The following is a 288,358-nucleotide window of genomic DNA, read 5'->3' as shown; positions in this document are numbered from 1 at the left end:
AGAAGGGGTGGTAGTGTCATGAATAAGGCCGAATATGTATGCCGATGTGCGGACGGTAAAGCACCGCAAAATCCACCCCTTTAGGGTAACCAGGGGCATGAAGTTCTGTAGGGTGTGAACATCTGGGTTTAGTCCGAGTGAGGAGTGCTCGAGCGTGGGAGGATGTGTAATGCAGAGGAGGGGAACAAAAGGTGTGTGCAGGAGCAGGGAGAAAAGAGAAAATAAAAAGACTCAAAGTGTTCCACCTTCCAGCAGCAGCAGCAGCGGGCCCGCTCTGTCCGTGGTGCTGAACACCTGCCTGTCTATGTGGAGTACAAAAACAAACAAAGACAAACACCTTTAAGGTCACCAGGGGCGTGAGGTTCTGGTTCTGGCGGTGTGCATGGAGGGGTTTAGTCCGAGTGAGGAGTGCTCGAGCGTGGGAGGATGTGTAAGGCAGAGGAGGGGAACAAAAAAAAACGAATACAAATAAGTTAAAGTGTGAACCTCCAGCAGGGCAGGTGCTGCTGCTGCTGCTGCTGCTGCTGCTGCTGCTGCTGCTGCTGCTGCTGCTGCTGCTGCTGCTGCTGCTGTGAAGGAGGACGAATATTGATGCTTGTGTTCGGACGGTAAAGCACCGCAAAATCCACCCCCCCTTAAAGGTGACCAGGGGCATGAGATTCTGCAGGGTGTGAACATCTGGGTTTAGTCCGTGGGGGAGTGCTTAAGTCCGGGGGCCCGGGGTCTCACGGTGCACGAGGTTATGGAAGTGCAGCAGGGCAGGTGCTGCTGCTGCTGCTGCTGCTGCTGCTGCTGTGAAGGAGGACGAATATTGATGCTTGTGTTCGGACGGTAAAGCACCGCAAAATCCACCCCCCCTTAAAGGTGACCAGGGGCATGAGATTCTGCAGGGTGTGAACATCTGGGTTTAGTCCGTGGGGGAGTGCTTAAGTCCGGGGGCCCGGGGTCTCACGGTGCACGAGGTTATGGAAGTGCCACTGTTGCCGGAGGTCCTTAGTCCGTCCTTTGGGGCTCTGTCAGGGGCTACAGAGAGGTGGTTTTCCCGGTCCCTCTCCTGGAGGTATGAAATAACCTGAGCTCCATGTGAGGGAGCCGTGCTGGAGCTGCTTAGTCCGTCCTTTGGTGGTCTGTGAGGGGCTAATGAGAGGTGTTTTCCCCGGTCTATTTGATGGAAGTCTGACACGAGCAGAGTGTGCATGCTTTGAAAATAATCCACCCACGCTTAGCATGCTATTTTAGGGTATAAATCGTACCTTGTCACCATGCACTGTGCTCCCTGGGACGACGCGCCCTCCTGTGGGGACACATGAGAACTGCACTCAAATCACTTTGTGCTTTTTAAACAGTTTAACATATTTTTTTCCACATTTAAAAAACGCTTTCTGCCCTGGAAATCATTTCTAATCATTATTACCGTTATGGAGGGGCTGCAGGAACACTTTCCCCGCCTTGCAAACATTTATTCCTGGTTCAAATAATCAATTTGTTCCGCCTGCTTTGCGTCAGCACCTCTGCGGCTGTCGGATTAACACAGATGAATGCACTTTTAACACTCACGCAGCCAGAATTCCTGCTCTTTTCCTGGGTTACAAAGTGAGGTGACGCAGCCTGTCCTCTGAGTCTCCCCGCCTCTCATAGACTTATTTCTGGGTAAAAAAAGCCATGTGCTCCGCCCCCTGGATCTCTGCATGTGTGTGTGTGCCTGTGAGTCTGTGGCTACTGTCCACATGCCCGCATTAGGAGGCACTATTTTCGGATACATTTTCTCATTTTCACCACTTTTCATGTTTTTATTATGTATATTGTTATATTATTATTATTATTATTATTGTATATATGTATACTGTGTATACTGTTTTTGTAAAAATCATGTGATTATTAAATAAATAATAAAACATGAATATAACCTTGAAGTTTCCCAGGGGCAAATACAGTGCCAGGTGTCAGACTATTTAAACAATGTTTACCCAGGATTCAGACACCTTCCCTGGCTTGTAAAATGCGGTGATGCGCCCTGGAGGTATCAGACTATTTTAAACAACTTTTCCCCGCCTTTCAAACACTTGTTCCTGGGTTATAGCCTGTCATTTTGCAGGATATAATTTAACATGGAACCTCTCCTGGAAATGGACATACTCTGTGCATTTCCAGGAGAGGTTCCATGTTAAATTATATCCTGCAAAATGACAGGCAACAACTCTCTTCCAGACGTTTAAAAACACTTTTCCGACTATTTTAAACAACTTTTCCCCGCCTTTCAAACACTTGTTCCTGGCTTATAGCCTGTCATTTTGCAGGATATAATTTAACATGGAACCTCTCCTGGAAATGGACATACTCTGTGCATTTCCAGGAGAGGTTCCATGTTAAATTATATCCTGCAAAATGACAGGCAACAACTCTCTTCCAGACGTTTAAAAACACTTTTCCGACTATTTTAAACAAGTTTTCCCCGCCTTTCAAACACTTGTTCCTGGCTTATAGCCTGTCATTTTGCAGGATATAATTTAACATGGAACCTCTCCTGGAAATGGACATACTCTGCGCATTTCCAGGAGAGGTTCCATGTTAAATTATATCCTGCAAAATGACAGGCAACAACTCTCTTCCAGACGTTTAAAAACACTTTTCCGACTATTTTAAACAACTTTTCCCCGCCTTTCAAACACTTGTTCCTGGGTTATAGCCTGTCATTTTGCAGGATATAATTTAACATGGAATCTCTCCTGGAAATGGACATATTCTGTGCATTTCCAGGAGAGGTTACATGTTAAATGATATCCTGCAAAATGACAGGCTACAACTCTCTTCCAGACGTTTAAAAACACTTTCCCCGACCATTTAAACATTATTTATGGCTTGTAAAGTGCGGTGATGAGCCCTGACAGTATCAGACTATTTAAAGGGTTACCAGGAGCATGAGAATATCCTCCACAGAAGGGGTGGTGGTGCCGTGAATAAGGCCGAATATGGATACCGATGTGCGGACGGTAAAGCACCGCAAAATCCACCCCCTTTAGGTTAACCAGGGGCATGGAGTTCTGTAGGGTGTGAACATCTGGGTTTAGTCCGTGGGGGAGTGCTTAAGTCCGGGAGTCCGGGGACTCACGGTGTGCAAGGTTATGGAGGTGCCCATGTCAGGGACACATGCTGGAGGTCTGTGGTCCGTCCTTTGGGGGTCTTGGAGGGGCCACAGAGAGGAGATTTCCCCGGTCTCTGTCCTGGATGAGTGAAATAAACAGAGTCTCCATGTCAGGGACACATGCTGGAGGTCTCTCTCCCGAGAGTGGACGTCCATTGCCTGTAAATTGGTCTAACATTAGGTCTGTCACTTTGGCTAACCGCACCACTGTCTGTCGTCTCCCGCAAGTGGACATCCATTGTCACTTTGGCTAACCGCACCACTGTCTGTCGTCTCCCGCAAGTGGACATCCATTGCCCCTAAATAGGGTGATGGTCAGGCCCTAAACAGTTCTATGCCAATTATGGGATGTCATCATTTGCCGTTTCCATGGCAACGCATCCCCCTCCATAAAATCCAATGTTGTCCTAACTCAATGGAAAATGGTCCAAACGGCACCAGACTTCAGATCACAGTTAATGGTCCGGCCCTCAACACCTCAATGTCACGATAGTGAGTTTTGCTCAAAAGCTGTTGCCATGGCAACGCATCCCTCACCAAAATACCCGATGTTCTGTTGACTCAATGGAAAATCGTCCACACGGCACCAGACTTCATATGATGGGTGACGGTCAGGCCCTGAACAGCTCTAACTCCATTATGGGGTGTCATCATATGCCGTTGCCATGGCGACAGATCCCTCGCCATGAAACACGGTGTTGTGTTAACTCAATGGAAAATCGTCCAAACGGCAACAGACTTCAGATGATGGCTAATGGTCCGGCCCTCAACAGCTCTACGCCAATTATGCGATGTCATCATATGCCGTTTCCATGGCGACAGATCCCTCGCCATGAAACACGGTGTTGTGTTAACTCAATGGAAAATCGTCCAAACGGCACCAGACTTCAGATCACAGTTAATGGTCCGGCCCTCAACACCTCACTGTGAAAATAGTGAGTTTTCCTCAAAAGCTGTTGCCATGGCAACGCATCCCTCGCCAAAATACCCGGTATTGTCATAACTCCATGGAAAATCGTCCAAACGGCACCAGACTTCAGACTATCATTAATGGTCAGGCCCTCAACAGCTCTATGTCAATTAGGGGATGTCATCATATGCCGTTGCCATGGCAACGCATCCCTCGCCATGAAACACGGTGTTGTTTTAACTCAATGGAAAATCATCCAAACGGCAACAGACTTCAGATGATGGCTAATGGTCCGGCCCTCAACAGCTCTACGCCAATTATGCGATCTCATCATATGCCGGTTCCATGGCAACGCATCCCTCGCCAAAAAACACGATGTTGTGTTAACTCAATGGAAAATGGTCCAAACGCTCCAGACTTCAGATCACAGTTAATGGTCCGGCCCTCAATACCTCAATGTGACAATAGTGACTTTTCCTCAAAAGCTGTTGCCATGGCAACGCATCCCTCACCAAAATACCCGATGTTCTGTTAACTCAATGGAAAATCGTCCAAACGGCACCAGACTTCATATGATGGGTGACGGTCAGGCCCTGAACAGCTCTAACTCCATTATGGGGTGTCATCATATGCCGTTGCCATGGTGACAGATCCCTCGCCATGAAACACGGTGTTGTTTTAACTCAATGGAAAATCGTCCAAACGGCAACAGACTTCAGATGATGGCTAATGGTCCGGCCCTCAACAGCTCTACGCCAATTATGCGATGTCATCATATGCCGTTTCCATGGCAACGCATCCCTCGCCAAAAAACACAATGTTGTCGTAATTCAATGGAAAATCGTCCAAACGGCACCAGACTTCAGATCACAGTTAATGGTCCGGCCCTCAACACCTCACTGTGAAAATAGTGAGTTTTCCTCAAAAGCTGTTGCCATGGCAACGCATCCCTCGCCAAAATACCCGGTATTGTCATAACTCCATGGAAAATCGTCCAAACGGCACCAGACTTCAGACTATCATTAATGGTCAGGCCCTCAACAGCTCTATGTCAATTAGGGGATGTCATCATATGCCGTTGCCATGGCAACGCATCGCTCGCCATGAAACACGGTGTTGTTTTAACTCAATGGAAAATCATCCAAACGGCAACAGACTTCAGATGATGGCTAATGGTCCGGCCCTCAACAGCTCTACGCCAATTATGCGATGTCATCATATGCCAGTTCCATGGCAACGCATCCCTCGCCAAAAAACACGATGTTGTGTTAACTCAATGGAAAATGGTCCAAACGCTCCAGACTTCAGATCACAGTTAATGGTCCGGCCCTCAATACCTCAATGTGACAATAGTGACTTTTCCTCAAAAGCTGTTGCCATGGCAACGCATCCCTCACCAAAATACCCGATGTTCTGTTAACTCAATGGAAAATCGTCCAAACGGCACCAGACTTCATATGATGGGTGACGGTCAGGCCCTGAACAGCTCTAACTCCATTATGGGGTGTCATCATATGCCGTTGCCATGGTGACAGATCCCTCGCCATGAAACACGGTGTTGTTTTAACTCAATGGAAAATCGTCCAAACGGCAACAGACTTCAGATGATGGCTAATGGTCCGGCCCTCAACAGCTCTACGCCAATTATGCGATGTCATCATATGCCGTTTCCATGGCAACGCATCCCTCGCCAAAAAACACAATGTTGTCGTAATTCAATGGAAAATCGTCCAAACGGCACCAGACTTCAGATCACAGTTAATGGTCCGGCCCTCAACACCTCACTGTGAAAATAGTGAGTTTTCCTCAAAAGCTGTTGCCATGGCAACGCATCCCTCGCCAAAATACCCGGTATTGTCATAACTCCATGGAAAATCGTCCAAACGGCACCAGACTTCAGACTATCATTAATGGTCAGGCCCTCAACAGCTCTATGTCAATTAGGGGATGTCATCATATGCCGTTGCCATGGCAACGCATCCCTCACCATAAAACCCAATGTTGTCTTAACTCAATGGAAAATGGTCCAAACGGCACCAGACTTCAGATCACAGTTAATGGTCCGGCCCTCAACACCTCAATGGGACAATAGTGAGTTTTCCTCAAAAGCTGTTGCCATGGCAACGCATCCCTCGCCGTTAAGCACGATATTGCTAAAACTCCTGTTTAAATGTTCAAAAAGTGTTCAAATTTCACATGTGTGCTAACGGTCAACCCCTCGAGACATATATGTGTCAGTTTTGAGATTTCGTCAAATGTCCTTGCTATGGTAACTAAATGGTCGCCGTGAAACACGGTTCTCTCATAACTCCAGTTAACTTGCTCCAAACGGCCCAAAACTTCACAGGTTTGATAACGATGCAGCCCTCAACACATCTAGGCGTATTATGGGGTGTCATCAAATTCCGTTGCCATGGCGACAGATCACTCCCCATCAAACACAATGTTTGTGATACTGCTGTAACTCCTGTGTACGTTGTCCGATCGGCCTGAAACTTCCCACGTTTGCCAACGGCCGAGTCCTCGAGACATCTGCCTGACGTCGACGTGCGGACAACAGCCTGCAGAGCGTCGAAGACCCGCTCAACGCTGCTCGCAGCTTTAATTCTTCTTCTGATTATTATTTGAATACATTGCGCGCACTTTTGACCCCCGCAACATATGTGAAAACTCACCAAATTTCGCATGCGCATCAGAAGTCGTGAAAATAGCGATGTGTAATTGGTACCGGAACTTTGCGTAAAAAATTGCGTAGACCACGCCCACTTCCGTTTTTAACGTTAACTCCCCATACTTTAACTTTCACGTAAACCAACGAAACTCGCTACGCATATCTAGGGTGCGGAGACGAGCAAAAAAGCCTCTTGGAGGGGTATAAAATAACATACAGCAAGTCGGCCATTTTGAATTTGGCATTGGAAAAACGCGATTTATCGCGTTTTTCGTCCTCCGCACTTTAACGAACTCCTCCTAGGGACTTTATCCGTACGACTCCAAATTCGTCGGGTAGCTTCTCGACAAATGGGCGATCTAAAGTTATCACGGAACTTCTTTTCTTTCGCACGGCGCAGCCGTGATTTGGCGCCAAAGTTTGCGTTCGCTCAATGCTAGGCCATCCCTCGCCATGGAACACGATGATGTCATAATTCAAACTGACATGCTCAGAACGCCACCAAAATTCACATGATGATTAACACTGCGGCCCTGAACAGCTCTACGTCAAATCCGATGTTACTTAATATGGCGTTACCATGGCAACGGATCCCTCGCCATAACACACGGTGTCGCTGTAACTCAAATGGACACGGTCCCATCGTCCCCCAATCTTCACTTTTATATCACCGGTGAATGCCTCAACAGCTCTACATGAAATCTGAGATCTCATCGTATGCCGTTTCCATGGCAACGAATCCCTCGCCAAAAAACACGATGTTCTGTTAACTCAATGGAAAATCGTCCAAACGGCACCAGACTTCATATGATGGGTGATGGTCAGGCCCTAAACAGCTCTATGTCAATTAGGGGATGTCATCATATGCCGTTGCCATGGCAACGCATCCCTCGCCATGAAACACGGTGTTGTTTTAACTCAATGGAAAATCATCCAAACGGCAACAGACTTCAGATGATGGCTAATGGTCCGGCCCTCAACAGCTCTACGCCAATTATGCGATGTCATCATATGCCAGTTCCATGGCAACGCATCCCTCGCCAAAAAACACGATGTTGTGTTAACTCAATGGAAAATGGTCCAAACGCTCCAGACTTCAGATCACAGTTAATGGTCCGGCCCTCAATACCTCAATGTGACAATTGTGACTTTTCCTCAAAAGCTGTTGCCATGGCAACGCATCCCTCACCAAAATACCCGATGTTCTGTTAACTCAATGGAAAATCGTCCAAACGGCACCAGACTTCATATGATGGGTGACGGTCAGGCCCTGAACAGCTCTAACTCCATTATGGGGTGTCATCATATGCCGTTGCCATGGTGACAGATCCCTCGCCATGAAACACGGTGTTGTTTTAACTCAATGGAAAATCGTCCAAACGGCAACAGACTTCAGATGATGGCTAATGGTCCGGCCCTCAACAGCTCTACGCCAATTATGCGATGTCATCATATGCCGTTTCCATGGCAACGCATCCCTCGCCAAAAAACACAATGTTGTCGTAATTCAATGGAAAATCGTCCAAACGGCACCAGACTTCAGATCACAGTTAATGGTCCGGCCCTCAACACCTCACTGTGAAAATAGTGAGTTTTCCTCAAAAGCTGTTGCCATGGCAACGCATCCCTCGCCAAAATACCCGGTATTGTCATAACTCCATGGAAAATCGTCCAAACGGCACCAGACTTCAGACTATCATTAATGGTCAGGCCCTCAACAGCTCTATGTCAATTAGGGGATGTCATCATATGCCGTTGCCATGGCAACGCATCCCTCACCATAAAACACAATGTTCTCTTAATTCCATGGAAAATGGTCCAAACGGCACCAGACTTCAGATCACAGTTAATGGTCCGGCCCTCAACACCTCAATGTCACAATAGTGAGTTTTCCTCAAAAGCTGTTGCCATGGCAACGCATCCCTCACCAAAATACCCGATGTTCTGTTGACTCAATGGAAAATCGTCCACACGGCACCAGACTTCATATGATGGGTGACGGTCAGGCCCTGAACAGCTCTAACTCCATTATGGGGTGTCATCATATGCCGTTGCCATGGCGACAGATCCCTCGCCATGAAACACGGTGTTGTGTTAACTCAATGGAAAATCGTCCAAACGGCAACAGACTTCAGATGATGGCTAATGGTCTGGCCCTCAACAGCTCTACGCCAATTATGCGATGTCATCATATGCCGTTTCCATGGCAACGCATCCCTCGCCAAAAAACACAATGTTGTCTTAATTCAATGGAAAATCATCCAAACGGCACCAGACTTCAGATCACAGTTAATGGTCCGGCCCTCAACACCTCACTGTGAAAATAGTGAGTTTTCCTCAAAAGCTGTTGCCATGGCAACGCATCCCTCGCCAAAATACCCGGTATTGTCATAACTCCATGGAAAATCGTCCAAACGGCACCAGACTTCAGACTATCATTAATGGCCAGGCCCTCAACAGCTCTATGTCAATTAGGGGATGTCATCATATGCCGTTGCCATGGCAACGCATCCCTCACCATAAAACACAATGTTCTCTTAATTCCATGGAAAATGGTCCAAACGGCACCAGACTTCAGATCACAGTTAATGGTCCGGCCCTCAACACCTCAATGTCACAATAGTGAGTTTTCCTCAAAAGCTGTTGCCATGGCAACGCATCCCTCACCAAAATACCCGATGTTCTGTTGACTCAATGGAAAATCGTCCACACGGCACCAGACTTCATATGATGGGTGACGGTCAGGCCCTGAACAGCTCTAACTCCATTATGGGGTGTCATCATATGCCGTTGCCATGGCGACAGATCCCTCGCCATGAAACACGGTGTTGTGTTAACTCAATGGAAAATCGTCCAAACGGCAACAGACTTCAGATGATGGCTAATGGTCTGGCCCTCAACAGCTCTACGCCAATTATGCGATGTCATCATATGCCGTTTCCATGGCAACGCATCCCTCGCCAAAAAACACAATGTTGTCTTAATTCAATGGAAAATCATCCAAACGGCACCAGACTTCAGATCACAGTTAATGGTCCGGCCCTCAACACCTCACTGTGAAAATAGTGAGTTTTCCTCAAAAGCTGTTGCCATGGCAACGCATCCCTCGCCAAAATACCCGGTATTGTCATAACTCCATGGAAAATCGTCCAAACGGCACCAGACTTCAGACTATCATTAATGGTCAGGCCCTCAACAGCTCTATGTCAATTAGGGGATGTCATCATATGCCGTTGCCATGGCAACGCATCCCTCGCCATGAAACACGGTGTTGTTTTAACTCAATGGAAAATCATCCAAACGGCAACAGACTTCAGATGATGGCTAATGGTCCGGCCCTCAACAGCTCTACGCCAATTATGCGATGTCATCATATGCCGGTTCCATGGCAACGCATCCCTCGCCAAAAAACACGATGTTGTGTTAACTCAATGGAAAATGGTCCAAACGCTCCAGACTTCAGATCACAGTTAATGGTCCGGCCCTCAATACCTCAATGTGACAATAGTGACTTTTCCTCAAAAGCTGTTGCCATGGCAACGCATCCCTCACCAAAATACCCGATGTTCTGTTAACTCAATGGAAAATCGTCCAAACGGCACCAGACTTCATATGATGGGTGACGGTCAGGCCCTGAACAGCTCTAACTCCATTATGGGGTGTCATCATATGCCGTTGCCATGGTGACAGATCCCTCGCCATGAAACACGGTGTTGTTTTAACTCAATGGAAAATCGTCCAAACGGCAACAGACTTCAGATGATGGCTAATGGTCCGGCCCTCAACAGCTCTACGCCAATTATGCGATGTCATCATATGCCGTTTCCATGGCAACGCATCCCTCGCCAAAAAACACAATGTTGTCGTAATTCAATGGAAAATCGTCCAAACGGCACCAGACTTCAGATCACAGTTAATGGTCCGGCCCTCAACACCTCACTGTGAAAATAGTGAGTTTTCCTCAAAAGCTGTTGCCATGGCAACGCATCCCTCGCCAAAATACCCGGTATTGTCATAACTCCATGGAAAATCGTCCAAACGGCACCAGACTTCAGACTATCATTAATGGCCAGGCCCTCAACAGCTCTATGTCAATTAGGGGATGTCATCATATGCCGTTGCCATGGCAACGCATCCCTCACCATAAAACACAATGTTCTCTTAATTCCATGGAAAATGGTCCAAACGGCACCAGACTTCAGATCACAGTTAATGGTCCGGCCCTCAACACCTCAATGTCACAATAGTGAGTTTTCCTCAAAAGCTGTTGCCATGGCAACGCATCCCTCACCAAAATACCCGATGTTCTGTTGACTCAATGGAAAATCGTCCACACGGCACCAGACTTCATATGATGGGTGACGGTCAGGCCCTGAACAGCTCTAACTCCATTATGGGGTGTCATCATATGCCGTTGCCATGGCGACAGATCCCTCGCCATGAAACACGGTGTTGTGTTAACTCAATGGAAAATCGTCCAAACGGCAACAGACTTCAGATGATGGCTAATGGTCTGGCCCTCAACAGCTCTACGCCAATTATGCGATGTCATCATATGCCGTTTCCATGGCAACGCATCCCTCGCCAAAAAACACAATGTTGTCTTAATTCAATGGAAAATCATCCAAACGGCACCAGACTTCAGATCACAGTTAATGGTCCGGCCCTCAACACCTCACTGTGAAAATAGTGAGTTTTCCTCAAAAGCTGTTGCCATGGCAACGCATCCCTCGCCAAAATACCCGGTATTGTCATAACTCCATGGAAAATCGTCCAAACGGCACCAGACTTCAGACTATCATTAATGGTCAGGCCCTCAACAGCTCTATGTCAATTAGGGGATGTCATCATATGCCGTTGCCATGGCAACGCATCCCTCGCCATGAAACACGGTGTTGTTTTAACTCAATGGAAAATCATCCAAACGGCAACAGACTTCAGATGATGGCTAATGGTCCGGCCCTCAACAGCTCTACGCCAATTATGCGATGTCATCATATGCCGGTTCCATGGCAACGCATCCCTCGCCAAAAAACACGATGTTGTGTTAACTCAATGGAAAATGGTCCAAACGCTCCAGACTTCAGATCACAGTTAATGGTCCGGCCCTCAATACCTCAATGTGACAATAGTGACTTTTCCTCAAAAGCTGTTGCCATGGCAACGCATCCCTCACCAAAATACCCGATGTTCTGTTAACTCAATGGAAAATCGTCCAAACGGCACCAGACTTCATATGATGGGTGACGGTCAGGCCCTGAACAGCTCTAACTCCATTATGGGGTGTCATCATATGCCGTTGCCATGGTGACAGATCCCTCGCCATGAAACACGGTGTTGTTTTAACTCAATGGAAAATCGTCCAAACGGCAACAGACTTCAGATGATGGCTAATGGTCCGGCCCTCAACAGCTCTACGCCAATTATGCGATGTCATCATATGCCGTTTCCATGGCAACGCATCCCTCGCCAAAAAACACAATGTTGTCGTAATTCAATGGAAAATCGTCCAAACGGCACCAGACTTCAGATCACAGTTAATGGTCCGGCCCTCAACACCTCACTGTGAAAATAGTGAGTTTTCCTCAAAAGCTGTTGCCATGGCAACGCATCCCTCGCCAAAATACCCGGTATTGTCATAACTCCATGGAAAATCGTCCAAACGGCACCAGACTTCAGACTATCATTAATGGTCAGGCCCTCGACAGCTCTATGTCAATTAGGGGATGTCATCATATGCCGTTGCCATGGCAACGCATCCCTCACCATAAAACCCAATGTTGTCTTAACTCAATGGAAAATGGTCCAAACGGCACCAGACTTCAGATCACAGTTAATGGTCCGGCCCTCAACACCTCAATGTGACAATAGTGAGTTTTCCTCAAAAGCTGTTGCCATGGCAACGCATCCCTCGCCGTTAAGCACGATATTGCTAAAACTCCTGTTTAAATGTTCAAAAAGTGTTCAAATTTCACATGTGTGCTAACGGTCAACCCCTCGAGACATATATGTGTCAGTTTTGAGATTTCGTCAAATGTCCTTGCTATGGTAACTAAATGGTCGCCGTGAAACACGGTTCTCTCATAACTCCAGTTAACTTGCTCCAAACGGCCCAAAACTTCACAGGTTTGATAACGATGCAGCCCTCAACACATCTAGGCGTATTATGGGGTGTCATCAAATTCCGTTGCCATGGCGACAGATCACTCCCCATCAAACACAATGTTTGTGATACTGCTGTAACTCCTGTGTACGTTGTCCGATCGGCCTGAAACTTCCCACGTTTGCCAACGGCCGAGTCCTCGAGACATCTGCCTGACGTCGACGTGCGGACAACAGCCTGCAGAGCGTCGAAGACCCGCTCAACGCTGCTCGCAGCTTTAATTCTTCTTCTGATTATTATTTGAATACATTGCGCGCACTTTTGACCCCCGCAACATATGTGAAAACTCACCAAATTTCGCATGCGCATCAGAAGTCGTGAAAATAGCGATGTGTAATTGGTACCGGAACTTTGCGTAAAAAATTGCGTAGACCACGCCCACTTCCGTTTTTAACGTTAACTCCCCATACTTTAACTTTCACGTAAACCAACGAAACTCGCTACGCATATCTAGGGTGCGGAGACGAGCAAAAAAGCCTCTTGGAGGGGTATAAAATAACATACAGCAAGTCGGCCATTTTGAATTTGGCATTGGAAAAACGCGATTTATCGCGTTTTTCGTCCTCCGCACTTTAACGAACTCCTCCTAGGGACTTTATCCGTACGACTCCAAATTCGTCGGGTAGCTTCTCGACAAATGGGCGATCTAAAGTTATCACGGAACTTCTTTTCTTTCGCACGGCGCAGCCGTGATTTGGCGCCAAAGTTTGCGTTCGCTCAATGCTAGGCCATCCCTCGCCATGGAACACGATGATGTCATAATTCAAACTGACATGCTCAGAACGCCACCAAAATTCACATGATGATTAACACTGCGGCCCTGAACAGCTCTACGTCAAATCCGATGTTACTTAATATGGCGTTACCATGGCAACGGATCCCTCGCCATAACACACGGTGTCGCTGTAACTCAAATGGACACGGTCCCATCGTCCCCCAATCTTCACTTTTATATCACCGGTGAATGCCTCAACAGCTCTACATGAAATCTGAGATCTCATCGTATGCCGTTTCCATGGCAACGAATCCCTCGCCAAAAAACACGATGTTCTGTTAACTCAATGGAAAATCGTCCAAACGGCACCAGACTTCATATGATGGGTGATGGTCAGGCCCTAAACAGCTCTATGTCAATTAGGGGATGTCATCATATGCCGTTGCCATGGCAACGCATCCCTCGCCATGAAACACGGTGTTGTTTTAACTCAATGGAAAATCATCCAAACGGCAACAGACTTCAGATGATGGCTAATGGTCCGGCCCTCAACAGCTCTACGCCAATTATGCGATGTCATCATATGCCAGTTCCATGGCAACGCATCCCTCGCCAAAAAACACGATGTTGTGTTAACTCAATGGAAAATGGTCCAAACGCTCCAGACTTCAGATCACAGTTAATGGTCCGGCCCTCAATACCTCAATGTGACAATTGTGACTTTTCCTCAAAAGCTGTTGCCATGGCAACGCATCCCTCACCAAAATACCCGATGTTCTGTTAACTCAATGGAAAATCGTCCAAACGGCACCAGACTTCATATGATGGGTGACGGTCAGGCCCTGAACAGCTCTAACTCCATTATGGGGTGTCATCATATGCCGTTGCCATGGTGACAGATCCCTCGCCATGAAACACGGTGTTGTTTTAACTCAATGGAAAATCGTCCAAACGGCAACAGACTTCAGATGATGGCTAATGGTCCGGCCCTCAACAGCTCTACGCCAATTATGCGATGTCATCATATGCCGTTTCCATGGCAACGCATCCCTCGCCAAAAAACACAATGTTGTCGTAATTCAATGGAAAATCGTCCAAACGGCACCAGACTTCAGATCACAGTTAATGGTCCGGCCCTCAACACCTCACTGTGAAAATAGTGAGTTTTCCTCAAAAGCTGTTGCCATGGCAACGCATCCCTCGCCAAAATACCCGGTATTGTCATAACTCCATGGAAAATCGTCCAAACGGCACCAGACTTCAGACTATCATTAATGGTCAGGCCCTCAACAGCTCTATGTCAATTAGGGGATGTCATCATATGCCGTTGCCATGGCAACGCATCCCTCACCATAAAACACAATGTTCTCTTAATTCCATGGAAAATGGTCCAAACGGCACCAGACTTCAGATCACAGTTAATGGTCCGGCCCTCAACACCTCAATGTCACAATAGTGAGTTTTCCTCAAAAGCTGTTGCCATGGCAACGCATCCCTCACCAAAATACCCGATGTTCTGTTGACTCAATGGAAAATCGTCCACACGGCACCAGACTTCATATGATGGGTGACGGTCAGGCCCTGAACAGCTCTAACTCCATTATGGGGTGTCATCATATGCCGTTGCCATGGCGACAGATCCCTCGCCATGAAACACGGTGTTGTGTTAACTCAATGGAAAATCGTCCAAACGGCAACAGACTTCAGATGATGGCTAATGGTCTGGCCCTCAACAGCTCTACGCCAATTATGCGATGTCATCATATGCCGTTTCCATGGCAACGCATCCCTCGCCAAAAAACACAATGTTGTCTTAATTCAATGGAAAATCATCCAAACGGCACCAGACTTCAGATCACAGTTAATGGTCCGGCCCTCAACACCTCACTGTGAAAATAGTGAGTTTTCCTCAAAAGCTGTTGCCATGGCAACGCATCCCTCGCCAAAATACCCGGTATTGTCATAACTCCATGGAAAATCGTCCAAACGGCACCAGACTTCAGACTATCATTAATGGTCAGGCCCTCAACAGCTCTATGTCAATTAGGGGATGTCATCATATGCCGTTGCCATGGCAACGCATCCCTCGCCATGAAACACGGTGTTGTTTTAACTCAATGGAAAATCATCCAAACGGCAACAGACTTCAGATGATGGCTAATGGTCCGGCCCTCAACAGCTCTACGCCAATTATGCGATGTCATCATATGCCGGTTCCATGGCAACGCATCCCTCGCCAAAAAACACGATGTTGTGTTAACTCAATGGAAAATGGTCCAAACGCTCCAGACTTCAGATCACAGTTAATGGTCCGGCCCTCAATACCTCAATGTGACAATAGTGACTTTTCCTCAAAAGCTGTTGCCATGGCAACGCATCCCTCACCAAAATACCCGATGTTCTGTTAACTCAATGGAAAATCGTCCAAACGGCACCAGACTTCATATGATGGGTGACGGTCAGGCCCTGAACAGCTCTAACTCCATTATGGGGTGTCATCATATGCCGTTGCCATGGTGACAGATCCCTCGCCATGAAACACGGTGTTGTTTTAACTCAATGGAAAATCGTCCAAACGGCAACAGACTTCAGATGATGGCTAATGGTCCGGCCCTCAACAGCTCTACGCCAATTATGCGATGTCATCATATGCCGTTTCCATGGCAACGCATCCCTCGCCAAAAAACACAATGTTGTCGTAATTCAATGGAAAATCGTCCAAACGGCACCAGACTTCAGATCACAGTTAATGGTCCGGCCCTCAACACCTCACTGTGAAAATAGTGAGTTTTCCTCAAAAGCTGTTGCCATGGCAACGCATCCCTCGCCAAAATACCCGGTATTGTCATAACTCCATGGAAAATCGTCCAAACGGCACCAGACTTCAGACTATCATTAATGGCCAGGCCCTCAACAGCTCTATGTCAATTAGGGGATGTCATCATATGCCGTTGCCATGGCAACGCATCCCTCACCATAAAACACAATGTTCTCTTAATTCCATGGAAAATGGTCCAAACGGCACCAGACTTCAGATCACAGTTAATGGTCCGGCCCTCAACACCTCAATGTCACAATAGTGAGTTTTCCTCAAAAGCTGTTGCCATGGCAACGCATCCCTCACCAAAATACCCGATGTTCTGTTGACTCAATGGAAAATCGTCCACACGGCACCAGACTTCATATGATGGGTGACGGTCAGGCCCTGAACAGCTCTAACTCCATTATGGGGTGTCATCATATGCCGTTGCCATGGCGACAGATCCCTCGCCATGAAACACGGTGTTGTGTTAACTCAATGGAAAATCGTCCAAACGGCAACAGACTTCAGATGATGGCTAATGGTCTGGCCCTCAACAGCTCTACGCCAATTATGCGATGTCATCATATGCCGTTTCCATGGCAACGCATCCCTCGCCAAAAAACACAATGTTGTCTTAATTCAATGGAAAATCATCCAAACGGCACCAGACTTCAGATCACAGTTAATGGTCCGGCCCTCAACACCTCACTGTGAAAATAGTGAGTTTTCCTCAAAAGCTGTTGCCATGGCAACGCATCCCTCGCCAAAATACCCGGTATTGTCATAACTCCATGGAAAATCGTCCAAACGGCACCAGACTTCAGACTATCATTAATGGTCAGGCCCTCAACAGCTCTATGTCAATTAGGGGATGTCATCATATGCCGTTGCCATGGCAACGCATCCCTCGCCATGAAACACGGTGTTGTTTTAACTCAATGGAAAATCATCCAAACGGCAACAGACTTCAGATGATGGCTAATGGTCCGGCCCTCAACAGCTCTACGCCAATTATGCGATGTCATCATATGCCGGTTCCATGGCAACGCATCCCTCGCCAAAAAACACGATGTTGTGTTAACTCAATGGAAAATGGTCCAAACGCTCCAGACTTCAGATCACAGTTAATGGTCCGGCCCTCAATACCTCAATGTGACAATAGTGACTTTTCCTCAAAAGCTGTTGCCATGGCAACGCATCCCTCACCAAAATACCCGATGTTCTGTTAACTCAATGGAAAATCGTCCAAACGGCACCAGACTTCATATGATGGGTGACGGTCAGGCCCTGAACAGCTCTAACTCCATTATGGGGTGTCATCATATGCCGTTGCCATGGTGACAGATCCCTCGCCATGAAACACGGTGTTGTTTTAACTCAATGGAAAATCGTCCAAACGGCAACAGACTTCAGATGATGGCTAATGGTCCGGCCCTCAACAGCTCTACGCCAATTATGCGATGTCATCATATGCCGTTTCCATGGCAACGCATCCCTCGCCAAAAAACACAATGTTGTCGTAATTCAATGGAAAATCGTCCAAACGGCACCAGACTTCAGATCACAGTTAATGGTCCGGCCCTCAACACCTCACTGTGAAAATAGTGAGTTTTCCTCAAAAGCTGTTGCCATGGCAACGCATCCCTCGCCAAAATACCCGGTATTGTCATAACTCCATGGAAAATCGTCCAAACGGCACCAGACTTCAGACTATCATTAATGGTCAGGCCCTCGACAGCTCTATGTCAATTAGGGGATGTCATCATATGCCGTTGCCATGGCAACGCATCCCTCACCATAAAACCCAATGTTGTCTTAACTCAATGGAAAATGGTCCAAACGGCACCAGACTTCAGATCACAGTTAATGGTCCGGCCCTCAACACCTCAATGTGACAATAGTGAGTTTTCCTCAAAAGCTGTTGCCATGGCAACGCATCCCTCGCCGTTAAGCACGATATTGCTAAAACTCCTGTTTAAATGTTCAAAAAGTGTTCAAATTTCACATGTGTGCTAACGGTCAACCCCTCGAGACATATATGTGTCAGTTTTGAGATTTCGTCAAATGTCCTTGCTATGGTAACTAAATGGTCGCCGTGAAACACGGTTCTCTCATAACTCCAGTTAACTTGCTCCAAACGGCCCAAAACTTCACAGGTTTGATAACGATGCAGCCCTCAACACATCTAGGCGTATTATGGGGTGTCATCAAATTCCGTTGCCATGGCGACAGATCACTCCCCATCAAACACAATGTTTGTGATACTGCTGTAACTCCTGTGTACGTTGTCCGATCGGCCTGAAACTTCCCACGTTTGCCAACGGCCGAGTCCTCGAGACATCTGCCTGACGTCGACGTGCGGACAACAGCCTGCAGAGCGTCGAAGACCCGCTCAACGCTGCTCGCAGCTTTAATTCTTCTTCTGATTATTATTTGAATACATTGCGCGCACTTTTGACCCCCGCAACATATGTGAAAACTCACCAAATTTCGCATGCGCATCAGAAGTCGTGAAAATAGCGATGTGTAATTGGTACCGGAACTTTGCGTAAAAAATTGCGTAGACCACGCCCACTTCCGTTTTTAACGTTAACTCCCCATACTTTAACTTTCACGTAAACCAACGAAACTCGCTACGCATATCTAGGGTGCGGAGACGAGCAAAAAAGCCTCTTGGAGGGGTATAAAATAACATACAGCAAGTCGGCCATTTTGAATTTGGCATTGGAAAAACGCGATTTATCGCGTTTTTCGTCCTCCGCACTTTAACGAACTCCTCCTAGGGACTTTATCCGTACGACTCCAAATTCGTCGGGTAGCTTCTCGACAAATGGGCGATCTAAAGTTATCACGGAACTTCTTTTCTTTCGCACGGCGCAGCCGTGATTTGGCGCCAAAGTTTGCGTTCGCTCAATGCTAGGCCATCCCTCGCCATGGAACACGATGATGTCATAATTCAAACTGACATGCTCAGAACGCCACCAAAATTCACATGATGATTAACACTGCGGCCCTGAACAGCTCTACGTCAAATCCGATGTTACTTAATATGGCGTTACCATGGCAACGGATCCCTCGCCATAACACACGGTGTCGCTGTAACTCAAATGGACACGGTCCCATCGTCCCCCAATCTTCACTTTTATATCACCGGTGAATGCCTCAACAGCTCTACATGAAATCTGAGATCTCATCGTATGCCGTTTCCATGGCAACGAATCCCTCGCCAAAAAACACGATGTTCTGTTAACTCAATGGAAAATCGTCCAAACGGCACCAGACTTCATATGATGGGTGATGGTCAGGCCCTAAACAGCTCTATGTCAATTAGGGGATGTCATCATATGCCGTTGCCATGGCAACGCATCCCTCGCCATGAAACACGGTGTTGTTTTAACTCAATGGAAAATCATCCAAACGGCAACAGACTTCAGATGATGGCTAATGGTCCGGCCCTCAACAGCTCTACGCCAATTATGCGATGTCATCATATGCCAGTTCCATGGCAACGCATCCCTCGCCAAAAAACACGATGTTGTGTTAACTCAATGGAAAATGGTCCAAACGCTCCAGACTTCAGATCACAGTTAATGGTCCGGCCCTCAATACCTCAATGTGACAATTGTGACTTTTCCTCAAAAGCTGTTGCCATGGCAACGCATCCCTCACCAAAATACCCGATGTTCTGTTAACTCAATGGAAAATCGTCCAAACGGCACCAGACTTCATATGATGGGTGACGGTCAGGCCCTGAACAGCTCTAACTCCATTATGGGGTGTCATCATATGCCGTTGCCATGGTGACAGATCCCTCGCCATGAAACACGGTGTTGTTTTAACTCAATGGAAAATCGTCCAAACGGCAACAGACTTCAGATGATGGCTAATGGTCCGGCCCTCAACAGCTCTACGCCAATTATGCGATGTCATCATATGCCGTTTCCATGGCAACGCATCCCTCGCCAAAAAACACAATGTTGTCGTAATTCAATGGAAAATCGTCCAAACGGCACCAGACTTCAGATCACAGTTAATGGTCCGGCCCTCAACACCTCACTGTGAAAATAGTGAGTTTTCCTCAAAAGCTGTTGCCATGGCAACGCATCCCTCGCCAAAATACCCGGTATTGTCATAACTCCATGGAAAATCGTCCAAACGGCACCAGACTTCAGACTATCATTAATGGTCAGGCCCTCAACAGCTCTATGTCAATTAGGGGATGTCATCATATGCCGTTGCCATGGCAACGCATCCCTCACCATAAAACACAATGTTCTCTTAATTCCATGGAAAATGGTCCAAACGGCACCAGACTTCAGATCACAGTTAATGGTCCGGCCCTCAACACCTCAATGTCACAATAGTGAGTTTTCCTCAAAAGCTGTTGCCATGGCAACGCATCCCTCACCAAAATACCCGATGTTCTGTTGACTCAATGGAAAATCGTCCACACGGCACCAGACTTCATATGATGGGTGACGGTCAGGCCCTGAACAGCTCTAACTCCATTATGGGGTGTCATCATATGCCGTTGCCATGGCGACAGATCCCTCGCCATGAAACACGGTGTTGTGTTAACTCAATGGAAAATCGTCCAAACGGCAACAGACTTCAGATGATGGCTAATGGTCTGGCCCTCAACAGCTCTACGCCAATTATGCGATGTCATCATATGCCGTTTCCATGGCAACGCATCCCTCGCCAAAAAACACAATGTTGTCTTAATTCAATGGAAAATCATCCAAACGGCACCAGACTTCAGATCACAGTTAATGGTCCGGCCCTCAACACCTCACTGTGAAAATAGTGAGTTTTCCTCAAAAGCTGTTGCCATGGCAACGCATCCCTCGCCAAAATACCCGGTATTGTCATAACTCCATGGAAAATCGTCCAAACGGCACCAGACTTCAGACTATCATTAATGGTCAGGCCCTCAACAGCTCTATGTCAATTAGGGGATGTCATCATATGCCGTTGCCATGGCAACGCATCCCTCGCCATGAAACACGGTGTTGTTTTAACTCAATGGAAAATCATCCAAACGGCAACAGACTTCAGATGATGGCTAATGGTCCGGCCCTCAACAGCTCTACGCCAATTATGCGATGTCATCATATGCCGGTTCCATGGCAACGCATCCCTCGCCAAAAAACACGATGTTGTGTTAACTCAATGGAAAATGGTCCAAACGCTCCAGACTTCAGATCACAGTTAATGGTCCGGCCCTCAATACCTCAATGTGACAATAGTGACTTTTCCTCAAAAGCTGTTGCCATGGCAACGCATCCCTCACCAAAATACCCGATGTTCTGTTAACTCAATGGAAAATCGTCCAAACGGCACCAGACTTCATATGATGGGTGACGGTCAGGCCCTGAACAGCTCTAACTCCATTATGGGGTGTCATCATATGCCGTTGCCATGGTGACAGATCCCTCGCCATGAAACACGGTGTTGTTTTAACTCAATGGAAAATCGTCCAAACGGCAACAGACTTCAGATGATGGCTAATGGTCCGGCCCTCAACAGCTCTACGCCAATTATGCGATGTCATCATATGCCGTTTCCATGGCAACGCATCCCTCGCCAAAAAACACAATGTTGTCGTAATTCAATGGAAAATCGTCCAAACGGCACCAGACTTCAGATCACAGTTAATGGTCCGGCCCTCAACACCTCACTGTGAAAATAGTGAGTTTTCCTCAAAAGCTGTTGCCATGGCAACGCATCCCTCGCCAAAATACCCGGTATTGTCATAACTCCATGGAAAATCGTCCAAACGGCACCAGACTTCAGACTATCATTAATGGCCAGGCCCTCAACAGCTCTATGTCAATTAGGGGATGTCATCATATGCCGTTGCCATGGCAACGCATCCCTCACCATAAAACACAATGTTCTCTTAATTCCATGGAAAATGGTCCAAACGGCACCAGACTTCAGATCACAGTTAATGGTCCGGCCCTCAACACCTCAATGTCACAATAGTGAGTTTTCCTCAAAAGCTGTTGCCATGGCAACGCATCCCTCACCAAAATACCCGATGTTCTGTTGACTCAATGGAAAATCGTCCACACGGCACCAGACTTCATATGATGGGTGACGGTCAGGCCCTGAACAGCTCTAACTCCATTATGGGGTGTCATCATATGCCGTTGCCATGGCGACAGATCCCTCGCCATGAAACACGGTGTTGTGTTAACTCAATGGAAAATCGTCCAAACGGCAACAGACTTCAGATGATGGCTAATGGTCTGGCCCTCAACAGCTCTACGCCAATTATGCGATGTCATCATATGCCGTTTCCATGGCAACGCATCCCTCGCCAAAAAACACAATGTTGTCTTAATTCAATGGAAAATCATCCAAACGGCACCAGACTTCAGATCACAGTTAATGGTCCGGCCCTCAACACCTCACTGTGAAAATAGTGAGTTTTCCTCAAAAGCTGTTGCCATGGCAACGCATCCCTCGCCAAAATACCCGGTATTGTCATAACTCCATGGAAAATCGTCCAAACGGCACCAGACTTCAGACTATCATTAATGGTCAGGCCCTCAACAGCTCTATGTCAATTAGGGGATGTCATCATATGCCGTTGCCATGGCAACGCATCCCTCGCCATGAAACACGGTGTTGTTTTAACTCAATGGAAAATCATCCAAACGGCAACAGACTTCAGATGATGGCTAATGGTCCGGCCCTCAACAGCTCTACGCCAATTATGCGATGTCATCATATGCCGGTTCCATGGCAACGCATCCCTCGCCAAAAAACACGATGTTGTGTTAACTCAATGGAAAATGGTCCAAACGCTCCAGACTTCAGATCACAGTTAATGGTCCGGCCCTCAATACCTCAATGTGACAATAGTGACTTTTCCTCAAAAGCTGTTGCCATGACAACGCATCCCTCACCAAAATACCCGATGTTCTGTTAACTCAATGGAAAATCGTCCAAACGGCACCAGACTTCATATGATGGGTGACGGTCAGGCCCTGAACAGCTCTAACTCCATTATGGGGTGTCATCATATGCCGTTGCCATGGTGACAGATCCCTCGCCATGAAACACGGTGTTGTTTTAACTCAATGGAAAATCGTCCAAACGGCAACAGACTTCAGATGATGGCTAATGGTCCGGCCCTCAACAGCTCTACGCCAATTATGCGATGTCATCATATGCCGTTTCCATGGCAACGCATCCCTCGCCAAAAAACACAATGTTGTCGTAATTCAATGGAAAATCGTCCAAACGGCACCAGACTTCAGATCACAGTTAATGGTCCGGCCCTCAACACCTCACTGTGAAATTAGTGAGTTTTCCTCAAAAGCTGTTGCCATGGCAACGCATCCCTCGCCAAAATACCCGGTATTGTCATAACTCCATGGAAAATCGTCCAAACGGCACCAGACTTCAGACTATCATTAATGGCCAGGCCCTCAACAGCTCTATGTCAATTAGGGGATGTCATCATATGCCGTTGCCATGGCAACGCATCCCTCACCATAAAACACAATGTTCTCTTAATTCCATGGAAAATGGTCCAAACGGCACCAGACTTCAGATCACAGTTAATGGTCCGGCCCTCAACACCTCAATGTCACAATAGTGAGTTTTCCTCAAAAGCTGTTGCCATGGCAACGCATCCCTCACCAAAATACCCGATGTTCTGTTGACTCAATGGAAAATCGTCCACACGGCACCAGACTTCATATGATGGGTGACGGTCAGGCCCTGAACAGCTCTAACTCCATTATGGCGTGTCATCATATGCCGTTGCCATGGCGACAGATCCCTCGCCATGAAACACGGTGTTGTGTTAACTCAATGGAAAATCGTCCAAACGGCAACAGACTTCAGATGATGGCTAATGGTCTGGCCCTCAACAGCTCTACGCCAATTATGCGATGTCATCATATGCCGTTTCCATGGCAACGCATCCCTCGCCAAAAAACACAATGTTGTCTTAATTCAATGGAAAATCATCCAAACGGCACCAGACTTCAGATCACAGTTAATGGTCCGGCCCTCAACACCTCACTGTGAAAATAGTGAGTTTTCCTCAAAAGCTGTTGCCATGGCAACGCATCCCTCGCCAAAATACCCGGTATTGTCATAACTCCATGGAAAATCGTCCAAACGGCACCAGACTTCAGACTATCATTAATGGTCAGGCCCTCAACAGCTCTATGTCAATTAGGGGATGTCATCATATGCCGTTGCCATGGCAACGCATCCCTCGCCATGAAACACGGTGTTGTTTTAACTCAATGGAAAATCATCCAAACGGCAACAGACTTCAGATGATGGCTAATGGTCCGGCCCTCAACAGCTCTACGCCAATTATGCGATGTCATCATATGCCGGTTCCATGGCAACGCATCCCTCGCCAAAAAACACGATGTTGTGTTAACTCAATGGAAAATGGTCCAAACGCTCCAGACTTCAGATCACAGTTAATGGTCCGGCCCTCAATACCTCAATGTGACAATAGTGACTTTTCCTCAAAAGCTGTTGCCATGGCAACGCATCCCTCACCAAAATACCCGATGTTCTGTTAACTCAATGGAAAATCGTCCAAACGGCACCAGACTTCATATGATGGGTGACGGTCAGGCCCTGAACAGCTCTAACTCCATTATGGGGTGTCATCATATGCCGTTGCCATGGTGACAGATCCCTCGCCATGAAACACGGTGTTGTTTTAACTCAATGGAAAATCGTCCAAACGGCAACAGACTTCAGATGATGGCTAATGGTCCGGCCCTCAACAGCTCTACGCCAATTATGCGATGTCATCATATGCCGTTTCCATGGCAACGCATCCCTCGCCAAAAAACACAATGTTGTCGTAATTCAATGGAAAATCGTCCAAACGGCACCAGACTTCAGATCACAGTTAATGGTCCGGCCCTCAACACCTCACTGTGAAAATAGTGAGTTTTCCTCAAAAGCTGTTGCCATGGCAACGCATCCCTCGCCAAAATACCCGGTATTGTCATAACTCCATGGAAAATCGTCCAAACGGCACCAGACTTCAGACTATCATTAATGGTCAGGCCCTCGACAGCTCTATGTCAATTAGGGGATGTCATCATATGCCGTTGCCATGGCAACGCATCCCTCACCATAAAACCCAATGTTGTCTTAACTCAATGGAAAATGGTCCAAACGGCACCAGACTTCAGATCACAGTTAATGGTCCGGCCCTCAACACCTCAATGTGACAATAGTGAGTTTTCCTCAAAAGCTGTTGCCATGGCAACGCATCCCTCGCCGTTAAGCACGATATTGCTAAAACTCCTGTTTAAATGTTCAAAAAGTGTTCAAATTTCACATGTGTGCTAACGGTCAACCCCTCGAGACATATATGTGTCAGTTTTGAGATTTCGTCAAATGTCCTTGCTATGGTAACTAAATGGTCGCCGTGAAACACGGTTCTCTCATAACTCCAGTTAACTTGCTCCAAACGGCCCAAAACTTCACAGGTTTGATAACGATGCAGCCCTCAACACATCTAGGCGTATTATGGGGTGTCATCAAATTCCGTTGCCATGGCGACAGATCACTCCCCATCAAACACAATGTTTGTGATACTGCTGTAACTCCTGTGTACGTTGTCCGATCGGCCTGAAACTTCCCACGTTTGCCAACGGCCGAGTCCTCGAGACATCTGCCTGACGTCGACGTGCGGACAACAGCCTGCAGAGCGTCGAAGACCCGCTCAACGCTGCTCGCAGCTTTAATTCTTCTTCTGATTATTATTTGAATACATTGCGCGCACTTTTGACCCCCGCAACATATGTGAAAACTCACCAAATTTCGCATGCGCATCAGAAGTCGTGAAAATAGCGATGTGTAATTGGTACCGGAACTTTGCGTAAAAAATTGCGTAGACCACGCCCACTTCCGTTTTTAACGTTAACTCCCCATACTTTAACTTTCACGTAAACCAACGAAACTCGCTACGCATATCTAGGGTGCGGAGACGAGCAAAAAAGCCTCTTGGAGGGGTATAAAATAACATACAGCAAGTCGGCCATTTTGAATTTGGCATTGGAAAAACGCGATTTATCGCGTTTTTCGTCCTCCGCACTTTAACGAACTCCTCCTAGGGACTTTATCCGTACGACTCCAAATTCGTCGGGTAGCTTCTCGACAAATGGGCGATCTAAAGTTATCACGGAACTTCTTTTCTTTCGCACGGCGCAGCCGTGATTTGGCGCCAAAGTTTGCGTTCGCTCAATGCTAGGCCATCCCTCGCCATGGAACACGATGATGTCATAATTCAAACTGACATGCTCAGAACGCCACCAAAATTCACATGATGATTAACACTGCGGCCCTGAACAGCTCTACGTCAAATCCGATGTTACTTAATATGGCGTTACCATGGCAACGGATCCCTCGCCATAACACACGGTGTCGCTGTAACTCAAATGGACACGGTCCCATCGTCCCCCAATCTTCACTTTTATATCACCGGTGAATGCCTCAACAGCTCTACATGAAATCTGAGATCTCATCGTATGCCGTTTCCATGGCAACGAATCCCTCGCCAAAAAACACGATGTTCTGTTAACTCAATGGAAAATCGTCCAAACGGCACCAGACTTCATATGATGGGTGATGGTCAGGCCCTAAACAGCTCTATGTCAATTAGGGGATGTCATCATATGCCGTTGCCATGGCAACGCATCCCTCGCCATGAAACACGGTGTTGTTTTAACTCAATGGAAAATCATCCAAACGGCAACAGACTTCAGATGATGGCTAATGGTCCGGCCCTCAACAGCTCTACGCCAATTATGCGATGTCATCATATGCCAGTTCCATGGCAACGCATCCCTCGCCAAAAAACACGATGTTGTGTTAACTCAATGGAAAATGGTCCAAACGCTCCAGACTTCAGATCACAGTTAATGGTCCGGCCCTCAATACCTCAATGTGACAATTGTGACTTTTCCTCAAAAGCTGTTGCCATGGCAACGCATCCCTCACCAAAATACCCGATGTTCTGTTAACTCAATGGAAAATCGTCCAAACGGCACCAGACTTCATATGATGGGTGACGGTCAGGCCCTGAACAGCTCTAACTCCATTATGGGGTGTCATCATATGCCGTTGCCATGGTGACAGATCCCTCGCCATGAAACACGGTGTTGTTTTAACTCAATGGAAAATCGTCCAAACGGCAACAGACTTCAGATGATGGCTAATGGTCCGGCCCTCAACAGCTCTACGCCAATTATGCGATGTCATCATATGCCGTTTCCATGGCAACGCATCCCTCGCCAAAAAACACAATGTTGTCGTAATTCAATGGAAAATCGTCCAAACGGCACCAGACTTCAGATCACAGTTAATGGTCCGGCCCTCAACACCTCACTGTGAAAATAGTGAGTTTTCCTCAAAAGCTGTTGCCATGGCAACGCATCCCTCGCCAAAATACCCGGTATTGTCATAACTCCATGGAAAATCGTCCAAACGGCACCAGACTTCAGACTATCATTAATGGTCAGGCCCTCAACAGCTCTATGTCAATTAGGGGATGTCATCATATGCCGTTGCCATGGCAACGCATCCCTCACCATAAAACACAATGTTCTCTTAATTCCATGGAAAATGGTCCAAACGGCACCAGACTTCAGATCACAGTTAATGGTCCGGCCCTCAACACCTCAATGTCACAATAGTGAGTTTTCCTCAAAAGCTGTTGCCATGGCAACGCATCCCTCACCAAAATACCCGATGTTCTGTTGACTCAATGGAAAATCGTCCACACGGCACCAGACTTCATATGATGGGTGACGGTCAGGCCCTGAACAGCTCTAACTCCATTATGGGGTGTCATCATATGCCGTTGCCATGGCGACAGATCCCTCGCCATGAAACACGGTGTTGTGTTAACTCAATGGAAAATCGTCCAAACGGCAACAGACTTCAGATGATGGCTAATGGTCTGGCCCTCAACAGCTCTACGCCAATTATGCGATGTCATCATATGCCGTTTCCATGGCAACGCATCCCTCGCCAAAAAACACAATGTTGTCTTAATTCAATGGAAAATCATCCAAACGGCACCAGACTTCAGATCACAGTTAATGGTCCGGCCCTCAACACCTCACTGTGAAAATAGTGAGTTTTCCTCAAAAGCTGTTGCCATGGCAACGCATCCCTCGCCAAAATACCCGGTATTGTCATAACTCCATGGAAAATCGTCCAAACGGCACCAGACTTCAGACTATCATTAATGGTCAGGCCCTCAACAGCTCTATGTCAATTAGGGGATGTCATCATATGCCGTTGCCATGGCAACGCATCCCTCGCCATGAAACACGGTGTTGTTTTAACTCAATGGAAAATCATCCAAACGGCAACAGACTTCAGATGATGGCTAATGGTCCGGCCCTCAACAGCTCTACGCCAATTATGCGATGTCATCATATGCCGGTTCCATGGCAACGCATCCCTCGCCAAAAAACACGATGTTGTGTTAACTCAATGGAAAATGGTCCAAACGCTCCAGACTTCAGATCACAGTTAATGGTCCGGCCCTCAATACCTCAATGTGACAATAGTGACTTTTCCTCAAAAGCTGTTGCCATGGCAACGCATCCCTCACCAAAATACCCGATGTTCTGTTAACTCAATGGAAAATCGTCCAAACGGCACCAGACTTCATATGATGGGTGACGGTCAGGCCCTGAACAGCTCTAACTCCATTATGGGGTGTCATCATATGCCGTTGCCATGGTGACAGATCCCTCGCCATGAAACACGGTGTTGTTTTAACTCAATGGAAAATCGTCCAAACGGCAACAGACTTCAGATGATGGCTAATGGTCCGGCCCTCAACAGCTCTACGCCAATTATGCGATGTCATCATATGCCGTTTCCATGGCAACGCATCCCTCGCCAAAAAACACAATGTTGTCGTAATTCAATGGAAAATCGTCCAAACGGCACCAGACTTCAGATCACAGTTAATGGTCCGGCCCTCAACACCTCACTGTGAAAATAGTGAGTTTTCCTCAAAAGCTGTTGCCATGGCAACGCATCCCTCGCCAAAATACCCGGTATTGTCATAACTCCATGGAAAATCGTCCAAACGGCACCAGACTTCAGACTATCATTAATGGCCAGGCCCTCAACAGCTCTATGTCAATTAGGGGATGTCATCATATGCCGTTGCCATGGCAACGCATCCCTCACCATAAAACACAATGTTCTCTTAATTCCATGGAAAATGGTCCAAACGGCACCAGACTTCAGATCACAGTTAATGGTCCGGCCCTCAACACCTCAATGTCACAATAGTGAGTTTTCCTCAAAAGCTGTTGCCATGGCAACGCATCCCTCACCAAAATACCCGATGTTCTGTTGACTCAATGGAAAATCGTCCACACGGCACCAGACTTCATATGATGGGTGACGGTCAGGCCCTGAACAGCTCTAACTCCATTATGGGGTGTCATCATATGCCGTTGCCATGGCGACAGATCCCTCGCCATGAAACACGGTGTTGTGTTAACTCAATGGAAAATCGTCCAAACGGCAACAGACTTCAGATGATGGCTAATGGTCTGGCCCTCAACAGCTCTACGCCAATTATGCGATGTCATCATATGCCGTTTCCATGGCAACGCATCCCTCGCCAAAAAACACAATGTTGTCTTAATTCAATGGAAAATCATCCAAACGGCACCAGACTTCAGATCACAGTTAATGGTCCGGCCCTCAACACCTCACTGTGAAAATAGTGAGTTTTCCTCAAAAGCTGTTGCCATGGCAACGCATCCCTCGCCAAAATACCCGGTATTGTCATAACTCCATGGAAAATCGTCCAAACGGCACCAGACTTCAGACTATCATTAATGGTCAGGCCCTCAACAGCTCTATGTCAATTAGGGGATGTCATCATATGCCGGTTCCATGGCAACGCATCCCTCGCCAAAAAAGACAGTGTTGTTGTAATTCAATGGAAAATCGTCCAAACGGCAACAGACTTCAGATGATGGCTAATGGTCCGGCCCTCAACAGCTCTACGCCAATTATGCGATGTCATCATATGCCGGTTCCATGGCAACGCATCCCTCGCCAAAAAAGACAGTGTTGTTGTAATTCAATGGAAAATCGTCCAAACAGCACCAGACTTCAGGCTATCATTAATGGTCCGGCCCTCAACAGCTCTACGCCAATTATGGGTTGTCATCATATGCCGTTGCCATGGCGACAGCTCCCTCGCCATTAAACATGGTGTTGTCGTAATTCAATGGAAAATCATCCAAACGGCACCAGACTTCAGACTATCATTAATGGTCCGGCCCTCAACAGCTCTACGCCAATTATGGGTTGTCATCATATGCCGTTGCCATGGCGACAGCTCCCTCGCCATTAAACATGGTGTTGTCGTAATTCAATGGAAAATCATCCAAACGGCACCAGACTTCAGACTATCATTAATGGTCCGGCCCTGAACAGCTCTATGTCAATTAGGGGATGTCATCATATGCCGTTACCATGACGACAGCTCCCTCGCCATTAAACAGGGTGTTGGCATAATTCAATGGAAAATTGTCCAAACAGCACCAGACTTCAGACTACCATTAATGGTCCGGCCCTCAACACCTCTATGTCAATTATGGAATGTCCTCATATGTCGTTGCCATGGCAACGCGTCCCTCGCCAATAAACCTGGTGTTGTCGTAACTCAATGGAAAATCGTCCAAACGGCACCAGACTTCAGATGATGGCTAATGGTCCGGCCCTCAACAGCTCTACGCCAATTATGGGATGTCATCATATGCCGTTTCCATGGCAACGCTTCCTTCGCCATAAAATACCATGTTGTTGTAAGTCAATGGAAAATCGTCCAAACGGCACCAGACTTCAGACTATCATTAATGGTCCGGCCCTCAACAGCTCTATGTCAATTATGGGATGTCCTCATATGCCGTTGCCATGGCAATGCTTCCGCCGCCAATAAACCTGGTGTTGTCGTAACTCCAATGGACAAGGTCCCATCGTCCCCCAGACTTAACTTTTATATCACCGGTCAATGCCTCAACAGCTCTACGTGAAAACCGAGATCTCACCATATGCCCTTTCCATGGCAACACTTCCCTCGCCAAAAAACCCGGTATTGACGTAACTCAATGGAAAATCATCCAAACGGCACCAGACTTCAGACTATCATTAATGGTCCGGCCCTCAACAGCTCTATGTCAATTATGGGATGTCATCATATGCCGTTTCCATGGCAACGCTTCCTTCGCCATAAAATACCATGTTGTTGTAAGTCAATGGAAAATCCTCCAAACGGCACCAGACTTCATATGATGGCTAATGGTCCGGCCCTCAACAGCTCTCCGCCAATTATGGGATGTCATCATATGCCGTTTCGATGGCAACGCGTCCCTCGCCAAAAAACCTGGTGTTGTTGTAATTCAATGGAAAATCCTCCAAACGGCACCAGACTTCAGACTATCATTAATGGTCCGGCCCTCAACAGCTCTATGCCAATTATGGGATGTCATCATATGCCGTTGCCATGGCGACAGTTCCCTCGCAATGAAACACGGTGTTGTCCTAACTCAATGGAAAATGGTCCAAACTGCACCAGACTTCAGACTATCATTAATGGCCCGGCCCTCAACAGCTCTATGCCAATTATGGGATGTCATCATATGCCGTTGCCATGGCAACAGATCCCTCGCCATGAAACACGGTGTTGTCCTAATTCAATGGAAAATCGTCCAAACGGCACCAGACTTCAGACTATCATTAATGGTCCGGCCTTCAACAGCTCTATGTCAATTATGGGATGTCCTCATATGCCGTTGCCATGGCAATGCGTCCCCCGCCAATAAACCTGGTGTTGTCGTAACTCCAATGGACAAGGTCCCATCGTCCCCCAGTCTTAACTTTTATATCACCGGTCAATGCCTCAACAGCTCTACGTGAAATCTGAGATCTCACCATATGCCGTTTCCATGGCAACACTTCCCTCGCCATGAAACATGGTGTTGTCCTAACTCAATGGAAAATCATCCAAACGGCACCAGACTTTAGATGATGGCTAATGGTTTGTCCCTCAACACCTCAATATGACAATAGTGAGTTTTCCCCAAAAGCTGTTGCCATGGCAACACACCCCTCGCCGTTAACCACGATATTGCTATAAGTCCTGTGTATATGGTCGAAAACTGTTCAAACTTTACATGTGTGCTAACTGTCAAGCCCTCGACACATATATGTGTCAGTTTTGAGATTTTGTCAAATTTCGTTGCTATGATAACAAAATGGTCTCCGTGAAACACGGTTTTCTCATAACTCCAGTTAACATGCTCCAAACGGCCCAAAACTTCACAGATCTGATAACGATGCAGCCCTCAACACATCTAGGCGTATTATGGGGTTTCATCAAATTCCGTTGCCATGGCGACAGATCCCTCGCCATCAAACACAATGTATCTGATACTGCTGTAACTCCTAAATACATTGTCCGATCGGCCTGAAACTTCCCACGTTTGCCAACGGCCGAGTCCTTCAGACACCTAGACACGTCGACGTGCGGACAACAGCCTGCGGAACGTCGAAGACCCGCTCAACGCTGCTCGCAGCTTTAATTATTATTATTATTATTATTTTAACAAAGTGCGCGTACTTTTGAGGCCCGCAACATATGTGAAAACTCACCAAATTTCGCACGCGCGTCAGAAGTTGTGAAAATGTCGATGTTTAATTGGTTCCGGAACTTTGCGTCAAAAAATGCGTAGGCCACGCCCACTTTCACTAATAACGTAAAGCCGGCCACTTTAACTTTCACGAAACTAACGAAATTTGCTATGCATATCTAGGGTGCGTAGACGAACAAAAAAGCCTCTTGGAGGGGTATAAAATAACGTACAGGAAGTTGGCCATTTTCAATTTGGTGTCGGAAAAACGCGATTTATTGCGTTTTTCGTAATCCGCGCAAAATCTATCTTCTCCTAGGGACTTTATCCGTACGACTCAAAATTCGTCGGGTAGCTTCTCGAGACATGGGCAATTTAAAGTTATAACGGAATCTTTTTTCTTTCGCACGGTGTAGCCGTAATTTGGCGCTAAAATTCGCGTTCGCTCGATGCTAGGCGGTCCCTCGCCATGGAACACGATGATGTCATAACTCAAACTGACATTCTCAGAACGCCACCAAACTTCACTTGATAGTTAACACTGCGGCCCTGAACAGGTCTAGGTCAAATCTGATGTTACTTAATTTGGCGTTACCATGGCAACGGATCAATCGCCATAAAACACGGTGTCGCTGTAACTCCAATGGACACGGTCCCATCGTCCACCAATCTTCACTTTTATATCAACGGTCCATGCCTCAACTGCTCTACGTGAAATCTGAGATCTCACCGTATGCCGTTGCCATGGCAACGCATCCTTCGCCAAAAAAGACAGTGTTGTTGTAATTCAATGGAAAATCGTCCAAACAGCACCAGACTTCAGGCTATCATTAATGGTCCGGCCCTCAACAGCTCTACGCCAATTATGGGTTGTCATCATATGCCGTTGCCATGGCGACAGCTCCCTCGCCATTAAACATGGTGTTGTCGTAATTCAATGGAAAATCATCCAAACGGCACCAGACTTCAGACTATCATTAATGGTCCGGCCCTCAACAGCTCTACGCCAATTATGGGTTGTCATCATATGCCGTTGCCATGGCGACAGCTCCCTCGCCATTAAACATGGTGTTGTCGTAATTCAATGGAAAATCATCCAAACGGCACCAGACTTCAGACTATCATTAATGGTCCGGCCCTCAACAGCTCTACGCCAATTATGGGTTGTCATCATATGCCGTTGCCATGGCGACAGCTCCCTCGCCATTAAACATGGTGTTGTCGTAATTCAATGGAAAATCATCCAAACGGCACCAGACTTCAGACTATCATTAATGGTCCGGCCCTGAACAGCTCTATGTCAATTAGGGGATGTCATCATATGCCGTTACCATGACGACAGCTCCCTCGCCATTAAACAGGGTGTTGGCATAATTCAATGGAAAATTGTCCAAACAGCACCAGACTTCAGACTACCATTAATGGTCCGGCCCTCAACACCTCTATGTCAATTATGGAATGTCCTCATATGTCGTTGCCATGGCAACGCGTCCCTCGCCAATAAACCTGGTGTTGTCGTAACTCAATGGAAAATCGTCCAAACGGCACCAGACTTCAGATGATGGCTAATGGTCCGGCCCTCAACAGCTCTACGCCAATTATGGGATGTCATCATATGCCGTTTCCATGGCAACGCTTCCTTCGCCATAAAATACCATGTTGTTGTAAGTCAATGGAAAATCGTCCAAACGGCACCAGACTTCAGACTATCATTAATGGTCCGGCCCTCAACAGCTCTATGTCAATTATGGGATGTCCTCATATGCCGTTGCCATGGCAATGCTTCCGCCGCCAATAAACCTGGTGTTGTCGTAACTCCAATGGACAAGGTCCCATCGTCCCCCAGACTTAACTTTTATATCACCGGTCAATGCCTCAACAGCTCTACGTGAAAACCGAGATCTCACCATATGCCCTTTCCATGGCAACACTTCCCTCGCCAAAAAACCCGGTATTGACGTAACTCAATGGAAAATCATCCAAACGGCACCAGACTTCAGACTATCATTAATGGTCCGGCCCTCAACAGCTCTATGTCAATTATGGGATGTCATCATATGCCGTTTCCATGGCAACGCTTCCTTCGCCATAAAATACCATGTTGTTGTAAGTCAATGGAAAATCCTCCAAACGGCACCAGACTTCATATGATGGCTAATGGTCCGGCCCTCAACAGCTCTCCGCCAATTATGGGATGTCATCATATGCCGTTTCGATGGCAACGCGTCCCTCGCCAAAAAACCTGGTGTTGTTGTAATTCAATGGAAAATCCTCCAAACGGCACCAGACTTCAGACTATCATTAATGGTCCGGCCCTCAACAGCTCTATGCCAATTATGGGATGTCATCATATGCCGTTGCCATGGCGACAGTTCCCTCGCAATGAAACACGGTGTTGTCCTAACTCAATGGAAAATGGTCCAAACTGCACCAGACTTCAGACTATCATTAATGGCCCGGCCCTCAACAGCTCTATGCCAATTATGGGATGTCATCATATGCCGTTGCCATGGCAACAGATCCCTCGCCATGAAACACAGTGTTGTCCTAATTCAATGGAAAATCGTCCAAACGGCACCAGACTTCAGACTATCATTAATGGTCCGGCCTTCAACAGCTCTATGTCAATTATGGGATGTCCTCATATGCCGTTGCCATGGCAATGCGTCCCCCGCCAATAAACCTGGTGTTGTCGTAACTCCAATGGACAAGGTCCCATCGTCCCCCAGTCTTAACTTTTATATCACCGGTCAATGCCTCAACAGCTCTACGTGAAATCTGAGATCTCACCATATGCCGTTTCCATGGCAACACTTCCCTCGCCATGAAACATGGTGTTGTCCTAACTCAATGGAAAATCATCCAAACGGCACCAGACTTTAGATGATGGCTAATGGTTTGTCCCTCAACACCTCAATATGACAATAGTGAGTTTTCCCCAAAAGCTGTTGCCATGGCAACACACCCCTCGCCGTTAACCACGATATTGCTATAAGTCCTGTGTATATGGTCGAAAACTGTTCAAACTTTACATGTGTGCTAACTGTCAAGCCCTCGACACATATATGTCAGTTTTGAGATTTTGTCAAATTTCGTTGCTATGATAACAAAATGGTCTCCGTGAAACACGGTTTTCTCATAACTCCAGTTAACATGCTCCAAACGGCCCAAAACTTCACAGATCTGATAACGATGCAGCCCTCAACACATCTAGGCGTATTATGGGGTTTCATCAAATTCCGTTGCCATGGCGACAGATCCCTCGCCATCAAACACAATGTATCTGATACTGCTGTAACTCCTAAATACATTGTCCGATCGGCCTGAAACTTCCCACGTTTGCCAACGGCCGAGTCCTTCAGACACCTAGACACGTCGACGTGCGGACAACAGCCTGCGGAACGTCGAAGACCCGCTCAACGCTGCTCGCAGCTTTAATTATTATTATTATTATTATTTTAACAAAGTGCGCGTACTTTTGAGGCCCGCAACATATGTGAAAACTCACCAAATTTCGCACGCGCGTCAGAAGTTGTGAAAATGTCGATGTTTAATTGGTTCCGGAACTTTGCGTCAAAAAATGCGTAGGCCACGCCCACTTTCACTAATAACGTAAAGCCGGCCACTTTAACTTTCACGAAACTAACGAAATTTGCTATGCATATCTAGGGTGCGTAGACGAACAAAAAAGCCTCTTGGAGGGGTATAAAATAACGTACAGGAAGTTGGCCATTTTCAATTTGGTGTCGGAAAAACGCGATTTATTGCGTTTTTCGTAATCCGCGCAAAATCTATCTTCTCCTAGGGACTTTATCCGTACGACTCAAAATTCGTCGGGTAGCTTCTCGAGACATGGGCAATTTAAAGTTATAACGGAATCTTTTTTCTTTCGCACGGCGTAGCCGTAATTTGGCGCTAAAATTCGCGTTCGCTCGATGCTAGGCGGTCCCTCGCCATGGAACACGATGATGTCATAACTCAAACTGACATTCTCAGAACGCCACCAAACTTCACTTGATAGTTAACACTGCGGCCCTGAACAGGTCTAGGTCAAATCTGATGTTACTTAATTTGGCGTTACCATGGCAACGGATCAATCGCCATAAAACACGGTGTCGCTGTAACTCCAATGGACACGGTCCCATCGTCCACCAATCTTCACTTTTATATCAACGGTCCATGCCTCAACTGCTCTACGTGAAATCTGAGATCTCACCGTATGCCGTTGCCATGGCAACGCATCCTTCGCCAAAAAAGACAGTGTTGTTGTAATTCAATGGAAAATCGTCCAAACAGCACCAGACTTCAGGCTATCATTAATGGTCCGGCCCTCAACAGCTCTACGCCAATTATGGGTTGTCATCATATGCCGTTGCCATGGCGACAGCTCCCTCGCCATTAAACATGGTGTTGTCGTAATTCAATGGAAAATCATCCAAACGGCACCAGACTTCAGACTATCATTAATGGTCCGGCCCTCAACAGCTCTACGCCAATTATGGGTTGTCATCATATGCCGTTGCCATGGCGACAGCTCCCTCGCCATTAAACATGGTGTTGTCGTAATTCAATGGAAAATCATCCAAACGGCACCAGACTTCAGACTATCATTAATGGTCCGGCCCTGAACAGCTCTATGTCAATTAGGGGATGTCATCATATGCCGTTACCATGACGACAGCTCCCTCGCCATTAAACAGGGTGTTGGCATAATTCAATGGAAAATTGTCCAAACAGCACCAGACTTCAGACTACCATTAATGGTCCGGCCCTCAACACCTCTATGTCAATTATGGAATGTCCTCATATGTCGTTGCCATGGCAACGCGTCCCTCGCCAATAAACCTGGTGTTGTCGTAACTCAATGGAAAATCGTCCAAACGGCACCAGACTTCAGATGATGGCTAATGGTCCGGCCCTCAACAGCTCTACGCCAATTATGGGATGTCATCATATGCCGTTTCCATGGCAACGCTTCCTTCGCCATAAAATACCATGTTGTTGTAAGTCAATGGAAAATCGTCCAAACGGCACCAGACTTCAGACTATCATTAATGGTCCGGCCCTCAACAGCTCTATGTCAATTATGGGATGTCCTCATATGCCGTTGCCATGGCAATGCTTCCGCCGCCAATAAACCTGGTGTTGTCGTAACTCCAATGGACAAGGTCCCATCGTCCCCCAGACTTAACTTTTATATCACCGGTCAATGCCTCAACAGCTCTACGTGAAAACCGAGATCTCACCATATGCCCTTTCCATGGCAACACTTCCCTCGCCAAAAAACCCGGTATTGACGTAACTCAATGGAAAATCATCCAAACGGCACCAGACTTCAGACTATCATTAATGGTCCGGCCCTCAACAGCTCTATGTCAATTATGGGATGTCATCATATGCCGTTTCCATGGCAACGCTTCCTTCGCCATAAAATACCATGTTGTTGTAAGTCAATGGAAAATCCTCCAAACGGCACCAGACTTCATATGATGGCTAATGGTCCGGCCCTCAACAGCTCTCCGCCAATTATGGGATGTCATCATATGCCGTTTCGATGGCAACGCGTCCCTCGCCAAAAAACCTGGTGTTGTTGTAATTCAATGGAAAATCCTCCAAACGGCACCAGACTTCAGACTATCATTAATGGTCCGGCCCTCAACAGCTCTATGCCAATTATGGGATGTCATCATATGCCGTTGCCATGGCGACAGTTCCCTCGCAATGAAACACGGTGTTGTCCTAACTCAATGGAAAATGGTCCAAACTGCACCAGACTTCAGACTATCATTAATGGTCCGGCCCTCAACAGCTCTATGCCAATTATGGGATGTCATCATATGCCGTTGCCATGGCAACAGATCCCTCGCCATGAAACACGGTGTTGTCCTAATTCAATGGAAAATCGTCCAAACGGCACCAGACTTCAGACTATCATTAATGGTCCGGCCTTCAACAGCTCTATGTCAATTATGGGATGTCCTCATATGCCGTTGCCATGGCAATGCGTCCCCCGCCAATAAACCTGGTGTTGTCGTAACTCCAATGGACAAGGTCCCATCGTCCCCCAGTCTTAACTTTTATATCACCGGTCAATGCCTCAACAGCTCTACGTGAAATCTGAGATCTCACCATATGCCGTTTCCATGGCAACACTTCCCTCGCCATGAAACATGGTGTTGTCCTAACTCAATGGAAAATCATCCAAACGGCACCAGACTTTAGATGATGGCTAATGGTTTGTCCCTCAACACCTCAATATGACAATAGTGAGTTTTCCCCAAAAGCTGTTGCCATGGCAACACACCCCTCGCCGTTAACCACGATATTGCTATAAGTCCTGTGTATATGGTCGAAAACTGTTCAAACTTTACATGTGTGCTAACTGTCAAGCCCTCGACACATATATGTGTCAGTTTTGAGATTTTGTCAAATTTCGTTGCTATGATAACAAAATGGTCTCCGTGAAACACGGTTTTCTCATAACTCCAGTTAACATGCTCCAAACGGCCCAAAACTTCACAGATCTGATAACGATGCAGCCCTCAACACATCTAGGCGTATTATGGGGTTTCATCAAATTCCGTTGCCATGGCGACAGATCCCTCGCCATCAAACACAATGTATCTGATACTGCTGTAACTCCTAAATACATTGTCCGATCGGCCTGAAACTTCCCACGTTTGCCAACGGCCGAGTCCTTCAGACACCTAGACACGTCGACGTGCGGACAACAGCCTGCGGAACGTCGAAGACCCGCTCAACGCTGCTCGCAGCTTTAATTATTATTATTATTATTATTTTAACAAAGTGCGCGTACTTTTGAGGCCCGCAACATATGTGAAAACTCACCAAATTTCGCACGCGCGTCAGAAGTTGTGAAAATGTCGATGTTTAATTGGTTCCGGAACTTTGCGTCAAAAAATGCGTAGGCCACGCCCACTTTCGCTAATAACGGAAAGCCGGCCACTTTAACTTTCACGAAACTAACGAAACTTGCTATGCATATCTAGGGTGCGTAGACGAACAAAAAAGCCTCTTGGAGGTGTATAAAATAACGTACAGGAAGTTGGCCATTTTCAATTTGGTGTCGGAAAAACGCGATTTATTGCGTTTTTCGTAATCCGCGCAAAATCTATCTTCTCCTAGGGACTTTATCCGTACAACTCAAAATTCGTCGGGTAGCTTCTCGAGACATGGGCAATTTAAAGTTATAACGGAATCTTTTTTCTTTCGCACGGCGTAGCCGTAATTTGGCACTAAAATTCGCGTTCGCTCGATGCTAGGCGGTCCCTCGCCATGGAACACGATGATGTCATAACTCAAACTGACATTCTCAGAACGCCACCAAACTTCACTTGATAGTTAACACTGCGGCCCTGAACAGGTCTAGGTCAAATCTGATGTTACTTAATTTGGCGTTACCATGGCAACGGATCATTCGCCATAAAACACGGTGTCGCTGTAACTCCAATGGACACGGTCCCATCGTCCACCAATCTTCACTTTTATATCAACGGTCCATGCCTCAACTGCTCTACGTGAAATCTGAGATCTCACCGTATGCCGTTGCCATGGCAACGCATCCTTCGCCAAAAAAGACAGTGTTGTTGTAATTCAATGGAAAATCGTCCAAACAGCACCAGACTTCAGGCTATCATTAATGGTCCGGCCCTCAACAGCTCTACGCCAATTATGGGTTGTCATCATATGCCGTTTTCATGGCGACAGCTCCCTCGCCATTAAACATGGTGTTGTCATAATTCAATGGAAAATCATCCTAACGGCACCAGACTTCAGACTATCATTAATGGTCCGGCCCTCAACAGCTCTACGCCAATTATGGGTTGTCATCATATGCCGTTGCCATGGCGACAGCTCCCTCGCCATTAAACATGGTGTTGTCGTAATTCAATGGAAAATCATCCAAACGGCACCAGACTTCAGACTATCATTAATGGTCCGGCCCTGAACAGCTCTATGTCAATTAGGGGATGTCATCATATGCCGTTACCATGACGACAGCTCCCTCGCCATTAAACAGGGTGTTGGCATAATTCAATGGAAAATTGTCCAAACAGCACCAGACTTCAGACTATCATTAATGGTCCGGCCCTCAACACCTCTATGTCAATTATGGAATGTCCTCATATGTCGTTGCCATGGCAACGCGTCCCTCGCCAATAAACCTGGTGTTGTCGTAACTCAATGGAAAATCGTCCAAACGGCACCAGACTTCAGATGATGGCTAATGGTCCGGCCCTCAACAGCTCTACGCCAATTATGGGATGTCATCATATGCCGTTTCCATGGCAACGCTTCCTTCGCCATAAAATACCATGTTGTTGTAAGTCAATGGAAAATCGTCCAAACGGCACCAGACTTCAGACTATCATTAATGGTCCGGCCCTCAACAGCTCTATGTCAATTATGGGATGTCCTCATATGCCGTTGCCATGGCAATGCTTCCGCCGCCAATAAACCTGGTGTTGTCGTAACTCCAATGGACAAGGTCCCATCGTCCCCCAGACTTAACTTTTATATCACCGGTCAATGCCTCAACAGCTCTACGTGAAAACCGAGATCTCACCATATGCCCTTTCCATGGCAACACTTCCCTCGCCAAAAAACCCGGTATTGACGTAACTCAATGGAAAATCATCCAAACGGCACCAGACTTCAGACTATCATTAATGGTCCGGCCCTCAACAGCTCTATGTCAATTATGGGATGTCATCATATGCCGTTTCCATGGCAACGCTTCCTTCGCCATAAAATACCATGTTGTTGTAAGTCAATGGAAAATCCTCCAAACGGCACCAGACTTCATATGATGGCAAATGGTCCGGCCCTCAACAGCTCTCCGCCAATTATGGGATGTCATCATATGCCGTTTCGATGGCAACGCGTCCCTTGCCAAAAAACCTGGTGTTGTTGTAATTCAATGGAAAATCCTCCAAACGGCACCAGACTTCAGACTATCATTAATGGTCCGGCCCTCAACAGCTCTATGCCAATTATGGGATGTCATCATATGCCGTTGCCATGGCGACAGTTCCCTCGCAATGAAACACGGTGTTGTCCTAACTCAATGGAAAATGGTCCAAACTGCACCAGACTTCAGACTATCATTAATGGTCCGGCCCTCAACAGCTCTATGCCAATTATGGGATGTCATCATATGCCGTTGCCATGGCAACAGATCCCTCGCCATGAAACACGGTGTTGTCCTAATTCAATGGAAAATCGTCCAAACGGCACCAGACTTCAGACTATCATTAATGGTCCGGCCTTCAACAGCTCTATGTCAATTATGGGATGTCCTCATATGCCGTTGCCATGGCAATGCGTCCCCCGCCAATAAACCTGGTGTTGTCGTAACTCCAATGGACAAGGTCCCATCGTCCCCCAGTCTTAACTTTTATATCACCGGTCAATGCCTCAACAGCTCTACGTGAAATCTGAGATCTCACCATATGCCGTTTCCATGGCAACACTTCCCTCGCCATGAAACATGGTGTTGTCCTAACTCAATGGAAAATCATCCAAACGGCACCAGACTTTAGATGATGGCTAATGGTTTGTCCCTCAACACCTCAATATGACAATAGTGAGTTTTCCCCAAAAGCTGTTGCCATGGCAACACACCCCTCGCCGTTAACCACGATATTGCTATAAGTCCTGTGTATATGGTCGAAAACTGTTCAAACTTTACATGTGTGCTAACTGTCAAGCCCTCGACACATATATGTCAGTTTTGAGATTTTGTCAAATTTCATTGCTATGATAACAAAATGGTCTCCGTGAAACACGGTTTTCTCATAACTCCAGTTAACATGCTCCAAACGGCCCAAAACTTCACAGATCTGATAACGATGCAGCCCTCAACACATCTAGGCGTATTATGGGGTTTCATCAAATTCCGTTGCCATGGCGACAGATCCCTCGCCATTAAACATGGTGTTGTCGTAATTCAATGGAAAATCATCCAAACGGCACCAGACTTCAGACTATCATTAATGGTCCGGCCCTCAACAGCTCTACGCCAATTATGGGTTGTCATCATATGCCGTTGCCATGGCGACAGCTCCCTCGCCATTAAACATGGTGTTGTCGTAATTCAATGGAAAATCATCCAAACGGCACCAGACTTCAGACTATCATTAATGGTCCGGCCCTCAACAGCTCTACGCCAATTATGGGTTGTCATCATATGCCGTTGCCATGGCGACAGCTCCCTCGCCATTAAACATGGTGTTGTCGTAATTCAATGGAAAATCATCCAAACGGCACCAGACTTCAGACTATCATTAATGGTCCGGCCCTCAACAGCTCTACGCCAATTATGGGTTGTCATCATATGCCGTTGCCATGGCGACAGCTCCCTCGCCATTAAACATGGTGTTGTCGTAATTCAATGGAAAATCATCCAAACGGCACCAGACTTCAAACTATCATTAATGGTCCGGCCCTGAACAGCTCTATGTCAATTAGGGGATGTCATCATATGCCGTTACCATGACGACAGCTCCCTCGCCATTAAACAGGGTGTTGGCATAATTCAATGGAAAATTGTCCAAACAGCACCAGACTTCAGACTATCATTAATGATCCGGCCCTCAACACCTCTATGTCAATTATGGGATGTCCTCATATGTCGTTGCCATGGCAACGCGTCCCTCGCCAATAAACCTGGTGTTGTCGTAACTCAATGGAAAATCGTCCAAACGGCACCAGACTTCAGATGATGGCTAATGGTCCGGCCCTCAACAGCTCTACGCCAATTATGGGATGTCATCATATGCCGTTTCCATGGCAACGCTTCCTTCGCCATAAAATACCATGTTGTTGTAAGTCAATGGAAAATCGTCCAAACGGCACCAGACTTCAGACTATCATTAATGGTCCGGCCCTCAACAGCTCTATGTCAATTATGGGATGTCCTCATATGCCGTTGCCATGGCAATGCTTCCCCCGCCAATAAACCTGGTGTTGTCGTAACTCCAATGGACAAGGTCCCATCGTCCCCCAGACTTAACTTTTATATCACCGGTCAATGCCTCAACAGCTCTACGTGAAAACCGAGATCTCACCATATGCCCTTTCCATGGCAACACTTCCCTCGCCAAAAAACCCGGTATTGACGTAACTCAATGGAAAATCATCCAAACGGCACCAGACTTCAGACTATCATTAATGGTCCGGCCCTCAACAGCTCTATGTCAATTATGGGATGTCATCACATGCCGTTTCCATGGCAACGCTTCCTTCGCCATAAAATACCATGTTGTTGTAAGTCAATGGAAAATCCTCCAAACGGCACCAGACTTCATATGATGGCTAATGGTCCGGCCCTCAACAGCTCTCCGCCAATTATGGGATGTCATCATATGCCGTTGCCATGGCGACAGCTCCCTCGCCATTAAACATGGTGTTGTCGTAATTCAATGGAAAATCATCCAAACGGCACCAGACTTCAGACTATCATTAATGGTCCGGCCCTCAACAGCTCTACGCCAATTATGGGTTGTCATCATATGCCGTTGCCATGGCGACAGCTCCCTCGCCATTAAACATGGTGTTGTCGTAATTCAATGGAAAATCATCCAAACGGCACCAGACTTCAGACTATCATTAATGGTCCGGCCCTCAACAGCTCTACGCCAATTATGGGTTGTCATCATATGCCGTTGCCATGGCGACAGCTCCCTCGCCATTAAACATGGTGTTGTCGTAATTCAATGGAAAATCATCCAAACGGCACCAGACTTCAGACTATCATTAATGGTCCGGCCCTCAACATTTCTACGCCAATTATGGGTTCTCATCATATGCCGTTGCCATGGCGACAGCTCCCTCGCCATTAAACATGGTGTTGTCGTAATTCAATGGAAAATCATCCAAACGGCACCAGACTTCAAACTATCATTAATGGTCCGGCCCTGAACAGCTCTATGTCAATTAGGGGATGTCATCATATGCCGTTACCATGACGACAGCTCCCTCGCCATTAAACAGGGTGTTGGCATAATTCAATGGAAAATTGTCCAAACAGCACCAGACTTCAGACTATCATTAATGATCCGGCCCTCAACACCTCTATGTCAATTATGGGATGTCCTCATATGTCGTTGCCATGGCAACGCGTCCCTCGCCAATAAACCTGGTGTTGTCGTAACTCAATGGAAAATCGTCCAAACGGCACCAGACTTCAGATGATGGCTAATGGTCCGGCCCTCAACAGCTCTACGCCAATTATGGGATGTCATCATATGCCGTTTCCATGGCAACGCTTCCTTCGCCATAAAATACCATGTTGTTGTAGGTCAATGGAAAATCGTCCAAACGGCACCAGACTTCAGACTATCATTAATGGTCCGGCCCTCAACAGCTCTATGTCAATTATGGGATGTCCTCATATGCCGTTGCCATGGCAATGCTTCCCCCGCCAATAAACCTGGTGTTGTCGTAACTCCAATGGACAAGGTCCCATCGTCCCCCAGACTTAACTTTTATATCACCGGTCAATGCCTCAACAGCTCTACGTGAAAACCGAGATCTCACCATATGCCCTTTCCATGGCAACACTTCCCTCGCCATTAAACATGGTGTTGTCGTAATTCAATGGAAAATCATCCAAACGGCACCAGACTTCAGACTATCATTAATGGTCCGGCCCTCAACAGCTCTATGTCAATTATGGGATGTCATCATATGCCGTTTCCATGGCAACGCTTCCTTCGCCATAAAATACCATGTTGTTGTAAGTCAATGGAAAATCCTCCAAACGGCACCAGACTTCATATGATGGCTAATGGTCCGGCCCTCAACAGCTCTCCGCCAATTATGGGATGTTATCATATGCCGTTTCGATGGCAACGCGTCCCTCGCCAAAAAACCTGGTGTTGTTGTAATTCAATGGAAAATCCTCCAAACGGCACCAGACTTCAGACTATCATTAATGGTCCGGCCCTCAACAGCTCTATGTCAATTATGGGATGTCATCATATGCCGTTGCCATGGCGACAGTTCCCTCGCAATGAAACACGGTGTTGTCCTAACTCAATGGAAAATGGTCCAAACTGCACCAGACTTCAGACTATCATTAATGGTCCGGCCCTCAACAGCTCTATGCCAATTATGGGATGTCATCATATGCCGTTGCCATGGCAACAGATCCCTCGCCATGAAACACGGTGTTGTCCTAATTCAATGGAAAATCATCCAAACGGCACCAGACTTCAGACTATCATTAATGGTCCGGCCTTCAACAGCTCTATGTCAATTATGGGATGTCCTCATATGCCGTTGCCATGGCAATGCGTCCCCCGCCAATAAACCTGCTGTTGTCGTAACTCCAATGGACAAGGTCCCATCGTCCCCCAGTCTTAACTTTTATATCACCGGTCAATGCCTCAACAGCTCTACGTGAAATCTGAGATCTCACCATATGCCGTTTCCATGGCAACACTTCCCTCGCCATTAAACATGGTGTTGTCGTAATTCAATGGAAAATCATCCAAACGGCACCAGACTTCAGACTATCATTAATGGTCCGGCCCTCAACAGCTCTACGCCAATTATGGGTTGTCATCATATGCCGTTGCCATGGCGACAGCTCCCTCGCCATTAAACATGGTGTTGTCGTAATTCAATGGAAAATCATCCAAACGGCACCAGACTTCAGACTATCATTAATGGTCCGGCCCTGAACAGCTCTATGTCAATTAGGGGATGTCATCATATGCCGTTACCATGACGACAGCTCCCTCGCCATTAAACAGGGTGTTGGCATAATTCAATGGAAAATTGTCCAAACAGCACCAGACTTCAGACTATCATTAATGGTCCGGCCCTCAACACCTCTATGTCAATTATGGGATGTCCTCATATGTCGTTGCCATGGCAACGCGTCCCTCGCCAATAAACCTGGTGTTGTCGTAACTCAATGGAAAATTGTCCAAACGGCACCAGACTTCAGATGATGGCTAATGGTCCGGCCCTCAACAGCTCTACGCCAATTATGGGATGTCATCATATGCCGTTTCCATGGCAACAGGTCCCTCGCCATGAAACACGGTGTTGTCCTAACTCAATGGAAAATCGTCCAAACGGCACCAGACTTTAGATGATGGCTAATGGCCTGGCCCTCAACACCTCAATATGACAATAGTGAGTTTTCCCCAAAAGCTGTTGCCATGGCAACACACCCCTCGCCGTTAAGCACGATATTGCTATAAGTCCTGTGTATATGGTCAAAAACTGTTCAAACTTTACATGTGTGCTAACTGTCAAGCCCTCGACACATATATTAGACCCTCCAGAAAAACGCGGGCAAAAATCCTTGATTATGCGGGCTAAATTCCTTGATTATGCGGGCTAAAATTCCTTGATTATGCGATTAAACATGCTGGGTTTTTATGTGATTTTATGCGGTGAAATTGCTGGAAGTTGCGAAATATGCGTAAAGTTGCGAAATATGCTCTGCGGGAAAAAATAATTAAAAATGTTTAAAATATTGGGCTGTCTTATTTATTCTCTCTCACACAGAACCTGCCACTAACGTTAAACCCCTTTACTATTCAATTAAACACATTCAATGTTTATTTATTGTAAAAGCAATTGGTCTATTTTAATCTCACACACACACACACACACACACACCCTCCCCCTCACACACACTTCTCCGCCTCATTCTGTTTTCAGTTACTCGTTCGTTATCTGACCAGCTTCAATCTTGTAGGCTACTCACTTCGTTTCTTGTAGCCCTCGAAAGGGTTTTGGAGACTGATGCCTCGGTGAACGTGAGTTGTTTGGCTTTCTTGTCCGCAGCAGCAGAAAGCATTTTCGAATGTTTGAATGAATCTAAGTGGGTCGTCACCGTCGATTTTCTCTTATGCTCCAACACACAGTTGCACGGGGTGCAGAATAGTTTCCCCCCACTTTTTGCCCGGTCTTTAGTAGAAATGTTCGTCGCTAAATGAGACGGATTAGATTTTTTCATCTTGGTGTTTTCTCTATCGTGTGAGCTCCACACGTTCACTCTATACATTGTTGTTTACATTGTGTGATGCGCGAGCTGATGACGTCACGTCAAGACGAGTTAACTTTTTATTTCCTCAACTTTGTGTGGAAAATGCGGGGATTATGCGGCCTTTTGATAAATATGCGGCCTTTTAAAAATCTGCGGCATTTTGCTGATTATGCGGTAAATTCTGCGATCGCAGAATCGCGTTTTTCTGGAGGGTCTAATATATGTGTCAGTTTTGAGATTTCGTCAAATCTCGTTGCTATGGTAACAAAATGGTCGACACTTCACAGGTCTGATAACGATGCAGCCCTCAACACATCTAGGCGTATTACGGAGTGTCATCAAATTCCGTTGCCATGGCGACAGATCTCTTGCCATCAAACAGAATGTTTATGATACTGCTGTAACTCCTAAATACCTTGTCCGATCGGCCTGAAACTTCCCACGTTTTCCAACTTGCATAGGCCACGCCCACTTCAATTTTTTACGTAAACTCCCACTCTTTTAACTTTCACGTAAACAAACGAAACTTGCTACGCATATCTAGGGTGTGGAGACGAACAAAAAAGCCTCTTGGAGGAGTATAAAATAACGTACAGGAAGTCGGCCATTTTCAATTTGGTGTCGGAAAAACGCGATTTATCGCGTTTTTCATCCTCCGTACGAAATCTATCTTCTCCTAGGGACTTTATCCGTACGACTCGAAATTCGTCGGGTAGCTTCTCGAGACATGGGCAACTTTTTCCAAACAGTTTGCGGAGCGTCGAAGACCCGCTCAACGCTGCTTGCAGCTTTAATTCTTCTTCTTTTCTTCTGTTACATTGAGATCATCGATGATTTTGAGTGAACATCTGATCTTGATAAGCGATGGCGTGACATGGACTCAGATATAACTGGTACTCTTATTTTTGTAGACCAGTAGATCTTTATTTTTGAGGTATCCGAGGCGTGCCATGGAAATGACACACCAAAAGAAGGTATTGATCTCCTCCGGTGTTGTCCTTAGACTCGAGCCTGACATCTAAAGCTCTCTTTGATCTGTGAAGTGCAATATATCCTAAAAGACCTTGTTGTTGATGTATTGCTCAAATTGTTTAGAGGGGGGTTGTCCACACGGTTTGGGCCAGTATTACTAACAGCCACTCTGGTTTCTTCCAACACAGGCTAAGAGATAAACAAATGATTAAAATAAATCATTGTCTAAAATATTATCCCAACTTCATCCAGCATATATTCTATATTTATTTCACACCAACAATAACAATAGCAAAATTCAAACTTTAATGTTTTGAGAGAAATGTACAAGTATACTACTACAGTAGCTACTATATTTATATTTCCAGAAGTCCTTGTAGGTTGAATAATGCTGCATCCCAACCATACAGAAACCCACGTGTTAGCTTTGGCCCCTAGTGGACGATGGACCCCCTCTTCTGTAACTGTCTACTGCTCTTCCTCAGTCAATGCCTCCTCCTCTAAGTTGTCAACATCATCCTTTTCCTCCATCACTGCCTGTGGATCCTCTTCATCTGATAATATATCTGAGTCTCCCTCACTAATTCTGTTCAGAACTCTCTCTGCCTCAGTTTGTTAGCTGCCTCCTTTTGTATCCTGTAAAATAGAGGAAATAAATAGTAAGCACATCCCTATGTCCTCCGCAGAGGACATTCATGAATACATTTACACTGCTCTGAAAACTCATGAACTACTCAGATGTTCCCTCAAAACACTGCTAATTACAAAATGACATACGTACTATTTTTCAATCCATAAAATGTGCTTGTGTTGATGGACGCCATTTTGAGATACAAGGAAAAACATTTTTTTTAGTCACAAACCCACATACAGTATGTCACATGTCTTTACAGTATTGTCACAAAATAAGGAAGTCCTCTGTGAAGTAATTGAAAGCTGTGGCATATTTACCGTCAAAGTAATAGACCAACACACGTGCACCACACATTCAAAAATGAATAGATGGGTGAGAAAAACTCTCTCGCTTTTGATAAATCTGGAAACCTAACTATACAACAAAAAATGATGTTAAAATGAATCACGTTACCAAGTACAATCCCAATTTCCTGTAATTCTTCCGTTGATGTTTACCAACAATTGGCACAGGCTGCATGTATATCACAGACTGGAGACTGCTAGACATCAGTAAGAACCATCACAATCTCGCTGTAACAGAACTCCTGATGCATGACAAATGTTCTCGTTCCTTAGGTGTAGTGAAAACAGAGGAAAGTTGTTTTTCTGAAGCATTCTCCAGTTTCTTGAAGTTGCACAGGAATGTGAGTTGGAGGACAGGGTCAGCACTGTAAGGAGAGATAGTGCTCATAGTAACAATATACCATACGTATATGTGCAGCTCACACTGGGAATCACTGTGAGAGCGTTTTTTCACAAAGCTTTAGATGAGTGTCATATTATTGTTTCTCCTACCAGTTTGTCATGCATTTCTTTATTACAACACGTGTGTATTTGTTTTATCTCCCCCCAAAATAGAGGTAAATACAAGTATTAAACGTGTGATTAATCATGATAAATCACTGATTATTATTGTGAACAATGCGATAACATATTTTAAATTGATCTACAACACTAAATAAATGAAAAAAGCCCATTTCCGCTCACCATCCATGCCCCTGGTCTCCCTCGTGAATCCTTTAAAATCCAGACGGCTTGTTGACTCCATCTAGTGTCACAGTTTATCTACTACAGCTAGAGCAAGGTATTACTATTTATGTCAAATACGCTGGTAATCAAATATAATTTTATTTAGTCATGAAACATAATGAACATGCAACATTTCCATAACCAAGGACAAAAAACACAGATACAATCCATAGTATCCATAAATATTGGCAGGTAAAATTACCTGAAAACATTTGCATATTACACTGTTCATATGTACATCTGTTAATTCCACCATAAACATTTAAATAAATCGTATCTAAAATGTGTCCTGAAATATAATACAGAACTTCACACAAGGTAAAACAAAACAAGAGAAAATAGTAGTTTCTTTCTTATAACCATGTAATTTGAATCGATGCAAATGCAGCATGCAAAGATGTGGAGCAGACAGCCAGATGTCCACTGCACATTGTTTTACCACTATTCCACATATACACTGATCTTAATCAATGCATATGGTGTTGCCTGTGCTTCCCCTTTTAGAGAATTAGGAGAAAATGGCAGTCCAGCTTTCTGAGTTATATGCAACCAAAGATAGCTGAATGTCCAAATTGACAAATCAGAATCGAGTACTCAACTAAACCTTGTTATAATGAACGACAATAGAACGGCACACAATCTGAATTCTAACAATCTGAGCCTCCTGTAACTTTAAAAACCTCAGGATGAGCTCTGAAACTAGTTCATTTTCCAGCAGGAAAAAAATAAAAACCGTTTGCCATATAATAAAATGACAGTCCTTCCTTGAGATGTCCTCATACTCAGGACACTGTCATGAGGTGGACTGCTGTCATTCAGTTCCTGCCAGTCAGACTGTTAACAGAGCGACCAGAGTATCAGATAAAGTTATTATACATACATACCACCTAGAGTATTGTGAAGTTGTCGGAATTATAAAGGGAAATGGTAATTTTAGCTATTTAATTGACTCATTTGTTGTAAATATTTGCTTTACAAATGTACAATGGTAGGAAGTAACTAAGTACAAGTACTCAAGTACTCTAATCAAGTAACATTCTGAGACACTTTCAATATTTCCATGTTATGCTACTTTGCACTTCTACCCCACTATAATTCAGAGGTAAATTGTGTACTTTTAGACCACTGTATTTATTTATACCTTTAGCTACTTTACAGATGTGGATGAATGATGGGAAATATAATCAAGCGTTAAATCAGACTTTAGTTCCACCTGGAGTAAATTCACAAGCTACCCTGCAGTATACAAAGTCATTCAAACTAGCTGCACTTGTACCAGCTTTGAGAACACTTTCATGATCAATCATTATAAAACATATCATATATATTATTCTGAAATGGACCAATCTGCAAAATCACTAATTTGACTTTTGGTACTTTAACTATATTTTGATGCAAAGGACTTTTACTTTAACAGAGTATTCCTACACTCTGGTGTACAAGAGAGTACTTTTCCCACCTCTGCAAATGTATTACATGTCTAATAAAGAATGGAAATACAATTGTACATCACTAGTGCATTTTCAAGTTCCAAACTATGACAGACCACTGTGGTAATTATAATGACCAACATTTATATTACTTTTCATCAAGTAGATGAACAGAGTTGCATCTGCTAAACACCACATTACCAGTATCATACAAATGTATAAATACAACAATACAAATGTACCAGGCAGTGTAAGACCAAGCAAATATGGTTTCACTTATCTACACTTTTCGGAATATAACTTGTGCATTTTGTTTTGACTTTTGACTTTCATTTTGTAAAAGTCTGAAGTAGTATTTGAATTTATGTTAGTATCAATAAATCCCTGACATGTGTATGCTGTCAGGATAATTGATGTAACAGATGTGTGTGAATCTGTGTGAATTTGTGACGGCCTGCAGACCACACTAAGCTGCCCAAAGTTATCCGGAAGCATGCAGGCTGAGTGCTGTTTCTGCTTTCAAAATAAAAGCACATTTCTTGATTTTTTTATAGAAAATAATATTGCTATATAATGCTTGCTACTAATAGTCGATTTAACTTCCTGCTGGAGGCGTGTAGCGCAGTGGATAGAGCCTTAGTCTGGGGATCAGCTGGTCACAGGTTCAAATCCCAAAGTAGTCAGCATGTGGTTGTGTCCCTGGGCAAGACACCTCACCCCAAACTGCTCCTGTGGGGATTGCCCACAGTATTAAGTATGTAAGTCGCTTTTGGATAAAAGCGTCTAACAAGTAACATGTAATGTTAGCATTATGGTCGCTCCCCCTGCTACTTTCTCCCCTAACACATCTGTTACAAACAAATATGTCTGTGATCAAACCGCAAATCAAAACAATCCTTTTCAGAACTACTGTGTGTAAGTAATGTTGTGTGTTCTACATGTGTTGTCTTGTAATGCTAATTGTAACTGTACGTTTAAAGTGTTTCTAAGTCAATTGAAAACAATCTATTTAAAAAAAGATATGATTATTTTTGTAATTTTAAATTAAAAACTACTGAAAATAACACAATGGCACAAACTCAGTATTATACTTTAAGTACATTAATTATGATAGGTTTGCACAGCTCACCTATGCAACTATTGTATTACTGTTAAATTAAACATCATGACAATGTTCTCAACTGAGCTTTTGCAATACTGTAGAGCAGGTGTCGGCAACAGGCGGACCGCGGTCCGGATCCTGACCCAGATGCCGACCTATACGGACCCGGACCTATAATCAATACATTAATAGGGGATTTCAATTTTGACGAGGCAATTATATTTTAACCGCTACCGACTGGGGGCGAAAGAGACGAGTGAGCGATACAGGGAGAGAAACACAGAAGAAGAGACGAGAGCGCGACAGAGAGAAGCGGAGAGGAAAGTGAGTGAAGAGAATAATTAGCGATACAGGGAGAGAAGCGGAGAGGAGAGTGAACAGTCGTGTTAGCGGCAGACAGGGAGAGACAAATAATTACACATGGCGCTCTCCAAGAAGAGGAACGTGGACAGTGAGAACAGAGCTTTTAACCCTGAGTGGACTCATTCATGTTCATCCTGCCCACTGGGAGCACAGAACCAGTGTGTCTCATTTGTTTCATAGAGACCGTGGCGCTCATTAAAAGTGCCAAAACGCCACTATGAGACAAAACACAAAGTGTTTGACCAAACATTTCCTCTCAAGTCAGAACTGAGGTCACAAAAAGAAGCAGTCTCAGAGCCCAATATTATCAGTCCACCAGGATCAAATGTAAACTACATATCGTTACAGGGCAGGCTAACCGAGGCTAACCAATGAGCACCTGCATGTGTGTATGAGAATGGTCCTGACACCATTTCAGCCCAGATCTAAACTCCTGGCAGGACAAGCTCCAGCTCAATTCTCGCACTGAATGAAACAAAGTGAGTGAAGGACTGCAATTTAAGAGGGAAAGAAAGAGAAACTTTAAAACTGTTAAATTGTTATGATGTGTAAAGACTGATATTGTTCTACAATTGTCTGAAACTGTTCAGTCATGATGTGAAACGGTTAACAAAGAAAAAGGGAAACTCAAGCTGCTGCTACACTTTATTTTATTTATCTAAAATTAAGCACTTTTAAGATGCACATATATTAAAAGCAATTGTATTTATTTTCTCTATTTTATTTTGAAATGCAGCCCGAGAGGAACATTACACATATCCACAGTATTTACTGTATATCTGTATAGTTCAATGTTAATTGACAATAAATATTGTTGTTTTTGAATTGTACTTTCTTTATTTGATTGGTAGTCAGTTGTTGATTACATGCAGACGTTGATAAAGCTACAGGCTACTGCAATATATATCATACTATTCATAAAGCAAGTTAAACATTTTTGATGTTCCGGACCTTTACATGGGGAGATTTTCTCTAACTGGACCTCGTTGAATTTGAGTTGAATACCCCTGCTCTAGAGGTACATAAAGATGTCTTTAATGTTGTTGGTTTAATGGTTTGTCACACCTTGTCAGCGCTGTCATCTGCCCCCAGTCCCGTGACTTAGTTTACAATCTGACAGCTGGAAGCAAAGGAAAGCCCTCCAGCCTCATACAGTGTTAATTTTGGCAGCTGTTTTTGATTTAGTCTTAGTCTTTAGACGAAAATGGTTATTAGTTTTAGTCACATTTTAGTCATTCCTATCCTTCGTAGTTTTAGTCTAGTTTTAGTCGACGAAAACTCAAAACGTGTTAGTCTAGTTTTAGTCGATGAAAATTCAAAACGTTTTAGTCAACTTTTAGTCGATGAAAAATTACATTTTAGTCAAAATGTGTCTCTATACTCTCTGAACACTCCGTCTCCGGCAGATCTCTTTGTCCGCTGCAGCATGTATGTTAGGCCCCGCCCTCCGCACACAGAGAGACACAGGGAGATCGCTCTTCTGGAGTGAAGAGAGCGGAAATAATGATATTGCAAGTTAGAAACGTAAGATGCATTTTGACAGACAAGATGGACACTTGGGGGAAAATATCCTGCATTTTGAATGTCCGATAGTCCACCATTAACACCTTAGTCACGTCTCGTAAACGAAAACTAAATATACATTTCGTCATAGTTTTCGTTATCAAGAATCTATTTTTAGCTCGTCATCGTCTCGTCTTAGTCTTAGTAGACGAAATTAACACTGGCCTCATATGAGATATGTGGTGGTGGCAGTGGCTCAGTGGATAGAGTGTAGTGAGTATATTTAAAGGTGACTTATCATGCAAAATGCACTTTTGTACGTCTTTTATACATGAATATGTGTCCCCGGTGTTCCAGGGAACTCACCAAGTGTCAGAAAACACAACCCTCTCTATTTTCCTCCATACACAAATCTCTTAAAAAGGGGATGCAACGGATCTGATACAGACTGATCCAGATTTTAACACTTCTCTGACGTCACAGAAGTGGCGCTACGGCTATTGGGCCAACTCCACCAATCAGGAGGAGACAGCCACGGACATTGCCGTTCGAAAGCGCTGGAGACGCTGTAGCATATGCCAGACCTGTAGATGGTGCTGTTCTCACAGAATCAACCCATGAAAAGACAGTGTTAAATTGAGCGAAATGAGGAATGGCTAAAATGCATGATCTGTTTGGTATTTTGACAAATAAAAAGTATAAATATGCCTTATATACATACTTGTCGACCCTCCCGATTTTCGCGGGAGACTCCCGATTTCATTGCTGTCTCTTTAGGAGCGCGCGCAACTCAAAGTCTTAGAGGGTGAGGCAGATATTCACAGAAAACAGAACAAGAATCGACAACTACTCTACTCTCTGCTCACTCCTTTCCTGTAAAATACAGGTACAGCCCACACATATGCTCAGGCCGCAAGGCAGTGCACTAACGGCCCGTCTACACTACAGGCATCAAAAAATCTTGAAGCTGGGCGTGTCTGAAGCTTGGCGATTTTTTGCGAGCAATGCGACCAACAACCAATCACATGAATCTCCCGCCCCCGACATACAAAGCAATAGCAATGTTCAAATGAAGTAAACTGGATATAAACTCTCCAAACAGGCGAAAAACCTACCAGTTTCACCCACTGTCTCTGCCACCTCCCTCCATGCCTGGTTCCTCCGGTTTGTATCCCGGTAAATAGTTCTGGTCGTAAAGAACCGGGTGATTTGCTACCGTAATATCTCGTTTGGAATATGAGGAAATGAACTGCGGTCTGGCTCTCCCAGCTTGCACACGGTTTGATTTGCTAGCGCTTGCACTGGCGGGATTTGCATAAACGGGATTTGATTGTCTGATGCCAAGCATCGAGCCTCAAAAGTTGAACATTGTTAAACTTTTGATGCCGATAGATGCTCGTGATGCTTGCAAAGCCATGCCATGCTCCCCACAATGCAGTTCGACAAAGATTAAAAATCTTCTACGTCACCCCATTCAAGTGAATGGGCAAAGCGTTGAAAGCATTTTTCGATGCCTGTAGTGTAGACGGGCCGTTACAACTACAATAACGGCCCATCTACACTACAGGCATGAAAAAATCTTGAAGCTGGGCGTGTCTGAAGCTTGGCGATTTTTTGCGAGCAACCAATCACATGAATCTCCCACCCCCGACATACAAAGCAATAGCAATGTTAAAACGAAGTAAACTGGATATAAACTCTCCAAACAGGCGAAAAAACTATCAGTTTCACCCACTGTCTCTGCCACCTCCCTCCATGCCTGGTTCCTCCGGTTTGTATCCCGGTAAATAGTTCCGGTCGTAAAGAACCGGGTGATTTGCTACCGTAATATCTCGTTTGGAATATGAGGAAATGAACTGCGGTCTGGCTCTCCCAGCTTGCACGCGGTTTGATTGGCTGAGCTTGCACTGGCGGGATTTGCATAAACGGAATTTGATTGGCTGATGCCAAGCATCGAGCCTCAAAAGTTGAACATTGTTCAACTTTTGATGCCGATAGATGCTGGTGATGCTTGCAAAGCCATGCCATGCTCCCCACAATGCAGTTCGGCGAAGATTAAAAATCTTCTACGTCACCCCATTCAAGTGAATGGGCGAAGCGTTGAAAGCATTTTTTGATGCCTGTAGTGTAGACGTACCGTAAGCATGTTAATGTTAATCTAACATCTCCGGCGATCCACTAGCACCACCCCATTTTGCATTTTGAAATGCTCCCGATTTTTGAGGTCTAAAGGTTGGCAAGTATGCTTATATAGGTATGGTCCTACACTATATAATTCAAATATAGCATGATAGGTCCACTTTAAGGTAATTAGTTATAAGCTCTATTTTTTCAGCCTATGTCTGCACAGCCGTTACAATGGCCAAACTACATTAAAACAGGATTGTCCCCATTTTTTCTTTAATAGTTACTAACATTAAACATTTTAATGAGATATGGACCGCAAAACAAAAAATTTGCCTGAATAACGACTTTAGAAGTTGACATAAAAGTCATCTGAATGTCACTTGCAATGACAGTGTTGTGTTTTTATTTTATGAACCTTTTACATTAAAAACAAGTTAGAATTTTCAAAAAGTCTTATGTTTTTTTTCCGGGAGGAGGCCTTTTTTCCAGTTTAGAGCAATAGCCCCTCCAAATGTCTGTGCACGTCCCTGCCTTGCTGTTTAACCTGATAGTTGTTTTCCCTTCTGCAGTGAGACCTGAGCAACAGCAGGACCCTCTGGAAAACACGAGTTGAATGTCTGTCTTTTATTATGAAAACCCAGACAGGAAGACCATCCTGTCTCACTGCTTGTATCTTGTCAGTCTTCATTTCAGGGTTGGCGAGCGTTCCAGCCCTCAGCAGTGGAGCGACTCTGGCAGCCGTGGCGGCCGCCTCTCACCCTCCCACGTCCCGCTCTCAGTAACCGCCTGAGCTGCTGATGCGCCCGGCTGCCATCACTGGCCGTTCGCTCCTTGCACCTCCGCTGAGAGCCCCTCTCCTCACCAGGGACCCCTGTCAACATAACACCCGAAAACAACTCGCACACTGGACTTCAGAATACGCCACCGAGCAGTATTTCACCCTCCGTTTCTGAATGACGGGCGGTCGGTTCGACTTTGACGATGGTGGCACCTACTGCGGAGGCTGGGAGGACGGCAAAGCCCACGGCCAGGGTGTGTGTACCGGACCCAAGGGCCAGGGTGAGTACTCGGGCTCCTGGTCCAACGGATTCGAGGTGGTCGGCGTCTACACCTGGCCCAGCGGGAACCTGTACCAGGGCTACTGGGCGCAGGGGAAACGCCATGGACTCGGCGTAGAAAGCAAGGGGAGATGGGTGTACCGGGGAGAGTGGACTCACGGGTTCAAGGGCCGGTACGGAGTCCGGCAGAGCCTGAACACACCGGCCAGGTACGAGGGCACCTGGAGTAACGGACTGCAGGACGGATATGGCGTGGAGACCTATGGCGATGGAGGTAAGAGGGGAACACCTGGGGGAGAGATTCTGATCGAGTAACTGTTTTCAATTTGTATTAGTTGACATTTGGCCCAGACTCGTTAACGGTAGCCTTTCAACTTGGAATAGTCAATGTGTTGTCTCAATTAACCCTACAGAGCTGATTGTTTATGGTGACGGAGGTGAGAGGCAACCATAACAAGTGCAATGATAACATTTAGGGGTGCACCGAATGGGAAATTCTTGGCCGAAACCGACACCGAAAATAGGAAACAGTTGGCCGAAAACCGAATGCCGAAAGGCCGAAAATGATTAATAGAAATATATATATATATATATATATATAATGTATACATTTTTTACCAATGTTGTTCAGCTGCCTGATTATGGGAAAAGACATGATTATGGCTAAACTTAACTTAAATAATAATCACTATTATGGGTCCATAAAACATTTATTCAGCACTTTTGAATGTATACAGTAAATTAATTCCAAGTCAAGTGCATTTTCTTTTCTCTGTAGGATAACTACAACAAAGTGCATTCAGAACAAAGCCAAGGTGCTTTAAAACTGCATAAACATCTAGGCCAGTAGGCCCACAACAAAATTGTGTAAATAAAGACTGTAACAGCCAGGCCTTCAACAACAACAAATGCACCTATAAGTGCATGCATACAAATGTGCAAACTGGATAAATCCACATGAATGTAACTATTTACAAATGAAATTACAATTCAATTTCAAGAATCTGTAAATAAGGCTGTCTGTCCTCATAAGCAAAGTAGTAAACATTGTATAAAGATACATAAAGTGAAAACTGGATACAAAATCCACAATCAATTACAAATTAAATTAAAGCTGCGAGCAGCGTTGAGCGGGTCTTCGACGCTCCGCAGGCTGTTGTCCGCACGTCGACGTCAGGCAGATGTCTCGAGGACTCGGCCGTTGGCAAACGTGGGAAGTTTCAGGCCGATCGGACAACGTACACAGGAGTTACAGAAGTATCACAAACATTGTGTTTGATGGGGAGTGATCTGTCGCCATGGCAACGGAATTTGATGACACCCCATAATACGCCTAGATGTGTTGAGGGCTGCATCGTTATCAAACCTGTGAAGTTTTGGGCCGTTTGGAGCAAGTTAACTGGAGTTATGAGAGAACCGTGTTTCACGGCGACCATTTAGTTACCATAGCAAGGACATTTGACGAAATCTCAAAACTGACACATATATGTCTCGAGGGGTTGACCGTTAGCACGCATGTGAAATTTGAACACTTTTTGAACATTTAAACAGGAGTTTTAGCAATATCGTGCTTAACGGCGAGGGATGCGTTGCCATGGCAACAGCTTTTGAGGAAAACTCACTATTGTCACATTGAGGTGTTGAGGGCCGGACCATTAACTGTGATCTGAAGTCTGGTGCCGTTTGGACGATTTTCCATTGAATTACGACAACATAGAGTTGTATGGCGAGGGATGCGTTGCCATGGAAACGGCATACGATGACATCCCATAATTGGCATAGAGCTGTTTAGGGCCTGACCATCACCCATCATATGGAGTCTGGTGCCGTTTGGACGATTTTCCATTGAGTTAACAGAACATCGTGTTTTTTGGCGAGGGATTCGTTGCCATGGAAACGGCATACGATGAGATCTCAAATTTCATGTAGAGCTGTTGAGGCATTCACCGGTGATATAAAAGTGAAGATTGGGGGACGATGGGACCGTGTCCATTGGAGTTACAGCGACACCGTGTGTTATGGCGAGGGATCCGTTGCCATGTTAACGCCATATTAAGTAACATCGGATTTGACGTAGAGCTGTTCAGGGCCGCAGTGTTAATCATCATGTGAATTTTGGTGGCGTTTGATCTTACTCCGCATATTTGTCCGGGTGTTTTGATTTCAAGTGGTGGAGTAATCCCGAAGTGGTGAAAGTCTTTGCAGTTACACCCCCTCGAGAAATGTCAGCTGAACACGTTTTACAAATCGCAATCCGCGCCTCTTTCTCTGATATTTTTAAATATCTCCAAGCGCCAGACATGTTGGCTGTGAGCCAGCCGCGAGCATGGTCGCGCGCCGTGCTTGTCGCCGCATTTTGATTACGTCATCACAACAACACGTTAGCTGACCAACGTAACCCTGTTCCCTGACATTCGGTGATATTTTTTCGGTTCTAAAACACTTTCGGCCGAAAGGGCCTTTTTAACCATTTTCGGCCGATAATTTTCGGCGGCCGAATATTCGGTGCATCCCTAATAAAATTAGCAATGGACTGTGCAAAATGAATTATATAACTTTGAATAAGAGTAATAAAGACAATGAAGATAATAGTAATAATGGAAGTAGAGGAAGGATACCTTTATTTTAGTTATTTAAATCTCATGTTATAATCAAATATCTGGTCATTACATTTCATAAAAACGTAATTATATTTTATATAATTTTCATTTCATATAAACATTTAGTTAAAATGCCCATATTTATTGTACTTTGTTAGGCTACATTGTTTATCTTTGTGAGTGCATAACATAGCATAAAATAGGGCTTGAATTAAAAGAATAAAAGTGCCAGAGAAGGATGCCATATATTGGTACCGAGGTCTGGTCTGTCCTGTAGACCTTAGACCTGGGTCCTCCAGGAGCATCTGATCGGTCGAACCTCAGTGGTCTTACTGGAGTGTCATGGTGCATCAGCCTATTAAGAAACAAAAAAATAACAAAGCAAACTGATTACCCCTGCATTAAAATATAGAGAGATGTCAGAGCGGGGCCTGCCTCATAGCACTGACATCCACTCTAAGACCCAATTTACACGGGACCGTTTGCGTTTACGCACCGTATGCGTTTTAAAAAAAGTCTTCCGTTCACATGCATTCGGCTCAATTAACGTGTCCTCACACGAGACCGCTGGAAACGCTGGAAACGCTGTAGTACATATGCCGGGCCTGTAAGTGGCGCTGCTGCCGCCACAAAATACACCAAAAGCAGCGAAGAAGACCCCGGAGCATGGCTGCCATGGTTGCCATTGTTGCCCTTGTCACTACTAAGCGGCAAACTCTGGGGAACAGCCGGGACGCCAATACGGAAGTACAACACACTACATACATGGGCCGCTAGGGACTGACTGCAGAAAGGAGCAATTTCCATAGACCCCCATGTTAAAATGCAGAAAAAAACATGTTTCTACCCATGGATGCAATAAATATTATTATCGATATAGTTAGATTCCACCTTCATGATTATGAATCTGTGAGTGAATTGTTTTCTAACACAACCCTTTTATTTATATTAGGCCTTAACGTTTTTGCATAAATTAGGGCGTGGTCACTTTGATGGACATGTACATGCCTCACTGTCAGCTAACAGCAACTTGTCCACTCTGCTAGGCTACAACCATAGAGGCTAAAACGTTAGTTAGTCATAGTACTGTACTTGACCCTTTAGCTTTAGCCGTGTTCGTGGTGATTGTGCCTTTTAGGGAATATTGTTACAAATACCAGACAATTAAAATGTTGTGCTGTGCGCTTGAATGTACTAACAGAACTTCCAAGAAGTCTGAAATGATAATATTATACATGTTAATCCCGTTCGCAGGTGTTTGTGTGCTTGGTAGCTTAGCTTATTACTTATTAGCCAGCTAAGGACGTAACCCTTTATACATACATATACATTTTAGTTTATGATTCAGCCTTGGGTAAGACTTTTATAGTCTATAACTATGACGCCCATAATGCTAAATGCGAGCCAATGTTAATAGGGGACCCAATTATCCCAGTGGCCGCCGGAGCTAACGGAGGGGGGCTAGCTCTAGCCGGCGTCCCGGAGCTAGCCTACTGCGGCTCCGTTAGGTCCGGGCGATGGAGTCCGTCGTTATAACTGGAGATCAAGGAATGCAGCAAAACGCAGACTTGGTTCGCCTGCTGTAGTATTAGGTAAATAAATTATGTTGAACAAGGCTTATTAAGCTGAACATCGCCACAATTGTTCTGCTATGTATCTGTACTTATTTTCTTAACGTGTGAATGACAAGCATTAAGAATAACAAAATACAGATGTAGCACTGAATTTCAGACTCCAGCTTACAGCTTCCTGCCTACGACCTGCCAAAGACCAGTATAGAGGAATGTTAAGCCCTCCCACTATTTTCCAAAAGGGCGTTGCCAGATTTTCAATTTCAGGTTTTAACCAGGAGATGGCGCTTCATTCACAAATACAGAAAGACAAGTTTCATGGATTTTCAGTTGTGTTTTGAAGAGCATTTGAACACATCAATATTTTAGATCAACTAAAGTATATCTAATCTTGTAATTCAATAATATATAGTCTTTATATATTAAATAATCATAATTATAATGTAAATGTTTACATTACACTTCTTTATTTGTTATGCTCATACTTTAACCTTTACAATCCCTTACGAAAGTTAACTATAGTATTACTATAGTATACTATAAGAGTTGTATAGTTTCCTATAGTAAGTTTGTAGAGTTCTATAGTATTTTTCACCAGCTATCGTATTACTATAGTCTTTTCTGTAGTGCCATTTTACTAGCTATAGTAGCCCTATAATATTTCAATAGTAATACTATATCTAGATCTTTGTAGTATTCCTATATTATTTTAAATAGTATAACTATAGTATAATATATAGTGTTTCTGTAGTTGTTTTTTGAACACACTGTAGGCCACTCCTATAGTAATAGCATGATATTGTCATAGTGAATGCATATTATTATATAGTGTTTGTAAAAGTATTACCATAGTGTTTTTTTTTGGTGTTTCTGTATTAAGACTATATTATTTTAAATAGTACTACTGTAGTATAATATTTAGTGTTTCTGTAGTTGTTTTTTGAACACACTATAGAACACTCCTATAATAGTATGATATTGTCATAATGAATGCATATTATTACCATAGTGTTTGTAAAAGTATTACACTCCTAATGTGTTTTTAACAAACGGCTGTGTCAAAGGTAATTCAACACATTCAGTGTCATTTCTGAACTATTTTACACACACATGTGTGTACATAGAAAAAATAAAAATGCACATAGTCAACACATTAGTGTTGACTAACACTGGGCTAACATTGGGCACTAACATTGGGCACTGTCCTGCCCAATCACGGTTGAGTTATTTCAAATGTATCATTTTTCAACTGTCCAACTGTCAATCAAATGTCCCAACTGCCATTGCACCTCTGGCTGCTGTGGACCATGGATGTCAGCGGAGGAGAGTCTAACTCAAGGTAAGTTATACAGAAACAAAACGTTTTTAACAAAGTGAGCAGATATATTGTCATAATGTGAGCAAGCTAGGGGTCTAAATACATATTTTTAAACTTAAATAAATACTTTTTGCCAATGTTGAACAGCTAACTATTGTTTGAGTTTAGCTGCCTGGATGACAATTATTTTCCTTTAGGCCGTTCTTCTTCTTTTTTATTATATTTATTTTATCTTAACTTAATGTCTTTTCTGTGATCATTCTTCAATCGGCATTATATTGATAGCATTAGCAGCTATATGTTTAATGCTATCTAGCTACTTTGGCTAGGTTTCATTGTTCGGCCAGATGTGGCGAGAAAGTGCGAGTGAGGCTGCGTTGCTATACAGTCTCTTACAGTGCAAATACGTAACTTACTCGCACTAAAGTTATTTATTAGTAGTACGTGTACACTACAGTTGACCTGTTTCTGACTAAAACATCAGCCACTACTCTATACTTGCAAATATTATATTGTGTAGAAGGGAGATTTCATATCTGTCTCTTGTCGCTAAGGCAACTGTGTATGTGAGACGCAGCGTCACGCACGGCAGTTAGGCCTTCCCGATTTGATTGGTCGTAAGGGAAGGGCCGGCGGGCTTTCCTTCCGACCAATCAAATCGTTGGAAGGGAAGGCCGGCGGGCTTTCCTTGACATGTCCCTGACACAGCGGACTGCGGGTGTAGTATAGAGTGAGTGTAGCGTGCAATACTGTGTTTCACCACACATTAATTTAGAGGGGCGCTGTTTCAGTCTTTGTAAAATACTCACTGACAACAGCGAAGAGATGTTTGTAAATACAAATAAAAAATATAAAGAAATACCCAGCCTCCAGGAAAAAACGCCACTGGAGGCTGAGCAGAATCTCCCCTGTGCTTCTCTAGAAGTTGTCTTTATGGGTGAAGTTAATTAACTTAAAATTACCATACTGGTTATAATTTATATAAGGTGTGTATTAATGGGTTTGACTAGAAGATGATAGATGATGGCATTTGATTTAATCTGGCATAATATGATTAGTCAACATCAGGATGAATTTGTCTTTTTCTTATAATTACAGGAAGCGGGAATGAGCTGCAGGAATCTGTTCCTAGCAAAAAGTAAATTAAAAGAAAAATCTACAGTGTCCAAAGCACAAACCATCTCCTGGAAGTAACAGGTGGATTTGGATTTGTCCTTGATAGGATTTTAAAATACAACACAGACTTCAAAGAGTTTATAGATGTTGATAGAAGTGAGAATCAGTAACTTTGACAGATTCCAAGTGCACTTTTCGGAAGCACCGGATCTTCAGCCTGTCCTAAGAGAAGTCTCTCAAACTCAGGTATACATGTACCATGCTTGTTAAATTGTGTTTCAAAAAATCACACAGGCCAGAACTTTACTTTTTGCTGTAGTTGCTCTTATTGTTTTGTTCAGCCAAGAACCAGTTCTTCTGAATGGCCTAACTGATCTACTTAAGAAGAAAATTCCAGAAGTATTTGATGAACTGCAAAATGGCATTCTTACCGAGAACACCAGCCTCAAACTTGTCAGAGTTTGCTTCTCTGACTTGGTAGAGAGGCATGGGTTGTAAGTATATGAATGTGAAATGTGTGTGAAATGTGGGTTGGGACACTTTTTCCCTTAATTTCATTGCCCAACCATTTCTGTTTCAGGCCTGAAATTGTTCTTGTAATTTTTTTACATTTAACTTATTCGTATTCATATTCTGTGAACAATGTATTTTATTTTGTTAATAAAGTCCCTATCTTTCAAATTGAGACTGCTCTGCCTGCTAACTTTTATTTGTTGATACCATACTTACTATAGGGATGAAGACATCATTATTAAAGCTAATTAACTATAGATTCACTATAAGATCACCATAGCCAACTCTATAGTATTACCATAGTAATTTTCTGTAGTGTTTTCCAAAAAACCATAGAAATAATATAGAAAGCACTATAGTGATACTACATAAAACTCAATAGTATAGCTATAGTAATTTCCTATAGTGGCCGAAAAACCATAGAAATACTACAGGAAACACTATAGTATAACTGTAACTTCCCTATAAGATCACCATAGCCAACTCTATAGTATTACTAAAGTAATTCTCTATAGTGTGTCCTAAAACACCATAGAAATACTATAGCAGTTTTTTGTGGTATTTCTATAGTAATTCTTAATAGTAATACTATAGTGTTTTTTCGTAAGGGATCGTTTGCTTTAATATGCAGTATATTTTTTGTATATTTTTGTGTTTGCTTCCTCCTGCTCCCTTTCGGACACATACTGTATGATTTATTATTATTATTATTATTAATATGAAGATATTATTAAGATAAGATAAGATGTTACTTTATTCATTGAACATTTTACTTTAAAATGTGCTGTCCCACGGTAATTCAGAAGGCTCACAGGTCACATTCCGACCATTATTTAAAACAATAGGTGCTTTCACACCGTCTACAGTTTGATTTGTATAGAGGGAGCTCTGACAGTTTTCGAATTACCCATTTGCTTTCGGGGAGCCCTATTTTTCAGAGCACATCCTGCTACTAAATATGTCACACGCACGCTCTGTTGACTGGCGCAGCAGCGCGGATGCGATCAATTGCTATAAAAACACTCATCTACTAATACAGACGGTGTCACTATGCCGGCGGATGTGGCCGTTGTTGAAGCCTCTTCAGGCTCCGCATCGGCAGGCCTCTCCCTCGGTGTGGAGCTGTCAAGCTCGACCCTAACGCCGCTTACAGCCAGCCAACTAAAAGTGTTTTTCTGTTCACGTTGTCATTTTTAGACTCCTTCACTTCTTTGCTTGTGAATCCAAAAGCTGTGACGCTTGGCTGTTTTCGTTTTGCCATATTTTTTATTACAAAGCCAGAGTTAAAAAAATATCAATATGAACATTTCAAATACCGCGCCGGCATCACCGCCATAACCATAGCAACGTAAGTAAGAATGCAGCGCCGCCACGTACAGATGGCAACACCCAGACATATTCACAAATATAAAACAAATATTCAGAAACTGTAATGAACAATAACTATTATTTATTTCAAGAACTGTTATTTACAGAAACTCAACATTTCTAATCTGTGTGACACAAATATGCACGATTGTTTTGGGCTCCCCCTATTTATCTCAAAGTCAGCCATCAGGAGAGCTCCCTCCCTCTTCGGGGGAGCCAAGCTCCCCCTAGCTCCCCCCCATTTCGAACAGTGTCTGTGGCTGAATGGCCAGCGATTAGGTTCGGCGCATTTATCATAGGTGATCAGAGCTAACTGCCTGCCGTCAGATTTCATTTAAAAAACAGATCTGATTTTAAGACTATTTCTGCGCTCATAAAGAATGATAAGAATAAGAATAATGCGTATTGAACTGGTTTCATTAATTAGTGAGTTTATTTAACACTAGAACCGCCAATCGGGTCAATTTGTGTGATGTGTGTTGTGTGTGTGCAATGTAACTTTTTTTCAATAAAATATTAAAGTCTCCCAGTCCGTGACTTTTCCTGAAAGTGTGTTATGTAGCACCCTATGTTGCTAAAAATAGCATTCTAATAGCGGGATTTGACGGGTTTAGGTAGGCCTATACAAAAACCTCTGGCGGTTCTAGTTTTAAGGTAATTAGGTACAGTAGAAGCCCTTTTTTTTTATCAGTAACGAATTTAGCAGTTGAACATAAAAGTCAACTAACTGAGGGTCACTTGCAATGACAGTGTTGTGTCTAATTGTAAGCTTGTCACTCAGAGTAACCTACCGTTAATTTAGCTGCTGGAGAAGAAAGATCAAGGGGGGAGGGGGGGAGAGAGCTGTGGTTGATGGGCCATTAGTTGTGTAAATACACAGCTGAGAGCTGCCGTTTCATTCAGACTGTTTAAAAAATGGTAACAACGGACTATTTTTCTTAGCGGATGCATGTCAATTTAAATCAATACATACAACTATTTTTTAAATCAATACATACAACTATTTTTTAAATCAATACATACAACTATTTTTTAAATCAATAAAAACATTTTCTAAATCCATAAAAGCATTTAAATTAATATTGGGATTCATGTCGTTACTTTGTTGAGAATGTGGCCGTGTAATAAGCGGGATAATTTGCAGCGACTTGTTCCTTATGGGGAAAATAACACCCGTCATGTGTGTGTAGTAGAGGTGTGTGTGGTTAAAACACTTTCATGAAGTGAAGGAATTTCCTTCTATAAAACAGCTGTGGGCAGCAGTGAGTGTCACGGACATTAATTCTTAGATCAAGGCAGACTGGTGCACACACTCTCCTGTCCTGCCAGGCGACACGCCCGTTCTAAGCCGTGTCCCTCACTCCTCACATCCCAAGCATCCGCAAAAAGTGTATTATGTTGTTACATCTCAGATGTTATGTTTCAGTTGTGCTCTGTCTATGTTCAGTGATGCAAACTTGTCACCTTTCGGCGAAATTTGCCGTTTTGAATCCAAAATAAGTTGTTTGCGTGATTCATGTAGATCTGCAATAAAAACATTTTTGGGGTATGGGGGGGTCTGGTACCCGGAGTAATCTGCGGCCGTGAGCTGTTATGTGCCATCATGACACGCATGGTGTTCTTTTTTTATATATTATAATGAAGTACGAGCTGTGTGCTCGAGTCTTCCTGCCTGTCGGCTCTGCTCATGGTGGATGTATAATAAGGCTCTGCTGCTCCGAGATGATGGTCTAGCTTCAGCAGCTACATTACCTACGGGTGCGTTCGTTAATATTAACTGTGCGTCCGGAGTCACTGTGGCACAGACTGGACCGCTGGTGAACAGCTTTTAGAACGGGCCGTTCAGGTGTTCACAGCAGAGATCCCTGTCGGAGCGGCAGAGCGTGATGTGAACTGAAAAGTTTTTCTGTGGCAATATTATTTAAGGAATCGTTGAGCGAGCTAGCTAGCTAGCATACATTGTCACTATCTGCTAACGTTAGCTTTAGCCTTCTATTTCTAATAGTTTTTTTCATAGGCTCTAAACAGAGGTGGTATAAGTATATATTGTACTTGAGTAAAAGTAGAAGTACTCAGATCTTGTACTTGAGTAAAAGTAGAAGTACTCAGGTCTGTCTTGTACTTGAGTAAAAGTGGAAGTACTCAGATCTTGTACTTGAGTAAAAGTAGAAGCACACAGATCTTGTACTAGACTAAAAGTAGAAGTACTCAAATCTTGTACTTGAGTAAAAGTAGAAGCACTCAGGTCTTGTACTTGAGTAAAAGTAGAAGCACACAGATCTTGTACTAGAGTAAAAGTAGAAGTACTCAGATCTTGTACTGGAGTAAAAGTAATAGTCCCAGAGTGTAGGAATACTCTGTTACAGTAAAAGTCCTGCATTCAAAATGTTCCTCAAGTAAAAGTAGAAAAGTATTATCATCAAAATATAGTGAAAGTAGCGACAGTAAAAGTAGTCATTGTGCAGATTGGTCCATTTCAGAATAATAGATATGATATGTTTTATAATTATTGATCATGAAAGTGTTCTCAAAGCTGGTAAAGGTGCAGCTAGTTTGAATGACTTTGTATACTAAAGGGTAGCTTGTGGATTTACTCCAGGTGGAACTAAAGTCTGAGTCAACACTTGATTATATTTCACATTATTCATCCACATCTGTAAAGTAACTAAAGGTATTACATACATGGAGTGGAGGAAAAGTACAGCATGTACCTCTGAACTGTAGTGGAGTAGAAGAACAAAATAGCAAAACATTGAAATACTTAAATAAAGTACAAGTATCTCAAAATTGTGCCCAAGTATAATACTTGTTGAGTTTATGAACTTAGTTACTTTACACCATGTGGCTATAAAGATAGAAAGACTAAGCCTTGCACAGAGGCATGAAAATACATTTTCAAAATGCTCAACAGTGCTGCCAAAATTATAAACTGACTACTACACAATTTAAAATAAATGCTTTTATATATTTCTATTAGATGTGACTCTTTGGCGTTTCTGTTATTATTAACACTGCTGCTTTAGTTGTTCTGACTGCTAAAATCCTCTGTTATTCCGTTGGGTGGGGGAGCCGGGGGCTCGGATCCTTGTCACCTTTTTCATACCTGATGTGTTTGCATCCCTGTATGTTAAAAAGTCTCAGTCACCTTAATTCATGTAATAAAAACATCTCAGGTCAGTAACACTCAAAGCTAAATGTGCAATACCATGTTCAGCTATGTTACTATTTATAATGTTATTGTTGTTACATCAGAAGATGTACATATTGGAATGATTTCTTAACTTACAGTAGGCTATTTTTTACAATGTGTGTTGGAAGGATTTATTAAATTACTATGAATATTGTCATTGTTGAAGTTTTTTACAGAAGGGTGAACTATAAGCCCGAATTACATAACATTTTATACCTAAAAACATAAAAGCCACAATAAATAAATCACAATTATTCTAGTTATTTTTACCTCCCGTATTGCTTTCAACCCACCAGCTTTTATGGTGTTGTTACGTCACTAACTGTAAGCTTGTCACATACAGTCTATGGTCACTCAGAGTAACCTACTGTTAATTTAGCTGCTGGAGAAGAAAGATCAGGGGGGAGGGGGGGAGAGAGAGTTGTGGTTGATGGGCCATTAGTTGTGTAAATATACAGCTGAGAGCTGCCGTTTCATTCAGACTGTTTAAAAAACGGTAACAACGGACTATTTTTCTTAGCGGATGCATGTCAATTTAAATCAATACATACAACTATTTTTTAAATCAATAAAAACATTTTCTAAATCCATAAAAGCATTTCAATTAATATTGGGAGTCATTTTGTTACTTTGTTGAGAATGTGGCCGTGTAATAAGCGGGATAATTTGCAGCGACTTGTTCCTTATGGGGAAAATAACACCCTTCATCCAGATGAGGATCCCTTCGCTACGCTTTTGGATCCTGATCGACCGGCGAAGCTCCATTAAAATATACATATTTTTGGTGAATTACTGAGTTTAGGCACGTTAATAACGTTTTAATGAAGTTGAATACAGTATATTCATATGTGTCAGTGATTTCATGTCAATTCGGCGAACATAAACATAAATGATCGTGGTGAAGATGATGATTAAATTAGGATTAAAAATCGAGAGCCGGGCTGCATTTCCTCCCGTTCGTTTTTTTCGAATAACAAAATTATTTTGTTAAATAACAACATGGTGATGTTTTGTAAATGATTACATGTCTCTTATTTAGCACAGTAGTATGATATCCGTGACATATGGATCTTAACAAAGTTCCGCTGTACATCCAGCTTACTGTATCTGACTTTATTTCACATGAGCTCCAGTGTGGAACCCCACTGCACCCCCTGGTGGATCAATGATCCATTGCAGCTGGCTTCATTATAATTACATTTATCTATCACGGGGGCGGTCTCAAGTCAAGCTGGAGGTTTTCCCTTGAGCGAGGGCAGATCACGTACCAATCACGGCCCTCGCGTTTCAAACTGTCTGAAATGAATCGCTACATCTGTATAGCTAATTCCCTTGCAGATTGTCTCATTTGATTATGAATGTAACGTTTATATAGGGGAACTACACTGTTAGCAGTAACTTGGTATGCATGTATTTCATGTTAACTTAGCTTCTTAGCCTGAGCTAGCTCTGTTTACTTCCAGTTCGGAGGCAGCAGATCCCACCTCGGCTCCGCCTCTTTGCCCTTATTTGGAGCAGGCGGGATTAGACTCTGACGTCGCTGTCAAGCGTTAGTGGCCGACTCCGCCAACTAAGGGCTTCTCGGCAACTCTGCAGAATCCTATGGGTGACGTCACGGACACTACGTCCATTTATATATACAGTCTATGGTCACTACCAAGCCCCCAGGAAGTGCGCCCGACTCAAATGAAAATATTCGTGGTGGCCAAACGGCGGTACTACACTTCTGTTTGGTTGCCAGGCCTGGAAACACTTTTTCCCATTGACTTACATGGGGTAAGAGTGGTCTGTAAATCTATGGATATTTTTTTTTAAACTAAATAAACTACCCAGTATGAACACTTGTATATCCCTTATTAAAAACATTTGTTCCTCAAGTTGTAATAATGTGCTAATAACGTTATTCTGTACGGTGGCCCTGAAGTGCAAGACACCACAGCATTTCAGAAACCACAACAGCATTTCAGAAAACGCCACAGCATTTCAGAAAACACTACAGCATTTCACAAAACGCCACAGCATTTCACAAAATGCCACAGTATTTCAAAAACACAACAGCATTTCAGAAAACGCCGCAGCATTTCAGAAAACGCAACAGCATTTCAGAAAACACCACAGCATTTCAGAAAACATAACAGCATTTCACAAAACGCCACAGCATTTCACAAAACTCCACAGCATTTCAGAAAACACCACAGCATTTCACATTGGACGGAAAGGGTATTCCTTAGGGAGAACACTTCTTGTTTGTGATTGGACAGAGCCAGCCAGAGAAGCACTGCTGTGATTGGTTGTTTTTGCTGCCAGTCAAGAAAGGACGCTTCGTGATTGGCCCAACACATCAGCCATTAGCTGTTAGCACACACTCAGAGCTCACAGCTCCTCATATCTGTTCAGAAACTGGACAAAAGTTAAACATATACAAAACACAGACTGTCTATGTCATGGCGAATACAGTTGCTGCTTTATTTATGTCTGTATGACGTTGTTGTTAGTGTGGACGGAGCAACTACAGGTTAGTTTAGCCTGATCAATCGCCCCCTCTCCAGCGTCTTCTTTGAATGACAGGAGTAAACACAGAATTAATGCTTTATTTATTCATGGTTTTCAAGGGGCCATGTAAATACTATGGTAGACTACCCAATATTCGCATCGCTCTTATCGCTCAAGTTTCACCGCGGCTGTCAGCTGTGTTTGTTCCTGTCATTCAAACAAGACGCGCTGGAGAGGGGGCGGGGCATATCTCCATGTAAATCCTATGGGAGATACCAACTACAACAAAATGAACATATTTGACCATGATTTAATTGTAATACACGTTTCAAAGTGATGCCGAAGTAAATAAATACTTATAACGGTTAGTAAAAACCATGAATTAACGCTTTGACAAGTCTGCAGGCAAGACGGCAGGCGAAAAGCTTTTAAAATGCGTGTTTTTCGGATCCATCAGGCTATACTAACCTGTAGCTGCTCCGTCCACACTCACAACAACGTCATCCAGACATAAATAAAGCATCAACTGTATTCGCCATGACATAGACAGTCTGTGGTTTGTACATGTTTAACTTTTGTCCGGTTTCTGAACAGATATGAAGAGCTGTGAGTTCTGAATGTGTGCTAACGGCTAATGTGTTGGGACCATAGGTTGGGACCATAGACTATAAATGGACGTAGGGTCCTTGACGTCACCCATAGGATTCTGCAGAGTTGTCAAGAAGCCCTTAGTAGGCGGAGTCGGCCACTAACGGCTCGACAGTGACGTCAGAGTTCAACTCCCGCCTTCTCCAGCCTGCTCCAAATAAGGGCAAAGAGGCGGAGCCAAGGCGGGGCCTGCTGCCACAGAGCTGAAAGTTCCAGAGCTAGCTAAAGCTACCAAGGTAAGCTAAGATGCTCCCCATCTGCACACTGCCGTGGCATTTTACGTTTCTAAGGTAAGCGGACATGAAACTATTCAGCAAAACTATAAATAATAATCTAAGTTATTGAGTTTTTAGCATAATACTTCAGAATCTTAAAATCCCTTAACGTTTGTATGCAATTGTGCTAAATTCAACACTGGAATCAAGCAAATATGAATATGTTTGCATGACATTAGTTATTTATATTTTGATATCACTTAACTATACGTTTAATACATTTAAGTCAAGCTAAGGTACATGTGATGGTAGCTAGTTAGTGCTCTTACCTGTGAGGCCTCCTCCAAACAGCATAATAACCAGACTGTATCATTAAAATTAAGTACCAGTTCTAGATCCTTGACTTTAGACAAACAATTGAAAAGACAACATGTATTTAAAGACCAATCTTTATTTGAATGTGCCTCTTAACCTGATATATTAGTTATACAGTAATAGTATTGACAATCTAAAAAAGTTGAGCAACTCAACAGTCAACTTTATGTTTCTTATTGTCTAAAGCATTTGTTATTTTCATTTTCCCCCTCTCATATTCAGTGTGGACGGATTGAGACAGCGTGGTGTCCAGAAAACTGCAGAGACTTCAGGGAGAAACCTCTGTGTGATGGACGTCCTGTCTGTTGGTTTGGCCCGGAGAGGACTGAGGGTCTTTCCTCCGCGAGGAGGACCAGGCCTGATGGAGGAGCCCATGTTGGGCAAAGCTGATACCAACTGCACAGGCCTAGTCTGTCACTTTATTTGACTAAATGTGTTTACTTATACATTTAATAGTTTTACACCTTCTGTCCATATGTGCTTTTTATTTAAAACATGTTTGATTAAGTTTTGGTTCACATTTCAATAAATTGTATTTGTATTTGCACTCCTTTTGTCCATTATTCTTACTGAAAATGTTAGATTACACATTCACATCTGACTGAAGATTGGCCCCATTTATTTGTGACGTTGCAAACTCTGCGGTACAAGGCACAAGTGATGTGAAGCTCATAAAGCGAGGCAAATAGAAATAATTAGCTGATGGAGTGTAGATGTAGAAATAGGTGCATTCGATCAGCTGACTATTTTTACAATAAAAGTAGTTTCTTAATGTACTGGTCTTAAAATCTCATAGCATCAGCTTTTAATTTTCCTCTTGGATGTTCTTCTTGACCCTCAGAGAAGGAGAAAATGTCGTGTCTTTCAGGCATGTCCTTTCCTAACAAAAATTACAGGAAACATAAAACATATTATTGCAGAACAAGTGTGTTATTTATGAAAGCGGTGTGTAGATATAATTATTTTGTAATGTTTTTTTTTTATTTCAACAGTGAGCTACAAAGACAATCAGATTATGAATGAAAAGTATGAAGTTCATCAACATTGAAATATATGTTATTATCAAAATAATATTTAACTGTTATCAAAACGTACTGCAACTGTAGAAGCTTGCTCTGTTGTCTCACTGAAAGAATAACTTTTACCACTTTTTTTGAACAATATTCAGAGATAAATAGTAGCAGTTCTCACTATGTGTTAAATATCTTTGCCTTTAATATATTCAATTAGAAAGTTGACAAAATCATATTGCTTGTTAACATCTAAATGTAACTTTTTGCGCAGAAAAAACCCTCAACTTCACTGGCGTATAGGGGATCTACTATTGTTTAATGGAATGTATATGTCACGATTCTCATGTTATGTCACGTTTATAGTTTTGTAGGTTTGGGTGTTTTTGCTGTTTTCCATGTCATGTTTTCCTTTGGGTTATTGTCTGGTCCTTTTCCCTGTGATTTCCTCTTGTCATTAGTTTCCCTGGTGTGTCTAATGGTCTGATTATGTTCACCTGGGCCCCTGTGTTTTCTCCTCCCTCCTCACCTGTGTCTTGTTGTGTGATTGAGTCTTGTGTGTATTTAAGTTCTGGGTTGTCTGTCTGTCTTGGTCGGTTCGTCTTGTCCCTGACTAGTTCTGCGGTGAGTGTTCTGTTTAGTCATTGTGTATATATATATATATATATATATATATATCATAGCCTTGAAATAAAGGAATTTTCAGTTTATATCTGCATTTGGGTCCTGCTTGTTTCACAAACCGTGACAGTACGAACCAACCTTAAAATGGACCCAGCAGATCTTTTGAAGCTACACGCGGAACGTCTTGGATATTCTCTGGGGTATATTTTTTATACGTGGAAAGGCGCCTCATCTAGAAGGGGTAGAGAGGCTGCGTTGAAGGAGGCACGTCAGGAGGTTGCTCGTAAGCCCTGGCTCTGCAGCTTGTTGCCAGAGTGGCTTAGGATTTTTTCACGTAGCCCTGAGAGCCAGTCCTCATTTTCTGACCCTTTCTTGGGGTCTGGTCTGGAGTTTGGGGGTCCACGAAGCCTCCAAAAAACTCCTAAGAGACGCAAGGCCAGGGTTCCGCGCCCAACAGCCATGGTTCCGGCTCCAGCACCAGACCCAGCAGCCGTGGCTCCGTGCTCCAGTGCCGGCCCACGCAGCTTTGCTTCCATACTCCATTACCTGGCTTACACAGCCAGGGTCCAGGCTTCCGCTCCGCGCCCAGCAGCCAGGGTTCCGGCTCCAGAACCGGACCTTACAGCCATGTTTCCGGCCCCAGAACCGGACCTTACAGCCATGTTTCCGGCTCCAGAGCCGGACCTTACAGCCGTGTTTCCAGCTCCAGAACCGGACCTTACAGCCATGTTTCTGGCTCCAGAACCGGACCTTACAGCCATGTTTCCGGCTCCAGTGCCGGCCCACACAGCCATGTTTCCGGCTCCAGTGCCGGACCTTACAGCCATGTTTCCGGCTCCAGAACCGGACCTTACAGCCATGGTCCCGGCTTCAGTGCCGGCTCCAGTAACCATGGTCCCGACTCCGGCTCCTCGTCACCTGCTGACTCATCGGCCGACGCCAGCTCCTCGAGTCATGTCGGCGTACCGGCCGACTCCAGCACCTCGTCTCCGGTTGGCTGTCCGTCCGACGCCAGCTCCCCGAGTCCTGTCGGCGTACCGGCCGACTCCAGCACCTCGTCTCCGGTTGGCTGTCCGTCCGACGCCAGCTCCCCGTGTCCTGATGGCTGTCCGTCCGACGCCAGCTCCCCGAGTCCTGTCGGCATACCGGCCGACTCCAGCACCTCGTCTCCTGTTGGCTGTCCGTGCGACGCCAGCTCCCCATGTCCTGTCAGCATACCGGCCGACTCCAGCACCTCGTCTCCGGTTGGCTGTCCGTCCGACGCCAGCTCCCCGTGTCCTGATGGCTGTCCGTCCGACGCCAGCTCCCCGTGTCTTGTCGGCATACCGGCCGACTCCAGCACCTCGTCTCCTGTTGGCTGTCCGTCCGACGCCAGCTCCCCGTGTCCTGATGGCTGTCCGTCCGACGCCAGCTCCCCGTGTCTTGTCGGCATACCGGCCGACTCCAGCACCTCGTCTCCTGTTGGCTGTCCATCCGACGCCAGCTCCCCGGGTTCTGTTGGCGAACCAACCCACTCAAGTGTCGTTGGAGATCCCGCAGACTGCCCTTCTGCCGGGGGTCCTGCCAACCCCATTTCCTGAGCCGTTGGAGGTCCCGCAGACTGCGCTTCTGCCGAGGGTCCTGCCAACTCCATGTCTTGTCACGTTGGAGGTCCCACAGACTACTCTTCTGCTGGGGGTCCTGCCAACTCCCTGTCTGGTCCCGTTGGAGGTCCCGCAGACTACTCTTCTGCCGGGGGTCCTGCCAACCCCATGTCCTGTCGCGTTGGGGATCCCGAAGACTACTTTTCTGCCGGGGGTCCTGCCAACCCCATGTCCTGAGCCGTTGGAGGTCCCGCAGACTGCTCTTCTGCCGGGGGTCCTGCCAACCCCAGGTCCTGTGCCGTTGGAGGTCCCGCAGACTACTCTTCTGCCGGGGGTCCTGCCAATTCCATATCCTGTCACGTTGGGGATCCCGCCGACTGCTCTCCTGCCGGGGGTCCTGCCGGTCCTGTGTCCTCTTCCATGGGGGATCTTGCCGACACCGGCTCCTGACCGGCCTCCGGAGCTGTCTGGTCTTCACCCCTCCTCGGACTCTGCCTTGCCCCCGGGCCGTCCGCCCGAGATTTCCTCCATGGACTCTGCCTTGCCCCCGGGCCGTCCGCCCGAATTCCCCTTTTTTAATTCTGCCTTGCCCCCGGGCCGTCCGCCCGAATTCCCCTTTTTTGAACTCTGCCTTGCCCCCCGGGCCTTTTGATTCTTTGTAAAGTATGAAAAAAAGAGTCTTTGTACCTGAGCTGAAGTTCACTGCTGTGAGGTGTCCAGTTATGTCTCTCACTCTCTGGTCCAGCCTGTCTGCATCACCTGGACACCTTAGATATATATGTAAAGTACCATATGTACAAACAATATGACTGATTCTCTTCTGTTGAACATGTTGGATTTTGTATTTGTGTTAAAAAAACAATTCACTCACAGATCCATAATCATGAAGGTGGAATCTAACTATATCGATAATAAAATGTATGGAGCCAGGGGTAGAAACATGTTTTTTTTCTGCTGTAAAATTGGGCATTTTAACATGGGGGTCTATGGAAAATGCTCCTTTCTGCAGCCATCGCCTATCGGCCAATATATGAACTGCAGTCTGTAGCACCTCCGTATTGGCGTCCCGGCTCTTCCCCAGAGTTTGCCACTTGGTTGGGACATATTGCGCTGTCGGGCGTTGACCAATCACGAAGCGTCATTTCTTGACTGGCAGCAAAAACAACCAATCACAGCAGTGCTTCTCTGGCCGCTGTATCCAGTTCTTATCATGGTCACTACCCGATCCGTGCCATGGATGTATAATAAGAACTGGATACAGCGTGGGAGGCGGGGCTTCATTAATTCCTATGAGAGTTGCTCATTGGCGCATGATGATAAAATGGCCCAACTTTTGAGAGAACGAAACATCACAGATTACCCGGCATGCCTGGGAAGTACCCGTATGTGCGCTCATAGCGCATGCACAACTTTAACCAAAATGCTCGTTCACACATCAAGCACGTCAATTTGCGTACACGTAACAGCACCGCACGTTCATGACAGCATGGTAATGATTTGTTATTATGATGGATTTGATATTAATGAGGCGGCAGTTAGCAGCTAGCGGCTAGCTAGTAGATATGCTAATGTCCACATCAATCGTTTTGTACTTATATTACGCTGTAACAGGATCTAGTGATATCCAAGCAACAGAGCTTTCTTTAGCATGAAATAATGATTGCACTGTATATATATATATATATATATATATATATATATATATAGAAGCGTATTGCACTATATATATATATATATATATATATATATATATATATATATATATATATATATATATAGTGCAATACGCTTCTTAGTGCAATAAGAAGCTACAGGGACGTTAATCTAACGTCGGTAATATTAACTTTATTTAATACAACATTTACGGTACAAGATTTAATCATACAGTCCATGTAGTATGATAATGAATTACAGCAAACATGTGCAATATATCCATTATAACAGTTCCTTGGGATGGCAGTAAGACGATATGGGTCCGTTCTTATTGTGCATCCATGGGTAAAGATAAAGGCAACTCACATTGGTTTCTCAAACAGCATCTCTGTAAACTACGTGTACTACTCTCTACTCTCTGCCTTTAACGGCTCGTTGTAGCTCCAATAGCTCCAGCCCCCACCCTCCCTGTGAGCAAAGTGTGCTCTGATTGGTCGGGACCATAGACTGTCGGGACACGTAACATGAACGTGCCGGGCGGCGTGGTCCCGTGGTTTAAATGTGTGTTCATAATGCAGAGGGAAATAACTCTCAGAATAACGTTATTAGCACATTATTACAACTTGAGGAACGAATGTTTTTAAAGGTCCCATGTCATGCTTTTCTGGTTATTACCCGTCCCCTTCTGTGTTATGAAGGTTTTTATGCATGTAAACGGTCTGCAGAGTCACAAACCCTCAAAGTACACCCTGTAGCGAGTAAAACTCTAACACAGAAAATACCTCCCCAAAATGCCTCGTTGGAGATAGCCATATGCCATACATTTTTGCACACATTCACAGTAAATATTTATTCAGTATGATAGATGTCTAACAGAAGTTAAATTAATTTCTCACTCATTCTGACAATGTACTTAACCACAAATAAAATAACCCAATAAAAAAAAAAAGTGTCCTACCTGGGTTGCCGTCCGGAGTTCTCCAATATGGCGGACCATCTCGCACATGCGCAGTACAGATCGGGCCGGGGGACAGATCGGGTAGTGAAAGCCCTTTTGTTTATTCTCCCCGGTGCACGGCGTGTGCTCCTGCTGTAAATCTTTCCGGTAGTCCACCAGCAGATGAAAAACACCCACCTCTCCGCCTGCTCCAAGGGACGAGGGGACCACGCGACAGAGTTTCCGTTAACATTTTTTAGTTAAAGTTTAAATCTTCCGGACAAAATTAGAAACGTCAGAGGTCTTCTTTGTTATTTATTGAGCTTTAAAACTAATTGATAACGACTCTATGTAATAATATAAGAATAATAAACGGAGCCTCTCTTTTCCTCCCCTCTTCTGACAGCCTAGCAGCTGATCTCTGAGCAGGAGAGGTGGGGAGAGGGAGGCGGGGCTATTTCATCGTTATCAGGAAATGATCGTATAGGGCAGGGGTCTGCAACCTTTTTGACCAAAAGAGCCATTTTGCTAGTTTTTCCCCAAAAAATGTGTCTGGAGCCGCAAAACATATTTCATAGCTTGATAGTTTATAAAGTTGTATTTATTGTTATATACATTTATTAGGCTATTTATTACATTATATAAAACTGTTAACCTCTAATAAGAAACAAAGAACTCCTATAAGGAGAATTAAAAATAATACACAGGACTACTTTAAAATAAATGTAACACAGCACTTGGGGAGTCCTCTGCACATTTGAAGGAAAACAAATATAATTAAAATGGACCCACTTTGAAATAAATAAAACATATAGCTGCACCCTAAAAAGAGTTAAAGGTAGGGTACTGTAGGTAAGAATGGAGAAACCAGCTTGAGTGCGCTAGAATTTGAAAATACACAACCGGAAAAAATCTGTCTCTTCCTTCAGACTTCCTTACAGAGCCCCTCCTCTAACACACACGAACGCGCACATGACCAATGAGGGCACGAGATAAGTTTGTGCACAGATGGAACGCTGACAGGCAGGTAGGCCATCCAGTTATTTTAGCCTGGCCGGCTCAGATGATTGGTCGTGCTTTTTACAGCGCTACGGCTTCCACAGATACATTTTTGTATGTATTTATTGTCAAAGCATTTAATATATTCATTGCTATCGGGATGTTAAGAGCATTCCATGGAATATAACAAAAAGTGTTTTCTGAAATAGATTACATACCCCATTGAATTATGATTGAAGATCGTCAGCTGTCTTCCTCTCATACTTGCCAACCCACCCGATTTTCGCGGGAGACTCCCCATTTCACTGCCCTCTCCCGGTTTCCTCCCGGGGTCATATTTCTCCCGCATTTCTCCCGATTTCTACAAAATCAGATTTACTCACGACTGTTTCCACTCGGACTTTAATACAGCTACACCATTGTTTGGTTTCCATGGTAGCGCGTCTCTTTAGTAGCGCGTGCAACTGAAAGTCTGAGAGGGTGAGGCAGATAGTCACAAAAAACTGAACAAGAATCGACAACTCAACCCTCTGCTCACTCATTTCCTGGCATTGCTATTGCACTTACAACTAACAATATTAATAACAATCAGCTCCGGTGACCCACTAGCACCCCCCCCGGTTTTGAAATGCTCCCGATTTCTGGGGTCTCAAGGTTGGCAAGTATGCTTCCTCTCCCATGTTGTTCCTCGATACGTACAGGCTGCAGCACCTTTGACAACTTCTCTCTACATATCAAACATTAAACCAGTAAACCAGCATCGTTTGCTGTGAAAACATATAACTCTGTCCACGCAGAATTAAATCCTGTGTTCCTCCGATACTTTTCTTTGATTTATCCATAGTTCGCTCATCGAGCCGGGGGTCAGGTTATTCGCCCGCAAGACGCTAGCGTGGGACCGTAGCAGGATGTGACGCTTATTTTAGTTGACCTAATTAAAACCGTTTAGTTTTTTATTTATGTGTCACAGTATCACCTCAAAATACAAGATACGAAACATTTTCAACCATGCAAGAAAATATAAATAGTCCTACAAATACTTTTATTTTATTTCCTTCTTATTTTTGTCTAAGCTCAAGGGAGCCAGAGCAGAGGGCTTAAAGGGCCGACCCCTGGTATAGGGCGTACACACGGAGCCGTTTGCCCCAAATAAATCCTTTAAAAATCAGACAATGTGATTTTCTGGATTTTTTTTTCTCATTTTGTCTCTCATAGTTAAGGTATACCTAGGATGACAATTACAGGCCTCTCTCATCTTTTTAAGTGGGAGAACTTACACAATTGGTGGCTGACTAAACTTTTTTTTTTACTTTTTTCCCCCACTGTATGTACTTAACAGAGTTTTTGCAGTAGATTTGGTTAGTTCAGTTACTTTTTTTAATTTAATCAGCCATGTAACCCATGTAACCCAAATTAAAATGCTGCTTTGTTACAGTGTTTAACGTAACTGTATGAATTGCAATACAAAATACAGTTTTTACACCTCTCTTTGTGTGTCTTTATTACGATTAGTCGACTACTATTTTGAAAAACTTGTCGACTAGTAAATATAGGTAGTTGTGAAACCCCTATTACCGGGTACCCATACAAAATATACAATTTCGGTTCTGCTTAGGGGTTCCTAAACGCGATAGACCCTGTATTCCACTGGGTCCATCTGCGCCGCGGTGACCCGGTGGAATACAGGGTAAGGACTGGCCATCTGTGTGTTCTGGAGAATCACAGAACGGCCGGTCGCCAGCGGGACGTTGACGGCTGGCTCGGTACGTTGACAACCAGCACCGCCCTTCATTTTTTTAAACGGCATCATGTAAGTTGTGCTGACAGACGACAGAGGTCCACAATTGCCCCGCAGCGAGGCTCCCCCGCCCTCCAGTAGACAGTTCACGAGCTCAGTCACTTCATAACACCAAAAATGGATCACGGTAAACGCTCTGAAGTGAGGCTCCACTACACTAAAAAAGATCAAAGCTGTCTGGTCCCACATGCTAAGTGCTAGCCAGAAAGCCGTTTAAGTCCCGACTCTCCCGATGGCCAATCCGTGCCTCCCCTGACTGCACGTCGCTGACACACAGCGCTGAAGTGCAGACTCTCTGCACGGAGGAGTCCGGGCGATGCTGCTCCTCCAAGGAAGAGACACACGTTCACTAAGCCAAACTACATGTATATCCGGTCACAGAGATCTGCTATTTTAAAGTAAAGTCAACACATATCGACCCTAAATATAGTCTATATTAAGAACGAGAAAAGTCTTAACATATATATCGTTTTTTGTAAACATATGACAAATGTGTGAGGGTGATGATGTCAGAGCATCGTCCTATGTGCCAGGGCTTAGCCCCGGACAGCCCGGCCCAATTTAGCCCCTGGGTATTTGTGAGGGAGCTCCTATGGCATTACCCCGCTGAAGCTCACCAAAGTTTAATATATTTCATAGTTCAACGTTTTGTCAATTGTTTTGTTTATTGGTTAAATAGTGGATTCTAATGTTTTCTGAGGAGTTTTACTGGAATGAAAGAGCACAGAGTCTACAGAAGCAAAAAAGCAGCATACTGCATTAAACCTGACCTTCACAGAGAGGTTGAAGTTCATGTGGAAAGGAGGCTTCAGTAGTCTGTTTGCACTCTGTTTAGTTATGCTATTTTACAATCAATATAGTAAATGTGAGGTAAAGTGCGTCGCCAATGTAACCGGTTAGAACTCGAAGTTGCGATGAGGTCTTAAAATGTATGGAAAGGGTCTTAAAAAAGGTCTTAAAAAGTATTACATGTGACTTCAGGATTCCTGCATATACCCTGGTTCTGCATCAACCAACCAGAGGCTGTTGCTCTACATTTACACAGTTTACCTATAGAGTAACTAAACTTCTACAGACTTTAAGCCTAAACTAATTGTAACAAGCCTGATCTTGCTACCTCGCTGGGTAGGTATGGCCTAGCATTGTAAGCTAGCTCCTGTTTTCTTGAGCATTCCAAGAGCAAGCATGTCTCTTTTATCTTCAAATTTGTGTGTTGTCTATGAGGAACATCTTCAGAATGAAAATGCTGCCAACGTAACGCTGAATTATCTGCTGTTGTTGCTCTCTGCCTGACTAGTTAGCAGCTACATAGGTGGTATTTTCAGCCTTGTTAAGCTGAATAAAATATTTTAGTTTATGTTTTTGTTTACTGTGTTTGTTTACAGCAGAAGCCAGATAGCTTATTAAGAATTTGCATTTGTTGTGCCTCTCGCTAACAGGTCATAACTGGACACTTCTGCTAGCATTGTTCAGCTAGCTGCGTAAATCTGCTCCGAGCTGACGTTGTCGTTGTTTTTTTATGGGGAGAACAATTCCGCCCGACTAAGTTGTGCGAAACCATTTGCGTTGCACACCACTTGAAATTGCCATCAAGCAAATTGTGCTTTGGTTTTCATTATTTCAACTGTGACCTTTATCACTACTGACCTTTCAAAGCGCAACCAATCAGAGAACAGCTGTATGAACCATAGAAACGTCACTAACTAACTATTTTCAACAAAAGGCTTTGGACCCTACTTGGTCTAGCAAATAGCAAATCTTGTATGTCACGGCAGATTAAAGAGGCTGCCAATGGATCTGAAAACTAACAGCTACTTTCATGTGATGGTTGAACTTAATATTACATTACATTACATTGTATTTAGCTGACGCTTTTATCCAAAGCGACTTACAATAAGTGCATTCGACCAGGAAGATACAACCTTGAAGAAAACAGAATCATATAAGTACATCAGGTTTCATAGAGCCAAACATTTCAAGTGCTACTCAACTGTCTTTAGATAAGCCAGTCCTTTATTAGTATATAAGTGCTTCGTTAGTAATTCTATCGCTCGAAGTGGAGTCGAAAGAGATGAGTTTTCAGTCTGCGCCGGAAGATGTGCAAGCTATCTGCTATCCTGATTACAATGGGGAGCTCATTCCACCATTTTGGAGCCAGGATAGCAAACCTACAAGTTTTTGCTGATAAACTAAATAAACTGAGGGACACCAACAGGTGGTCAGACATGTTCTGGAAGGAGAGCAGAGAACCCTCTCTTTTGAAGGGTAAATTAAACCATAATAATAATTAAGATGTTTGTTGAAATAGCACAGAGTAGAAATATGTTTATTTTACACAACCAACGTTTTTTGATTTTCATTTTTTTCGTTCTGGTCTTGGATAACTCAAATCTGGCACTATAATAATACAAATGTAATGTCATTATTTAAAAAGTAAGACTAATTTCTTTATTGTTTTTTTACTGCTTGGCGCTTCTTCTTTTTTTCTTCTCTTATGGTAGTAATATTAGATCTAATGTAGTAGATATTTTTATATTATTTATGCATCTGCCATTTCCTTATATGAACTTTAGATAAGGTCTGGAGAATTAGGCTTGAACATACCCAAGTCTGGAGTTTCCATTTTAAAAATGAAGCACACAACAGCAGATTGTCTGTGTCAATTTCACTTACTGGAATACTCTTTGATTAAGGTAACGGTTGGCACATGGTAAGTGTAACCAGGAGGCACGTTATGAGACACATTTAAGCATGGTTATGTAGCGTGCTTGTGATTTGTTTATTAAAAACCAAGTGTCTTTCTTTTCCTTACATTTTTAAGATGATTTTTACAAAGACACACACAGACAGATATTACATAACTGCTGTCTCTCCAGTCATCATGAATGCTTGTTTTCATCAGGTTTCACACCATAGACGCCAGTTGTCATAGAGATAGCTTACCTGATACTATGGGTTCAATATTCAAATATATATATATATATATATATATATATATATATATATATATATATATATATATATATATATATATATATATGAAATATATCTAATGATTGGATATTGATTTGAGAAAATATATTTATTTGGAAGCAATAGAGCAGTGCAGTGATGACATATTATATATGACCAAAGTTACTTGACAAGAAACAATGGGGTTTTTCCATTGTATTTCAGATTAAGGCAGAATCTAAGAACATTGAAAAAACACATTTATGATATTTGCACGTTTTGTTTACCAGAGTAATCTGCATATATTAACAACACTTTTATGAATTTTAAAGCGTAAATGCTTTCACCAGATGTAAATAGCTTGCGTTTGGCTATAAACAAGTTATATCATGACTTCACCACTGCTAATCTAAAAGCAGACTTGTATTCGCTGTGATGAAGTTGTCGGCCTCCTTTGGTTACTTGTGAGCAACCGCTGTTTTTATAACTCATAGATTACATGCATTCACCAATATTTACTGAATTTTTTTTATGTCATAGCACAAAATGTGAAAATCTCTTAAACTTGTGTTAATCACATATCTTATTTCAGGCTTCAACACAAAACCTTGTTCAAAAAGCAGAAGTGATAAAATGCTGACTTATTTCTGGGGTTTTAGGACTCATTCCAACACCACTCTAGCCTTACTTGAATTTAAAGGGGCAGAGTAATGTAATAAATGTTAGAACGTCTTATAAAGCAAAAATAAAACAGATTATGTCTTATGTAAAGACAGAGAGAAGAAGAGAGAAGGAGTTAACCAGGCAGGGGGGCTCAAACAAAAGTTGCATCGTGGGAAGTGTAGGAATATCTGAAAATCGAGCCATACAATACTAGGGACTGAAAGATGTGAAGCATTTTACCATTCTGCATCTCCTAACCCTTTACACCTGAATCATCATTAAATAACTCACCAAACCAAGCTGTAGGCTAGGCATTACAAAGCTTACTTTCACTCTGTAATCTGTATTTGTTAATGTATTCTGCACTTTGAGTCAAAGGGCTATATGAGGGTAGTTAATGTATAGCAGTACCAGGTTTGTAGAGCTTGTACCCACTACTGGTTATATGAAACCATTTCGGCTCCCCTGCAAGGGGCCTCTCTATCTTTAGCTCGATGTGACAGGATTAATCCGTCTTGGTTTGTGAAATGGTTCTTAGCCGCTGCACTAGGATTTTGCCAGTCCCACGTTTTTAAAACTGCAATGATTTGGTTCACCTGGTCACTATGAAACAGTGCTAGTGTAAAACTAGCCTGTTGAGCTAAGATTGCACTTTTTCCTGTAGTAAGTAGCAACAGCTTCAATTTGAGTAGTGCTGTCATTATAGTGGAATGTATTACTTTGATACAGTAACTTCAAAACAAAACAAATTGAGGGCATGCAATTTCATTTTTATTTTGAAAGAGATAAATATAACCATAACACAATTTATTTTGTGCAACAGCAGATAATCATAATCTGGTTCAATGCCAAGTATACACATACAAGGAATCTGCTTTAGTATATAATGGTGAATACATAAACACGGTCTAAGGAAAGAAGTTGTAAGAAAAAGATAAATAAGAGAACGATTATAAGAACATTTTTTACATTTATAATATAAATGTTGTAAATATATTTAATATGATAAAAATTGCCACATGGAATATACATACAGAAAAATACAGTCAGATTTGAAAGGGGTAGTGTTATTTCTATGGTATAACTGTAGAATGGCTGTAGTAAATATTAACCTAACAATAATTACAACTTTTTTACATTAATAAAAGCAGTATTCTTTTTAGGGTAGTGTTAAATATGTTCGTTATTCTCGCGTTCAGGAGAGAAGCTTTAAAATGATACTAAATGGAGTCTCTGAGAAGATTCAAATGGGATACTTTAATAAAAAAAGGCGCGGTAGTGTTACAGACAGAATATTGTTCAGGCAAAAAACAGCTGTGATCCGGTGCCGGTACCAGATGTGTTCGGGGTACCATATGTGTTCGGGGTCACGACGTACGACGTCACGACGTAATGACTTCAAAGACGTCACGCATTGTGATTGGCTGTACGGTAATTTACCCACGCTGTCTAGAGTATAGAGGGGTTTTTTGATCATTACATTACATTGCTGACGCTTAAGTGCATTCGACCAACAAGATAGAAAGTTGAAGAAATACAATACAAACTTGAAGAAAAACCAAGACGAATGAGGAGAAGAATAAGAGAAATCGAAGGTAAGAAGTATATAACGTAATATGGTAGGTAATATGTAATATGTTCAGTGCCGTTGGTACGTTAGTTCAAACGGTAACAACGGACTATTTTTCTTAGCGGATGCATGTCAATTTAAATCAATACATACAACTATTTCACATGTACAATATTTTCTTAGCCCTAATACTTAATACTACTTATTTCGTTTTGATTGTTATATTTGATTATATTATATATTATCGATAAATTATATATTATATATCAATATGATATACTTTTCTATATAATAGATTATCAAAAAAAGTATTTATTAAGTAAGGGATAATGTGCAGCAATCACAATCAAGTCCACAATCGAATCCATAAAGACAAAGTAAATCTGTTTACAGTTGTTTCATATGGATGTTGAGAGGTATCCATATATCTCTTCATTTTGCTCTCAAAGTGCACCAGATTGATGCATTTAACTTCAATATTAAAAAAGAATCAGTGCTTGGAGTGCTTGTTCTTCCTTCTGTCTATCTGTATCTGTGTATTCTCATGTTCCGATTAACCCAGCCAAATTTTTCTTCTTTTGTGTCTATATCGACGCCGGGATCTTGAGTCGAGGCTGATCCTCTTGCTGTGGTCCCGCATCCTGGATCCTCTATCCTGAGTTCTGGATTAAGTCGTGGACTTCGGGTCGTGGCTGAACCTGTCTCTGCGGTCCTGCCTGGGTCTCGTCGTGCTGCCTCCCTGAAGGCACCCACAGGATTGTTGACATCTTCGTGGATTCATCCTCTTATTATAGACACATGCATTTCCTAATATTCGGTCTACCTATGTTGTCAAATGTATTATCTCTTCGATTTACACACGGCATCTATTGCACGTCTGTCCGTCCTGGGAGAGGGATCCCTCCTCTGTTGCTCTCCCCGAGGTTTCTCCCATTTTTCCCTTCAAACTGTGGGTTTTCTCTGGAAGTTTTTCCTTGTACGATGTGAGGGTCTAAGGACAGAGGGTGTCGTTTTCTTCTCATACTGATATTCTGAACAAACTGCTGTTGTATTAGCTGTAAAATGTCTTTACTGTAGGGTATTTTTATTATTTGTACAGCACTTTGGCTCGACCAAAAATCGTTTATAAATGTGCTATATAAATAAAACTTGATTTGATTGATTTGATTTGAAAGGGTGTGCGCAAAGGTTCCATATCAGGACCAATAATTTCACCATATACTGTATGTAAATAATCTCTAATAATTTTTCAAATGCTGCTTTCCACTTTTATGCAGATGATACTGTTATTTATTGTTCATCCTCTTCTATAGAGCAAAGTCTTGATTTCCTCCAGTCTGCCTTTGATGTTATTACATCCCATTTATCTCAACTCAAGTTAGTATTAAATGCAGACAACTCCAAACTCATGATATTCTCAAATGGCAAAAAGTTAACTTCTTTTCTCCCCAACATTTGTACTGTTCAAGGGACTGACATTGACATTGAAAGGGTCACTACATATACATATCTAGGTTTTATTATTGATCAGAACTTATCTTTCAAGTCACACACTGAACATTTTGTTTTAAAATTAGGTTTCTCCTTTCAGACAAGGAAACATTTGATCTCTGCAACGTTTTTACCAGTATTGGATTCTGGTGATCTGCTTTACATGAATGCCTCTGACCAGTGCCTAAAGAGTTGGATACTGTGTACCATTGTGCATTATGTTTTATTACATACATATATATATATATTGTGAGTTTGGAATAAATATGCACTTTATGAAAATTATTAGTTGGTTACTGTTAGTAAAAAAAAGTCAGGTTAATACTGGATGTTTGTTACACTTGGATATGTTTTCTGTAACATAATTATTCTCCAGTTTATGCATTTGAGTGACTTGCAGTTAATGCTCGACATTCAATTTAAAACCTTTATTTATCCAGGTAAAATCCCATTGAGATCAATGATCTATTTTTCAAGGGAGACCTGCAGCAGTAGGTTCCACATGAAGACATAAAAACATAAACAACAGAACAACAAAAGGACATCATACAGCAAAGATTACAGGGATTACAATTTACATATCTATCCACATGTACAGGTACCAACAGCATCTGACTGTGCATCCAACCGAGCTTTAAAAACATGTAGTGGTACCAGCTTGGTAATTTTACATTCTTTTTGCAGACTGTTCGAAGTTAGTGGAGCTGCACATCTAAAAGCTTTCTTCCCTAAGACAGTCCTAGCACTTTGCACATTTAATAAAACCACAGCGTGAGATCTCAGGCAATAAGTACTTTCAATTTGCCGAGACATCAGGGAGCAGAATAAGATGGTACTTTATCCAACATTGCTTTGTAAATGAAAATGTACCAGTGACTGAGCCTCAGTACAGTAAGTGATGGCAAAACCGCCTTGGTTTACAGTGTACAGTGATGCGTAAGTGCTTTACAGTTTGTCACAAATCTCAGTGCACTGTGATAGTAAAACCTTATTGTGTAATTATATATCCAAAGCAGTCGGAAGTCAGAAAATCATTAGTGATGTTTAACCACTCAGAAGACAGCCCATCAAAATGAACACATTGGGACCTTTCAGAGACGTAGTTCATCTTCTACATATAATAACGGACAAAGTGAAGAATGAAGTGTAGGCTATGTTTAAATGTTCGGAATTTGACCGTGTATGATGGTCCTCTTGAGTTGCCTTACAGCCAATGGCGTACAGCCAATGCTCCGTTTTCATGTTTTTTTAACATGTTTTTCACAAACATTTTCACACGCTAGGAGCATAGGAATAATTAAATTCGGTTCGTCATGATCTGTAGATGTGATTTGCCCCCGAGCACCCCTGGGTAAATTACCGTACAGCCAATCACAATGCGTACAATGCGTGACGTCATTGGTAAGAGACGGCCCCCGAACACATATGTATCCCGAACACATCTGGTACGGTTATGGCTAGAAAGGATCCGTCTTGTGTAAAACTCTCGCGAAAGTTTGGCTGAATGTCACATGGCTGAATGTTTACGTTTGACAGGCAGCCTTTCAGTTACGATCGTTAACATCAGTGGGCCACAGCAACTGATGATGAGAAGCTAAACTATCTATTAATTATGTCAATTACAGGGAGTGTGATTGTTGAAATAGGGTGTTAGCGATCTTGCTGGTGTTCAAAGAAGAATGACAACACTGAAGATCACAAACACTATGGTTTATTTTTTATTCACAGGCAAGTCAACGTTGTCGCAGTAAAAGTCCCAAGATAGCTCCTGGTGCAATAAAATGTTCCCTTGCAGTGTTTTACTATTATGTCTGATGTTTCTCTATTAATATTGCTACTGCATTAATGTGTATGTTGCATCATGTTACTGCTGTATATGTGTTTCCGAGCCGCTCCGATTACAACGAGAGTTACAACGAGAACGTGATGTCATATTTACACTAGACGGATCCTTTCTAGCCAAAACCATCTGGTACCGACACCGGCTCTCGTGAGCAAGAGAAGAGAGAGAATCCCTCGTCCGGTGCTATTAAATATATCCTCTGCTGGCTCCGCCCCGCCAGCCGGCTCGCCTCGTCTCTAATGTCCGTTGTTGCATTTAAACAGAGGATTGGTACTTTTCACATTCAATATATGCTTAACACGCCTTTTCTCCTCATATTCTCTTTCATCACTTTTCATGTAACACATTCTAAACGCTGTAATCAATACTCTAAAAAAATACAGAAAATACTTCACGGCTGGTTTGGTTTCCGGTCATTCCGGATGTTGTCACATGCTACTCTTGTCTGTAAACAATAATGTATTCAAATAAACTGTACCTTCATTTAATAATCAGCATTGTAGTATCTCGACATCTATAGTTGTAGTGTTAAATCAGTAGGTTTCGGTTTGCACCACTCCATGTCATTTCGCTACTAAATTCACCTCTTTAGGAAATCGTATATTAGCCACATGCTAAATGCTAACCGGAGATGAAGGTTTTTCAGAATAAAAGCTTAACTGGTTGTGCACGAGAATGTCAGGTTTTTTCAGTATAAATCAGCATTTTAACTGATGGCATGTTTAAACTAAATTATGCCATAAAACATTGATTTTAATTTCTAATAGTCCCTCCTTACACACCTAAAAGGTGTGTATAATACTGAAATCAATGAGTTCTTCATCGGAACTTCGCATAGTACATAACTCATATTACAAACATACAATCTAAATGGAATGGTTCAATGGGCTTAACTTTACAAAAATACAAAATAAATTATTTGCCTGTGCTCAAACATAAAAGTTTTCCCTTGTGTATAACTTCTAGTGTTTACATTCAATATCATTCTTCAAAATAGCAGCAATGGCTTGGTATCAGAACATTTCTTCCTCCCTCCTTTCACAGAAACCGTTCTCAGACCACGCTCAGTGTTAAGGCACTTGTTTTTACAAAGTGAAAAGAAACAAACCATTTTCGAATAGCAATGATTTATACAACATGAACTCTACCATATTAGAATAGTATAAAATAATAAAGTCAAATAAAATAAACTATCTTGAAATAGTGTAAAATAAATTGGAAGTATACAAATATACTATCTTGGAATAATATAAAATAAATTGAAATGGATTCACTCCATTTTAGCATTTTATTTTGCTCACTTCTTCACATGATTTCATCATGTGAAGAATCACATCGGCTGGACATTCATTGAACAATCTCATCTCCGAACATCCATGTCATTCTACATCATTCAAACTAACTCATCATTGTCATCAACATCTGTATACGGGGTGGCGTTCTACTCTGGGGTACGCCATTCTAGACAGTCATTTCTGGGAGAAGATTTTGGTCAGTTACAACAGTTGTAGAATTTCATCACTTAAAAGTTCCTGCTAAGTACCTTTGGGTGGTCTGTTCTAATGCAGTGATAAAGTCCCTGAAATGGGGTGAGAACCAGTGGAATATCAATCGCGCATTATACTAATTTATTTTCAATTATGGTCTACTTAAATAACTATGCTAACCCCTTTAACAGTGTGTGGAACCTTGGGTGCCGAGCATGTGATAATTACTCCCTCCTTTAACAAGGACTTTAAAACAGAATTCATTTCATAAATGGTTTGTAGTTCAATTCAGGAATTTACACTTATGGCAGATATGTTTCTCCTTTAAATAACATTTCTAAATGTCAGGTCATCCCTGATTAAATGGAGCTGGTGGCGCTTGTGTTTTAAAAAACTCATACTCTGGTGCTCCCTGTGAAGCTGCAAGTAAGATTTAAAACATCTGCAGGGTGGGTTGAGTGACCCCTTCTCCCTGAACGATATTTGTTGTAAAATATGCACCATCACAATGAGTGATCCAAGGCCCCGCATGTATTACTCCCAATTATATTAGTTTTTTTAAATTAAAATGTGCAATCTCTCTTTGCCCAGTGTCTTTTTAAAACTCTACATCTTGGACGAAAAACAAATGTTATTTCCACCTTAATCTTCCCTCCTGAGGTAATAACCATGCTACAATGGAGAAATCAATACTCTAGATTGGAATACCATCTTTGGCTTGGTACTAGCTCTACCTTTAACATTTTTCCTACAAATAAAGATTTGTCTACTCTTATAGAGTGGTTACTAAAACTATCCCTTTAAATTGTAGATTTATTTTGTAACAAATTAAATCTTCCCCAAATTCACACATGAATTGGAATCTCTTAAAGAATAATTTGTTTATATTATGAAATCATTGAATAATATGTTCTACCCCCAGTGTGTTTTTAGCATTATTTAATAGTTTCCTCTTTCTTAATTTATAAATTTACCAATTGATTAATTTATGGCTAATAAATCTTTTTCTTTAAGTATTTCTCGTTGGTGAATAAGTGTGTTTATGTGTAAACTCACTCATTCCCGTTTTCCTTCTCTCCCACTCTGGTTGTCAAGCCACAACCCCCTCGCGTTCTGCCGGACCATGCCAACTCCTCCGTCCCGTCTTCTCCTCCGTCCACCTTCTCCTCAGTCCATCCACTCTTGGATCCTTCCGCTGTAACTCTTTTCAGTGTCCCATCTACTTTGCATTTCATCTCCTCCTTTACAGTCTCTACTTTGTTGCATGGAAGGCGTATTCCGCTCTCATGTCCCACACTCTGCTCTTGTGCCAAATCCCATGGCTCAGCTTGGAACTTCATGTCCTGTGGGGGACCAATGAGAGTTTGCCTTTTTATGTCACCTGGTTTTGGTTCTGGATGCCTCAGGTGGAGATAGTTCTGGATGCAGTGTTGGAGTTGTTGGTTCAGCTCTGGTTCTCTGTCTGTTCGATGGAGGAGGAGGAGTCTTCCGTGGTGAGGTCTTTTGTCTGCTTGGACGATGGGGTTGTAGCGGTCTGACAGGCGGAGAGAGAGAGAGAGAGAGAGAGAGAGAGAGAGAGAGAGAGAGAGAGAGAGAGAGAGAGAGAGAGAGAGAGAGAGAGAGAGAGAGAGAGAGAGAGAGAGAGAGAGAGAGAGAGAGAGAGAGAGAGAGAGAGATCGATCTCAGGACGCATTTCCTATAGTTAATTCTAACACACTGAGGTACAATAAATCCAATCTTTCCCACTCTATTTTACTAACCATACTATCTTTCTTAGATGTTAAATGTCATCTAAGCCCAGTTAATGTCTTCTATTAATTGTACCATATCCCTAAACATTGTTTTCACCCACTGTAACATGTTTACTCCAATTAACTCTTTCAGGAAACCACTTTCTTCTATAAATGTAAATACCTAGATGTTTCAAGCACCACATACTTCACACACTAAAAAAGAACGTCCCCATATTTTCTCCATCCCAATTAAATCTCACTGTTATTTAGAACATAAGTAAGTTTTGTGACTGGACCTATCTGTGCAATGTCGCCACTATCTGCTGGGAAATGTTGTTCATAGAGTTTGTACGTACTGCTGTACTTGTGGGTTAGTAGCCTGTTTCTACTGTAATCATTTTCAATAATTTTACTCAGGTCACCGGTCGGTTGTTCATAAACTTAACAGGGGGTGTTTCTGCTTCAGACTAAAACATGGATCCAGTGTATTTAGAGATTCCCCTAATCTGTTAATCCCCATCACTTACATATCCCGATCACTTAAACCCATCTCATCATTTGATACAAGAACTGCATATAGGGGGGGTGAATCATCTTGATTATAACCGCCTCACCTTTGGGAATGAGTATTTCTAACTCCTCCTCTTGTTGCACAGGTGATCTTTTGGCTCTGGGGATAAGTGAAAGTCTCTGAAACACAGCTGGAGTCTTGTTAGTGATGTGGGCATTCTTTATGAGTGAACTAATGGTTCCATGTTTTACTTGATATTGTGCTCCCCATCCAACCAGAAAGGTGCCAACTGTAATGAGCACAATCGACAATGCTATTCTAACTCTTATCCCTAGGGCACCCCACAATTGGTTTGGCTTTGTTCTCGTCATCATCTCTATTTTATCCCTGGTTGTGTCCGTTACAGAATTTAAATAATGAGTACAAAAATAACATATACAAAAAATTGGACTTTTTTTCAGATGTAAAACAAAAAATAGGTTTTCACATTAATGTACAATCTATAAAAATCTATAGACAATTTGTCTTTTGAGCTGTTTCTATCTTTATCTTATTTCTATTTATTGTTTTGTTCAAGCTCTGCCAAATCAGTCCTAACTCCCAATAATGTTCTGGAAGTTGCCAGTGAAGGGTGACAATGTGTGAGGTGGTGTCAATTTGCTTCTTTTTCTTTACCTTTAAACCGGAGCGTGTGTGAAGTTTGTTTCAACTTTTCACGCTTCCGTTCACCGGGGATCAGCGCACTGTCTTTTGTGAACTTTCACCCTCACCCATTCACCTGGCCGAACAGGAGTCTCTTCTGGTATCTCGTCTGGTATCTCTGTAGTTTTCCTAGCCTGCTGTGTAGACAAAACTTGCATAATATTACTCAGAGTTCTGACATATTCATCCACTTCTATTTGTCTAATATCTAAAACTGGACCACTCCCTCCTTGGAGAAGGCCCAAGCTTCGGCATACCTCTTGTTGTTATGAGACCTATTGTTGACTACATGTTATTATTTATTAACTACAACGTCACTGAAATCAACATATCTGTATAATCATGACACTCCCTCCTTTGAGCATAAAATGCTCAATTAATATTGCAATGATTACCCTATTATGAACAGGACATGTAAAACCCATAACGTTGCATTAAATAAATATAACTTCTCCGTGTACCCACAAGGGGTACAAAAATATCGTATGATGTATGGTTTTCTGATGGTATAAATGCATATTCACTAAAAAATCTGCCATGAGCACAAAAAAATAGTTTACTTGTTTCAATAATGGCTTTTGTCATGGTATTATGCATCATCGTTGTTGCGAAAAACAATACCCCTGGTGTCGCTAATGCGTCTCAATAATTCGAGGATTAGAGGATTGGTTGACACTGCTGAACTAACATGATAAAATAATATTTCTCCAAACTGGAGGGAAAATATGAACTATTCTCACAGAGAGTGACCTGCATGAAGGGCTGGTGCCCCTCACTCAAAATGAGATATTGCCTTACGCACTACACTATAAATCAGTAAAGTTACTCAAGAATAAATAAATAAAGACTGATTCTTGAAACTGTTATAAAAACCCTACAACTTCTTCATCCAAGCTCTCAATCAGTGTTATGTTATTTAATCTGCCGCTCATGCCTTAAAACAGATACTTCAGACTGATTATAAAATTGTGTTTATGAGAAAAATGTAATCTGACTCCATAAATCACATAATTGTTTGATTAAAAACTATACTTCCACTAACAATAAATGAAGTTCCCCTTTAAACACAGCCCCGGTCTTCTGACGAGGTCTATCTTTGTACTGGCTGGAAACTGTTGGGCCAGTCTCTGTCGCTCCGTCACAGTTCTCCCACTAACAGTCACTCTCTAGTTCAGCTGGGTTCTTGTTGACTTCTTCACTGGTTTGAGACAAGCGACTAGGGATGTAACGATATACCGAATATCGCGGTATCGCGGTAAATAAACTTCCCAATACCGTCGTGAGACTGACAAAATCTACCGCGATGTTCAAAAAAAAATTATTTTAAAAAAAAGTGTTTTTTTTAAACACTTTTTTTTTTTTAAACACTTTTTTTTTTTTAAACCTTTATTTAACCAGGTGGTCCCATTGAGATCATCGATCTCTTTTTCAAGAGAGACCTCTCTAACATGGCAGCAAGTAGGTTACAACATGAAAATAAAACAACAGATAACACAAAAGGACATCGTATTTACAGGGCTACATTTACACACCTAGAGACATTGACAAGTATCAACCATATATTTATATCTCGCCCTGTCAATAAGCCTGGCGTTAGACTTTTTCGCTGTCCGTCATTTCGACAGACAGGATCTTAAAATATCCGTCATAATCCCTTATTACCCGTCGGGTCTGAAAAGTTCACGATAGAGCATGCTCGTGAACTGTCAACGGGGGGGGGGCGGTGTTATGCCGAGTGTACATGCACCTCGCGGGACGCGCACAGCGTAAAGCAAGACCTCCCAGACATGTATTGATCTGTACGGCAAACTACGGTTTTGAAACTATATCATTTCCTTTTGGAGGGCATGCATAACACGGCATAACACCAGAGCCTGGCTGCGGGGAAACGTTGGCGCTGTTCCGAGTTTGTTCTAATCTGTCAAAATGACAGACTGCGTTCAGATTTTTCCGTCATTGTTAAATAAAATATTCGGTTAACGCGACCACTGGTGTCCCAGCAACATCAGTACCAAGTGACAGAGTTTTTTCCAGAGCAGGGGATATTGTAAATGCCCAAACATCCCAGCTTATAAATACCTGGAAATGTGGACATTCTCATATTCCTAAAAACCTGTCTGATGATGCTGAGTGAGTGACTAGTGAGTTTGAGTTGAGTTACTTGAAAAACTAAAGTGAAACTTGATTTATTTTATTGCAGGGTCTGATTATTAAATGTCCTTGTTTATTTGTGAGATGCAGTGGCATAAAGAAAACAAAGCTTACTTTGTTTGGTAGTACTAGTAGGTAAAAAAACACTGGTTTTCTTGTTCCAGTCTGTTACTGTCACTTTGTTTTTGACACTTTAAAATACTGCTATCCTACAAAAATGCTGTAAAAATCAGATTTATTATTTAATAAAAAAACATTTTCCGAGTAAAAAAATGTTTTATTGAAGAAAAAATAATTCTGATTTTTTTTTTTCTTCCCTTTATTATTCAATATCGCGATAAATACCGTACCGTGGACTTGTTATCGCGATATTATCGTACCGTGAGTTTTTGGTATCGTTACATCCCTACAAGCGACCCTATTGGAACACCTCCCTTTGTAGCCAAACTTCACCACAGCAGAATCAAGTTTCTGTTTTCAGGTCTGGACAGCTTCACGTCAGGTGTATCGCCGCCCCTTGCATATTTTGGGTGGAAGCCCATCGTCTTGACCTCACTAGCTGTGTCGACACAATATTTTTCTGTGTGGGGGAACAACATCACTTGTAATCTGTATCCTTCTCATAATTACAAAAATAGTCTGCTAAATGTTCTACTGTGCTACTTCTAATCTGTGGATGCTCTATGTGTAAATGCAATATTCTACTCACTATCTTTTAAATAACATTCAACCTCTCCCTCCTGTGCTGACATATGTGGTTCTATGTAGCTGGATTTCAAAATACTCTAGTGCTGAAGATGCATCACCTGATGGTCTGGTCCTCTAAGCTTCCTCATTGTTGTGGTTGATACCAGGCTGTCAGTGACATTTGGTTCATGTTTGGAAATCCTGTACGTCTTTGACATCTCTGGGACCCCCTGCCTCCGTCATCATCATGGAAACTGCATGGTGGGCCGTTGTTTGGTGCATGTTGTGGATATTTCATTTGTTGTTGTGGACAATCTCTAGCCCAATGGCCCAGCTGATTGCATATGTAGCATCCCTCAAACCGGAGAACTTTTCCTCTGCCTCTGCCTCCTCGAAAACCTCCTGGTTGTTGGTTCTGCATCTGATTCTCTGGAACTATCTGAGATTTAACTGTTTGAGATGTCTGCCCTGCATTCTCTGGTTCTTCCTGAGCTTGAATTGTTGGAGGTATCTGCCCTGCCTTCTCTGATGTAGCTGCCATTTGCCTTGCCGCTTTCTTGTTTTTATTAGCTTCGGCATCTTTCTCAGCTATTTGTATCTTCAAGAGTCTTAGTTGTAATGTTTTAATTTCTTCGTCTTTTTCCCTCTGGGTTGCTTGGTATTTCATATCGTGGTAAATGAGATGTTGTCTCTATTCTTCAATGGGTATAGCGTCTAATGCCACCACATCTCCCAGGCTTGCCTGCACTGATTGGGGAAGGGCGTTAATGACCGCGTTATTCCACAGCATTACAACAGACGGTGAAACGTCATGTCGTTCTCCAGTGCAGTCCTCCCACACTCCTTCACATCTCTTCAGGAAGGCATACATGTCTTCCCCCGGTTCTTTTCTCAGGCTGTTGAGGGCATGTAAACTCTGTGTTGTTGGGTAGATTTGAGGAATGGCAGCCCAATACCTCGACCTGACTTTGTTGAAGGAAATGTAATCTGGAGAGTTGGTGCATTTGGCCTTGGAATCCACTGCTCTTGCCTCTAGTCTTCCTTCTATCCGTCCAAGCAGTGCCCTCATGTCTCCCAAGCACAGGTGGTCTTGGACTGTGTATTTCTCCAGATTATTCACCCACTTCTGACCTCCTTGTGTGAGTGGAGGTAGTTTTGCCACTAATGCTTCCATGTCTCTGTGAGTCCATGATTGGTATTTCAATCCTCCTTCTCCAGCCGCTATCTGTCATGTAGGGAGGAGGCGCATCTGTCAGGCTTGGAAGGAGCTTTGAAGGTTGGATTACTGGAGCTTCTTCTGTCTTTTCTTTCTTATCTTCCTTTGCTGTGAGCTCTGCTCCTTGAGCCAGATACATGCTGTTCGTTGATTCTTGGCTGACATATTTTAGATGGAGTACCAGACTTGTAACTCTAGATTTCTTTTTTCAGCTCTGTTCATAGCGCTTTTAGCAGGTCCATACCAAGGGGGTTGTCCATTCTCATAGTCAACTACAGCTTTTCTATGGGCTTTCGTTGGTCCAGGCTGATCATCTGCTGGAAACAGTCCTCTCGTTTGCCACTGTTCCAACAGTTTCTCCATATGGTTCCATGTCTTTTGTCTAAGATTTGGAGCTGTTATAGCATCTGCCCTTGATATCTGCTGTTGAGCCTGGCTCTGCGTCTAGTCTCAACTTAGTTTGTTTTGGTGACATGTTCTCTAATTATTTATTAACTTATCAAAGATGAAGCACTAATCTTCTGACTGGCACCTTCGTTGCTGTTCGTCCAAACTTTAAATCTTTTTTTTTTTTTTTTCGCTGCTCAAGGTTTTATTAATATATATATATATTTTTTTTAAGTTATATATATATATATTTTTTTTAAGTTTTAGGTAAAATATTAATAAAGTTAATTAATATATAAAAATTATGAAAAATTAAAATATGAAATGTTAAAATAAAAATTGTACCATGTATGGTTTTGGCTTTGAAATATGAATATTGGTTCAAATCTAAATCTCCTGTGTACAGTGCATACCGAAGTGTATGAAATTATGCTCATGTCACTACCTGTGTTAGCTTCAATAAATTGGTGTTTGAAAAAGTATTATGTAAAGTTTCTTATCTTATAATTAGAAACCACTTGCAATCCTATCCTGCGATCAAGCATGTGTTTATTTATAACACTTAAAATTATACTTCAAAATGTTATGGTGTTTCTTCTATGTGTAATAATTCTGTACTACCACCAGAGTGTGCTATTTTAATTTCCAGCTTAATCCACTAGGGAATAGCTGTTGCAAAACGTACTTGTTTATAACAAGGAGAAACTTATTTTCCTTAAAAATATCTTTAAAATAGGAAGAACACTACACTATGGTTAAACAACACAGCAAATAACCGCCAAAACACATTTGCAGACAAGAATATTCACAAAACCGCCAATACACACTTGCAAACAAGAATATTCACAAAACCGCCAATACACACTTGCAACCAAGAATGTCCCAAAACCAGCCAATACACTTTTACCAGCAGAAGTACTTCCAATAGTTCTAACTCTGACAAGAAGTATGATGTTCTTTTCAAGATGGAATGCCTAGCCTCGGTGTGTTAAAGCAAACACAGTACTTCAATTAGCATTTCATGAAATGGCGACTGCCGTGTGGTTCAATGTGAACATGAGGTCAAGACAAGATGACAACTGGTTTTCCAACCTTTGACCTGAAGAACAAAGGGATTTGAAAAAACACCTCGTGTGGTTCTCACAGTGGAGTTGAAATAATGGCGGGGTGATATTTTGTCTAGTAAATTCAACACACAACACTGTAGTTTAAAATAACATTTCTATTTAGTTTACAATGATAAATGGGCCTTATACCCTTACATCATAGCCCTCTACCCATGTACGTAAATGTTTTGACTTTAAGAGCCAGTATGGTCATCTCTTCTGTTTAAACACGCTATTATGGGACAAAATGGGACGCTATCCAAACACAATCAGAAGAATATTGTCTATCTAACGCACGAATGTCGCTTTTTCTCGTCGTAATCCACATGCAATGTCTTTTTGAAAACAGAAAAAAGTAACCACTGAAAGCTTCAAACTCCTCAGGCCTTTTCCTCGAAAAATGACTTTTTTAAAACAGCCTCACACTGTTGTTAACACAAACACTCACTCCAATAACCGTAGCTTCCAACTTTGGCTCTGTCTTTGCCTCAAGCAGTCCCGACTGCTTAATGGCCTAAAACCATTCACGTTAACTTAAAACGTAACAAGAGACACCTATTGAATTGATTGGCCTCTAGCCGACATGTAATAACAGACAAACGAATAGCATGCAGGGTTAAATAGAGCAAAAGAAAATGAACTCACCCCGCCTGTGACAAAGCAACGCCACGTGTGGTAGGATACCAATGTTTATCAATTTAGGCTTGTTTTAACTTAAATTTAGGCAGTCTTTCTCAGGAGTCCAACTTACCAGACAGACACACACTCCTGTTGTTCACTATGTAATCTATTGAAGATTTTGAATAAAGAGGTACTTCTTTACCTTTCTGTATGGGCCCGAGTGTATGTCTGCCAGCATTGTTCAAGCTCCTTTGAAAACTGCAACTCCTCTCCCAGTGGAACGAGATCACGTCAGGGTCACCAATTTTTAAATATGTTCGTTATTCTCGCGTCCAGGAGAGAAGCTTTAAAATTAGACTAAATGGAGTCTCTGAGAAGATTCAAATGGGATACTTTAATTAAAAAAGGCGCGGTAGTGTTACAGACAGAATATTGTTCAGGCAGAAAACAGCTGTGATCCGGCTCTCGTGAGCAAGAGAAGAGAGAGAATCCCTCGTCCGGTGCTGTTATATATATCCTCTGCTGGCTCCTCCCCGCCAGCCGGCTCGCCTCGTCTCTAATGTCTGTTGTTGCATTTAAACAGAGGATTGGTACTTTTCACATTCAATATATGCTTAACACGCCTTTTCTCCTCATATTCTCTTTCAAGAATTTTCATGTAACACATTCTAAACGCTGTCATCAATACTCTAAAAAATACAGAAAATACTTCACGGCTGGTTTGGTTTCTGGTCATTCCGGATGTTGTCACATGCTACTCTCGTCTGTAAACAATAATGTATTCAAATAAACTGTACCTTCATTTAATATTCAGCATGGTAGTATCTCGACATCTATAGTTGTAGTGTTAAATCAGTAGGTTTCGGTTTGCACCACTCCATGTCATTTCGCTACTAAATTCACCTCTTTAGGAAATCTTATTATAGCCACATGCTAAATGTTAACCGGAGATGAAGGATTTTCAGAATAAAAGCTTAACTGGTTGTGCACGAGAATTTCAGTTTTTTTCAGTATAAATCAGCATTTTAACTGATGGCATGTTTAAACTAAATTATGCCATAAAACATTGATTTTAATTTCTAACAGTAGCACACATTCAAAACTTATCGAACTGAAACAAGTGCACTTCTTTTGCATCCAAGTAGGGATGCTCCGATCGATCGGCCGCCAATCGATATCTGCCGATACTCACTCTCTGCCGATCAATCGGTGCTCTCTAAAAATGCTGATCGCAAGAGCCGATCGCATGACGTAAAATGATGGCGTAAAATAAATGACACTTCCCTCTGTGCGAGGCAAAACAAGCTCGCCAAAATGGCTTCACCAGTCTGGCAGTATTTGAAGTTGTCCGAAAATGACAAAATAGCGGTATGCAACGTGTGTGAAGCAGAAATCCTGCAGCTCCACCCGCTGTGACGGACCGGTGAGCGGAGCAACACACACACTAATGCCCCTTTCACACCAACGCGTTTTCAGCTCCGGCTCGGAGCTAGAGCCTGAAAAGTACCGTTTTTTCCTGTTCACACCGCAGCGGCGCCGCCTCTTAGCTCCGGAATCCGGTTCACTTCCAGCTCCAAAAAATTGTCAGTCTAGAGGCAAGAGCTTCGGAGCTAAGAGTCGCTTACGTCGAGGCGTGCAGGAAACTAAACCCACCTCCCCTGAACATGGGTCGACTGAAGAGTCTCGTCATGCCTGCCTACAAGTAGTAGTGCTGAGCAAAGTGACTAGAAGGCAACCACACATTTATAAAAAGAAACGCACTTTATAAAGTCAAGCAGCACTAACCAGGCTTCGTGTGATTCTGTTTATTTGTATCTTACTTTGACCATCCGTTCACTGTTATTGATCATTGTGGAGAGCAGGCAGACGTTTTGTTTTGTATTATAGCAGCTTTCGGATGGAATCAATACATGGGCTGCACAGGTTGTCGTGTCCGACTATCACAAATAGAATCATAATGGAAAATACGCCGGTAAAATGTGCCTGTAGAAAACGGCTTATGCCACAATAGGATAGCAATAGCAAGTAGTCAGTTTACCTTTGGTTGCTATGGTAACATCACCCATTTTATACCAGAGACACTTTAATAACAGCGTTGTGATGCCAAACAGCGTCAATTCAGACTGACACACATTCACTTAAGGGGAACTGGGGATATGTATCAGCTGCTTGTGTGACAGTCAGACAGTGAATAATTTAGAGCGGCCGCTGCAGTGTGAGCTAACCGGGAGCTAACGGGAGAATAAACTCCAGTGGACGAGCAGTACTGCCAACCCAGTCTCATGGCATTTCGTGTTCACCAACACGATTTTTAATCGATTGATTCGTGTTCACCAACACGATTTCCCCCTTTTTTTCGTGTTGCACAGCACGATTTTAAAAGCAATGTATTTCTACTGGTAATGTGTTTCGTGCATGCAGCACGTCTTTTTCTCCGGTCGGGTCGTGGAAGACCGGACGCTGTCTGGTTCATAAAAACATGTTCTTACCCAATATCAAGCCACAATTATTGCTTTTATTTTAAATCGTATAATTTCGGACTTTTTTTTTCGTCTGTGAGGAAAATAAATGGGGCTCAGAGCCTCAGAACACTGAAATCTGTATTTTTTAAATCTTTTTTTCTTCTAATTTGTTATTCTTTTCAAAATAACACACTGTTATTTACTCACCAATAACACACAATTATCCTTGCTTTTATTTATTGGTTTAATTCCGTAATCTCGGGCCTTTTTGGCGTCCTTCAGGAAATGAATTTCAAAATAAAAATAACCGGAAACAGACGTAGGCATTTCGAGCGATTACCCAAGATCCTCAGCTATGGTTTAAGCTCGCTGATTGGATGGATTAGCCGCAATGCATGCTGGGATTTGGTGTTTATTACGCATGGGCGGTATCATTTTTTTCATACTGTCATACCTTGCTGACATCATACCGTGGTATACGGTATATGACGGTATCAGTCCCAATTTAAGGGGTAATTTCTCCCAAAAAAAAAATGTTTACTCACTATATCAAAAGCCCCACCAAAAATATTTTCCACCAGCCGCCACTGACGGTATGACTTGGGTCGACTTGAGTGAGGTGGCGTTTGGCGGCAAATAGATGTTTCGAACGGTATATTATATGTTCGGTGTAAAATGCAGCCCGAGCCGGTAGACGCTCGCAAAGTGCTGCGACGTGCGCGCAAGTGCAAAACAAGGGCTGCATACAGGACACATTGTGCAAATGGCACATTTTGAGATCGGATACAGGACGCGTTTGTAGATGTCCGACGTTGTTTCCATAGTGAGCTAAGTTAACAATATATCATCATACATAAACATTTTCCGGGAGTAAATACTTGACTTATTGAATAAAGTTTGCTATATTCACTAACTAGTTTGGCAATATTATTCCGTGCATGTGTTAAAAACCTTATTTCCATTTGATTCATTGGATTACTCGCGTGAATGTTTAGCACGTAAATGCTTTAGTTTTTAAAACCGTCCGACCTCGACTACAAAACCATCAACCAGTTGCATAGGATTAAAAAATGTCAACACTCACTCACCCCGTATTAAACATTCCCAAAGAAGTGCCTCTGTCTCTCGTTGTGCTGGATGAAGTCACTGGCGACGAGTAAACCCAAAATAGTCCCAAACTGGCGCAGAGACATTTTTCTTTTTTAATAGTTGTCCGAGTTCGGGGCCGGCAAATGCTGCCGCCATCTTGCTCAGCTCAGCTCTGTGCTGAGCTCTGAGAGGGGGAAAGACGGACTGCCCTCCCCTGCCCTCTGCTGGCGCGTGCTGTGCATTACAACCAATGTCGTCCCTGTCAAAACTCTGTGTCAGTGTAGTAGAATGAAACGCATCTGTGATTTGGCGCACAGTCTGTGACGTCACGGTATTGAAAATCATACCGAAGTTATTTCGAAATACCCTGGTATACCGTAATACCGTCATACCGCCCAAGCCTAGTGTTTATATGATATGAAATTCGGAAAACATTTTTAAAAAATAAAATAATACTTAATTCCGAGTGTTCTTGCTTTTCTCTTTGAAAGTCATCACATAACGGCATTGTAATACACGGTTCGGCTGCATTACATATTACAGATCTGCCGTAGTTCTTTATTTATAGAGCCCTGATGAGAAGACCTTTGGAAAAACTGGAAGAAATGCCGCCGAAACTGAATACTTAACGTGGATCATAAATATATCAACAATTAAACAACATCTTCAATTTCTCTTCACACAATACGTCTCCTTGCAGTATCAACCTTAATTCGGCTGACTTTTATATTTGATCTAATTCGTAGATAGGTTATATTTACACCATAACGGTGCACAGCTGATATAAAAGGACTTTGATTTTCTTTGAATTTAAGAATGTAAATACTGAGTCTGAAATAGTATAGCAATATGCTATAAAATTATGTGAACACATGAATAAAACTACACATCTTCAGATGTTGTACATACATAAGTGTCCTACACTAATAATACAAAGTTATTATAGCTGTGTGTACCTTGTGTGCACCGCCTAGTGGTTAAAGCACGTTATTTAATTATTGTTTTTATGTTATGTTTGATTAAAAAAATATAAAGAGTACATACTTTCATAGGGGGAAAGTAGAAGGTCTGTGATAGAAATATAGAATATAAAAAATCAAGAAGATACTGTAAGTGATCTCTACAATAAAACAGTTTAGAGCAGGATGTACAAAGATATTAATAGGAGGAGGTGCAAAACAGAAAAACGAATTAACCTTTATTTAAACATTAAATAATACTTTAGATTAAGGTCCTCTTTTAAATAAGAAAAACTTTGGGGGTATCTACAGATAAATATTAAGCCTGACAAAGTACTTAACGTCTAATATATTGCTTTCCTGCAATGTTAACTATGCTGAAGCACTTATTTTATCTGATATTATACATATGAATTATACTCTTATGTATGTAGATAGTATAAGAAATGTGCAGAATATGACAGTTTAATGGTGGAGGTACAAACACATATTGATAGATGTCTTGTAATGTGCTGTTGAGGAACCTGTGACCCAAGATTTTCATTCATTGCATACACCATAGTTGTGTATATGATAAGTCAATAACCTTTGAAAATCTTGAAATCTTGAAAGGGATGTGCAAAATAGCCATTATACAGTCTTTAATTAATTATTAGTAGAGAATAACGAGTAATGAATATACTTTATTACTCGTTTCCATTCATGTCAATTGCAGATAAATGTTTAGTCTTCTCAAGCACCAACTATCAAATATCTCTCCTGATTGTTGGCACTTGGCAATCAGGTTAACCTCCGAATTGTGGAGTAGAATTACAAAGTAACAATGAGCTGTCAGATTTCACCCATTTATTAATTATATGTTTTACATTTGATAACACCAATGTGTTTAATACTGGCAACTTCTAATTGTGGGAAAAACGAAAACGTTCAGTAGAGACGTCCCATGGAACATTTTGCGAAACACCAGCATGTGTAGTTCTGGGGGGGGGGGCGGCGTTCGATTCCAGTTTTGGATAGTCTGGCGTGGTTTTGTTCCATTTCAAACAGCTGTTTAACGCTCGGCGTAACCTTGGCGCACTGCCACTCCAACATCCAATCCCAGCACTTGAAGATTAATCACGGTGACTGTAGTCCTAAACGATAGCTGGGGATTATGGGTAGTGTAGTGTCTTCGGCCATCCTAAACTCCTAGAGGCCTACGTCTGTTTCCGGTTATTTTTATTTTGAAATTCAGTTCCTGACGGACGCCAAAAAAGCCAGAGATTATGGAATTAAACCAATAAATAAAAGCAAGGATAATTGTGTGTTATTGGTGAGTAAATAACAGTGTGTTATTTTGAAAAGAATAACAAATTAGAAGGAAAGATTTAAAAATACAGATTTCAGTATTCTGAGGCTCTGAGCCCCATTTATTTTCCTCACAGACGGCAACAAAAGTCCGAAATTATACGATTTAAAATAAAAGCAATAATTGTGGCTTGATATTGAGTAAGAACATGTTTTTATGAACCACACAGCTTCCGGTCTTCCACGACCCGACCGGAGAAAAAGACGTGCTGCAGGCACGAAACACATTACCAGTAGAAATACATTGCTTTTAAAATCGTGCTGTGCAACACGAAAAAAAGGAGAAAATTGTGTTGGTGAACACGAATCAATAGATTAAAAAATCGTGTTGGTGAACACGAAATGCCATGAGACTGGGTTGGTACTGCAGCAGTCGTTAAATGCCGCTGAAACACATTAATAAACAATGAACCACGGCACTCTGGAGAAAAGTATAAGCTTAGAGAAGTCGTTATTTTATTTAATCTGACTTCGTATGATTAAAAGCAACACGATCATCATGGTCATGTGAGCGCCGTTGGGGAGCAAATCAGCGATGTAACCGGTGACGTCATGACGCAGCAGCGGCTGCACCAGTCGGGCTCTGGGCGGTGTGAACAGAGCGGGAGCAGAAAAGGGAAACCGGATCCGAACCAGAAAAGAGAAAAGCGCTGGTGTGAAAGCCGCATAAGAGTTAGTTAAAATAGCTAAGTGTGTAAGGACACACTTAGCTATTTTATCTACCTCTGGAACTACCTAAACTAGTTATAAATATATTTATTCTTCACTGTCGGGTCACTCATTACTGGATCAGTGAGCTGCATGAGATACCGACAGGCTGTCAGGAGAGAGAGAGAGAGGGGGAGAGAGAGAGAGAGGGGGGAGAGAGAGAGAGGGGGGGAGAGAGAGAGAGAGAGAGGAAAAGAGAGCGCTTCCGCTCATTTCTCCCGTGTTATTATCAAAAGTGAATGTAAACTTGAATAATTTACATCATTTGAATGTAATAATTATGTTTGTTGTTGTTTGTGGAAGCGCCAGTGAATGAGCCCCATTAACTGAGCCCCATTAACTGAGTTTTAAACATCACTTTAAATGGAAGATCCCCATAGGCCCCACCCACTCGATCGGATCGGCGATCGGTATCGGCCGATACTGATTCCGGCGATTGGCCCCAAAATTGGCGATCGGAGCATCCCTACATCCAAGGTTGACATATTTTGAAGTATTAAATTAGCTAAAAAATTATAAATTGGAAGTAGATATTTACTATTCCAAAGCAGCAAGAGTTAGAGGAGGTGGAGCTGTGTTTGCATTGCAGCGGTGTGTGGAAAGGAGAGAGAGCACAGCTGGTATCAGTGTATCAATGTATCATGGAGGGCCATGATTACTTCATGTGGACGTCTGTCTTGGTTAAACATATGCAGTAATCACTGCTGACACCAGCATTTCCTCTGGTCTCCTGGGTGAAGCTCCTGTGTTAACTAGCTCTTGTTTTTAGCATTTAAATGCTGACATTTTTAACATATTGTGGGAGGGGGGACATCTTCAACTCAACTACATTGTTGTGATGCGCTGCTTTGAGTATGTGCTTTTATAACACACAAAGGCAGCCAATACTACTAAATACTATATTTCTAGTGCAGCAGCCATACAATAGACTGAATGTGCAGATATCAAATCAGTTTCACAGTCAATGTTGCAGTCAACAAATGAAGAAAATACAAATCTGTGATAAATAATGCTAATAATACTAACAGAATATAGAGCAATACAGATTGCAGTCAACTAATATGGTCATTTACATAATACATTACATGGGGAGCTTTTATGAGAGAGTAATTAACCTCCTACATCTGTGTTTGTTGTCCCATTCACCTGGGTTAAACACTATATTTTATTTAGATTTAATATAAATAATGGATAAATCAGAGGATGTACAGAATGGAAAAATTGCAATAATTGTACACAAATAAAAAATGAAAAGAACATTTGTGAACGACTTGTTGATGTTTTCAATCCTTTTAGAAAAATTTAAAATCAATTCAAAAACTCAGAAAAATTATCACTTCAAAATGCTGTAAGATCCTTACTATGTGAAGAGCAGCTTCTAGAACACAGTCTTATGTGATATATATCAGTCAGTCTGCCACTTTTGAGAAGGCTTGGACCACATAGCAAGGTAGCTGCTTGGAGTTATGTTTGGCCAGCCAACAGGCTTCCCGGTGTCTCAAGTTACTTCCATCTTTTAAAATAGCACATTCTCACATTCTCAAACTGCAGCCATAAGGGCCACAGCCCAAGCTTTATCACCCAATGACGCTCGCTGGTGGTGCTTTAAGCAACTGTTTTATGTCCAAACCTTTCAATCTGCAGCACACCGAGGCACTGCTGATCCGAACACTGAGGTGTTAGGATCAGAGTGTGTCGTCTACACTCTCTAGGGGTTTAGCTTCAAGGCAAGCTCCAAAGAGTCTACAACTTCATAGAAGTACACACTGACAATACAATGTAGATGTGTCACTTCACATAATCAAGTTAATAAATAAATGGCAGTGTTGTTCCTTTGGCCTTTTATGGTGTGTTTACAGTCGAGGCAAAGCAAATTCTTTGTGCGGCACGTTAATATATAAAGTCAATGCAAAGCCGTTGATAGAGCCAAATGGAGAGAGTGATTCAACATTTGTTAACTGAAGCCAGTAATCTACGTGGTGCTGTCTCGCAAAAGCCAATCAGTGTTGAGATGATGGACCTGTCATCCTTTAAGTTGTTGAATCACAAAAGAAAACCATCAGCCATAGGCCAGGTATCTGTGCAAACCATAGACTGTCTAATGTGAAAAAAACGTTGCTGCGTTATTTTTGCCTGCATGACATAATTCTGAGTGTGCAGCAATAGTAGCTTAGCCTGTTTGATCACCATTCAGAAAACAGGCAATATGCAATTTTTTGCTTGCCGTCTATTTTTTTTTAGCAATCTTACAAAGCTTTAACTTAGTCTTTTACTAATTGTTATTTATTATGGTGTGCCTTGCGCAGCTTTTCAGTATGTTTATTGTAATTCAATTGAAATGTGTTTACTCACTTCAGTTCCCAAGATTTGTTCAGCTAGAGGTCGTAAAAACTGGTGAAATTCTCTGGGTTGTGTGTGTTTCCAGAAGACTTTATGAACCCAGTCCAGCAGACTTTTGTGTCCTGACGTATCTAGGATTTCAACAGCATTCACAAAGCAGCAGTGGTTATTTTTTTCCATTGCTAATGAAACGTTGTAGGTGTTTTCATGGAAATAAGCCCCGCCTCCTCTCAGGCTAGCTTGAGTGACAAATAGTGCCGCGGTCGAAATCAAGTTCACACAATAAAGTGAACATTTTAGAAATCATCACAACATTTAATATTTGATAATTTTTTATTTGATTACATCTTTATTAGAGATCTCACTATAATTTAATATGTTTATATGCATCTTATTTTATTTTTCTATTGCACATTCTTACTTCTTATATTTATATAATATATATATATATATTTTTTTTTTCTTTTTCACTATTTCATTCATTCTAAAAAGGAACAATTGTTACGAAAACTCATTTCGCACTGGGATTATTAAAGTATTTATTTTTCTGAAAACACTCAATACCTGACCAGGTAAAGTACACAGTACCGAGGAGTTGGAGTTCAGTGATGAGCAGAACATATGAATGAAGCTGTGAGACACATATTTAATTAGAAACAGCTGATTGGCTTGCAGACTAGCAAATACCTTGGTGACTTGCTAAGGTAACAGGTTTAGCTTTAAGTGGTTGAATGATAAGGAGAATGTGCCTTCTCCAAACTAAAGTGAATAAAGAGGAACACATATTAACAAAGCAAAGATGTGTAACCTCAATCAGGGAAGTTGCATTTAGATTATTGCTGCATATCGTGTCGTGGCGATAATCGCGTTATGCGCAAGCACGATGTTCCCATCGCAGGACGTGCGATTTTATTTTTTAACCTCTTAAGCCCCAAACCTGTTTTTCAGGTTTCAGGCTCAAAAATGACATTCCCAGAACAAATGACCATATCTTCCCTTCTAAAAGGGTTAAATTAATAATCTTTTCTCTCAAAGTAATTATAAACCTGTGAGTTGGATGTAGAAAAGTCAGAATCAATATAGATGCTTTTTATTTAAAAGAAAATTCAGATTGAACATGGTAAAAAACTGTAAATTATAGTGTCCGTCCAAAACATATGTTGAACTTATAGTGAAAACTAACCTTGGATGATGGGTTAGTAGATTAAAAGCTTTAGGAATCCAAAGTACAACATATAATAAGTACCCTGCATCAAGATTGATGCAAAACAAGTGATATGTGACCTTTTTAGAGAGATTTAGCAAAACAATATATATTCTGGGGCCATTTGGGTGGATTTTCCTTATCTCTGGCCCCTCTTCTTCGATTTTGACAATTGACATCTCTTTCTGACCGTTAAGGCCCTGACACACCAGGCCGATTTCGGCCGTTTTCGTTAGTCGGAAGACGAAGCGTGTCCTGTCGCCCAAACTCAATTTGGTGTGCCCCGCACCGTCGGCCGTGACACGCCTTATTTGGACTGCCTGACCCGATGCATGGCCGATTCAACATGCGTCGGGTCGGGCAGTCGGGCCAAATAAATCACTCTGATTGGCTGTTCAGCTAGCGAATCAGTGCATGAGAAGCGAAACGGAAGTGAGGGACGTAAACAAACGCTTTAAGAAGGCACAAAGAATGTCTTCCGCAAGCAACACTCCAATGGCTGATAGCTCCAGTACCGCACAAGACATGTTTTCGATGGACGAGAGTGAAAATGGAACGCACACGCTATTTGTTGTTTGTTTATATCACGGAGTCTGTTCTTCTTCTCTGTCTTCCGGTTGTTGCCTCTTTTGAATGACGAATAAACACTACCGCCGCCTGCTGGTAAGGAGAGTTATTGCCACTCACGCATGCGCAGTTCGTACGTGCTACTTGGCCGTCGGCTAAAGTCTTTGCGGTGTGTTCCAGTGCGACACATGGCCAAGACGCAGACACGAGAGGCGACACAACAGTCGTGTTCCGTCAGGACGTGTTCTTTGGTGTCAGTTTGGTGTGTCAGGGCCTTTAGAGCCAATAGAATCGAAGGGAAATCGTCCCACACACCCTCATGTTAAAAAGAGCGTAGGAATGGCCTGCTCTGATATTTGAAAACGGAATTGCAGTTTTATTGCTTATAGATTATCAGAACATTTCAAAGGGGACACAGTCACATTGGATATTAACCTATGGATTAACTACAGTATCGTTTTTATCGTTTTAATGCCATTGAAGACCAGTTTTGACTAGACAAAACTAAGGTAAGCCATGTTAGCGTTTTAGGCTACCTAGCGCCACATGTTTTGATGTACTTTTTTGTTGATAACGTTGCGAGTTTGTATCTTTCAGTGTTGAGGTGGGCACCGTTAGATTCTGTGCCTTTACGATGATAAACGATGTGTTGCAGCTAGGATAAGTAATAAGGGAGCTAGGAGTGATTTTCGGTGCAGTAATAGGTTAGCATTTTTTGCTCGGGGCTAATTCAGAGGCTCACTGTTAGCATTGTGTATTTAAAAAAATAATAATAATGAAAAAGATCAGTGAAATGAGTTTTTTCCCGTTATATGGATGTAAAATATTCCATCCATCCATCCATCTTCTCCCGCTTATCCGTGGTCGGGTCGCGGAGGTAGCAGTTCCAGCAGAGAGCCCCAAACTTTCTTTTCCCTGGCCACATCAACCAGCTCTGACTGGGGGATCCCAAGGCGCTCCCAGGCCAGCGAAGAGATATAATCCCTCCACCTGGTCCTAGGTCTACCCCTTGGTCTCTTCCCAGCTGGACGTGCCTGGAACACCTCCCTAGGGAGGCGCCCAGGTGGCATCCTAACTAGGTGCCCGAACCACCTCAACTGGCTCCTTTCGACGCGAAGGAGGAGCGGTTCAACTCCGAGTCCCTCCCAGATGACCGAACTTCTCACCTTATCCCTAAGGGAGACACCAGCCACCCTGCGGAGAAAACCCATCTCGGCCGCTTGTACCCGCGATCTCGTTCTTTCGGTCATGACCCATCCTTCATGACCATAGGTGAGGGTAGGAACGAAAATGGCACGGTAGACAGAGAGCTTTGCCTTCTGGCTCAGCTCCCTTTTCGTCACAACGGTGCGGTAAAGCGACTGCAGTACCGCTGCTCCGATTCTCCGACCCATCTCACGCTCAATTGTTCCCTCACTCGAGAACAAGACCCCGAGATACTTGAACTCCTTCACTTGGGGTAAGGACTCATTCCCTACTTGGAGTGGACAGTCCATCGGTTTCCTGCTGAGAACCATGGCCTCAGATTTGGAGGTGCTGATCCTCATCCCAGCCGCTTCACACTCGGTTGCGAACCGATCCAGTGAGTGCTGAAGGTCGCAGACCGATGAAGCAATCAGAACCACATCATCTGCAAAAAGCAGTGGTGCAATCCTTAGTCCACCGAACTGCAGACCCCCTCCCCCACGACTACGCCTCGAAATCCGATCCATGTATATTACAATATTACATTGCTGCTTGCTACAAAAGGAAAACTTGCGCGGCTCTCATGTCAGGGGTACTTGAGTGAGTGACATGCAGGCTCTGCATGCACAGCAAACCACCAATCACAATCATTCTTGATCAGATCACAGCAGGATAACCGAGCTAGCTCAGCTTGTTGCTCTGATAACTGACTACATGACTAAAATCCTTCATCCGGTTAAATATTGTGAAAAAAAACACCAATTGTATTGCATTAAAGTTCAAGAAAGGATGGTTTGCGGACAAAAAAAGCAGTCTTTTCTTCAATTCCTGTATTTTTTCATATCGCAATATATATTGCAGAGGAAGACAATGTCGCAATGTCAGTTTTTTTCAAAATAGTGCAGACTACATTTTGATAAGTGTGAAGGAGAAGAACATAAGACAAGCTTTTCCTTGCTGTTAATAAAGCTATAATTTAGTGGGAATGCTGATAACAGCATTCCAACTAACTGTTATTCTACGCACGAAAAGTTTATTATTACTCCGCTGGTATTTTGGCCCTCTTCTCATCCCGCATTGAACATCGCAGAAACTCCGTTCAAACATCAAAACGTTCAGCTCGGTCGGGAATCGATGGCTATTACTTTTCTCATTCTTAACTTTCATAATTCCAGAGATAAATCCCATAATTCATCACACAGACTTCAACAAATCTTCATGCGACTTCAGCTGCTAACTGTTCATTCATACTTTCACTCAGAAACCTCATTCCAACTTTGAAATGTTACACATCCTCCTGACATTATTCGTGTAAAACAACTTTTAAATCTGATTCTTACTTTTAGAGATATTAAACATTGTTCAGAACTTGTTAAAGAGGTTTTCTTCAGATTTTAACATTAACTAGAGTGCGTGATGTCACAGCTAGAGGGTAGAACATCTTGAAATTTGCCTTCATATATTTTTTTTAAACTGCCATAATTCCCAAACCCTACATTCCTGAGACATAATCTTACATGACAAACGTAGGAAAACATCTCGTAACTTGAAAAATGACAAATAATTAAGCAAAAATAATTCAACAAAAATGCCTCTTGAGGGCATGAAGTGGCAAAAAACCTCAACATGCCTCCATTAAAGCCCATTGTAATTTCAGGCTGATATTTCCTCACGGCAGCAGCCGTGAGGAAACCTAACCTTTAGCCTTTAGTTAAACTGCCAAAAAGGCCACATTATTAACCCGAAAGTACACAAAAATTACACTTCAGATACTTAACTTCCTTGACATGCTTCACGTTTTGAAATTTCACAGATATCTGTTACGGCTCTTCCACAAAACATTCACATGTAAGAGGTTTATCTCTCATTCAGAACAATGGAAACCTGTGATCTCTGCACATCTCTTTAGCTCAAATATAAACACCTGTGTCATGGAACACGATGATCTCATCACTCCAACTGACATGCTCAGAGCAGCAGACTTCAGATAGCAGTGTGCTAACAGTCCAGCCGTGAAGACATCTACGGGACAGTTTTGAGATTTCTTCAAATGACGTTGCCATGGCAACACAATGCTCTCCATGAAACACGATTTTCTCACAACTTCAGTTCAAATGCTCCAAACGCTCCAAAACTTCACAGGTTTGGTAAGGATGCAGCCATCAACGCATCTAAGCGTATTATGGGATGTCATCAAATGCCGTTGGCATGGCGACAGATCATTCACCATCAAGTTAGTTCAAAAGTTTGCAGTTCAAATATTCTGCTGCTTTTCCAAGCCTTTTTACTTTCTTTTCTTCACTCATCATACATTCAAGCCCCAGTGTTCATATATCATTTCAATCTAAATTCTTCACTTTCTTCTTACACATTTCATTTCAATCTAAATTCTTCACTTTCTTCTTACACATTTCATTTCAATCTAAATTATTCACTTTCTTCTTACACATTTCATTTTAATCTAAATGATTCACTTTCTTCTTACACATTACATTTCAGTATAGCAGTTTAGTGTCAGCTTTTCAACATAAAGCATTCCCACTAGCAATTTCTTCAGGAATTGCATTCTCTAGTTTATCAAGTTGTTTGAAAGAGTGTGTTTGGTGTTGCAAAAAATAACTTTTTTAAGGTTAAATGCAAACGGCAGAAATAAAAAGGCCTTAAAGGTCCCATGACATGCTTTTCCGGTTATTACCCGTCCCCTTGTGTGTTATGTAGCTTTTTATGCATGTAAACGGTCTACAAAGTCACAAACCCTCAAAGTACACCCTGTAGCGAGTACAACTCTAACACAGAAAGACCCCACGCAGCATTCTCATCTGTTTGTCATTACTGGTGTCATTTTCTGGTTGCTAACGTCATTGTAACACATAATCACTGATGTTCCGCTGTAACGGTGGTGGACCCATCAGAACAGAGTGGGCAGGAGCTCCAACAAGGCGTGTAGGACAGAGAGTGAATATACATACTATACAGAGATGCTGTATGAGAAACCAATGTGAGTTTGGAACATTGAACAATGTAAATCTATTCGAGTAGACCTCAACAATGGAATTATGATCGGTAGAAATGGCCATGATTGATTGATTGATTGGTTGATTATGGATTAAAAAACATTTATTCAAGGCCGCTGCGGCACTTCCGTAACATTAACCCCTTTCGAATGATTGGAAAGAGGAGCGGTTTTCCCCCTCAGTCAGTGTGAATGAAGCCTAACAATTAACACGGGAGTGGCAGCTAAAATAGCAAAGAAATACATCTTTCGTTGTCAAAATAACGTTAATCTAATTGACTACGGCTAACGTTACCACTACAATAACGTCACAAATATCGTACTTGCTAACGTTATGGTTTTTAGTTGTTTAGGTATACAAATTAAAACAAGAAGACCAATATGAATATTCAGAATGATTCACTTGGTGTGTACTTACCTAGCGTTACAGTCCTGCGGAGAAATGTTGCCGTGTTCGATCCATGGATGTATAACTCTTGCATCAATCTTTAACGGTCACGGTCGCGCTTTTCCTGGAGAATATTTTAAAAAAGCCGAGGGTCACGAGGCTGCGTTAAACCAATGAGAAGGCGCGGCCTATCTGATGATGAATCGAAACCTAAGATCGATGCGGACCAGACAGACTCAATGCAAAGATATACTCTGAGGGAGTACATCATCCCAGAATAAACAATACACAAGTCAACACCAACACCACACCAAGAAACAACACCAAAGAGAGGTTCTGGTGCACTCTGAGAAGTGTACTTTATGTCCATTCTACTCCAAAGTGTAATAATTTCTACTCTGGTCATCAGTACTCTGGGATTTTAACACTTTGGTATTTGCTGTGCAGCAGAGAAGACAGACAGGAAGTTCTAGAGGTTCTATCATCACCAGAACTCAGGGCAGCGACGGCAAAACCAGACAACACACAACGTAGCTTTACGGAGCCAAAACGGCCAATACGTTTTACCTTTGCTGTTTTCTGATAAAAAGTTGTGTTCAATGGCATTAAAACGCTGCTAAAGTTTAATTCAATGTGTCTGTGTCACTTTGAAATGATTACTGATAATCCATCATAACATTTTTGTCAAAAACTGAGATTTCATATAGAGTGTGGAGGGCTACAACCCAGTTTCCGGTTTTGGGCATTCTGGCTGTGCATCACTCATTCACCAATGGGTAATGTTTGGATGGATTTAGGAACTTCCCTCTCGAGTATATTGGCTCTAATTGTTCAAAAGAGGTGTCAATCATCAAAATCGACCGAGGGGGGCCAGAGATATGCCAAATACACCCAAAAGAAATGTTAAATCTCTCTAAAAAGGTCAAATGTCACTTGTTTTGTATCAAACTTGATACAGGTAACTTATATGTTATAGTTTGGATTCCTAAATATTTTAGTCTACTGTCCCATCATGCAAGGGTGGTTTTCACTATAAGTAATGTTTTTTTTGGACAGACACTATAATTTAGATTTTTTTTACTATGTTCAATCTGAATTTACTTTAAAATAAAAAAGATCTATATTGATTCTGACTCTTCTACATCCAACTCACAGGTTTATCATTTATTTGAGAAAAAATATTATTAATTTAACCCTTTTGAAGTGAATATATATAAATTGTTCTGGGAATGTCATTTTCGAGCCTGAGACCTGGAAAACAAGCTCAGGGCTTAAACGGTTAAAGACTTGTTGGTTGAAAAGAAAATATGAATAGACTTCGACAATTACAGAAATCCTCGATCAGTGCTGCCGTCATTTTAAGTTATGTAGTTGTTGTCACAGTTCAAGCCATTAGTACGCAGTCAAACAGACTGTTATTTTTGTAGCGGTTACTATGCAATCATTTTCAAATCAACAAAATATCTTTTATTCAATATTGTGAATCAAGTCGTTGGTTTATCAGACAACCTTTACAAAAACATAGTGAGGTGAAAAAAAATGGCTAGCTCTCTCCAAGGCTGTCCCCAACAGCTAACCGTGAGATCTCATGGACAGAATGCTTGATCTCATGGGATAGCTCAAACCAGATGTCCTCTTGCTTCCACCTTTCTGCAAATGCTACCCTCTTAGTTTGCTCTGGCAAACAGCCATTACCAACGGCTGGGATCCGGCCGAAGAAGCTGATACGTTTTTCCTTGGCTCTTCTTGGTTGTTCTGAAAGCAAACACATCAGTGGACACCACCTCCCATGTGCACCCTGCACAGTACTTGCTGTTTGAGGACTGCAAAAACCATTTACATTTGTCATGGCCAATTTGACCGAGCCATGTTCCGCCCACGAGTGCCAGAGCACTAGGTGCATTGCCACTAGGGATGTGCATCTCCATCACTGAGGCTGATGAAATGCACATCTCGATACGTTGCCACGATACGATACATTAACGATACATTTGAAACACCAGGCGATGCAATATGATACGATTCACCTCTGTTGCGATACAGTTACGAGTTGAAATACGATTGGATTCAACATTATGCGATTCGGGGCGATACGATGCGATTCAACACGATGCAAAATAATGATACTTTTTTTGATAGGATTTTTGTTTTATTCCTTATATGCAGCAAATCATACATTAACAAAAAAGTGCTTTACATATTTGGTTCTCTCTACTAGTACTGCGCATTCCATCATGCTGTTTATTTTTTACCTTAAAAAACTCTCCAGAGTACAATTGTATAACACCTCACAGTTAAACAATTTAAGGATGCATTGCCCATGATTAACAATGTGCAAATAACAACTACCATAGTGCAATGCCCATACAGCTGCTGCCTGATGTGCTTAACACTCATTCATAGGCTAACTCACCAGTGAGCAGAAAGCAGTGGTTTCTATATGAACAATAAAAAATACAAATAACCTTTCACAAACAGCTCTATCATAACTGCTTACAGTAAGGAAGACATTTAAATTAGGGCCGGGACTCGATTAAAACAATTAATCTAATTAATTACAGGCTTTGTAATTAATTAATCGCAATTAATCGCATTTTTAATCACATATAAATATTTGACCTGAGAACAGTGAGAAGCAATTTTTTTCACATGGATTTTAGTATACCATTGAATAATGACTGAATACATAAGCTTAAGCAACAAAACATTGTTTATTTTTTTCAAGGATGTACTTAACCAAGACCAATAGAAAAGTGCAATTTTTGCCATAAAGTGTAGCAATAGCATATTTAGGAATATAGTACATTTCAGAGATTCAGGTAGCCTATAGGTAGGTAGACCTTCTGTAAACTATAACACTTTGTTTTTTAAGTATAACACAATACTTTCAAGTACATTCAGAACATTGGAAACCCTGACTATTAGAAAACATCTCTCTGTTGCTTCAGAGGCCATAACAGACTTTGTTGATTTAAAAAATCTAATCAATTTCAGTCCAACTCTCTCAATAACCTTGGCCAAAACAATAAACAGTTCAACATAAAGTGCCAGTTGCACCAACAACATAATACATAGTTCAACATAAAGTGTACTGTACCATTTAAAATAAAATAAAAAAGTGCCAGTGATTGACCTCAATCCCTCCTATTCTTCCAATATCCTGATGAAAAATAAAATCTCTCTGTTGCATAGGCCACTGTTTGATCAACGCGAATTGGGTGTGGGTCCTTGTACTCCGAGTTGGGCTAACGTCCGCGCTAGCTTCCACGCTAGCTGCTATATGTTTTGCATTGAGGTGATACTTGAGGCTTGATGTGCTGCGGTAATATGCGAATTCCTTTTTGCATAATTTGCCAACAACTGTGCTCTTATTGACGCTTCCATCCGTCCGTTTTTTAAAACAAAATGTCCCATCCACGGGGCCAACCAAAGTGGTCTCATCAGCTTCTTCGTTCATGTTTGACTATTGTTCACTGTGGTTTGTTGTTGTTTGAAGTCATGAACGTTAGTTGGTGCTCCAGTATAATCGGTACCCCTGAAACTCATCCAGTGAGAAACGTTCCGCGGTGCAAAAATAAGTGTGATTAAAATGCGTTAATTTTTGTGTAATTAATAAATCTTAATTAACGCGTTAAAGTCCCGGCCCTAATTTAAACTATTATTGGCCGTCACAGGCTGCTGTAAACTAAACACCACTCTCTCTGACAGAACACCTCACTGAGTGATTTAACTCAAAGGTCTAACTTTCAGGTTTCTCTTTTCAGCCGCAGACCCCATGTCACCTCTTAATGTGCGCCGCTAAGTTCCTCGTACTACTTGTGTACTTTAAAGCGGCTCGGCATCGTTTACAATTTGAGAGCAATTTTTAAGTTGACCGTCTTTCTTGAACAATCCGAAGTGTTGCCCAACGTTTGATTTGTAGGTATTGTTCGGTGCGCTGTGTTTGTCTTTCTCCTCGACTTCCGTTTGTTTTGATAACTGAGACTCTCGGCCCCCGTAGTGTTTCTCTTTCTCCTCGACTTCCGTGTGTGTTGATAACTGAGACTCTCGGCCTCCGTAGTGCGAAGCAAAGATCAAAGATCGTCTCTGCTGAGTGCTGACAGGATGAGGGGATATTATATGAATGAATTGTTTTTTTATCGATGCATTGCGAGTTCAACCCAAACTGTAGCCGATTTGCACTCTTTCAACCGGTGCACTCGCATCTTGAACGTTTATGCTGGTGCACCGATGCGAATCGGTGAATCTTAACATCCCTAATCTTCACGGGCACAGTTCTCAGCGCACGGAAGACATTTGGTCGATCCTGCACCCCAAGGTTTTACACATCTTCTTAACATTGTAGGCAGGACTTTTTGCAACTTCTGAGAAAAGTAATTTTCCAGTAACAGAATTCAAAGTGCTAGGAATTGTGACGGTCCCTCATTGGCTGTAAAATGTGTTTAAATCAAGTCTTGCTAATGGATTTCAGTTTTGATCTTGTCATAGCAGCTCAAACCATACATCATGGTTATTATCTGTGTATTTAACTGTTAACTGACCGTCTTTTGTTTCTCACCCTGCCTCTGTTGCTACTACAGGTTCATACCAGGGTCAGTGGACTGGTGGGATGCGTCATGGCTACGGCGTGCGTCAAAGTGTACCATACGGTATGGCCTCTGTAATACGCTCACCTCTACGAACCTCGCTGTCTTCCCTCCGTAGTGAGCAGAGTAATGGTACAGTACTTCGTGACAGCCTGTCTGACAGCCCTGCCGGTACACGTGGTGGCTTTGTACTCAACTTCCACTCAGACGGAGAAGGTTCAGAGAAGAAAAAGGGTCTTTTTCGCCGTGGTTCCCTCTTTGGGAGCCTTCAGCGACTGCGCAAATCTGACTCACGATCGTCAATTTCCAGTAAACGCAGCTCAGCACACAGCGACACAAACATGAGCCGCATCAGTTCTAGTGACGCCAATTCCACCATCAGCTTTGGAGACGGAGACACAGGCGATGATTACCTGCCTCTGGAGGACTACGTGGATGCCACCACCACCGAGGCCTACATGGGTGAGTGGAAGAACGACAAGCGCAGTGGATTTGGTGTCTCAGAGCGCTCCAACGGCATGAAGTACGAAGGCGAGTGGTTGAACAGTAAGCGCCATGGCTACGGCTGCACTCTGTTCCCTGATGGATCCAAAGAAGAAGGGAAGTACAAGAACAACGTTCTGGCCCGAGGCCTCAAGAAGCAGCTGATCCCGCTGAGGAACGCCAAGACCAAACAGAAGGTGGATCGAGCCATCGAGGGAGCAGTGAGAGCGGCAGCTATCGCCAAAACCAAAGTCGAGATTGCCATCTCCAGGTAAAATGTTGCATGTAAGATCATCTCACCTCAAAGCTATAAACGTTCACACTTTTTTTGCGTTAGTATTAGGTAGGTTGCTGTAGAGAGCAGAGGACAGTCTATTGTGTAAAGGTCCCTTGCTGGATTTAAACCGGACCAAATACATTTTTAGCATCCTAAATCCTTACACTACAGCAGAGTTCCCGTTAGAATATGTTTTCGCCGGTCAACATGTCCGTTAAAGTTTAAATCTTCCGGACAAAGTTTGAAAAGTGCCGGTCAAAGGTCTTCTTTGTTATTTATTGAGCTTTAAAACAAATTGATATGATTCGATATCAAACAAACTAATTATAGTAGATGAACTATTCAAAAGTGTACAGTAACTTACAATAACACGGGAATAATAAACGGAGCGCTCTCTCCCTCTCCTGACAGCCCGTCAGTGTCATGCAGCTCGCGGAACCAGTAATGAGTGACCCGACAGTAAAACTAAACATATCTATAACTAGTTTAGGTAGTTTGAGAGGTAATTAAAATAGCTACGTGTGATATTCTAACCTGAAGTGTGTGTTTTGTTCCACTCACCGCTGCATGTGATCATGCAGAGCTGCGTGTCGACTCGTCAGCAGCAGCTGATCTCTCTCTCCCGTCAGATTAGACTTCACTCGCGTTTATGTCCATATCGATCAGATCCAGCTAGTTCTAGCTAATGATAGGACTACCTGCTTATTAAAAGACACCTAAACAATAAGCGTCGATATGCATTTGTTTACATGCCACCGGAACCCCGTGGCATTACCAACAGATCAACGCACAATCAACCCACACAGGACATCTCTTTCTCCATATTAAGTGTTAGACATTAGAATTGACTATTCTTGTCTGTCACATACTATTTTGTCTGTCACATAAGTGGCGCAAGTTGTGCAACTGATGCTGTATTGCGCTAAGGGGAAATGATTTTGACCGGACACTTTGACCGTTTGCCAGCATATTTTACCGGTCATAGTCCGGTAATTACCGGCTAACGAGAACTCTGCACTACAGAACAGGACACTGAAAATGATAATCAAACAATCAGGTTGGACACAAGCCTCCAGGTTAATCAAATGAGAATACAAATCTGTGATCCAATTTATTTACTATTGATGTGCTTGTGCAAATTTTGTGTGAGGGCTTATTAGTCAGTTTGACTCCCAAACAAAGTTCTTATAATCTTGATAAGCTTCCCACCATTCTCGTCTGATAAATGAATTCATGTGTTTTTTTGCCATGCAGTGGCTGTGTTTCCAGAGTGCAATTTGAAAAAAGGGGAATCTGCATTTTAGACATCTGTATGCTAGTGGAGCCTCGCAGATGGGGGTGCTGCAGCCCCCTCAGCACCCCCCCCCCCCCCCCCCCCCCCCGGCGTCCATTCGCGATGTCTCGCTGTCTCACAGATCCCACGCAGTATTCCCATCTGTTTGTCATTACTGGTGTCATTTTCTGGTTGCTAACACCATTGTAACACATAATCACTGATGTTCCGCTGTAACGGTGGTGGACTCATCAGAACACAGTGGGCGAACCTCCAACGGCACCTCAGTAGGGACTTGAGTTGGGACTTGAGTAGGAACTTGAGTAGGGACTGGAGAGGGAACTCGAGAGGGGACTTGAGAGAGGGCTTGAGAGAGGACGTGAGAGGGGACTTGAGAGGGGACTTGAGAGGGAACTCGAGAGGTGACTTGAGAGGGAACTCGAGAGATGACTTGAGAGGGAACTCGAGAGGGTGCTCGAGAGGAGACTTCAGAGGTGACTTGAGAAAGGACTTGAGAAAGGAATTGAGTAGGGACTGGAGAAGGGACTAGAGAAGGGACTAGAGAAGGGACTAGAGGAGGGACTAGGGAAGAGACTAGAGAAGGGACTAGAGGAGGGACTTGGGAAGGGACTAGAGGAGGGACTAGAGAGAGGACTCGAGAAGAGACTAGAGAGGGGACCAGAGAAGGGACTAGAGAAGGGACTTGAGTTAGGACTCGAGAAGAGACTAGAGAAGGGACCAGGGATGGGACTAGAGATGGGACTATGGCAGCTGGGGCCAGAGCTGGGTCTGGAACCATGGCCGCTGGGGCCGGAACTGGGGCCGGGACCATGGCTGCCGGGGCCAGAACTGGGTCTGGAACCATGGCTGCTGGGGCCAGAACTGGGGCCGGGACCATGGCTGCTGGGGCCAGAACTGGGTCTGGAACCATGGCTGCTGGGGCCGGAACCAGGGCCAAAACCATGGCCGCTGGGGCCAGAACTGGTTCTGGGACCATGGCTGCTGGGGCCAGAACTGGGGCCGGAACCATGGCTGCTGGGGCCAGAACTCGGGCCGGAACCATGGCTCTTGGGGCTCGGGCTGCTAGCCTGGCCTTGCGACTCCTTCTTTTTCTCTTGCTACAAGCTGTCGGAGAGCAGGCTGATGTCGTCCGCATAGTCCAGGTCTGTCAGGAGTACTGTGGGGTGTTGTCTCGACCTACTTGGTGTTAGAGTGAAGCCAAGATCCTGCTCTCGTCCACTGATGGCCTTCCTGAGCGCATAATCCAAGACCATGATGAAGAGGAAGGGGGCCAGGGTGTCCCCTCGCATTACCCCAGCCAGGATGTCAAACTCCTCGCTGTTGCCATCTGGGGTCACCACCCTGGCCATTGTTCCTGCGTACATGGTCTCTATTGCCCAATCATGCTTGATGCTTATTGTTGGCCGGGAATGGAAATTATTTGACATCCTCCCTAGAACAATCTTTTTATATATATGTTTACATTATACTTTGAATCAAATGGACTGTCTATGTTGTAATGTTATTAGGTTGTTAATTCTGTATACACAACATATTTTGCAGGAGTTTCCATCCTGAGAGAGGGATCTTTACATTGAGATTATGAATACAAGAAGCCAAAATAAAGTTCCTACCTAGGCTTGTCTCAGCTAGTGGCCATTGATTCCTCCTCTGTATATCCTTTTAGATATTTTCTGGGCACGCCCAACTGGTAAGAGGCCCCGGGTTAGACCCAGAACACACTGGACAGATGATATATCTTGTCTGGCTAAGTATCACTTTGGGGTTACCCGGGAAGAAATGGAAAATATTACTGGGTAGAGGACAATCTGGAATTACCTTGTTAGCCTGCTGTGCCCCCAACCCGGCCCTGTATATATAAAGAAAATTGATCATAGTATCGTATAGCATACAACATATAGCATATATAACATATAACATATAGCATCGTATAGCATCGTATGTATGTTATACCAACAAATGCATTTAGAGCAGTATTACATAGATACCCATTGATAATTACATTCACAAGAGAGCCCACCTGAAAATCAACCCTCCACAGTCCAGAGCTGAGCCCAGAACAGAGTCCTCTATGCTGCTCCCTCTCAGACACACTATAAGCAGCCTCACAACACTGCTGTCCTAACACCAATCAGAGTAAAACTAACAATAACACAATGTAGGGGAAACTATTGAGATCATTAGCAAGAAGAATCCTAAAGCAAGAGTAGATTACAATGTCATCCAGCCCTAAAAATAGAATGAATGAATTGGTAGTCTCTCTGTCAGGGATAGAAAGCAGAGACACATCCTAACTAAGTACGGTCCTGGCAGCCAGCAGAAAGTTAAATATGGGGTTAACGTTCAACACAGATGCAATTCCTTACAGAACATTTATTTTTCAAAAAAAGGATATGAACTGAATATTGTCTTTTTGTCATGTTAATGTTTGTATCACTTTTATTCTGTGCTGTCCGATTATTCGGACCATTGTTATTTTGATGCTTTGTCAAAATTATTATTGACATTTTCAAACGAATAAACATTAATAATAATTTATTTAGGCCGGAAGAGATTGTGGGAACACAGTGATCATACAGAGAGAGAGAAAGAGTAGCTGCGTGGGTTGGAGGGAGAGAAGCAAGTAGGCACATTCTTGGATGTGTGTGTGTGTGTGTGTGTGTGTGTGTGTGTGTGTGTGTGTGTGTGTGTGTGTGTGTGTGTGTGTGTGTGTGTGTGTGTGTGTGTGTGTGTGTGTGTGTGGGGGGGGGGGGGGGGTGTGTGTGTGTGTGTGTGTGTGTGTGTGTGTGTGTGTGTGTGTGTGTGTGTGTGTGTGTGCGTGCGTGCGTGCGTGCGTGCGTGCGTGCGTGCGTGCGTGCGTGCGTGCGTGCGTGCGTGCGTGCGTGCGTGCTTGTATAGGCCTTTATGTGCGTCAGAAGTAGTGCTTGTCTAAATAAGGCCAAGATGGACAACGCTTATCAACAGCTGACATCCCCCCCTGAGCAACACACACACACACACACACACACACACACACACACACACACACACACACACACACACACACACACACACAGTCAGTGTGGAAGAACGCTCTGAACTCTGGTGACGACATGGCCAACCTTTGGACTCGAGCTCCCCTGCTTTGGTGTCTGTTGTAGATATAGGCTGATCTTCTTTTTGATTTCACTGGTGTATAAATAGTTCTGCTGAATATTATAATTATATGTACATAATCATAGCTTGAGTGGGGGTAATCGATTCTGGTTTGTAATCCTTTTCAACAGTTAGTGGAGTGCATGTTTCCAAAAACCTTGTTAGCTTTGAATCCTTTCATTAAAGGTAACCTATTATGCAAAATATACTTTTTCATGAATTTTTATATATAAACATGTGTCCCCTCTGTTTAGAGATTCTGAAAGTTTCAGCAAATAATTCAGAAAGACAGGTATAAATGGATCAGGATCCATTTCTATAAAAACCTGTCTGAAAATGAGCCGATCAGAGATTTGGCCACTTTATGATGTCATAAGGATGTTTTGTCTTGTGTAACCATTAGCCAATCAGCAACCAAGGTAACCCCCCCCCCGCCCACACATTATCACCTGAATCTCCTCCTAGAGCACCATTGTGTTCTTTTAACCAAATATCTCTCAGAGTGGCTCTTTATTTTCATCTAAAGTAAAGATACATCCTGTTAGGAGAGGACGCTGGCGCTTGTTTGTTCGCCGCTTCTCCTACGCCTCACAGTTTTTATCTGCTTTTAAGCTATTTTATCTGCTTTTAAGTCTGTTTAATAAGTGTTTTTATATCTTAAACCTCGTGATTATTGACGGTTTTGGACTTGACGGCTGTTGGGACTCACCTGCTGTATCGCCCAATTTCGCCGACTATCTGGCTGACTGCTTGCCTCTCTCCCGCTACTAGTGTGATAGCAGGTAGACTCCCAAGCCTATGTTTCATTCCCGGACGTGAGGTATACTAGCGGGATAGTCTTCCAGCTGTCTTGTTGCTGTTAGCCCTCGCTGCTAAGCACCGCTACCAAACTTCTTCGGCGCCCGACTTGTTGACATGTTGAGGTTTTCCATTTCCCAACTCCAGAGTTTCAACCACTCCAACGCTCCAACCTGCACCTCAGTCATTAAACAACTTGGACTACTTCGTCGGCATCGCTATATCCACCGAAGCCAAAGAAGAAGACAAACTGTATATTCCCAGCATGGAGATGCGGAAATTCCATCCATCCACTCTGTCTGCCGTCGTGTCGCACATCTGAGGCGTCACCAGAGCCCGGTCACGGCGGGGTCAAATCGCGCCAGAAAAATCGCGAGACCGCTGCATGAATACGCGGAGAGCATCGCGAGACTGCCACACACGAAGGAGTCTGGAAAACGTGGAGTGGATTACAGCCTACTCCGGCCCCTACAGAGACTCACCACATCTTCCAAAGCCAAAATAGAACTTCTGAATACACAATCCCTCAGTAATAAAGCATCCTTCATTCAAGACCACATCACTGATGAGAACATTTTACTCCACCATCAATGAAGCTTGCCCTCCTGGCTACAGTTACTTGGAAAAAGCCTGCAGCACTGGTCGTGGTGGAGACCTAGCTGTCATCTACCGAAAGGAATTGGAACTGTCACTCCTGCCCCTGCCTGTATTGTCCTCTTTTTAATGCCTTGCATTTAAATGTAAACCCCCCTTCCCCCTGACAATACTTCTGATCTACCGGCCACCCAAACACAATTCAGCTTTCATCTCAGAGATACAAGACCTTCTCACTACGCTATGCACAACCTCTGCCAATATTATCATACTTGGAGATATTAATATTCACGTCGACTCCCCCTCCTGCAACTTTGCCACTGAGTTTCTGCTACTTCTGGACTGCCTCAATCTCACACAGCATGTTGATGTCCCCACACACGCCAAGGGCCACACGCTTGACCTGTTCATCACAAACTCCGCCCCCATCAGCAATCTGCTTTTGTATGACCTGGGGGTGTCTGACCACAAGACCATCTCTATGGAGCTGATTTTCCAGTCCCCACTCAGCAAGCCCAAACGCCAAATCCGCTTCAGGAACCTGAGGAACATCAACCCGGACACCATGACCCTGGACCTCCAGCATCTCTCTTCCGCCAACTTCTCATCAGTAAATGAGTCAGTGGCATACTACAACCAGTCCCTTAACAGTCTCCTTGATCTGCACGCCCCCCTCAAAACCAGGATGGTCACCTTCTCACGCTCAGCCCCTTGGTACACCGGCGAGCTGCAGAGAATTAAGACAGCTGGGCGTGTCCTTGAGCAGCGGCTCAAGGCCTCAGGACTCAATGTGCACCGGTTAGCCTACCGTGAACACCAGAAGGCCTACGCACAGTCCCTCAGAGACGGTCCCAGTACTACTCCTCTATCATCAACAAGAGTACTGGAAACTCCAAGCAACTCTTCTCCACCATAAACCACCTCCTCAAACCCCAAAGTCCACTACACTCCGACTCCACTGAGAAGCAGTGTAGCAACATCGCTGCCTTCTTCAAAAACAAAGTTGACACCATCCGCTCCATCCTCTCTAGCCCCTCTGCACCTCCAGTTCCAACTGCTGACCCACAGCCTAGGACAACCCAGCCTCTTCGCTGTTTCACGGACATGTCTCAGCGAGAGGTTGAGGGCATCGTTAGGAGGGTGAAGCCCTCCGCCTGTGTCCTGGACCCCCTTCCGTCAGCTCTGGTGAAATCGTACATCTGTACCATGAGCCCCATGATCACTAAGATCCTAAACCTCTCTCTCCAGGCTGGCCATGTCTCCTCTGCCCTAAAAATCGCTGTCATCAAACCTCGTCTAAAAAAAACCTCCCTTGACCCGGGAGTCCTGGCCAACTACAGACCCATTTCTAACCTTCCTTTTCTATCAAAGAAAAACTAGTTGCTGCTCAGCTCCAGGACCACCTAAACTCCAACAACCTATTTGAGAAGTCCCAGTCTGGTTTCCGCTCAGGCCACAGCACAGAAACTGCCCTGGTCAGGGTCACCAACGACCTGCTGATGACGGCTGATGCTGGCTCTCCCTCTATCCTCATCCTACTCGATCTCACTGCAGCTTTCGACACCGTCGATCACGGCATCCTCCTCCATCGTCTGAACTCCACCATCGGACTATTTGACTCTCCCCTTGACTGGTTCAGATCATACCTCACCGGGAGAACAGAGTACGTCTCCTTGGGCGAGGCAGAGTCGGGTACCCACAACGTCACCTGTGGTGTCCCTCAAGGATCAGTTTTGGCCCCACCCTTTTCACACTCTACATGCTCCCCCTTGGCTCTATCATCAGCCGACATGGAGTATCGTTACATTGTCACGCTGATGACACCCAACTGTACCTCAGGATCAACCCTACCTCCTTTGCAACCCTGCCTTCACCAACACTCACTGACTGCCTGGAGGAAATACAGGCATGGATGAAGCAAAACTTCCTGAAACTCAACAGCTCCAAGACCGACGCCATTACAGTTGGCACCCCACACCAGGTTCGGTCATCCACCATCACCACCATCACCTTCTCCGGCCAGTACATTACCCTCTCCTCAACAGTCACCAACCTGGGTGTGAAAATGGACGCCCATCTCACCTTTGAGGCTCACATTAAACAGCTGTGCAAGAACTCCTTTTATCACCTCAGGAACATCGCCAAACTCTGCCCCACACTCACTCTGTCTGACGCCGAAAAGCTAGTCCACGCCTTTGTCTGCTCCAGGCTGGACTACTGCAATGCACTCCTCATCGGGATCCCTAACAAAAGCATCCAGAGGCTCCAGTACATTCAGAACAGCGCTGCTAGGATCCTGATGAGGGTGCGCAAATACGACCACATCACCCCCATCCTTAAAGCACTACACTGGCTCCCCGTGGAACTGAGGATCGAATTCAAGGTCTCCGTCCTCACCCACCAGTGTATCCATGGAACTGCCCCTCCCTACCTCAAGGAACTCCTCACCCCCCATACCTCCTTGCAGACCATCCCCTCCAGCAACTCCAACCTCCTCAAACCCCCCAGGACTAAGCTCCGTACTATGGGAGACCGGGCCTTCTGCTCGGCTGCCCCCAGTCTGTGGAACGCTCTCCCCGACCACATGAGAGCACCACAGACCATGCCTTTAAAAAAGGCCTCAAAACCCATCTGTTCAATAGAGCCTTTCCCTCGACCTCTTATTTATTTATTTATTACCCCCCTTTTATTTTATTTTATTTCTATTGTTTGTTTTTATTGCTTTTTATTAATTTTACCGTATTGTGTAATGTTTTTATACTGTTCATGCTCACTGCTTGTAGCACTTCGGGATTTGAAGTCAAATATGAAGTGCTTTATAAATGAAACCCATTATTACAGACAGAGAATCAGCACTTTGGAAACAGGGCTGAAACAGAGGGGATTATGGGATGCTACAATGCACAATCTGATTGGTATTTTGACCCAAACACATCGGAGACTTGCTTTGTATACAGATGTAGCGATTCATTTCAGACAGTTTGAAACGCAAGGGCCGTGATTGGTACGTGATCTGCCCTCGCTCAAGGGAAAACCTCCAGCTTGACTTGAGACCGCCCCTCTGATAGATAAATGTAATTCTAATGAAGCCAGCTGCAATGGATCATTGATCCACCAGGGGGTGCAGTGGGGTTCCACACTGGAGCTCATGTGAAATAAAGTCAGATACAGTACGCTGGATGTACAGCGGAACTTTGTTAAGATCCATATGTCACGGATATCATACTCTGTGCTAAATAAGAGACATGTAATCGTTTACAAAACATCACCATGTTGTTATTTAACAAAATAATGTTGTTTAGTCGAAAAAAACGAACAGGAGGAAATGCAGCCCGGCTCTCGATTTGTAATCCTAATTTAATCATCATCTTCACCACGATCATTTATGTTTATGTTTGCCGAATTGACATGAAATCACTGACACATATGAATATCCTGTATTCAACTTCATTAAAACGTTATTAACGTGCCTAAACTCAGTAATTTACTAAAAATATTTATATTTTAATGGATCCCAAAGCGTAGCGGAGGGATCCTGATCTGCATGACGGGTGCTACTTTCCCCATAAGGAACAAGTCGCTGCAAATTATCCACATGGCCACATTCTCAACAAAGTAACGACATGACTCCCAGTATTAATTGAAATGCTTTTATGGTTTTAGAACATGTTTTTATTGATTTAAAAAATAGTTGTATGCATTGATTTAAATTGACATGCATCCGCAAAGAAAAATAGTCAGTTGTTACCGTTTTTAAAACAGTCTGAATGAAACGGCAGCTCTCAGCTGTGTATTTACACAACTAATGGCCCATCAACCACAGCTCTCTCTCCCCCCCCTCCCCCCCTGATCTTTCTTCTCCAGCAGCTAAATTAACTGTAGGTTACTCTGAGTGACAAGCTTACAGTTAGACACAACACTGTCATTGCAAGTGACCCTCAGTTAGTTGACTTTTATGTTCAACTGCTAAATTCATTACTGATAAAAAAAGGGCTTCTACTGTACCTAATTACCTTAACACTAGAACCACCAGAGGTTTTTGTATAGGCCTACCTAAACCTTTCAAATCCCGCTATTAGAATGCGATTTTTAACAACATAGGGTGCTACCTAACACACTTTCAGGAAAAGTGACTTTTCAAATATTGATGTGTTCAAATGCTCTTCAAAACACAACTGAAAGTCCATGAAACTTGTCTTTCTGTATTTGTGAATGAAGCGCCATCTCCTGGTTAAAACCTGAAATTGAAAATCTGGCAATGCCCTCTTTTAAAATAGTGGGAGGGCTTGACATTCCTCAATAATGGTCTTAGGCAGGTCGTAGGCAGGAAGCTGTAAGTTGGAGTCTGAAATGCAGTGCTACATCTGTATATATGAGAAATATGAGACCTATAATATATTGATGAAAAACTGTACCTTTAAAATAGCATAGTTAATGCTATGTTAGCGAAAGGCTAGCAGCCGACACTGATGTACAGGTTAGCCTTGATAAATTAATGACAGTTTCCTACGACGATATGAATATGTATATGGAACATAGTTGAACTACAAAAAACAGTAGCATTGCTTTACGAAAGGATAAATGGTCTTACCAATGGACAAGCAAAAATAAATATATCAACAAGGACAAAATGAGAGTTACAGAGAACAATAGTATTAATAATAACCACTGTTATGTTAATAATCAATCCATCTTCTCACGCTTATCTGTGGTCGGGTCTCGGGGTAGCAGTTCCAGCAGAGAGCCCCAAACTTTCTTTTCCCTGGCCACTGGGGGATCCCAAGGCGCTCCCAGGCCAGCGAAGAGGTATAATCCCTCCACCTGGTCCTAGGTCTACCCCTCGGTCTCCTCCCAGTGCCTGGAACACCACCCTAGAGAGGTGCCCAGGTGGCATCCTTACTAGGTGCCCAAACCACCTCAACTGGCTCCTTTTGATGCGAAGGAGGAGCGGTTCAACTCAGAGTCCCTCCCGGATGACTGAAAACCCATCTCGGCCGCTTGTATCCGCGATCTCGTTCTTTCGGTCATGACCCATCCTTCATGACCATAGGTGAGGGTAGGAACGAAAATGGCCCGGAAGACAGAGAGCTTTGCCTTCTGGCTCAGCTCCCTTTTCGTCACAACGGTGCGGTAAAGCGACTGCAGTACCGCTCCTGCTGCTCCGATGCTCCGGCCCATCTCACGCTCCATTGTTCCCTCACTCGAGAACAAGACCCAGAGATACTTGAACTCCTTCACTTGGGGTAAGGACTCATTCCCTACTTGGAGTGGACAGTCCATCGGTTTCCTGCTGAGAACCATGGCCTCAGATTTGGAGGTGCCGATCCTCATCCCAGCCGCTTCGGTTGCGAACCGATCCAGTGAGTGCTGAAGGTCGCAGACCGATGAAGCCATTAGAACCACATCATCTGCAAAAGGCAGTGGTGCAATCCTTAGTCCACCGAACTGCAGACCCCCACGACTACGCCTCGAAATCCGATCCATGTATATTAGAAACAGGATCGGTGACAAAGCGCAGCCCTGGCGGAGGCCAACCCTCACTGGAAATGGGTCCGACTTACTGCTAAGGACCCGGACACAGCTCTCGCTTTGGGAATACAGAGATTGGATGGCTCTGAGTAGAGACCCCCTCCCACAGTAACTCCCTGGGAACTCGGTCATACGCCTTCTCCAAATCTACAAAACACATGTAGACCGGATAAGCATACTCCCAGGCCCCCTCCAGGATCCTTGCGAGAGTAAAAAGCTGATCCGTCGTTCCACGACCAAGACGGAATCCGCATTGTTCCTCCTCAATCTGAGGTTCGACAATCGGCCTGACCCTCCTTTCGAGTACCTTAGAGTAAACTTTCCCGGGGAGGCTGAGTAGTGTGATGCCTCTGTAATTGGCACACACCCTCTGATCCCCCTTTTTGAAAAGGGGAACCACCACCCCGGTCTGCCACTCCTTCGGTACTGTTTCTTATGTTATTTTGTTAATTACAACATGAGTAAATCCATTGAAAATAACAATGATATAATATAATAATAATGATAAAAACCGAAAACCTAATACTTGAATATTTCGTAAATAAGCATTGTGTTGACATAAACATCACTAAATATTTGTAGGACAACACATTGTTAAGCTTCTCAGGCAGCAGCTTACACACAAACACACTTTAACACTTGGTAGTATTCTTATCCAATATACAGAGATCTTTGTTCAAACATATATTCAATTAACCATGTCTAGCAAAATGGGGAAGTTTACCATTCAAGTAACTGAGCCTATGTTTGTTATTTGTGTTTTTCTGCAGGACAGCCCATGCCCGGGCCAAAGCAGACTCTGCAGACCAGGCGGCTCAGTCAGCCGGGCAGGACTCTGATATTGCCAGAACCGTGGCCAGAGAGCTCTCTCCAAACTTCCATCAGCCAGGTACAGTACAACAACTGCACAGTACACATTATTCTGTCAATAATGTTACAGAAAGCAGAATGTGTAAGTAACTTTGTTTAAATTAGTAAGATACAGAAATTACCGTCATGTGGTTCTGTTTTTGAATGCGGTATAGTACTTGCATCCATTTCGCATCACAGGTCACAATTTAAAAAACATTACTTTTAAAAAAAAAGCTATTTATTTAGCAATAAACAGCATTGCAAATAATGACTTGCGAGAGGCTGTGATTTATGGCATTTGGAAGGACCGCTGCCTTACTACAGTGATTTGAATTGAAGCCAAGGTCACAACCATGATAAAGTGTTAATTATCTCAGGATAGGAATCCCTTTCTTGTGATAATGGGGTTCTTTATTTGATTTGTTATTTCAGTTTACAACATTTTGTTTTCTCTAGATGTCCCGGTTTCATTACTTAGCCAACTCAACTCTGTTGTCCCGGGACAACATTTACAGTTATTTTAACAGCAGCTTGATCAAAGATAAAAGTATAGCTCAATTGGTAGAGCTGGGGGCGCATTTACTGGGGTTGATCCTCAAGTGGAGGGCCTGGGTTCGGATCGGTCTTGGGACCATTTGCCCCGTTCAACTCTGTCTCTAGAAATAAAGGCAGTGGTTTCTGAGACAATTTCAAATGTGTTTTACTGATGACTAAGGGATCATTTGTAGTGCCAAAGAAGAGGAAACTATTTGAAGGGTTATACCAGGCATCCTCAAAGTCCGGACTCCGGTCCGGATCCGGACCGAACCACAACTGTCTCTGGACTCTGAGCAAATTATACTTTTCATATGTGTTATCTGCGAGACATCGCCACAACGCAACGAGTCAAAAGTGTTCCGCTATGTCCAACAACAAACAGCGCTCTGCATGTCCGACTGTTCCACTGTCTGTGTGTGTCTGTCAACGCATTGGTCCAATCACATTCAGCATCAGCGTTTTTCCCCCCCACCAACAGTCTGCGAATCAGAGGCACAGTAGGGCGGGTCTTCGCGGAATGCGGGTGTGAAAAATGCGTGTGTTTAAAAAAAAAAAGTCAGAGCGAGAATTAACAGCTCATCTAGTTGCATCTGTACTGTAGCTAGTAGCCTAGTTTCACCTACTGGGGTGGCATGGGGGGGCAACTGCTACCCTCAAAATAGGCCTTGCCCCCCCAGCTGCCACCCCAGTTGGCAGCTTTGTTTTGAAAGAAAAGTTGTGGCTCATCGGACATTTATGAGAGAAAGTCTCTAATGTCCGAGTGCAAGTGAATGCAGCACTAGACGTACGTCTTGTAACCCCTCCCCCGGCCCTGGCGCGAGCGTGGAAATATGATTGGCGGCGATTTCATTTGAACGGTACGGCGCAAAACGAGAAGCATTCGGACCAAAGTAATGAAGGAATGAGGTGCGGTCTACAATGACAGAGAAGAGACTGTCAGGTTGGCTGTACTCAGCATTGAATCAAAACGCACTAAAGCTGTTGATCTTAATCAGTTTGTGAGGCGTTTTGCTGAACAAGATGGTAATCGCCGCATTCAGCTCTAATAGACATGTCAACTTGATGCTCTGCTCACGGATGAGCAAACAAAACTGTTAAGATGATGACCTTACGTGTGTAAATATATGTTTTTCTTTGTGGGGGTCTGCCCCCCAAAAAGGTTTTAAGTCCTGAGAAAGTTAAATAAGACGGTGTGCAAAACTGCCCAGCCAAAAAAAAGTAACCACTTTGATTGAACTAGGCCAGCAGGTAAGGACTCTCCCCTGGATCATAACTGAAGTATAAAAGAATGCATGACTGAAGTGATGGAGGCCATGTTTGAAGGCAAACTAAAAGAGGAAATAACAGGTCAAGCCAATCCCCCTCTCAGATTCCACAGCAACCAGAAGAACATAAACACTGGCTGGTGATTTGATTCATCAACTTTGTGATGGAATAAGAAAAGCACAGTGCATTTCCTTAGCTGTGGATGAGTCCACTGACACCACTGACATTGCTCAGTTGTGACTTTTTATGATGAGGCAAAGGGGGAGTTTGTTGAGGATGTGTTGGGCCTGATGAACCTCAGTGGACACAGAAGGGGGTTAGACATTTATAAAGCAATAATGGGAATGCTGAATGAAAGAGGGTGCAGCTGCCTTTATTCATAACTGCAGCTCTTACACTGCGACTCTGAGGGATCAAGCACAGACACAATAACAATGAAAACTGCTGCATACAGATTATTTTTGTTTTTGCAACCTCGTGTTAAGAATCTTGTTGTAATTGTTTAAAAGTTTGAATGACCGTAATAAACGGACCTTTGTCTTATTGAAAACAAAATGTTGGACCTTTAAGATTTGTATTTGAGTACCCCTGGGTTATACCATAGCTAGTATTAAGCTATGATGCTCCCATACGCTATGCTTAGCTAGAACCTTAGACTAACGCTAATGTGAGTGACGACAATACCCAAAGGGCATTTGCAGGGGGGGATTGTACAGGATATATGACCTCTGACCTCAAATAGTTCTTCATAACATTTCCATTAGCAAAATAGTAGATAGTTCCAAATACCTGCTACTTTTTTTGTACCCCTTGGCTCTGGTTAAAATCTTTCAATTCAGGTCTAATCTACATATTCTTAACTTCTTAAAACACAAACATGAAGAACTCTATTGGGCTTTTTCAAAAATGTTGCAAATTGCAGGATCTTTTACAAATAGTATTCCCATTGGTCTTGAAAAATGTTAGGAACATATCAAAGTTCCTATTTCTTTCTATTTTATTTTTAGCAGCTGAACAACGAATTATAACTAAATAACTGTTTTCATATCTTACAGTCAGAATTGTTACCACACCACAACATTAGGACTGCTCTTGTTAAGGTCTTTCATGACGTCCACACAGACATTGGCGGAATCTCAGTATTATTATTGGACTACTATTGTGTAGTTATTAGATATTTGTGCTGCCTTGGACACAGCCGACCCCAACATATAGCTATATCAACTGAAAAACTGGATGGGATTTTTTGGCCCCTTGCCTTTGAATCTTACTTAAAGGGAATGAATCCTCATGACACGCATTTTTAAATAATTATCATCCGATAAAACAGACCAGTCTCTGCCAGTATTTTTATTATTTTTTTAATCCGATGACGTTATCATTGATTTTAAGCTGATTAATTACCGAAATAACATCAACCCTGATGGCGGCGCCATTTTGACGAGTCACATGACTTATTTTACCGGAAGTGACGTGAACTATGCATTTGGTGTCGAGGACAAATTGACGTATGTGCTTTGTTCATGTTTTTTACTCTAGTTACTCTCACAATTCTATTGAAATATGCCTCATTGTATCGCGAAACATTGCCACAATTCGGATAGGAACAATCTGACGGTTCTGGCCACTTGGCCCGAACCTGTATGGCTGAATTCCCCCATCCAATCTCTCCACATTGCTCAAAACTTCTTCCGTGGCTGACGAGTCCGAACGCAAATACTCCGCCATGTTTTCGTCGAATGAGCTTTCGTGTTTACAAAGTGAACGCATAGATGACGTCACAACCTAGTTTTTCGGATCATGTGACTACTGAAAATGGCAGCTGCCTGACGGAATATACAGGTTTTGATAAAAAAGACCTATAAAATCATTATTTACCGGGGAATATCGCTGATTTCTTCAGGGTATGGTTTAAACATAATGTTTCACTAAATACTGAAGTTTTTATTAACTATCTAATGACTGGAGCCTTCCTTTAAAGAATATGGGGAAATATTTATTTTTAATGTAATTGCAGATCCAAGCAGACTTGATGAGGGGGTTCCTCAAGGCTCTATCTTAGGGACCTCTTCTCTTTAACTTCTACATGATATCAGTATTGAAATATTAAATAAAAGTACCCACTCGTAAATCAAAATATTACCAAAAAAGTTTATTCGAAATCAGGAAAATTATTAGTTATTTAATTATTGTCTTTTGGGGGGTTTTAACATTTGATGATGTTATCTTCCCATTTTATGAGATTTGAAGGGATAATTACTAAATGAAATTACATTATAGAGTGTTTCAAACTGTATCAGTAATATTAAACTGTACTGTCCAGCAGATGAAGAAACATGAATACTCAGATGGTCAGACAGGTTGTGTATTTTTTACTTCAAAGAGTGCTTTAAATAATCTTTTAAACCTGTGAAATGTCTTGATTATCCTACATTTCTGTAATGTAGCTTTAGCCCCAGATCTCAACAATTATTTGGATGAGTAAAGTTTTATCACAAGAGATGGATATGATGGTCTGCTAAAAAAAGACCCAAGCTGTTATAAACAAAAAAAGGGATGTTTTTTATGGGACATTTTCACTGTTGTATTTAACTACATATATATATATATAAATTGCTTTAGTAATGTGTTTCTGTGTGTTAAAACCTTTCTTAAATGTTATGTGATTTCAGGCCCTGACTACATACGGCAGAAGTATAATGAGCCAATAGAGGTGAATGAGGTTCCTGTGGAGAAAAAGGAGAAATCTCCAACAGGGAGCCCTCATTTCTACCGGAAGGGCACAACACCCGACCAGTCTCCATCTTCAAGCCCAGTTCCCAGCACCACTCCTTCACCTATTGCTGTAAAAAGTACAATTTTTAGCAGTAAAAGTCCCGCCGCAGTCACTCCACCAACTGTGACAGCAGGTAAACAACTTTTTTTTCATTTGACCAGCTTGTCTTTCTCATGATACAATTAACAGTCAGCAAGTTAACATGGTACATTTCTTGATCATTTTACAACACAGATGTTCCCCATCCTATGCTCACACACATACAACATATATTTAAGTTGGAAAATAAACTGTTAATATTGCAGAAACAATAGGCGCGTTCACACCGCAGTACTTTTCCCACTTTAGTACAGATCGCGTTCACACCGGAATAAGTCCCTGGGGGAGGATTAGGCAAATGAAGCCGCCGACGTCACTTCTTCTTCTTCTGCTTTGGGTTTACTGGCAGGCCGCAAACAACTTCACGGCGTATACTACCACCCAAAATCCCCGGCCGGAAGTCCCCGGAGTTAGGGACTGGCTTCCGAGTACATCGCCAGAACGCCGACACCTCCAAATCTCCACCGCTCCCATGTTTTCTTTTGTGTTGCCATAACTTAGTCTCTCTGCGTTTCTGCGCTGGGCTAATGCTAATGCTAATAATGCAATGCGAGGATAATAAAATGGCGGCTTCACAACACTTTTTGGGAGCTTTACGGGGCGTGGTTTGCAATCCGCCGAGCCAGACATAGGAACCTTTTTCTCCCTGCTCTCTAGCAGGGACGGGAAAGGGGGTATAAAGGTTCTCATTAACTAATTTTAGTTGCGGCTCTTTTTGGTGTGAACGCGACATTTCGGAACTATATCGGAACTAAAGTGGGAAAAGTACTGCGGTGTGAACGCGCCTATTGCAACCAGCAGTTTTGGCAGTACCCAACTCAGAAAGCAGGCAAATTGAGTATAAAGTACGGGATAGTCGCTTCTTCATCAGTTTATTGTTACTTTGCACTTTTTCGGGATATTATTAACAGCTACAATAGGTCGTAATGGCTCACAATTTACTGGTGATCCGAAATGGACCGATTTTATTTACTAGCAATTTTCGACTTCCAGTCATTCTTTAACACACATTCAAACACACAGAGGGCAGTGTTACAATGCAACACATTGGCCTGACCATCAAAAGCAATTGTTGTTAAGTGTGTTTCCAAATTACATGTGGACAAGATGAACAAGGATCAAACCGCTTACACTGCAATCATCTTACAACACAGCTCCCAACCAACAAAGTGTTTGTCGTTTCTTTGGTTAACTATTATTTTCTCTTTTCCATTATTCTACTTGGCAGGCATAACAAAGGCAGCCTCAAAACTATCTCTCAAACGGGAAGTGAGGCAACAGGAGGCTCCTCCAGTTGTCAAACCAGCTGTAACATCAGCAGGTGGCGGTAAACCTAGCAACGGGCAGATTCACTCCCAGTACCATGGTTACTATGTTAAGGCAGATGTCAAGATCCCGCCCCCCGAAGAACCAACTGGTGTGGAGGATGACCTTCACTCGTCAAGCCTTGCACGCTTGCCACCCCCCGTCAAACCACTTTGGACTTCAGCACCAAAAACCCCACCCACCCCTACCCCTTCACCAGCTCCACCGAAAGAGAGCACAAAAGCACCAGAGCCCCCCAAGACAAAAAGACAGGAATCAACCAGACCAAAGAGCCTTGCAGAAACCAAGAAAGCTAGTATGGAAATAGTTCCTGAAATTGTAGAGGAGGAGTCGGTGAGTTAGATAACGTTACTACATGATTGATTCCGATTTGCAGATTGAGTGCATTGTTTCATACCCGCTGGGGGAAACCCATGGATGTACAAAGAGATCTGGATCAGCGTCGGAGTTGGGGACCCGTTCGTTCCTATGAGAGTTGCCCTGTGGTGCATGAAGCCCAACATGGAGTGATTGTAAATTCAAAAAGTAGAGCCATAGGGGCAATATTTAATTTTAATAAACACAATTGTATACCTTATCCAAAACACATTATAATCTTAATTCAATGATTACATTACATTTACATGTCATTTATTAGATGCTTTTATCCAAAGCAACTTACATACATTCAGTACTGTGGACAATCCCCACAGGGCAATTTGGGGTGAAGTGTCTTGCCCAGGGACACAACGACATGCTGACTGCAGTGGGACTCGAACTTGCTATCCCCTGATTCTAAGTTCAGCACACTCTCCACTGAGCCACAGCCTCCCTTTATATGATAATAGGATTTCTGTATGCTTCTTATATCTAAAACCATTCTTTCATTGGATTGTAGACAAGAGGTGTAGATTGTGAAAATGTGTTTTTTTTCTAATATCAGTCAGAGTGCTGTAAACTCCTCGTTAGAGAAAAAAGCAAAAATAGAAAACATTGGAGAATTACACACATAGGGTACAAAATGAACAATATTCTTAAATTGCTTACTGCCCTGTGTTAACCAGCCAATCAGCAACGTAGTTTGTTAGCCAGTTGGGCAATTAGAGTCACTTTATGAGAGCTAATCTATTGGAAAATGCTGCTTAAGGTTATCAAACATTCACTACATGTGTGTGTTTGTGTTCCATACAGTATGTGTTAAACTAGCATTGCTTCATCCAGAACACATAATGCAACATAACCTCTTCTTGTGTCTTCACAGGGCCCGAACTCTATCTTGGTGGCTTTAGTGATGCTGTTGAATGTAGGCCTTGCAATCATTTTTGTCCATTTCCTCACCTGACCACATCTGAACCCAGGTAAGAGTTTACTAAAAGTTCTAAAGACAATCTGCTTAGGACTAAAACTGAACATGAACTGGAACTGTGGTTGTGGTTAGTTTATAAATGGTTCTGTGTTATGTGAATCATTTTAAACAATTCAAAATCAGGTGAATGTTTAATGCAATGTGGTATGTATACAATACATTGTTCATATTCTCTCTAAATGATAAGTTGTTTATTTTTAATGAAGAACCTAAGCTGTATGTTTGGCAGTAAAAAGAGACATCAACATGTTCAATTCAATTTTTGCTGACTTGCACTCAGTGATTGTTTCTTTGCTGTCTTCTCACATCTTCCTATAACATATGACAGTTCTTACATTGACCATCATTATAAATGTAAAAGAGTATAAACAATTATAAAATATAAACATTTCAAAAATAGTTGACTGTTAAGTTTGTCTAACTATCTGACAAATAAAATGTAAGGCGAAGTTAGTTAGCTTTCATACTTGTTCAAAATTGTAACAATAAGTTTAACTTTTATATTACAAGAGAACGGCTAATTTATGGTTTTGGCAAAGATGCAGCCCTATCTCTGCTGGAGTATAAACTTCTAGGAGTTTCCAAAGCAGTGCTAGTTGTGATAGTGGCTTTTTAACAAATCCTGTAACCCCACACACTTAATGATATTTAACTTTAGTTTTTTATGTGATATTGCTAGTTAATAAGCGAGATGACATGCTGGTGTTAACCGTTTAGGTTAGAAGATGTTGAGACACAAATTATTTATTCTAATTCTCCTGTTACACTTTTCCTCTTTTGTTTTAACTGTTGTGTGAAGAGCGGTTCAGTGATAACGTTTTTCTGTCGGCCGACATGGAAGTTAGCATCACAAGGGCAAAAAACAGTGTTCTTTTTCCATTTGTTTGTGGAATATTACAGAGAGCAAGATCTTTGCTAAACAAGGATAGTTTTGACTTATTAACACCACTTTAGGCTTTAAATGAGCTATGAGTGGAATAGCTGTGCATCACCTCTGCTAAGCTAAAGGCTGCTAATGTATGCTAATACATGTCTTGATGACATTCAACAGTTGGGTATTTACTGATGTATGTTATGTGGTAGAACACAACATAAAAATCCCGTAAGCTTGTGTTAACCACCAACCTTATGTTAGGCATTTTATCAAAAACATGTTTAAAAACTCTGGACTTAAGAGACAAGGGAACTGGAAGTGGTAAAATGCTAACTTATGTCAAGGTTTTAGGACTCATTCCTGCACCACTGTATTGCTCTTAATATCTGCATACAAACTTAATGATATTTAACTTGCCTCATTATTTAGACCAGTGGCTCCCAACCTTTTTCAATTCAGGGCCCACTTAAGAATCTAAAAAGATTTGCGGCCCACATTCAACCATAAACAATACGGAGGCTAAATAAAGCACTTTTTATTTTAATTAGAAAAGGGGCTGGCCATCAGTAACAAACAGACATGTGTATTACACGGTTTAGATCAGGGGTGCCCAACCAGTCGATCGCGAGATGTGTCTAAAAATAGAACAACAATATTCAGTTTTATCGTTAATGTCCTATAACATAATCTTCCTGTGCTAGAATAATGCACTTGGACGCATCAAAGCTTTGTGATTGGCCGGCGTGACCCCATGTGTCAGGGCGGGGCTGGTGGGCAGTCCAAACTAGTTCGCTGACGTTGTCCGTGTGAACAGGAGTGACAGTCCGCACACACACAAGACCGCAAGTATGGCGGTAGCAAAAAAGCCCAAAATATATAATTTTTACTCCGAGTGAGAGGATGATTATGTTTGTATCTATTCCAATTCAAAGTCCATCTGTCTCATCTGCAATGCGAGCGTGGCTTTATCGAAGAAGGGTAATTTAGGAGCGGCATTTCAAAACAGTGCACAAACGCTACGAGACGGAATTCCCTCCTAATTCTGCCCTACGCTCCCAAAAGGGGAGGGGCCTGAAAGGACAGCTAAATGAACAGCAGTCCATTTTCACCAGGCCCAACAACAAGAGCAAGGCTGCTACCATAGCATCTTATCGTGTCAGTCACGTTCTTGCAAAACACATGAAGTCTTTCAAAGACGGCGAAGTTGTGAAAGAAGCATTCATGGAGGCTGCCGACACGCTTTTGGGGGACAGTAAAAACAGTAGCATTTCAACAGGTTTTTGATATAATAAAAACTCAAGTTAGATACCGTTATTAATCAGCTGTAAGTTTTAGTTGTTTATACTTATTCATTATAATGATTGTACAAAATGGTATAAGAATGCAAACTTAAATGGATTATAGCCTATTATCAATTCAGGTTAAGAAACTAGTGTTGCTTGCATCCTATTTTAAAGGCATTTCTTTTTTTACTCTACTAAAATGCAACAAAAAAAGGGTTTGATTCTATTAATTTTGTCTTTTGTATTGCACTTTGGCAGCAGATTCCTGTGTAGCTTCAGATCTGAGCTGTCTTATTAGTAAGCCTCATTTATACTTTTGTAGCAACACTATTTTTAAATAATGGCAATGAAAGAGTTCAGAGTCTTTTCTTTTTTCCTGTGTCATATGTGGCAGCACTTTTCAATGTTTCTTGAACACATTACCCACTGTAGTATGTGACGTGAGAATAAACTCCAACTCTGTATCAACTACACTGTTGTGTAACTTCAGTTAAATACTTGTATGTGTGTAGATTAGAAAGAGGTCAGATAAAGGATCTGCAGTATTTTATGAAATATTCATCGTACAAAGGTCAGTTTTATACAAGTAGAAATGTGTATTTAACCTGTGGTAGGCTGTCTATTTGGACTGGTAGATCTCGGCAGACTGGCAAATTTAAGTTAAGATAAGATAAGTTAAACCTTTATTAATCCTGAGGGGAAATTCAGTTGTACAAAAAGTAGCTCTCTGTTCAAAAAAGGTTGGGCACCCCTGGTTTAGATGAATACTCAATTCTGATTGGTCAATTTAGAACATGTGACACATTGTTAATCCAGTAGAAAAACCGTTGACAAGGAATGTAATGACCGTTGCTAAGTAGGGTTGCCAGAAACTGACCATGATCAAAATCGACCGACCCCCCCCCCCCCCCCCAAAAGGCAAAAGGCAAAACTCAGACAAAAGGATTTCCGTTGTTTGTTTCATTTAACTTCCTTTGGACTTGTAAGTTCGAAGTAGTTCCACGAGGAGGAACTATTTTTACCTGCCGTTTTGTTCATCTTTAGTCGCACGTGTGAGGGAGAGGGCGGGGTCGGTGTGTAGCGCTGCAGCAGCAGTCTGCTCTGCACGCAGGCTTCCTCCAAGTTTACAGTAAAACAAACTGTTGGTGTGACCAATGGCCATTTACAATTATTAATACTATTACTATTATTAGCATTAGTCTATATTTTGGTTGAAATTAAGCCAGAAAAAGAAAAAAAAAACATAAATAATAATAAAATAGATATAAATAAAATAGATTTTTAAAAATAATATTCGATTATGGAGACTGTAACGAATATTCGAATAATCGAATAATCACTGGCATCCCTATTGCTAAGGAGGATCAAGAAAGAGAAAGGAAAAGGGGTTTTAAAAAAAATATCGTAATAATTAAATGTTTCCACACAAATCATGTTTTGCAAATTATTTGGTGGCCCACTTGCAATGCCTTCGCGGACCACTAGGGGGCCGCGGCCCACAGGTTGGGAACCGCTGATTTAGACAAATCAGAAGCTTGAAAGGCCAGACCTAGTTACCTCATAGTTAAGCTATGACTGGACTATCTTGTTTTAGGAGGGATGTAGCAAGTAATTGACTGACTCTGTTACAGAGAATATTGGAGAAAATAAATAAGCATAATACAAATGTATAGTAATCAATGTTTTAAAGTTATTTTAATGCATCTTTTGTTGCACTTTCCTCCCCCCCCTCATGAATCTGTGCACAGCAGTCATTATGTCAGGTCTGATTTAAATGATTGGACTTGCTTATTAGCGCTTCTTATATATAGATAACAGACTCTAGCTTTAACCTGTTCAACACGGAGGCCCCCGCCTGCAGGGGCTGCGTTTTCTTTTTCTTCACGAAACTGTGTCTCAGGGCTTCTTAACATTTACAAACCTATCAATGTGTCATTCCCATTTAACGGGAAGAAACTCAGCTAACTGACGATAAGAAACCATCTTTACCGAAACAAAACACAAGTCTCACATGAAGCATCTAAATGAGCGCTGAGCGAAAAAATGCTAACACACTTAGCACAGAACTCTAGGTATAAATACCCTTATTACATTTCGGATCTGCACAAACAAGATATCGATTAGCAAGCTGAGATTCCACAGATTCTAGGGGTAAAAGTATCATCACTGAGTGATCGGAACTCGCGACAGCAAACACAGACATCACAACACAGAGCTTTACGGAGCAAAAACGGGACATTATCTTACCTATGCTGTTGTTCTGATCAAAAGTTGTGTTCAATGGCATTAAAACGATAAAAACGCTGCTGAAGGTCAATCCATAGGTTAATCCAATGTGTCTGAAATGATTACTGATAACCCATCTTCATATTTATGTCAATAACAGAGTTTTCATATATAGTTGCTATGAGAGCTACCAGAGTGTATGACAGCTTCCGGTTCCGGGGCATTCTGGCTGCATTCACCAATGGGTAATGTTTACACGGATTTTAGGAACTTCCCCTCAATTTTATTGGCTCTAACGGTTAAAAAGAGATGTCAATCATCAACATCGACCGAGGGGGGCCATAGATATGGAAAATGCACCCAAATGACCCCAGAAATGTTTCTTTTTTCTAAACCTCTCTAAAAAGGTCAAATGTCACTTGCAATCTTGATACAGGGTACTTATTATATGTTATAGTTTGGATTCCTAAAGCTTTTAGTCTACTATCCCATCATTCAAGGGTAGTTTTCACTATAAGTAATGTTTTTTTTTTGGACGGACACTATAATATACATTTTTTTACTATGTTCAATCTGAATTTACTTTAAAATAAAGAAATTATATATTGATTCTGACTTTTCTACATCCAACTCAAAGGTTTATCATTGCTTTGAGAAAAAAGATGATTAATTTACCCCTTTTAGAAGGGGTATTTGTTCTGGGAATGTCATTTTCAAGCCTGAGACCTTAAAAACAGGCTCAGGGCTAAACAGGTTAATATATTATCTGTGTAGTTATAATGTGTCATTCAATAACATTTAGCCCTAATCCCAACACTTCTGACCCCTGCAGTGGACTCATCCAAACGCCCAGGTCGCTAACTCTCCATCAGCCAGAGGGGCCTTCTACAAAAATGGCACCCCTCAGTACGGCAGACACGGGCAAAACGGAGGACTGGAAATAGACGAGTGAAGGTGGAGAAGACGTGTGGGGGTGGGGGGAACACGTGGAGGCGAGAGAGAGGGAAAATGTGTGAGAAAGAAAGATGAAACCTCCACTACCGCCACCCCCCATCCTCTTTGGATGGACTGAATGACTGTCTTTGGTGCCGAAGTCCAACTTGATTGGACTGGCGATGATTTGTGACTCCACTTAGAGTGCAGTGAAAGCTGAAGCAAGCAGTTACTGGTTTTGAAAAAAGGGCCCCTGAGCTCCCCAACTATGGATTCTTTATCAGGCTTAGCAGTGTGTGTGTGTTTGTGTGTGTGTGTGTGTGTGTGTGTGTGTGTGTGTGTGTGTGTGTGTGTGTGTGTGTGTGTGTGTGTGTGTGTGTGTGTGTGTGTGTGTGTGTGTGTGTGTGTGTGTGTGTGTGTGTGTGTGTGTGTGTGTGTGTGTGTGTGTGTGTGTGTGTGTGTGTGTGTGTGTGTGTGTGTGTGTGTGTGTGTCTGTAGCTCCATTTCCATCCAACTGTTCAGAAAAATGTGGATAATTGCTAAAATTTAAAAAATGGGGGCCGTCCAGATGAGTTCAAGAGAATGTGTTTGAGCATCCAGAAAAACAGAGCGACTTACGGTGTTACTTTGTAATGAATGCCATGTTGGGCGTAGACCATGCTTTCAATCAATTGAACTGCCATCAGATACTTCCGGATGGACAATATATATATCATATATATATAGAACAAATTGTTGAAATCAGAAAGCCAATTTGGAGCTGTAGTACACTTTAATTGAGCTCTTCACCGGAGCCTTTATTTCTGATTCAGTCAACGCTGCCAAACTAGCTTCAGTGAGCATGGAAAAGTTGTTGCGATGGATGAGGAACTTTTGTTCTTCTACTCGTACATAAGAATCCACACAAAAGTCTTTGCATGGAAACCAAGCTGGTAGATATCTCAGTGTATTTCACACGTGTCTGCTTCTTCTTTGTGTGTGTGTGGGCATGTGTGTGAATTTTGTGTGCTTGCGTGGGTGTATGTGTTCCGACTGGGTATGTTCAGAGATGCACTTTGAGCTGATGGAAGCCGACAGCTGCCTTACTATTTTACAGAGTGACGTGGTGGTGGGTGAGGAGGCCCAGGCAGGAATGTGAAACGCTCGGCCTGGGAGAGGGGCTCTGTTTCTATCAGTCTGTCAATCGATCTGTTCATATCTGTTTTGATCTGTATCCGTGGGGCCTGCCTGCTGTTTTAAATTCATACTTATTTTTCTTCCTATATATATATATAAATAAATATATATATACATTCGAAAATCAGACAATCAGAGGGGTATAACATTTGTCAAATATAACCAACCTGATTTTTTTTAAAGATTCTCTGCAATTTTGCAAACCCGATTACTCCATGGTGCATTGAAGAGTCTCTAATTGGACAGATGAAAGACTCCTTTTGACATGGTCTTCCCTAAATGTTTGTTTATGTTTATTTTATTTATGTTCCCTCATTACATTGCCTCATTTAATCCTTATGATCAAACATGGAGAATGGTAGCTGTATAGCACCGTATCGGATCAGAGGCCCTATTGTGCTTTGGGGGTTTTCCCTTTCCTGTAGTGTGTTCTATAGGTGTTTGTGCATGTACATGGGCTGCAAAGGATAACATTGCTGTGTTCCCATAGTTTTAGCAGGATGTGGCCCCATTAATGACGCCCTATTTCATACATTAAGATTCACCTCCTGTTATCACGAGGTCCTTAGATAAAGGGGCACACCAATACTTGGAATGTAAAATTCCCTGTTGGTATTTGTAGTCTGCTGTGGTTTGAATCAGGACCGATGGACGGACAGATACATAACATGAATTCTTCCTGACACTACAGAGCACAAAGTGGAATGTGTCCCATACTTCCAACATGTCATCAAGTGCTGCAGCTCATACTCTTTTTTTGTTTCATTTTTATTTCCTATATCATACTCCACAGTATATTAAAAGTTATTTTATCATTTTAGAATCATGTTCAAATAATTTTTAGGGAAATCTTTTTTAATTGATGTAAATGATTTATCTTATGTCATACAGTTTCTACAGAATTAGTGTAGGTGCCTCTGTCACTCACAGTGGTTATTTTGCAGTATTAACATTTTAACTAGTGCAAAAACATAGGATTTTAATAACACAGACTCATAATAACAATATTAATCAGCCCTTTGAAGAATGAACTGCTTTCCTTAGGTTTTTTTCCATTACAGCTTTTATTCAGCCACAGAGCCCTGAGGCTGAAAACAAATTATTTATTTATTCATATTTTGATGGGAAAATATGCAGCTTTTACCAATAAAATAACGTTTGCTAGCAGAGCTGAATAATGATTAACAGTAGGTGTCTAATATTTCATGTATTTGTATCGCTGATTTGATCACTTGTTCTGAGTAACAATTGCCTCATGATTCATTTTCAGATATTGTTAAATATTCAATATATTACAGCAAGCTAAAATGTCTACATGTCTATACGCTTCATTTTATGGGTTTGTAAATTACTAAAATGATGCATAAAGTTATAGTTCTTACTAGGGAACTTTTCATAAAATAATTGGTAAATTATGGGCTTGAAATATCTTGTTTGGATGTTTTTATTACTTACATTTTGCATTCAGTTATAACTGTAACAAGATGCTTTATTTTAAATAATTAATTGCAATCACATTTTTGGTTAAATTATTTACATTTTATTTTTTTGTCAGATTAGTGATATCATAACAGTAATTGTTATCTCTGGCCATGCTATAATCCTGTAAATGTAACCGTAGTAGCCGAGAGCGAGGTTAGCTTTCGCTTTGTTTGGCGTCTACATTTCTCAACAGAATGGGCCTTGACATCTTTATGAGTTATGGTTTTCATGTTTTTAATTTATTCTAAGCTGCTGGTGTGTGATTGGTGGTTTCAACATAAAGAGTTTCCCCTTTGAAATCATCCACTTCTAACACGCATGACGCCGCACCGAAAACATATTTATATATTTTGATGAAGATAATTTATTTGAACTCTTAAATAAGTTTACTCTTGGAGAAAAATCATCGTCTTAAATCTGTTTCCACCCTAATAACATTGTGGTGCTGAGTTTAGCATGCAGATATCGGCTGGTTTTGTTTGGTTAGATTGGACGTCAGAGTAGAATATATTCTGTGTGTGTTTGATTAGGATTCAGAGTTTGGTATGGATTGCAGAAGGTAAAGACACTGTGGGAAACTTGTTTGCAAAATGAAGCTTTTAAAACGTTTAATTTAAAAAGCTCCATTCCCATTGTTTGAGAACATCGGAAACATGCGTCTTCTTCATTCCAACACTGGGAATTTAGTGCGGTCCACCATCTCCATTTTTGATAATAACACAGATACTCCGAATAATAAATAGTAAATAGCTCAAAGTCTATAATACACTCGTCAAAATAATCTTGAGAGTACAGCTACCACCCTGTACTCAAAGATCAGCCAAGTGAGAACAAACATTGATTTATTTTATATACCATACAAATTAGGAGATAGGAAATGTGTTACTACATGCACATAGCGTCCCTCGTGGCTCTAAAAAAAACTATTGGATCTTTTGAAAATACGTGGATCCTTGAAAATAAGTGGATTTTCTTTTTAAATAGTTGATTTGAATAGCCGATTAAACAGGCCGTCAAATTGCGGCGGACCCTCTACAAAAGCAATACATTTTCCATGAGGTCTTAAATAGTGTTTTTACTAAATAAGTAAATCTGTACATTTCCTTTTATATGTATTTAATATTTAGATTTTCGGTTCCCAGTTTTAGGGTCTAAGAGATCCGAGTTGATAGCTTTTTATCAAGGCTGGTTTTCACTTTGGAGTGACTTATCAGCAGGACGAGACACTCTTTAAAAATAATGAATGAATTTAAAAGCCATTGAGTGGGAAATAGCCTATAGATTTTACAAATCACATATGTTCAATTAAATGTATTTTAAAGGATATTTTAAAGGTCTTCTTTTTCTTTGGAAAAGGGTTACAGTAGATGGAAGAAACAGAGTTCTGAGATAATGTGAAGACATAGTGAGCAGATATGCTGTAGAGTTGTGACTTCTGGTGAAGCTTCTTGAAGATCGCCTGAACTTACTGGTGGAAATAATCAACGTGATGGTGTAGAGTGGTGCAGTGATGACGTGTATTTATTGAGGCCAACCTGGAAGTTAGCATCACAAGAACTCACTCAACAAAAAAGAAGGGAAATTGGATTTTGGAAAATGCAGAAACTAGGGTCTTCTGCAAAAACACATTTATGATACACATTTTGTTCAGCAGGATAATTTTCACATATATCCTCAACTTTATGATTTTTGAAGCTTAAATGCAATCGCCAGAAGTGAAAGCTAGGATATAAAGGAACTACATCACCGCCACATGGCTGCGAGTCACCACTGCTAAGCTAAAAGCAGCTAATGTTTGGCGTTAGGATTCTATGTAGTCTATTTTAGTAACTTGTTACAGCTCTTTTAAGCTTTTTGAAGCATAAATGAAATTGCCAGAAGTAAAGTGCTAACGTCAGGCTATAAACCTGCTACATTGCGGCCGCGTCACCACCGCTAAGCTAAAGGCGGTTCGGTGTGATGAAGTTTAGTATTTAGCAACTGCTAACAAGTGTTGTCTTAATCACACATAGAAACTTGGGACATTCAACACTGGGGTATTTACTGACTTATTTTATGTTGAGAAAAAAAAAGAGTTAACTATGAGAGGAGGGAACTGGAAGTGGTAAAATGCTAACTCATGCTCATTCCTGCACCACTCTATTAAATCACAGTTAGCATGCTGCGGGATGGAAGTCTGATCTCAAATCTGCATTAGACCCACTCTCCAGCAAGAAGCTTAAACATATCATGATAATCTTCCAAATAATTGTTTTGTTATCTTTTGCTTTCTTTGCTGGAGTTTGGGAGTTGTTCAGTTTAAAGCCACTAACATCTTCACTCAGGTCTGATCTTAAGGAGGTTTTTATTGTTAGAGAAGGACACAGAAAGAATGGGCAGATGAAATGTTTCTGAGGGGAACAGGGAAGAGAATGTGACAGTCTCGTTGTATCAGGAATGTTTTTGTAGGCTAAACTATAATTGGCCCAAATTTGAAATTGAACCCGGGTTATTCGTTGCATGATATCAGTCACTGTGGAGCTGTTTTTAAGCTACTCTGTGAAATAGGTGTTGACAAATCAAGGAGGAGCCTTTAAAGTGCGTATGTGTGTGTATGGAATGAACTCGAACATCTATTTGTACATTATGACCCCGACAGGACAATCTCTTACATTTCATTTTTGTCTCTGTGTAGATTTTTACATCACTGTATATTGTGTTTGGTTTCTAAGGCGTTCTGAGAGCCTTTTTTCTAACACTTGTATGCCTGTATTTTGATTAGTTTGGCTTTGAACGCACCTATCATCTCGGCTGCTGCTGGTGATACGGTGCACATATTATTATTATTATCAGTTATTTTACTTGACAACATTTGTTTTTGTTTTTTGGCAGTTGTTTCTATGGAGATACATTAAAAAAGAGGGTTTACATTTTACTTCATGAGTTTGTGTGTTCTTTGAAACTCACTTCACGAGCGGCAAGGAATTCATGATGACATTCATCACGGCGGTGAAATGTAAAACATATTTGTGATCCCTATAACAGTGTGACAGTGTCATGCAATGACATAATGCCAGGGGCATTCCCTGTTGCTTAAGCCTGCAGCGCTCTATTCCATTAGGGATGCTCGAACTAAAAAAATAACTCAAGTGTGAAAGTTGGCTCGGCTCTCCGTGACAGGAATAGTTGTGGTGGTTGACAGCTGCTGGCCTGTCTGGAGACTGCAACACTCAGAGGCTTCAGAGACAGGGAGCTACAATGATACCATGTTGTGAAGGTAAAACACGCACTGTCTGTCTAATTCTTCTGTTTTCACAGGAAATGTCAAATTGCCCACACACCCAATTGGGAAGCTACAGAGGTTAAATGGTGCAAGTGGCATTACTTAATACTTTATATGTGAACCATTCAATGTCCTTGTTTCATGCATGAATTGGTCATTCACGTGATCTGATTTTCATCTAAATCACAATGTTAGACAAACACAATGTGCTCAAGCTTATAATACACAAACATGTATAATCTCTTATTGCTTTATATCACACCCATTAAACATTTACACACTTCAGAAGATGAGTCTTGTGAATAGAAACGTGTAAATGTTGGTGTTATTTCTATATGTCAAAGTAGTCTGAACAACAACTTTCATCTTGTTGCACTGATTAAACAAAGTTTGCTAACTCCTACTGTAACTCAGCCAGCTTTTGTTCAAATCTAGGGGTTCACAAACATTTTCCTAAGTACCCCGTGAATTTGATTTATTCAAAATGGACAAGAACAATACAATAGTGTGTGTGTTTTTTTACAATTGTAAATTGGATGAATATCAGATTACATTTAATGACCAATTCATGCATAAAATCAGGAAATTCCAAAGGGTTCACATACTTTTTGACACTATTTATATTTATAAAGATGCAACAAAAGACATGGATATTTTCGGTTCTCGACAGTATGGACTGCAGATTTGAAAGATATACAGTAAACAAACTATTGATTAATAGAGAATATGGAGTGACGTCTCTCTAACATCACATAATTATAATAACCAAATGATAAAGGAAATAGTACATTTTGGGGAATTTTCTGGAGTTAAAACCGTTGTGGAGTCAAGTGATTGACATCATTTGGGTTCAGATCAGAATTCCTTTATTAGTCCCGCAGCGGGGACATTTACAGTGTAACAGCAAAAGTGGCATAGCAGGTAAAAAAGGCATGCAATAATAAAGAATAAGCTAACCTATTTAATATAGAGAAGAAGAGCACACATTGGTATCAGAATAAAAATGAAGGCAAATAAGTAGACAAACATGGATAAACATGAGAAGCAGCAATCTTAACATGACATACATAACATATTAGGTGTTGAGACATTATAATAATGATAATAATAATACATGGCATTTTTATAGCACTTTTCCTAATGCTGAAATATGCTTTACATAAAATCAGAACAAAAACAATATCAGAACAGAAATAATATATATAAAATAATTATAAAAGTGTGAGGACATATACAAATGTATGTTTTACATAAGTGATTATTGCACAGTACAAAAAAGTGTTTATTTTGCACATGGCAGGTCTTGCACAAGATTTCAGCAGATTGCAACAGCATGTATAGTGTGGGGGTCTACCAGGGCCTGGTGGTTGTACAGATACCGATACAGATATCTGTACAACCTGCAGACAACAGCATCTACACCTGGGACTAATAATATAATAATAATAATAATAATAATAATAATACAACTAATTATATGGCTGACAGTAAAGGTAGAAATACTACTATTTGTTGTGCCACCTTTATGGGCAAGTGAATTCAATGAACAAAGACAAAAAACTGGTTAAATATCAAATTTAACTGGAGGTTTTAAAATATTTGAGAGTAATTATTCCCATTTCATTTATAGTTGCTCATGAAGACAAATCCTCTCCATTCAGTCCATATTTTTTTTAATAACGTGATTTAAGGCCATGAAGCTGCTCTGGGTGTATCTGTGGGATCATTTGATAACCCTAAGTATAACCACAATACAATGCAACTTTGTCAATCTATGAAAACAATTAGTTTTTGGGCAGATAAAACAGATATGTGTAAAACATATTTGAACATAAAATAAATAATTGAATTCATAATAAAATAAAGACACAAATAAATGAATAAGGAAATAGTCTACATGGTATACAGAGCACATTATTATTCTTCAGTTCTTGTTTACCAGGTTTATGTCTGCGCTTTGTATCTGTGATATTTCTACCCTTCTCTTACTGGAAGAAGTAATCAGACTACTTTGAAAATCACATTCCTGCTGCTTCTTCTTGCAGGATCTTGAGTTACTGCCACTGTGTGCCGCCATCTTGTTGACCAGATTGTGGAGGTTCTCCATTACACTGTTTTGAAATAATGTTTGAGTTAATTTTTTGCAAGCGCTTACAACTATATGTTGCTTGGTTAGCCGGCAACCAATCATTATTTTCAACAGAGATTAATCTGTCGATTATTTGTGACCTGCTAAAACAAAATGAGTCACATCGACCCCAAAACACATTTCGAGTTGCATACACGTTTAAAAGAGGAGATTATTAGCTTTCAAATGATGTCCTTACTGTTTTTCTTCTCCAAATATTCAGAAAAATGTTTTACATAACATAATAGGCGCTTTCGCAACAAGTACTTTGCTGTACTTAGTTCATCAGAACTCTTTAGTTCTGATGAACTAAAGAGCAGATCGCGTTCACACCGGAATAAGTCCCTGAGGGAGGATTAGGCAAATGAAGCCGCTAACGTCACTTATTTTTCTTCTTCTTCTGTTTTGGGTTTACTGGCAGGCCGCAAACAACTTCACGGAGTATACTACTACCCGAAGTCCCCGGCCGGAAGTCCCCGGAGTTGGGGACTGGAGCCTTCCGAGTAAATCGCAAGAACGCCGACACCTCCTCATCTCCACCGCTCCCATGTTTTCTTTTGTGTTGCCATAAATTAGTCTCTCTGCATTTGTGCGCTGGGCTAATGCTAATAACGCTAATGCGAGGAAAATAGAATGGTGGCTTCAACAAAACTTTGTTGGGAGTTTTAGGGGCGTGGTTCGCAATCCGCCCAGCCAATCAGACATAGGAACCTTTTTCTCCCACGAAAGCACATGCTCCCTAGCATGGGCTGAAAAGGGGGTGAAAAGGTTCTCATGAACTAAGTTCTAGTTCCGGATTTCTTTGGTGTGAACGCACATTTTCGGAACTGTATCGGAACTATACTGGGAAAAGTACTCCGGTGTGAAAGCGCCTGATGACTGTAACCAAGACAAGCTTTTGAAAAAAAGCCCTTCATTTGCTGACATTATTTTAGCCTAGGGAGTTCAGGACCAAGGTCCCCTATTATGCAAAATCCACTTTGTCATGTCTTTTCTACATACACATGTGTTAAAAGACTCAGGAAAGGAGTTTCAGGAAAAAGGATTCTCTTTTTTTTCCTGATCCATTTATATAAGAACCTGTCTGAAAATCAGCTGATCAGATTTTGGTCACTTTGTGATGTCATACTGTTTTTTGGGATGTGTAACCATTAGCCAATAAACAACCAAGGTAAACTCCCCCCCACCTTATCAACTGAATCTTAGAGCACCATTGTGTTTTTTAAACCAATCATCTATCAGAGGGGCGTGGCCAGCAGAAGCTCATTAGCATTTCAAGCTACAGACAACGATAATCAATTTAGGTGAAGTAAGTGTCAAGACAGTAATGTCACGAGTAATGAATAATGTCAAATCAACAACATTAAAAAAAAAACATTTATTAGCTATAATGTACATTAAAAAAATGTATCAATTAAAATATATAATTAGTCTATTTTTCTGACTTGCATATCCCAAAGTGTAATGACAAAAAGTATAAAAAGTAATTCAATGGTTGTACTTTTTAGTACTTCCATGGATTCCTAGTGACAACGAGAAACAGATTAGAAGTTCACTTTTGTCCCTTTTTCATTAAGAGGAAGAGTAAATCCTGTTTGGTCCATCAGTCGCTGTCGGACTTTATCAAGCTGCCAAAGTAAGCCGTCAAAGTCTTCAGCTTGTTGTTCAGGATGTTCTGCTCCACCTCCACCTTTCCTCTGGCACCAGCCAGAGAGGCGATCTGTGCACACAGACATATCATCAGACAGCAGAGATGGCAGAAGTACACATAACCTACACTCAAGTAGAAGTACACATACTCATGTTTAAAAATACTCAGGTAAGAAGTACTGACTAAACTTCTATACTCAAGTAAAAATAAAGAAGTATGCGCTCTGAAATGTACCCAAATAAAAATGATTCATAACTACCAACTGTATAGAGTCAAGCTGGTAACTGCACCTCACTTTATATTAATAGAACATTAAATAACTTACATAAACACATCAAGTTTTCTGGAAGACAATAGGTTGAAATAGGCGCAGAATGAATCTAAATAATAATGATCAAGCCACCAAATTAAGATTAAAACTAAAGAAACGAGTCCGTTTTGAAAATTGAAGAAGTAGAAAGAACAGGTATTTGTGGAGGAGAAAGTAAAAGTAAAAAGTTGTTGGAAAAAAAAGTGTGGAGTAAAGTCCTGACACAAGAAAAATGTACTTAAGTACAGTAACACAGTATATGACTTCACTGCTTCCCACCTGTCAGACAGTGAGCTAATAATGTGAAACCTGAGGGAAAGGTAACACACAGATCGTTGTGTTGTTCCATCCACCTGCAATGTCACTAATCATCTTGTATATCAAACAAGCTTCCTAAAATTTTTGTTTGTTCAGATTATTAATATTGTATTTCCACCAAATATGATCTGAAACTGGCTCTGTAGTAGAAGCTGAAACTGGCTTTGTAGTAGAAGCTGAAACTGGCTCTGTAGTAGAAGCTGAAACTGGCTCTGTAGTAGAAGCTGAAACTGGCTCTGTAGTAGAAGCTGAAACTTGCTCTGTAGTAGAAGCTGAAACTGGCTCTGTAGTAGAAGCCCAAACTTGCTCTGTAGTAGAAGCTCAAACTGGCTCTGTAGTAGAAGCTCAAACTGGCTCCGTAATAGAAGCTCAAACTGGCTCTGTAGTAGAAGCTCAAACTGGCTCTGTAGTAGAAGCTGTTGAAGAAACAACTGTACATTTTCAAGGGAGGAAAATGTACAGTTCATGTACCTTGAAGCCATAAACTTAACTTACTACATTACCAAATTCAAAATGAATTTGATATACAAATCCACTTTATGTCCAAATGTATTTCAATGTGAGAAATGAGATGGCCATGCCTAACTCAGGTGTTTGGACCACAGTTTACTTGCTTATAAGTCCAGTGCAGGTTGTTTTTTGAATCATGCAACACCGTTTTAAAGTTGTTAATGTGCTCTGTGACCTATAAATCAAGCAGCCATTAACTACAAAGTAAATGAGGTGTTCTTGTGCAATAAATATGGCCTTTACTATGCACGAAACACAAGAGTGAGCATACACACCTGATCCATGTCAGCATTGCGAGGCAGGAAGTACACAATGTTTTCTGATATCAGTTTGGCCAGGAGGAAAATCTGAAATGTGTCAAATATCAAGGATGAAAGAGTATATTTAATGATGTAAACACAATTGACTTTTCTAAATATTTGAATGTTAAGCTATCAACAGTTCGATCCCCATTCCTACATTCTGCAAAAAGGACAATGAAGGTAACATTTCTCCATAAGGCATGGCAATCGGTGTGTGTGTGTGTATGTGTATGTGTGTGTGTGTGTGTGTGTGTGTGTGTGTGTGTGTGTGTGTGTGTGTGTGTGTGTGTGTGTGTGTGTGTGTGTGTGTGTGTGTGTGCATTAGATTAGATAATAGGTTGAGTGTCTTTTATAACAACCCACGCCACATGACAGGAGGGTCGCTAGCCAGTTTGTTAGCTAGCTAGATGACTTTAGCAAGCTAGCTATCTAACTAGCACACTCCAAATGAACTAGTAGGGGAGACTGGGGTCTGTTGCAACATCTGACTTTTTCCTTTCAAATGTATGCATGTATGTAATGTAATTTGTCATATATATTCATCTTTAAATGGTATGGGTAATTGGCACACATTTGTAAGTTTAATATATAAGTATGAGTCTTGTCTGAAAAGTCTCTGAGTAACTGAGAGAAATGCATAAAGTGTCCCCACTCTCCCCTTTTTATAAATGTCATTACTGGACCTTTTTCTACCCTTCTGGTGAGAGTTATTACAAACCTTTGTTGTTCCCCATAGCAACGCCATCTACACAGAGAACCAGTAGAGTTCTTAAATACGTTCTCATGAGCAATTTCAGACCAGCTTTTTATTTTGCGTGGTTCTGTAAAACCACCAAATTGTCACAGTGTTAACGGTCGATCGTCCAAATAATAATAGATTGTTCCTAATGCTGCTCAAAAACTGGCGGAGCAACGTTAGGGGAATGTTTGGCGGCAATCTTGCTTTTACACATATAAAATAACAACGTATCAAGTCAAAAACACGACCTATATGATATACTTTGCTCAATAAAATTGAAACATCACAGTGAACTTAAGACCAGAAACATATTTACCAAAAACTATAACCATGTTAGAGTAAACGGATAGAAATGGTGAATAATAATTAATCTGCTTTAAAAGGATATCCATCAGGTTGCATCATCGTCTTGATGTCAAACACCTCTGCAGTCAGGTAGTCCGGCCCCCCCCACGGTGGTGAGAGGAAGACCACATCTCCAAGGAGACGGGGCGCCAGCTCGAGGAAGTCCCCCTGCACAAAGTCGATTCTGTCGGCGACGTTGTAAACCACAGCGTTGTGGCGCGCCAAGTCCAGCCGCACCGGGTCGATATCGATGGCCAGGACTGAGACGAGACCCAGGACATGAGGAGGAGAGATACAGAGTCTGTGATCTGGCTGAAGGATGCTTATAGACAATGGAACATGTTCAATCATGCTTTTGGACAGTCCATCACAGGCTGCAAACATGGTGGCCATCTTAACTGTTTAAAAAAATGTTCTGCTCTATTATCTTTATACAAGCCCCCCATTAACTAATTGAGCATTTTAATCTCAATTAATGCTGACATGGTATCAGAATGACCATTTTAACTTGATTTCTTAATACATCGTTAAAAGAACTAGGGTTAAAGGAGAATGCTGAGGCAAGGATAATAAGAAAAGAGCAGCTCACGTTGACAATGACCTTGCTGCTTTATCTTTAAGAGCTGAAGCTTTACATAATATTGCAACTTCTCATATCTTTAACTGTCTTTCAATTAATGTTCAGCTGACAAATACACTCCAGATATATTCTGATCAGATTAAATCAGATAATAGAGACTAACTTGTTAGTGTTGGGTTATTGTTGGGCATTATAAACCATGATAATGCAGTATTTGTAGTACTTTGAGAACATTTCTTACACTTCAGCTACATCAATTGTGAATCAGTGCATTTGTCCATGAACCACTGTACCTTTAAATTAAGTTTACATCCCACCCAAGACTTGTATGGTGATGGAGAGGATAGTGACATGAAAGTAGTAGAATGTACTTTTATTTATTTATATAAAGCATTGAGATAGAATCTCATTTGCAATGCTGACCTGGCCAAGAAGGCAGCAACGTTACACATAACACCGACATATAAAATACAGAGAACATAGCTAAGAAAACAAAAGAGGAAAAGCAGTCACTACATTGTGCACATTTGGATAGTAAGAAAGTTACACTACTTATTACTGCAAGAGCAGCTGGAGGTAAGGACTTCAGACAACTTCAATTTAAAACATGCTATTGAGACAAGTGCCCTCAGTTTTAGTCTTGATTGGAGGTCATTCCAAGACCAAGGACCATAATAAAAAAGACTCCTTTTCCCAGCCTCAGTCCGCACAGCAGGTACCTGGAACCGTTTCCAGGCACTGGATCTGAGGTTGTAAGAGTCACAAACTGGAGCAAATCTGGCACATATGTACACTTACCTAAAATGGCTTTATACATTCATAAAAACCTATGCTTCCATAATCTATCGGGAGTTTGTATTGTCATTCTGATTATTATAGGTTATATGTTATGTATATGAAGAACAGTAAGAAAAATATACATACAGATAATAATTCAAACAAATATGGACAACTCTGACACATGGGGTGAACTTGATTGATTAAAATGAACTTCAACTTGTAGAGGTCAGCAGAATAGAAAAAGGAACATAATGAAACAAAGTTGTCACCAAACACACACACACCCACCTCTCTTTCCAGCGAGGGCGAACTGGATGGCGTTTCCTCCCACTCCACAGAAGGCGTCTATGATCAGCTGAGAGTCGGGGAAGCTGTGCTCCACCCGGAGGGCGATGTGTTCGGCGATCCTCTCCGGGGTCACAGAGAACCAGCCCTCTGAAACACACCCCCACATGTCACTGATCTAATGCAGCCGCTGTGTAGGTCCTTATTCTGTAATCCTCTTTACATGTCTTTATACATAAATATGTATCCCCTCTGTGTTGAGAGATTTTGACCGTTTCTGATCAGATTTCGGCCACTTTGTGATGTAACAATGTTTTTTGGCTTGTGTAAACATTAGCGAATAACGAACCAAGGTAACCCCCCCCCCCCCACCCCCACCTTATCACCTGAATCTCCTCCTAGAGCACCATTGTGTTTGAAATCACTCCTCAGAGGGGCGTGACCAGCAGCAGCTGATTTGCATTTAAAGCTACAGACACAGAATCAGCACTTTTGAAACAGGGCTGAAACAGAGGGGATTATGGGATGCTGCAGTATGAACATGTGCATTAATGTAATGCATATAGAGACTACATTGTGGCTGAGGTAAAGTGTCAGTGGGGGGGCCGGGCCTTGTTTAAGAGGCGGGTAGCGGAGGGGAAGAAACTGTTCAGGTGGAGAGAGTTTTTGGTCCTGATGGAGCGCAGCCTCCTGCCAGAGGGGAACAGTTTGTGTCCAGGGTGGAAGGGGTCGGCCACTATCTTCCCTGCCCGCCTCAGGGTTCTGGAGGCGTGCAGGTCGTGGAGGGATGGCTGCTTCAACGTCACGCGAACTTGAGATCCATATTCAAAACTACAGATTCAAAATTGTACAAGTTGAAGCGTTTGTTTTAACAGTTTGCAGGAGGCAGGTACTTGCTTTCAAGCGGAACACAGGGAAAATCCAATTTGGCGGGAGTGTTTACGTGTTCGGTGTAATGACGTAAAACGGCCTCGACAACTTCTGTAGTCCTTTTCACCCACATGTTAACAACCATCGTTTTTCAGACACGTAAACTCTTCAAAAATCACCAGTGGGGTCACTGCTGATGGATTTAATGTCGTAGAACAAAATGTGATCCGTCTCTTAAATGTGTCTCAACCACAGACCTTATTTCCAGCTATTTTCCAAAACCTATGGAGAAATCCCATTGGTTTTTGTCGAAGGAACCGGAAGGAGTTTACTTTCGGGTTCTAGGACACTGTGGCACTCTATACCAATTCCACTAGCCCGGCAGATGCTCATACCACAACCTTTGACACGGCATAATTAAACCTTGGTATGTAAAATGCTAAATAAAACATCATTCTAAACTGCAGCAAAGGGCCGGGTAATAATCTGTTTGTGTCTGCGTCTGGATCACTCTCCAGCCCTCCTGTGAAGTAATGTTAAAGGATATAGGACATTGGAATCATAAAATTGCCATTATATTAAGTGAAATCACACTCTACGAGTGAAACTGAGGACAGGCAAAAGAATGGCTAAAAAACAAAGGTGGAGAGGACGGTTGTGGGTAAATGCTAACTTACTTCCGGGTTTTAGGATGCGTCACTGTGGCACTCAGATAACACACAGGAACTAGAAGACCCACCTGCTTCTTTTAAATCAGCTGTGTGGGAACATTTTGGTGTCCCTGTGGACCACAATAACAGTGGTGGATCGAACGAGGACGGTGTGCCTGCGTTGTTCGACAGCGGTGCGGTATGCTAATGGTAACACACGCCAAACATGGTAAATCATATCAGAAGGCATCACCCAGATTTGCCAATCACCGGAGCTCGGCAAAAAGACAACAGCAGTTCAACAGCTTATTTATTTTGTAATATTTTCCAAGACATTCTTTTTAGTTTTACAGCTTATTGAACCTTTTTGTTTGACATCGGCCATTATAGATAATATGGTCATCTGAGTGTGTGTGGTACTGTTTGTGGTTTGTTTTTAACTGTGTAATACAGTTAATTATTCAAAATGTTAGAGTTCCTTATTTTTAAACTGAAACTTGCACTACTGTTCAAAAATGAATAACAACAAACCTGGAATTATGCATTTGGGATTTGTTTTGCTTTTTCTTGTTGTACCGAACCCGTACCGAACCCTGACCCCCAAACCGAGTTACGTACCGAACCGTGAATTCTGTGAACCGTTACACCTCTACCGTTAATATATAAAACTTCATTTCTTACATGACATGTTATTATGTGAGGGAATATACTTAGATTACTGTTTTACCACAAACGACTAATCAGTGAGTGCAGAGTGAACTGACCTCGGTCCAGCCGGATGCCCTCGTCGAAGCGAGAGAACAGTCTGTAGCGCTGGGCCCAGTATTTGGCCAGCTGCGGCTCGGCGGCCATCTCTGCCGGCATCGGCTGCTTCCTGCCTCGCTGTCTCTTCCTATTCTTCTTGTTTCTCACTGCCGACTCTAAACACTCATTCATACATACAGGCTCATTATAAGACTACAACATTTTTCACCAGAAAACCTAAATCGTATGCTATGGACCAGGGACGTGCACAGACATTTGGAGGGGCTATTGCTCTAAACTGGAAAAAGGGCCTCCCCCTTGTTTTTAATGTAAAAGGTTCATACAATAAAATGGGGTGGCTGTGGCTCAGTGGGTAGTGTGCTGGACTTCGAACCAGGGGGTAGCAAATTTGAGTCCCACTGCAGTCAGCATGTCGTTGTGTCCCTGGGCAAGACACTTCACCCCAAATTGCTCCTCTGGGGATTGTCCACAGTATTGAGTATGTAAGTCTCTTTTGATAAAAGCGTCTAACAAATGACATGTAATGTAATGTAATAAAAAAACAACACTGTCATTGCAAATGACACTCATTGACTTTCATGACCAACTGCTAAATTCATTATTCAGGCAAATGTTTTGTTTTGCGGTCCATGTCTCATTAAAATATCTGATGTTAGTAACTATTAAAGAAAAATAGGGACAATTCTGTTTTAATGTAGTTTGACCATTGTAACTGCTGGGCAGACATAGGCTACTGATAAATTGGGGCTTCTAACAAATTACCTTAAATAAACTCACTAATTAATTAAACCAGTTCAATACGCATTATTCTTATCATTCTTTATGAGCGCAGTAACAGTGAGGTATTTAATTACTTACGTATTTAGAATTCCATAACTTCATAACAGAGATGGTCAAACTAAAGTGGAGACATGGCAGAAATCCTACAATAAAGCGGGACATTGAACTATTCACCCGGGAGAAGGCAATTAAGGCAATTAAGAAAAGAGAGTGAGCGGCCCCGTTGAGGGAGTTTACAGATGAAAAGACACAGAAAGACAAAAGCACAATAACAAGTATATTTAGGTGTGTTTTTTGTAAATAACCGACGGTGTCAAGAGGAAGTGAAGTGCCCTGGTTTGTCCCCTATACTCTAACGCCAGGCAGGCATTTTGGTGTGATCACCATAGCCGTATGAGGCCGGACTCGGAGGGCTTTCCTTTGCTTCAAGCTCTCAGATTGTAAACAAAGTCACGTGACTGGGGGCAGATGACAACACTGACAAGTTGTGTTTTTATCGCAGTGAGATGCTACAATACTAATTGTGGGCTTATCATGTTGATTCGGCCACAGTAGAAGACAAAAAAAACTCTCGCTCTCTCCAGAGGGGCAGGTCAGACAAAAATGGCAAACGGGCCGTTGCCCGGGCAACATTAGCCCGTACCTGTGCACGTCCCTGTATTGGACTCATCTGATGTTTCGCTCACCAGTGTTGCCTCCAGGAGCATCAGCCATGAGACGATCAGGGATTTCCAGACATGTTAAGGATTTATCGGGCTGCTCCTCCTCCCTCTCACTCTCTACAGTCCCACAGGTGAGGGTTTTCTCTGCATCCAAACTGGACATCAAATCTAAACTACCTTCTTCCTTTTCTTCTTCAGCCTCTTTATCTCCTTCCTCAGCCTCCTTATCTCCTTTCTCAGCTTCCTTATCTCCTTCCTCAGCCTCCTTGTCTCCTCCCTCAGCTCTTGCTTCCCGTGTGCTCCCTCCTCCCGTCTCGCCTTGATCACATGGAGTCACCTGAGTCTCTTTCCAGTTCTTTTCAAGGAAGTTTTTCACCTGTGAAAAAAACAGTCTTCATTTAATTAGTCTTCTATGTAACATTGAAATTGATAAATAATAAAAACAGAAGCAAAATTTAATTTCGGACTGACATTGACTACCCATATTTAACCTTCCTTTTCTTCTGCATTTCAACTTGAGCAGGATGTGATTTAAATTCTCTAATGTGGTTGTAATGTAATGTAATGCAGTTTTAAATATTTTGTTTGTAGCTTTAAAACCCCAGTGCAATGATTATCTGTCAAGAAATAAACACATGCTTCATTTCACAAAACGCAAGGCAAGGCAAGTTTATTTATATAGCACCTTTCAACCCAAGGCAATTCAAAGTGCTTTACAAAAAATGAAAGACATTAAGAAAATGGCATTTAAAATCAGTCATTAAAAAGAAAAGATAATAAAATAAACATTAAAAGAAAAAATACATGGATAAAAGTTACACTGCAGTTTAAGATGTGAATAGTTCAATTAAACGCAGCGACAAAAAGAAAACTCTTCAGCCTGGATTTAAAAGTAGTAAGAGTTGCAGCGGACCAGCAGGTTTCTGGGAGTTTGTTCCAGATATTTGGAGCATAACAACTGAACGCTGCTTCTCCATGTTTAGTTCTGACTCTGGGGACAGAAAGCTGACCCGTCCCTGAAGACCTGAGAGATCTGGATGGTTCATAATTTAGCAGGAGGTCAGAAATGTATTTTGGGCCTAAACCATTCAAAGCTTTATAAACCAGCAGCAGTATTTTGAAATCTATTCTTTGACATACAGGAAGCCAGTGTAAAGACTTCAGAACAGGAGTGATGTGATCCACTTTCTTAGTGTTAGTGAGGACTCAAGCAGCGGCGTTCTGAATTAGCTGCAGCTTTCTTATAGATTTTTTATTGAGACCTGTGAAGACACCATTACAATAGTCAAGTCTACTGAAGATAAAAGCATGGACACGTTTTTCCAAATCCTGCTGTGACATCAGTCTTTTAATCCTAGATATATTCTTTAGGTGATAGTAGGCTGATTTAGTAACTGTTTTAATGTGACTGTTGAAACTCACGTGAGAGTCCATGACTACACCTAGATTTCTGGCTTTATCTGTTGTTTTGAGCATTGCAGACTGAAGCTCAGCGCTAACTTTTAAACGTTCTGCCTTGGCTCCAAAAACCATTACCTCAGTTTTATCTTTGTTTAATTGGAGAAAGTTCTGACACATCCAGTCATTGATTTGTTCAATGCACTTACTCAGTGTTTGAATTGGAGCATAGTCTCCTGGTGAAATTGTTACGTAAATGTATGTGTCATCCGCATAGCTATGGTAACTTATTTTGTTGTTTTTCATTATCTGAGCCAGTGGTAGCATGTAGATGTTAAAGAGAAGAGGCCCCAAGATGGAGCCTTGAGGTACCCCACATGTCATATTTGTCAACTCAGATGTGTATTTACCTATAGAAACAAAGTTTTTTTCTGTCCTTTAAGTAGGATTCAAACCAATTTAGAACTGTTACAGAAAGTCCCATCCAGTTTTCTAGTCGGTCGAGTAATATGTTGTGGTCAACAGTGTCAAACGCAGCACTGAGATCTAATAATACTAACACTGAAGTTCTGCCACTGTCTGTGTTTAAGTGGATGTCATTGAAGACCTTTACAAGAGCAGTCTCAGTGCTCTGGTTTGGACGAAAGCCTGACTGGAACACATCGAAACAGTTATTTAAATGCAAGAAATTACTCAACTGTTGAAAAACTACTTTTTCAATGATTTTACCTTGAAATGGCAGGTTTGATATGGGCCTGTAATTGTTCATTACTGAAGCGTCTAGATCAGGGGTTTTCAAAGTGTGGGTAGGTGAGCCTCCCCTCAGAGAACATAGAGCAGCCGCGCCCCCCCTCCCAATTATTATTGCTGTTATTATTATTATTATTATTATTATTATTGTTGTTGTTGCTATAATGCAGGGGTATTCAATTGCATTTCAAAGAGGTCCAGTAAGAGAAAATGTAATTAAATGCTCTGTTTTCGCTGTCTACCTTCCGCCATTTGAAATTACTCCGACTGTTTCTCTCCTCTTGTCTCGTCTCTGTGTGTGTGTTTGAATATATCGTGCTGACTGCACCGATTTGATTGACCAAGTAGCGTCACCTCCTTAAAACATTGAACAATAACTTTTTTAAACCTTTTTATTTGTATGTTTTAAACATATTGTATAAAACTCCCCCACTACTTGGACTATTCCTTGCACCCCTCTAGAATAAGCCCGAATGGTCTCAACCATATTGCATCAGTAACGTGCACTTATATATTATAACAAGATCGCAAGGACGCTGGTAGCGATCGAAAAATTGAGTGTTGTTCAGTTTGTGTGTTGTGGAACATGCGTGTCCGTGCATGAAAATATACCACACACCCAATTACAATTGCATGTTCAATTCACTACCCTGGAAGTTAATACAGTTGTTAAAGTTGGAACAGCCTGTGGACAGCCGTTCTTCCTTGCATGTCAGTCGCCTACACCTTCTTACAGAGGATAGGCACATCTAGCTGCAGCACGACCCGTATATTTCCGCACGCCGTGTTCTCAAGACATATATTTTTTTACATTTTCAACATGGTGGATAAATCCTTATATGCTCCCGGCAACAAACTGAGCGTCAACTTTGCCTCCTTATTACACTCACTCCTACTTTAGTGGGAACAATGAGTCTGCGTCTTTGATGCACACAGGAATAAACGCAGATCATCCTTTGGCTGCAGCCTTGACCGGTACTTGCTCTTGATCAAAGTCAATGCGGAAAACCTGCACTCACACAGGTAGGTGGAGGGGAAGGGAATGAGCACTTTTACAGCCTTTTTGGCGAGGTGGGGGAACTCACTGTCCACAGACAGCCACAAGTGGGCAAGTGTCACTTTACTCGTCTTTTTCTCGTTCTTTTGTGTCTCACGCTGCGCCTCCCCTGAAGCTCTCTGGCGCCCCCCAGGGGAGTCGCGCCTCACACTTTGAAAACCGCTGGTCTAGATTATTCTTTTTTAAGAGCGGTTTAATGACTGCAGTTTTCAGGGCCTGTGGAAAAATATCTGAGTGAAGAGATTTGTTTACTATATGAAATAGATCTGAGGCCATGCAACAAAAAACATCTTTGAAAAATCCTGTTGGAATAATATCAAGGCAGCAGGAGGAGGATTTCAGAAGTTGAATAATGTCCTCTAGGTTTTTATCATTAATCTGATGGAATTGTGTCATGGTGTTTGAATTGATATTAGGTGGACATAGGGACAACACATTTGCTGTACCTGATGCAGAGACACTGACTGCTTGTCTGATTTTCTGAATTTTGTCAGTGAATAAGGAGGCAAAATCATTGCACACCCTGGTGGATAGCAATTCAGAGGCTACTGACACTGGGGGGTTAGTTAGTCTGTCGACGGTAGCAAACAAGGCACGTGCGTTGTTTTTGTTTTTGGTAATGATGGCAGAGAAGAAAGACTGTCGTGCGTTTTTCAATTCCAAATTATAAAGGCCAAGTCTCTCTTTATAGATTTCAAAGTGAACCTGGAGATTTGTTTTTCGCCACCTACGTTCAGCTTTTCGACACTCTCTTTTTTCTGCTCTCACGGTCATGGCCTTTCTCCATGGAGATATTTTCTTCCCAGTCACTTCCTTTACCTTAGTTGGAGCAATGGCATCTATAACATTCTTAATTTTTGAATTAAAATGATCTACTAGCTCATTTACTGAGATTTTAGCAGGGGCAAGTGTGGAAGAAAAATTCTGAGTAAACGTTTCCCTAGTATTTTCAGTTAAATATCGCTTTGTGGTTACCTCTTTTTGAACATTTTTGTGAACAGAAATAGAGCTCTCAAAGAAAACACAGGAATGGCCAGAGAGTGCAACATCAGTCACCACAACCTTAGAGATATTCAGACCCTTTGAGATAATTAAGTCCAAAGTGTGCCCCTTATAGTGCGTGGGCTCCGTCACATGCTGAGTCAGTCCATAGTTATCAAGAACACAAAACAGTTCTTTAGCCCCTCTGTCCTGGGGGTTGTCAACATGGATGTTAAAAGCACCAACAATGACTAGACCAGGGGTCGGCAACCTTTTTGATATGACGTGCCATTTTAAAAAAAAAAATGTTATCAGCGTGCCGACGATCGAGAATTATCAACGGGGGGGGGGGGGGGGGGTGTTGAGGAGCTTGACGCTCGTCAACTATCAGCAGGAGGGCGGGGGAGCCTCGCTGCGGGGAAGCAGTGTGTGGACCTGTCAGCGCAACTTACATGTTGCCGAATTTAACAAAAACATTTAAATAATTGGTTTAAACGGCATAATAATAAGGCCGATCGTCCGTTCTGTGATTCTCCAGAGCACACATGTTATGATATTAGGAGTCAGAGTTAGATGAGATCTCTGTCCCTTTAAGAGAGAGAGAGAGAGAGAGAGAGAGAGAGAGAGGGGTGCGGCTTGTGCATGTGTGTTTGTGGATGGTAGAGCAACAGTGAGGGAACGTGTTTCTGGAAGTGAAACGAGGAAGCAGAAAAACAGAGGTCTGTGATGTATTTTGTGAAACAGAAGAACAGCTAAATAAATGCAACGGCCTCCCAAGAAGAGCTCGCCTCTCTCCAGTCATTTAAGCTAAAGTGGGTTATTGAACCTGAAGCTTGTTGCTTCTGCCCTTCTCGACTACGGTCTGGGAGCCGACAGGAAAGTTCAACAGACAGGTGGCCAGTCCGCCCCTTTGTAGCATATTATTTCGATGAGAGATGAGCAGATCGCCACTGGGCTTTCAACTAAATACACAGCCACGCAAAAACTGCGGCATTTGTACAGCTCCTTATGGGTACTGTAATTAGTGAAGTGCTTTTCTCTGTGGTGAAACGATTAGCACTGCACCACGGAGGAAAGCGGCAGAAAGTCACCTGGAGATAAAGAGAGCGGGGCTGCGTTGCGTGCATGGATTCCTTCTGCAGGTAACGGGGAGACGCGCTCTGGCGGCGGTCTCGTTCAGGATCCGAAAATACAATTTAAATATTTTTGCACACTTATTCCTAGTGTGCCACTGGTTACGGTGCCGCGTGCCAATGCTGGCACGCCTGCCAGGGGTTGCCGACCCCTGGACTAGACGGTCAAAGTCAATACACACTATAGACAGCAGTTCAGTAAAGTCATCAAAAAAGCTTGCACAGTATTTGGGTGGTCTATAGATATTTAGGAACAGAGCTCGAGAGGAGCACTTCAGCTGAAGGGCCACATATTCAAAAGAAGCAAAGTTCCCATAAGATGTCTTCCTGCATTGAAGGGAATCATTGTAAAAAATAGCAACTTCACCTCCCTTCTTATGCATTCTTTCCTGACTCATAAAACTAAAGTTGGGAGGTGTTGATTCGATAAGAACAGCTGCACTGTTATTTTGTTCAAACCAAGTTTCCGTTAAAAACATAAAATCGAGATTGTGCTCAGTGATAAAATCATTGATTAAAAATGTTTTACCTGCCAAAGACCTGACATTTAATAAAGCTAGTTTAAGTTTGTTGGATACACTATTAGTAAGACTTTTTGTGACAAGCTGTGGCCGACATGGAATCACTGCTAAATTTGATAAACTCACACAAACGTTTGAGCACTTCCTCTTTCTAAGCTGATTCACCGCACTTCATCTATTACCTATCAACACAGATATCGGCAAAGCTACAGGCAGGCAGGGCCCCGGCATGTCCTGGAAAGAGTTGAGAGTGCCATACGCCCTTGAGCCTGGACCCAGCACATATCAGTAAGAGATTGTTGCGTTTTGTACACACACATCCTTATCAGGCTTCGGAGACTGCAGATGCTTTCTTGAAGGGAGGGGAGGTGGTTGACGTAGGCACGGTGATGGAGACGGGGTGATGGTGCTCGTCTCTGCGGTGATTTTGGTGGGCGTCGTTGAGGAGCGGGGGTAAAGGACATGCTGCCAACCCTGCGTATAGCCTTAGTTTGGTCTTTGAACTCCAGGAAGGAATCAGTGCCAACCCTCTGTATCTCCTTTGTGTGTTCAGCGATCTTCAGGAGGGTGGGCGAGGGTGAAAGGGTGAACGGAGAGTAGAGAGAGCTGTGGGGTGAAGGAAGAGTATCCTCAGAGGTGATAGGGGGGGTGAAGGGCGGTGAAGACTCCTCCATTTGTTTCTCATAATCAAGACATTCCTCAGGCGGGTGCAGTGATAGATTTTCAAGGTTTTCTGAGCGATGTGTTGTGTCTTTCTCTTGTTTTGATTCCTCTTGTTGCTTGTCCTTGGCAGAGGGAACAGATTGATGACGTAGGCAGTTGAATACGTTGGAGATAAACAATTTCACTCCTGACTTGTAAACTCCATTTGCCTTAAAAAGATGTCTGCGGTCCCAGAAAAAGTCAAAGTTGTCAATAAAATTGACAGAATGGTCAGTACAGGCAGTTGAAAGCCAGGTGTTCAGTGCAAACAATCTGCTGAATCTCTCCACTCCTCTTCTGACTGGCGGTAGAGGGCCACTGATGAACACCTCTGCATTTAGAGAGCTGACAATTTCCAACAAACATTTAAAGTCTTTTTTCAGTACTTCTGACTGTTGTTTCACAACATCATTTGTTCCAATATGCAATACCACATTCTTCACAGTCGGATGTTCAGCCCCAATATGCAGGATCTTCTCAGCCAAGTCAGAGACCATATCCTTGGAAAAACAGAGTACTTTGGTGTTGTTCTTACTACACAGACTTTTTATATCTCTTACAGCAGAGTCACCCATAATCAAAGTTTCAGGCCCAGTCGTTAGCTTTCCCTCTAGCCTTTTACTTTTGGAGTAGCTATTGGTCCTTACCCTGCTGTGTGAGGAGGACAGGTTATCCAGGTCATCAGAAAGAGATCTCCGGTTCTCGGTCAGAGGAGCGTATCTGTTCTGGATTGGCACACTCTGTGGTTTAGGAAGATTGTTTGTAGTTCTCCCTGTAGCAGCTGTCCACGGCTGTTTCCTAGTAGGAACAGGGGTTGAAGAGGCGCTCTTCCTGGGTGATAACAATGCAGGCCAGCCGGTCGCATCACAGATTTCAGAGCGCTGGGCTCTGGCTGTTTTTCGTCCTCCCAAATCCCATGGAAATGATTTACTCTTCGGCCTTGCACCCAGAGAGTTCGAGGGAGGATTACCACTTGTAGATTTATTACCCGGTACACAGCCCTCCTGTTCCTTGGAATCCTTGTAGCTGCTAACTAGCTTTGAGTTAGCATGCCTTTGTCCATTCTTTTACAACACTGGTAAAGTGGTGTCATTCCAACCTAGTCCATTCACGTCCACGTTAACTTCCAACCGTTGCATTTTTATTTCCAACACAGCCGTCTTCTGTAGAAGTTTGTGGAAGTCATCTGTAGAGAACGGAGGCATTTTGCTGCAACTAGCTTAAGCTAAATAGCATGCAGTACCAGGCTTTAGCTGTTGCTAGGCCACGCTACTGTAAGCAGGGCTCGAGCTTAAGGACGTCCCGACGTCCCGTCGTCCCGGGGCCGAAAAAAATAGTCTCAGGGAGGATAAAAAATAATTTTGGGACGAAAGTTAAAATAAAAATACCCTGCTAACTCTAATACAAACGGCGATGACAATGAAATCGACTGCACGTTGTGTGTAGCACACAATTATTAAACCTCCTTGTCAACATAAACACACAAAACATTTAGCAACCTGCGAAACACACACACACACACACACACACACACACACACACACACACACACACAAGCTGTGCCCATGTGCTGTCAGCCAGCCGCACAGCTGGCTGTGCCCGCGAATTCCTGGCCCGCAAATTCGTGGGTCTATCTACAGTAGGCTATGTACCGAGTGTGTGTATTTCGCGGGTTGAGTGATGTAAAATGACAATGGTATCCCGTGGAGGAATTCTGAAATGTTTTACCGTTACATCACAAAAACGCACAGCAGAACCAGACCCTGGAGCGCCGGCCTCTTTATTTACTTACTCCACTTCATCCCCTATGGGTAATAAGGCTGAGATGAGAACCCTCCATCGTATTTAGTCCTTAGCAATATGCTGCGCCTCTCCCCATGTATGGATGGGTACCGAGCCCCGGTATTAAACGGGCTCCGCCCGGGCCGGAATTATTAAAGACAATGGTAACGTTAAGCTCCGACGTTATCTGACTTTTTATCGGTACTGGAGACATTTAAAAAATATATGTCATATGTAGTATTGCTACATAAACATTATATCGCAGTTTTAGTTTATCCAACTCCGTTTCTAATATGCAATAAGACTACAACATGCGTCTATGATGTATTTTCGAGCTTTCCAATCCAGACGAGATCTCTCTCTCCCGTCTGTGTGCGAGGGGGCGGGGCAGTTTGTAAAGGTCTCCTGACTGTGTTACAGACTGTCCTCCTGGTTAGTGGTTACTCTGGGTTCTGTCTTCAGAACAGAGTGTTGGATTTTTTTTGTCAATTGGATGGGACTTGATTTGATTCAATATTAGTAATTTTCTCGTTTGTGTGTTTGTTTAAATATATTTGGCCTGTGTCATGTGATTGACTGATTTACTCAAATAAAAAGGTTGATGAATTATCATCTAATGATTTGTATGATGTTTTATTTAGGTTAAAGGTCACTTTGAATGATTTTAACTTATGATAAGTAGTAGAAAGACTAATATTTTAAATTCGGGACGGTCCATATTAATTTCGGGACGGCTTAGATTGTATTTCGGGACGGTTCCGGGAGGATGGTGAAAAAAGTTAGTCGAGAGCCCTGACTGTAAGACTGAGGTCGTCGTAAAAATATTGAAATATGGCTGAAACCCTCTGTCTATTTACGAAGAATAACTGTCCCAGTGATAGGTTAATGTCCAGGAGCCGCTGCTCGAAGTTTTCAGAAAAGAAAAATAGAAAAACAGCATAAAAAGTAAGCAGAGTAAAGAGCAACCAAGAAAAGCGTCTGCACTGTAAGAAGGCTGCATCACACAAAATAGTGTTATTTTCGATATGAAAGCAAATTATGGATTTTGGAAACTCATGTAAAGGCTAGATATACACATTGCAAATGTGCAATGTTGTTTATTCAATACATTTGAGGTAAATATTGTATTCTCACCTAAACCATCTGCTTTTTCGAGGCCCCACCACTATCAATTTAAACTGATAATTTTTTCTACATATATATATATATTAATCTATTTTAAAGAGTATCAGGATGTTTGATCAACCAGAAATACCAACCATTTAAGAGACAGTGGCCTTCATATTATCTGTATGATTCTCAGATTTTAAGAGTATCCACAATGACAATAAAGTTGGTTCAAAATAAAGACATTTTTCAGCAGGATCCATGAGTGTTACACTGTGGTTTATCATGGTTTATGTTTGGTATTGGTTAGTGTTTTAAATATTATTATGTATTATTGTGTGATTGCAGTGTGTTGTTTTAGTTGGGTCACATGGATGTGTGTGATGTGTGTATGTCTGTATTTTAGTTGACCGCCACTTTTGATAGCTGTCCAATCCAATCCAACTTTATTTATATAGCACTTTAAAAGCTCAAGACCAAAGTGCTGTACTACAGAGAGATATATAAAATATAAAATCACACAGCTCAGCTCACGAAACATAAAATAAATACATTTAAAATAAAAGATACAAACACAAAACAAACCAGAATAAACGTAACAATAACAACAACAAAAGCAGCCATATAATAAAAACAATAGATCACTGAAAGCAAAAAAAGCAACAATCTACTTGTTTACGAATGCTAAGGAGAAGAGGTGGGTTTTAAGATGGGATTTAAAAACAGACAGTGTGGGAGCCTGTCTGATTAATAAGGGCAGGTCGTTCCACAGTTTAGGGGCGGCAGCAGAGAAAGCACGGTCCCCTCTGCGCTTAGACTTCGTTTTTGGCACCCTCAGGAGCAACTGATCAGCTGAGTGCGAGTAGGCGTGTAGCTGTGTAACAGCTCAGAGAGGTAGGGCGGGCCATTGAGGGCTTTAAAAGTAAATAAAAGAGTTTTAAAATGAATCCTCGAATGAACGGGCAGCCAGTGGAGTGAAGATAAAATGGGGGAAATGTGCTTGTGTTTGCGTGTGCCAGTTAGGAGCCGTGCTGCTGCATTTTGCACCATCTGCAGGCGAGCAAGGGAGGACGCACTTATCCCCATATATAGTGCATTACAATAATCCAAGCGGGAGGTGACGAAGGCATGGATTACCGTTTCAAAGAGGTCACTATTTAAAAAAGGCTTTATTTTGACTAGCTGCCTGAGGCGGAAGAAGCTGTTTTTAACTACTGCCTTGATCTGGCTTTCCAGCTTGAGTTCAGGGTCCATCTTTAACCCAAGATTCGTGATGGTAGGCCTGGTGGAGTGGCCCAAGGATCCTAGGTCTATAGGAGTGGTCCGAGGGGCACCAAAACCCATCACTTCGGTTTTGTCGCCATTTAATAAAAAAAAAGTTGCATGACATCCAGGATGTAAAGGTCCCATGTCATGGCCATTTCTACACATCATAATTCCATTGTTGAGGTCCACTAAAATAGATTTATATTGTGCAATTTTCCAAACTCACATTGGTTTCTCATACAGCATCTCTGTAAAGTATGTGTATTCACTCTCTGTCCTAAACGGGTTGTTAGAGCTCCTGACCCCCCTCCCTGTGAGCCCACTGTGCTCTGATTGGCTGAGAGGCTCGTTGCTGCTCGCAGCCCCTCGCAGCTGTATGAGCTGCTGCAGGAGCAGAAAGGCTTTCCGTGTTGGCGTCTCGGCGATACAGGAGAAGAACCGAAACTTATCCTGAGCACACACAAACACTCACAGCCGAAGTAAAAACAATAAGTGTGGCTTGATATTGAGTAAGAAAAAGGTTTATTATAACGCTGTGAGAATGGTTCTGCGGAGAGCATTTCTCCGCGATCCCAATGTAGTAGCCCGAAAAACGTTTTCCCATTCAAACAGTCGTAGTAGATACCTTGTTTGTTTTAAACCTCATAAATACACAAACAACAATGGTTGTGTACCCGAATCTCCCGCTCCCAAACAAAGTAGGAACAGTATCGTTCTTCAGTGCCCTACGCTGTACATATCCGGCATGAATCGCTGAAAGGTTTGGGAAGCTTTGTCTCGTGAAAGGCTGGCAGAGGGTGCGGCCATAGCTCTGGGCGTGGCTACTGGGTATCCCTACGTCGCGATACCCAGGAAGAAAACATTGGAAAATGAGAAATCTCCAACGAGGCGTTTTGGGGAAGTCTTTTCAAGGGTGCGTTCACACCAGCCTTGTATAGTCCGGTTGAATCGAACCCTGGTGCGTTGAGCCGCTTGGTGCGGTTCATTTGGGTCTGTGTGAACGCAGTTCGAGACCTCTTAAAGTGGACCTATCATGATATATTTGAATAACATAGTGTAGGACCATACCTATATAAGGCATATTTATACTTTTTATTTTTCAAAATACCAAACAGATCATGCATTTTAGCCATTCCTCATTTCGCTCAATTTAACACTGTCTTTGCATGGGCTGATTCTGTGAGAACAGCACCATCTACAGGCCTGGCATGTAGGGCTGTAACGATACACTAATCTCACGATACGATACGATACACGATATTGAGCTCACGATACGATATATATCACGATATTCAGACAACGATACGATTCGATACGATTCGATATAATTCGATACACTTACATCATTTTCTGAAAGATTTTAAAGGGACAGTGTGATTTTGGTGACATCTTGTGAGTGTTCCATTGACTTGGATTGAATTAAATCAACTGAAAACTGAAAGCATCAATTATACAATATATGGCTCTGACTAGACAGAGAGTCTACAGCTTGCAAATGCTGGACAAAATGACTCAAAACATGTGGTGAGAAAATGCGTTTCATTTATTGAAACAGTGCCAACTGTAGCTTACAAGCCTTTGAAACGTAAGTACATAAAGTGCAGTATCACAATGGAGAATAAAAAGGTGCAGCAGGTGGCCTGTTCTGAACAGATTCTTTTACAGCATGTTTAGCTTAACACAGAATATGAGGTAGCCAATAATTCAAGTCACTAAGAACAACATTTAATGTAAAATTTACCTGCCAATAATTCAAGTCCAAAAGGAGTAACATTTAAGTCAAAAACACTAAACAGAAAGGCTCCTCTCTACATAACTGCATCTACATTGTCTTCAGATTTTTGTTCAGGAATATAATCTGATCAATGTGGTCTGGGAGAAGTGCACTTCTCTGAGCAGTGACGATGGCCCATTCCCAAACCGCCCCCTACACCCTACCCCTCCGTTTGCGCGTAGACGCGGAGGGTCCGCCTACGAGTGTGGAGCGGTGTGGAGGGGGAGTGGGCTATCAAGCCCTCAAATAGCGAGTCTGCAGCGGTGCTGACTTGAGACCGGTCTCTACCTGACCGGAGTCGCGCTGTGTGTGTCCGCTGCTATCAAGCTGTTAACAAGTAGTTCCAGCAAATATCCACTGATAAACTGCGATGTTAACAACCTCATGATAACCTCATATGTTTTAACTTAGGATCATACCTGTGTTTAGTCTAGAAAAAGGTAAATGTGTGCATTTTATTATAAAGTTGTGTATATTTACAGACCGTTGCAAAAACTAAGAAGCTTATAAACATCAGGTTTAAAACTAAAAGAGCTTTGAAACACAATGAAAGATGTTAGGAGTTTTATTTGAGTTATTAATTTAAACTTTTTGTCTAAGAGATGCTGATTGGAAACCGTTGTTACATACAGTTACGGCATTTCCTGTTTCTGTCTGGAGCGGTTCATTGCTGGTGTGAACGCAGTCCGTACCAAAACATAGGAAGCGTAGTATTTACGTGTCACAAGAACGTGGATGTCTTCAAAATCTTTAGCGAAAGAGTCTTTCAAGACATCCGCGGTCTTTAGTTAAAGAGTGAAGCAGAATGAAGTGTTGAACAGTGTCGTGTAAAGTAAAAATGCTCCGTCAACTACATAAAATTAAGAACACCTGTCGTCGGTGAAACGCCCCTCCTTACTGCAGAACGTCTCTCATTATGTGTGTTATAATGTGTTTTAAGGACGTTGTCTGATTATATAATCATATGCGCGGGCCGCTAGTGTCTGTTGATCTCCAGATTAACAGCAGCATGAGAATAACCTGCCGAAAGTGCCGATGCTCCATGGCGGAGCCTCCGGTAGAAATTGCCGGGATTTGCGTTTTTTCCCCCTTAATGTCTGACCAATGGTTGAACAGCATTTCCGAGCACATGACTTGTGTTTAAAGTTTATAGTCCGTTTGAGTTTTGCCCGTGGTAACGCAAACCGAACCTTCTGAAAAATGAAACAATGTAGCAAACTGTGGTCTGGTGCGCACCAGAGAAGCGGACTATAAGGTGTGAATACACTTAGAGTTTTACTCCCTACAGGGTGTACTTTGAGGGTTTGTGACTCTGCAGACCGTTTACATGCAGAAAAAAGCTTAAGGACGTCCCGTCGTCCCGGGGCCGAAAAAAATAGTGTCGGGGAGGATAAAAAATAATTTGGGGACGAATTTGGGACGAGAGTTAAAATAAAATACCCTGCTAAACTACAAACGGCGATTAAAAATGAAACCGACTGCACGTTTTGTGTAGCACACAGTTATTAAACCTCCTTGTCAACATAAACACACGCACAAAACATTTAGCAACCCGTGAAACACACACACACACACACACACACACACACACACACACACACACACACACACACACACACACACACACACACACACACACACACACACACACACACACACACACACACACACACACACACACACACACACACACACACACACACACACACACACACACACACACACACACACACACACACACACACACACACACACACACACAACGTAGCTACAGCTGTGCCGCTGGCTGTTAGCCAGTCGCACAGCTGGCTGTGCCCGCAAATTCCTGGCCCGCAAATTCGCAGGTCTAGCTATGTACTGAGTGTGTATTTCGCGGGTTGAGTGATGTGAAATGACAATGGTATCCCGTGGAGGAATTCTGAAATGTTTTACCATTACATCACAAAAACGCACAGCAGAACCAGACCCTGGAGCGCCGGCCTCTTTATTTACTTACTCCTTCCTCTTCATCCCCTACTATGGGTAATAAGGCTAAGATGAGAACCCTCCATCGTATTTAGTCCTTGGCAATATGCTGCGCCTCTCCCCATTTATGGATGGGTACCGAGCCCCGGTATTAAACGGGCTCCGCCCGGGCCGGAATTATTAAAGACAGTGGTAACGTTAGCTCCAACGTTATCTGACTTGTTATCGGTACTGGAGACATTTAAAAAATATATGTCATATGTAGTATTGCTACATAAACATTATATCGCAGTTTTAGTTTAGCCAACTCCGTTTCTAAAATGCAATAAGACTACAACATGCGTCTATGATGTATTTTCGAGCTTTCCAATCCAGACGAGATCTCTCTCTCCGGTCTGTGTGCGAGGGGGCGGGGCAGTTTGAAAAGGTCTCCTGACTGTGTTACAGACTGTCATCCTGGTTAGTGGTTACTCTGGGTTCTGTCTTCAGGACAGAGTGTTGGATTTTTTTGTTAATTGGATGGGACTTGATTTGATTCAATATTAGAGTAATTTTCTCGTTTGTGTGTTTGTTTAAATATATTTGGCCTTTGTTTATGTGATTGACTGATTTACTCAAATAAAAAGGTTGATGAATTATCATCTAATGATTTGTATGATGTTTTATTTATGTTAAAGGTCACTTTGAATGATTTTTACTAATGATAATTTAGAAAAACTAATATTTTAAATTCGGGACGGTCCACATTAATTTTGGGACGGCTTAGATTGTATTTCGGGACGGTTCCGGGAGGATGGTGAAAAAAGTTAGTTGAGAGCCCTGCACAAGGGGACGGGTAATAACCGGAAAAGCATGACATGGGACCTTTAATGTCTTCAAGGCAGTTTAACAGTGGTTTAACTGAATATGAGTCGTTCTTTTTAAGTGGCAAATATATTTGGCAATCGTCTGCATAGCAATGGAAAGCGATACTGTGGTTCCTAAGAATGGACCCAAGAGGGAGAAAATACAGGGAGAATAACAGGGGGCCTAACACTGAGCCCTTTTGAACCCCACAAAGGAGAGGAGCAGACGAGGACTCAGAGTCCCCAAGGCTGACGCAGAAAGTCCTACCAGTCAGATACGACCTAAACCATTCGAGCGCTTTGCCCCTAATGCCCACCCACTGCTCCAAACGAGCTATCAAGATCTCATGGTCCACTGTGTCAAAAGCGTCTGTTAGATCAAGGAGTAAAAGGATAATGCAGTCACCTGAGTCTGTTGCTAAAAGGATATCATAAAAAACAATTAAAACAGCTGATTCCGTGCTGTGCAAGGTTTTAAAACCAGATTGGAAAAGGAAAAGCGAGAAGTTGACTGTATACAATCTTCTCTAGGATTTTGGACATAAAAGGCAATTTGGAAATGGTCCTAAAGTTTGCAAGAACTGTGGGATCCAGACTAGGTTTCCTAATAAGTGGTTGTACAACTGCATGTTTCCAATTTTCCCGGAACAACCCCTGTGCTGCTGTTAAAAACGATAAGAACAAAAAGGTCCTACAGTGTGGAATACCTCTTTAAAAAATCGAGGAGGGACAGGTTCGATTGCAGAACCAGAGGGCTTTATTTTGGAGACAATCTCCTGCACAGAGGGCAGAGTCATATGCTCAAAACGGTCAAAAAAAGCAAAGCAGGGGGCAGAGACAGAGGTGTTGTTTGATGGAGCAGTGATTTGAGTCCTAGTTGAAGTGACTTTATTAATAAAAAATTGAAGAAAATGTTCACATATTGCAGGGGAGGTCTCCACACAGGTAGTCTGAGGGGCATTAAGAACTGAATCTATTGTCTGAAACAGTACACAAGGTTTGTGACAGTACACAAGGTTTGTGACAGTTTAAAAGAATGATGTCAGAAAAAGAGATTTGTAGTTTGTCCTTATTCCATCTTCTTTCAGCTCTACGGCATTCACGTCGAGCAGCCCGAGTCGTGGCATTTAGCCAAGGCTCGGATTTAGTTTTGGGTTGCCTTGTTTTTAAATGGAGCGACAGTGTCCATAGCAGCTTTACATGTGCAGTGAAACCATAAGCTCAGCTTCTCTGTAGTGTTACCCCTAGTTTTCACCGGGTCCGTCTGATTTGGGCATATTTCCTGGACAGACTACTTTGTACAGACAAAGTTAATAATAATTGTAATATCCCAGTTATAAACGACATTAATCAAAGATTTGTTGCTGTATTTTAGTGGTAAAAAAATGCATTCATCATCATAATTATTCTATATATATTTACAGTGCCTGTAAACCGGAGGAGAACGCTGGCATTTCTCCTCCTACTTGAAAGACTACGGTGGGATAGGGTCTGCAAAAATAGTGTGTGTGTGTGTATATATATATATATATATATATAATTATAATACATGGGACTTTTATAGCGCTTTTCATGAAACTCAAAGACGCTTTGACAGAGAATTAAGAAAAGACAACAAAAAAAAAAGACAAAGAAATACAAAAAGAGATAAACAAAACAGAAAATAGGGGGGGAGGGAGGTGGTCAGTGGTTGAATGCAGTGTTGAACAGGTGGGTTTTGAGTGATGTTTTGAAGGCTGTGAGGGAGGAAGAATCTCTGATGGATTGGGGTAGTGAGTTCCAGAGGGTGGGTGCAGCAACGGAGAAGGCTCTGTCGCCCCAAGACTTGAGGTTGGTCCGGGTGGGGAGGGACAGGAGGTTGGCAGTGGCAGAGCAGAGGGAGCGAGTGGGAGTGTGTCTGTGGAGGAGGTCAGTCAGGTAGGATGGGGCCAGGTTATGGAGGGCTTTGTACGTCATCAGGAGGATCTTGTACTGAATATGCTCTGAATGTTCCACTTCCTTCCTGCCCGACATTACCTTACGGCTGCGTCGCGTCGAAAAATAGACTTCAATCCTATTTCGAGCGGAGCCCAGCGGCGAGACGCTTCTGAGCGGTAACGCGGCGCGTCTGGTGGAATAGCACCCATTGACTAGAGTGGCCACGATCCTCGCGGACGCCGCGGCGCAGCCGTAACGCGACGCAGACGGACCCGGTGGAAACTAGGGGTTAGACATAGGCTCATGGATAACACCGTTTAAGAACACCATTTAAGAACACCGTTTAAGAACTCCGCGGCGGCGGTGGCATTTACGGCGGGGAGTTGGAGCCGGGGTGCGGCACAGGTAAGCTGGTACTCCCAATAAGAACGGGGGGAGCGTTTTATGGCCACGATCCAAATTCACAGGATTTAATGCCGAAAAACGAAGATCCAGAAGTGTTTGGCAATCGTATACTAGTTGAGAGTTGACATTTAGAGCAAAAAGTGACAAAAACAGCACAATCACACACAACGCTCGCAGAGACAGACGGCATGCCACACACACTGGTGCCAGCTGTGATTATTCTGATAAATTACTTTGTGCAAGTTGTAACCAAAAGATAATTTTAATTAAATAAATATTTGTTCAACGTATTTCCGAGCACATCTATAATTTTTGGACAGCTCTTCATACAAAGCCAACTTTGAATTTGTTGATACAATTTCAATTAAGTGACATTTTGTCCTAAAAATCTAATTTGTATTTTTTGGGGTAAAAAGGGTAGACACTTTTTCACCTATACAGAATATATCAGGTTGTGCCTGTTTCAGTGCAGCAACAGCAAACTAGTGAGTATACAGTTTTAGTGGGGTGATCCTTTTTTGTAACCATTTACTTCAGTTTCGCATTTGTTCATCATCACGTCACTTAGCTAGAGTACATTGGTAATGATGCACTTCAAACACAGGAATGTGTTCTCAGAGACCTGCAGCTTCAGGTACCTTGTGGAGGGCTGTTCTGTTCTGTGGCGGTGTGTGGTCCCCCCCCGCCTCAGAGAACCTTGTGTGTTTGTTGACGCTGCGGACTGCTCCTTTATTTAGCCACTGCCTCGGACGCTTCTGAGCAGCGCCGCCTCTGAAGCTCAACACGCTTTGGAACCTGGGACACACAGAAACACAGACAGAGACATGAGCAGCTGCTCCATCAGGTCAACATATCAAACTGAGTGGCAGTCATCTAAATCAGAAGTAGTCTGCAAAGACATAATACCAGGCAGAATCTGTTCCTCAAAGTTAACTACAACATTAAAGACAACATTGTTAGTAAACAGATTTGTATTATCTCTATTCGCCACTGAAATAAGGAAATCATCAGGGCCCAGGAGTTCAAAACTTTTAATCTCAATCAGATCCGATCAGATTTTGAAATCCCATTTTTTGTGATCCAGGATCAGACAAGTCGGCCAAATTTTGTCTCTGGAGTTCAAAGCAATTCAGGATAGGATCAGCCTGATCCAGATTACGATTTTTCAAGATGACTAGATCCTGAATATCAGTGCTATAATCCTACCGTTCGCCATCTAGTGGACATGAAAAATAATACAAGGAAGACAAGAGACCACATTGCAGAGACATCAGTTGTCGGCAATTACTTTTGAAAGGTGATGACAAATTAATGGACATTATTTTTGTTGAAGATATTATTTCTTTAATCTAAATTACATTTGTGATTGACAATCTTTGTTTTGATACTTTTATGAGCATAAACATTTATGTCATCAACATTTGGTTGAAAACAAAATAGGCCACCACAAACGTGACCGAAAAATAAAATTGATTTCCCATGAAGGCTAAAAATGGTGTATTATTTCAGTTAACAAACGTTGCCATCTTATTTCAATTGAAACATATTTTAAAATAAATTGTACAGTACATTTTGCTCTGGTAATCCACTGGAAATCCACCCCTCTAGTGGGATCAGGATAATCCAGTTTGTTGGGATCAAACTGATCCCAATCCTGTGTTGTTGGTTTGAACTACCCATTTTGAAGATTCGATCCAGATTAAAGCTTGGATTGGATTTCCTGATCTGATCGGATATCAAAGTGATCCTAATCCTGTTTTTTGGTTTTGAACTCCCCAAAATCCAAATCTGATCTGATCAAATAGGGATTCAAAGTTTCGAACTCCTGGGCCCTGAACATCATCACAAAGCAGATAATAAGAGAAGTGATTATATACGTACAGCAGCATCCCATAGTGGTAACGCTGCAACCAGGGGTTACATTGGGCCGGAGCTCTCCAAGCCTCGGCACATAGGCCAACAATCTTAAGTATCAGCCCTGCACGTCTTCAACAAAGTATATATTTACAAGAAATGTGTTTAAATTGCGTGCTTAACATATAGAATACACCGCTGGATATCAAATCAAGCCCTCCTGGAGCTAAGAGCATCAAGTGCTTCACTATTAATCTAGCCCAGGGGTCGGCAACCCTAGGCACGCATGCCACCATTGGCACGCTGGGAATAAGTGGAATAAGTGTGCAAAATATTTAAATTGTATTTTCGGATCCTGAACGAGACCGCCGCCAGAGCGTGTCTCCCCGTTACCTGCAGAAGGAAGCCATGCACGCAATGCAGCGCAGAAGGATAACTTCTAGGCCCCACTCTCTTTAACTCCAGTCGACTTGCTGCTGCTTTCCTCCGTGGTGAAACGATCAGGGGTGTAGTACTGCCGGAGCACCCCGGCACTTCACAAATTGCAGTAGGCCTACCCATAAGGAGCTGTACAAATGCCGCAGTTTTTGCGTGGCTGCTTCTTTAGTTGAAAGCCCAGTGGCGATCTGCTGATCTCTCGTCGAAAATAATATGCTACACAGGGGCGGACTGGCCATCTGTGTGTTCTGGAGAATCACAGAACGGACGGTCGTCATTATTATTTTGCCGTTTAAACCAATCATTTAAATTCGTATATCAAAAAGGTTGCCAACCCCTAGCCTCTTCATTTTGGTGCATTTAACTTTAAAGTGCAACATTTGGAATGTATTTTTCTGTTATTATTCCTGTATTTTTACAATACATTTTATTTTATGCAGCCCAAATTAATTAATTTATTAATGCAATAGTATTTTTACTGTAAGTGAATAGTGGAAAGGATTCAAATAAAGAGGTGAGAGAAGAAAAAGAGAGACAGTGCTCCTACTACTATTCAAGGAATGAAGATTGCATAAATATTACAGTGAAAAAAAATATTAGAGCCAAAAAACACCTGTAACTACAGGTCAAAGAGCTGCAGCTGTTCTCAACATGCAATGAACCATCTGTAAACATCAGTGTGTGTCTGCAGATAACAGACAGCTGCAGGACACTGTCTGCTGACACACTTCCAGAGGGTGTGTGAATGACAGCAGCTTTAAAGAGCAGTGTGTGTGTGAACAGAAGTGTGAGGGTCACACTCACAGAGGCTCAGGGTTGTGTTTAAGGCCCAGTTTACTCCAGGCTTCCTCAGGGGTCAGGTTCGGGCTCTCCTCCACATCCAGTTCATGACTGTAAACAGAAAATAATGCTTTACAATGTGCATATGATAACATCTTACCTCAGCATCTTTTGACTATGAGCAGTTTAGGCCCACATGATAGCCCTTTCTCGTGGATGGTAATTGTGTTGCATTTCTTCTTACAAAAGGTTTGTAGCTTCAGTAAATCACTTTGTATTTAATCTTTCAGAAAACGTGGCCCTATTATGCTTTTTGGTGTTTCCCTTTCCTGTAGTGTGCTCTATAGCTTTATGTGCATGTAAATGGTCTGCAAAGGCTCAAATCTTGTGGGAATTGGAATGAAACTGCCAGCATTAGAGTGATATGACAACATTTCATTTATCTTTGAAGTCATGACTGTCTAAGCAATCAATTTTTTTTACCATTGGTCAAAGTATTCTCATGAATAAACGTGTGCCTCGATATTATTTCTCACTTGGATTTTAGAAAAAGGATAATAATAATAATAATAATACATTTATTTTGGGGGGCGTCTTTCATAACACCCAAGGATACCTTACATGGCATAGGGGCAATATAGGGAACAATTAAAACAGTGGATTTACTGAAGTGAATTATCAGCCGGGGTAAGACAAGGCAAACAACAGGAAATGGACTATACTGTAGAAGGACACAAAAGGACACAGGGTACAGTTTATAAAGAAAATGCCAGTTTGAACAGGTGGGTTTTGAGTTGGGTTTTGAATGTTGTTATGGAATCGGACTGTCGGATGTGTAGTGGCAGGGAGTTCCAGAGTCTGGGAGCCGAGCAGCTGAAAGCTCGAGCACCTATGGTTTTGAGGCGAGAGCTTGGGACGGTGAGAAGTCCTACGGAGGAAGAGCGGAGGATGCGGGATGGGGTGTACTCCTGAAGGAGGTCGGTGATGTAGATGGGGGCAAGGTTATGGAGAGCTTTATATATAAGTAGAAGGTTTTTGCAGGAAGCCAGTGTAGCTGAGTGAGAATGGGAGTGATGTGGTCAGATGAGTTGATGCGGGCGATGATCCGGGCAGCAGAGTTCTGGATTATTTGCAGTCTATTGAGGTGCTTGATGGGAAGGCCAGTAAGAAGTGCATTGCAGTAATCAATCCGGGATGTGACGAATGAGTAGACCAGGATTTCAGTGCTGGGTTGGGACAGAGATGAGCGGAGTCTGGAGATGTTCCGAAGATGAAAGAAGGCTGGGTGATGTTTTTTATGTGTGGTGCGAATGAGAGGGAGTGGTAGCCATCCAGGGTGGATCACTTGAGGAGGTGCATGCTCAGGCCAGCTCTAGGTGAATGGTGTTTAGGCCTGTCACGATAAATAATTTTGTTGGACGATAAATGTTCCTGGAAATTATTGCGATAAACGATAATATTGTCGGCACCATTGTAGCACCATTTAAGACCACTGACATAATGATAATATATCATAATAATTCTAGTACATCCTTTCAAACAGAACTTTTTATTGAACATTCAACATTGCAAATGAAATGTGAAATAATATTAAAATATATAAATGATATATAATAAATAAAAAGAAAATCACACACAACCAAAACAATAAATTAAATAGACTCAGGCTGGAAAACAGAGCTCTCAATCCATCTATCTATCCATCTCTATATAGATAGATAGATATAGATATATATATATAAATATATAAATATATATATAAATAAATCAATATGAGCACACATTATCTCAAAAGCAAAAAAAATCTCCTTAAAACAACAGTCATGTGTACAGTCCACTGTCCATACAAAGACCCAGATGCCTCAACAGGCCATATCCAAATCTATTTTTCGAAGTTTTCGAGCAAGGAACACCAACATGTTTGCATTGTCGGGCAAATGCATCTTTGATTGTAAACTGTCAGGAAGGTGGGGGTTCTCCATCTCCAGCTGCCGTGTTTGCTACCAGCTGGGAAAACGGAATGGAGTGGTTGTGTTTTAGGTGTAGTTTAAAATGCGTGGTATTGCCTGCTTTTGTCGCTATCTTTTTTAAACAAATGCGACACACCGCCCGGCTCATTCAAGTCCGTAGGTTGGCCTCGTTGATTTGGCTTGAATCCAAAATACTGCCACACCGGAGAATCGAGATGTGTACGTTTTGTAACCAATTCCATTTCACTTTAAAATCCCCGCGAGTAAGTCACAGGTTGTGTCCCGCTTGTCGCTATATTATTAATTTGGCTGCTACGCTGCTGTACGTGCACACAGTGTCCTGACCTGGCTGTGTGTCAGCCCCGCCCCTCACAGCGCGCATGGCCGGCAGCCACAGCTCGTCTGGCAGCCACAGCGCTCCTAGCTAAAATGCTGGTCACATCCTTATGTAAACAAACACGCATGTAAACGGCAATTTATCGAGCTCAGAAAAGTTATCGAGTCCATTTTTATTTATCGTACGATAAGTCAATTTATCGATTATCGCGACAGGCCTAATGGTGTTAATTTTGGAGTGAAAAAATTGCAGAAAGTCAGTACATTGGTCAATGGAAATATATCTGGAGGGAGGGTTTGAGGAGGCTGAAGTAGGTGACTGACTGTGGAGAAAAGAACTCTGTTGTTACTAGTGCTGATGAGGTTGGAGTAATAAGAGGATTTGGCATTGGAAAGCGCGTTCTTGTAGAGGTGAAGGTGATCCGAGTACATTTGCGTGTGAACTGAGAGTCCTCTGAGAGGATAACGTTAACTAGCTTTCCTCCTGCCAATTGCAACCACAGTTGTTTATTTTCAACTATTAACTGAGGTCATCTGTACCATTTGGCCAGGGTTTGAACAGTGTGCTAGGGTAAAGGTCCCTCTTTTCATACAGTTCTCCCCAAACACCAAAAATACAGCAGAATCTCACCTGCGTTTGACCTCAGCCCCTCCTCCTCCTGGGGGTTTGTGATGTTCATCATCATCTTCTCCATTTGACGTTGCTTTCCTGTTGCCACTCTGTCTGTCAGCGCCGCCAGGGGCATGCTGGGAATCTGAGTCAAAAACGTACCAGATATTACCAGAACACATCATACACATTTATTTAATTAGCATTTTTCCAAAACCCTCGCTACAACCCTAATATGTGACACTAATTCTGAAATGTATTTACTAAATGTATCAATTAAAAACTAAAACAATAGTAAGAAATAAAAATAATAATATACAAATAAATTGTATAATCAGGGTTGAAGCCAAATGTGGTATTAATCCCTTGACAAGATTGTGCTTTCTGCAGTTTGAACATTGAACATTTTGAAAAATTGTGCAGCCTTGAAACACACATACTGTGTGTATATTCATGTGTTACCTGTTTGTTGAGCAGTGTGTCCCTGTGAGGAGGCAGCATGTCTCCTGTGATCACTCCCCCCATCAGAAGGACGATCAGAGACACAGAGCTCTCTCTCTGACTGCTGTCTGATGTCACCCACACTCACACACTCCGCCTCTGAGTCACTCACTGATCTCACACCTAACGTGCGGCTGTGAGCAAACAGATCCTTTAAACCCTCAGCGTCATCACAAAGAGCCTCCTCTTCCTCTGCTCTCTGCTGGTCCTCAGTCTGTCCATCCATCCCTCCCTCTGTCTCTGTGACCCCCACCCCCCCTGATGTGTCTCCCCCAGTGTTCCCCTCCCAGGCAGGCTGCTCTGCACTCCAGCCATGTGCTTCCCAGTATGAGTACTGGTCCCAGTATGAGTAGTATGTCTCTGCAGCGTGTGTGTCCCAGGCATCTTTAGAGTGAGGGTCATCCCAAGGAGCAGTCCCTGATCCTGGGTCAGTCTCTGGAAGCTTCTCCAACCAGCTGCTCCACAGCAGAGCTTCACCCTGTTCAGCTACAGGAAATAAATCAAAATAGAGAAGCAATATTTAATATGTGAGGTAGTAAATGGTTTGCTCTCACTCCTCTTTATCCCCAATACAAACACCTGGTGTCAAGTGACCCGTGCTCCATTCATAGGCCACACAACATGTAGCGACCTCCATGACCACTGAGCAAACTGTGCATGAAACCCTTGAAAAAGCTAGTTTCCTGCATAATTAGACTTTGGTCGTTATCCTTTCTTTGTAAAATAATCTTGAATTGAATTGATATGTATTTGTTTGTTATTTAATGGGCCTACACAAATAGTCAAAAGTGGTGATGAAAAATGTAAATCTGGTCACAAGTTTTTGAAAATGGTGTTTAATCAGACATGAGAGCAGCATGTGAAACTGTCAGATAATTGACATAAGAAGTGCAAGTCTGCAGGGGCGTGGGTGTGTTAATGATGCAAAGCAAGAGACTAAATCACATACATGTTAGCTTTACATATAAGTGTACTGATCACACACACACACACACACACACACACACACACACACACACACACACACACACACACACACACACACACACACACACACACACACACACACACACACACACACACACACACACACACACACACACACACACACACACACACACACACACACACACACACACACACACACACACACACACACACACACACACACACACACACACACACACACACACACAAGGAAATTGGAAATGTATTACAAAAAAAATAGGGAAAAACATCAAATGCTATGTTGAGTGTCATGGTGCATGTGTGATTTCCTCCTCCATACCCCAGTATGTTTCCCAGCCGGCAGCCTGGGTCTCTTCAGTGGTTTCCTTCATTGAATCACACACTGCCACTGCGTCAGAAATCAAAAGGTAAGTCAACGTAAAGGTCATCTATTATTATGTTGTTATTAAATATTAATGAAAACAATAAAAGTATAACAAATACTTGTTTCATGAATAGACAAAAGTGTTACTTTATGAAATAAATGTAATAAACTGATGCATATGATCCAATCACTGGGAGGAACCGGCTCAGTGTATTTCTTTACTATTTACTTTGGATTAAACCATCCTGCTGGCCTCAGTAACCTGCCCTGTTTATATTTATGTATATTAATAAGTACAATCAACCGTCGCATCTTACCTTTGTTGTTAACTTGTAGATCTCCCTCCTCTTCAGTGGATTCTTCCCTACATGTGGCAGGCTTCCTGTTGGACCTCCTCCCCTGTCACATGACCACAACAGGCTCATTTAGCAGTAGGAAGTGCCCATCAAAGTCAGTTAGACAATAAAAAGAGCTACACAGACTGGGTGCTAAAGGGAAGGTGTCAGGTGACTCACCCCTTTCCTCTGTTTAGAGGAGCTTCCAAAGGCAAGGGGCAGACCCATGTTTGCCATCAGCTGAGCCTCTTCATCGTCCTCCTCCTCCTCCTCCTCCTCCTCCTCCTCCTCCTCCTCTCCATCATCTGCCTCTGTGAGGTGAGGGGTAATGTTTTCACAACTTCTGAATCCACCCCCGTAGACACTGTAAAGCTTGCACCTTCCTCTGTATATTTGTGGGCCAGTCCTGAGTTTGAACTCTCAAACTCAGGACTGGCCCACTCTCCCTCCCCAGCCATGATCCTCAAACTACAGTACCACTCCCCTTTGAATGTCATGGGGCTCCAACCCACAGCGCCCCACACTCTGTGACCTTTAACTCCTTGTGACACATTTATGATGTCTGTAATCACTATTTATTATTATCATCTAATGTTTAATCTCTGCACCTTATATGTATATGTTTTTATAAATTTGCACCGTACCAAACTACAACATTGTTTGTTATGTGAATCCATTGAAACCTCATGCACTTTACTACTCTTTGAACTTTCTACTTGGATGCAAACTAGATTTTGTTTTAATCCATGCAATAACAATACAGTTTAATCAAATCTAATGTAAATATTTTTGCACATTTCTGTTCAATGCTACTTCTTTATAACTGATTATAAAATAAATGGTGTACATTGACACAATCTTGTTTTACTTCCCTTATTATATACTTATATATTACTTTTTTTTTCTTTTTAGTATGTTTTTATAATATATTTGTTTATACAGCCTTTTCAAATACTAATATATTTGTTCTCTTTTTTCTACTTACAGTGATGCAAACACAGGTATGGTGAAAAAAGAGAGAACTATTCGAAGTAGAAAAAAACCGCGTAATATACCATCTGACAATGACAGACTTTTCTTTTGGGATATTTTACAAATCACTCCCCTTTCAAACTCTATTCTTGTTATTTTTAACAACTTTTTTTTGTTACTGTCACATAGTATTTTATACCTGTTAATAATTGAGTCTCTAATGTCTCATTATTAACTATAATGATCATATCAAGGTGTGCCTTAACCTCACTGAGCTGAGGTTATTTGAGCCTCTCAGGAGAGAGCTCTCTTCCACCTGGTTGTAGACAAGCTCTTTAAATAAGTTAGCATAGCTAGCTAACCAGATGGTAATAACAACAGATCGCCACTGTGCTTACAACTAAAGACACAGCCTCGCAAACACTGCGGCATGTGTACGGCTCCTTATGGTACTGCAATATTTGAAGAGCAGGAGCGGCGTTCCGATGCTCTCCGTTACTCCTTTCTCACGAGACATAACCACGTGAAGACCTATGGTGAAGACACGTTACGCTCGTGGTGTGTTCAACGAACCTGTCCTTGGCCAGGAAAAATTGGCACTCGCTTGTTTAATTATTTTGCGATCTAGATTTCTTCTTCTTTTTTGAAGTGAGAAGTGACGGACGGACGGACGGACGGACTGACGGACCCCCCCCCCCCCAAAACGAAAACTCTTCGGTTCTCCACGAATTACACAAGTCACCCAAATCAGCGTTAGAAAAGCGGGAGGCGCCGAAAAGCGACTAATTTGCATCACTGTTAACTTAATTCCTCTCAATTCTGAATGTGTGTGTGTTAGTGTTGAAAGTTCAACATAGAATTGTACTAGTTACCTTGGACTGTGTTGGTCACATCAAAGGAGAGCAGTCTGTTGTCAGAGCGGTACAGCTCCCGGTCCCTGTAGAGAACACACACACGGTCAGAGAACACACACACCGTCAGAGAACACACACACACCGTCAGAGAACACACACACCCCCACACCCCCACACCCCCCCCCCACACACACTCACACACACACACACACACACACACAGTTAGAGAATACACACACAAACACGTCACACACAGTCAGAGAACACACACACAGTCAGAGAACATACACACAGTCAGAGAACACACACATACACACCCACACAGTCAGAGAGAACACACACACACACACACACACACACACACACACACACACACACACACACACACACACACACACACACACACACACACACACACACACACACACACACACACACACACACACACACACACACACACACGCAGGGCTCTGTGGGATGCTTACTGCACGAAGGCTCTGGAGCAGAGGCAGTGGATCCTCTCCTCCTCTTCCTCCTCCAGCTTCCTGCTGAAGAAGATCTCCGCGAGCAGCGTCACCCTGCTCCTCTCCAGCATAATGATTCAGCAACTCTCTAACACACAGCAGCAAGAGCTTATAAGGTCCAAACTGTTTCTTCAAGTCTGTGTCAAGAACAGCATGGCAACATCTCACTCACGTTCAGCGAACTTCCGCTAGGACTGGCAGCGACAACATGGAGGCTTCCGCTCATGCATTTTCAGAATAAAAGAGACAAATGCAGAAAAACACATTGTTGGTGTCTTCTGTGAACAAAAAAAAGATATTAGGAAAACTAATAGGTTTTCCTCAAATGTAGTCATTCTGTTATCTGTACAATAAGAGTAAGACACAATGTAACGTTCTCTAAATATTGCTGCCCTATAAATACCAAATGTTGAATACAACCCAAATCTTTTAACCCTTAGATGGATAAGTGGGTATTTTTTGACCCGGTGAGGTGGTTTTCTTGTAGTATCTTTGTAATTACATTTTTGTATCATTTCATATTCCAGCTATTCCTCAAAAAACATGTTTTGGATTATTTTACACAGCAAGATCTGATACCTGTCAGTATAATAATTATAATAATAATAATAATAATAATAATAATAATAATAATAATAACAATACATCATATTTTTATAGGGCTTTTCAAGGACTCAAAATCGCTTTACAATATAAGGGAAGGTTAGGGTGGGGGGTATAGGACTATCAAACTTGATCAACCGGCATGGATTGATGGGGGGTGGGCTATGAGTAGGCAAGAGGAGAAGAGATGAGTTTTGAAAAGGGACCGGAATACTGTGAGGGTCTCAGAATAGCGGATATCTTTGCATCAATATGTTCAAAACATTTTTTTTCAAAATATAAAAAAAATGTCTAAAATTATATATAGTGAAAAATTAAATATAAAATGTTTCTAGTGTGAACCAAAATATAATACTAAATATTATGCAAGTGATGCAAACATGTGCCATGAGTGTAGGGTCCAGTCACTCGTGCATCTAAGGCGTAGGCCTATCAACAATTTACTGTAGGCCTACTACACTTGCTGATTCAGAACTTGTGTTTTTAGTTATCAAGAACACAACAAATACATTTAATTTGGCTCATTTATGTAGATCATTTACTTGTAATTACTGTAACGACTGTATCGTTGGATTAATATATATAGACTACATGTATTTAGTTTTTTAGTTGTGCAAGTATGAGTAGGGATCGATGCAATCATATTTGATCACATTTTCATCAACTTTGTTGCTCTTTAATTAATGTATGTGTGTGTTCATTTTGTGTCATGTTGAATTTTTGAATAGTGTATTGTATTCAAACCCCCACTCTTTCAGTACATTTTTTTACATATTTTTAGTATTTGCACTTTTACTTTTATCTGTTGTGTTGCTGTTGAGCGGAACTGATCTATCGGTCCAGTATAGAGAACCGCAGTGACGCGTCGTAAAACCAGGAAGTAAGTTAGCATTTTTAGCACTTCCGGTTCCTTCCTCAAAAAGCAACGCATTTTTTCCATAGGGTTTTGGAAAATAGCTCGAAATAAGGTCTGTGGTTGACACAACTTTAAGAGATAAGTCACGTTTTGTTCTACGACATTAAATACATCAGCAGTGACCCCACTGGGGATTTTTGAAGAGTTTACGTGTCTGAAAAAAGATGGTTGTTACCGAGTGGCTGAATAGGACTACATAAATTGTCGAGGCCGTTTTACGTCATTACGCCGAACACGTAAACACTCCCGCTAAATTTGTTTTCCCCTGTGTCCTTCTTGAAAGCAAGTACCTGCATATCTTTAGTATCTGTATATCTATATCTGACCATTAGAATCTGCATTTTTGAAATTGTCGTTTTTAACACCGTAGTTTTACAAATTATAGAATAATTAATTACCAGTGTTTTCCAATTTTACTCTGCAGTTCGTTTCGTTAGCTAACGTTAGCTAAAGCTAGCGCTACTAGTTAGCTACGCAATGGTTTGTTTCTTTGCTCCGGGTTGCAGCCACAGGTCTTCGCATGAAACGTGCTTGTTCTATCGTTTCCCGGCCAATGTTTTCCAAAGGAGAGTCTGGATTCGTGTCATGAGGTAAGCTGACGTTACATTTTTGTCCATGTCACGGTGAAATGTAAATGAGGGGTAGTGACTGTATCGCCGTTTTAGAGATGGCGCTGCTTAAAAGACCGCAACATACGTAAAGATACATACATACATCCTATTAAAACCTGCGTGGCTTATATGATAAGTCTAATTAGTACAAGCAGCATAACGTTTCACCATGTAACTAAAGATTGTAGTCAGGGAAATCAGTTTGACATATTGGACTAATAACAAATCACCTCTGGCTGGCAGAGAACTCTCGGCTCCATAGCTTCTCTTGGACGTAAAATCACATGTACATTTTACATTTATATTCAATTTAATATTCCACCCCTCACATACTTTTGTATATATAATAACTTATATTTTGTTTTTCTTTTTATGCTGCTGCAACACAAACATTTCCCAAATTGGGATCAATACAGTAATATCTTATCTTAATTAATTAAGAAATATAACTGTTATAATTAGTGTAGCAGCTGACACCTATTTTCAATATGGATTAATCTACCATTTATTTCTTTAGTTCAATTTTCATCTATAAAAATGTCAAAATAGTGAAAATGTTCCCGAGACTTATCGAAGTGCAAGGTTATATCTTTAGATGTTTTGTTTTAGCCTATGTACTGTATGTCTTAATGCTCTTATATGTGACGGTGTGACTTCCATGAAACTAATATTTTATATCTTCCCAACAGACGAGCTGACAGGAAACCTAACACTCTAAAAACCACAACATTGCAAAGGCGAGTACCGGTAAATGTAAATTAAAAAAAATTCACAATTTTTTTATTTCTTCTTCTTTCTTGCAGTGAGGTGAAGCTGACCTTGCACTTGGTGCCAGTAAGGATGTTCATCACGCTGGCTGAATGTTTCTCCTTCTTTACTGACACAGAAGCCCTTGATTTGCAATGCTTCACTAATTGTCATTTCCCTGGCTCCGTTGGGACACTTTACCTCCAGCACAGCGGAAGACCCTACCAGACCATCTGGAGATGCCCCCAACAATCCTGATAGGGAGAGCCACAAATCTGACTCATGGTCCTGCATCTGGGTTGCAGTGGTGAATGCCCTGACGCCCTCACATTCATTCATAGTCCCCCACTGTACAGACAAAACACCATCAAGGGGCCTGTTGTTGCCCTCGCACCCTGGCAATAAAGGAAGCAGTCACACGCTTTGACCTCAGGACAGCTCCAAAGTTGCTGGCAGTCAACCTTCCTTTCCTGAACAAATGCCAGTTTGGGTTGGTTCGCTGACCAGTGGTAACCACCTGAATTGCCCTCTGTTGCTCCTCAGACAATGCCATGCTTGCCACAATTGCCTCAGGTCCCTGATGCCCAACGGATTTGATAATTTCAGGAACAGTAAGTGTTTCCAAGCTGCAGTGTTCCTCTTCTGGCTCGGGGGAGAGAAGCCAAGAAATTCCTGAAAACCTGTCCCCGAGTCTGTCCCTCAGCCAGTCACTATCTTCGGAGGTGGGCTCTCTTGTGAGCGGGTTAAATTAGTTATTGGTTTCAACAGTCACATTAAAACAGTTACTAAATCAGCCTATTATCACCTAAAGAACATATCTAGGATTAAAAGACTAATGTCACAGCAGGATTTGGAAAAACGTGTCCATGCTTTTATCTTCAGTAGACTGGACTACTGCAATGGTGTCTTTACAGGTCTCACTAAAAAATCTATTAGAAAGCTGCAGCTGATTCAGAACACCGCTGCTCGAGTCCTCACTAACACTAAGAAAGAGGATCACATCACTCCTGTTCTGAAGTCTTTACTCTTGTTCTTCACTAACACTAAGAAAGTGGATCACATCACTCCTGTTCTGAAGTCTTTACACTGGCTTCCTGTGTGTCAAAGAATAGATTTAAAAATACTGCTGCTGTTTATAAAGCACTGAATGGTTTAGGCCCAAAATACATTTCTGACCTCCTGCTAAATTATGAACCATCCAGATCTCTCAGGTCTTCAGGGACTGGTCAGCTTTCTGTCCCCAGAGTCAGAACTAAACATGGAGAAGCAGCATTCAGTTATTATGCTCCAAATATCTGGAACAAACTCCCAGAAACCTGCAGGTCAGCTGCAACTCTTACTACTTTTAAATCCAGGCTGAAGAATTTTCTTTTTGTCGCTGCTTTTAATTGAACTATTCATATCTTAGACTGCACTGTAACTTTTATCCATGTATTTTTTCTTTTAATGTTTCTTTTATTAGCTTTTCTTTTTAATGACTGATTTTAAATGCCATTTTCTTAATGTCTTTCATTTTTTGTAAAGCACTTTGAATTGCCTTGTGTTGAAAAGTGCTATATAAATAAACTTGCCTTGCCTTGCCTAATAAAGATTTCATGTGACACATACAATTGCTTTGTTGATGGGAATTAATGTGAATAAATTAACTCGAGGTTAACGGTACTCTTGCTATCACTACTCACCGACACTATAAACCTTTTCCCTCATGCTAGCCCTGACAACACCGGTAAGCACACCTTCATCTAGGCTGCACTGTTACGTGTCCTGACTTGTAGTGGTTCTCTCCTCTGTCTACACTCTTCTTGTCATCTTTGTAAAACGATATCAGACTGGTAATTGACACAGCCATGACTTCTAGTTAAATTCAGTGTGGCTAAAATGAAAAGCTTTGTTAAAATATGCAAGCATGCGAAAGTCAAATTCAGCTTTATTGTCAAAACTTCCACATGTGTTATACATCCAGAAATATCGAAATATCGTTTCCCACAGTGTGACATGTATACATAAAACAAAACAAAAAGGGCCTAGATAAACGTGGTATACATTAAACAAAACCAAAAGGGCCTAGATAACCGGGGTATACAGTTTAAAATGTTAATATATTTAATTTAAAGTGTTCAAAGTGCAGTTTCAGTGCAAGTCAGTTGAAACGATCTTAAGTTGGCGTGACGTTGAAGTCGTGCGACCCTGCTGCTGTACTGGCTTGTAGTTCGTTTATAGCATAACGTTAGCATTTCGCTTTTGGCGACTAGATTTATGATTCAGAAATTATAAAAGTAGGGTTGACATGTGGAGATTATCCGGCTGAACAAAACGTGATCCCTCTCTTAAATGTGTGTCAACCACAGACCTTATTTCGAGCTATTTTCCAAAATCCTATGGAGAATTTGCATTGGTTTTTCAAGAAGGAACCGGAAGAAGTTTACTTCCGGGTTTTACGACGCGTCACTGCGGTTCTCTATAGAGAGGCGAAGTCCCTCCCCTTCCGGGAGCCTCCATGGGACCCCGGAAGCGGAAAATTATACATTGAAGTCAATGGAGAGAGAAAAGTTATCTTTTGATCCCGTTTGAATTGTGCCACGAATGACACATATGATGTTTGTCAATCTTAAACAATCATTTCCATGCAAAAAAAGTCACAGTTTGTCGTAAAAATGCTGAAATATAAGACTATGAATAATACGCAACTAGAAAGACTACAAATCCCAAATGCATTCTGGGTCGCGTAAGTGATGTCATAGGCGATAATGCTCCAAGACTGGTTGTGATTCGCAAAGCAAAGAGGAAGAAGAAGACTGATTTATTCCCTCCAATAAATATAAGAGATTGCTCCAATAAATTCACTTTTACAAGATGCCTGTGTGCTTTGTACGAGGTTGTAATCACAAAAGAGATCATACCACTTGCTCGTTCTATCGCTTCCCGTCTGATGAAAGGACCAGGAGTCGTTGGACCAAACATATCAGGTAATATACATGTTTTGCATGGAACATAGTCAAGTTAGCTACCTAGCTAGTAGCGAGCATGTTAGTTAGCATTATATTACATTACTTAGCCTTGTCATTTGTATTAGCCTTAACATGAAGTAAACCAAAATGTTAAACAGTAAGAGTAGTCATGATGGTAAGTATTTTGTGAAACATTTGAAGAGTAGCCTATCGCCCCCTCCACCAGGTGCTAAGGGGGCGGGAGGTAGGCTAACGCCACATTAGTATCAGCGATCTTTTCTACTTAATGCTATCTGCACAAATGGTTAACATTGACCATTAAAAGATCAGGCAGTTCAGGGAGAGTCGAAGGAAGGAAGGCAGGCAGCTTTGCATGACATTCTTCTGGACGTGTTTCATTGTGATGATAGTGAGAGTGAGTCAATCTGTTTGTTGGAAAGACAGTAGTTGAGTGATTACTGAGAGAAAATTATTAAAAGAGATAATTATTCAGTGTTGTTACTTTAAAGTGTTGTTACTGACCTTTTTCTCTTTTATTTTCTTTACCTCACCTGTAACTGCTGAGACCCTGAGGAACATGCACACTGGTCTGACCTGCTCTGGTAACCTGATTTCCACTGTACGTAATAGTATTTGGTTATGGTATATTATTTATATACATCAAAGGCACAATGCACCCCTCAGAGACACACATGTATTGAGTGTGATATTTTGCATTGGTCATGTGAAATCATCTTTACACACTAGAAAACTGTAGGAGCGGCAACTTGTTTTGAAATTGAATTTTTAATATCCGATAATAAAGTTGATCTGTTTTCTTTATTCTTCTCTCTTCCCAGCTCCATCCATCACCATTCTCTGTTCCTGCCAGGTCCTGCTTGCTAATCAATGCTCATATTTTTTTTACACAATTACAAATAAAGTCAATGTATTGTATGACATGAAGTTGTGCTTCATTCTGAGTCAATAATAAATTCATTCTGCCTTCAGCTGCAAAATTATTGTGGACTGCACCGACATCCATGTAGCAGCCCCCCCCCCCCAGTAAGATGAACCAAGCAAAGCTGACATACTCAACATACAGCTGTGCTCTTAAGTTTACATGAAGAATTTGTGAAATATTGGTAATAACAGGTTTAAATGATTATTAGTAATTAATTATATAATTTTCTCATCGTAGATGAGCAGATGAGAAAAGCAGAATATGCAGCTGCCATTTTCCACATGGAAAAGAGAAAGGGCCAAGTGTATTTGAGTGGACAAAAGAGAAATCCCAAATACGAAAAATAAAATTATACAATTTAGATATGTATACAAATAAATACATATCCTATATACACCATCATGTATAATGATGTTGTATGATGTAGAAGGAAGTGTGGTAGATAACAATTAAATATAGAGTTACATACAGATCCATGTTACAGCAAAAGATGGAATAACTAAGAAGCACACAGTATAATAATAATTACACGCAACAATTAAATAACTGCTCAGCATCTCCACCACAATCCCAATCTGCTGTGTCCTGTTTTCCTCCCCTCTGCATAACACCCCATCACACATACGAAACACAACGCAGAGTCCGAGGGTGTTAAGAGTATGTTTATTTAAATGTCCTCCTCTCTACTGGCCAACACAGGGAGCATATGCTGGGTGTAGAATTGTTCCAGGAGGAGGAGATTTCCATGCCATGCAGGGTCTTTGGGGATGGGGATGATGATCCCCTCCTTCGTGGTCCACAGTAGCAGAGACTCCGGTCTGTGATTTGCAGCTGTTATATAATATACAATACATTTTTTTGAAAAACATTTGATCAAAAAATAAGGATTTGGTCAGGATCTAGAGTCAGTGTGTAGTTTATTAATTAATCAATGCTCTCTACATTAGGAAAACACATACCAGTGTACCAGAGGGAGTCACACACAGCTGTGCCTAGATAACCAAACAAATTGACAACAGGGATGCAAACTCATCAGGTATGAAAAAGGTGACAAGGATCCGAGCCCCCTGACCCCACAGAATATCGGCTTTAAAATGAGGAATAACAGAGGATTTTAGCAGTCAGAACAACTAAAGCAGCAGTGTTAATATTAACAGAAACGCCATAGAGTCACATCTAATAGAAATATATAAAAAGCATTTATTTTAATTGTGTAGCAGTCAGTTTATAATTTTGGCAGCACTGTTGAGCATTTTGAAAATGTATTTTCAGGCCTCTGTGCAAGGCTTAGTCTTTCTATCTTTATAGCCACTGGTGTAAAGTAACTAAGTTCATAAACTCAACAAGTACTATACTTGGGCACAATTTTGAGATACTTGTACTTTACTTAAGTATTTCAATGTTTTGCTACTTTGTACTTCTACTCCACTACAGTTCAGAGGTAAATGGTGTACTTTTACTCCACTACATGTATGTAATACCTTTAGTTACTTTACAGATGTGGATGAATGATGTGAAATATAATCAAGTGTTAAATCAGACTTTAGTTCCACCTGGAGTAAATCCAAAAGCTACCCTGCAGTATACAAAGTCATTCAGACTAGCTGCACCTTTACCAGCTTTGAGAACACTTTCATGATCAATCATTATAAAACGTATCATATTATTCTGAAATGGACCAATCTGCAAAATGACTACTTTTACTGTCGCTACTTTCACTATATTTTGATAATAATACTTTTCTACTTTTACTTGAGGAACATTTGGAATGCAGGACTTTTACTGTAACAGAGTATTCCTACACTCTGGTACTTCTACTTTTACTCAAGTACAAGAACTGAGTACTTCTAATTTTAATCAATTACAAGATATATACTTATACCACCTCTGTTTATAGCCTATGAAAAAAACGATTAGAAAACGAAGGCTAAAGCTAACGTTAGCAGATAGTGACAATGTATGCTAGTTAGCTAGCTCAACGATAATATTGCGACGGGAAAAAAAAACTTTTCAGTGCACATCACGCTCTGCCGCTCCGACAGGGAGCTCTATTGTGAACACCTGAACGGCCCGTTCTAACAGCTGTTCACCAGCGGTCCAGTCTGTGCCACAGGGACTCCGGACGCACAGTTAATATTAACGAACGCACCGTAGGTAATGCTGAAGCTAGACCATCATCGCCGAGCAGCAGAGGCTTATTATACATCATGAGCAGAGCCGACAGGCAGGAAGACTCGAGCACACAGCTCGCGCTTCATTATAATATATATAAAAAAAGCTCGCGGCCGCACATTAATCCGGGTCCCAGACCCCCTCCCATACCCCAAAAATATTTTTATTGCAGATCTACAGGAATCACAAAAACGACCTATTTTGGATTCAAAACGGAGAATTTCGCCGAAAGGTGACAAGTTTGCATCCCTGGACAAGATCCAAAATCCTTGAATCTACACACACAGCAAATAAACTCAAATGACACAACGAGATGTAAAAAGGAGATCACACATATAGTCGATATAGAACTGGCCGCTTCAATCTGAAGAGCAACTAAAACAAAACACGGGAGTGTATCTTGTTCTTGTGAACACTAATGTTATCCACAGCATACACAGACACCACAAAGTTCTTAAGGAGAAAACTAGTTTCTAAAACAAAACACGTTAGTGTACCTTGTTAGCTAGCTGACATTAACCTTAAACATTGCACTCATATTACTCACTGAAACCTTGTAAAGCCGGTCCCGCATGCTGGCTCTTACAGAACCGCTCCCTTTCGTGTATGTACAGCTCTCAACATGCCCAGACTTGTAGTGATTTTCACCTCGTTTTATACTTTTTCGCCTCATTCTGAAAGAAACAGGTGAAATTTACTAACGTGACAGCCATCTTTGTGATGGTGACGCGTATTGTGCGAGACCAGAGACCTGTAGTTCACTGAGCGGTTTCACACAAAAAAAATTGTAACTTCACAGTTTTACGACACATTTTTATTTTTTTGACTTGCAAAATGTTCTTTTAATTTGACAAACATCATATGTGTCATTCGTGGCACAATTCAAACGGGATCGAAAGATGACTTTTCTCTCTCCATTGACGTCAATGTATAATTTTCCGCTTCCGGGGTCCCATGGGTCGGAAGTAGATGGGCGGGACTTCGCCTCTCTATTGTCAGGAACTGAATCACCCAAGGCCCTTTCTCATTTCTCCAACTCCCCTCCTCGAATCCCCTCCTCGACTCCTATCCTCGATAATTAGTCCCGCCCACAGGAGATGCGAGCCGAGGAGCCGAGGAGGAGAACCGAGGAGAGAGGAGGGGAAGCAGCAGGCGATTAGAGAAATGAGAACTCCTCTCCTCTGCGCGGTCATATTTAAGCAACGTCCGTTAATTATGACGTGGCAACAGCTGCATCAGCTGTGAGTGTTTTGTTAGAGCGCTGTATTTTGTAATCTCTGTTAGATCAGATGAACATTTTTCCCCCACATATTTACTTTTAATTCCATTTGCAACAAGTATGACAAGAATGTATGAGTATTTTCGACACATACTAGCATCTCTTCTGTATTGGGCAGCACTAAAACATTATTATAAAAAGTACCCAACAAATAAAGGGAGACATATAGGCTACATGAGGCTTATGTATGTTTCATATATTCACACATGCACACATACAAACACAAAAAAAATAACAATGACTGTCTATACACTATACTATAGGTTATGTTAACCTTTTTAAACTAGTAGGCTAAATGACATGATAAATCATCAACTCACACCTCTTTCACAAAACACCTGCAACGAATTTCTAATCCAAATAATTAACGAATCATGAGGGACCTGACAGGCTATATAAGGTCCATGCACACCTGTGATTTAAATCTCAACAACGAAAAACATATTCAGTGACCACATGAAACAAATTGAGTCATGAAACCCGCTGAAGCATGTGCCTCACGGCAGTGGCAAAAACTTCTGACCAACAACAGGAATCAGGAGAGACGCCGATCCCAGCGCTGGAAAGCGAGAATGCGCAAAGCCATCCTGCTTCATCTTGAGGTATTTGAGTGTTCGATTACAATTGTTTTTAAATAGTTGAAAAATAGCTGGCTTTTTTCATTGGAATACAACAATGGATTAATTTGTTATGAAAGAATATGTATGTGCAGTTTAGTTTGATGGATAAAGGTATTGACCTGTACATTTTATTCTTCGGGCAGGGCTTCCAGCAGTTGGCCGATAGCCCGGTATTTAGTTCATGTGTGGGTGCCATTGATGGGTGCCACATTATAATAAAGACCCCACCCGGACCCAGTGGCCAGGACTACATAAATCGGAAGCTCTTTCCTTCAATACAGCTGCAGGCTGTATGCGATGGGAAGGGTAAATTCCTACAAACATTCGTAGGATTTCCGGGCTCAGTGCACGACACCCGTGTCCAAAAAAACCGAACCTTATACAAAGAGGCTCTGTACCCTCCACCAGGGTACTTTATTGTGGGAGATGGTGGCTATCCATGCATTGTACACCCCATAACGGTCGTAACCCCGTATCGGGAGCCACTACAGGGGAGGGTACAGTGCCGCTTCAACGGCTGCCATGCAAAAGCACGCAGCATCATTGAGGGCGCTTTTGGGATATTGAAGGGGCGACGGAGGTGCCTCCTGTCGAAGGCCTTGGAGGTGAACCACACCTTTCTCCCTGCTGTGGTAACTGCCTGCTGTGTAGGCTACTGCACAATCTCAGCATTACTGCAGACATGACTGAACTGTTGGAGGAGGAGGAGGAGGAGGAGGAGGAGAGGTCTCCACCTCGTCCTGTGAGGGGGGAGCGAGGTGGACAGGGCCAGAGAGACAGACTGGCAAACCAAATCTCGGCTCCTGACCACAACCCGGTCCAGCTGAACGACCACGATTTTGTTACCCGTTTGTTTTCTTCACCGATGAAAAATGCATTTACTGGCCAGATGCATTACTCAGTTCTTTTGTTCGTCCATTTATATCCCTTATTTCCAATTTCACCTTGCTCAAGTTTATTTAGAGCAAAGGACTTTACAGACCAATATCTTTATTACAAATTGTATGTGAAATAGGCCATCACACAATCTCTTGAAAGTGTTACGTTTAGTGTTGAAATTGAGTCATGTTCAGTGATAAAATATTGTTATGCTTTGACTGAACTTGAAAAGAAAGAAGAGACATGTGTTAGCAATTTTACTTATGTAGGGTTTGAGCTACATGCAGTAACTTGCCTCAATGTTAATGTATATATTATTTATAATAAAACATCCCTGATATTGCATTTGGATACTTTACACACGGTTGGTTTATGCGCAGAATTATTTGAGGTGGAGATTTTTAAAAAGCGGAAATCAGTGGCCATTACGTTCTGTATGACTATAGACAGTTATGCCTTGGGTTGCAAAAATACTTTAAAAACGTTGGCTTTTCAGTCAGGTCCTAATCATAAAATGTATATTCAGCTTTGTATAAAATAAATATCTCCTTGTATCTTCATTAAACATGTGTATTTCTGTATGTCTAATTGTAAAGAAGGCTTCATGCTTGATGTAACCCTTGTATGGTGTTCAGGTCTGTGGGACCCGTTTATTATTTTTCTAAAGAAAATTGATAATTTATTTTCTCTAACTCACTCTATGGCCTTGGCTCTGCATGTCTCCCTTGAAAAAGAGATTAATGATCTCAATGGGATTTCACCTGGATAAATAAAGGATTTTAATTGAATTTTCTGTGAAGAACAGATATCAGAACACATTTTCAGTGACCACCCACTGTACCCCCCCCCCCCCCCCCCCCCCGCACACACATTTATATGACATACAGGGTGTTCGGGGCCACCAGACCCACGAACACTGGCTGAATAACAGAAATATGAACACACCACCAGTTAAGGTCAAACATAAATATGTTTCCTAAATGTTGTTTATAAATAAAGAATAAATTAACACATCCAAAGTACAGAAAAAATAATAAGAAAAAGACACTATTCCTTCCTAACAAGTTCCTCGAAGAGCTTGAGGAATTTGGCGGAGGCTTCCTCCGAGGCTGCCTGCTGGCGGTTGAAGCGGTCCTCCTCCTTGTCCGCCTCTGCCTCCAGGAACTGTAGCAAAGCGCTTTTTCTTTTTTTTCGGGGAGGGGGACCGGTGTCGGTACCAGATGTGTTCGGGGTACCATATGTGTTCGGGGTCCGTCTCTTACCAGTGACGTCACGACGTAATGACGTCACGCATTGTGATTGGCTGTACGGTAATTTACCCACGCTGTCTAGACTAGTATAGAGGGGTTTTTTGATCATTACATTACATTGTATTTAGCTGACGCTTAAGTGCATTCGACCAACAAGATAAAAACTTGAAGAAATACAATAAAACTTGAAGAAAAACAAAGACGAATGAGGAGAAGAACAAGAGAAATCGAAGGTAAGAAGTATATAACGTAATATGGTAGGTAATATGTAATATGTTCAGTGCCGTTGGTACGTTAGTTCAAACAGTAACAACGGACTATTTTTCTTAGCGTATGCATGTCAATTTAAATCAATACATACAACTATTTCACATGTACAATATTTTCTTAGCCCTAATACTTAATACTACTTATTTCGTTTTGATTGTTATATTTGATTATATTATATATTATCAATAAATTATATATTATATATCAATATGATATACTTTTCTATATAATAAATTATCAAAAAAAGTATTTATTAAGTAAGGGATAATGTGCAGCAATCACAATCAAGTCCACAATTGAATCCATAAAGACAAAGTAAATCTGTTTACAGTTGTTTCATATGGATGTTGAGAGGTATCCATATATCTCTTCATTTTGCTCTCAAAGTGCACCAGATTGATGCATTTAACTTCAATATTTAAAAAAAATCACTCCAAAGGGAGTTCTTGTTCTTCCTTCTGTCTGTCTGAATCTGTGTATTCTCATGTTCCGATTAACCCAGCCAAATTTTTCTTCTTTTGTGTCTTGATGTGATCTTGAGTCGAGGCTGATCCTCTTGCTGTGGTCCCGCATCCTGGATCCTCTATCCTGAGTTCTGGATTAAGTCGTGGACTTCGGGTCGTGGCTGAACCTGTCTCTGCGGTCCTGCCTGGGTCTCGTCGTGCTGCCTCCCTGAAGGCTCCCACAGGATTGTTGACATCTTCGTGGATTCATCCTATTATTATAGAAGCATGCATTTCCTAACATACGGTCTACCTATGTTGCAAATGTATTATCTCTTCGATTTACCCACGGCATCTATTGCACGTCTGTCCGTCCTGGGAGAGGGATCCCTCTTCTGTTGCTCTCCCCGAGGTTTCTCCCATTTTTCCCTTTAAACTGTGGGTTTTCTCTGGAAGTTTTTCCTTGTACGATGTGAGGGTCTAAGGACAAAGGGTGTCGTTTTCTTCTCATACTGATATTCTGAACAAACTGCTGTTGTATTAGCTGTAAAATGTCTTTACTGTAGGGTATTTTTATTATTTGTACAGCACTTTGGCTCGACCAAAAAACGTTTATAAATGTGGAATATAAATAAAACTTGATTTGATTGATTTGATTTGAAAGGGTGTGCGCCAAGGTTCCATATTAGGACCAATAATTTCACCATATACTGTATGTAAATAATCTCTAATAATCTTTCAAATGCTGCTTTCTATTTCTATGCAGATGATACTGTTATTTATTGTTCATCCTCTTCTATAGAGCAAGTCTTGATTTCCTCCAGTCTGCCTTTGATGTTATTCCATCCCATTTATCTCAACTCAAGTTAGTATTAAATGCAGACAACTCCAAACTCATGATATTCTCAAATCTCAAAAAGTTAACTTCTTTTCTCTCCAACATTTGTACTGTTCAAGGGACTGACATTGACATTGAAAGGGTCACTACATACACATATCTAGGTTTTATTATTGATCAGAACTTATCTTTCAAGTCACACACTGAAAATGTTGTTTTAAAATTAGGTTTCTCCTTTCAGACAAGGAAACATTTGATCTCTGCAACGTTTTTCCAAACTCACAATATTATTTTCCCAATATTTCTCACAATATTTTCCAAACTCACAATTCCAAACTCACAATATATATATATATATATATATTGTGAGTTTGGAATAAATATGCACTTCATGAAAATTATTAGTTGGTTACTGTTAGTAAAAAAACAGTAAGGTTAATACTGGATGTTTGTTACACTTGGATATGTTTTCTGTAATACTTGTAACATAATTATTCTCCAGTTTATGCATTTGAGTGACTTGCAGTTAATGCTCGACATTCAATTCAAAACCTTTATTTATCCAGGTAAAATCCCATTGAGATCAATGATCTATTTTTCAAGGGAGACCTGCAGCAGTAGGTTCCACATGAAGACATAAAAACTTAAACAACAGAACAACAAAAGGACATCATACAGCAAAAAATACAGGGATTACAATTTACATATCTATCCACATGTACAGGTACCAACAGCATCTGACTGTGGAGCATCCAACCAAGCTTTAAAAACATGTAGTGGTACCAGCTTGGTAATTTTACATTCTTTTTGCAGACTGTTCCAAGTTAGTGGAGCTGCACATCTAAAAGCTTTCTTCCCTAAGACAGTCCTAGCACTTGGCACATTTAATAAAACCACAGCATGAGATCTCAGGCAATAAGTACTTTCAATTTGCCGAGAGATCAGGGAGCAGATATAAGATGGTACTTTATCCAACATGGCTTTGTAAATGAAAATGTACCAGTGACTGAGCCTCAGTACAGTAAGTGATGGCAAAACCGCCTTGGTTTACAGTGTACAGTGATGTGTAAGTGTTTTACAGTTTGTCACAAATCTCAGTGCACTGTGATAGTAAAACCTTATTGTGGTGTAATTATATATCCAAAGCAGTCAGAAGTCAGAAAATCTTTAGTGATGTTTAACCACTCAAAAGACAGCCCATCAAAATTAACACATTGGGACCTTTCAGAGAGGTAGTTCATCTTCTACATATAATAACGGACAAAGTAAAGAATGAAGTGTAGGCTATGTTTAAATGTTCGGAATTTGACCGTGTATGATGGTCCTCTTGAGTTGCCGTACAGCCAATGGCGTACAGCCATTGCTCCGTTTTCATGTTTTTTTAACATGTTTTTCACAAACATTTTCACACGCTAGGAGCATAGGAATAATTCAATTCGGTTCGTCATGATCTGTAGATGTGATTTGTCCCCGAGCACCCCTGGGTAAATTACCGTACAGCCAATCACAATGCGTACAATGCGTGACGTCATTGGTAAGAGACGGCCCCCGAACACATATGGTACCCCGAACACATCTGGTACCGACACCGGCAGAGGTGGATGGCTCAACACACTCCTGGCTGTCCGAGCCAGACTCTGTGGCCTCCTCATCCTCCACTGTGGCCTGGCTCTGGACCAGGGGTCACCAACCTTTTTTAGGGTGAGGGCTACTTTAAAAAAATAAAACAAGTCGGGGGCTACTTTTACTCCTCTTTTTTTGTTTTTTGCAGTGTATATATTTAGCACATTTTAACATTAATACTTACCTTTAACCTTTGTGTGCTGTTTGGGTCTGTGGGACCCGTTTTCAGTGTTTACTAAAAGAACATGTTTGCAATCTAATTATTTTAACCTGCTTTATTTGGGGGTGGATGGGCCTCAGCTCCTCTAGGGGGGTCCGGGGGCGTGCTCCCCCGGGAAGATGTTTTTTAAAATGTTGAAGTGAAATGCTGGTGCACTCTGGTGTATCCATATATTCTGCTGAATTTGTGGATACAGCTTTCAACACTCATATGAAAGGGAGCTGTATACTTAAGCAATAGCTCACGACAGGCCGTGGTACGCGGAGGGATACTGACTTGTTGTGAAAAGTAACTTACAATTCTACCCGTGGTATACGGTCAGTATATCACGGCTAAGAACCAATCAGATTTTTATTCGTGGATTGGATATACTGAGCGTATACCACGGGTAGAATTGTAAGTTACTTTTCACAACAAGTCAGTATCCCTCCGCGTCTGAGAAAAACAGTATACCGTTGTTTGCTTTTCATACTGGAACAAGAAAGCAGCGGAGAAGTAACGGGGCAGAAGCCCTCCTTTTTGACGCAGCGGTCCAGACATAGACATCAAACGGCAAAACATATTCAGTGTGCAGTTCCTTTGGCATTAGGGCAGGGATATCTAGATACTTTTGACGGTTTAACATAATGAATTGTGCTACTTTTAAAGCAAGCAACGATGTTTTCAAATCTGTAATCAAAGAGGTCCGCAAAAACGCTATCGACCAATCAGATTGCTTGATTTTGACTTGTCAGTTTTATAAATATATTTAAATTTCTTCCGTTACGAAACAAACTTACAAAGCATAAAATGGAAACATTTAAGATTAACTTCGACCTCCGGGGGGGGTCTTACTATAGTATTGAGGAGTGGATTGAGCAGTTCCTATCTCCAGAAAAAAAAAGCACCTAAACTACGACATGCAGAGCTACGTGAAGAGCAGGTAGACCAACTGGAAAAGTAGCACCATTCAAAAGCTTTCTGATGCGGGTCTTGAAACAAAGCAGATAAATTATGACCGTTAGTGGCCACAGGTGCGAAAGCTCTCTCCAGAGCTACTGGAAGCCCAATCTCGGGGACCGGAGAAAGTGGAGCAATATTCTCGCCACGCCAAGCAACAGCCTCGAACAACCTCAACCTATACAAGTGACCACGTAAGCCATGCTACTGATGCTGGACAGCATTTCAGTGGCTGCACAATAAACAGCAACATACACATTCATGTAAATAAACAGCCAAATAATGGATCAACGCTCTCTGTCTAATATGTTCGCTTGCTGTTAGTGTTGTTGCATAGCAACCACCTTGCACTATGTTTTGTGCAGAAGGCAACGGAGGGACTATTTTATTTTGAACATCATTATTTACTAATAAAAACTATTTAAATTAGAGTGTGTATTTTTCTTTCATATTGCCACACTTGGTAACCGTTTTATAAAAGCAATAGCTCACTTCAGGCCGTGATATATGCTCATTATATCACAGCTAAGGGGGTTGTCGACTCTCCGCTTCGCGTCGGGCCGAACCACGCCCCTTAGCTGTGATATAATGAGCATATACCACGGCCTGTCGTGAGCTATTGCTTACTATGTCGTGAGCTATTGCTTACTATGATCACAACCAATAACAAATCATTTAAACTGGTTTATTCTTATCTTATGTTACCTAGTTAGCATTCTTTCTTTCTATTTATGCATATTTTACTAATCACTCCCTTTTTAAACTGTTTTTTTTTTTTTTTTACTGTCCTAGTACACATTGGAATGATTTCTTAATTTATCTATTTTAAATAGATAATGTGTGCTCTCCCAGCTCTCTCGCTCGCTCTCTCTAAATCCCTCCCTCCCTCCCTAGCTCGCTCTATCTCTCCCTCTGTCTCGCTCGCTCACAGAGGCTGTGTGCTCCTCCGTGTCGATGACGGCATTCGTTAAAAAATAATAATCCACATATTTGTAAAGTGGGGGGACACAAACGGGATTTCGAAAAGAGCGGGGGACATGTCCCCCCTGTACCCAGTGGAAATTACGCCATGCGTGTGTGTGCGTCAAGTGCAAAAATATATATGCAAGTTGCAACACACAGAGTAAATCTCTGCCCCTCATGTGCTGTGTAGGCTGGCACGACTAGGCTGTTCAATGGGGCTGATGTGTTATGTAGATTCTGCCAGAAGGAAAATCAGCAGGGAGGTGCCACATTGCTTTTCTTCCCGACTGCAACTCTGGACCCGCAAATCAAGCAAGAACGTGATTGGTCGATATTCATTGTGGGGGTGGCGGGAGGAGGGGTGTTAGATAGATATAGAGTTATATTAAGTAGATAGAGTTCGCTATGATTTAGGTTTCGTTTATGCATAGGGTAGATTCTTTTAATTACATTTCCTTTTTTGTTTTGTGTATTTTATACATGGACTTGCTTGGCGAGCTATTTTTAGAACATGCCCCGCGCGCGACTAAGTGCCCGCGGGCACCGTGTTGGCTACCCCTGCTCTGGACAGCCTCAGTGGATGTTGAGCCACTGCCAGAAGCCACAGCAGCAGTGGCCGAGTCCATCAGGGTGGGAGGGTCGATGGATGGCCTCCCACCGATGGCCTCATGCATGGCCGTAAAATACGGATCTATTATGTTCCCAATCCAGGAAAATGTCACTCACTCCCAGGCTTTCTAGGCAGTGTGCCTTCGGCCAGTAAAAAGGTTATCGATCTCGACCCTCACTTTGATGAGGGTCAGAGTGTCTTGCTCTGTCCCTGTGAAAAGACAAAGTAAAAGGTGTAGCTTAAAACTGTTGGAAGATTTACAGACTGTAATGAGCGATGGATTCTAGTGTACAACATAGCCCAAACCAAATGATGGTGCTGAATGCTAAACAAAGTTCTGGTTGATTTAACAGTCTTACAAAAAAAATTACGTTTGCACTTTTAAACATCATGGCATGCTGTAGCAGGATTGGGTGTAGTTAAAATGTGGATAAAAACATAAAGAATATCAGGTGAAATGTCAATAAGGAATGCGGTTAGAGGGCTCTAACTGCATACAGACGGGCGGAGTTGGATCGCGCATTTCACTTCTTAAATAACTAATGTAACGTATCATTGTCAGCACTTACATTTGTGCATTGCTCCCGCCATGGTTTTGAAATGATTCCAGCGGTGTGTCACGCCTATTTTATACCCAACGTTCCCGGAAATGCATCCGCGAAGGACCGTGGAGGACCCATCAGTGTATTCTCGGTTATAGCTCCTCCAGAGAGCCTCTTCGACGCTCGATCCTCGGTCCTCGAAGTGCATTTAGAGAATTGAGATGTCCTTCAACATGGCGCGCTGAAATTCATTTCCGGGTCACTACCGGAGGACAGAGGAGTCGAGGAGGGGGATTTGACGAAATGAGAAAAGGCCTTAAGGGTTAACACCTTGTCGTGTCACCATCAAAGCGTTCCGGGTTCATGGACAGAACAGTTGTTAGCTTAACTTGAATGTTCTTTCCGTGTAATATTAAATATAAGCTTGTTTTAATGGCTCTGTTCATGGAGTAGTCGACTGTCTAAGGTAACGTGTTCCTGTCAGTATTCTGTGTTTGGTGTTATTTAAGGTGATGCTCTCTGTTTACGCTGAAGGCTTCGCTGTCAACTCACATTCTTCTGGTTCTGCCTATAACACTCGTTAGCTCACTGTTTTAGCTTAGCTCATATAAGGTTACTAGGTTATTAAATGTATTGCTTTGACTGTATCCGTCTACTTCTTATAGCTACAGCGTAACGTTAACATTGTTCCCTGCAGTAAAGCTATGCTCCAATAAATAGCTAGCATGTGATTCAGTGCTACACATAAGTCTGGTGCTCGTGACTACAGGGCTATAGAAAAAGTGTCACTGTATTTTTACAGTTATCATTGTACAGCTTTTTTAAGTCAGTTAATCCATTAGTTGATTGATAGAGTATTTGTCACAAACAATACAATTTGCTAAACAACAACTATGACTTTTCTCTGATGCAGTTTCTCTAGTGAAACTGCTCATTTCCAGGTGTATATCAGTATGTGTAGTGTCTCTACTGGGACATGTCTCCATGCTTTAATGTTCAAAAAGCTCTTTATTTTTCTCATACTGCCTGTGCTGCAGCACCTCTTTTCACCCTCTGTCTGAAACCAGAGCCCAGTCTGCTCTGATTGGTTAGCTGGCCAGCCCCTCAGCCTATTACGTACAATGTGTTGGAGCACTAGCCAATAGAAGTGCGAGTGATGTCATTATGTTACGAAAGTAAACAAAGTCTAGCATTAAAGCTTTCTTCCATGAAATAATATGCAATTGATTCATTGCTGGTGCTCGTTACTACATTGCCATTGACATCCCGATATTTACCTGATGAAAATCAGTATAACAGGTAAGACAATTACAATATTGCAACATTTAAGCTAATGGATTAACGAGTGGTGTTTTCCTCCTTTAGTTCACCCGTGTGTACGCAGATGTTCTCCACACAGTGTGTTCCGTCCCTGTGAGGCTCTTCTCAGCTGTTTGAAGCGTCTGTCAGCAGGATGTCCCGCAGCGGGAACGAGTCCTGTCTGAGGGGAGCAGAGGACACCGTCTCCTTCTTGGTAAGATCCCTGTCCTTTTTCCATTTAATTTCAAACCTTTATTTAACCAGGTAGGTCCCATTGAGATCATTGATCTCTTTTTCAAGGGATACCTGCCAATATTTGCATAATGATTGCTGTTCATTTTTTTACACACACAGGTAATGCATACATGCACATGTACATTTACATTGGAGTAATGCAAAGGTGATAGAGTTAGCAGTCAGCGCTCCAAAAATGCTCTCATCAAATTATTAAAGGAATTGGTTGATTACTCTTCCAAAACCTAATGATTATTTGATCGTATCAGGGGTTTGACTACTGTTTACTAACGTGCCAGTTGTAGCTCAGTTTGTTAAATTGGATTGTTATTTATTGCAGTGCTGTTGGAAACATGTTGACATGTTGGAGCAAATAAAACTAGAGGAAAACATATTTTAAATACAAATAATGCAACTAGTACAAAGGATACACATATACTGGGCCTATTTTCACTGTCAGACGGTGCTGAGTTGGTTCAAAACACTACATCAGGTTGGGAGGAAGAAATAGAAAAGGTGACATTGTATGTGTTTTAGTTATACAGGTGTAATACACATTTATTTTTAAAGTAACAAATACATTTGATTTAATAAGTCAGTTAATCAATTAGCTGATTGACATAGAATTATTCACCAACTGTTTTGTAAATCTAATACAATTTGCAAAAAAACAACACTGACTGCTCCCCGTTGCAGCCTCTCTAGCGTGAGGATTTGCTTCTTTGCGTTTACTGTCTGACGGAAAACTGAATCCGGGCATTTAAAGACTCTCTTGGAAATAATTCTGGGCATGTTACACTATCTTTGACATTCTATTCTAACTAAAAGATTGAGATACAAATCGTCAGAGTTATTGATCTCTGCTTACAAGGTAGGATGCATATTGAATCCTTGTCCCTAAATCAACATCTCTATTCTGCTCATTTTCATTTTCAGGTTCATATTAGTATTTTATTTCTCTACTGTGTAATAATATATAATAATAATATTAAGAATAATAACAATAAAATTGACAAAGTGCTTCACAAGATAAAAAAGTAAAAAAATAAGACCGCAGAAACATGAAGACAATAAAAATGTGTGCCAGAAGTTAAGGTTAACATAAAAACAAAACACAGGAACGTAAGAGTCCCAAAAGGAACAAACAAAGGAATCTTACTTCACATCACACACATCTCAAGGAGACACAAAGGCCAATTTAAAAAGATGGCTCTTCAGTTGTTTTTAAAAGTTGAGATTGCAGACCGAATGTCTGTAGGGGGAGAGTTCCATACTGTTGGAGCCACTACTTCAAAGGCTTTAGTTCTCAACCGAGAGCGAGGGGCAGCCAGTAGGCCCCGGACGGAAGACCTAACATGCTTTAATGTTCAAAAAGGTATTTATTTTTCTCATACTGCCTGTGCTGCAGCACAAGTGTTTTTCAGGATCTAGTTATTTGGTCTGTGTGTGCTGTTCCACAGGTGTGTGTGTTCCATCAGTGGGAGGAGTGGGCGGGCCTCGGTCAGTTGGAGGACTATCTGAGTGTTTTGGAGTACCTGCTGTGGGTCTTCACCCCTCTGATCATCGTCTTCATCCTGCCCTTCCTCATCGTCATCCTCCTTTACCTCTCCATACTCTTCCTTCATGTCTACAAGGTACGCAAACACAGTTTCCATCATGTTCTTTTGCATTATGTCAACAGTAAATTACACTTCATGTCATTTACCAAATGATACCATCACTCACAAATGATTCCAAATGTCATCTATTTATATCAAATAGTAAGTGCCGAAATGGGAAGTGTCAGTGTTTGGAGGGAATTTCATCCCCTTCATCAGTCTACCCTAGAATAGATTATTTATTATCAACACTAAGGAAAGTTAAATGGTGGAAGGGAGTGAGAGTGGGGTGGTGGATATCTCAGACCATAGTCAAATCACAATGTATCTAAACAAAATATTTCAACTCTAACTATTGATGATATACTCTTAAAGGTGGAGTAGTTAATTTTGGAGTAACCAGCTCGAGTGCGCTAGAATTTGAAAATACACAGCCGGAACAAATCTGCCACTTCCTTGCAGAGCTCCTCCTCCAACACACACGAACGTGCATATGACCAACCAGGGCACGAGATAAGTCTATGTACAGATGGAAGGCTGACAGGCAGGTAGGCCATCCAGTTACTTTTGCCGGGCCGGCTCAGATGATTGGTCGTGCTTTTTACAGTACTACGGCTTCCACCGATGAGATTTTTTTATGGATTTGTGTCAAAGCACTTAAGATATTCATTGCTATCGGGATGTTAAGAGCATTCCATGGAACATAACAAAAAGTGTATCTCGAGCCGGTTTCTCAAACTTACCTACCCCACCTTTAACTTAAAGTGGACCTATCATGCTATATTTGAATAAACTGAAGAAACTCAGCTAATTGATCTTTTTTTTAATTTTATTTTATTTAAAACCCACAAGGCTCTGCCTCTGAATTAGCCACGAGCGGAAAAATGCTAACGCATTACTGCACATAAACTCACTCATAACACCCTTATTACTTATTGTAGCTGCACGTCCAACCCATCGATTCGCATCGTGAGAAGACACAGAATCGATCGGTACATACATCATCACTCCATGATAAGAACTCGCGAAGATATTAACAAGAACAGACATGTGGCGCTCGGTAGCTAAAAACGGCAACATGGCTTACCTTTGTCGTTGTCTGGTCAAAAGTGGTCTTCAATGGCATTAAAACGATAAAATCACTGCTTAAGTTAATCCATAGGTTAATCCAATGTAATTAGACAGACCATTTTTTATATGAGAAGATAGACAAGTTTGTGTGAACTGAAAAGGAAAGCCACCAAAATGTTATAAGAAATGTAAAGTAGCCAACTGGATTATGTGATTAGCTGATTAGATTAGAGCGTGCAGCTGAGCAACCAATCTACTGAAGGACTGTTCAAATCTGTTGCTGATTTCTTGTCCTATTAGTCGATGAGTTAGCCTGAAATGTATCATTTTTATTTTTTTTAGAGAAAGAATCAGCTGAGGGAAGCTTACTGCAACAACCTGTGGGATGGAGCCAGGAAGACCCTGGCTACTCTGTGGGACGGACATGGAGCCATATGGCACGGTAAGACCCCATTAGCCGCTTTCACACCAAATACTTTGCCGTAATTAGTGCCGGCACGCAAAATTACAGTCACTAACGGAACTAAACGGAAAAAGTACGGGGAAAACTGTTCCGGTGTGAACGCATCTATTGGCTAAGTATAACACATAAATAAAGTTAGATGTCAAGAAAATTGTGTGAACATAAAGATCCTCACTCATGTACCCATAGATGTACTGCTAATGAAGCACCCGACACTACATTTCTGGTATTGTGACCTTCTGAATGTAAGGTATATTCAGTGGTGTAGTGGGGATTTTTTTACTGGGGGGATGCTATGTTAATTAGGTCATCCCAAACAATGCCACTCAAGTTTGCATGCGCGCAGTGCACTCACAAAATGGGCAGACAGGTCCACAGAAACTACCGGTATGCTTAGTCCTACTTTAGTTACTGTACTGCAAAAAGCAGACGGCGCTGCGCTCAACACACACACAGACTCAAAACCATGGACACACTGGCACATATGTTCCATAAACAATTTATCGGCCTAAGTTGCATAAGCTACAGTATTGCAACTAAGCAGACAGCGCTGCCTCTCTCTCTCTCTCTCTCTCTCTCTCTCTCTCTCTCTCTCTCTCTCTCTCTCTCTCTCTCTATCTCTCTCTTTCTCTCTCTATCTCTCTCTCTCTCTCTCTGGCGTGTCGGAAACTCGACCAACAACCAATCACATGAATCTCCCGCCCCGGACACACAAGCAGCAGTTTGATTGGCTAGAGCTTGTACTGGCATATGATTTGATTGGCTGAGGCTCCCGCCGAAGCTTCAGCGAAGCAACGCTCCCACAATGCAGTTCGGCAAAGTGTGACGTCACCCCATTCAAAGTGAATGGGCAGAAGCGTTGAAGCTTCAACGCACGTCACTGTGTGGACGGGCCGTCTCTCTCTATCTCCACTTTCAAAATCTATTTAAAACTCATTACAAACAAACAAAATTCCCAAAGTTGTCCTGAAATTAACTTATTAAATAAACAAAAAGAAAGATATAGCCTACTTATGCAAACACCATTGAATCTTGACTTGAAATTATTCTGATTAGGCCTAGCCTACATTGCAAATAAGCAGACAGCGCTGCTTTTCACACACACACACACCTTGCGTTTTGAAGACTGATAAATCCGAAATGGATGAAAATACTTTGCAGCCCAGTTTCCCAGCTTTGCAGTGTATCCACGGGTATACCTCTTGTTTCCTCCGCCACATCTCCTCCGTCCATACCTCTGGGAAAGGTGAGCTTGAGCTAGCCAGGGGAACGTTGCTAGCGCAGCTAACGTTAACGTTAGTGCTAGCATTATCCACGTCTTCTGATGATGTAGTACTAGTAACAGCTTCACTTGTAGCTTCGGTGCTGCTAGCCTCTTTCTTCTTGTGAATTATATTCTTTTTAGAAAAGAAGTCAAGTAAAAAATGTTTGCCTGCCATTATAGAGCTTTTTCATTAGCGTTCTTGAGGGAAAGAGCTGGCTCGCCATGCGTGTGTCACTGACACACCCCCAGCTCACCGCGGGGTCACGAGCGTGATGGTGAATCATAATTCTTTAAGGAAATATATATATTTTTTTATTATAATTACTGTGAAATGTATTATGCTTTTGTCATTATTACAACAAATATACACTTGCAACTGATAACACTGGCAATGATTTTATATTTATTATATTGGACTATTAAAAAAAAGATCATGCTTCAAATAAGTGGCGGTACCCCCGCGTCCTACGCCAACTACACCACTGGGTATATTTACTTCGCCAAAAAGCAATGAGATTTCTCCATAGGATTTTGGAAAATAGCTTGAAATAAGGTCTGTGGTTGACACACATTTAAGAGAGTTTTGTACAGCCGGATAATCTCCACATGTCTACCCTACTTTTATAATTTTTCGAATCATAAATCTAGTCGCCAGAAGCAAAATGCTAACGTTATGCTAACGAACTACAAGCTAGTACAGCAGGAGGGTCGCACGACTTCAACGTCACGCCAACTTAACCCTCCGGTATCACTGTGGACGTTTTTGTCCATATGGATCATTTTTCACTTTTCATTTTGCAATAACTTTGGTTGTGTTGTTGCTAGGCCTGTCACGATAATTAATTTTGTTGGACGATAAATTTTTCTGGAAATTATTGCGATAAATGATAAAATTGTCGGCACCGTTTTAAGACATAATGATAATATATAATAATAATTAAAGTACATCCTTTCAAACATAACTTTTTATTGAACATTCAACATTGCAAATGAAATGTGAAATAATATTAAAATATATAAATTATATATAATAAATAAAACAAATTAATTAAATTATAATAAATTAATTAAATCACACAACCAAAACAATAAATTAAATAGTCAGGCTGGAAAACAGAGCTCTCTCTCTCATATATATATATATATATATAAATAAATATGAGCACACATTATCTCACAAGCAAAAAAAACCTCCTTAAAACAACAGTCAAGTGCACTGTCAAAGACCCAGATGCCTCAACAGGCCATATCCAAATCTGTTTTTCTAAGTTTTCGAGCAAGGAACACCAACATGTTTGCATTGTCGGGCGGGGCCTCTCCATCTCCAGCTGCCGTGTTTGCTCCCAGCTGGAAAAACGGAATGGGGTGTTTGTGTTTTAGGTGGTTTAAAATGCGTGGTATTGCCTGCTTTTGTCGCTACCTTTTTTTAAACCAATGCGACACACCGCCCGGCTCATTCAAGTCCGTAGGTTCGCCTCGTTGATTTGGTTTGAATCCAAAATACTGTCACACCGGAGAATCGAGATGTGTAGTTAGGTTTTGTAACCAATTCCATTTCACTTTAAATTCCCCGCGAGTAAGTCACACGTTGTCTCCCGCTTGTCGCTATATTATTAATTTGGCTGCTACGCTGCTGCACGTGCACGCGGAGTGTCCTGACCTGGCTGTGTGTCAGCCCCGCCCCTCACAGCGTGCCTGGCAGCCACAGCGCTCCAGGCTAAAATGCTGGTCACATCTTTATGTAAACGGCAATTTATCGAGCTCAGAAAAGTTATCGAGTCCATTTTTATTTATCGTACGATAAGTCAATTTATCGATTATCGCGACAGGCCTAGTTGTTGCAAATGGCCTATTGTAACAAGGCTATTTTCTCGATCTATTTTGGAATTCCAATTTAAATTTTTCAAATCGGTCTTTAATTCACTGTGTAACAAATCGACTACGCAAATTAGTCATTCGAGACAAAAATGTCCACTGCAAAATACTTTGATAAAAACATTATATTAAAAGGTTTTTTTCACAACTTTTTTGGGTTCAATCTTTAAAGCAAATTCCGCCCTAATAGAAAATACCCAAAATGTAATCATTTTCAGGATTTTAACCCTTTAAATGCCACTTTGAATACATGAAACCGCTGTTTTTTTTCATGATGAAAACAGAGAAAATTAAAGCTGCGAGCAGCGTTGAGCGGGTCTTCGACGCTCCGCAGGCTGTTGTCCGCACGTCGACGTCAGGCAGATGTCTCGAGGACTCGGCCGTTGGCAGACGTGGGAAGTTTCAGGCCGATCGGACAACGTACACAGGAGTTACAGCAGTATCACAAACATTGTGTTTGATGGGGAGTGATCTGTCGCCATGGCAACGGAATTTGATGACACCCCATAATACGCCTAGATGTGTTGAGGGCTGCATCGTTATCAAACCTGTGAAGTTTTGGGCCGTTTGGAGCAAGTTAACTGGAGTTATGAGAGAACCGTGTTTCACGGCGACCATTTAGTTACCATAGCAACGACATTTGACGAAATCTCAAAACTGACACATATATGTCTCGAGGGGTTGACCGTTAGCGCACATGTGAAATTTGAACACTTTTTGAACATTTAAACAGGAGTTTTAGCAATATCGTGCTTAACGGCGAGGGATGCGTTGCCATGGCAACAGCTTTTGAGGAAAACTCACTATTGTCACATTGAGGTGTTGAGGGCCGGACCATTAACTGTGATCTGAAGTCTGGTGCCGTTTGGACCATTTTCCATTGAGTTAAGACAACATTGGGTTTTATGGAGGGGGATGCGTTGCCATGGAAACGGCAAATGATGACATCCCATAATTGGCATAGAGCTGTTTAGGGCCTGACCATCACCCATCATATGAAGTCTGGTGGCGTTTGGACGATTTTCCATTGAATTACGACAACATAGAGTTGTATGGCGAGGGATGCGTTGCCATGGAAACGGCATATGATGACATCCCATAATTGACGTAGAGCTGTTGAGGGCCGGACCATTAATGATAGTCTGAAGTTTGGTGCTGTTTGGACGATTTTCCATTGACTTACAACAACATCGTATTTTTTGGCGAAGGATGCGTTGCCATGGAAACGACAAATGGTGAGATTTCATATTTAACGTAGAGCTGTTGAGGCATGGACAGGTGATATAAAAGTGAAGATTGGGGGACGATGGGAGCGTGTCCATTGGAGTTACAGCGACAACGTGTTTAATGGCGAAGGATCCGTTGCCATGGTAATGGCAAATTAAGTAACATCAGATTTGACCTAGAGCTGTTCAGGGCCGCATTGTTAACCATCATGTGAAGTTTGGTGGCGTTCTGAGTATTTCAGTTGGCGTTATGACATCATCGTGTTCCATGGCAAGGGACCGCCTAGCATCGAGCGAACGCGAACTTTGGCGCCAAATCACGGTCATGCCGTGCGAAAAACCAAAAAACTGCATGATAACAATTTGGTGTCGGAAAAACGCGATAAATCGCGTTTTTCCGACACCAAATTCAAAATGGCCGACTTCCTGTACGTTATTTTATACCCCTCCAAGAGGCTTTTTTGCTCGTCTCCGCACCCTAGATATGCGTAGCGAGTTTCGTTGGTTTACGTGAAAGTTAAAGTAGGGGGAGTTAAAGTTAAAAACGGAAGTCGGCGTGGTCTACGCAATTTTTTACGCAAAGTTCCGGTACCAATTACACATCGCTATTTTCACGACTTGTGATGCGCATGCGAAATTTGGTGAGTTTTCACATATGTTGCGGGGGTCAAAAGTGCGCGCAATGTATTCAAATAATAATCAGAATAATAATAATAATAATAATAATCGGACCGATATCAATCATGTTTATGGACGGCCTAGGATGGCCGAGTCACGACTCGTCATGTGACTCGGTTGGCGTGGGCTACCTACTGTCATGATTTAGGCCACTTTTGCCCGTCTTTTGCCCTGTTTTGTGTGGGTTTTGCATGGTTATCGCTCGCGTTGCGAGCGACTAAATTGATCCTACCGATATCAATCATGCGAGTTGCAGTCACGTGGGCTTTGCCCGTGACTGGGCTCACGCGGCCTATCACCCGTCATGATTTCCGAACCTTTTCTGTGCTTTTGCCGGTCGTTTTCCCTGTTTTGTGTGTGTTTCGCAGGTTTATCGGTCGCTGCGCGACCGATTTCAATAGGGTCTTCGCCGACCTAGGTCTCAGACCCTAATTACCGCAATTTTCGGACTATAAGGCGCACCTGAATATAAGCCGCAGCAGCTAAATTGAATGATGTGTACATATATAAGCCGCACTGGACTATAAGCCGCAGGTGTTTTAATGTTTAATTACCATATGTAAGGGTTCTTGCACAGAGGGGATTGTCGGGAAAGAGATGGCTGTTTGAGGAAGCTCCCATTTATTAACATTTCAACAAACAAGTTGCATATTTGCATAACGTGTTCAAGTGTTAGCATTTAGTGCAATAGTAGCTAGAGAACATGTACTGTGCTGTGTAAACTGTACTGTATCACATAGCGTTTCAGACACACAAACTTTTCAACTTTCAAACTTAAACGGTGCGCTCCCAGCGCACGTACCGGCAGTGATCTACAGCAGTGGTTTTCAACCAGTGGTACGGGGACAAACTGTCTCGCTCTCGTAATGTCTGTCTGTCTTGCTCTCGTTCTGTCTCTCGTACCACTCTCGGTTCCACTTTTACTTTTGCGCGCTACCTGTCTCACTCTTTTCCGGCCTCCAGCTTTTCCTGCTGGAGCCCGCCGCAGCCCGCCGCTTAAAGGTGGGGGGCGCGGACCGGCCATAGAGCCCATAGAGTTAAAGGTGGTGGACTGTAACCTGTAAAATCCATAGATTTAGGAGGTTCCCTAGTGGCCGTTAGCTGTAAAAATCCATAGATTAGCCGCACCGTTATATAAGCCGCAGCGTCGAAAAATGGGAAAAAAGGCGCGGCTTATAGTCCGAAAATTACGGTACTTATTTTCCAAAAAATACATATCTGGTGACTGGCTCTTTTTTTTTTATAACAGTCTTGGATATGTTAAAGATTAGCAGCAACATTGATTTTGGTGGATTATTAGTTTTTGCACAGAATCAGATTAAACAAAAAACTCACACATTAGCCACTCCTGTCCCATCCACTCCCATTATAACCACATCTTTTGATCTCTCCGCCATACCGGTATAAAATCATGCATTTTGTAATGTCAGTGTTTTATATTGGAGGAAAATAGTTCAATTTGTCCTTTTTACTGTATATCACCAGATGTGACATTTTACCATTGAATTACATGCTTGTCATTTCTTGGTTTCTTTGCCTGTTGTATAATGGGGCCCTGACAGCCATTGGAATACATCTATGCAACTAATATGATGTAGGTGTGTTGGTATGGATGTGGAAGAGTGGTATCAGCTGAGAAATGTGTGTGTTTGTGTGTGTTTGTGTGTGTGTGTGTGTGTGTGTGCGTGTCTGGATGTACAGTGTGTGTGTGTACAGAGACAACAATATACAGTAGATTTGGTTTACAGCAAGTTGCAGTTTTCGCCTCATATCTTTCTTTCTTTCTCTCTCTCTTTTTCTCTCACTCCCTCATTCCCAAACTCATACACACTCGTACATATTAAACCTCCTTATACCTTGTGTGTGTGTGTGTGTGTGTGTGTGTGTGTGTGTGTGTGTGTGTGTGTGTGTGTGTGTGTGTGTGTGTGTGTGTGTGTGTGTGTGTGTGTGTGTGTGTGTGTGTGTGTGTGTGTGTGTGTGTGTGTGTGTGTGTGTGTGTGTGTGTGTGTGTGTGTGTGTGTGTGTGTGTGTGTGTGTGTGTGTGTGTGTGTGTGTGTGTGTGTGTGTGTGTGTGTGAGATTGTGTGTGAGAATGAGACATTACTAAGTGTACTCTCATGGCGTTTTGTTTTTCATTTGTGCTGTTTCATGTGTCTTAGAGGTAAACAGATGTATGATATTGACCCAGCTTGACCTCGATGTTTTGAATTGTTTGGAACTTCAAAGTCCTTTGATAATTACTCTTTAGCAAACAGACATACACAGCCATACATACACTCCTTGAAGTAAATAAAAACACTTGGCTGCAATGCCAAAGCTTCCAATATGTGTAGTTTGGCTGGATGGTCATTTCATTCCTGTGATACGCAACAAGCAGTAAGATGAAGAGGAGCTTCTCTGTGGGACAAGAGGTCTCATGCAGCCCGTAACTTCAGCTGCAGGACTCATCCTCTGAAACAGAAACACCCTGAGAAGGAGAATCTGGTGTGGATCTGAACTGTGCTTGAAAGGAGTCAGCACAAAGATAAAACACTTTTTTGCCAAACATGAGAAGGAGAATCTGATGTGGAGTTTGTGGTGGAGTCTGATCCTTCTTCATCCGATCCTTCCCCTGAAAGTGGAGAGGACACAGAGGATCCCATCCCGTAGCTGCGCTACATGCCTCTGCACTATCCTATCCGGAGGATCGTGTCCATCATGGCAGTGGGTGGACATCAAAACATTTTCAAATCTGGTTTCCCTCTCACGAGGAAACGCCGCGCTACATTCCTACTGCCAGAGGTTTGGTTTCAGGGCCCACACGTTATGCCATTACGAGTGGCATAAATAAGAATTCATGACGTGGAATCCTTCTTTGATTTATTCTTTACCCCTGAGATCATCAGCAGTATTGTCGACATGACACACCTGCATGGGGGACGTTCGGTGACAAACTGGAGGGATGTTGATGCCACAGATGTTTGAGCCAACATTGGATAGGACAGTGCAGAGGAATGTAGTAAAGCTACGGGATGGGATCCTCTGTGTCCTCTCCACTTTCAGGGGAAGGGTCAGACGAAGAACGATCAGACTCCACCACAAACATCTGATTATTTCTCTAAGCATGGCTTCACATGGCGGCGCAACGAATATTCTTGTTACTCCTGGGGCAATCTCTGGTGCTATCATCCCCTTTGTGGTGTGATTGAGGAGGGGATCACTAAGCACTTTAGTGACCATCAGGCTTTTTCTATCTAAAAGGTTTTGTAGTCCTTCATACATCTCAACCTCATCGCCATCTTGTTGTTCCTCAGCAGCTCCTCTGCAGTTCCTCAGCAGCTCCTCTGCAGCTCCTCAACCTCCTCAGCAAAGGACCTCATCGATTCCTCTGTATCAACGTGAGATTCGGGGCAGAATTGTTCCTTCTTCTCTGCCTCCATCCGATAAATGAACTGTTTGTCAAACTGTTTGGCAAAAAAATGTTTTATCCTTGTGCTGACTCCTTTCAAGCACAGTTCAGATCCACACCAGATTCTCCTTCTCAGGGTGTTTCTGTTTCAGAGCATGAGTCCTGCAGCTGAAGTTACGGGCTGCATGAGACCTCTTGTCCCACAGAGAAGCTCCTCTTCATCTTACTGCTTGTTGCGTATCACAGGAATGATATGACCATCCAGCCAAACTACACATATTTGAAGCTTTGGCTTTGCAGCCAGGTGTTTTTATTTACTTCAAGGAGTGTATGTATCGCTGTGTATGTCTGTTTGCTAAAGAGTAATTATCAAAGGACTTTGAAGTTCCAAACAATTCAAAACATCGAGGTCAAGCTGGGTCAATATCATACATCTGTTTACCTCTAAGACACATGAAACAGCACAAATGAAAAACAAAACGCCATGAGAGCACACTTACTCCCGTCTCATTCTCACACACAATCACTCACACACACACAAGGTATAAGGAGGTTTAATATGTACGAGTGTGTATGAGTTTGGGAATGAGGGAGTGAGAGAAAAAGAGAGAGAGAAAGAAAGAAAGATATGAGGCGAAAACTGCGACTTGCTGTAAACCAAATCTACTGTATATTGTTGTCTCTGTACACACACACTGTACATCCAGACACAAACACACACATTTCTCAGCTGATACCACTCTTCCACATCCATACCAACACACCTACATCATATTAGTTGCATAGATGTATTCCAATGGCTGTCAGGGCCCCATTATACAACAGGCAAAGAAACCAAGAAATGACAAGCATGTAATTCAATGGTAAAATGTCACATCTGGTGATATACAGTAAAAAGGACAAATTGAACTATTTTCCTCCAATATAAAACCCTGACATTAAAAAATGCATGATTTTATACCGGTATGGCGGAGAGATCAAAAGATGTGGTTATAATGGGAGTGGATAGGACACGAATGACTAATGTGTGAGTTTTTTGTTCAATCTGATTTTGTGCAAAAACTAATAATCAACCAAAATCAATGTTGTTGCTAATCTTTGACATATCCAAGACTTTGATAAAAAAAAAGCCGACCCCCCCCAACATTTATTATATGGAAAATAACTGCCTTTTTGTGCATGTTTTTCATAGAAAATGTAAATTCATGTTTTCAAACTGGCAGTTCAAGGGTTAAAATCCTGAACATAATTTAACATTTGGTATTTTTGATCAGGACTGAAGTTGATTGAAAGATTTAACCCCAAAAAGTTAAAAAAAAAATATTAATCTGTTGTCATTTTAGAGCAGTTTTTGGAAGTGGACATTTTTGTCCCGAATGGCTAATTTGTAACTTTTTTGTGCAATCTGATTTTGTGCAAAAACTTATAATGCAAAAAAATACATTTTACTGCTAATCTTTGACATATCCAATACTGTTATAAAAAAAAAGAACCAATCACCAGATATGTATTTTTTGGAAAATAACTAATTTTCTCTGTTTTCATCATGAAAGAAAACAGCGGTTTCATGTTTTCAACATGGCATTTAAAGGGTTAAAATCCCGAAAATGATTACATTTTTGGTATTTTCTATAACGGCGGAAGTTGCTTTAAAGATTGAAACCAAGAAAGTTGTGAAAAAAACCTTTTAATATAATGTTTTTATCAAAGTATTTTGCAGTGGACATTTTTGTCTCGAATGACTAATTTGCGTAGTCCAATCAAATGATACCGGAGGGTTAAGATCATTTCAACTGACTTTTTCCCGCTTACATATTTTAACAAAGCTTTTAATTTTAGCCACACTGAATTTAACTAGAAGTCATGGCTGTGTCAATTACCAGTCTGATATCGTTTTACAAAGATGACAAGAAGAGTGTAGATAGAGGAGGGAACCACTACAAGTCAGGACACGTACAGCAGTGCAGACTAGATGAAGGTTTGCTTACCGGTGTTGTCAGGGCTAGCATGAGGGACAAGGTTTATTGAGTGTCGGTGAGTAGTGTGATAGCAAGAGTACCGTTAACCTAGAGTTAATTTATTCACATTAGTGACATTAATTCCCATCAACAAATCCATTTTACGTGTCATAAGTTTGGGAATCCGCTGCGTACGGTTTGTTGGACTGTTGATAACTCACTGCCAGAGCGGTAGGAGTATCTGGATATTCTGAATTGAACTGAATTAGATACCTAACTGGGACTGAACTTGAACAAAGTTTAAGTGTTTAAGTGTCAAACAACACTGTATTTTGTTTTCATAATTGTCCATATTGTGCTGTATTGGTGTTTCACTTTACTTTGATTTGATATTAATGATATTGTTTTCCTACCTGTGAAAAGAGGGAAAAGAGTTAACTCATGAGAACAGATAAATCAAAATAGGTGAAACCTATAAATATAAAATTAGTTAGTGACTCCTAGACCGGTCCAACATAACTTAAAGCATCCAATCAGAAATAGATTGTTTGAATTCAACAAAACTAACCTAGGTTAAAGAACATAACAAAGAGAAAAACTGTGTTTCACTTACCTGCGGGAATATTTCTACTGTCTAAATAACTGTTTCATGTCTTGTCTTTGTTTACATCAGTAAAGTGCCGGCTTGTTCATTTAAATACTGGTCTCTGGTCAATTTGTATAGTGTTCATCCCACTCCTTTAGAACCTAGAACTGGTCCAATAGCGCAAATAGTGTTGTGTCTTTGATATACCTGCTACAGCATATACAGTATGTTGCCACTGTGGTTTGTTGGCAGCACTCTGGATGCCAAACAGCACCGCAGCTCGCCCTTAAAGTGGACCTATCATGCTATATTTGACAAATATATTGTAGGGCCATACCTATATAAAACATGTCTGTCAAGTTCTGTCAGCCCCACCTAGTGTCAGCAGAAAGTATTAAAAAGAATGATTACAACATTTTTTGAAAGAAATATATAAAATATATTTTAAGATCATGTTTACCCATCTGATTCGTCTGTACATTGCTGTTTTAGTCTGTGTTCTTCTAATTAGTGTCTACAGTGTGTGCCTATTGAGCTGTTTAGAGCCATGTGGAGCAAAACCCGATCATGCCCCTCCCTCTCACTGTCTAAGTGAATGGTGACTGTAAAAACTACACTGCGCATGCTCAGAGTATTTTCCTATTTAATGTGTGTGGCAAAAAAATAATGACCATAGGGGCACTGAGCTGCCATCCCCACCATACGTCATCTCACATCATTCAGAGCTGATTGGCAGTAAGTACGTGTACCGCGAAAAGTGTGGTGTGTGTGTGAAGAGGAGACGAGAGAGTTGCAGTGACGCGTCCTAAAACCAGGAAGTAAGCTGTGCATGGCTTCCCTCGACAAAAAAGCAATGAGATTTCTCCATAGGATTTGAGAAAATAGCTCTGTGGGAAACATACCTGTTAGATAAATGCATGTTTTGTTCAGCCGGATAATATCCACATGTCTACCCTACTTTTATAATTTTCTAATCATAAATCTATCGATTAGATTTATGATAGACTTTTTTAAACTACAAGAAGATAAGGAGGACTTTTACAAAAAAGTAATAGAGATTTTTTTCCAGAAGGATAGGCAAATGGACTTCATCTTCAAGTCAAGGTAAGACCACAATTTTATTGAAAATGGGATCTTACTAAGAGAGAACAATTCAATATTTAAATGATAAAATTACATTTTTTGGGTATCCTTTTGTTGAACTGTCGGTTTAAAATGAATCGAAGCATCAGATAAAAAAGCTTTTGAAAATAATATTATATTTTGATTTAGGTCCAAACATAATATTTGTAAACCTGAAGAGTCAGTGCCTCACCAGCCATGAACCTCACTGCACGGCACTGCAGAAATATAGAAATCTAAGTTTTTTGTGCCCCACCACTTTTGTACATATAAAAACGCCACTGTACATGATTATATATAGTCGTTATTAATTAGTTTTAAAGCTCAATAAATAACAAAGAAGACCTTTGACCGCAATTTTCTAATTTTGTCCTGAAGATTTAAACTTTAACAGACATGTTGACCGGCGAAAAAAAATCTAACTGAAACTCTGCCGCACTCTGCTCTTTCCTTTGGAAGAGGCGGGGAGGTGGGTTTTTGTCATCTGCTGGTGGACTAACCGGAGAGAATTACAGCGAGGGAGGGATTGCATTGAATAACAGCAGCTGGAGCAAACGCCTGCCTCGGGGAGGGAGAAAAAGAGCCACAGCGGAGAATAAACAGAAGGGCAACCATGCGCGTGAAGTCTTCTTCGCTGCTTTTGTTGCAGACTACAGCGCCACTTACAGGCCTGGCATAGGTACTACAGCGTCTCCAGCGCTTTCGAGCGGCAGTGGCCGTGGCAACCCCCCATTCCCCTGATAGGTCGAGCGTTGCCCATGTAGGCGGAGCGTCACCGCCCAGTATTCCGGGCTGACGTCGGGTCGGATGGAATCTGTATCCGCTCGTTGTAGCCCCGTTTTTAAAAGATTTGGGTACGGAGGAAAAGAGAGGGTTGTATTTTATGACACTTGGTGAATTTCCTGGAACACCGGGGACACATATTCATGTATAAAAGACGTACAAAAGTGCATTTTGCATGATAGGTCCACTTTAAGTTCTGCCAGTACAGCAGAGCTCTCCATCTGATCCCTGCGGGGTCCTGCCACCACGTGTTAATTGATCCCAAATGGCTTTCTTATCTCTGACGAAAAAAATGTAAATGCTGATATGAAAATAAAAATACTTTGGCAGTTGTTATTACCCGGAAAATTTAGGATTTTGTATTCTTTTTATATCGCAACACATGTACATGGCATATCGAGGTAGATTTGTCTCATTAGTATTTGTGTGAACAGATAAATAATCTGTTTATAAATGTAAAACACTTGCCACAATTGCAAAAAATGATTTTTAAACTCACAAAAATGTTTTGCAAACATAAAGATTATCTACAGATACGCAAACAATTTCCACAAAGGAAAATAAAATCTGTGAATACTATAATGAATTTAAAAATAAACAAAAAACATTTGTGGATATCTCTACAACTTTCCATCAGGCATGTGTTAATCCAGTTTGTATTTGCGGATCTGAATTCTTTGTGGATCTGAATTCTCTGTTTTGTGGTTCGGCTTTTACACATACAGAGTTTTGAGACAAACTTATCGCAGGATGTCCCGCCCCTAAGCCTATCCTATACCATGGATTTGAGTGCTAAACCAATAGTATTGCAAGTTTACAAAGTGATATCATTACGTTACGGAAGTAAAATCAGGTGTCCAATGGAGGTGTTTCAGGCAGGGGGGGGGAGTGTGTGGGAGAGAAACTCTGGAGGGAACACAGGGATTTCAGCCTTTGCAGACCATTTATAGTGCATCTGGAAAGTATTCATACCCCTTAACTTGTTTCACATTTTGTTATGTTAAAGCCTTATTTCTAAATGGATTAAATTCCTTTTTGTTCTCAATATCCCACACACAATACCCCATAATGACAAAGCGAAAACTAGGGATGCTCCAATCGATCGGCCGCCGATCGATATCGGCCGATACTCACTCTCTACCGATCAATCGGTGCTCTCTAAAAATGCCGATCGCGAGAGCCGATCGCGAGAGCCGATCACATGGCGTAAAATGATGACGTAAAATACATGAAACTTTTCACTGTGCCTGGCAAAACAAGCTCGCCACCAGTCTGGCAGTATTTTAAGGTGTCCGAAAAGGAAAATAAAATAGCGGTATGCAACGTGTGTGAAGCAGAAATCCTGCAGCTCCACCCGCTGTGACGGACCGGTGAGCGGAGCAACACACACACACTAAGAGTTAGACCTTACATACTTAGCTATTTTATCTACCTCTGGAACAAGCTAAACTAGATATATATTTTATATATTAGATATATATTTATTCTTCACTGTCGGGTCACTCATTACTGGATCAGTGAGCTGCATGAGATACTGACAGGCTGTCGAGAGAGAGAGAGCTTCCGCTAATTTCTCACGTGTTATTATCAGTTAATGTAAACTTGAATAATGTGCTTCATTTGAATGTAATAATTATGTTGTTTGTGGAAGCACCAGTGGATGAGCCCCATTAACTGAGTTTTAAACATCACTTTAAATGGAAGATCCCCATAGGCCCCGCCCACTCGATCGGATCAGTGATCGGTATCGGCCAATACTGATTCCGGCAATCGGCCCCAAAATTGGCGATCGGAGCATCCCTAGCGAAAAAGTTTTTAAAGATTTTTTTGCAAACGTGTTTAAAATAATTAAATAAAATATCACATCTACATAAGTATTCACACTCTTTGCTTTGACACTGAAAATTGAGCTCAAGCACATCCCGTTTCCACTGATCATTCTTGAAATGTTTCTATAACTTGATTGGAGTCCACCTGTGGTAAATTAAATTGATTGGACATGACTTAGAAAAGAACAAACCTGTCTATATGAGGTCCCACAGTTGACAGTGCATATCAGAGCACAAACCAAGTCATGAGGTCCAAGGAATTGTCTGTAGACCTCAGAGACAGGATTGTATCAAGGCACAGATCTGGGGAAGGGTACAGAAAAATGTCTGCAGCATTGACCGTCCCAACGAGCACAGTGCAGTGTTTCTCCTATATACATTCAGCAGCGGCGCATATTGGCGGGCGCACTTCGCACGCACACACACACAAAAATTCCACTCGCTCCACGCTCACATTTTGCTAGGCCCGCGTGCCTTAGCACCGCTGCTATGGCTCCATCCTAGGGGAAACACTGCAGTGGTCTCCATTATTTGCAGATGGAAGATGTTTGAAACCACCAGGGCTCTTCCTAGAGCTTGCTGCCCAAACCAAACTGAACATCGGGGGAGAAGGACCTTAGTCAGAGCGTTGACCAAGAACCTGATGGTCACTCTGACAGAGCTCCAGTGTTCCTCTGTGGAGATGGGAGAACCTTCTATTACACAGATAATTATAGACCCATTAAAAAACGTTTTATTGGAATTCCAAAGTATATGGTGAAAATAGCCTCGTTACAAAATCATGCCATTTGCAGTAACACAACCAAAGTTATTGGCAAATGAAACGTGAACAATGACATTTGGAAAAAAATGTCCAGAGTGATACCGGACATTTAAATATCATGTTTTAGGCGCGGGCTGATTTGACAACGGAACCCCGTATCACGGCCGAAACTGGACCCTCCTCATCTGCGCTCTTATTTTGTCAGACAACTTGTCAGACATCTTCCGGTAGCAGAATATGACAAAACAGGTTTTTTTTTGTTTCTGTTTACTAGTGTTTTTGTTTTTTTTGAGAATTAGACAAATTTAAATCATCCTGTTTTTTAAGTTTAATCTCTTTTTGACCATGATAAAGAAAAACGCCTTGTATTTCCCAAACATTTTTTTATTATTATTTTAAAACGAAAATGAAATATCCACTAGTATTTATTTTTTGAACATCCTTTTCTTAAAAGAAAATCCAAAGACCAAAAACATACACTGACCATATACAGCCCTGTACTCTAAATCGTATACATGTGATTTCAAATTGGTGAATATGTTTTTTGATTTGCCGACTGTACATTTAGATATTTTGGTCCAAGTATTGAACTGTCAGTGCCCCGGCACTTCCGTTTCATGGAATAAAATGTGTTCCTCATGTACTCTGTCCTGTGCTACAGGTTATGAGATCCATGGGATGGAGAAGATTCCGGACAAAGGCCCAGCGCTGATAGTGTACTATCATGGAGCCATTCCCATCGACTACTACTACTTCCTGGCAAAAGTTATCCTGCAGAAGGGAAGGCCCTGCCACTCTGTCGCTGACCATCTGCTCTTCAAGATCCCAGGTATTCACATGGTTACACACACACACACACACACACACACACACACACACACACACACACACACACACACACACACACACACACACACACACACACACACACACACACACACACACACACACACACACACACACACACACACACACATACACATACACATACACATACACATACACACACATACACACACACATGAATGCATACAGTACTAATCTTCAAAAGTACTGCTCCTACTGATATCATTACATCTCTTAAGAAATACAACGTGCAAGAAAAATTTAAAATAGTGCAAGCTTTAAATAGTATAAAACCATATTGGTGCAATATGAAATGCAGGAATAAGTTAAATACAAAATAATATAAAATGAAATATTGTACACTAAAATTGAATACTTTAGGGTACAGTTGGGATTGTTTTTTATGTAAGTTTTTTAAATACCAGCTTTATCTCAAATGTTTTCCCTTCTCTTCAGCTAGTTCCTATTCTAATGAATCCATCCTGTCCTGTTCCTCCAGGTTTCAAGTTACTGCTGGAGGTGTTCAGTGTGATCCACGGCCCTCAGGAGGAGTGTGTGCGGGCTCTGAGGAATGGCCACCTGCTGGGGATTTCTCCAGGGGGGGTGCGGGAGGCTCTGTTCAGTAACGAGACCTACCCCCTTTTCTGGGGCAAACGCAGAGGCTTTGCACAGGTCGCCATCGACTCCCAAGTGGTGCGTTGCTCTTAGTTTCAGTAGGGAGGGCATAACATTTCCAAATACATTCATATTCTAAATGTCAAGTGATGTGACATTACATACAGTGTGTCTCTATAGAGTGGTGCAGTAAAAACATATTGTCGTAGGCCGACCTGGAAGTTAGCATTGAGGATTCAAGAAAGTATGATTTATGGCAACAGAAGTATATGGTGCTTACACATTTTGCTCACCAGGATAATATCCACATAGTTGAACCACTGTTACGTGTTTTAAGGGTTAATGCAGGAGTCAGAAGTAAAAAGCTAACATTAGGCTATAAACAATCTACATCACAGTCACATGGCCGCACTTCACCCCCGCTTAGCTAAAGGCGGCTAATGTTCGGCGTGATGACATTTAGTCGTCTCATTTAGACACAGCAACCACTGTTTTTATTACACATCGAAGCTTAAGACATTCACCTGCGGGGCATTTACTGACATATTTTATGTTGTAGGACAAACGTTTTTTTTCTTGTTTAACCACAGACCTAGTTTCATGAATATTTCAGGAAACTAAAAACACGTTCAAGAAGCGCTGTCTTCGAGACAAACGGGACAACAACGGGAGTAGTAAAATGCCAACTCCTTTCCAGGTTTAAGGCTCTTTCCTGCACCATTTATTTATTGTTTGTCATTTTAATATAGTATAAAACATTTTATTTGCTTATCAACTTAACTGAAAATTGCCAACAAAGGAACATTTACTTTTCAATTCTATAAATGTTTTTGATAATCTTTCATTTTTAATAATAGCAATCAAAATTGATTGTTGCGGACTAAATACTAGGTATTAGATTATAAAGTTTTGGCTCGTACAAAACACTGTAGGTCACACACACAAATTTAAGAAGCGTCACCCATCTTAAATGAGACTATAGTACTGTCTCCAAATTGTCACACTTAAAGCCAGATTAAAATGTGTGGATGTGCAACTAATTTAGTCAGAAAACGACCCGGAATGCTACAGTTTCAACAATGACAGATTTATCAAATTCAACAAATGTCGATGCTCCGCCTTATTGTAGCATCTTTTTATCCATGTCAGAGTTCTGCAGTGTAGGAAGCCCTCCTCTCTAATCCTCTCTCTCTCTCTGTCTGTCTTTCTTTCAGCCTATAATTCCAATGTTTACTCAGAATGTGCGGGAAGGCTTCAGATCTCTGGGAACACTCAGTAAGTGTAGAAGAAAGTCAAGTTAAGATAGCACCCCCAAAAAGATGGTCTCACTGATGGACACACAGAAACAGCACATGACATTCCTTACACACATGTTGCTTTTAGATGTTTTTTGGATGTACGGAGAGTGTTGTGAAACATCTTTCATCTCTCTTTTTTCATTCAGGATTTTTCCGCTGGCTGTACGAGAGGTTCCGCCTCCCTGCAGCTCCTGTGTACGGAGGATTTCCTGTGAAGTTTAGGACCTTCCTCGGTGATCCCATTCCTTACGAACCCAATGTTAACGCTGCAGAGCTGGCAGAGAAAGTCAGTGAGCTCAAGCTGTGGTCTTTCTTTCTTTCTTTCTTTCTATCTTCCTGTGTAATATCTCTTCAGTTCAAATCATATGAGCATGGACCGTTTTCAGTCCATGAGGATTTATTGGGTAACAAGAGCTTTTGTTGTAAGAAACAGCCAGACAGAGGGAATGATACGCGGCAAATGTAGGGCGGCCGTCAGGTGCAAACGCATTACAGCGGGCCAAAACACTTCCGCTTAAAAAACGGTGCAAATATGAAAACACTAGTGTGCCAAAACACATGCAATTTAAAAACGTCTTCACCAACTTGACAACACATTTGCAGCCTTTACTAAAAGCACTGCATAAACGAAACGATGCAATTAAAAATATGCTTCAATAAGTTCAAAACACAACGGAGACCAGGGAGACACTAAAAAGTGACGCACACAGCTGGGACCGGAGCAGTTGTTGACGTTGGAAGTTGGCCATGGTATTGAAAGGAATCATGCGATCACATGGTTAATATAAGCCGATAAAAAATACATGTTTTGTAACTTTCCAACAACAGAAACACTTGGCCATCTTTTATTTATATCATTCCTGAGCATCACCAAGCACTCCGGTCCCAGCTGTGTGCGTCGCTTTTTAGTGTCCCCTGGTTCCCATTGTGTTTTGGAATCTCGCAGCAGTTTTTATTTGTTGCGTTTTTTAGACGCTGCTCATGTTTCCTCAAGTTGGTGAATGTTTTGTAAATACTGAGCATGTGTTGTCAAGTTGGTTAACATGTTTTTCATTTGCATGTGTTTTGGCAGATTTGTGTTTTTATTAATGCTGTCAAAATTATCGCGTTAACGGCGGTAATTAATTTTTTGAATTAATTGCGTTAAAATATTTAACGCATTTAACGCACGTGCAGAATGGCCGGCCCCATACATCCCACCAGTGGCAGCGCCAAGGTATGGCTGGGGTAGGCTACACCCATACCAAGAAATGGCTTAGCCCCACCTTGAAAAATGATGTTAAAGTAAGCAAAATAAAGTCCGCCAACTCGCGCCGAGAATTACACAGACAGCAGTTAGTAAGATTGATATCAGTAACCACTGGTCTGGAAATACCGAAGACCAGAAACGGTTTTGAAAACTTTCGTCACGTAGTGATCGTCTTCTCAATAGAACATCTTTGATAATGTCTTCTGGTCAATCAGAATCAAGATAACGGCGTGGTGTTTGTTGCAGGAAGTCCCGACGGAGAATACTTTTGCTGTAGTACAGGGGTAACTGCTACGCAGGTTATGTGTGTAATCTGAAACGCGTACCGTCACTTGTGTCACAAAGCGCATTTGCGTACCGACGTACTTGTGAAGCTTTTCCAGAAGGTAGATCAGAAGTTAGATCACCGGACGAAAGAGTCGGTCTCCGTATGCACAGACAGGGCTGCTGTTAACGTCGGTCTGTACAACGGAATTGTGCCAAAACTACGCCAACCGGCTGCGGAGGGAGACTCCCCCCCTTCACTGGAGAACTGCGCTAAAACAGCTGATCACAACGTTCAAACTCTGCGGTCACGAAGTACTCCACTAGCCCCCCCCCCCCCCCGTCGACTTTCCTGAAGTACTCCCCCGTTGCTAGGAATCAACACGTAATGAAATAAAAAACCCCGTTTTGATGATTGATAGGTGTGTGGGCTGTCTTTCATTTTGACAAACAGAAAAATGTTATAATAAACATACATACTGTATGTTAAATGGATATACCCGCCTTCTTTCATTTATCTTTCCATTCCCACAACAATTTACGTAAAGAAATGGCATATTTTTGACATAGTTCGAATGGTGATTAATCATGATTAATTAATTTTTAAGCTGTAATTAATCTGATTAAAAATTGTAATCGTTTGAAAGCCCTAGTTTTTATATTTGCATATTGAAGCTTCAGCGCGTTTCTCTTAATGGAAGTGTTCTGGGCCGCTGTAGCACGTTTTGCACCTGTTGGCCACCGTAGTCCTGTGAGTTCCTGTACTTTGCAAATCTGTCAATCACAGCTCTGTTGCTCTGCAGGTGCAGCAGGCGGTGCAGGCTCTGATAGACCAGCACCAGCAGATCCCGGGGAACATCCTGAGAGCCCTGCTGGAGAGATTCCACAGCAAACACAAAGAGCACTAACCCCTACAGCTCACAGTCACACTGACAGTTAGGGACCAAGAGGACACACAAGGCTCCGTTGGGGCGGACCCTGACGTGTTGGAGTATTTGCACAGCTGTCTTCATCGCTTCCACCCGACTGAAGCTGCAGAGGTTCCTGTAACAGATCGTTTTATCACAGGTTTCTCATATGTTTCCTTTTGATCAACTCCCTTTTTAATCAGTTTGAATCAACACTTCCTGATTTTGTGACATTGGACTTGACAGTAATCTTACCTCACAATGATTTGTATGTTCTCATATATTTGCCTTAATTAATTACTGTACGGTCAGTTAAATATAATGAAGGATGATATTTTTCAGTTCATATTTATGGGATTCAGACCAATTATTTCTTTTTTTTAAATGTGAAAAAGGTACATTTATGTCAGCAAGAGATTCATACAGTTAATAAATGTGGTTATTCCACATGTTGGTGTCTTTAAATTGAAGCTTTATGTATGAACCAAAATGATAGTGGCCATAGTTCATACCGACATAAAGCTACTGAAGTACAACAGCACAACGTGGTGTGAATGAGATTAACTTGCACATAGACTCAAACATACAAAAGAGAACCGCATTCTTTATTATAGACACTACACAGTGTTCATTGCATTGATCAATTCCACTTGTTTTCCTAAAAATGAATATAGGCAGGCAGATAATGCGTCATCCTCAGGCCTCCTTTTCTTCTAATTTCCTGGAAATTGACCCAAAAAGGTTATAAATATGAATCAGTTCTATCCCTGTTAATAGAACGGGCTGTTTAGGTTGGTTTTATAAATATAGAAAAGGTTTCGGACAAAGAAAAAGTTATTTCCCCCTACATCCACCAACATATCCTGTCCATTCCCCCTATAATGATTTGCTAAATTATTCGAAAATGTTCTAGGAAACCGATTAAATTCTATTGGATAACCCAATCAAACAAAAATGAATTAACCTGTAAAAACATTCAGGCTCTCATTTATGTTACAGTTGTAGTCCTTTCTCTAAATGTAGTTCATCTCACACTACAGAACCTTCTAACAGATGTCATTTTAATTTACAAGACTCCCTGAGACTGTCCTAAAATGGCAAAGCTAAACTAGTTGTAAGTTAATTTTGTCTGTTGTTATGCTGTGTAAGGACTCTGTCAGACTTTATATTGCTGTTGCTTGCTTACAATTGTAATAACTTGAATATTTGTTATTTTGTAACATATTCATAAGCAACCATCTTGTTCAAAAAGTTGATCAGCTCAGAATGAATCCAAGTTATTGTGAGGCTTCCTCCTGTTTCATGTGCACTGCCCATGTGATGTTGGGACTGTAGGTCGGGCAGATAAGAAATTTGAAGGGCAGATAAGACATTTGAAGACGTTGCCCTGCACATAATCTTTTCGTCATTTTATAGATTGAATAATTCATTAAATACATTGCAAGAGAAAATAAATTAATCAATCAATGATGACATTCATCATCGTTAGTAGCCCTACACATAGCAGTTGTGCCATACATCTAAAAATGCCAAAGACATCTGAGAGGTGGCTTCTTATCAGTCAATTAAACTTCACAGGTAACAAACAAAGGCTAAAATAACTAAATTAAGTAAAAGATGGAGACTTATGCACTAAACAATGAAAACATGCTGAGATCAAAAAGTATAATGTATTCAAAATAGAGCTAAAAGGAACCAAAGAGTTTCACTAATAAAAGTTATTGAAGTAAACAGGTAACGGTGATGTGGAAAAAATGGTACTGTCCTTCATGACATAAGTTGTTATTTAGAAAGATGATTTTAAATAACCCGGTCCAGTTAAACATTGATGTGCAGAAGCACATTATCATTGTTATGCATCATTGGAAAGTTATTTTTGTATTTTGTATTGTAGCCTACTGCATGTGGAGTTTTGGGATAACATTTTATAAAAAACGTGTTATAAATATGCACAAACAAGTCTCTCGCTGAAATATATATACTATCCAAATCTACTGATGGAAGACTTTATTGGATGCGTTTGCGAAGATGTAAATACTGTGATTCCACGGCTGGTTTTGCACACGGTCAGAAGTATTGCTGCCAACAAGCTTCTGTGAGACCAAGTGTGTTTAGTGAAGTCTATCTGTTTGCTTTACTCGTGAACTGGTTGCCTTTTTCCACATTTACTGTATGTTGATAGTAATTTTTGAGATGATCTAACTTGTATTTTTAAATTATGTCAATATATACATGTTGCACTTTTAAATATTCAGATCCACTTTAACCTGTTAATAAATCTATTTTATTAAGATGTTTCATGCCAATTATTTTCTGCTGTTATTATTTCATCAACTGTATTATCAAAGTAGTTTATGCTGCTAGTGCTTTTGGCCAAGTTAGATGAATAAATTAGGACTGAGAATGGTTTTAATATAAAAAAAATTATATATACAGTAAATAAGATTGTATTGAAATAAATTCAAAATATATACAGCAACTTATACAGCAACTTTTTTTAAATGTATTGAGGGAAGTTCTTTGAGGTATCCTCCATCTTATCTAAACCTTGTGAGAGAAAAAAAGCAATCACTTTTAAAAAAAAAAAGGTTATATTCAATTAAACAAGTTAGTGATAGTAAGTCCTATATTGAAAACAGAATGTGCATATTTATCTTGTTGACATCAACAAAAGAGTAATCCAGGAATGAGTCAGCATTTTAGTACTTCTTGGATGAGTTTTTGGTTAGTTTAGAAATAAAGAGTTCAATGACGTTTTGGAGCATGTTCACTGGAGTTATGAGAAAACCGTGTTTCATGGCGGGCAATGTGTTGACATGGCAACGGCATTTGACAAGATCAAAAAAATCAAACTTATATGTCTTATGGGCTGGACTGTTAGCACACGTGAAGTTTGACCAATTAATGACAATTTTCAGAGGATGTATAGCAATATCCTGTTTAACGGCGAGGGATGCATTGTCATGGCAACGGCTTTTGAGGAAAACTCACATGTGGCACATAGACATGTTGAGGTCCGGACCATTAACCATCATCCAAAGTCTGGTGCTGTTTGGACGATTTTCCTTTGAGTTGTTTTATGGCGAGAGATGCGTTTTGCATGGTAACGCCACATTTCGGCAATTTTTCCAGCGCACTTATTTAATTATGTCAAGTTTTACCCCCTACAACTGATTCAATAACTTTGTAAAAAAGACCATTGTGCCAAATAGAATGGAAAGCCTTTTAGAAATCTATGAAGCATGCAAATATCAGGTCATTGTTTTGGCACGTGTCATGTGTTTGGTAATTAAGGTGTGTAGGGTGTCAATATGATCTAAAGTGTGGCGTTTGGTAAAGAAGTTTATGAGTCTGGAATAATACAGTTATATCAAAGAGTGGGCAGTGAAGTCCTTACATAATTCAGTATTTTGTAAATAAAGAAGGTTAAATCAGAGCTTTTTAGCTCTTAGTTTTCCATTTTATATTGATTCAGTCTCTTTCAACAAACAAATAGTAAATGCAGCTTTATTTATACTGTGTTTTTATAAAGAATTAGTGGCAACTTAACATTTCCAACCCATACATGTTTATCAGTCACATAATCAACACGTCTAATGATCAAATGATCAACAGATTGAGCGACAGTAATAATATTAAGAATTTGTTGACAGTAAAACAGGTTGACAAACACAGAAAATCCTGATTTATTTTTAGCAATCAAAAACATAATTTTGCAGCAAAACCAAATGATCTGTATTGAAGATTTTGCAACAAAATGAGCTTTGGCCAAGTATGTGAACACATTTGAGGAATTTGATATTCCAGGGACATCTTTTCAAATCTATAATGAAGCCCAATTTCCCCAGGATAAAAAAAAGTATTCTGATTGTGAATTAAAGTCTTCAACCATTTTGAAAGTTTAACCTCTTCTACACCGCCCCCCCGATACCGGGGGGGAAAACGCGTCATCTGCAGGAAACAGCGTCTGAGGGCATCTTAATATTCAATAAACTATTAATGTTTTATATCCATGTAACGGGAAGAAACTCAGCTGACTGATCGCATTACTGCACAGAAACTCACTCATAACAGCCTTATTACCTATCGTAGCTGCACATCCAACCCATTGATTTGCATTGTGAGATGACACAGAATCGATCGGTACATACATCATCACTCCATGATAAGAACTCGCGAAGATATTAACAAGAACAGACATCAAAACATGTGGCGCAAGGTAGATAAAAACGGCAAAATGGCTCACCTTTGTCGTTGTCTGGTCAAAAGTGGTCTTCAATGGCATTAAAACGATAAAAACGCTGCTGAGGTTAATCCATAGGTTAATCCAATGTGTCTGTGTCCCTTTGAAATGATTTCTGATAATCCATAAGCAATAAACCTGCTTTTCCGTTTCCAGATGTCAGAGCGAGAGATGCAAAACTGCATGCGCATAGCTCTCATTTCTCAATGGTAAGGTGTGTGTGTATGTGGAAATTCCCCTTCAATTCTATTGGCTCTAACGGTCAAAAAGAGATTTCAATCAACAAAATCGACCAATGGGTTCCAGAGAAACGGTAAAAACGCCCATTTCCACCCAAATCACCTCAGAGGTGGAGTTTCTTTTGCTAAACCTCTTTAAAAAGGTCAAATGTCACTTGTTTTGCATCAATCTTGATACAGGGTACTTATTATATGTTGTACTTTGGATTCCTAAAGCTTTTAGTCTACCTTACCATCAACCAAGAGTCGTTTTTGCTATAAGTAAAAAATAATTTTTGGACGGACACTATGATTTACAGTATTTAATGTTCAATCTGAATTTTCTTTAAAATAAAAAAACATCTATATTGATTCTGACTTTTGTACATCCAACTCACAGGTTTATCATTACTTTGAGAAAAAAGATTATTAATTTTCCCCTTTTAGAAGTCTAGTTATGGTTGCTGTGGTCCTGAGTCGTGCATCCTGAGTCGTGGCTGTCCTTGTTGCTGTGGTCCTGAGTCGTGCATCCTGAGTCGTGGCTGTCTCGGTTGCTGTGGTCCAGAGTCGTGCATCCTGAGTCGTGGCTGTCCCGGTTGCTGTGGTCCAGAGTTGCGGATCCTGAGTCGTGGCTGTCCCTGTTGCTGTGGTCCTGAGTCGCGGACCTTGAGTCGTGGCTGTCCCGGTTGCTGTGGTCCAGAGTCGTGCATCCTGAGTCGTGGCTGTCCCTGTTGCTGTGGTCCTGAGTCGCGCATCCTGAGTCTTGGCTGTCCCGGTTGCTGTGGTCCTGAGTCGCGCATCCTGAGTTGTGGGTGTCCCGGTTGCTGTGGTCCAGAGTCGTGCATCCTGAATCATGGCTGTCCCGGTTGCTGTGGTCCAGAGTCGTGCATCCTGAGTCGTGGCTGTCCCGGTTGCTGTGGTCCAGAGTCGCGGATCCTGAGTTGTGGCTGTCCCGGTTTCTGCGGTCCAGAGTCGTGCATCCTGAGTCGTGGCTGTCCCGGTTGCTGTGGTCCTGAGTCGCGCATCCTGAGTCGTGGCTGTCCCTGTTGCTGTGGTCCTGAGTCGCGGACCTTGAGTCGTGGCTGTCCCGGTTGCTCTGGTCCAGAGTTGCGGATCCTGAGCCGTGGCTGTCCCGGTTGCTGTGGTCCAGAGTCGTGCATCCTGAGTCGTGGCTGTCCCTGTTGCTGTGGTCCTTAGTCGCGCATCCTGAGTCGTGGCTGTCCCGGTTGCTGTGGTCCTGAGTCACGCATCCTGAGTCGTGGCTGTCCCTGTTGCTGTGGTCCTGAGTCGCGGACCTTGAGTCGTGGCTGTCCCGGTTGCTGTGGTCCAGAGTCGTGCATCCTGAGTCGTGGCTGTCCCTGTTGCTGTGGTCCTGAGTCGCGCATCCTGAGTCGTGGCTGTGCCGGTTGCTGTGGTCCAGAGTCGTGCATCCTGAGTCGTGGCTGTTCCGGTTGCTGTGGTCCTGAGTCACGCATCCTGAGTCGTGGCTGTCCCTGTTGCTGTGGTCCTGAGTCGCGGACCTTGAGTCGTGGCTGTCCCGGTTGCTGTGGTCCAGAGTCGTGCATCCTGAGTCGTGGCTGTCCCTGTTGCTGTGGTCCTGAGTCGCGCATCCTGAGTCGTGGCTGTCCCGGTTGCTGTGGTCCAGAATCGCGCATCCTGAGTCGTGGCTGTCCCGGTTGCTGTGGTCCTGAGTCGCGCATCCTGAGTCGTGGCTGTCCCTGTTGCTGTGGTCCTGAGTCGCGGACCTTGAGTCGTGGCTGTCCCGGTTGCTGTGGTCCAGAGTTGTGCATCCTGAGTCGTGGCTGTCCCTGTTGCTGTGGTCCTGAGTCGCGCATCCTGAGTCGTGGCTGTCCCGGTTGCTGTAGCCCTGAGTCGTGCATCCTGAGTCGTGGCTGTCCCTGTTGCTGTGGTGCTGAGTCGCGGACCTTGAGTCGTGGCTGTCCCGGTTGCTGTGGTCCAGAGTTGTGGCTGTCCCGGTTGTTGTGGTCCAGAGTCGTGCATCCTGAGTCGTGGCTGTCCCGGTTGCTGTGGTCCTGAGTAGCGCATCCTGAGTCGTGGCTGTCCCTGTTGCTGTGGTGCTGAGTCGCGGACCTTGAGTCATGGCTGTTCCGGTTGCTGTGGTCCAGAGTCGTGGCTGTCCCGGTTGCTGTGGTCCAGAGTCGTGCATCCTGAGTCGTGGCTTTCCCGGTTGCTGTGGTCCAGAATCGCGGATCCTGAGTCGTGGCTGTCCCGGTTGCTGTGGTCCAGAGTCGTGCATCCTGAGTTGTGGCTGTCCCGGTTGCTGTGGTCCAGAGTCGTGCATCCTGAGTTGTGGCTGTCCCGGTTGCTGTGGTCCGGAGTCGCGCATCCTGAGTCGTGGCTGTCCCGGTTGCTGTTGTCCTGAGTCGCGCATCCTGAGTCGTGGCTGTCCCTGTTGCTGTGGTCCTGAGTCGCGGACCTTGAGTCGTGGCTCTCCCGGTTGCGGTGGTCCAGAGTCGTGCATCCTGAGTCGTGGCTGTCCCTGTTGCTGTGGTCCTGAGTCGCGCATCCTGAGTCTTGGCTGTCCCGGTTGCTGTGGTCCTGAGTCGCGCATCCTGAGTTGTGGCTGTCCCGGTTGCTGTGGTCCAGAGTCGTGCATCCTGAATCGTGGCTGTCCCGGTTGCTGTGGTCCTGAGTCGCGCATCCTGAGTTGTGGCTGTCCCGGTTGCTGTGGTCCAGAGTCGCGCATCCTGAGTCGTGGCTGTTGCTGTGGTCCTGAGTCGCGGACCTTGAGTCGTGGCTGTCCCGGTTGCTGTGGTCCAGAGTCGTGCATCCTGAGTCGTGGCTGTCCCGGTTGCTGTGGTAAAGAGTTGCGGATCCAGAGCCGTGGCTGTCCCGGTTGCTGTGGTCCAGAGTCGTGCATCCTGAGTCGTGGCTGTCCCTGTTGCTGTGGTCCTGAGTCGCGGACCTTGAGTCGTGGCTGTCCCGGTTGCTGTGGTCCAGAGTCGTGCATCCTGAGTCGTGGCTGTCCCTGTTGCTGTGGTCCTGAGTCGCGCATCCTGAGTCGTGGTTGTGCCGGTTGTTTTGGTCCAGAGTCGTGCATCCTGAGTCGTGGCTGTCCCTGTTGCTGTGGTCCTGAGTCGCGCATCCTGAGTCGTGGCTGTCCCTGTTGCTGTGGTCCTGAGTCGCGCATCCTGAGTCTTGGCTGTCCCGGTTGCTGTGGTCCTGAGTCGCGCATCCTGAGTCGTGGCTGTCCCTGTTGCTGTGGTCCTGAGTCGCGCATCCTGAGTCTTGGCTGTCCCGGTTGCTGTGGTCCTGAGTCGCGCATCCTGAGTTGTGGGTGTCCCGGTTGCTGTGGTCCAGAGTCGTACATCCTGAATCGTGGCTGTCCCGGTTGCTGTGGTCCAGAGTCGTGCATCCTGAGTCTTGGCTGTCCCGGTTGCTGTGGTCCAGAGTCGCGGATCCTGAGTTGTGGCTGTCCCGGTTTCTGCGGTCCAGAGTCGTGCATCCTGAGTCGTGGCTGTCCCGATTGCTGTGGTCCTGAGTCGCGCATCCTGAGTCGTGGCTGTCCCTGTTGCTGTGGTCCTGAGTCGCGGACCTTGAGTCGTGGCTGTCCCGGTTGCTTTGGTCCAGAGTTGCGGATCCTGAGCCGTGGCTGTCCCGGTTGCTGTGGTCCAGAGTCGTGCATCCTGAGTCGTGGCTGTCCCTGTTGCTGTGGTCCTTAGTCGCGCATCCTGAGTCGTGGCTGTCCCGGTTGCTGTGGTCCTGAGTCACGCATCCTGAGTCGTGGCTGTCCCTGTTGCTGTGTTCCTGAGTCGCGGACCTTGAGTCGTGGCTGTCCCGGTTGCTGTGGTCCAGAGTCGTGCATCCTGAGTCGTGGCTGTCCCTGTTGCTGTGGTCCTGAGTCGCGCATCCTGAGTCGTGGCTGTGCCGGTTGCTGTGGTCCAGAGTCGTGCATCCTGAGTCGTGGCTGTCCCTGTTGCTGTGGTCCTGAGTCGCGCATCCTGAGTCGTGGCTGTCCCGGTTGCTGTGGTCCTGAGTCGCGCATCCTGAGTCGTGGCTGTCCCTTTTGCTGTGGTCCTGAGTCGCGGACCTTGAGTCGTGGCTGTCCCGGTTGCTGTGGTCCAGAGTCGTGCATCCTGAGTCGTGGCTGTCCCTGTTGCTGTGGTCCTGAGTCGCGCATCCTGAGTTGTGGCTGTCCCGGTTGCTGTAGCCCTGAGTCGTGCATCCTGAGTCGTGGCTGTCCCGGTTGCTGTGGTCCAGAGTTGTGCATCCTGAGTCGTGGCTGTCCCTGTTGCTATGGTCCTGAGTCGTGCATTCTGAGTTGTGGCTGTCCCTGTTGCTGTGGTCCTGAGTCTTGCATCCTGAGTCCTGGCTGTCCCTGTTGCTGTGGTGCTGAGTCGCGGACCTTGAGTCGTGGCTGTCCCGGTTGCTGTGGTCCAGAGTTGTGGCTGTCCCGGTTGTTGTGGTCCAGAGTCGTGCATCCTGAGTCGTGGCTGTCCCGGTTGCTGTGATCCTGAGTAGCGCATCCTGAGTTGTGGCTGTCCCTGTTGCTGTGGTGCTGAGTCGCGGACCTTGAGTCATGGCTGTTCCGGTTGCTGTGGTCCAGAGTCGTGGCTGTCCCGGTTGCTGTGGTCCAGAGTCGTGCATCCTGAGTCGTGGCTGTCCCGGTTGCTGTGGTCCAGAATCGCGGATCCTGAGTCGTGGCTGTCCCTGTTGCTGTGGTGCTGAGTCGCGGACCTTGAGTCATGGCTGTTCCAGTTGCTGTGGTCCAGAGTCGTGGCTGTCCCGGTTGCTGTGGTCCAGAGTCGTGCATCCTGAGTCGTGGCTGTCCCGGTTGCTGTGGTCCAGAATCGCAGATCCTGAGTCGTGGCTGTCCCGGTTGCTGTGGTCCAGAGTCGTGCATCTTGAGTTGTGGCTGTCCCGGTTGCTGTGGTCCAGAGTTGTGCATCCTGAGTCGTGGCTGTCCCGGTTGCTGTGGTCCTGAGTCACGCATCCTGAGTCGTGGCTGTCCCGGTTGCTGTTGTCCTGAGTCGCGCATCCTGAGTCGTGGCTGTCCCTGTTGCTGTGGTCCTGAGTCGCGGACCTTGAGTCGCTGCTGTCCCGGTTGCGGTGGTCCAGAGTCGTGCATCCTGAGTCGTGGCTGTCCCTGTTGCTGTGGTCCTGAGTCGCGCATCCTGAGTCTTGGCTGTCCCGGTTGCTGTGGTCCTGAGTAGCGCATCCTGAGTTGTGGCTGTCCCGGTTGCTGTGGTCCAGAGTCGTGCATCCTGAATCGTGGCTTTCCCGGTTGCTGTAGTCCAAAGTCGTGCATCCTGAGTCGTGGCTGTCCCGGTTGCTGTGGTCCAGAGTCGCGGATCCTGAGTTGTGGCTGTCCCGGTTTTTGCGGTCCAGAGTCCTGCATCCTGAGTCGTGGCTGTCTCTGTTGCTGTGGTCCTGAATCACGCATTCTGAGTCGTGGCTGTCCCGGTTGCTGTGGTCCTGAGTCGCGCATCCTGAGTCGTGGCTGTTGCTGTGGTCCTGAGTCGCGGACCTTGAGTCGTGGCTGTCCCGGTTGCTGTGGTCCAGAGTCGTGCATCCTGAGTCGTGGCTGTCCCGGTTGCTGTGGTAAAGAGTTGCGGATCCAGAGCCGTGGCTGTCCCGGTTGCTGTGGTCCAGAGTCGTGCATCCTGAGTCGTGGCTGTCCCTGTTGCTGTGGTCCTGAGTCGCGGACCTTGAGTCGTGGCTGTCCCGGTTGCTGTGGTCCAGAGTCGTGCATCCTGAGTCGTGGCTGTCCCTGTTGCTGTGGTCCTGAGTCGCGCATCCTGAGTTGTGGCTGTGCCGGTTGTTTTGGTCCAGAGTCGTGCATCCTGAGTCGTGGCTGTCCCTGTTGCTGTGGTCCTGAGTCGCGCATCCTGAGTTGTGGCTGTCCCGGTTGCTGTGGTCCTGAGTAGCGCATCCTGAGTCGTGGCTGTCCCTGTTGCTGTGGTCCTGAGTCGCGGACCTTGAGCCGTGGCTTTCCCGGTTGCTATGGTCCAGAGTCGTGCATCCTGAATCGTGGCTGTCCCTGTTGCTGTGGTCCTGAGTCGCGCATCCTGAGTCGTGGCTGTCCCGGTTGCTGTGGTCCTGAGTCGTGCATCCTGAGTCGTGGCTGTCCCGGTTGCTGTGGTCCAGAGTTGTGCATCCTGAGTCGTGGCTGTCCCTGTTGCTATGGTCCTGAGTCGTGCATTCTGAGTTGTGGCTGTCCCTGTTGCTGTGGTCCTGAGTCTTGCATCCTGAGTCCTGGCTGTCCCTGTTGCTGTGGTGCTGAGTCGCGGACCTTGAGTCGTGGCTGTCCCGGTTGCTGTGGTCCAGAGTCGTGGCTGTCCCAGTTGCTGTGGTCCAGAGTCGTGCATCCTGAGACGTGGCTGTCCCTGTTGCATTGATCCTGAGTCGTGCATCCTGAGTCGTGGCTGTCCCGGTTGCTGTGGTCCTGAGTCGCGCATCCTGAGTCGTGGCTGTCCCTGTTGCTGTGGTCCTGAGTGGCGGACCTTGAGTCGTGGCTGTTCCGGTTGCTGTGGTCCAGAGTCGTGCATCCTGAGTCGTGGCTGTCCCTGTTGCTGTGGTCCTGAGTCGCGCATCCTGAGTCGTGGCTGTCCCTGTTGCTGTGGTCCTGAGTCTTGCATCCTGAGTCGTGGCTGTCCCTGTTGATGTGGTCCAGAGTCTTGCATCCTGAGTCGTGGCTGTCCCTTTTGCTGTGGTCCTGCGTTGTGCATTCTGAGTCGTGGCTGTCCCTTTTACTGTGGTCATGAGTTGTGCATCCTGAGTCGTGGCTGTCCCTGTTGCTGTGGTCCTGAGTCTTGCATCCAGAGTCGTGACTGTCCCTGTTGCTGTGGTCCTGAGTCGCGGATCTTGAGTCGTGGCTGTCCTGGTTGCTCTGGTCCAGAGTGGTGCATCCTGAGTCGTGGCTGTCCCTGTTGCTGTGGTCCCGAGTCGTGGCTTTCCCTGTTACTGTGGTCCTGAGTTGTGCATCCTGAGTCGTGGCGTTTTCCCTGTGATTCTATGTGTTTTGCATGGTAGTCGCCCCCGTTTGGCGAGCGATTACAATAGGGTATTCGCCGACCCCATTTCCCCTAATTGACAGGTAAACAATATCTGTTTCCAAATTATTATTTGACTTTCCCGTACAATATTTGCTGATTGTGGTGTATCCCTGCAGTACAGCACATTTGTTTGTCATGAAATCTAAGGCTTGTTGTAAAAGTGTTGTAACTTGCTCTTTAAACTGTCATTGTACTTAACCAAAAGGGAAATAAAAATAAAAATAAATTAAACAAAGCCAAAAACTACCAGCTTGTTTAACTCTGGACATAAACCATAAGATTAAACCTCTATAAACAAAGTTTCAGTACTGAAATATCTGTCAACCTCAACCTTTATCTTATTTGACAGTTTATTTAATAGCATTGCAATATGTTATCTATTGTAATTTCTGCATCACACTTCGAAAGAGAAGATAAAAAATGTTAAACATTATATTATTTACACTCCAATAATACTTTTGATTTAAACTCATAGAACAAATGCAATGCAAAAAAAATGAACAAACTGGAAGCCAGAAAAATTACCACAGTGTACTTTATTAAATGAATATTGGTAGTTTGTGTTGCATTAGATTCAAATAAAAATTTACAAAAATCCCATATATACAAAATTGTATTTTCATCATGTTTACCACTTTTGATTAATTTTTACAATAAAATGTACTTTTTTTTAGCACTTCAGACTTTCATCACACAATGCAACTTACTGAAAAGACCAATTTTTTAAATCTTAAACATTTGTATCTTTTTTTAAATACACCACATACACCACATGTATCATTTTTTCCTCAGTAGTATATAGTCATAGTTACAGCCATCATGGTGGCATCATTGACACCGGTCTCACTCAGAACTCAATGAGAGAGGAATGTTCTTTTTTAGCTTGTACACTTTGCATACATGTATTTACAGATAACCTTTAAAGTTGATCGCTTCACTATCTGTGGTATCCATGTTCGACCATCTCTACACAGATATCTGGACAGAAGATTATACAATGTGACAGGAGTCCTCGCATCATCACCTGCAGGTTACTGTGCTTGTACTAAATGTGAAGTATCACACCTGTATCTGTTGCTGCTCAACACAACTTGTCATAAATATTCATTTTCTTTGACAAAAGTGAAAAGTGGACTTCTGGCTAGGCTAACCAAGCTAACACGGCCTGTTCACAACTAAGAGGCATGACTGCTTTGTGCTGGCTGTTTGAGTGCAGTTGTCAAAGTAAACACCCTGCAGTTAGATGGCAACCGTTTAAAGTCACAAAAATAGAAAAAAGACCAGAAAATACACCTTGTATTTGGTCCTTGTCGAGATTTCCTAGGACAGGTCACCCAACCCCTTGGAACCTGTAACACCTGTAAATCAATATGCGTGTATGTTGAGTTTGTGCATGTGTGTATTTCAGGACTAACCTGTGAAAAGTGAATCCCCTCATGAAATTAATCAAGTGTATATCTTCTTAAACAGCCACTTGTGTCGTCTAACAGGTTCACATACCTAAATAAGTAGTCGCGTTAGGAGCCGTTGGAGGTTGCACATGTGACATTCTCTTTTATCTAAACTAGAGAGGAACGTAATAGCTTTTAAAAGAGTTTGATTTTGACAATAATTAACAAAAAAGGTAATACACATTTGTTTTGAACATGGCTTGTATGGTCTAGTGGTTTATGTAGTTTGGCTCTTTTACATGACATGCCATTAAGCTTTTATCCAAAGTGACTTACAATTTGGTGCTAGGTAACCAAAGCCAATCTTCCTACAGCAGGACACCAAGCTATAAACTGAGAGTCTCGATCCTATAACATCTCCCTATGGACACTGACTCAGTCCTAGTATAAGCACAGTAACTGCTAATTATTAAATACACACACACACGTACATACACACATACCGTTGGCTAACCAAAAAATCAAGCTGTGCATTCAGTACAGCCTCAAACAATGCCCTGGGTGATGAGGTTGAAGTAAAGACAGAAATAAAAATAGATTCTCTTTAAGGCGAACAAAACATAGAAAGCAGCTTTTGAGATTCATGAGTAGAGTGATGGAGGGAGTGTGTGGATTTCTGATGAACTTCCTGCAGTGAGCAGGATACCCCCACCTGTATGAATGGAGGATTCCTCTTTGCACAGCATCTCATTTCAACTAATCTCAGGGCGGTGATACTCTCCTGCGGAGATAACCCCAATAGACTTCAGTTTACTGACTAAATACTATTTTGATTGACAGGTTTAAAAATGACTGCCAATAAAGCCAATTTAATTGGATGGAAATTCCCTTTTTCATGAGTATCTGGAAAAACCGATTTCATTAAAGTAAAATGTTTGCATTTTCAGTTTGGCACAAATTGAGTTTTCTATTTCTAATTACAGAAATGACTTCTTCAGACTTATGGAGCCTGTTTTGTCTGTGTTACAGAAGCAGTTGTATTGCCGATGGGAAGGTGGAGGGTCCATGAAACAAACTGAGGTAGCTTTATGTTCAGTTTATATCAGTACACATCTAACATATCAGTATACATATATGTTAGTTAGTGGGATGGAGATGAGATGAGTAAACAAAGGCTACACTGGATTTAAACTGTAAGTGAACTAACATGAGATGTTTCACACCCCTTAGAAATGATTGAAAGCTGCATTTACACAGAGTAGGCTACAGAGAAGACATACTTTTCAAGTAACACATCCTTATCAGTTCATGATGAGTCTTTCCAATTTGTGTCTCTTTTTTGAGACACTATCCAGCTAACCATCAGCTGTTGAGAAATCTTGTCTGATTGGTTCATATAACTGGCAATGTTTTCAGTGACTTTACATTTATTGCATTGACTTTGAAGGATTTTAGTTGTAGGAAAAATCCCATTGCTGTTTGTTGAGGGGGCTCTTGCGATGCAAACTTCAAGGTCGGCCTACAAAAATAAGTAATTTCTGCACAACTCTGTAGAGAAGCTTTGTTCTAAAGAGAATTTGCTCGATTGCCAGACACTTTTCGCTGCACTGCTTCCTGTCAGATGCAGCATGTAAAAATGATTAACTAATTATTTACCAAAAAAAATGAATAGATTATTTAACGTGGATTTCATTGCATCCAGGAGAAGCTTCCTCGTATGCCCAATAGAACAGCTGGATATACTCCTGCAGCCTTGTACACTGTATGCCATGCTCTGATCCTAAACTTATGTGCTTTTTTTACTCTAGTTGACAGGACCTGGTGTCTACAAAAACTAAATTTAGGAAATGCTGGTGTGTAATTGTATTAAACTAACTACTTTTATCTCAACACCTGCAGATTTAAAAAGGCTTTATACAACCTATAAACTCAAATTTAAACACCCCAAATTCTGGGACAGACTTAAAAGTGTAAGATTTGTAATGTACCAAAAATTCAAAATAAAGGCAAAAGTGCACACACACTGAACAGACACTCACTCACAGTAGTGACAAGGCAAAATAAAATAATCTGACATTAACAAATTATGTGACTTTGTTTCATTAGCCACGTTGTAAACTAAAATAAGTCACTTGAAAACATCTTAAAAAGGCGGAGAAAAAAAAGGTGTACACGTTATAAAGAACCCTACCACCCTTTTCACAGGTTTTAGCTCTAACTTCACATTACTATTGGCAGTAACATTGTATTTTATCTTTGATGTATATTGCCTACAGCCTCCATTGGTTTGCACGGTTATAAATGCATTCTGCATATTCATTAAACTTACAATAACTTTGACAATACTCAATATTCGATGAAAATGTGTTTTATGCTGAATCACAATTGCAGGAAAAGAACGTCCTCTTGAATCGTCGAAAAGTACAAAAGTATTTCTAAAACAAAGCAGCATGCTTTGCAAAAATGATTAGCTTTGATAAATTAAATGTGACATGGGTAAAACATGCTAACCGCTGGTATGGTCCTTTAAGCTGTGTCTCTGACAGAACATGGCAGGTTGGTGCAGAAGTCAAAAATGTGTTCAAATCATTTAAGATACAGGGTACACTTTGTGCTTTCCACCACCAACAAAACACAATTGTAAGAACTAAAATCAGGCATTTCAATTTATTTCTATTGATTTAATAACAAATAATAGATGGAATATGAAAATATTTACTGGGAAACTAGCACATGGAAACCTGATTCCCTCTTTGGGTTGTATATATATATTGGGCTTTACACACTCGTTTTAGTGATGTATAACTGTAACCAAAAGAATAAGATCAGCAACAGAACTCAGACTTCACAGATGAATGGTTAAACCAGATGAGGTCAGAGCAGCTGACTGCCGGGGGATGGTGGTCTCAGCAGGATGAAGAGGGTTTTAGTTTATGCTGTAATCATTCCTTTGACTCATGTTGTGCTTTGCTCTCTTCTTGCCATCGGTGGAAAAAAAACACACATTGCACTTGTGACGTAAAACAATAAAAAAAAAGAACCACCATGTTTATTTTGTGCAGACATTATAAAATGTAAAAGTCACACTACCTTAGATATCATTGCCCCTGACTCTAATGTCAATTTAGGGAGCTGAAATTCCTGAACATGGTGAATGTGGCAGCTGATTTGAAATATGTGATGATGTAATTTCTTCTTGCCTTCCAGCATTCCCTGAAGTCAAGCAGTTTTAATTGGGGGTGTGGCGTAGATGGTAGAGCTCGCCATTGTCTGCAGTCTGGAGCTGTCTGTTTGCACTCTGATTCGTATCACTGTGACATTTGAGGGTTTGTTTTTCATTAAGCCCAGTATATTATGAGGACACCATGAAAATGTGACTGGTACTGGCACTGATATCAGTGAGGCCTGAGTTATGGACAGTATCTGTCCAACACTTTAATCAGACCTCACAGTAAGTGTCATCATGGAATTTATTTTTGCTTAAACGCCACCATTCAGTCATCATTGTAATTTGAAAAACATTTTGAACTATCATTAATGCCAGGATTTTACTGAAATCTGCTATTAATTGAGGTTTTTCCTCCAGCTATTTTTATGGTCCGACCCTGAACTTTCCTCTGACGCAATATAACAGGACATTGTGTCTCGGTGCCAATAGTGGTGGGTCCGATCTTAAAGGGCCCATGTCATGCTTTTCCGGTTATTACCCGTCCCCTTGTGTTTTATGTAGCTTTTTCTGCATGTAAACGGTCTGCAGAGTCACAAACCCTCAAAGTACACCCTGTAGCGAGTACAATTCTAACAAATGGACCAATCCGCGGAGCTCCTCTCACACACACACACTCACTCAGCCTTATCTTTTCTCAGCTGCGGCTCCGCAGATTTCTCACTCTGAACTCAGCCTGAGACAGCGAGACACCGCGAAACTCACCTGAACTCAGCCTGAGCACAAACACAAACTCCTTGCAGACCCCACGCAGCAACCAGGAAACTACCCCAGTAATCCAGCTCACAGTCCGCAGCAGCGAGCCCCGCAACGTCCCGCCAACATGACACCCAGACCCCACGCAGCATTCTCATCTGTTTGTCATCACTGGTGTCATTTTCTGGTTGCAAACAAATGCCATTGTAACACATAAACACTTATGTTCCAACCCAGTCTCACCTCATTTCGTGTTGTAGTCACAAACTTAATTTAATCTATTGATTCGTGTTCACCAACACCATTTTCGCATTTCTTTCGTGTCACACAGAACGATTTTAAAAGCAATGTATTTCTATTGGTAGTATGTTTCGTGCCTGCACCACATATTTTTGTCCGGTCGGGTCTTGGAATACCAGAAGCTGTGTGGTTCATGAAAACATTTTCTTACTCAATATCTTACCCTAACTCTAACCCTATCCCTTTTATTTTAAATTGTATAATGTCGCCACCTGGGCGCCTCCCTAGGGAGGTGTTCCAGGCACGTCCAGCTGGGAAGAGACCAAGGGGTAGACCTAGAACCAGGTGGAGGGATTATATCTCTTCGCTGGCCTGGGAGCGCCTTGGGATCCCCCAGTCAGAGCTGGTTGATGTGGCCAGGGAAAAGAAAGTTTGGGGCTCTCTGCTGGAACGGCTACCTCCGCGACCCGACCACGGATAAGCGGGAGAAGATGGATGGATGGATGGATGTCGGATTTTTTTGCCGTCCGCGAGGAAAAGAAATGGGGCAAAGAGCCTCAGAATACTGAAATCTGTATTTTTTGTCATATTTTTTTCCTTCTAATTTGTTATTATTTGGTGCCGGCACCAAACATACTACCAATATAAATACATTGCTTCCAAAATCGTTCTGTGTCAGAATACTGAAATCTGTATTTTTTAAATCAGTTTTTCCATCTAATTTGTTATTATTTACATTGCTTTTAAAATCGTTCTGTATGTGGGCTCATAGGGAGGGGGGCAGGAGCTCCAACAAGCCGTGTAGGACAGAGAGTGAATACACATACTATACAGAGATGCTGTATGAGAAACCAATGTGATTTTGGAACATTGAAAAATTCTAGTAGACCTCAACAATGGAATTATGATCAGTAGAAATGGCAATGTCATGGGATCTTTAAGTTTTGTTTCCTTATCATCCGGTACCATCTTGCCCTGATCCAGGACATCAATATCATACTGCTGATCTGATGGAACCTCAAGACTTTAATCATCCAGGTGTTCATTCTATGGGAAAACATTATGGTAGGAATTATAGTACAACTTAGTGGCTGCATTACTATAATGTTATCGTCTACTTCAATAGGTCTTCAGTGGGCGATACAGCTAAACTGAAGTCCACCTCTATCTCAATAAAGGTTCTCAATGCGGAATTCAGAGCATATTTATGATTGAGGGATTGCCTCCACACAGCTCTCAACATGGTGAGGGTTAAGCTAATGGTTCTAGCAGGGAAAGCTAACAGAGCTAACAGTGTTAACCTAGGGTGACCAGACGTCCCCGTTTTCCGGGGACAGTCCCCGTTTCTATTGGCCTGTCCCCGGTTGAAACTGTCCCCGGAAATGTCCCCGTTTTTTAATATACGTTTAAATCACATAGCAAGGTGAAATAAAACGTTTCTTGTCATGACACACTGGGTAAACAGAGTATACTGCTCATTATTCTTCTTCTTTTGTCTTCCTGTTTCTCTTGATCTGCTCCATAAACTCTCTCATTCTCAACTGCGCCACTCGCTCTCTTTTCTTGATCGCCCTAACACACCCTTCACTGTCCCGCTTAATTGTAGGAATTCTGCATTGTGCTACTTCACTGGGTTTTGGAAACTTGTACCCTACTTTGGAGCATCTTTGATAAACTATATATGTGCCTTTCCATTTCGTGTAGTAGGCTTGATAGTACTGTATCCAATATGAAAAATGTTTTTTATATGAGTCACTTCCATATAAAATGCCAGTTTTCAGGGCTTGGTTTGATAATTTCATCAAATAAATAAGATTAAGTCAAAAGAATATTTTGCGCTTATGCTTACAGGTAGCGTGGAGAGTAAGAAGAGAATAAACACTTAGATATGTGAAGGGATAGAATGGAAATGTTAATTATATAATTACAGAGCCTGTCAATTTATAAATTGATGAAAACAATGTAACTGTTAACACAATTGTATCTAATAATTAGGGGTGCACCGAATGGGAAATTCTTGGCCGAAACCGATACCGAAAATAGGAAACAGTTGGCCGAAAACTGAATGCCGAAAGTCCGAAATTGATTAATAGAAATATATATATAATGTATACATTTTTTAACAACGTTGTTCAGCTACCTGATTATGGAAAAAGACATGATTATGGCAAAACTTAACTTAATTAAATAATAATCACTATTATGGGTCCATAAAACATTTATTCAGCACTTTTGAATGCATACAGTACATTAATTCCAAGTCAAGTGCATTTTCTTTTCTCTGTAGGATAACTACAACAAAGTGCATTCAGAACAAAGCCAAAGTGCTTTAAAACTGCATAAACATCTAGGCCAGTAGGCCTACAACAAAATAGTGTAAATAAAGACTGTAACAGCCAGGCCTTCAACAACAACAAATGCACCTATAAGTTTGGTAACCTAACGTGTTGTTGTGATGACGTAATCAAAACGCGGCGACAAGCACGGCGCGCGACCATGCTCGCGGCTGGCTCACAGCCAACATGTCTGCCGCTTGGAGATATTTCAAAATATCAGAGAAAGAGGCGCGGATTGCGATTTGTAAAAAGTTTTCAGCTGACATTTCTCGAGGGGGTGTAACTGCAAAGACTTTCACCACTTCGAGATACTCCACCACTTGAAATCAAAACACCCGGACAAATATGCGGAGTATGATCAACGTAACCCTGTTCTCTGACATTCGGTGATATTTTTTCGGCCGAAGCCGAAAGGGCCTTTTTAACCATTTTCGGCCGATAATTTTCGGTGGCCGAATATTCGGTGCATCCCTACTAATGATATACTATCTATTTTTAAATATCAGAGCGGAAGAAAAAAATGAGAAGGGAAAAACCGGAATAAAGATAAAGAAGCAAAGAGATTGTACAATAGTGAGAAAGAGAAGGAAAGGAAGAAAGAGAAGACAAGTTAAGAAAAGGGAGAATGTTTGGAGGGGAAGAAAAAGTTAACAGATTCCACATAGACGAGGTGGAATTTGTGTCTCTGTCCATTGATGCATCCAATCATGGACATGTAAAGCTGCTGCCAATATTAGTAAGATATTGTAAGATAAATGATAGCACATCAGTGGCAACAAAACTACTCGATTGTGTTGAACTCAAAAGGAGAAACAGCAGAGGAAATTGCAGCTGAGGTCCTGGTGGTTATCCAACAATTCAACAAGCAGTTTGATCTCTTTGTCCCAGTGTGTCTGACAGTTGAAGTGTCTTTGATAGTATGTCATTCTCCTAGTGTTACTTGTCTGTTGTCTCTATATCTTGTACATATGTTAATTATCAAATAAACTTGAGGCTATAACCTATGTAGTTCGAAAATGTTTTGTTATTAATTATGGAACACTCAATAAGTGAGTTAATACTTTACTCTACAGTATAACTTCACTTACCATGGTATTGAAATCAGATTTTCTGAAAGGTTTCATTAATTAGTTAGTTAGTTACCATTTCTAGTAATTAGTTAGCACGGAGCCCTGGAGGGTTCATAGAGAAAAAAAAAACGTGGCGACGTTTTACTTTCTCGTGCGCACGCTTTAGTAACTTGTGCACACACTGGTGGTGTCGGACACACACACACACACACACACACACACACACACACACACACACACACACACACACACACACACACACACACACACACACACACACACACACACACACACACACACACACACACACACACACACACACACACACACGCACACACGCACACGCACACGCACACACACAGGACATCTCCTTCATAAAACGAGGGGGAATACTCTGGTCGTTCGATGTGTGTAGAGGTGTGTGTGGTTAAACGTAGCAGCCTCGATCTCTTTTCAGCTGTTCTAATGAAGGGAAACGCAGTGAAGTAAACAGTAAAAGGCACAGCTCTTTGCAGCTGGTGCTGCTCTTCTCAGATTCTGCTTAGTTACACGTTACTGCCTGCAGTGCCCTGTACGACGAAGCCAGTTCAACAGACCCTGGATATGTTCGATTTACCCGGCTTAACTAACCCTAACTAACGCGATGTCGCTAAGCGGTCCTACGAAGCTAGTTATCAACTCAGTAAATCAACCAGGGTTTCTCTGACCGGCTGAGAGCGCGTTCACGTGAAAGGAACGGGATTAGCAACATTTGACCAATCACAAACACGGAGACGCGTGCTGACAGCGCAGCGTCATACTTCATGAATGAATAGTGTAAATAGCAAATCCTGCTTCGTAGTACAGGCCACTGGTGCCGCAAAGATTTCATAAAGTGAAGGAGGTTTTCCCTCTATAAAACAGCTGTAGGCAGCAGATACTGTGAGTCACGGACAGGAATCCCTCAATTTAAATAAAACGAGGCCACGCTTTATTAACTTGTGCGCAAGCTTTATTAACTCGTGCGAACGAGAAAGTAAAACGTGGCCACGTTTTATTTATTTTTCTCTCAATGAACCCTCCAGGGCTCCGTAAGTTAGTAGTACACATCAGTTTATTACAGCAGTTAAAATGTTCGAATTACATTGAACCAGAATTGACCCCCTTTTTCTTTAACAGTAAAGAAAATGTGATATGTTAATGATATATTGACCGCAAAACTCAAAATGTCCCCGGTTTTAATTGTGAAAATCTGGTCAATTTATGTTGACCTGAGGGAGAAACGAAGGGTGGCTGATTTCTGAGTTTGCGCAACATCCTGTGGGTAAGGACGAGGATGTTTAGAAAACGTAACAGCCAACCTCCGTGTAAGCGCAGTGCAGAACAGTGACCATTAGCTAGCCAAACAAAGGACTCACATGCGCTAGCATGCATACCCTGCTGGACTGGCTCGATATGAAAGCACGGAGGAGCTCAAATTACAACACACAGAAACCACTATATCTTTGCATAGTACATCGTTGCTAATATACTAATGTTTTGAATACTGTATAAAGAACCTTACAGTATGTATGTATGTATAGAAGTAAGTCTCCATCAGCCCTCTCTGTAGAGTTTAGCATCCATGCTAACATAATCTCAAACTTCCATTAAGATATATTATTTTTCCTTTGTTACTTCACCTAAAATGTAGTCTAATTTGGTACAGGTACACTTTGTTACTTGCACCCACGTGCTATTGTTGTTTTTTGTCTGTGCATTAGGCATCCCTCTCTGAAAATGTCTGGATTCTGTTAGAAATTAAAATCAATGTTTTAATGGGGAAATGTAGTTTAAACATGCCGTCAGTTTTAATGCTCTTTTATACTGAAAAAACAGAAATTCTTGTGCACAAGCAGTTAAGCTTTAATTCTGAAAATCCTTCATCTACGGTGAGCATTTAGCATGTGGCTAATATACGATTTCCTAAAGAGGTGAATTTAGTAGCGAAATGATATGGAGTGGTGCAAACCGAAGCCTACTGATTTAACACTACAACTATAGATGTCGAGATACTACCATGCTGAATATTAAATGAAGGTAAAGTTTATTTGAATACATTATTGTTTACAGACGAGAGTAGCATGTGACAACATCCGGAATGACCGGAAACCAAACGAGCCGAGAAGTATTTTTTAGAGTATTGATTACAGCGTTTAGAATGTGTTAAATGAAAAACCATGAAAGAGAATATGAGGAGAAAAGGCGTGTTAAGCATATATTGAATGTGAAAAGAACCAATCCTCTGTTTAAATGCAACAACGGACATTGGAGACGAGGCGAGCCGGCAGGCGGGGAGGAGCCAGCAGAGGATATATAACAGCACCGTAGGAGAGATCCACTCTCTTCTCTTCCCTAACGAGGAGCGGATCACAGCTGTTTGTCTGACTGAACAATATCATGCTTGTGACCAACCCGCGCTTTTTTAAATTAAAGTACCCAATTGAACTTTCACAGAGACTCCATTTAGTCTCCTTTTAAAGCTTCTCTCCTGGACGGGAGAATAACGAACACAGTTTACAATTCCATCAGATACCCTTTCCTAAAAATAATATGTGGTACAATGGTGGTCTTATATCAAGCTCTTAATGTGGGATGTCAGCTAATCAAAAAACGCTTTGTTAGCATTCCTAAGCCGGCACCATGCTAACCTGTGTTGTGTGGCTCGGTGTTACGATGTTAAAAGCTGCTGGAACATTTTGCCCAGAAGATGACGTGTTTATGAAAGAAAAGCAGACTATGGACACTCAAACCACAAACAATGACTTCAGTACCCTCTACGTCATCTCTAAAGTAAACAAATGATGTATGTAGTATCAGAGATCTCCTGGTGGTTGGTGTAGTTTGGCTGAGATTACTGTTATGTGTCTTCCTTCCCATTTTCATCTCAGCGCTTTTGCTTGTGCCTCCTGATCTACACCCCACACAATCACCTCCACAAAGGTCATAGCACAGCCATGTTTATGAGGCCGGACTGCAAGTAGTTGAGTTGAGCTGCCAGGAAGATATGTTTTGGCATTGTTTGAGTTTGACTTATCTCTTTTAGGAGAAAACAGTGAGGTTGTGTCTGTCCAGCTTTCACCTCATCTTTGTCGCTTCCCATCCTTCCCTCCTGCCACGTTTGGTTAATTGTACCCAAACAAAACACAATGACTATGTATAGATGCTACTAGTTCAGTTCTTTATGACCTTTTTCCAGTGAAGACCATCATCATCCCAGAATAATGGAATGTCTAGGCCAAAGAAGAAAATGTTTGGAACACACAATATTTATGGTCACTGTGTCACATCGGGCAATTACAGCCCCTTTCACAGTTGTAAACATAAACATTTTAAATGTGTCCCAGTTAATTTTGTGTGTTGCAGTCTAAGTTCATAACATAACCTGACAGGAAGTACTCATAGACCCGAGCTTTAGCCTAGCAATGGAATTCAGTCGAAACGGTCTAGAGTAATCGCTTCTTGCCTTGGTCAAAACTACTACACGTTGGACCCCGACCAATCAAAGCTTACCGTCTTTCATCCTTGGTGGCGCTACGGAATAGAAAAGAAAAGGGGTAATGAGAGATGGAACGTGAGATTGTTGGTAGTAACAAATTCTTATTGCCACAGACCCTGTTACTGTACTTGTAATAGCAGGATAATCCTTTGACTGCAGCACCCCTCTTTGGGTTCTGAGAGCAGTGGAACTACAACGTGGTCTCATATTCTAACCGCTCCTGCACCAGAGCGTCGTCCTTGTATTGCAGCCGCGGAGGAGTCGGTGAGGAGTCTATGGCTAGGATTGCCCTGCGTATACTGCGGTCGAGGACATGGCGTTCCCACGCAGGGTAGCGGTTCCTGCAAAGGTCGATCTTGATGACGGTCTCATCGAGGCGCGGAGCACGGGACGATGGCGTGGATGGCGCTGGGGGTCGGACCTGAAAAACTGGCATGCAGCCGTCCCGCTCGGAATACTTCCCCATGTCGCGCTCCAGAGTTGTGGTGGCACCCCGGTTGGAACGAAGCGAGTTGGTGGCACCTTCGGACGGAAGCGTGGAGAATTGAGCAGTGGGGTCCAGGTCCAGTGCCTGGCCACTCGGCGAGCGCCCGAAGCGAGGCCCGTTGGGATGGAAAAAGGCATAGTACATGAGCATGAAAACCACTCCGGTGAGGAAACTGCTGAAGATGACGCAGAGAGCTGGCACTGCGAAGGCGTCAGTGGTGTGGGGCGAGCGGTAGAGGTACCACAACGCATTGAGAGCAGCATTCTCCACCAGAATCACCAGGTAGTATATAAAGAGCCGACACCTGCACAGAGACATGATAGAAAGGAACAGTTAGCGAACAAGATAGGTAAGTGTGTGTTTGGAATTGGGCATTTGACATTGGGCTGTGATCATTTCAGTGATTAGGGTCATCTTTCCAACACAAATCTTTGTAAGCCCATCATGGGTGGCTTGATTTGCTGTATATGTAAAAGCCTTTTAGGTGGTTGCAAAGACTGGAAATGATCTGTATAAATGCAGTCCATTTACAAATGACCATGAATGTATAAAAGGCAAACCACCGTAAAAGGTTATTTCTTTACCACAAAGTTATCTTAAACTCAAAATTCCTAAATAAAATGTAATTTGACTACAACAAAGAATAAAAAAGGACCTTACATTACATTAAAAAAATTAAGCATCAGAAACAACTTTTTTCCTCAGGTCTCATCACACTTCATGGACTTAAGCGTCCTCACCTTGTCCGTCCCTCCTTGACGTTGAACCAGGAGAAGATGTAGATGATGCCCACCACCATGTCAAACACAATCTCCTCCCACTTGCTGATGCAGAAGTCTGTCTCGCAGTGGACAATCCAGAAGGTCATGACGCACCAGTGCAGCACAATGAAGATGCCGAAATAGAGTTGAAACACAGAGGCGAACAGGGCGAAAGTGATGACCCTGGCAGCGATGGTGAAGAAGTGCCAGCAGAACTGGATGATGACGGCCAGGTAGCTGATGGGCTTCTTGTCGTCCCGAGAATCCCGTAGGGCCTTCTGGTAGGAGGCCAGGGCCCAGGCCAGAGAGACTAGGGAGGCAGCCGCTGTCATCCCTGGGAGACGTACAGAACAAAAACATTTTGTGAAATCTGCCGTCAGTTTCACAGCCAGAGGAGGAGATATTCCTCTTCAATGTCAGATTTCTTCTCAGAGCGTGAATTACAGACTGGATTCTGAAAGTGTTGGCATAGCACAAACACTACAAATGAACCCATTATGGTCGATTTATTTAGAAAGACCGTTGTTATGTCTCGAAAATATTGCTGCATCGATGTATCATACCAAGATTAGATTAAATAAGGTATAAATACATGGATTTTAGTACATAATTAAATTTAACACTAAAGAACTGGTATTAACTTGTACTTGTATCATGTATCAGTCACATATTTCTATTATAAGCTAATTTCGCTAAGTGATTTAAAAAATATATATTATAAATTGTATGTGCTATTCATAACCGATCACATTAGAGTGTTGCTAATCCAAAGAAGGCTAAAGGGCAAGGTTGCTAACATCATTAAATCACTAAAATCCCTTTTTCAATCAATATTTTGTTTCAAACTATTGATTCATTTAGTAAGTAGCCATATATATGCAATCAGCCTGATAATGTGCAGCGAGCTGGGCATCATTTTATGGTGTATGGCACTGTCAAAATTAAATAAAGAGGCATATATGAATCCCTCGAGAGGAAATATACATTTTACAAACACAAAAATGATTCATAAATATGCATTAAATTAGGTCAGATGAGGGGGATACCTAATAGAGTGGCGAAGTCCCTCCCCTTCCGGGGGAGCTCCATGGGACCTTATTTCGCAAAAATTATGTATTGAAGTCAATGGAGAGACAAAATGTATCTTTCGATCCCGTTTGAATTGTGCCACGAATTACACATATGATTCTTGTCAATTTGAAAGATAATTTTGTAAGTCCAAAAAATTAAAATGTGTCATAAAACTGTGAAGTAACAAAACATTTTGTGTGAAACGCACAATGAACTACATCTCTGGTCTCCGCAGACTAGCAAAACAACACACGTCACCAAGATGGCCGTCACTACTGTCTTGTCAAAAAAGGGATTGACAAATATAATAATAATAGATTTATTTTGTTAGCACTTTTACAGATGCTCAAAGACGCTTTACAGATATAATGAAAAGAAAAGAAAAAAGAAAGGAACAACAAATAAATATATATTTAAAGTTAAAGTCAAATAATACAAAAACAATCATTACATTACATGTCACTTGTTAGACGCTTTTATCCAAAGCGACTTACACACATTCAATACTGTGGACAATCCCCACAGAAGCAATTTGGGGTGAAGTGTCTTGCCCAGGGACACGACGACATGCTGACTGCAGTGGGACTCGAACTTGCTATCCCCTGATTCGCAGTCCAGCACACTACCCACTGAGCCACAGCCGCCCAATCACACATTAAAAGCCAGATTGAAGAGGTGAAAGCCAGACTACCCTCACTATCAACACGTCCAGAAGAATGTCATGCAAAGCTACCTGCCTGCCTACCTTCCTTCCTTCCTTTGATTCTCTCTGAACTGCCTGATCTTTTTAATGTTTAACGTCAACCATTTGTGCAGATAGCATGAAGTAAAACAGATCGCCGATGCTAATGTAGCGTTAGCATTTCTCCCCCGGGCTTAAATGGTGTATAATAGAATGATCACACCGGTGTGACAGTACTCTTCAAAGGGTTCACGAAATATGACTCTTACTGTTTAACATTTTGGGTTACTTGATGTTACTTCCTGTTAAGGCTAATAAAAATGACAAGGCTAAGACTGTAATGCTAAATAATGTGCTTGCTACTTGCTAGGTAGCTAACTTGATCCAGCCACTCCTGTTCCTTTCATCAGACGGGAAGCGAAAGAACGAGCAAGACCTATTGCTGGTATGATAACAACCTGGTACTAAGCACACAGGCATCTTGTTAAAGTTATCTTAGCTATCTCTTATTAGGTGGAGGAAAACAATTGTGACATCAGTTATGACATCACTTACGCGACTCTGGGATTTGTAGTCTTTCTAGCTGCGGATTTTTCATAGTCTTATATTTCAACAGTTTTACAAAAAACTGCAACTTTTTTGACATGGAAATGATTTTTAAGATTGACAAACATCATTTGTGTAATTCATGGCACAATTCAAATGGGATCGAAAGATACATTTTCTCTCTTCATTGACTTCAATACATAATTTTTCCGAAATAAGGTCCCATGGACCGGAAGTAGATGGGTGTGACTACGCCACTCTATAGGATGGTGCCCACAGCATTTGGGTGTTGAGTGCCTTGCATACGAGCACCCTGGTCATTGCCAGGCATCTCTCCAGCCACAGTGGATTTAACTTTGGATTTCAACTTAGAATCCTAGTGCTGCAGACTGAATAATTGCGACACCAGTAGCAAAAGTTTTCAAATTTGTAAAAAAAAACGTAATGTAGCAAGGCCTGTTAGACCTTTTAAGTCTTTAAGTCTATTGAGGTACACTGTCAGGATTCTTATGATATGTCACGTTTGTAGTTTTGTATGTCTGGTTATGGGTGTTTTCCTCCTTGTATATTGTCTGTAGGGCTGCAACAAACGACTAATTTGATAATCGATTAATCTATCGATTAATGAAACGATTAAGTATTACTGTATGCCAGGGCTATTCAACTACACATTCAGTTGGGCCATATTTTATAACTACAAAATTCAGCTGGGCCAGACATTCAGCGGCCTGTAAAAAGCGGGTAGTGACACATTTTAAACAAACACATATTACTGCGATGAAAAACATGCAATTTTTATTCATTGTTCATCTAACAAAGGTAGGTCAAAAAGTGCATAAAAACACAACAAATTAGCATTAATTTAACAGAATCTGAAAAAAAAAAGTGCACAGTTGTAGCATTACATTTGTTTGCTTTAGAAGTAAAATATTCAGGTTATTTTTTTTGAACCAGGCACATCACAAGGTGCATTTACTGAATACAATAATAGTAGTCTTAATACATTTCCTGACATTAAAAAAAAACAGCTAAAGAGCAATGCAACACAAAGAGGTAGTACTGTAGCAATACTATTTTTTCACTTTTCAAGTAATAACAAAAAAATCATACGTTTTGGTCACATTTGACCCAGACACATTACAAAGTGCATTTAAATGAATACAGAAAGAACTGTCCAGTTACCCTTCAGTGCACAAACCCATAACAAGGGATACGGGTAACTATATGAATGAATACTACACTACACGTCTACTATAGTAAACTAGGTGCTTACTATCACCTCATTTGTGATTTGTCATCGCTGACTTTCTCAATGGGAGAAGGGACATTTTTTGTTTTGAACAAGAGCAGTGATTTTTGGCTCATAGGATATCAATGCAATCCTAAGACATTGGTGAAAAGTGCTGTCAGTCAGGGAGCAGCGAGTGCTACTTTTGATTGAGTTCATGTGTGAAAAGCTTGATTCACATGTGTATGTTGATCCAAACATACTGAGCACACAGATAGCTACTTTCTGAACGTTAGGGAACTGCCGTTTTTTGACATCACTCCAAAACTTCGCTGGCCCGTTAGTGCGCTGCATGTCAATAAGTTCCAGTGTATATTTCCCCTTGTCGATGCAGGGGACCACTTCCTTTGCTCTGGTTGATACGTCCCCCTCTATTGCAACAGTGAAGGGGTCTCTGGCAAAGCCCATCACCTCTGTGGGCAGAGCAAGTCCATCCAATCGACCGCCAAAGTTCTCTTTCAACCTTGCAATGAAATCTGTAATCACATCCGTGATTTGTGCCGGAGATGTGATGTGTTTGGGGAGCGTCGGAAGATGCAGCATCCGACCCGTGCTCAAGTCGGTCGCGAAAAGGTCCAGCTTGACTTGGATCTGCTCCACAAGATCAATCACCGTTTTGTCTCTGTTTACGCTTCAGAGTTGAGAGAGACATGTTTTAGAGTTGCTATCATAGGACCACCGTTACTAGCACCACTAGATGCACTTTCAAAAAACGTGCTGCGTTGTGGTTTGGTGGTTTCTATGCAACGCGGAGTGTTGCGTTCATGGTCTGTACTAGTGTAGGAATTTGGCTACGGGAGGCTGGGCCACTCGGGAGTTGGTTCTGGGCCGCATCTGGCCCGCGGGCCGCCAGTTGAATAGGCCTGCTGTATGCCTTGCACAATTTCTCTAACGCTCTTATTTAGCCATCAACTTTTAGATTTAGCTTGAGGTTGTTTTAGGCATGTGGAAACTAACAATGAAGACAATAAAGATGAATACTTGATTCAAAAATACATATATTATTAAATTAACTAAGCACATTTTGAACAAAATTAACATTGCTTTTTATTTAAATTAAATAAATAATATTTCACATCAAAAGAAACAACAGTATTTTAACAAATCATATTAAATAATGTGATAACAGAACTGTAAACACAATAGCTGAAACTTTAACAAAATAAATAACTCAGTTACCTCTAGTCATTAACCCATGTTTGTATAATTGAGTTAACTCCATGTGCTGCTGCTAGCATACATAACACCTGACGTGGAAACGTTACTCGTGGATGGGGCAACAGAGCTACTAGAAAGACAAGTCGAACCCGTTGCATTTCTCCGTCTGAATGTGGTGCACTTTTGCTAAATGTTTAGACAAATTGCTCGTGTTACCGCCCTTACATGCTAAACTCTTATTGCAATTTTGGCAACGAGCATTGTCCACATCGAGACGGGTAAAGTCTAACCACACCTCGGAGCGCGTTCTCTCCGCCATCTCCGCAGTGTGTTGCTGCATGTAGCAGCTGCGTGTGTGTAAACTGCCCCGCCCCCTCCCACACAGACGGGGGAGAGAGATCTCGTCTGATCGAAAATACATCATAGACGCATTTGTTTGTCTTTTTGCATGTTAGAAACGAGTTGGCGACACTAAGACTGCGATATAATGTTTTTGTAGCAATAATACATGACATATATTTTTTAAATGTCTCCAGTAATGATAAAAAGACCAATAACGTTGGAGCTTAACGGCGCGTAAAACACACGTGATGACGTCACCAACGAATCGACGACTGAATTAGTTGGCAACTAATTTGGTAATCGATTTGAATCGATTAAGTTGATTAGTTGTTGCACCCCTAATTGTCTGGTCCTTCTTCCTGTGTTTTTCCTCCCTGTCGTTAGTTTCCCTGGTGTGTCTAATTGTCTGATTGTGTTCACCTTTCGCCCTTTGTGTTTCTCCTCCCCTGCCCGGCTGTTTCTCGTCTTGTGATTACCCCTCCCTGTATTTAGTCTTGTCTCTTCCTGTGTTCAGTGTTGGTTCGTCTTTTGTTGGTGACTGAGTTCACCGGTGAGTGTTCTGTTTTGTCCGAGTTATTTTCATTATCCTTGAAATAAAGGTTAATCAGAGTTATCTGCATTTGGGTCCTGCTTCCTTCACTCAACCGTAACATACACACTCCGACAGAGTGGAAGTTAGTACAAATGTTCTATAGTCACCAACTTAGCTTGTTAGTGCCCTTTCATGTTTCTGCCCTCTTGCCTGTCGTCCCGGTGCATTTTGAGGTATTTAATAAGCCTTTGCTTTGGCCTGTTGTCACTGCTTCAAAGGGTTTGTTTGAAGTTTAAGACTTTAAGGTTAGAATGGGGTTCAGGTTAAGGGAAGCAGTTTACATCCAGCAGATGGTGCATGATCACAGGTAAAATATATGAAAGTGTAAAACATAATTATATAAATCCAAAAACAAGATAATAAAAGGATTCCATTTTGGCTACGGGGTGGAAAAGAGTTGGAGATAAGCCTTTAGTTGTGATGGTTAAGGTTAGAATAACGCATAAAGTCAATCTCACAAATATAGAGAAACATTTGTGTTTGTGTGTGCTTGTGAGTGAGGTATTACCTTGCACAGCCTGGAGCTTATGTGTCTGTATAATGATGCACAGCTGCAACACCAGTTGTGGAGCGCTCTCCAGAAAGGTGGCCAGTAAATGCAGCATGCTCACATCTGCAAACTCATACACCATCCTCCAGTAGTAGCGCCAGTGCTCAGTCACAGAACTCTGACGACTCCGAACGCCCAGGTAGATGGTGTGGAAATACCTTGAAGGAAAACAGAGAGAAAATATAGTGCTTTAACATCAACCAGACAGGAAAAAAAATATATGTAACATGACTTTAAGAAGGAAAACAAAACACTGAAAATAAAAAAAACACAAATCAATAAAGAAACACCATGGTAGTAGTAATATTCATCCCGCTTCAATCTCATTAGTATGCATAGAAAGTGACAGGTGCTGTGACAGGTCACACCTCTACCTACTTATGCTAATGAGCTAAGTCCCGCCTCCCCTTTGTTCGAGGTGTGAGATCTCAAGTAGGTGCGATATCCCAAGTAGGTGTGAGATCCGTCGATAGGAGGGGGTTGATGTGTATTCACAGGTGTGAAAAGCCCCCACTGTTGCACCTTATGGTGTATCATAAAAAATGTTTCAATCACATTAGTATGCATAAAAAGTGACAGGTGGGCCCGCCCCCAAGTCTATTAAAACAAAATGCCGCTTCCATCACATTAATATGCATAAAAGTGAAAGAAGGGCCCGCCCCAATTATGTGATGTCAGAAGACCGAGGGGGTGGAGTGAGATAAAAAAAAAAGAACCCCGTGCAGATAAAAAGCCAGTCATTTCCAATCATCAAATCATCTTTCCAAAAAGAAAAAATGGCCAAGAGACGCCTCGATATGGGTTTAATCAGCGAGACGACTGTGACAACTTACAGCCATGCAGCTCATGGTTTCAAAACAGAGATTGGAATATTCATGTAAAAAAGATGCCATCTTCTGCTATGCATATAGACATTTCGGTTCAAGTACGTCAGATGCCTTCACCACAACTGTACCAGAGTACCAACCGCTGTCTCCTGGTACTCATCGGAGTAACTCACTCACTAAAAATGAAATACTAGCCTAAATGACAGTAAAACAAGAATGACGTTTAAAAGAGGAGTGATCTGAAAAATATCCATAGAAAAAGCTGCTTACAGTTCTGTTTCATATGGGTGTTGAGAGATGTATCCATAGATCTCTTCATTTTGCTCTCAAAGTGCACCAGATTGATGTGTGTGTGTGTGTGTGTGTGTGTGAATCAGTAACGGATGTCTTCACATGGAGATGAAGACTCCTGTCTCTTAACACCCAAGGTCCTGCAGTCGGCTGAGGCTGTAAAAGTATAGAAAAAGCAGGTAGGAGGGGGTTGAGAGGAGACTCGGGGGTGTCAATATATCCAGACCAAAATATGCGGATTCAGAGCTGATCAGAACACAGAAAGGCTGGGAAGTTCTTTTTAGTTTTTGTCTACTATCTACATGTTTGTAATGTGTATGTACATATTTTCAATGCCATCTCTCTCTGTTTCTGCTAATGTGTAAAATATACAAAATAACGTTTTATATACTTACTCTCTTGTTAAAAGGCGATGAAGTTTGCAGCGTAAGCCAGCCATCAGTGTTCTAGATTTTAAGGCTTTGCATACCTCAAAGTGTGTCTAAAAGTATCTTGGCAAGAGAAAAAAAAAGCCAAAATTCGCCTAGGCCATTAAAAAGAAACCGAATTGCTGCTAAGAAATAAGTTCAGAAAGCTATGACTCCAGTGGAACACTGTTAGAGTCAAAAGTAACTCTCAATGTAATCAGACAGAGTATGCAGATCGGGGCTGATCAGAACAAAGAAAGCACCTTCCTCGTCAAAGGTTAGTCACACACTCCGTTACTGTCACCCTTACCTCGGCCTATGACTGTCAGGCCTTTTGGTGTGTGTGTGTGTGTGTGTGTGTGTGTGTGTGTGTGTGTGTGTGTGTGTGTGTGTGTGTGTGTGTGTGTGTGTGTGCCTGGCCCGGCCCCCTCCTCCCCCCTTCCTGCCATCTTTAGACCCTCCAGAAAAACGCGGGCCAAAATCCTTAATTATGCGGGCTAAAATCATTGATTATGCGGGCTAAAATCCTTGATTATGCGATACAAATGCGGGGTTTTTATGTGATTTTATGCGGGAAAATTGCGGGAAGTTGCGTAATATGCAGAAAGTTGCGAAATATGCGGAAAGTTGCGAAATATGCGAACAGTTGTGAAATATGCGGGAAGCGGAAAAAAGGTGATTATTCACACACACACACACACACACACACACACACACACACACACACACACACACACACACACACACACACACACACACACACACACACACACACACACACACACACACACACACACACACACACACACACACACACACACACACACACACACACACACACACACACACACACACACACACACACACACCAAAAGGCCTGACAGTCATAGGACGAGGTAAGGGTGACAGTAAGGGAGTGTGTGACTAACCTTTGACGAGGAAGGTGCTTTCTTTGTTCTGATCAACCCCAATCTGCATATTCTGTCTGAATACATTGAGAGTTACTTTTGACTCTAACAGTGTTCCACTGGAGTCATAGCTTTCTGAACTTATTTCTTAGCAGCAATTCGGTTTCTTTTTAATGGCCTAGGCGAATTTTGGCTTTTTTTTTCTCTTTCCAAGATACTTTTAGACACACTTTGAGGTATGCGAAGCCTTCAAATCTAGAACACTGATGGCTGGCTTACGCTGTAAACTTCATCGCCTTTTAACAAGAGAGTAAGTGTATAAAACGTTATTTTGTATATTTTACACATTAGCAGAAACAGAGAGAGATGGCATTGAAAATATGTACATACACATTACAAACATGTAGATAGTAGACAAAAACTAAAAAGAATTTCCCAGCCTTTCTGTGTTCTGATCAGCTCTGAATCCGCATATTTTGGTCTGGATATATTGACACCCCCGAGTCTCCTCTCAACCCCCTCCTACCTGCTTTTTCTATACTTTTACAGCCTCAGCCGACTGCAGGACCTTGGGTGTTAAGAGACAGGAGTCTTCATCTCCATGTGAAGACATCCGTGACTGATTCACACACACACACACACACACACACACACACACACACACACACACACACACACACACACACACACACACACACACACACACACACACACACACACACACACACACACACACACACACACACACACACACACACACACACACACACACACACACACACACACACACACACACACACACACACACACACACACACACACACACACACACACACACATCAATCTGGTGCACTTCGAGAGCAAAATGAAGAGATCTATGGATACATCTCTCAACACCCATATGAAACAGAACTGTAAGCAGCTTTTTCTATGGATATTTTTCAGATCACTCCCCTTTTAAACGTTATTCTTGTTTTACTGTCATTTAGGCTAGTATTTCATTTTTAGTGAGTGAGTTACTCCGATGAGTACCAGGAGACAGCGGTTGGTACTCTGGTACAGTTGTGGTGAAGGCATCTGACGAACTTGAACCGAAATGTCTAAATGCATAGCAGAAGATGGCATCTTTTTTACATGAATATTCCAATCTCTGTTTTGAAATCATGAGCTGCATGGCTGTAAGTTGTCACAGTCGTCTCGCTGATTAAACCCATATCGAGGCGTCTCTTGGCCATTTTTTCTTTTTGGAAAGATGACTTGATGATTGGAAATGACTGGCTTTTTATCTGCACGGGGTTCTTTTTTTTTTATCTCACTCCACCCCCTCGGTCTTCTGACATCACATAATTGGGGCGGGCCCTTCTGTCACTTTTATGCATATTAATGTGATGGAAGCGGCATTTTGTTTTAATAGACTTGGGGGCGGGCCCACCTGTCACTTTTTATGCATACTAACGTGATTGAAACATTTTTTATGATACACCATAAGGCGCAACAGTGGGGGCTTTTCACACCTGTGAATACACATCAACCCCCTCCTATCGACGGATCTCACACCTACTTGGGATATCGCACCTACTTGAGATCTCACACCTCGAACAAAGGGGAGGCGGGACTTAGCTCATTAGCATAAGTAGGTAGAGGTGTGACCTGTCACAGCACCTGTCACTTTCTATGCATACTAATGAGATTGAAGCGGGATGAATATTACTACTCATGGTAGATACTGTTCCTACGGGACACCAAAAACTAACGCACAAGTCTGAGACATGTTGTCGTCATGCTAGTAGCACGCTAATGAAGTTATTGAAGTTGGCTCTCAGTGGTGTTGGAAACTGAGCTATAATGTAACCTCGTCCATTTTTAAAAAAATCAGTTTAAATCAACCAAAATAAATGTATCTAGGTCATATTATTAGACGCTGTGCCACATCTGTTATTCATACTCATGGTAATTGGTCATTATTTTTTAACCTCAAGCAGAGGACAAGTGCTTATATTAGCACTCAAGCCTCTTGCTATTAGTTTAAGCCATTAGGTCAGGTGGCAGTAGAGCAGCAGCTCTCTGCAGGTGACGGAGGATTTAAAAAGGAGTGAAGGCCGCAGTCAAGTACTCAAGTAGCTTTGAATTTATGTCATCATTTCAATCCATTACCTAATGAAACATCTCATTAATTTGCTAGCATTTTAATGCAAAATTAGAAATATACCTATAGGTGTGAAAAGTGTGTTGTTCATCGATTTATTAAGATTTTCTATGTTTTTATTTACTAGCTGCTTGAATGTTCTAAGTTCTAATTGCATTGTTATTGTTGTGTCTGTAATGCACTCTGTAAGCTTACTTTTGAAAAGTATATGATTATATTATCAATTCAAGTTCACTGTCCATTCAAAGCCCATTATAAGAGTGTAGTTGCCCTTGTTTTTTGGTATTAAAGAAATGTTCAGACTGGTGCAAAAAAACAATCTAACAAAGAAATACCATCAGACTAATTATTATTATTATAATAAGCTTAATAGTAATAATAACAACGGTTTATTTGCGAAGCACTTTTCGAGAAATAGCCATAACTTGCTTTTCAAGGTGAGAGAACAAATAACAAATATTAGGGACTATTGTAAGATGTTAATTCATCTAAAAATAACGGTAGAACTGACAATTGTGAGGATCTACAGTGTGTAAACTGTGTTCGTTATTCTCCCGTCCAGGAGAGAAGCTTTAAAAGGAGACTAAATGGAGTCTCTTTGAAAGTTCAATTGGGTACTTTAATTAAAAAAGGCGCGGGTTGGTCACAAGCATGATATTGTCAGACAAACAGCTTTGATCCGCTCCTCGTTAGGGAAGAGAAGAGACCCGATCCCTCGTCCGGTGCTGTTATATATCCTCTGCTGGCTCCTCCCCGCCAGCCGGCTCGCCTCGTCTCCAATGTCCGTTGTTGCATTTAAACAAAGGATTGGTTATTTTCACATTCAATATATGCTTAACACGCCTTTTCTCCTCATATTCTCTTTCATCACTTTTCATGTAACACATTCTAAACGCTGTAATCGATACTCTAAAAAATACTTCTCGGCTGGTTTGGTTTCCGGTCATTCCGGATGTTGTCACATGCTACTCTCGTCTGTAAACAATAATGTATTCAAATAAACTGTACCTTCATTTAATATTCAGCATGGTAGTATCTCGACATCTATAGTTGTAGTGTTAAATCAGTAGGCTTCGGTTTGCACCACTCCATATAATTTCGCTACTAAATTCACCTCTTTTGGAAATTGTAAAATGTACCACATGCTAACTGCCAACCGGAGATGAAAGAGTTTCAGAATAAAGCTTAACAGCTAGTGTTGCACAATAATTTCTGGTTTTTCAGTGTAAAACTGCATTAAAACTGACGGCATGTTTAAACTACATTTCCCCATTAAAACATTGATTTTAATTTCTAACAAGTGCTGCCTCCTTCTTTCCCCCTTTTTTGTGTTTGTTGTTGTCTGTCTGTCTTCCTGGCTGGGCGTGGCTGACCTACTTTCGATTCCCGCAAACTCACCTCCTCAGCTGTTCCTCGTCACTCTGATTCAACTACTCACCTACACCTGCTTACAGTATATACCCGGTTTTCGTCATCCAGTATTCACCAGTTCGTCGTCTCACCACAGTGGTACGTCTTGGTATTTAGCTCTTAGCAAAACCTAATCTCAGTGTTCCTGTAAATCCTCACCTTATGCTCTCTCTGTTCAGAATCCATCTGCCTACTCCTCTGCCTGCCACGTCCAGCCACCAACCCCTCGTCTGTGTTCCTCCGTGCTTCCACTCACACCTGCCCCAGCCTGCTTGCTCTCGTCGGCTCTGGATCCCCGGCTCACCTCGCCTGTGTTCCTCCGTGCTTCTCCGCACACCTTCTCCAGCCTGCTCGCACTCACAAACTGGATCCCCGGCTTCGGATCTCCGCTCCACCTCCGGAGAAACTCCCTGGCCCTGGACATTGTGAATATCAATTCTCTCAGCTGTTCCGCATCACCAGTTTTGGAAATAAAGCCTTTTGTTTCTTAAACTTCAGTCTCCTCTCAATAGTGTTCAGTATTGCGGGTTCACACCTGTAAGCTCTCAGAGAGCGTAACAGTACGAACTGGTCAATATGAACCCCTCTGACACTGGATCGGATATCTCCGCTGTTCAGCACGCCCTGTCTCATCAGGGAAACCTTCTGGGTCAACATGAGAAGCTAATCCGAGCTTTAGTTGACACCAATCAGTCCATGGCAAATCACATCACGAATCTGGCTGCCCAGATTTCAACCCTGATGTATTCTGCTGCAATTCCTGCACCCTCCAATCTCCTTCAGGAATTTACTCCATGTCGGGATTTCCCCCATCTTCCCAGAGCCTTCCCAGAGCCTTTCTACGGAGAGGTGGAGAAATGCAGAGGATTTATTTTTCAATGCAACAAGGTATTTCGCCAGTGCCCCTTGTCCCTTTCTTCTGATGTGACTAAAATTAACTATGTGTTGAGTTTGCTTTGTGGCAAAGCATTAACCTGGGCCAAAGCATTGAATTCTTCTGTGGATTACGACACTCTTTCCTTTGGAGTTTTTTCTGAACATTTGTCCACTGTTTTTGTTCACCCCGACTACTCTGGCCCAGCTGCAAATTGTCTGCTAAATTTGCAACAGGGGACTCGAACCGTTGCAGATTACTCTATCGAGTTTCGCACACTGGCGGCAGAGGCCCGACGGGACGAGGCGGCTCTAAGGGCAGTGTTTGTTAGGGGGTTTAAGGATCAATTGAAGGATGAGCTGGCTGCAAGAGATGAGCCTGCTATCCTCCAATCCTTAATCTCCTTGGTGTCTCGCCTTGACAGCCGGCTACGGGAACGCCGTGCGGAGCGAACGCTGCGTTCTCCTTTTTCTCTGCCTAGTAAGTTAAACAACTCACCCAATTATGCTCCCTCTGTATCCAGACCGTCTGGCTTCACCTCGCCACCTCGCGTGCCCACCTTTGCTAAGGAGGAAGCAACGCAGTTGGGACGCGCCGGACTATCTCCTGAGGAGCGCCTTCGACGTCTGAGGTCTGGAGAGTGCCTGTATTGTGGGAGATTGGGGCATTTCCTTGCCGTTTGTCGTGTCCGCCCAAACGCAGGGGCTCGTCAGTGAATTTGGGGGTCCTGACGAGCCCATATCCAACTCCAATTGTAACCTCAACCTTGCGCCGTTTTCTCATTCCTGCCAGACTTTGTGCTAACACTCAGACCTTGCCCCTCTCTGCCCTCATTGACTCTGGAGCAGAGGACAGCTTTGTGGACCTAGAACTAGCCAACCATCTGGGTCTCAAGTTGGAAACCTTACTGGATCCTATGACTGCTAATGCCCTAAATGGTCAAAGCATTTCAAGAGTCACACAGCAGACACAACCTGTAACCCTGATTATTTCTGGAAATCACAGAGAAGTAATTCAACTTAAGGTCATTTCCGCCCCTGCTACCCCTTTGGTTCTTGGTTAGCCATGATTGGGCTGGAGGAAGAATCATTGAATGGAATCAGTTGTGCCACCTAAACTGTTTACAGTCTGCTGTGCCTCCCTTCCCTGTAGACCCTATGCCTGTTCCATGTGTCTCAGCTGATGTTGACTTATCTGGTGTTCCTGACATTTACCACAACTTGAATAGGTCCTTCAACAGGGATAAAGCTCTCTCTCTCCCACCTCATCATCCCTATGATTGTCCCATCGATCTGCTTCCTGGGGCTCCTTTACCAACCAGCCGACTCTATAGTCTGTCCCGGCCAGAGAGAGAGGCCATGGAGAAATACATTGGTGACTCCCTTGCTTCAGGTATTATTCGTCCTTCTTCCTCCCCTCTGGGTGCAGGGTTTTTCTTCGTGGACAAGAAGGATAAATCACTCCGACCCTGTATTGACTTTTGTGGGTTAAATAACATCAAAGTTAAAAACAAGTACCCACTTCCCCTGATAAACTCAGCTTTTGAGCCTCTCCAAGGTGCCACCATCTTCTCTAAACTCGACCTCAGAAATGCATACCACCTGGTTCGAATTCGCCAAGGAGATGAGTGGAAGACAGCCTTTAACACCCCCCTTGGTCACTTTGAATATCTTGTCGTGCCCTTTGGACTCTCTAATGCCCCAGCTGTTTTTCAGGCCCTTGTAAATTATGTCCTGCAAGATTTCCTCAACCGGTTCGTTTTTCGTGTACATTGACGACATTTTGATCTTTTCCATGTCAGTCAGGTTCTACAGAGGCTGCTTGAGAACAAACTGTTCGTCAAAGCTGAGAAATGTAAGTTTCACCAGGAACGGGTCAGTTTCCTTGGATGCATCATCAGGCAGGGCAAGTTGGAGGCAGATCCAGGAAAAATTCAAGCTGTCACTGAGTGGCCAGTCCCCACAACCCGGAAGGAGTTGCAGAGGTTCCTGGGATTTGCCAACTTCTATCGCAGGTTCATCAAGAACTATAGCAAAGTTGCAGCTCCACTCTCAAGTCTCACTTCCATCAAAGTCAAGTTTTCCTGGAACACTGATGCTAACGATGCCTTTCTTCAACTCAAGTCCCTGTTCACTTCTGCCCCCATTCTCATCCAGCCGGACTCAAGCAAGCAGTTTGTTGTTGAGGTGGATGCATCTGACTTCGGGGTTGGCGCTGTTCTGTCCCAGACTGCAAGGCCAAACAATAAACTTCATCCTTGTGCTTTCATCTCTCGCCAACTTTGCCCAGCAGAGAGGAATTATGATGTGGGTAACAGAGAGCTTCTGGCAGTGAAGATGGCATTGGAGGAGTGGCGACACTGGCTCGAGGGCAGCGAGCAGCCATTCCTTGTTTGGACTGACCACAAAAACCTCGAGTACATGCAGTCAGCCAAACGGCTAAACTCCCGACAAGCCAGGAGGGCCCTCTTTTTTGGTCATTTCAACTTCTCACTTGCATATCGCCCTGGTTCTAAAAATACCAAGCCTGATGCCCGGTCCAGATCATCCTCGTCTGTGGGACCTGTAACCTCCTTTGACTCAATTCTCCCCCAGAATTGTGTTGTGGGTGCCCTCACCTGGGAAATCAGTAACTCAATCCAGGAGGCGCTATTGGAGCAACCAGACCCAGGTAACGGTCCACCTAACCTTCAGTTTGTCCCCAACTCTGTCCGTTCCCAAGTGCTGCAGTGGGTCCACAACTCTTGTTTCGCCAATCATCCTGGGGCCAACCGCACACTCTCCCTTCTCAGGAGACATTTCTGGTGGCCAACTGTTGATCATGACACCAAGGAGTTTGTTTCAGCCTGCACTACATGTGCTAGGAGCAAGGCCTCCCATCAGAGACCTGCGGGTAGGGATGGGTATCGTTAAGGTTTTAACGGTACTACTACTTTTATCGATACCGCTTATCGGTCCGGTCTTTTAACTGTACTTTTATCGGTTCTTTTGGAGAAATAAATAAGGTAAACTAACTACACAAATTGTGAACAAAACTAACATTGCTTTTTATTTAAATTAAATACATAATATTTCACATCAAAAGAAACAAATCGTATTAAATAATCTGATGACAGAACTGTAAACAGAATAGCTGAAACTTTAACAAAATCAATAACTCAGTTACCTTTAATCATTAACCCATGTTTGTATCATTGAGTTATCTCCATGTGTTGCTGCTAGCATACATAACACCTGACCTGAAACGTTACTCGTGGATGGGGCTACAGTGCTACTAGAAAGACAGTCGAAGCCGATGCATTTCTCCGTCTGAATGTGGTGCACTTTTGCTAAATGATTAGACAAATTGCTCGTGTTACTCGTGTGCCCTTACATGCTAAACTCTTAGTGCACTTTAGGCAACGAGCATCGAGACGGATAAAGTTTAACCACACCTCGGAGCGCGTTCTCTCCGCCATCTCCTCCGTGTGTGTGTGTTGCTGCATGTAGCAGCCGCGTGTGTGTAAACTGCGTGTATGTAAACTGCCCCGCCCCCTCCGAAGCAGGTGGGGGAGAGAGATCGAAAACACAAAAAATAATCATAGAAGCATTTTGCAGTCTTTTTTGTTAGAAACTGAGTTGGCGACACTAAGACTGCAATATAAATGTTTGTGTAGCAATAATACATATGACATATTTTTTACATTTCTCCAGCACAGATAAAAAGACCACTAACATCGGAGCTTAACGGTACCACGGTCTTTAATAATTCAGCCCCGGGGCCCGTTTAATACCGGGGCGCGGTACCCATCCCTACCTGCGGGATTGCTCCAACCCCTTCCTATTCCAAGTCGACCCTGATCTCATATTGCTCTGGACTTTGTCACCGGCCTACCTCCCTCACAAGGTAACACAACTATTCTAACTGTTGTTGACCGTTTCTCCAAATGTGCCCATTTCGTAGCCCTGCCCAAGCTCCCCTCAGCCCTGGAGACCTCCCGACTACTCACCCAGCCTGTTTTCCTGCCTACACGTACGTTGACTTATGGATGTCAGGCGCCTGGGCAGGGGCTTGCAATACTTGGTTGATTGGGAGGGTTACAACTAGGGATGCACCGAATATTTGGCCACCGAAAATTATCGGCCGAAAATGGTTAAAAAGGCCCTTTCGGCCGAAAGGGCCTTTTTAACCATTTTCACCGAAAAAATATCACCGAATGTCAGAGAACAGGGTTACGTTGGTAAGCTAAGGTGTTGTTGTGATGACGTAATCAAAACGCGGCGAAAAGCTCGGCGCGCGACCATGCTCGCGGCTGGCTCACAGCCAACATGTCTGCCGCTTGGAGATATTTAAAAAATATCAGAGAAAGAGGCGCGGATTGCGATTTGTAAAACCTGTTCAGCTGACATTTCTCGAGGGGGTGTAACTGCAAAGACTTTCACCACTTCGGGATTACTCCACCACTTGAAATCAAAACACCCGGACAAATATGCGGAGTAAGATCAAATCACAAGCACTGACAGCGAGAGACTGTTCAGCGCTGCCTCTCATGTGCTTGATGAGAAGAGGAACAGACTTATGGCTGATAAAGCAGAGAAGCTACTGTTCATTAAAAAGAACCTCCCACTTTTCCTTAATAAGTAGACAAGGCTGGCTTATCATAAGCTTATCTAGTTCTACATGTCTACTCTATACCCACTTTCCTGAACAATTTTCATTGTGAGTGATAATTCACCATCTCAGGTTATCATTAGGGGGAAATGACAGCAGCACAGTGTTCAATATATTGTACTTTCGGTATCTAAATGATACAATGTTGTTTACATTGCTCATGAGGACAGACCACCTTATTTGCAGATTCTTGAAATAGTAATTTAATTTGTAATTGATTGTGGATTTTGTATCCAGTTTTCACTTTATGTATCTTTATACAATGTTTACTACTTTGCTTATGAGGACAGACAGCCTTATTTACAGATTCTTGAAATTCAATTGTAATTTCATTTGTAAATAGTTACATTCATGTGGATTTATCCAGTTTGCACATTTGTATGCATGCACTTATAGGTGCATTTGTTGTTGTTGAAGGCCTGGCTGTTACAGCCTTTATTTACACTATTTTGTTGTAGGCCTACTGGCCTAGATGTTTATGCAGTTTTAAAGCACCTTGGCTTTGTTCTGAATGCACTTTGTTGTAGTTATCCTACAGAGAAAAGAAAATGCACTTGACTTGGAATTAATGTACTGTATGCATTAAAAAATGCTGAAGAAATGTTTTATGGACCCATAATAGTGATTATTATTTAAGTTAAGTTTTGCCATAATCATTTATTTTTCCATAATCAGGCAGCTGAACAACATTGGTAAAAAATGTATACATTATATATATATTTCTATTAATCATTTTCGGCCTTTCGGCATTCGGTTTTCGGCCAACCGTTTCCTATTTTCGGTAACGGTTTCGGCCAAGAATTTCCCATTCGGTGCACCCCTAGTTAAAACCTTGAGGAACGTTGCTGGGTTCCTCGGTCACGGATCATGGACTCTGTCATGGTGAGGGAGTTCCACAGGGCACACCCTGACAAGCCTGGTGGTCGCCAGGAGGCTCCCTTTGAGGGGGGGGGGGTACTGTGAGGATCTAGAGTGCTGCCTCCTTCTTTCCCCCTTTTTTGTGTTTGTTGTTGTCTGTCTTCATGGCTGGACGTGGCTGACCTACTTTCGATTCCCGCCAACTCACCTCCTCAGCTGTTGCTCGTCACTCTGATTCAACTACTCACCAACACCTGCTTATATACGGTTTTCGTCATCCAGTATTCACCAGCTCGTCGTCTCACCACAGTGGTAATACGTCTTGGTATTTAGCTCTTAGCAAAACCTAATCTCAGTGTTTCTGTAAATCCTCAACTTGTGCTCTCTCTGTTCAGAATCCATCTGCCTACTCCTCTGCCTGCCACGTCAAGCCACCAACCCCTCGTCTGTGTTCCTCCATGCTTCCACGCACACCTGCCCCAGCCTGCTTGCCCTCGTCAGCTCTGGATCCCCGGCTCACCTCGCCTGTGTTTCTCCGTGCTACTCCGCACACCTGCTCCAGCCTGCTCGCACTCGCAAACCGGATCCCCGGCTTCGGATCTCCGCTCCACCTCCGGAGAAACTCCCTGGACATTGTGAATATTAATTCTCTCAGCTGTTCAGCATCACCGGTTTTGGAAATAAAGCCTTTTGTTTCTTAAACTTCAGTCTCCTCTCAATAGTGTTCAGTATTGTGGGTTCACACCTGTAAGCTCTCCGAGAGCGTAACAACAATAAAGGGTCACTGGTCAAATGATAAAAATATTGTCGATTTACTTGTTTTAAAGGTGCACTCGTGCCATAGATAAGAAATGGCTTCAGCAGATACAGTATGTGTTTGTCTCATTTTACATGTTTCTTTCTGGCAGAGTCTGGTTTATTTTCCATTTATATCTCATTCAGAGTCTTTATGTGAACTGATGAACTGCTGTGCTGTGTTGAGGGTTTTTTGGATTAGTAATTGGTCGGAGAGCTCAGTACTCCTCTACAGTAGCTATTCCCAAAATATATTTCTGCCTTGTGCACTTTTATTGGTACTGTGACAGTGGAGTCATAGTGCCGTACAGCTCCACCTGCATCTGTGCTGCAGAACGTATGAAGCAGGAATCAGAGAGTCATCACAGTACAGCGTGCTGCTGGCTGTCTCCCTGTCCTCTGGAGGAACTCTGTGAATAATGCAGAGGCAAACGGGGCATCTGTTGAAATGATGCATTCCCTCGCCCCCAACTCTAGCCAACACCAACATGACCATTGTGCTAAAATGTTAATAAAAACAGTGCTGTGTGATACTTCGTGCTGCAATCAACAATATGGTCAACAATCCTTATTGTAAAGAACACTTTTTGAAATGAATAGCTGAATAAAAGTGAGCATGTAGTCCAAGCCCAGTACATGTTATTTATTCACTTCCTCCTTTTAGCTTAGCGGTGGTGACGTGGAGTCATCTGACCTTTATAGCATTAGGTTAGCTATTTACTTAATTTCTCAAGTAGATTAGATGTATGCTTTAACAATTATAAAAGTGGTTTTAACATGTGGAGATTATCCTGCTGAACAAAACTCGTGAGCATTATAAACATGTGTTTGCCACAGATGTTATTTTCGTCAATATAATAATATATAATAATATATCCAATGCAAATATCCCAGTGCTTTTGGTCGAGGGAGCCCATATGATGCTAACTTCCGGGTCGGCCTACAAAAAGACATCATCCCTGCACCACTCCATTAACCATGCTAAATACGTTTTAATTGCACGCAGGCAAACAGTCCATATGAAGAGCAAAAGTGTTGGAACACATTGGCCGAAAAAGAAACACCCGACCTGCTGTCATCTGATGACAACTCAGCTTTTATTAGCTCAAAATGAGCTTGTTATCTTGTGAAACAATCAATAAACTCCACCTCTACAACTGTAACTGCAGCTATTAGCTGAAGCCCATCGGCGTATCACCATCAGACTGATGGCTGCTGTTACATTACATGTTACTTGTTAGACGCTTTTATCCAAAGCGACTTAAATAGTCAATACTGTGGGCAATCCCCACAGGAGCAATTTGGGGTGAAGTGTCTTGCCCAGGGACACAACGACATGCTGACTGCAGTGGGGTTTGAACCTGTGACCATCTGATACCCAGACCAAGGCTCTATCCACACGCCTCCCGAGAAGGGCTGTAAAATAAAAGAAGCCTCACTTGCGTTTATGTCCATATCGATCAGATCCAGCTAGTTCTAGCTAATGATATGGCTACCTGCTTATTAAAAGACACCTAAACAATAAGTGTCGCTATGCAACTGGGTGAGGCCACAAAGTATAGCGCAGCATTATTACCAACAGATCAACACACAATCAACCCATACAGGGCATCTCTTTCTCCACATTAAGTGTTAGACATTAGAATTGACTATTCTTGTCTGTCACATACTCTTCTTGTCTGTCACATAAGTGGCGCAACTGAAGCGGTATTGCGCTAAAGGGAAATTATTTTGACCGGACATTTTGACCGAAGAGATTTAGATTTGCCGGCTAACGGGAACTCTGACGTCGCCATTTTGTGTGCTTCGCGGATGCGCTCGGCTCCTCTCGACTGCTGCTCGGGTCTGCTCGGTCAGCTTCCGGATGAGGAGGCATTCGTTCGACCAACTTACAGTAGATAACATTACAAACATTTTTAACAGGGGCCATAATAGTGTAAATAATGTTTGTTTTGGCAGTTATAACTGAATGTAATATTTTCTACTTTTTTACATCTGGGAAGGCATTTGCCTTCATCAGATGGAAAGTGTCTTGACCAACAACTTTCTTATAGCTATGCAGGGCATGCAAGCGAGCAAACACAAACAAGAACAAACAAACAAGTGAAATGAAGAATAAAATTGAAATTGTACAATATAATATTGTGGTGGTTCATCGTATAATTCAGTCTAGAGAATGCACCTAAGACAGCATCTAAGACCTGCAAAAATCTAAATGTTCTAGGGCGAGGCCACCCAAACCCTTCGTGCTTCATTTCGTCCGCACGCATTTTTCAGGGCAATCTCTATTGGGCTCAGGGCCATCTGTAAATTAGCTTAGATCGCCCACAGGGCCATCTCCCAAAATCCTAATGTCATGCACTGTAATGATATTGGGGTATCATATCGCCCAGCCCCAATTACAAGATCAGATGACCTGCTCATCATTACTGATTTGTGAACGGCAGCAGGGTCACACTTAGGGCTTTGCGATTATGGCAAAAATCATAATCACGATTATTTGGGTCAATAATTGATATCACGATTATTTTGACGATTATTCATTGACCATTTATTGAACTTTAAAACAAATAATATTTTACCAATAAACAAGATCAACAAATATGTTGGAGCGCACTTCCAAAACCATACTAAACATATATTAATATGATACATAAAAATAAATTAGACCAAAATAAATTAAATCAAATATTTTGCAGTGCACCGTCACCACCTACTGAAAACTCCTTAACATAGCCAACATTTTGGTAAAACATATTCAATATATTCCACTCAGTTAAACGTTGAAGGCTGGCCAACCGTCATGGTCCAGAAGTAACAGGAAATAAATGTTAAACTACAATTTAAGACCAAATAAAAATGTTTTGGCCACCATGGCAAATGCTGGTAGGGCTGCTCATGTAATCTCTTAAAGATTTGTTGCAAGAAACACCAGCCTGTTTACATGGACTGGTTTCAGAGATGAGCGCAGGCAGGTGACAATATTGCCACCTGTACTGAAGACCTTCTCTGAAGAGGAACTTCCACATGCTGCCACATATGACACAGGAAAAAAAGAAAATACTCTGAACCCTTTCTTTGCCATTATATAAATATAGTGTTGCTACAAAAGTATAATTGAGGCTTACTAATAAGACAACTCAGATCTGAAGTTACACAGGAATCTGCTGCCAATGCAATAAAAAAGACAAAATTAATAGAATCAAACCCATTTTTTGTTGCATTTTATTTGATTATAAAAAGAAATGCCTTTAAAATAGGATGCAAGCAACACTAGTTTCTTAACCTGAATTGATAATAGACTATAATCAATTTAAACAGAACAGATCTTAATGTTTGCATTCTTATACCATTTTTTACAATAATTATAATGAATAAGTTCAAACAAACTAAAACTTACAGCTGATTAATAACAGTATCTAACTTGAGTTTTTATTATATCAAAAACCTGTTGAAATGCTACTGTTATTTTTTACTGTCCCCCAAAAGCGTGTCGGCAGCCTCCAGGAAGGCTTCTTTCACAACTTCGCCATCTTTGAAAGACTTCATGTGTTTGGCAAGAACGTGACTGACACGATAAGATGCTATGGTAGCAGCCTTGCTCTTGTTGTTGGGCCTGGTGAAAATGGACTGCAGTGCATTTAGCTCTCCTTTCAGGTCCCTCACCTTATGGGAGCGTAGGGTAGAATTAGGAGGGAATTCCGTCTCGTAGCGTTTGTGCACTGTTTTGAAATGCCGCTCCTAAATTACCCTTCTCGCATTGCAGATGAGACAGATGGAGTTTGAATTGGAATAGATACACAAATAATTATCCTCCCACTCGGAGTGAAAATTATATATTTTGGGCTTTTTTGCTTCTGCCATAATTGCGGTCTTGTGTGTGCGGACTGTCCCTCCTGTTGACACAGACAACGTCAGCGAAATAGTGCCCACTGCCCACCAGCCACGCCCCGACACATGGGGTGACGCCGGCCAATCACAAAGCTTTGATGCGTTCAAGTGCATTATTCTGGCACAGGAAGATTATGTTACAGGACATTAACAATAAAACAGAATATTGTTGTTCTATTTTTAGACACATCTCGCGATCAACTGGGAATCTCCCCGCGGGCCGTGACCCTTCTTTTTAACGAGTTGCTGCTCTTGTTCTGACATCTTCGCTCGCGCTGAACACTCACAACACATATCACTCCCACGTGGCCGAGTGGGCTTTTAGGGAGGGGCGAAAGCGCACACAGCAAAATAATCGTATTTTGTCAATTATGCTGTTTTCATAATCGTCGCAAACCATAATCGTAATCGCGATTAAAATATGATTAATTGCACAGCCCTAGTCACACTGATGAGTGTAACGATGACACAGAAAGCACACACGCATTTCAAATGGGATTGGTCACTGGGTATTATAAATGTTGAAACAACATGCATGTCCCATGCAAGGTTGTAGCATTTCCTAGTAAGAAACCCCAAACATTTAAAAAATGTCAACCAATACTTTGCCGTCCGATATCTTCAGCCTACTTTCAGCTACAGAAACCATTCAAATATCAAAATGTTCAGCCTTTTTAGTAATCGATGGGAAACTTTCAACCTTTTCAAAATATTTTATACTTTTTGAAATATTCAGCTTTTTAAACTCTTTTTTTAACATGGAACTCAATGGGGGGAGCCATCAAATCCTCTTTTACCTACACCTTGTGCCAAATGCTACTCCTTCCACATACTTTCAGCTAGAGACTTCATTCCAACTTTAAAATGATCACAATACCTTCAGCTATTAACATCTTTTTGATATCTTTTAAGGTTTTTGACTTAGCAACATTTAAGTTTTGGTAAATGGTCAGGCTGTTTTAGATTTTATAATGGTTGTCTATGGGAGGGACTCTTCAAGGCTAGAGTGCGTGACATCATCACTAACGCAGCGTCCACACGGCGGCGTGCGTTGAAGCTTGCCAGCGGGCGTGTCTGAAACTCGACCAACAACCAATCACATGAATCTCCCGCCCCGGACACACAAGCATGCGGTTTGATTGGCTAGAACTTGTACTCAGGGTATATGCAGGAATCCTGAGGTCAAATGTAATACCTTTTAAGACCTTTTTTAAGAACCTTTCCATACATTTTAAGACCTCATCGCAACTTTGAGTTCTAACTGGTTACATTGGTTACACACTTTACCTCGCATTTACTATATTGATTGTAAAATAGCACAACTAAACAGAGTGCAGACAGACTACTGAAGCCTCCTCTCCACATGAACTTCAACCTCTCTGTGAAGGTCAGGTTTAATGCAGTATGCTGCTTTGTTGCTTCTGTACTCTGTGCTCTTTCATTCCAGTAAAACTCCATTAGAAACCAGTATTTGACCAATAAACAAAACAATTGACAAAACTTTGAACTATGAAATATATTAAACTTTGGTGAGCTTCAGCGGGGTAATGCCATATAGGAGCTCCCTCACAAATACCCAGGGGTTAAATTGGGCTGGGGCTGTCCGGGGCTAAGCCCTGGCACATAGGACGATGCTCTGACGTCATCACCCTCACACATTTGTCATATGTTTACAAAAAATGATATATATGTTAAGACTTTTCTCGTTCTTAATATAGACTATATTAGGGTCGATATGTGTTGACTTTACTTTAAAATAGCAGATCTCTGTGACCGGATATAGTTTGGCTTAGACTCCGGCCCCACAAGGACGCATACGGTAAAACGCATACGCAAACACAAAAAAGTCTTCCGTTCACACGCATTCGATTCATTAATGTGTCCGTTCACACTAGACCGCTGGAAATGCTGGAAACGCTGTAGTACATATGCCAGGCCTGTAAGTGGCGCTGCTGCCACCACAAAATACATCAAAAGCAGCGAAGAAGACCCCGGAGCATGTTTGCCATGGTTGCCCTTCTGTTTATTCTCCGCGGTGAACGGCGTGTTCTCCTGCTGTATATCTCTCAGGTAGTCCACCAGCAGATGAAAAACACCCACATCTCCGCCTCTTCCAAGGGACGAGGGAACCGTGCGGCAGAGATTCCGTTAAAAAAAATGTTCCGCCGGTCAACATGTCTGTTAAAGTTTAAATCTTCCATACAAAATTTGAAAAGTGCCGATCAGAGGTCTTCCTTGTTATTTATAGAGATTTAAAACAAATTGATAATGACTCTGTTCTCTGTATAATAATATTTAATAAACGGTGCCTGCCTCTCTTTTCCTCCCCCTCTTCTGACAGCCCAGCAGCAGCAGGAGACGTGGGGAGAGGGAGGCGGGCTATTTCATCGTTATCAGAAAATGATCATATAGGGCTTACACACGGAGCCGTTGGACCCCCAGAGCGTTGCGT

At 42.3% G+C, this 288,358-nt stretch overlaps 4 protein-coding genes and 2 long non-coding RNA genes across 7 annotated transcripts in view; 3 read left to right on the top strand and 3 right to left on the bottom strand.

The window, feature by feature from the left end:
* Positions 1-57,994: 57,994 nt before the first annotated feature.
* LOC307020816 (junctophilin-1-like) lies at positions 57,995-152,554 on the top strand. 2 transcript variants are annotated; one of them, XM_079652402.1, is made up of 7 exons: positions 58,006-58,650; positions 121,350-122,109; positions 134,236-134,354; positions 138,793-139,029; positions 140,224-140,654; positions 141,562-141,658; positions 146,882-152,554. In XM_079652402.1, exons 1-6 carry the CDS (start codon positions 58,272-58,274, stop codon positions 141,640-141,642), a joined length of 2,007 nt encoding a protein of 668 aa, XP_079508528.1. In that variant the 5' UTR covers positions 58,006-58,271; the 3' UTR covers positions 141,643-141,658; positions 146,882-152,554. The 2 variants fall into 2 exon arrangements, with proteins under 2 accessions (XP_079508529.1, XP_079508528.1); XM_079652403.1 differs by lacking the exons at positions 121,350-122,109; positions 134,236-134,354; positions 138,793-139,029; ... (1 more) ...; positions 141,562-141,658; positions 146,882-152,554 and adding an exon at positions 74,006-74,330 and having other exon boundaries at positions 57,995-58,650.
* LOC307020818 lies at positions 86,982-99,916 on the bottom strand. Its single transcript, XR_013802988.1, has 2 exons — positions 94,741-99,916; positions 86,982-93,927 (listed from the first exon to the last, which is right to left on the bottom strand). It is a non-coding gene; the product is annotated as an uncharacterized lncRNA (long non-coding RNA).
* Positions 152,555-153,751: 1,197 nt separating the features above from the next.
* On the bottom strand, positions 153,752-192,905 carry tgs1 (trimethylguanosine synthase 1). Its single transcript, XM_079652401.1, has 15 exons — positions 192,649-192,905; positions 192,182-192,246; positions 190,518-190,648; positions 190,320-190,401; positions 189,958-190,026; positions 188,631-189,155; positions 188,190-188,313; positions 185,277-185,363; positions 182,819-182,975; positions 164,602-164,953; positions 163,135-163,290; positions 160,854-161,000; positions 159,249-159,465; positions 158,095-158,173; positions 153,752-156,750 (listed from the first exon to the last, which is right to left on the bottom strand). The coding sequence occupies exons 1-15, from the start codon at positions 192,756-192,758 to the stop codon at positions 156,634-156,636; spliced, it is 2,418 nt and encodes an 805-aa protein (XP_079508527.1). The 5' UTR covers positions 192,759-192,905; the 3' UTR covers positions 153,752-156,633.
* Positions 192,906-193,031: 126 nt separating this feature from the next.
* LOC307020817 lies at positions 193,032-200,048 on the top strand. The gene is made up of 3 exons (XR_013802987.1): positions 193,032-194,796; positions 195,507-199,131; positions 199,352-200,048. It is a non-coding gene; the product is annotated as an uncharacterized lncRNA (long non-coding RNA).
* Positions 200,049-212,238: 12,190 nt separating this feature from the next.
* tmem68 (transmembrane protein 68) lies at positions 212,239-239,710 on the top strand. Its single transcript, XM_079651276.1, has 9 exons — positions 212,239-212,569; positions 213,469-213,616; positions 215,097-215,270; positions 216,648-216,747; positions 232,901-233,068; positions 233,585-233,778; positions 234,915-234,975; positions 235,145-235,284; positions 237,315-239,710. Exons 2-9 carry the CDS (start codon positions 213,557-213,559, stop codon positions 237,417-237,419), a joined length of 1,002 nt encoding a protein of 333 aa, XP_079507402.1. The 5' UTR covers positions 212,239-212,569; positions 213,469-213,556; the 3' UTR covers positions 237,420-239,710.
* A 9,703-nt stretch (positions 239,711-249,413) lies between these two features.
* xkr4 (XK related 4) overlaps positions 249,414-288,358 on the bottom strand; it is a gene marked incomplete at its 5' end in the record, with an annotated part of 53,227 nt that continues 14,282 nt past the window's right edge. The window contains 3 exons of the mRNA XM_079650977.1: positions 249,414-262,163; positions 262,600-262,954; positions 268,808-269,007. Of these exons, the coding sequence (XP_079507103.1) occupies positions 261,563-262,163; positions 262,600-262,954; positions 268,808-269,007 (1,156 nt within the window). The remainder of the gene's footprint in view (positions 262,164-262,599; positions 262,955-268,807; positions 269,008-288,358) is intronic.

This window comes from Notothenia rossii, assembly GCF_949606895.1.
Source record: "Notothenia rossii genome assembly, chromosome: 9".
Taxonomy (NCBI): Eukaryota; Metazoa; Chordata; class Actinopteri; order Perciformes; family Nototheniidae; genus Notothenia; species Notothenia rossii.
Note: the sequence above shows the minus strand (reverse complement) of the source record. Positions and strands in the feature narration are given on the sequence as shown.

What these genes read in the sequence shown, in the direction of transcription:
- LOC307020816 (XM_079652402.1), top strand. Translation starts at nt 58,272, where the DNA reads ATGACGGGCGGTCGGTTCGACTTTGACGATGGTGGCACCTACTGCGGA. An exon ending in TCCACCAACTGTGACAGCAG is followed by an intron (nt 139,030 to 140,223) that starts GTAAACAACTTT and finishes TCTACTTGGCAG; the next exon opens with GCATAACAAAGGCAGCCTCA. An exon ending in AAATTGTAGAGGAGGAGTCG is followed by an intron (nt 140,655 to 141,561) that starts GTGAGTTAGATA and finishes GTGTCTTCACAG; the next exon opens with GGCCCGAACTCTATCTTGGT.
- tgs1 (XM_079652401.1), bottom strand. Translation starts at nt 192,758, where the DNA reads ATGCTGGAGAGGAGCAGGGTGACGCTGCTCGCGGAGATCTTCTTCAGC. An exon ending in TCTACAAGTTAACAACAAAG is followed by an intron (nt 190,027 to 190,319) that starts GTAAGATGCGAC and finishes TTTCTGACGCAG; the next exon opens with TGGCAGTGTGTGATTCAATG. An exon ending in ACAGAACAGCCCTCCACAAG is followed by an intron (nt 164,954 to 182,818) that starts GTACCTGAAGCT and finishes TTTTTTTCACAG; the next exon opens with GTGAAAAACTTCCTTGAAAA.
- tmem68 (XM_079651276.1), top strand. Translation starts at nt 213,557, where the DNA reads ATGTCCCGCAGCGGGAACGAGTCCTGTCTGAGGGGAGCAGAGGACACC. An exon ending in AGGACACCGTCTCCTTCTTG is followed by an intron (nt 213,617 to 215,096) that starts GTAAGATCCCTG and finishes GCTGTTCCACAG; the next exon opens with GTGTGTGTGTTCCATCAGTG. An exon ending in CAGATCTCTGGGAACACTCA is followed by an intron (nt 234,976 to 235,144) that starts GTAAGTGTAGAA and finishes TTTTTCATTCAG; the next exon opens with GATTTTTCCGCTGGCTGTAC.